Source organism: Columba livia, chromosome 7 (genome assembly GCF_036013475.1).
Source record: "Columba livia isolate bColLiv1 breed racing homer chromosome 7, bColLiv1.pat.W.v2, whole genome shotgun sequence".
NCBI classification, from domain to species: domain Eukaryota; kingdom Metazoa; phylum Chordata; class Aves; order Columbiformes; family Columbidae; genus Columba; species Columba livia.
In genome coordinates this window covers 39647271-39927708 of record NC_088608.1, presented here as the reverse complement: position 1 = coordinate 39927708, position 280438 = coordinate 39647271, and the positions used below count along the sequence as shown (strand labels likewise).

At 46.2% G+C, this 280438-nt stretch overlaps 6 protein-coding genes, 1 long non-coding RNA gene and 5 other non-coding genes across 13 annotated transcripts; 9 read left to right on the top strand and 3 right to left on the bottom strand.

Annotated features, from left to right (window-relative positions):
• The first annotated feature begins 12668 nt into the window (after positions 1-12668).
• Positions 12669-16419, top strand: FZD7 (frizzled class receptor 7). The gene has a single exon (XM_021299518.2). The coding sequence runs from the start codon at positions 13249-13251 to the stop codon at positions 14968-14970; it is 1722 nt and encodes a 573-aa protein (XP_021155193.2). The 5' UTR covers positions 12669-13248; the 3' UTR covers positions 14971-16419.
• Positions 16420-78236: 61817 nt separating this feature from the next.
• Positions 78237-87668, bottom strand: SUMO1 (small ubiquitin like modifier 1). The gene is made up of 5 exons (XM_065069493.1): positions 87516-87668; positions 82960-83034; positions 81681-81758; positions 79713-79784; positions 78237-79113 (listed from the first exon to the last, which is right to left on the bottom strand). Exons 1-5 carry the CDS (start codon positions 87525-87527, stop codon positions 79045-79047), a joined length of 306 nt encoding a protein of 101 aa, XP_064925565.1. The 5' UTR covers positions 87528-87668; the 3' UTR covers positions 78237-79044.
• A 3249-nt stretch (positions 87669-90917) lies between these two features.
• On the top strand, positions 90918-112548 carry NOP58 (NOP58 ribonucleoprotein). Its single transcript, XM_021299499.2, has 15 exons — positions 90918-91204; positions 93733-93809; positions 95497-95549; positions 97414-97538; positions 98314-98450; positions 100155-100219; positions 101517-101651; positions 102124-102269; positions 103711-103837; positions 104486-104649; positions 105386-105520; positions 106498-106559; positions 108794-108927; positions 112059-112180; positions 112396-112548. The coding sequence occupies exons 1-15, from the start codon at positions 91160-91162 to the stop codon at positions 112450-112452; spliced, it is 1584 nt and encodes a 527-aa protein (XP_021155174.2). The 5' UTR covers positions 90918-91159; the 3' UTR covers positions 112453-112548.
• On the top strand, positions 95809-95897 carry LOC135580025 (small nucleolar RNA SNORD70). The gene has a single exon (XR_010474039.1). It is a non-coding gene; the product is annotated as a small nucleolar RNA SNORD70 (small nucleolar RNA).
• LOC135580026 (small nucleolar RNA SNORD70) lies at positions 100796-100883 on the top strand. Its single transcript, XR_010474040.1, has one exon. It is a non-coding gene; the product is annotated as a small nucleolar RNA SNORD70 (small nucleolar RNA).
• Positions 102362-102445, top strand: LOC135580022 (small nucleolar RNA SNORD11B). Its single transcript, XR_010474036.1, has one exon. It is a non-coding gene; the product is annotated as a small nucleolar RNA SNORD11B (small nucleolar RNA).
• LOC135580021 (small nucleolar RNA SNORD11) lies at positions 103997-104082 on the top strand. The gene has a single exon (XR_010474035.1). It is a non-coding gene; the product is annotated as a small nucleolar RNA SNORD11 (small nucleolar RNA).
• A 13827-nt stretch (positions 112549-126375) lies between the features above and the next one.
• LOC110365264 (uncharacterized) lies at positions 126376-129011 on the bottom strand. Its single transcript, XR_002424652.2, has 2 exons — positions 128678-129011; positions 126376-128479 (listed from the first exon to the last, which is right to left on the bottom strand). It is a non-coding gene; the product is annotated as an uncharacterized LOC110365264 (long non-coding RNA).
• Positions 126637-215380, top strand: BMPR2 (bone morphogenetic protein receptor type 2). Of its 2 annotated transcripts, none has more exons than XM_065069491.1 (13): positions 126637-127061; positions 168364-168537; positions 169621-169800; positions 191998-192108; positions 192739-192830; positions 194684-194914; positions 197573-197687; positions 199208-199368; positions 201037-201184; positions 201921-202057; positions 205155-205327; positions 206306-207585; positions 209453-215380. In XM_065069491.1, exons 2-13 carry the CDS (start codon positions 168468-168470, stop codon positions 209701-209703), a joined length of 2949 nt encoding a protein of 982 aa, XP_064925563.1. In that variant the 5' UTR covers positions 126637-127061; positions 168364-168467; the 3' UTR covers positions 209704-215380. The 2 variants fall into 2 exon arrangements, with proteins under 2 accessions (XP_064925563.1, XP_064925562.1); XM_065069490.1 differs by lacking the exon at positions 126637-127061 and adding an exon at positions 130879-131335.
• An 8947-nt stretch (positions 215381-224327) lies between these two features.
• Positions 224328-253105, top strand: FAM117B (family with sequence similarity 117 member B). The gene is made up of 8 exons (XM_065069492.1): positions 224328-225103; positions 232481-232632; positions 238552-238644; positions 239153-239266; positions 243074-243217; positions 244209-244434; positions 245268-245388; positions 247288-253105. The coding sequence occupies exons 1-8, from the start codon at positions 224512-224514 to the stop codon at positions 247601-247603; spliced, it is 1758 nt and encodes a 585-aa protein (XP_064925564.1). The 5' UTR covers positions 224328-224511; the 3' UTR covers positions 247604-253105.
• Positions 253106-257929: 4824 nt separating this feature from the next.
• LOC135580019 (5.8S ribosomal RNA) lies at positions 257930-258082 on the bottom strand. Its single transcript, XR_010474033.1, has one exon. It is a non-coding gene; the product is annotated as a 5.8S ribosomal RNA (ribosomal RNA).
• Positions 258083-267622: 9540 nt separating this feature from the next.
• Positions 267623-272106, top strand: LOC135579936 (ubiquitin carboxyl-terminal hydrolase 36-like). The gene is made up of 11 exons (XM_065069990.1): positions 267623-267876; positions 267950-268167; positions 268451-268561; positions 268856-268958; positions 269290-269357; positions 269728-269798; positions 269982-270064; positions 270390-270501; positions 270790-270930; positions 271202-271302; positions 271605-272106. Exons 1-11 carry the CDS (start codon positions 267623-267625, stop codon positions 272104-272106), a joined length of 1764 nt encoding a protein of 587 aa, XP_064926062.1.
• Positions 272107-280438: the final 8332 nt, after the last annotated feature.

Below are 280438 nucleotides of genomic sequence, written 5' to 3'. Positions count from 1 at the left end.
GCTTATTTCCACACAGCATATCATCTGAAGGCACAAGGAGGTTAAAATTGACAACTCTTCCTGCTGTCTAATTCGGGATATATTTTAGGATGCATTTGTGCTTGAATGAGATATTAAAAAAAAAAAAATCATTAATTGAAGCTGTCTGGCTCTGTCATCCTGCCCTCCCACTCTCCACCCAATGAATCAGTAAATTGTAACAAGAGAATCTGGCTAAACAAGTTCCTAATTCAAACGCCATCTTACGGACAAAGAAGCCTTTGAAAAACAGCGCCCGTCATCTGGCTCCTCGGATGGAGCGGAAAGTTGTGTTTCGGTCGGTCCCCTCGGCATGTGGAGCTGGGGGAGCAGAGGGAAGGGGAGCCCAGGGCCAGCAATTTCCTGCCAATTAACACACAGTTAATGTTCCTCCCGAGAATGGGACTCCAGATAAAGCAGAAATTTTAGACGGGTTGATTCCAGGTTACCGACGGGGGTTCCTTTCCTAAGGCTGCAAAGTTCAGCACCACAAAACTAAAGGGATTAATGTACGTATAGCCGCTTCGGAACCAAGCGCTGCGCTACCCCTGGTAATAAACTCACCAAACAAATAATCCCAACTGCTGGTGATACGTAAAACTCACTTCAGATGTGTCCGCTAATTATAAAGCAACCTACTCTTGGCATGTGTGGCATTTTCAGGCTTTTCGGCTTTTCCATTTTAGCTGTCGGAGTACCTGAGAGCACAAGGGAAGAGGAATAAAAAGACATTTGTTCTATGTATGAATGCACGGGGCACTTTGTGAGAGGAGACCGGGCCCTTTTCCTTCACTCTCCTGCATCTTGTAGCTGCTTTGAGGAGGCTGGTGGGAAGAGGTTAAAGGTTGCCTGGAGCTGCCAGCGAGAGTGAAAAATGGTGGGTAGTGCCCCTGGTCTTGGCTTCAAGTTCCTTTATTTCCTTTTGTCATGGCAATACCTTCCCAGGGAAGGCCTGAATGTGGCAAATTAGTGTTCCGACTTCTCTTTCTAATTACCTCTTCAGGTGTAACAGTGAGCCGGCTGCTTGCGTGAGGGAAAGAGACTCCTCAGTAGTGTCCGCGTGTTGGCGTCTGATACACGGGGTTTTTTAGGCTTAGCAAGGCTTGCTATTAAACTAAAACAATAATGGGATTTTTCACCTTTTCCATAAAGATCTTCCCCTGACAACCTCAGCCCGATACAAAAAACTTCAGGAAGAAATCTCACCTCATACCAATATTTCTGAAGATGGCATAATTAGGAGAACACCTGATAAAATTGAATATATCAGCTGAGCTTGAAGAAGCAGGAGTTGTCCACTGCTAAAACGGAGAGGTAGAACTAAGTCCCCGAAGGCCAGGTTGGGGGACATCTGCCAGATCAGTGTGAACAACAACCGCAGCTTTTCTCTTCCACAAAGAGGGGAAAGGAGGGTGGGTTTGGAAGAAGGCTCAGGAGAAACATTTGATCCTTGTGCTTGTTCTGAACAGAAACCGTGGAAACTTGAAGGCGATTCCAGGAATGTCGTCATCTATCACGAGCTCCGGCTGCCTCCCAGGACCCGGCTCATCCTGGGAAAGAGCGGCTGCCACGGGGACTCCTTCCAGGTGACAAAAGCAGTGGCGTTCTGCAAAGAATTGCCACCGACAAAGAGTGGCAGAGACTCAAAAGACAAGACAAAGAGAAAACAGACCATTGTTGTGGACTTTACACGGAATCAGAGACAATGTGGCTGGAGCAGGAGACTGAGCCCGTCCTGACAGATGCTAATCAGGGCAGAGAGATGAGCTTAACCCACTAGTCAGGGCAGAGGGATGAGCTTAATTCAACTAACCCAGCCTGAGCAAGCTGCTAAATCAGGCAGGCACACGAACCAAGGAACGAGAGTCTGCTGTGGTGGAAAAGCCCCTTACTGACCATCACCAAAGTAGACTGGGCTCCTACTAACAGCACAAATACGCACAGAGGAATGTAGATTTACAAGACAAGGTCCTCACCAACCCACACACGAGTCTGGGGAGTGAGCTGAGAGAGCTCAAGTGACGGGCACAATGGGGCTGTCCTGGGTGCATGGCCCCCAGCACAAACCTGAGTGGTTGGGAACCTGCATCTGTCTACAAATGTTGACTCCTACAACATGAGGCCTCAAGCTTCTTTTTTTTGTGAATTAGGTGCTCATTAGAGATTAATTTCCAAGCTATAGACCCAACAAAGAGCGGATGTGATACAAAAGTTTTCACTTAAACAAATCCACGAGGTTCTGGTCGTATTATGAAAACAGCTAATGCATTCTTAGTGGCTTTTCGTGTTTAGCTAATCCCGAATAATGTCATTAAAATGACGGTTTCCCTGTGCGTTTTCTATTTGATTGATAGTTAACATCATAATCTTGCCACAGAATGAGAAGGAAAAGGTAAAATTCAAAGTGCTTCCAAAAGTGGGTTTCAAAGTGGCCCATGAAGAGCTCCCTGACGGGCGCTGGTGTTGCAGCATCACAGGTAACTCAGACACCCCATCAGTTCATTCAAGGCCATGCTCACACAACGTGGTTGTTTTTCCTCGCCTTAGACTTTAAAAAGCCACTTTACAATGTCAGGCTCTACGCAGAAAAGGTGAAACCCTCTGCATCAGAGACAGAACTGTTCTAGAAGGCAGAGAACATTTTTTTCCAACTACTGTTACACATATGGAATAGTAAAGACATCCTGGAAAATTCAGAAGCTCCAGGTATCAACAGCGTTTAGTACAAACTTCTGGCTCCCACCAGCTCCAATGCTGATATACATGGGCCCAGGGGTGCTCGGAGCTCCGGTCTGAAGATCCCACACCGTTGGGACGAAAGCTGCAAAAAGCCTCCTCTGGGGATCTGTTTGGGAGCGTAGGGGACGTTCAGCTGCCAGAGATGATCAGAAAGAAAAGGTTAGGAAGTTTCACTTTTGTTAGAAAACAAAATGCAGCAGAATCTGAGTTTTGGTGGCCATCAGGATGAAAAGGAAGATGCAACTAAGCCTTTCTAGCCTCCTTCTTGCTTCTGAAATAACTCAGAAAAACTATTTAGAGAGAGAAGAAACTGCAATACTTTTAATCATCACCAGCAGGTCTTTAACCTCACAGGAAACAGCAAAGGAAGGACAGATTGTAAAATATCCAGACAGACTAAAGGTCATTCTTCTCTCCCTCGGGATAAAACATTGCATCTTGCCTTAAGGACAAATATGCATCTACTATATACATGCCATCACACAGAACATCCACATCTCTTCACTGACACACCAAGTTTATATTTGGAAGCAGAGAGGCCTGGCCACGGTGAGAGAGAACCATGAGGGACACCGAAAAAGCCCAGGACATTCCCACTGTGACAGGACTGACCCAGGCCAGCATTATCCAGTGGCTGCATGGTGAAAATCACAGAATCCCAGAATGTCAGGGGTTGGGAGGGACCTGGAAAGCTCATCCAGTGCAATCCCCCCATGGAGCAGGAACACCCAGATGAGGTTACACAGGAAGGTGTCCAGGTGGGTTGGAATGTCTGCAGAGAAGGAGACTCCACAACCCCCCTGGGCAGCCTGGGCCAGGCTCTGCCACCCTCACCATCAAGAAGTTTCTTCTCCTATTTAAGTGGAACCTCCTGTGTTCCAGTTTGTACCCATAAACCAGGTGGGTTTGAATGTCTCAGAGCAGGAGACTCCACAGCCGCTCTGGGCAGCCTGGGCCAGGCTCCGGCACCTCCCAGCAAAGACGTTTCTCCTCGTGTTCAGATAGACCCTCCTGTGTTTCAGTTTCCTGCTGCCCCTCACCCTGGCGTTGGGCACCACTGAGCAGTCTGATCCATCCTCTGACACTCTTCTTGTAGGGGAATCAGGCAGGAGCCGCCACACTGCACTTACCCAGGGAGAAACAATGGAACTCAGGCTTCCCAAGCCTGCCTAAAAAACACTGGAAATCCTTAAGCCCTGCCTTAGCTTAACCACCTGACAGACGAATGTTTCAAAACGCGAATTGTCAGTATTGCCCTTGAACCATCCACCGAGGGCTTTTGGGGGGCACAGCTCATGTCTGGGCCCCACCATGGAGCAGGGTGACCCAAATCCCTTCAGACTGAGCCCAAGCTGCAGCAGTGCTGAGCTGCAGAGGGGCCAGAGGAATCTCCCACCGCTCCACACCCCATAAATCCTTTGCTAATTGCTTTACTGCTGCTATTTGTGAAGATAAAGGAAAAGGATTAATTAACTAAGAGAGAAAAGCACACATGTCCCTAGCTGAGCTTCATTAATTGATATGGGAGGGAGAAAAATCAATTAACAAATTCCTTTGCCTTCCTGATCAGCCTGGAAACAGAGCTGTGGCAGTTTTGGGGGGGATTGTGAGTGGTAAAAAAGGAGACCCCTCTCAACATGGCTGTGAGTGATTCTTTCACCCCACCGAACTGCGGGTCTGGGAGGGCTGTGCTTTGTAGGTATTTTGCAACTTGATGCCAACAGGCAGGAATATAACAATGTCAGACAGGTGATGTTTTTGGGCACCATCCCTCTTTAATTTAGGTGTTTTACTCTTAGCAGAGAGTCATTTGCTTGTGGCGAGAAAGTCTAACTCTGAAAATAATCATTACACGGTTCCCAGGCTGCGGAAGTCTGCACGTGATTTTCTGCAGTGAAAGCGAAGGGAACAGAATGGACGAGAACACCACATATTGCCTGTATTTGTACCATTCCTCTGTCTTCTTGAAGCTGTATACAATTCGGAGCTATACCCAGGCAGAGGAATGTACCCGAGGTCCCCGTTGTGCGGCACAGGAGCTGGAGGAAACGAGCGGTCCCGGGGGAGGCGGGCGGGAAGGAAGCGTTTGATGGATGAGGTTCGAGAGGTCTCAGTGTCGCTGTGTCATGCCCCGGTGAGGGCTTCTCCAGGCACAACGAGAGTGGTTTCCATCGCCTACACAAACAAGGGAGGATGTTCAGCATCTGGGTTGCGATGCTGAACCCCAAAAACTAAACAACCCCAAACTAAACAAACAACAACAACCAAACAACAACCATCAAAAACCCAACTCACAGCATTTCCATAGTTTCATCTGAAGCAAACAGAGTGAACCAGATGTAATGCAGTCGATTGTTTAGGCACTCTAAATCATTACTTTGCGTTAAGAAACACAGATGGGGGGACAGTTGTAATTATCAGCTGAGAATTACACAATTTGAATCCAGCGTCTTGGGCGGCGATTCTTAAGTTGCGCTGTCACTGTCTCCCAGGGACGAAACCAGTGAATAAAGGAGAAAAAGAGAGCACGAGCACCGAAATAGAGAGGAAAAGCTGCAGAAGAGGGACAGAGCAACCTAATAAATAAAACAGGAGCCTGAAGCGAAGAGCTGCTTTCTCAGAATATGAACATTTCCCTTCCCCTTTCATGTGCAATGCGGTGTGAGGTGCGGGGCAGCGGAGCTGGGGCACAGACATGGGTGGCAACACGGCTCCTTCCCCACCTCTTCCCTTAAAGAAAACAAGACAGAGATAGCGAAAAAAGAGCTTTGCGTTTCCTCTGCTTGGGCCTTCAATTGGGAAAAGGAAAGGAATGAATTGTTGGTGCTCAGTTTGCAAACCGCTTGTTCCAGCTCCAGCCCAGGGGGCTCAGCCGCTGGGGGGTTATCGACTTTTGGGGTTGTTTCTGTTCATAAACACTCTTGCATTAAAAATAGACCCGACTTTTCTTATAATTCTGTGCTCATGAATAGGAAGAGACTGACACACAGTGTCTTTTTTTTTTGAGTAACTTTCAGAAAAAATGTTTGAGATTATTTACATTTTGGGGTTTCCACATGAGCTCCAATCCCGATTGTCATTTCACAGAATCACAGCATCACAGAATCGACTGGGTTGGAAAAGACCTCAGAGGTCATCAAGTCCAACCGCTTCTTTTTATCATGTTTGAAAAAAAAAAAGAGGTGACTTCACGCACTACCAATAAATCAGATTTTCTCAGAAAAGTTTTCAACAAACAAACAAACCACTCTTTTCCAAAGTGATTTCGATGAAAATCAGCCGCAGCCCTGCTGGTGCGTACCCAGAGCACCCGAGAGCCGGTCTGACTTTAAAAACACAAAACACCAAACGGCTTTAAGATATGCTTCTGAAGCACGTCTAATTTTCAGATGTTTGCTGTTTCAGGCGCAGCTGCCTTAGAAATATTTGCAAAAGCGAGTTGTTCTCTGGAAAACGGTTCGGAAACGGGGCAGCAAGTGGGCAGCAATCCCTCAACTGCTCGGGTGATCCCGAGGGCCCGGGCTGGATCCGCACAGGATCTGGGGATCAATGCCTGGAGATTGTGCTGCAGGGAGCTGGGGCTGGAGGGCAGGGACCATTTCCTTCAAAATCCTGGGGGTTTGGTCTTTTTTAAAATCTTTTTCCTAGGAGTAACTTCTGCTCCAGGCGAAAACCTCAAACCTGTTCATGAGCAATGCTGAGCAGCGCAAGCTCTGAACACCTTAGAGTCCTACAATATTTATACTTTGAGAGATAGCTTGCACCTCTGTAATTTTAAAACACCGTTGCTTTTTAAAACGGCTACTGGATGCTCCCTTAGAATGTAGTACGGATCCCTGCCTCTTGAGAAATGCAGCATAAACGAGCAAGTTCATCATGAAAGCCGTGGCTTTACTGTACACGTTAGGATTTGGGAGCTCTGAGTACCCTCCCCTTTTGGATTACAAAAGGTTGTGATCGTGTCTTAAATCACAGACATTTCCTCAGCATTTGAAATAACTAAAAGAAGAAAAAAGCACAGGTTGAGTAAAAAAAATTAAATACAAATATACACACATTCAAAAAGAGAAGTGGCGTCTCCATTGCTCTGAAAGACAAGAAATGGCAACCAGGGCCCAGGCAAACGCGGGGGCTGCAACCACCACGCGGTATCAGACTGAATTCCGAGCAGAATTACAGGCGTTGCTTTGAATTTCCCAGCTTTGGTAGGTGCAAACCAGACATACGATGTTATTTCTTTTCAGCCCATATGAGAAAATGTTACATGCAGCTGAAACCTATTTCAGACAGCAGTGTTTCTTTAGCAGAATAGGATTTCTCTGATGCTTTGCTTTGCTCCATGTGCTTCTAATTATTGCTCAATTCAAACAGCTATTTCTGCATTGACTTGCAGGAATCTCAGAAGGCACCTTCTACGTCGGCAAGCAGCATAGCCCATAAATAATTTCCAAAAGTATTAAAGAGGGGAAGCTTCATAGCTTTTCATTCCAATCTGACTCTGTGGTATTTAAATAAACCTCTGTGGCTTTCCAGTACCATGGCAGGAACTCCCAGGTGGTGGGGCTGGGGGAAGAGAGGGAGGAGAGCACTAAACATACTAATGAACATGTAATTAAGAAAATGGGCCCTCATTCCCTTCAGAGGCTTCACCAGGAGGGAGCTTATTTGAAGTGCTGCTTTCTGCTTCCCCTCCCTCTGCGCGGAAGGAAACCAGTTTGGCATCTCGGAGCCCCAGTAGTCCCAGTTCCAGGAGAGCCCGGTCTGCTCCTTGTCCCAACAGCTCTGCCTCCCCAAAACGCCCATTTTTTGGGTCAGCACCGCTAGGGCCCCGCACACCAAACCTCCAGAACCAGCCGGGCGAGCGGGACCATGGGCACAAACAACCCTCTGCGAGGGTTTAATTGGAGCTGCGGAGGACAAGGGTTAATCTGCGCAAGCCCACGGGGAAGAGGGAAAAGAGAAGTAATTAAAATGTTTGTTTCTCTTGCCAATCCGATTTTGGAAGTGGAGTCGGTTAAGGAAATTTCACCCTAACCGTGGGATGGGAGCAGGGACTGGTAATTGAAGCATTCATGGGAGGAGGAGAGAGGATTTTGTAAACAGAGGCTTAGGAATTCCTTCGCCTCTTCAGACATCTGGCAGATTCTGCCTTGAATAACAGCTCTTCTGCCCTTGTTTTCTAAGCTTTGGAAACAGCGTATTTCTGGAGGCTGTGCTCATCTTTAGTGGGTCTTAACCAAGCAAAGATAAACCACTTGTTTGAACATCAGGCAGTGGCCTCCTGCCAATATGATTGTTCGATGGCAGAACCATGTCCCATGAGAGAGGGCAATAGTCCCATTATTCAAGGCATTTAAAATCAGACACATAATAGCAGGGGGCAAACAATACAATGGGTCTTTCCCATCTCTTATTTTGGGCTAAATCCGGTTCTCCTTCCTACATAAACAGTCTGAGGCTTTGATGAATATCCTGCTCTGTTTCCATTAAAGCAAGAGAAACCTCACCCGTTAACTCAGGGCAAGTGCAAACCTTCCATCTGCGCATTACAGAGGGTTTGAGATACAACCTCACGTGCCTGAGTCCATAGAAAGACAAAATTAAAACAAAAGACGTAGCACAACATAGGAGAGTGGTCAGCGCAACCAGTCACTATGTCCACACCAACCCTGGTGCGGGCAGCAAAACGTTATTCAGAGTTCACAGATATGATGGCACCATCTGCAATGAGATGGGAAATTCATGCACAAACTTGGGAAACGTGGGCATTTTTCATTAAACTGTTATGCACCTCAGTAAGCCTTATCTTGCAGAGCTGCAAGCACCAATGGTCGCGGAGAAGGGACAGAGGTGGCCGCAGTGACAGTTGCGCAAGTGGGACGGCTGGAGGAAGAGCCGCTTCGGGTTCCTTCGGGAAGGACATGGGGAGCAGAATTATTATTACAGGTTACTATTGCAACAACATTAGGGTAAAACGAGCCTGTCTCGTGATGGTCTAAACCCAGCTCACGTTCCCTATCAGCGGGTGAACAATCCAACATTGTGAATTCTGCTTCGCAACGACAGGAAGAGCTGACATCGAAGGATCAAAAAGCAGCATCGCTATGAACGCTCGGCCGCCACCAGCAAGGGTGTCAGGCAAGGGTTAAAATGCGACTGGTGTCCCCACCAGCTGCTGAGTGGGGCTGAGCAGATCGGCTTCAGGTTTGGTTTTCTCATTCAGGGAGATGAAAGCAATCAGCGGCCTGACTGCCCATCCTCGGGAATGTTTCCTAATGTTTTCTGCAACTGGGTGGTAAATGTGGAAGGCAGCGGAGCTTCCCCAGATCCTTTGGGACGCTACTGCATAAGCTAATAATTATCTTACAAATCCATGATGCAACCAGCTTTTACCTCTCTCGCTATGGGAAAGCGCATCCCCTCCAGCAGTGTCCCCTTCCTTTTGTCACCTGTGCCCTCTCCATATGCTCTTTTCAATCAGTTGCTTTTGTCTCCCATCTAATTTCCAATGAAGGCTGGGGGAGGGCAAGGCAGAAGACCAGGGACAGGCAGACCAGGTTTCTTTGGTGAGCTCAGACAAGATGCAATTTAGTGTAATCTATCAGGCTGATAGAAATTCAAGGAGATACAATAGCTCGAACTTACTTTATTTCCAATTATGCAAATCGTTATGTAAAATAGGTCAATGCATCTTTCCCCCCCCAGGGCTCCTGGCGTTTCCCCACTGCAGGGAGTGCAAATTGGGAGGTTGGGAGCTGCCAGCCTGCCTGATCACGTCAGATGGGATGTGCGCTGCGAAACGCAGAGCTTCTGTGTGTCCTGGCTGACTAAAGGGAACCGGGACCAGTGTGGCACTGAGGTGGCTGCACTGGGAGCAGCGCCAAGCAGGACAGCCAGGGAGCCCCAGCAAGCGGTGGGGTGGGGAGGGGGGTTGTTTTGCTTTCCCTCCTCCCATGGGAAGAGTTTTCTATCAGATGGGATGGGAAACAACGAAAACGATATTGGCCCTGTAAAGCAGGCTTTAAAACAGCAGGAAAGGCTGCGGTGGAGGGATGGCGCTCCTGACTCCACTTGGAAATGGAACTGGATTTATTTTGAAATGTGTGGAAAGACAGACAAGTGTTTGCTCCTAACGACCCCTCCCCGTGCACACCAGCCTGGGCAGGCAGCTCCAGAGCTGGTACCAACACTGGACGTTTCTTCTGGTACCTTGGCCTTGCCAGCACGTTGCTCGTGAAGGTTTATCACCAACAGACATGGCAGAACACTGGTGGGCAGGAGATTCGGAGAGGAAACCTTTGGAACTGCTCTGTGGTGTGGACAGATGGCTCCTCAGAGGCCGCAGCACTTTGTCCTGGTGGCTGATAGCGCAGTGCCTGCGCTCGCTCACTGATGAGAATCCCTCCTGTTGGCAGGAAACTTAAGTAATTTTGCACTCTAACACTCACAAATTTAGATCAAGGGGAAAACAGGAGGCCAGTACAAGTTTGCTTGCTGCCTTTTGAAACGTGGCTGATGCTGCTTACGGAGGTTCCCGATGCTTCGGGGCAACCTGTATTCCACAATCCTGGATTTTGCTGCTGCTTTTTCTGTTTGTTTAATAGCTGTCAGGATGTCCTAGGCTGGCTTAGCAGCCTGAGATTTTCTTAGGCCTCGATCTGCTGTTCTGAGACTGCCATTGCCTCTCTCAGTGATTGCGTCCCCACAAGCCTGAAGTTGGGTAACACCCAAGAGACTTTCTTCCTCCATCTCAGTAAATCCTGTTGCACATTCCTGCTGTCTGAGACGGCCCAGCAGCATCATTCCACACAGTGCACTCACTCCTTATCTCCCTAAGAAGTAATCTGGGACACAGCTCTCCTGCCTTCTTCCTTTCTACCTACCCTTCCACTTCTTTATTTCCTTCTCCTTTTACTTCACTCTGATTCCACGTTACGTTCAGCACAATCACCACACAGCTTTTCCAGCGCATCCCAACGCTCCCACTCAGATTGTTGTTCATGCCTTGGTCCACCAAATGGGACCGGTAGAAAACGGTAGCACGGCGGATGCCATCTGCCCTGGCTCATAAACAAATACCCAGTTAACATCTTGCCACTCATTCCTTAGCCCGAACAGCTTCCCTCACTGTCTCCCTATTGCTATTTTAATAGCTCCGAACTTGTCTCTTTACGCACAGAAATCATAACGAGCGAAGCACGGGGCAGAAAGTTTGCAGTTGCTTTGCTTGCTCTGCGCTGTCGGTGCCTGACAGTGACACGTCTCCTTTCATCCGACGTTTTCCACGGCAAATATCACAAAACGCTTTGCAGATGAAGTCAGGCGAAGTGAGGAATAGGGTGATTATCACAGATAGGTGACTCAGCGGCTCGTGGAGCGGTAGAGAAAGATGGGATGGGGTGAAAACAAAAAGGAAAGAATAAACTTTTTGAAGGTTAGTGACAGCCAAAGAACAAACAATAGAGTAGACAAGTTTATACCATGGGAGCTGATTTAGGCGAACGTGCTTAGTCACTAGGTGTAGAAAAGTACAGAATTCAGATAACAAGCCTTAACAAACGGAAAAACTGCAGTTCCTCTAAGGCCCTCACAAACTGCTGTGACTGACGAAAAGATGGTTCTTTCTCAGAAGCAACTGTTGCAGCCACGAGTCCTGCCTGTGCATATTTTGGAGGGCACAGTACTATTTTTGAAAACATATCCACTTTTAGAGAAGTAACTTTATTTTAGTAAGCCTGTTTATAACCATCAGCTTCTCCTCAACGTAACAAATGCCGAAGCTCTATGGTGTTGCTGGTATGAGGACGCATTGTTCAGGAGCAGGAGAGGAGATGGGAAACATTAGTCCAACAATTGCTGCTGGAGGTCCCAGCCAAACCCTCCTGAAAGGCCCTGCAGGACAGACAGATTGGTGGGGTGAAGTTCAGAACGGGAACAGGGGAGGGATGGGGCAAGCTGGATGATACTTGGCCTGCCTGTGATGTGAAGGAAGGTTGCTGCGGGGCTTTTACTGAGCACCAGCCGTTCCCGGCTGCGAGGACGCGCTGTCTGCGTGTTCCGGAGGCCAAATGGTTCCAGCACCCCGCGGTTCAGCGCTGCGCCTCAAAACAGGGCCGTGCCGCTCGCTCCTGTCCCAGCAAACACCCCTCATCTGGCTGCACATCCCACCTGGGCTTCCAGAGAGGAGCTGCTGCTTTTATTCTGCGAGTCCTTAAGGGGTTGCAGCAGTGCAGATGGGGATTTAGAATTTCTCCTTTTTGCTTAGGTAACACTGGGCGCTTTGGGAAAAAAAGCGGCCTTCCCCCAGCTACAGCTCAGATCTGCATGAATAAAGCGTTTATTCTGCCGGCCATGCTGCGATAACAAACCAGACCCCACGCTGGGGGAGGTGAGGGAGCAGTCACCAACACCCCCACAACGCAAAATCAGCTCGTTCTGCAGACGTACCCGGGCGCAGCTTTTCTTTTCCGCCTATTTTTCCAATCCTTTTTTAATAACTCTGGGCACAGGCAGCATGTTCAAAGCCCGCTCAGAAAGCAGCCAGTTAATTTTAGTTTGCTCGGGCCACCCTGAGCGAGCGGCCTGGGCCCCCCCTTCCTGGCTCTGCCCTGTAGCGCGGGGGGCGGGGACCCGGGGGGTTGCAGCCGGAGGGGTGGAGGCACCGGGGGGGTGGAGGCCCTGGGGGGGTGGGAGGCCCCGGGGCGGCTCCTCCCGCCCCCGCCCCGCCGGGGATGGGAAAAAGTTCGTCGCAACTTTCCCCCCCTCCGCACCAGCCCAGCGCGGGCTCCTCCCCGCCCGCCCCGCCCCCTGCGCTGCGCTGCGCGGGGATTGGCTGGCGGGCTTGGCGAGGCTCCGCCCCCGGCGCGGTTTGTGAATGGGGCCGACTGGGGGGCGGGGCTCCGCGCCGCGCCCGCGCGTATATGGGTGTTTTTTTTGGGCCGGGAGCGGAGCGGGAGGGACGGAACCGCACGGCGGACCCGGACGCACAGCCCGCAGCGGCGCCCGTCGGGAGCGGAGCCCAGCCGAGCCACGGGGACGATTGCGCCAGTAATTGGATTTTAAAAGTTACTTAAGCCCTGGAGTAAAAGACACGGCTCAGCCGGGCGCGGTAATAATCCGTTTAGCCGTAACCTAAATCGCCGGAGCCGCGCAGGCGGGCGGCGAGCAGCGCCTCCGCCCCGCCGCGGGACCCTGCGGGAGCCGGCTAGAGCCGCCGGGCTCCGCACGCCTCTCCTGCCTCACCTCTCCTGCCTCGCCGCCGCCGCCTTCTCCGGCAGAGGCAGCTCCGGAAACTTTCGCCGGGGGAGCCGCCGCCGCGCTGCGAGCGCCACCCGCCCAAGCCCGGGAAGAGTCGCGGCGGTCCGGCGGGGGCCGCGCTCCTTGCGGAGCCGCCGCCGCGCCCCCGCCCCGCGGAAGGGTCCCCGCCGATGCCCCTGGGGCGCCGCGCCGCCCGGCTCTGAAGGGCTCCCCGCGGCTGCCCGGGCCCCGGCCATGCGGGCCGGAGCAGAAGGCGGCGGAGCGGCCGCCGGCGGCTGCCCCTGGCTGGGCCTGGCCGCGCTGCTGGCCGCCCTGCTGGGCACCCCGGCTGGAGCCGCGGCGCAGCCGTACCACGGCGAGAAGGGCATCTCCGTGCCGGACCACGGCTTCTGCCAGCCCATCTCCATCCCGCTCTGCACAGATATCGCCTACAACCAGACCATCCTGCCCAACCTGCTGGGCCACACCAACCAGGAGGACGCGGGGCTGGAGGTGCACCAGTTCTACCCGCTGGTCAAGGTGCAGTGCTCGGCCGAGCTCAAGTTCTTCCTGTGCTCCATGTACGCGCCGGTGTGCACGGTGCTGGAGCAGGCCATCCCGCCCTGCCGCTCCCTCTGCGAGCGGGCCCGCCAGGGCTGCGAGGCCCTCATGAACAAGTTCGGCTTCCAGTGGCCAGAGCGGCTCCGCTGCGAGAACTTCCCCGTCCACGGCGCGGGTGAGATCTGCGTGGGGCAGAACACGTCGGACGCCCCTCCGGGGCCTGGCGGCGCGGCGGGCAGGGGGGCCACTGCCCACCCCACGGCCGGCTACCTTCCCGACTTCCTCACCCCGCCGCAGCCCCCCTCCGGCTTCTCCTTCTCCTGCCCCCGGCAGCTCAAAGTGCCCCCGTACTTGGGCTACCGGTTCCTGGGGGAGCGGGACTGCGGGGCCCCCTGCGAGCCAGCCCGGCCCAATGGGCTGATGTACTTCAAGGAGGCGGAGGTGCGATTTGCCCGGCTGTGGGTGGGTGTGTGGTCCGTGCTCTGCTGCGCTTCCACCCTCTTCACCGTGCTCACCTACCTGGTGGACATGCGCCGCTTCAGCTACCCGGAGCGGCCCATCATCTTCCTCTCGGGCTGCTACTTCATGGTGGCGGTGGCCTACGCGGCGGGGTTCTTGCTGGAGGAGCGGGTGGTGTGTCTGGAGCGCTTCTCTGAGGACGGCTACCGCACCGTGGCCCAAGGCACCAAGAAAGAAGGCTGCACCATCCTCTTCATGATCCTCTACTTCTTCGGCATGGCCAGCTCCATCTGGTGGGTCATCCTGTCCCTCACCTGGTTCCTGGCCGCGGGCATGAAGTGGGGCCACGAGGCCATCGAGGCCAACTCCCAGTATTTCCACCTGGCAGCCTGGGCCGTGCCTGCCGTCAAAACCATCACCATCTTGGCCATGGGGCAGGTGGACGGGGACGTGCTCAGTGGGGTGTGTTACGTGGGTATCTACAGCGTGGACTCACTGCGGGGCTTCGTGCTGGCGCCCTTGTTTGTGTACCTCTTCATCGGCACCTCCTTCTTGCTTGCTGGCTTTGTGTCCTTGTTTCGCATCCGCACCATCATGAAGCATGACGGCACCAAGACGGAGAAACTGGAGAAGCTGATGGTGCGCATCGGTGTCTTTAGTGTCCTCTACACAGTCCCTGCCACCATTGTCCTGGCGTGTTACTTCTACGAGCAGGCGTTCCGTGGCACCTGGGAGAAGACGTGGCTCCTGCAGACCTGCAAAACCTACGCTGTGCCCTGTCCCAGCCACTTTGCCCCTATGAGCCCGGACTTCACGGTCTTCATGATCAAGTACCTCATGACCATGATTGTTGGGATCACGACCGGCTTCTGGATCTGGTCTGGCAAAACCCTTCAGTCCTGGCGACGCTTCTACCACAGACTCAGTACGGGCAGCAAAGGCGAGACGGCGGTATGAGCCCCTGGCCCCTCCGCTGCAACATGCTGAGAACGGGGAGCACTGGCTCCCTGAGCAGGGAGGAAGGGAGGCTTTGCCAAACTTTCTCTTCCTCCCAGAGAGCCTGAAAAAGAAAAATATCCTTGCTTAAAGGATCAGACAGACTGTGTCCAGTGGTGCTTCTGCAAAAGAGGCCACTTGGTGGGATTGGAGAGCCCTTCACTCACAAGAAGTCCCCTCGCCCGTCTCTCCCGCTACCCCTGTGCAGGAACAAAACCCGGCCCAGCTAAGCCCATCCTGCCTGGCTGTGGCTGAGGGGGGGAAGGCAGCTCTGAGCAGCAGCCAGACGCTGTGCATGGCGGGGTGACCCCGGCTCGGCGGAGCGACCCGTGAGTACCGCAGAGCGGGTCCTGTCCCCTCGGCTCACGGGGTCCTTTGTACCTCAGCCCTGTACCTGTCTGCATTGGTTTTAGGGGGAGAATTTTGTTGCTGCTGCTGTAGGGAAGGAGGAGGGGGGTTGCTATTCCACACCCTGAAAAGAAATGACTTGTTGCTTTTCAGCAGAAGGCTTTTCCCCCTTGCCTTTGTTCTAGGAGACAAAGGGGGAAACAAAAGTGTTTTCTATGTAGAAAGGCATAAGCATGGGATCGGTTTTTATGGGCAAACTAACAAAAAGAAGTCGTTGAGGTTCACCCTTGGATGTGAGGAGCTCGCAGAAATAAACATTCCTTTTATGAGAAAAGGAGAAGGCAGGATGTTTCCCCACCATTCCGTACGGGTTGCTTTTCTAAGCTGAAGGAAACACAAGACTTGGAGGGCAAGAACCCAGAGCACCTGCCAAAACAAGAGCCATTAAAATATGTAAGGATACGATTTATTTTTCCCAATAAACGTGCTTTGTGCCCCGCTTTGCAGTGCGCTGGCTGCAGGTGAGGACAGGAGGAACGTTTGGCTCACCATGGCCCCTTTGTCCCTTCCCGGGGCAAGAGGGGCCAGGGTTTGGGGTTCAAACCAGCAGGAGCCCCCTCATTGCAGCTCAGCCAGAGCTGAGGAACATCCCACTGAGCACGTCTGGCAGGGACGGTCCGAAATTCCATCATCAAACGCATCGTTTTCTTTTTAAAATGTGACGGATTTTTCTGTTCTGAAATTTTTATGTTGACTTGTTCATATTTTATTTTTTTTTTTTGCATACTACTTTATATTCACTGAAGGCTTGTTTTTATAAGTGTGTGTGTGTGATTTCAGCCTCACAGGGCTTGAGGGTTTTGTCTTTTCATAATGTGCACGTGGAACAAAAAAAAAATAAAAACCCACAAACGTGTAAGACAAGTGCAGTATGTATATTTTGTAAATCTTGTTTTTGTAAGAAAATATGTATTTATGTTTTTACTTGATTGGTTTGAAGGTCTGTATGAGGCCCTGCTTCATCCCATGCACAGATCACTAAATAAATAATTTTTAATACAAGGGCTCCCGTGACGTTCTTTCAGCCATTGGGGAGGTTATAGAAAGGGGGGCAGGAGGTGGGAGAGGCTTTTGGGTGAATACGCTGGGAAAGCACTGAGCAGAGCCTGGCCTTTCTAAGCCCGCTCCAGCCCTTTGCCCTCACTTGGACCAAGAACGAGCTGATAAACCAGTTTCCTTATCTGGAACGCAGGGATAATGTCTGTTCCCATTCCACAGGGGCTGGGAATTAAACCCTTGCTCTGGCAAGGAAGCACTAGCTCCTCAATGTCTTCAGCCGCCTGTTTTCTCCCCCAGCACCTTTCCTGTCTCGGGTTTTGTTCAGGTGAATTTCACTTTAATCTTAATAACTAGCCTGCAGCCTACATTCTTTCTTATCACAGTCATCCGAAAGCTGATAGCTCCAATGGAATGCTCTAGTTTGTTGCATTATTTTACGCTGAAATGAATGTTTAGAGCTCAAGCTGTGTTGCTACAATCAGAATTTTGCACCTGTGAAATGGGGACAGTTTCCAGCTTGTCTCCTCAGCCTGTTCGCTGGGTTCATCACCCTTTTCCTCCTTAAACTATGGCTACACTGAAACCTAAGGGATAGACTCATATCTGAAAGGGAATATCTCTGTTTCCACCAGAAACCACTAATGCCGAATGCTTTTATTCCAGTATTTCCCATTAGGTACTTCTGGGTTTAAAGGCACTTAAAGCAAAATGATCCAAATCCTGGGATTTAAGTTGATTTTTAAAATGTGAGATTCTATGTGAAATTTGATGCTGGTGTAAAGTAGAAGCAATTGGTGCTCACTTTTAAGCAGCTGTGACTCGCATCAAGACCCAATTTGCTCCCAGTGGAAACAATTTGGAGAATTTCAAGTAGTGATAGTGTCCGACCTTCCGGAATAAAAATCTTTCATCCCCATTCTGATAACAAAGTCGTGTTTACTTTCAGAATTCTAAAAATTCTCTTTGTGAAGCTGTCTGGAAAAAATAACCCTTCACCAGCCTTTTCTAATTGCTGCAAAAACGTTATTTATTTCACTGATGTTTAAGCCCGCTCTCAGTTAATGTTTTTTTCATGTTTAAGACACGCTTCCTACCCTTCCCCTTTGGCTCTGTGTGGGGGTTTTGGTTCACAAGACCTTGGCAAGTAATAGTTGTTGCGCAATATCCTTGGAAGTTTATACCATATACTACATTTTTCACGAAAACTATATTAACACTGGTTCTTAGGTTTCAGAGACGTTTGTGTTACATTCTAGAAGAAAGTATTATTTCAGGCAAGTTAAACACCAGGCGTTAACAGTTCTGGAGCTCAGGAATAGCAGCAGCAAACCATGAATCCAGCTGAAAGAAATTTAGTCTGTTGCTTGGAGAGGAAAAGAAAGACGACCCTGAATCTTTCAGCGCTGTGACTGCTCCTTGAGATATAGACTATTGCCAAGCCTGCTCTATATAAACCAGGATAATTGTTTCATGCCAACACGAGCGTGTGGTTTTGGCAGCTGCAACACTGCACAGGATAATATAGGATTGGGAGAATAAATACAGCGCATGGCAGGTTCCCAAATGCCCCACTTAGAACCGACCACATTTTGACTAGAACGATGCCCGAGCTGTAAAATTAAAACACGCAGAGCAGAGCTGAGCGCAATGGGAACAGGGTTTGTGTCAATACCTCTGGTCGTAGCCTGATGTTCTCCAAGGAGGTCTCATTCTAGAGAATGCCGAGTGAAGACCACTGGAATAAGTTATCGGTATGTGCAAAACTGGGCACATGCTTTCACAGGAGGGTCTCCAGCCAGGGCTCAGATCCGAAGGGTGGAGGGTATGAAGATACAAGCGAGGTAATTAGAAATTAATCATCAGACAAAATGGATTTGGGTGCTTGGGCGGAGCAGCGAGCAGGATTTAGGCCCCTCTGTGCTCTCCCTTACCCTCCATCTCCCACTTTCTACACGCTGTGACCACGGCTGGTGCCGACAGGCCCATGACAACCCCGCTGTCCCTCTTGGAACATCCCCCCCAACACACAAACACACAACTCAGGAGTTGTTATGGAAGCCATACAGCGCGAGCGTAACAGCTACGAGTCACCGCGACAGGTAAATCTGCATCAAAATCCTGGCAAAGAGAGAAAAATCAAAAGGCCCTTGCCCAATGCAGCTGTCTGCTAATTAAACACTGGTGTTAATTGCAGTAGTGTGCCTGGCCCCCGTTGCCTGTGTTTGTTGCGGTGCCTGCGTGAGCTCTGGATCGCTCAGAACTTTCACGTTCTCACAGAAAATGAAACCGTCTATGAAAGGAATGAAAGGCTGTGATATGTATATATATCTATAGGGCTATTTTTAAAGAAAAGATTTTTTGTGTGAGCTAGTTCAAAGCCAGCTTTGATTATCTAAAGCAAAAGTCGGTCTTTAGAAAGAGTAAAAAAACTAAATGTAAAGATTTAATCCTTGATGAAAAGAGTGTTTCTTATTTGTAATGCTCTTGCCTCTCTTTTTTTTTTTTTCTAATTAATGGCGAAATGTGACAGTTCCAGGCAGCGTTTCCCGTGCGGAAAGCAGCATTCCAGCAGCAGGGATGTCATCGGACACCCTCACCCAGAGCAGCGGGGATGGACAGAGGGCTCCTCTCTGCTTCTTCGCACCTTCTGCTCTCTGAGGACGCTCAATCCACTGCTGGGTTTTGCAGAAACAGCCCTCACGGCAGGTAAAGAACCCGGGCAGAGCGCAGTTGGTGTGGAAGGAGCTGGTTCCACAGCCCAGATCCCACCATGACCTTCTGCTTTTACGGCTGGCTAAACCAAAGGCTGAACGCTGCAAGATTTAAAAGACCATACTTGATGGTTACTGTGAGCCAGAAAGTGGCTTTTCTGGGAAGAAATCCCTTATCTCCCGAGATGAATTAGTCACTGGATGGTTTTGCTTTGTTATGAAGGCGCAGAGCTTCTCTGCCCGCAGACAGGGATCTCCTTTCTGCCTTTGACATTGCTTAAGGTTTTTGCCGTTTAACTGAGTCACACTAACTAACAGCGTTAACACTTTAACTCCGTGCCTCTCACCTTCCCCTGTAAAGATATTGCAGCAATATCTGAATCAAATCTTAAACAGAACCTCTCAGCACAGGACTGAAAGTAAACATTTCTCAGAAAAACTAATCTCAGCAATTTCACTGAAATGACTCTTCTGTTTTGCTGTCGATTTTCATCAGAACTGGCTTTGTCAATAAAATGTCCTTTGGTCAGCATTTCACCACTCAGACTTGATACATGACTTGAACACAGAAGTTAAAGGTGTAGAAACAAGTTATATACACGGAAATAAGCCCGTGAAGGACTGTGTCATGATATCCATTATTTTCACAGCCTCCACCTCTCAGCCTCGTCTCCGGTCGCATCTTATTGAGCTGGTGAAGTTCTTTGTACCAATACCAGCCTATTTTGTTTGCCCTTAAATGTAATTCTGCACAGACAGTGACATTTTAGTGGGGAAACGAGCAGCAGCGTGTGCCAGCGGGCAGGGCACCGCACCAGGGGTCAGGACACTCTCACACTTTGCCCAAACTTGCCCGTGCTCTGCAAATTCTTCCAATCAATCATCCCCACCTCCATTTCTTTTTTTGGCCTTTCTCTAAATAGGATCATGCTCTCTGGGACAAAAAAATGTCTCTATTGTCCCCATGTATGCGTTGGTTCTGTTCCCACCTTGCTGGAGTCCTGATCTTGACGGGGGCCTCTCAAGATTCGGCACAATGCAAGAAGTTCCAATTAAAAATAATTGATCATTAAGAGGCAGAGGATGGTAAAGAGCGAGCTGGTGCTTCAGTCTCTGTGGGGAGATAGTCAAACACTAGTGGCAAACGAGAGACATGTGCGATGACACTGAGTCTTCCCAAAGCAATGAAAGTGGGAAGTGTCACTCATCACCTTTTGGGCTTTTGTGTACGATGTGTGAGGAATGTTCCCTTCTCTCAAGAGTCTCCGTGGGCTCTTCAGATGATGGGATTTGCTGTCACATGCCCTCTTCTGCCTGTCTCTTTTCGGTGGTTGTACAAAGTGTTGCCATGTGGGGTCCGTGTGACGGCACACGCTGCAGAGTCGCCCCAGCTGAGCGGAATCGGTGCTGGCCACTTGGATTGTTAGTTGGCTGACTGCTCCCTGAAAATGAAAACCAGACACTGAGGAAACTAGCTTGTTCAGAAAAGGAAAATATTTATCTGTTGAGTAAAAGAAACAAAACAAAACAAAACAAACTCAAGCAAAATAACTGGCCAGATATTTCATTAAATGATCACTAGCGAAGTGAGTAAACAATTGATTTGCAGAGCAAGGGGGATGCCCACTACAACTGCACACAGCTCCAAAACATGCAACAAACTAAGCAAAACAATTTTACAGTTCGCTTTCAACTGCTTTGATCGAAGAAGAAAACAAAGGAGATGATGCCTGAATGCTTCTTGAATGAAACAACTCCAAGTTTGACTCTGAAATGCGGCCAAAGGGAGCACTTGGGCATATGCATCCCCAGGGTGTTTCGAACGGGGGACCCCATTTCAAGCGGCGAGAGTTTCAAATTGGGATCCGTCTTTTTGAAACACCCCCGTGATTGCTGCCTGTAAACGGCTGCGATCAATGGGAGCGCTCACCATGCGATATTTCTCCCATAAATATTCAAAAGTAAGAAACATGCTGCCAAAGAAATTCCCGGTCCCAGAGATTCCCTCGGACACCGGTCACTCAAGAGTTAAGCTGTGAGCAAACACCACCAGGGCTGTTGGAGCCCCAATACGGCCGTGGTGCCTGTGCTATCTCAAACTATCTCGCAGGCAGAGCAAACATTTGGGAACATGACCGCAGCACAGAGCCGAACGCAGGGCTGCGCTCACAAGGGTTGTGCCATCCCGCTTTATTTATTTCTCACTCTCTGCTCCATCCCGCTTTATTTATTTCTCACTCTCTGCTCCCTAGGAAACTGAGAAGCAAGCGAGCATCCCCCTCTTTTTGTCCTACTTTGAATGCTGACTAGCTAGCACCCATTATTCTGTGACAATGTCCCATCTTACTGACATGTCTTGAATATGTACATTTTTATACCGCTTTAATAGTGCTATTTTAAACTTTAAAGCCCGTCACTTGTCCTCCTGAAAGCCAGATGGAAAACAATGCTGTTCTCCTATTTTTCTGGTCTTTCCATCCCAGCAGCAGTCCCTAGGGCAAACCTCTGTCCTGCTGTTGTAGGGATTTCTGCAGCTGGTTCTGTGGTCAGCCCTTCAGCTGGAGCTCTGGCTGAGCAATTAATGCAGTACCAAGTGAGAAATAAACGTAGAAATCAAAGACTACCAAGCTCCACGCTGTATTTATGGTGGTTCCCACTTCTGTACGGACACAGGTGTGTAAAATCATAGAATCGTTTTGGCTGGAAAAGACCTTTAAGATCGAGTGCAACTGTTAATGCTGCCAAGTCCACCCTAAACCACGTCCCTAAGAACACGATCCACAGCAGCTCCTACATGGGCAGAACCCAGCCCATGAGCCCTGCACGGGGCTCCTTTACCACTGCCCTTTTTCCTTTTTACATGATACAACCTTAAACATGAACAAAAACACCAGCAAACAAAAAGCAAACAAAACCCACAAACAAACAAAACCAAAACACTGCGCCATGCCGTAACACATCATAGCTTTCGGTGCAATAATCAAAACCATCCGTGCCTGTGAAAATCACAAGAAGCAGCTACAACTTTGCTCTTTGTCCCCAGCCTGGAGGAACTTCTAGTTTTGCCAAGCCCTGCCCTGCTTTGGTTGCTGGCACTTGTTGGTTAAGAGGTGGACCCCAAAACCACGTCCTAGTCCACGCTCAAGGCCGGGGCGTAACAATCCTCATGGTGACAACCACCGTGTTCGTCACCAGCAGCTCAAGAGTTAACCAGCGGGGCGGACCAAAGAGCGTATCTCTTATTTGTCTCACCCTGCAGTTAAAAAAACCATCCCCTTAGACTCAGGCTGAAACGTCCCATTTCTTGACCTCCCAGGTATTTGCCGCACTGCGTGTCTCTGGGGTTAAACGCTGGTTCTTCTGTAAACACTCGCACTCGGTCTGCGGAGAGCCAGGATCCCAGCAGCACTGACACGGGATAAATGGAAACTGTTAAAGAAATTAATAATAAAATAATCAGCCAGCGTACGCTGAGAGTAGCAGCGATTTCTGGCAAGAATTAATTAAACCAGATGAAACACTTCTGACATGATTTATGCTATCAGACCGTTTAATTAGTTCTGGCTTTTAGTCCATCGTAACAAGCTTCCACGAGGGTGAAAAAGAAATAATTGTTTATTCAAATGGCAATAATTTGGGTTTCTTTAATTGACTCCTAGTGCGAAAGCACTGGTTCCTGCTGTTTTCTGAAACGCTGGGTAGAAAAGCTCCAGCGCAATCTGGATTTCCAGAGGCCACCAGCCCCTTCGCTCCCCTGGATCACCCAGGGCTGCTGGGCTTTCCAAGGACTCCTACATGAAGCTCATAGATAATATTAGTGGGACTCAAATACATTTCCTTCCCAGCAGGCTGGATATTCCAGAAAGGAAATATTTTTTAAAAAAATCAGATATCCAAAGAGTGTCCAAAAGGAAAGGGGTTTAGATAAACCCAAATCTTTCTTAAATAACTGGTTGTTTTTCTATAACTAAATTTAATTCGCCAATCTTCACCCAAGGGCAAGGGAGGAAATAGATGTTGCTTCGCTATCAGGATACAGTGTAGAAATGTCACTGAGCCTACAAAGACACGTGGCAGCGGTTTTAGAAGTGGGGCTGGTACCTCCTGTTCCTGCTTATTGCTGGTTTGTTGGGTGCCAGTCAGTACAAAAGCCACAGAGTTCCTCCTGGGTAGAAAGTGGTACAGGACTAAGGCATGCGAAGAAGCCAAAAAAAGCATTTCTGCAGTGAGAAACTGCATGGAAGCATATTGTGGATTTATGCCTAACCCAATGGGGAATTCTGGGTCACTGCTGTAAAACCAGAATTCCTTGCATTACTTCATCTAATGAGGTCCACGGGAGAAGAAAAAGGCGCCAGTTTGTAAGATCTAAGGGGCTGAGGCCTTATCTGCACGCTTTCCTGCAAAGCTCCAGCTGCATCTGTATCATCAGTTTCATGGCAAACCCCGTGGTGTTTAACACAAAACAGCCAAAGGCTCTCGAACATCGCGGAACGGCAAGGCAGAGGTTGCCTGATGTAACCCGTTGAGGTTGCGATATGAGGTTGCGATATAGCCCATCACCAGGTGCTGCCCCACGGCCCGTTTGTGGCACGGGACCGACAGTGCTGTGCATGCAAAGGAGCTCTGCAATATTCCTTTTAATCTCAGCCCTTTGGCGTGGGGCTCCGGCCCCATCCACAACGAACGGTCACAACGCTGCATGAACAATGACAATTGTCCAGTCTACGCTGATGTTTTCTTTGCTGTTCAGTCGCAAATGCTTTGCACTAGTTAACTAGTTACTCCCAAAACGCCCCAGTGAGGTGAAGAAACATTATCCCTAACTTAGAGAGTAAGACGGAGTTACTTCTCCCTTATGAGGAAAGGCTGAGGGAGCTGGGGCTCTGGAGCTGGACAAGAGGAGACTGAGGGGTGACTCATTCATGGGGATCAATATGGAAAGGGGGAGTGTCAGGAGGATGGAGCCAGGCTCTTCTCGGTGACAACCAGTGACAGGACAAGGGGCAATGGGTGCAAACTGGAACACAGGAGGTTCCGCTTAAATATGAGAAGAAACTTGTTCCTGGTGAGGGTGGCAGAGCCTGGCCCAGGCTGCCCAGGGAGGTTGTGGAGTCTCCTTCTCTGCAGACATTCCAACCCACCTGGACACCTTCCTGTGTAACCTCATCTGGGTGTTCCTGCCCCATGGGGGGATTGCACTGGATGAGCTTTCCAGGTCCCTTCCAACCCCTCACATTCTGGGATTCTGTGTACTTTCTAAAGAAAAGTAGAACAGAGGCAGGAAAAGCGACAAGATCTCGAGTCTCATCCCCCTCAGCCCCTGTTGTTCCGCAGGCCCTGGCCCTTATCCCAGCACAGGCTCCTGCTGGAGGTTGGGCAGCAGCGCCAGACACAGCCCCATTCATGGCTGGGACATAAATCTGCTCCCTGACTCCAGCCCCATGCACTGTGTGACCTGCTCGGGGTTTCCTGCGGGCGAAGCTCGGCCCTGTGCAGAGGGCCAGTGTTTTCATCCTTTCTAAAAGTCTGCAGTGGTGTGTGTCTTGCACTTACCCCAAATTTGTTTTTTTTAGGAAGGAAAAAAGTCACTCTGTTTATCCATTAGACACTGTGATCACATAACTCTTACAAAAGGGGTAGTTACCCCAGGTGTCACTACTAAAACTCATCCTGACTTCTCTTTTGTCCAGGGGAGAACCCATTCTGTTGCAGTTACCATAAAGATGAAAGGTTATCATAGAACAGAACCATAGAATCATTTAGTTTGGAAGAGACCTTTGAGATCACTGAGTCCAACTGTTAACCTAACACTGTCAAGTCCACCTCTAAACCATGTCCCTAAGCACCACATCTACACGTCTTTTAAACACCTCCAGGGATGGTGACTCCACCACTGCCCTGGGCAGCCTGTTCCAATGCCTGACAACCCTTTCTATAAAGAACTTTCTCCTAATATCCAATCTAAACCTTCCCATAATTAGAGCTGAATGTGTACAGACTATGATTAGAAAGGGCAGAGTAAAGGTTACACTGGCTTCTTGAAAGCACTTTGATAACCCAAAACGCAGGAGACTAGATAATGACACTAACTCTACATTAAAAGTAATTTTACCCAGAGAACTGAGGAATAAAATTATCTCCACCTTTCAATCATCATCTATACAGCCAGAGTGTGCCCTGTACACTTGAATACCTTCTATCCACAAATGAATCGGGTGCGGGGAGGCTGGGGCAGCTGCTGGTGTCACTGTTCCATGCATTGCCAAGGGGGACACATTCGGCTCTTCCTCTGCACGGCCACGGGGAGCTTGTGAAAACGTTACGGGCCCCTTCAGATCTGCAGCTGATTCCCAAAACTCCTTAGTTCCCCAGTCCACGCTAAGCCGAGCGTTTTCCGAAATCGTATCTAAATCAAAGCAAACCCAATTTTCATTACAGCAGTGACATCTACCAGTGACCTCACTGAAGTCACATTTTTGTCGCCTGTTTTGAGGCTCATCAATCAGTCAAAAGGTCAAGAAAATGCGTAGCTCCTCACACACACACTTCCATGCTCTTCTACAGCAACAGCAGTCCCACACTCAGCCTCTAAAGCACATTGACCAAATGAGGCATTTCATGTCCAAAACAGGTTGTTTTTACAGTTCTAGCACCTGCCCCTTTTACATTGAATGAGCGTAAGTTTAAATTAATTTAATTAACAGTTTCAAATGATGGAGGAAAACAGACCTACCGTATTCAGAATACCAGTCTCTGCTGCTGTCATTTTTACCTTTAGCTTTTTAATTTATCGCTTTGAAATATAACTTATGTTTAAAACTATGCATAGGCTTTTCAGGGTGGCTTTTAGCCACGCAACTACTATGCACCTCTCATACATTAAGGACTTATCTTTGTAGGATAACCAAAGGGGGAATTGCTCCTTCTGTGCCGGAGCTGTGCCCGCGGTGTCTGGCTGCAGCAGGGTTGACATGGGGAGCAAAGGGCCACCCTGAGCAGAGCCCCTGCAGCTGGGCTGCATCTGCACATGAAATGACATTTCAGGACTGAAGCCACATTGCTGCAGAAGTTACGTGCCCCACAGCACAGAGATCAGCAGAGCAGGGCCCGTGTGCTCTGCCTGGTGAACAAGTGACCGCTGTGGCATGCGGATGACAACGCACACGCTGTCTCTCCTTGTGCACACCCCTACCTTTATCTCCGCTGTACCTGCGCCATTCCTGTGGAGTGCAATGGTCTCTGGTGGCTACAGAGCATCCTCTGAGGTGATCTCCACGGCCAGGAAAATAAGGGAAGGATTTCCATCAGCTGCCAAGTCAATGAGAGCGTCAGGAATTCCAAAGGACAACATTTCTAACAGTGGAAGCGTGACGCAGGGCATGCTAACGCCTGAGATTCCTGGTCACTCTGCATCCCAAATGCTGCCAGGCACCAGCAGGCATGATTACTAGAGGTTTTCTCCATTTTTATGTAAATTCTGAATCTCCAGAAATCTCAACATATGTAACCCTTGAGGAGGCTTAACGTGAATTCTTTGCCCCCATTGTTCTCCCGTTCACACGTTGGGAAACTCCTTCCTGCTTCCTCCTTGTCAGGGGAGACAGCTCCAACAATATGGATTTTATTGTGCACCCCCTGCATCCCACTTCTGCCCCTGTCAATAGCACAGAGGCCCAAACGCCATCTCAGCTGCGAAGAGGAAATGACTATTCACAAGACACAAAGGTTTATGGATTTGTGCCTAACAAAAGATGATTTCTAAGCAGGCTCTCGGTGTCCCGGTCTCTCTGCGCAGCGTGCGGGGAGCGGGAGCGCTCCCGGGGGCAGGTGGACCACGCAAGGTACCCTCTGCATCTCCTCACACGCACAGGCGCTGTTTTTCATACCAGCTGCATCTTAAACACTCGGTTAAGTTGGTGATTAGTGGTGGTGGTAGGGTGTCGCAGTGGGAGCTTTCTTAAGAAGAAAAGGCTTTGATTGAGCCAATGAAAGCTGTTGCCAGGGAACCAGATGCCATGAACACACCACTCCAGCAGCGCAAGAATACAAACCATGTGAGTGCTGGACTGAGCTTTAAATGCATTTGCTGGTTGAGGCCTGAACACGCCATTAACTCTTTCAGTACTCGGTGGAGTTCACAGAAGGGCCCGGGAAAATGGGACTGTCACAAATGCAGGGGAGCAGAACATCTCCCGCTACCTCTCTGGTACACCCTGTTGATCCAAAAGAGCAACAAAGTGGGGAGGGGAACTTTTGACCTTCAGTTTTTGACTGGCAAAGGAGGTTTGTTTGTTTTGTACAGTATGTAAGGAAACTTCTCTTCAAAGTATCGCTTCGTTTTACACTAATGTGAAAAGGAATCAGATAAATGCTCGGATAACCCCATAAAAGCAATAATTTTGTTTTTGTAGGGGGTGTTAGACATGAAGTTTGATGCGCGCAGTGTGTTCACCAGGCAGTTCCTCTGCAAGAGGAACAGAATAGCTCAGATTCCATTTTTCCCAGATCTGAGCTGGTTTCCAACACAAATGTTACCGATTTGAATTTTATCTGATCAGCTGCCAATTTGTTTCAAAGTTAACTTTCCACTCTGATTACTAAACAGCCTTGTACTCGACCGACGGAGCGTTTTTTTTCCTAATGTAAATTCCACAGCGCTCTGCAACCCTACCAGTAAAACGCAGCTAAAGCTCTAATTAAAAATCATGCCTGCCATATGTCAACTCATAAGAACTAAAATTAAACTAACAAGGGGCTGTAACTAAAACTTTCTTTTTGGAACACAAGAGCCTGCCTGCTCCGTTCTGAAGCCTGGGTAGTGCAACAACCAGTCTCTAACATTCTCATCCGTGGGCTTACAGCTCAAACCCAGCACAGGTTCCTGAGCGCAAACTGCCGTTCCCACTCCAACTGCTTTGATCCCATAGAGCCCATAACTGTGGGGAGCAAGTGCCATGTTGCTGTCAAGTATTATCCTCTCCCTTCCAGCCTTTTTTTATCCCATGGTACTGCCAGCTGACTCATGAGCTCCGAGCTGGTGTTCGGCGTTCTACTGCCTTTCGATGCCTTGTCCCACAGCACAGAAGGCCTGGGGGAAACGGACGCAGGGATACCATTATAATGCTTAAGTGGCCATAAAGTCCCAGTGTGAGTCCTAACAATCCGAACATAAGGGACAATAAACATTGGGCCCCTCAAATTTATTCTAGGGGTTGGCAAGAGCGGGTATAGCACAAAGCTGATTTAAAATCTGCACGTAACCCCCGTGCCAATCCTCCCAACTCGTTGATGGTGGAGAATTGGGCTCAGGTGTGTCCCCAACAGGCACGGCATCTCCCATACCCTTCATCCCCTTGCAGCCCCAGCTGACAGCTATTCCACGGCTGTTTTGCAGGGCTGGGAGAACACACATAGCAAAGTGCTATGAAAACCACTCCACACGCTCACACGGAGCCCTTCTGCCTCCCTGGATTCTGCAGGGATTCATTCGGGGCCCTGAGCCCCCGCGTAGCTGCTGTGTGAAGAGGAACTCCTGGGTTTGATGTGCACAACAGGCTCGCTGCGGCGCTTCCCACCGCAGAGCCCCCGGCCCAGGCTGTCTTTGTACTAAAGTTCTTGCATAACCCTCGTAAAACAGGGGAAAACAACCCTGCAGCTCCGCTTAGGTTAGCAGGGAATAAGTGAAGAACTGGAAGAGATTTCTGCAAGCAGAGCAGAGTTATCTAAACACAACTTTGGCAACATTTAAGGGCTAACGGCCCAGTTTTCTAACCAACTCCATACAAAATCTCTAACGATCAAAAGCAGTGCCTGCTCTTTGTATTTTCAGCCTGGAACATCCACACCCGCAGAGCTGGGTGCTGTCGGGGTGCAGGAAGCCGCTCTGGTGCGCTGGCTTGGCGGGACATGGGGCCGCGAGTGTCGCTTGCTGAACAGACGTGGCTCTGCGGCACGTCGGGGCCTCGGCACAGCTCCTGCAGATGCAATCCTGCAAGAGCAAACAGAACCGCAGCGCAGGAGGGTGTTGTCAGAGAGGCCGCTAATCCGCAGAGAGGTGCAGACGTGCTGCAGAGCGACATTTAACAAGGGGTGGTGCTGCTCCCCTCCCGCAACGTGCTGCTCTGCTCTCCAGCACAGATAATCACCCCAAAACATCTGTATTCCTGACACTCACGTACACACTCACACTGCTGTGCTAGAGGAACTTAACTGAATTTACAAACCAGAGCGTTCAAAATATATGAAGCGCAAGATGTAATTACCACATTACCAAAACATATTTCCCTCCTTCCCGTACACATCAAGACCTGACTCTCAGCCGACATACACTGAGGATCCAAACCTTGGAGCAAAGATCACACCTGCTCCAGCCGGACACGGGCAAGAGTGTCGGGCACTGCGGGTGGTGAGAGCCTGGCCCAGCTGCCAGAGGGGCTGGATGCCCCATCCTTGGAGATTCGCATCGTTTCCTCCATTGCTCTGAAGCCCACCTACACTCACATCAGCATCTGGTCCTGCTTTGAGTTAACTCATTTTTTCCCCAAGCAAACCTCTCACTGCAATCACTGTCTCAATGATCACAGAATCCCAGAACGTCAGGGGCTGGAAGGGCCCTGGAAAGCTCATCCAGTGCAATCCCCCCATGGAGCAGGAACACCCAGATGAGGTTACACAGGAAGGTGTCCAGGCGGGTTGGAATGTCTGCACAGAAGGAGACTCCACAACCTCCCTGGGCAGCCTGGGCCAGGCTCTGCCACCCTCACCAGGAACAAGTTTCTTCTCAAATTTAAGTGGAACCTCCTGTGTTCCAGTTTGCACCCATTGCCCCTTGTCCTATTACTGGTTGTCACCGAGAAGAGCCTGGCTCCATCCTCCTGACACTCCCCCTTTCCATATTGATCCCCATGAATGAGTCCCCCCTCAGTCTCCTCTTGTCCAGCTCCAGAGCCCCAGCTCCCTCAGCCTTTCCTCACATGGGAAATGCTCCACTCCCTTCAGCATCTTGGTGGCTGTAATACTCTGATACTTATAGAAAATGTACATTTTCCATAGCACTTTCATACTTGCAGATTTGGAGATTTATTTCAGTGATACATTATTCTGAATTTACACACATTTTTTTTTTTAATGGCATGTAAACCAGATCTGACATAGCACTCAAGATTGCTGAATTTTAAGTTGTAAAATACGTATCCTTCTAAGATATAAACTAACAGTACTCACCAATAAAACCGACAATCATAAAAAGTAATTGCAAATACAGCCCCTTCTAACAACCTGTCGAGGGTTTAGATTGCGGGCTGACAACAAAAACCCTGGCAGATGTATTGTTAACGTACTCTCCCCCCCACTTCCCCCTTTTACCCCTCCCTCTCCCCCTTCCCACTCAGGACAGGCGATCGGGAGGGACAGAAGGACAGAGAGAAGAGAGTTGGAAAAATTCAAAATGTTTTACTAATGCTACTAATAAGAATAGAGAAAATAATACAAAATATACAAAACCACCTTGAAAGTCTCAGCAACTGCAGAGCCGGCACCCGAAGTCCTGGACTGGACTCTGCAGCCAACCGGAGCTGGATTCAGTCTGTCACTAGGCCTCAGTTCGCAGGGACGACTCGCAAGGTCCTCTCCTAATGTCGGCCATAAGGAAAAAGGGAAAAAAGGGATGAGATCCTCGTGATCTCCCACTTTTATATGAAGTATTCACGTGAATGGAATGTTATACACAGTTGGTCAATTTCTTGGTCACTTGTTTTTCATTGCCCCTCTCACAAGATGTGCATCCATGCGTATCAATAACTTCACATTCCATTGCTGTGTTCACCAAAACATGTATCTGGTTCTCCAGGAAAATGCAGCTGATATGAAGCTTTAGCTGACAGGCAAATTCACTAAAAGAGAAACTTGTTTTTTAACAAAACCAGGACACAACCTTAACGAAACGTAATTAAGCATTGCTTAAAAACTGCATGGCATAGTGTTGGAGAAGAATCGCTAAAGAAATGCAAGGCAGAGAATCAACTACAAGCTTTAGAAGTAAACTGGGATTGATAGTCTCATCTAAATCTCTATTTTCTTAACTTAATTTATGTTAGATTCGTTACAAAGTCATGCAGAACAATTATGCTTGGAAGAAAGTTATCCTAAGCTGGGAAGAACTGAGAATGGCTCTGCCAGTACAGGCTCATTTCTATTGCTGCTCTGTTGTGAGAAGTGTCATTTTTGCCAACTGAAGAAAGCAGCTCCTCTGTTTGAAGACATATTTGTTTTGTACATTTTCTATTGCTGTTTGTATATTGTAAAGCACTTTGAGCACACGTGGAGTGAAAGACACTGTACCAAATAAAGTTGTAGTGTTGTAATACGCTGTAAGCCTTTGTAGGTGGCAGCAGGGGGCACTTCCAGAAGCCTGCACGGAAGCGCAGGTGACAGATTGAGCAGCGTCCCAGTGTGTCCCCATCCCTGCTCTGGGCAGCAGCTCTGTTCCTGTTGGAAACTCCCAAAGCGTTTGAGCGGATTTGTGAGAAAACTGAAGAAAGAGAAAGTGAAGTGCGAAAAGGGGCCAGGGCCGCACAGCTGAGCACCGAGGAAAGGAGATCCATGCAGAGGCGCTGCCAGCCCAGCGCTGGGGCTGAACAACAGCAACTCCATCCCAGAGTCAGGAGTGAGACCCTCACCCCCTGCCGCAGGTACCTGGGAAGGGTGAAGTGTGCTCGCACTAAGTTTCTGCAAGAAAACAGCTGAAGGACCAGAGGAAAAAGTTGTTCAGGTTACACAGACCTACACAAACCCATAGAAGATGAGGGATCTACAAAAAATCCCCACAACTGGCCTCTTCTAGCTCACAGAATGCCAGGGATTGGAAGGGACCTCAAAAGATCATCTAGTCCAATCCCCCTGCCGGAGCAGGAACACTTAGATGAGGCTACAATAAGCTCTAATAAGGCTGATTTTTTCCCATTCTCAGCTAATAATGAAGTTTGGAGGGTGCCATGAAGAAAATACAGTAAAGCAGCTTGGGAAGGATAAAGGTACTCCATCATCTTGGGATATTTACCCTTTAAATGTGAACCCGGCCCCCACAGTGCTGCTCTGCTTGCTTGTCTCTCCCTAGCTGATGTAAGGGCCCTGATTTCTGTTTGCACCATAGCAACAGAGAGCCCTGGCCACAGTGAGGAGGGGGACGGCGGTGGCTCACATGTCCCCAGATGCTGCACAGCAACCAGAACAGAGAGAACAAGTGCATGGGACAAACAGGAGGAAAAAAAATAAAGAAGATATTTCTCTGTAGTAGCTCCCAGGGGTTAAATATTTTCCGTTTCAGAACATTAACTACTGTTGAAATAATCCTTTTAATGACAACTTATTTTAGAGTATCTTGTTTACAATTAAAGTCAAAAAGTGATAACCAATGGCATAATATGAGATACACATGTACCTAAAACTGGAGAATCTTCCCCCCTTCACAAGATGACTGATTTCTCCAATGCCTTGCTGTTTGGAGAGCTGCCTCCTTTGAAGCCCACATGGAGCCAGACCTTGGCCTCAAAGTCTATCAGACTTGCGCTATCAGCATCAGCAGAGCCAGTTCACATGTGGATTTTGTGTCTGTGACCCCTGACAAGGAATAAACCTTTCCTACTGCAGTTCCAGTGGAAAACGTTTCCAACGCTAACTAGCTGGGGGGTTGTTTTGTTTCGTTTTTCCCCCATCTCATATGATCCTCAGCACACTGCCTCTCATATTTCTCAAGTCATGGTATAATATTCAAAGCAATTACATAATAGCATTTTGTATTCTGTATAGCTCATTGCTATTAAAACTAATAAGCTACGCCCATGTAAACGACACTACTCTTTTCTGCAGTGCAGCAACTCTACTTCAAATTAAAAAAGGTAAAAAGAACAATGAGGCTTTTTAAGAGGAGGAGGCTTATCTGGCGATCTGTGATGGTGTGAGATACTGCAGTCCTGACACTTGTCTGGGAAGACTTTGCTTAACTCATTCCTGGCTCTGCCACACCAGTGATGTAATTAACGCATTCATCCCAAACTTGTGGCAAGAGTTTTCTTTTTCAAGATCCTACGTCTTGATCTGTGCTATATATACACCCAGTGATAGGTTCACAGATGCCTATGACAGTAAATTCTCAAATTAAGCAAGCCCATGCTGTGCCACTTTCCTGATGACACAGAATATTAGTAAGCTGAGATGAATATCAGGTAGCAAGGATCCTCACCCAGCATGATTTTCATACTCTGACAAATGCCTAAATCCTGCTTGCTTTTGCATTGGAAGGCAAGTCAGAGCTGACCAAACAGTTTAAAAACCAACCACAACTTGTTTTTTCTTCCAGCTATTTCCTAGTAGTTGTTCATTTTGCTTTCCTATGACTGTCGCCACACCAAATGTCAGAGACACAAAGATGTGACATTGGCTACGTTGTGCCAGCAGTGCCTGCTGCAGATGACAAAGACTAAACCTTTTCTCTTCACCTGCACCAGTACAGCCCAGGTGGAGGCACTGACAGGGCTGATGGCATTATATATACCGTTTATAGGTTATACATACAGTTTATAGGTATTGTAGCAGGCCAGACGGGGAGCTGCGCCCCGTTTCACGTGACAAAAGGGTCACGTGCAAATACAACCTGACTGCCACCTTTGTGGCTTCTGGATCCTGGAATTAAGTGGCTTCACCATCACCAGCAAACCCTTGAGTAGCCTCAATGGAGCTGGGCAGCTGAGGATTTTGGCAATGCTGTCTCTAACTAAATCCTTTATTCTTTGGGGAAGAGACTACAGAGCTTCATAGCCCTTCACTCAGGGATTTCCAAACACCAAAGGTATCCCTTCGGAATCAGCCAACCTTGGAGACCAGATAAAGGGATGAATTTAACTAGACCTGTCATTTCTTATTCCTGCATTAAGGTAAAAGCAGCAGAACAGAGTCAAGGATTTGCTTCAGTGACCTCACAGGGTAAACATCTCCTTGGTTGTTAGAGCATCTCTGTACTTACTTTCTGGAGATAATAGTGCAGTAGGTTGGTCTTAAGATTCCAATGAGGCCTGGGCTGACACTCGCCTGGTCCGTGTTGCTCTGGGCGGGCAGGCAGAGGACACAGGTCCAGTCCTGCAGAACCTGCCGCCAGAGCCCGTGTCCAGCCTGACATCAACAGCTGCAGGTGTTCTGAAAGAAACTCTTCCTGCACACAGGAGGTGTTTCCTGAAAAACAGCATTGGATGGAGGAATCCAACTTTTCACTGGGAAATAAATCACAGCACAACTATTTCACCTCAAGCCTGTGGCACAGCATCTTAACAACCCGTGGTTCCTCTCCTCAGTCAGCTGTCTATCCACACTTATTCATTCTCTTTCACTCAGGAAGAGTGAAGACAGTCTCGAGCCTCTGGAAAATGGTCCACAGCACTCACAAACCATGTGTCTGCCCATACGTGAGTGTGAGACTGAGAATTTCTCCTCCTCGTTTATGTGCTAGCTGGAGTTAACCGATTTGTTGAAAGCCACACAAAGCTGGGGCATAAAATCACTGGGCTGGGATTCAGAAAATGTGGAGTTAACTAAATGGTCACCACCGCTGAAACACTGAGAAACCAGAGCCTCTGCCAAACAACCACATCACGTGTGACAGCAAACAGCAGGTCTGTGGTGAACCTGGCAAAGAGAATGAGAAGTCAGTCAGCAGCCAGCTCTGCAGCAGAAAGGTCTGGTTTGGTCTCACCCTACGGCAGCTCACTGCCAGGAGCCCTGCTGCCCCTGCCCCAGAAACAGCCAGCCCTAAAGGTTTTCCAGAATTCATCAAACTGCAGTTACTGTGCAAGGGACATTCCTGAAAAAGCAAATTCAAGACTTCTAGTCTGTCAGCTCTGAGATGAGGTACATCCTCCGTGGGACCTGTGATGAAACAGCTAGATGTGTTTTAATTGTTGAACAGGACTGAATGGAGTTTGGCACATCAGGGTCCCCTCCTGAGGACGGCGCCCTGCTCGGGTTCATCAGTAATTAAACAATCTGTTCAGAGCTAACTACATCAATACAACCATTTAATATTACGTTCTCTCTTTCACATACATCCCCAAGCCATCAACCGGCAGCAACGTTTAGTTATCATTAATCTGACCAGACTGGAAACAGCAATCAAATCAAACTGCCATACAATTACTTAAAGCTGTCTTTATTTTCTGGTTCATTTCCCGTTAGACTACAAGGTGTTTGTAAAACGATTAACACGCTAGGCAGTTAATTACAAAATACTAAAGAATAAAAGTTGAAAGTTCCAATTTTTTAGGAACTACATCTTGCAAAATCATTGGGAAGCTTTGACAGTTGCCTCATGGATGTTTTAGTTTCCTGATGCTGCCAGTTCATTATCCAGGCTCCAGAAACACCCAAAGACTTCATCCCAGTTGTGCCAAGCACTGTACAAACACATAACGAACTAATAATCCCTTCTTCTAAGACCTTATATATGAAATTGCAATCTTTGCTGAACATTGTGAGAAATTTAAAGGCGTGTGCCAAAGCTTAATGCTATTTATGGGTAAAACATGAGGAGGAGCCTCAAATATTTCAGCACTATCACAATCATGTAGCTTAGAGTGAACAGCAAGAGCGACGTTTAAATCGCAGGAAGCAATTTGGCCAGTGGTAATGATCTCAGATACCAAGTATTCCACACCGAATATTTTGTATCCCAGCAACCCCCAAATTGCTGTTAAAATCTTAATCCTTCAGCTTTACATACCAGATGAAAATTTGACCTTTTCTACAAGTGCATGCTAATAACACCAGCTGAACGGTTTGAAGGGTGCAACAAAATAGGGTTCTATTCATACTCAGAAATAAATGTTTTTCGTGGTACTAATTAAGGTCATTTTAAAAACCATGCATGTGCATGAATGACCATGCATACGCACACAAATACTTCTCAGCTCCAGCATTTCTGTGAGCCTCAAACTGGCTTTATCACATCTTACATAGTAACGATATCTGCAGAGATAAAGACTGAACCTTTCCAAAGAGAAAACCTTTAATCAGTATTCTAATCAGAGTCTGGACTAATGAGGAAAGTCTCAGTGCAATGGAGATAGCTCTTGCTTAACTGCATCTGACATTTTGGAATAGATTAAATTCTAATGGTCTACGGCAGAGCTTTCTCTTTAGAAACCTTGGGATGTCATTAATAAATATTGGCCATCATATAGGGACTCCACACCTCTGTAGTCGAGACAAAACATCTTATAGGAAATCACTGCCTACTGTGTCATGAACCACATCAGTGAAGCCAGGCGCAACATCCATCAAAGATTAAAAGAGCAGAAAACGAACACTGCTGTGACCAAACACTTGAAATCATGTGCTGACTGCCACAAACAATTAGAATTCAGCAGGGGCGTTCTCAGGCATTCACAAATCACGACTGCAGGAGACCTGAGGAAATGGGGCCGCGATTAACCCGTCCCGCTGGCCCCAGCCACCGCAACCCCCTGCTCTGGGGAAGAAGCTGCGAGCTTTCTTGTCAGGATAAAAACACTCCTTTTTCCTAAAATCTCACCTCTGATCAGGATAAGACGAGTGTGTTATACACAGAAACACGAAGTTACAGAGAGCAGGAAATCTGAGCTGAATTGTGCATTTTGAGCAAGGAGGAAGCTGTGTCAGGGTCCTTGTGCAGCAGCTCAAGGGCTGCAGGGTTGGGCTCTCCACGGCCGGCAGCTGCTCCTGTCCCCAGGGCCCAGTGACAATCCCAGGGCATCCCCGCAGGACACCCATGGGCTCCATTGGCCGGGGCCCACCTGTCCCTACATGTGACAGAAAGCAAATCGCTACAGGAAGACAGGCTGGACATGACATTTGCCGATCCCAGGTGGGTAAAGGAGAACAGAAAGCTCTTCCGAGCACCACAGCATGTCAAAAATTGTACAAACTGTAAAATAAAATTCCTAGGTTTGAAAAATATTAGTCTCACAAAACCAAACACCACAAGTCCAAGCTATTTGGAGTATTTATTATGGGCATCCACCGCCTGGGCCAGGGTCTCACCACCCTCACAGGCAACAATTTCTTCCTCGTGTCTGAAGAAAGGAGTTTAGAGCAGTCTTTGGAAGTTTTACCTTTTTAAATGTAAGTTTAGGCTTCCCAATACTCTCACACACAGGCTATTTGTTGGCAAAGGCCTGACGACAGCTGGAGCCAAGAGCACTCAGCACCTCTGAGTCAAACTTTGCATATCTTAAGAGGGGTCTTTGGGCTGGACAGGCTCAAAAGCAACAAACACCACTGATGTTGGTGCAAGTTTTCTCCTGCATCATATCAACTTGTTGTTTGCGATGGCTCTTGCTAGACAAAATGATTGAAACCTGAGAAGAAATACATAGAGAGATGTAGGAGAAGAATCAAATGCAGTAATTGGGCTGTAGTGCAGAGCAAAATGGACAGGCTTCAACACGCCTCCTACACTGGGAAACACTCCGGCAAGCACAGGGTGGCCTATTCTGAGAACTGCCAATAAATATATTCCATGAATCTACACAAACTAGAAGATGACTAACTGGCAGACGCAACTACAGTTTTCTAGAATTTGCAGTTTATGGAGGTAACTCCTGTTTAGAGATGTTATTCCTACAGTTCATTCCTTTCTCTTCTAGGAAAGCCCCTGGTTTTGCACTGATGTCCTTCCAGTTCTTCACACGCCTGCTCCCTGGGGTGTAGGTGACCCCGTCTGTCCAGGCTGGTCCTTCCTGAGCCACAGGAGCGACCTGAGACACTCACCCTAATCAGGGAACCAGTCTGACCCACCACAGAGCGCTTGAGATAAGGCACCGAGACCTCGTTCACTCAGTTCTTACACTGCACAGCACTGCGGCTTGTTCATCTTCGGCAGAGACCGCGACGAAGGCCAAAAACTGAGCAAGCAGCTAAAATCAGAAGAAATTTTTTGTAGATTTTTTTGGTTTTTTGGAAAGGTAACTGACCTTGATCATATTTGTCCAAGAGGTACCTCTTCAGCCTCTCTGAACCTGGGGTCCTGGCCTTATAGACAGGCTGCAGTGTGCAGGCCAGTGGCATTTAAAGCGAAATTAAAAGATCGTTAAAATGATCTTTCGTAAGATAATTTTTTTCAATACTTAAGAATAATGCATATGTTTCTGAAGTGATTACGTGGGAGAAGCGTTGGAAAAAATCTATTGCATTATATTTAAGGAGGTAGAAGAGGAACATTCACGCACACCTTTCTTCCTAGCCGAGAAGAAGGAAAAGAGAGGAAATGTTCTCCTCAGGCAGCAGGATCTGGAGTCTAAAGCAGCTTCCATCCAAATCAGTGACCACAGACCAGTGGAAGGGAGGTCAAGCAGACCTCAGATTACTCTTAATATCAATGTACAAAGTGATAGTGCTGCATAAATGAGGCTGGTAAGTTACCAATTTTACTGCGCGTGACAGAGGGAAGGGACACACATTTGGTATTTCCCAGTACAGGAGCTCTCACTTTCACGCTCTCCAGACCTACCAAATGAAGACACATTAAGACAGGTGAGTTCGTATTCTGAATAAACCCGTGTTCCCCTGATTTGGTGTCTACATTTTGTCTCTTAAGCTGTAGCAAAGAGCCACAATGCTTGGGTACATAACCCAGATACAAACTTCCAGCTGACTCAGACACAGTATTTTGTCTGGAAATGGCCTCCAAATGGAACTTCACTTCATATCATCTTTCCCAGTTCAGTGTCTAAACCAGGTTTTGTTCAGCCCTTCAACCTGTACACACGTGTGTAATTTCAACTCCGGTGACACAGCTGAGCATGGACACCGCTGCAACAGACACTGCTGCTGTTTCTGGGAGTGAGCAGAAGAGTTTTAACAAAGTGTTTCGAATGAGAAAAAATATATTTAAGAGCTGTATTAAGTATTGTCGTTTTTTCATACTGTTTAACAAAATCCTGGTCTTCAGCCTATTAGGATTTTTCTATTTTTCTTCCCTTCCTACTTGTAGCAACAAAATGAAACAAAGTGGAGGGGAATACAGTATGTTTGCTTTCAGTGTCTGAGGGACTGGAATGGACTGAGCTCTTCAAAGTTCCACTAGTTCCCCCAACAGTCTGTAAACACACACGCTTATTTATACATTATTGATACATTATCAACATGTTGTTTTCCTCCCTCACACAATCATTTCCTCACCAATTATTGCCAACATGTTTAACATTTCTGTTCCCCTGCCCTACGCCATATATCTCCTTCCTTGCAATCTATCCATTCCAGGGTGTCTCAGGAGCCCTGGACTGCCTCAAGAATATTCCAGAGATTATGGGAACACAATACAGGACCTTTCTGCATGTACCACGATGAACTAAGCCACCAAATCCACTTATGTGCCGCTGAAAAACCTTTAAACAGAACACATGGTCCAGCTCTATGTGATCATAAAGAGCACACAGGAGATGAACAGGCAGCTTATTTGCCATTTCTCAGAGACTGTGTTCCAAGCCAAGGATTTCTTACATGCTGCTGTTGAAGTAATGGAAAGGCCATATAAGCTAGAGAGGAAAATTCCTGCTACAATGTGCCTCTCCCTGCATCTGCCTCAGGCTTTTAAAACTCATTTCCATAGTAATTTCCTTCTCAACTTGACATTGCTTTGCTCCACATTCAATGAATACCTCCCCTGTTTGGGTGAAATTCCTGCTAGGATCCAGGATGTGAGTGCTTCATACAGTTTGCATTGAAATTACCTTCCTATGCCTTCTTCAGGATACGTAGTTTTACATTCCAGAGTACTGGTCAACACCTTAAAGAAAAACAAAACTGCTGAAGCAAAGCGCTGTTTCCTGGAATACAGCATGAATTCTCAATTAGATATAACTCAGCCTGTGCCCGCGCACATGGAGAGAGCAAACGAGGAGCTTCGCATGTGCCGCGCCACAGTCCAATCTCAACTGCTGCCCCTGAGCACAGAAGGTGTTTAGGGCCTAGAAACATCCAAAATCTTAAAAGAAAATACCATATCTGGGGCTGTGTGACTGTGCTGAGACGATGCAGAAAATGGAAGTTAAGTTTATGGTGCTTTTGTCTTCAAGCCTGTTTCTCAAAACTGTAGGATTTTGCTAAGTAGCGTTGTGATTCCTGGACTATTCACTAAGACTTGAACAACATGCCTGCTTACAAATAATATACTGAAAACAGTTATAGAGACTTCACAGAAGAAGAATGCCTTGCATCAGTGTACTCATTAAAGTGTCACCTTCTCGAGGACCTCAGTCCATTACACTGAAGTCAGTGCTGTCAACCCCTCTCTTGAGACGAAACACAATTCCTTGGCTAAATGGTACATAAAGTGCAAAGAAGAAGTGGAAACAAAACTAAACAACAACAACAAAAAACCCCAAACCAACCAACCAACACACGTTGTCTGCTTAAGCGCTCTAGCTAGAAAGAAAGAACGGAAAAAAAACTGGTTCCCTGTCTTTCCGTATGGTCTCTTCCCCTTTGTGCCTGCTGTATTCATTTGATTCCTGGAGGAGCTGACTCAGGTCACTAAACTAAACCAGCAGAAAAACACCTCAGCCAAAAAGCAAACACGTCAGTGGAACTCAGACTCAAAAAAATTCTTCTATGAAAGATCATTTTTGTCAGAAACTGGCTTTTGGACTAAGCACAACTTCTTGAAAGTGCCTGCTTTCTCATAGAATGGTCTCAGGGGTCTTAATTTAAGCATGACGCAGAAAAATGTGTGGAAATGAGACAAACCGGTGATCCACGTGTGCCAGGATCGTGTCTCTGACAGTGGATGGCACTGGGCACTTCACAGGAAGGGACCAAAAGCGAACAGATGAGGAAATGATGAGTGCCTAGTTAGTAGACTGCCTGTCCCCAAGGGAAAAGCCCTTTTTCAAAACCACTCTAGTTAGAGATTGGCTTCTGAGCTTAAGGTCCCAGAATTTAAATATGTAACAATTAAGTATACGTGCTTTTTTTGGAATGGAGTTTGTAACTCCGCAAGTAGGTAATGCTTTGAAAGTAAGGGGAAATGAAAAAGTGCATACTACTGCTCCTTCAGAGCTGCAAACAGCAGCAAAACGCTGGAAAGGCCGTGTCGGGATACGTGTGAATTCAGCCCTGGGGCTGATCCAGGCATCTGGGATAACGACACTGGAAACACAGCGAGTGGTGTGACCAGAAACACGGCGAGCAAAAAGCAGCTCCAGCCCCACCCCGCGCCACGGAGACGAGCAGGGCTGTGCTGGGACACCGGCACGCTGGAACCGCGCTGTGGCAAAGGTTATGTTCTTGTTAGAACACGATCGAGGCCCCAGCCACGCTGCATATTTTAATCATGCTGTAATTGCGGCAGGGGACAGCAGCAGGAGAACCAGGTCCTAAGACGCAGACACATCTGAGGTGGAGTCAGAGAGAGCAAGAGAATATCCAGGAGTAGAAAAGACAGCAGAACTCAAGTGCCTTACGGGGAGACTCGTGCCTGCCAGAAAGTCAGAATAAAATGAGGCTTGGATAGAAATTCTGCGATAGATTTGTCAGTGCAGCAGTTTGACAAGTTTACTTGCAGGTATAAATTCATTAAAATTTGCTCTGGTTAAAAAAATAAATAAAAATCAACCAAACAATATGCCTTGCAGTAGAAGAAAAAGAAGGATGCTCTGTAATAAGCACAGTCTGTATCAGAGGCTTTTTGACTGTCCTTATTACAATATTCTTCTGGAGAAAACCACGTTTCCATAGCTGACGATTCCCTTAAGGATACCGGATCAACCTTTTTATCTGCCCCATGGGCTGTTCCCAGCACACCGCGGTGCCACTCCTCCCCAGGAAGCTGTTTCTACAGAAAACAGGGCTGCAGAAGGGATTCCCAGCAAATAACACAGCTCTGCCTTAAAAGAAAAAGAACATGAAAAAAAAAAGACCAAAAACAAACAGAAAAAGGATACCAAGATAAGAATTTGTATGGTGCCTGCTCACAAGGCACCCCCCTTCAGAATCAGGGGGAATTCTTCAGATGTTGGCTCAGGCCAAGTGTGCTGACTTTTATGGTGCTGAGGGTTTGACAAGTATCTTTAGTCATTGTCATCTCTGTTAACCCAGTACTTATTCATTAACTGCTCTTCTTTATTTATGTATTTATCCTCACTCTAATAGCCAAAGGTTCCATTATTTATCAGGTTGAGATAAAAACCAGATCTCAGGGTTCAATAAGAATGATAAATAGAGCTAATACCTGACTACACTGCAGCCTTGAGAATTATCTCCAAGTTTCAAAATATACAACACATCACTCAAGAGGGAGTAACAGCATCTGATTTGCCTTCCTGCAGCTTTTCATGGAGTAGCCATACCACATAGCTACACAAAGAACTACATCCACGTAGCAACATGGGCGGGTTTTTTTACGTTACATGTGCGAAAGTGCATATATGGGATACAGGGTGACAGAGGATATGTCAGCAGGAGCTGAAGCAGAACTCTGACCCAGCAGCACCTGCTCACTGAGGAAGGTCCTAAGCAGGAGAACACTCCAATGTGAAGCTCTCTTCTCATGTACAACGTCCTTTCTGCTCTTTCCCTACAAGTCCATTATTGACCATGGACTGAGGCTGAATACCAGACCAAACATGCCTCTTGGTCAACCCAATACGGCCATTCTCATGGTGGGAAGAGATATTTATCTGGATTTTAAAAGAATATGAAAAGAAAAAAAGCTCTTCATTCTTCTTCATTCTACTGAGATTTCTTTGAACAAGACTACAAAGCAAGAAGTAAAGATGAGAGATAATTCAGAGCTCTTGACACCTTGAGTTCATACTTTACAACAGAAGATACCGGCAATGTGACAATCTCAGAAGAGTCACCTGGGGTTTACAGTACCCTAAGAAACATCTGAAATGCAGTGAAACCCCAAAAGAACTCCTGGTTGTGTGCTGGCTTGTCCAGCTGCAGACTCGGCTGCAGAGCAGCACTCCCAAAGGTGTTGCTCCAGAGGAGCAAGCGACACGCAGAGCACCTCAAACGGACTCTGTCTGTCCGTCCTGACCAGCGTCCGGGCAGAGGCAGCTCTGTGCTCTGCATCTGAAGGCATTTCAGAGCCGCTCTCTCAAACTGCTCACCTCCAAAGGTGTGTCAGAGCTCCTTCCTCAGCTGCCCATGTCAAAGCAGGGTAGAGTCTCTCCCCATATTGGACAAACTTAAAAAAAAAACCCTATCAGATAAACCACACTGAATTTCAGACTGCTTAGCTGAAGCTTGTTTGAAGGAGCCAGCTCTGTTTAGCAAGTAAAAACTGGGCTAGATATCTTGCAGCAACACCCTTTCTTGAAGCAATCAGCCACTTCCAGACCTTTCACCCGTTCCTGCCCAGCACGGGAAGGCGGCAGCACCTGGGAGAACCCAAAACCAAAAGCAGAATGAGTCAAAACAATGAGCTATCGTGCTATATAGCAGCATCCCATTGCAACGCTGGGTAGGAAGCAAAAACACAATGCCTTAAACTGAGGGGCAGAGGGTGGGAAAAGAAACCCAAAGGCAGTGCAAGAGCTGCAGCTGTGGGCAGAGCGGTGGCTCTATCTCACCCGCTGAGGTGCGGCTCCAGCGGCCAGCACGCCCCGACACGCCGCGCACATCCACATCTCTTATCAGATCCCAACGCAGCCGGCTTGCTGGGACCCGCAGTCTCCAGGGGCCATATCTCTCTATAAAAAGACAAGAGGGCCACGGGGCACATCCCAGAACGCTGCGGATGGCGTGCGGTCCTCCCACGGTTAGTCTGCAACGTCACACACTGCCAGGAGAAAAATCAGATTTGGAATCTTGGCTGCCAGGGCAGCAAAGACTGAAAGTGTTACCAAGATATATTTCTCAGCTTAGAAAATGCAGAGAAAGAAAACACCTGAGACAGGCAGGTCCTCCAGCAGGTACATCACACTGGGCCTTTTTTCCCCCCCACATACTAACAAAGCAACAGCCATGTCTCTCTTTGCAATCAGCACTGACATAGTACCAAAAACAAAGGGTGGGGAAATACCTTTGCTCCCTCAAAAACCAAAATAAGTTGTTAACAGCCATCTGGTCATCTCCTCATGGGAAGGGAAGGGAAGGGAAGGGAAGGGAAGGGAAGGGAAGGGAAGGGAAGGGAAGGGAAGGGAAGGGAAGGGAAGGGAAGGGAAGGGAAGGGAAGGGAAGGGAAGGGAAGGGAAGGGAAGGGAAGGGAAGGGAAGGGAAGGGAAGGGAAGGGAAGGGAAGGGAAGGGAAGGGAAGATAAAAAGGCAGTAAACCCAAGTAGATTAGAACTGATTGTATACCCTAGACATACATGTCTTTATAAATCCCGATATTCCCACGAGTACAGAAGAAGTACAACAACCCGGCCATGGGTTTTTCCCCTCATCCCAGTGCCCAAGGCTTGGAGCTCAGAACCCAAACGCATCAGACTGATGGATCAGGCTGCACCTTGCACAGCTGAGCCCGTAAACAGGCACATCTCACAGTCCACATGCAGGGCTTGGCAGCTCTGGGCAGGAAAGCGAATGACGCGCTGAGGAACAAACAACAGAAAAAATATCAGTGCTAGAATCAACCCCCAAAGATCTTCCAGAAGAAAATTACAGGCAGTAAAGTGACCACATTCAGCACGTCAGGCAGGTGTTTCGTTACGTGCCTATAAAATACAGGCTCTTGTCAATCGGCAGATTTGGATTCCAAGCCAGGCTCACCACTAAAAGCAACAGTCAGTATCCACCACCCCAGCAGCTGCTCACATGCCAGAGAGGGTAAAGAAATACACCTCCTCTCAGGAAGGTGAGAGAAGTGGCAGAAGGGCATGGAAAATCCAAGTAAAAGATCCTGTTTTGTAGATGACTTTTTATTTATATGCATATATTCAGGAGTTGCACTCCTGTGCATCATAGTTGAAAATCCCCTGGGCATGAGCTCTGGAACTGAGCAACCAAACCATGATGCGGACCTGCATTCTGGTGGTCCTGGCTGGAAAAGACAAAAACCTAGAGGTAAGAGAAAACAACCGCTACATTTGGTTCTCCTGAGCCTGGAGGAGACTGAGGGGTGACCTCACTCATGGTGATCAGTATGGAAAGGGGATGGAGCCAGGCTCTTCTCAGTGACAACCAGCGACAGGACAAGGGGCAATGGGTGCAAACTGCAACACAGGAGGTTCCACTCACATATGAGAAGAAACTTGTTCCTGGTGAGGGTGGCGGAGCCTGGCCCAGGCTGCCCAGGGAGGTTGTGGAGTCTCCTTCTGTGCAGACATTCCAACCCGCCTGGACACCTTCCTGTGTAACCTCATCTGGGTGTTCCTGCTCCATGGGGGGATTGCACTGGATGAGCTTTCCAGGTCCCTTCCAACCCTTGACACTCTGGGATCCTGTGATTTGAAAATACCTATCAAACCAGATTGACTTTTACACTACAGCTCATCCAGCCCTTTTCAGCCTCATCATTCTCTGAATTACCAGATGACAATGTGAAAAATTATTTTAAGTGCCTCTAAGAATGTGAGAATCTTCTCAAAAAAAAAACAACAACAAAAAATGCTAATACTGCTTGGTTTTTTGTTTTCCAGAGTATTATAACAGAACTTCACTAGGCGGCCTCATCCTAGTTCCTGATGATTGTAGCTTGTCTGTCATTATTGGAGCCTGTCCATAATTCAGATGTCCTGTTCTGTTCAGCTTCAATCCAGATTTGCAAACAATTCAAAGATTAATTTTGGGTTCATATAGGCAGCTCTCAAATTTTGGGCAGTATTGAAAAACTGCAGAACAGGACCCAGCCAACATTATTTACACCAAGTGAGAATCCCTCCTGCTCAGACATTTCTGCTCACATCTGCATGGCAAGCTTACCTGTCCCCAACAACACAGCCACAGAGGGGCTGGGGACAACGTGTGCTAACGAGTGTCACAGCTGCCTTGGAATTTGCTGGCTGGAACCATGTGCTCCTGTCCCTTGCACAGAGTTATAAAAGAAAAAAGCAGCTAGTTGCCAGCAAAAATAATGTTTGCTCAAACTGTGCATTTTTCAGACTTCATCTGGTACCTGAACATCACCCGTGACTTTCATTTTGCTTCTATCAGTCACAGTAGCAAAGGTCCCAAAGGTCATACTATGCCTCCAGTTACACATGTACAGGCCCACAGACTTCACCTTCCCCCCCAGATAATACAGGGAAAACTCAGTGGGGAAATGACACAGTGTAACAAGCTGTTCTCTGTTACCTTCTTGGGCAATGTGCAAAGCTGGCAGCCAGAGCGCTTATTTTAGCCAAGTTTCTTACAAGATCATTTACTAATTCTGCTATGACTCAAGCAAAATGCTACAGGCAGTGACAGCCCACGTTTCCACAACTCACACATGATGTCTGTACGTTCCGCTGTATTGTCTGGGAAACGATGCATGTGTAGGGTCAGCTTTGCTTGCAAAGAGTAACTGCACATCTCCAGCACTTGATACAAGCCACAAACCAGCAATGCGGTTGATCACAGGGCGCTTTTCGGCATGCAACAGGACTCCTTTAAAGCAAAGGAATTCAGAGTGAAAACCCAACGTATGAGAAAGCATCTCAGCCCACTCCTGTAGCAGAGATGAAGTCAAGCACGTGACAGGGAAACACACTGATAAACCCAACCAAGCCCACACCTTCTGAAGCTCCGCTTACCTCTGCACCCGCTCCTCTTTGAAATGCGCTTTTCTTCAGCAACTTTTGCCCAGCTGACGCTCACTTCTGAGTGCGATGGAGCTTGTTGAGCTGTTCTGGCCATCTCTGGCGAACGAGTTCTCTTCCCGATGCACGTGTTCCCGGTCCATTTGCACCGCACTGCTGGCCACATCTGTGTCTAGCACGCAGACATCCCTGAATGCCCCCGCACACCTCAGTCACACACACCTGCCCTTCAGAAGCTCTTGCTTCACGCAAGCAGCTTGTTCCCGCACACAAGGGTCCATTCTGTGCCGTCTGTCTCCTCTTTCACCTGTGCTTCAGAGGAGACTCCAAGCATAGCGGGTTCTCTCACTGTCCATGCATCACCCTTCCTGCCCTGTACCCTGTGCTGGGACGTTCCCCCAACCCAATTGACCCTCCTGTGTGTTTTTCGGCAGATCTCAGCCCCGTGGGACCGTGGTCGGCTCGTTGGTTCAGCACAGACAGCGAGTCCTCAGCGCGGGGCGTCCCATGTTCTGTTCTGCAGCCGGAATCACTCGGTTCCTGCAGGATTCAAAGACACCTGCGAAAGCAAAAATGTTTCCACTAGTGAAAAACTCCTTAAAAATGAAAGAGCCACATGTTAGAAGATAAGGAGAGCAGACACAGAACACTTTCTGCCTTCAGACACTACATCCCTTAACTTTTCGGGATGACACCCATCCCAGAGATCATGCCTTCAATAACATTCTTAGAGTTTAGTGATTTTATATAAGGCAGAAAGGAATCAAATTTCTATGTTGTGCTACATCGAAAACAGTGATGTTGACTATTAACTTTGATATCAATATTGCAAGTGAGGGGAAAAAATACAAAATCCTAATGCATTTGTCAAGGAGAACCAGACCAAGCTGGAGTCAGCAGTTTAACACAACTGGCATGCGGGTTAGTCAGCCTGAGCAAAGATGTTCTTCCGAGCTGGAATAAGAAAGCCTTTCCAATTTTACTCACAGTTAAGTATCCAGAAACAGACTCTACTGAAGAACAGCGGAGGGTTGCGGGGTTTTTTTTCCATTCTAGCAAAGAGATTCACACGGGATTTAGGAAGGTTTTTTGAAAAACAAGTAAGAGTCATCAGGTCACAGACACCACGTTGCCCTCTCACTGCAAAAATGTAAATGCTACTGCTCTAAAAGAATAACAAGAATTTCCTCACTGTACCACATATAAGACAAAGCCTTTGTATTTACTGTTATAGCACAATCAGCTGCAGGGTCCTTTAGTATTTCAGAGCAAAAGCACATGAAATTTTTAGTAGCCATCTCCGGAGCAAAATTTCAAGGTGACTAGAACAGTTCTTTAAACAGATAAAAACAGGCTTATAATTAGAACAGCCTTCTTCTGTGATCATTTTGCATTTCCTATTCATGTTAGCAGATTGCAGAAAAAGGTATAGATACTTGAAAAGCCACAAAACTATAATTGATGTTCTTTCAATTCTGCGTTATAAAGAAACAACCCACATCATCCTGTTCCTCCTTGGAAGTCCGAGTGGCTTTGGGGGGCGATTCATCAGTCAGGAGCTAAAACCACACACCAAGTTCACAAGTGATCCCTAAGTTACACAACAGCACTTGAAGGTGATCACCCAAGATGCAGCAAATGAGGCTGTGCAAGAATCTGAGAAGCCAGGAGGTCTTGGAGGAAAGGAGGAAGCTCTGGCCTGGCGAATGTCACATGAAAATGGGCCATCTGGGGTCTTGAGTCATTTCTGCAGGTCTATGCGATGTGCAGGATTTGGTTTGAACTCCAGCGTGCACTGTGCTTTGGGTTTGGGATTTTCGGTTGGTTGGTTTGGAGTTGGTTTGTTTTTTAAACAATAATGCTATTAAAACTCACTCTATAAGCAGAGATATGGAGAAAACTATATAGACCCTGATCAAGATGCTCTCAATTTCATTGCAGGAGACTCTGAATTACCTTTCGAAACTGGGGCCAATCTTCACAAATATTCACATGAAACCTCTTTGACTGAAGAAGTGAGCAATAAAGTACAAGCATGTCTTATAACATTCAGTGTGAAGTAATACACAAAGCATTTATAAGAAAACATAAGCACATCTTGCATTAAGTGGGTGGGTAATCAGCAGACCTGGAGAAGGGTTTGCAAGCCCACAGTTAATCTATTTTCCCTCCTCCCGGTAAGTCTAATAAGTGGAACAGCTTCTCCCTACAACTTTTCCCCTGCAGAAACTCAGACCTATTTTGTTTTTAGAACGCTCTGGTCATTCCCCCCACATCCAGCCCCTGGTGGTTTGCACAGATATCCAGATTAAGCCCTACCTTGTCACCTCCAGGAGAAAATGAAGATTTTCAGTGAACTTGCAATAATAAGCAGTCCTGAAAACACAGGATGCAACAACCACCCACTATCATCTGAGGAAGCAATTTTTCTTCTAATAAAACTTGTGGATCGGCATCTAGTCACATTAAACAGAGGGAGAAATGAAGTATAGTGGGCAGGAAAACAGAGGTTAAAACAGGAATGTTCACACCGGAAGGTGTGTGAGATCTTACACAAGGGTTAGAAGATGGAAACTAGTCTGATTTACCAGGGAGGATAAAAAAGCGGACAGAGCATCAATAGTCTCTATTTAGGCTACTTCCTTGCCTTGGGCTTGCTTTACACACTTGCAATTTAAAAAAATATATATAATGAACCTTTTGAAATCAAGCATTCGAAAGGCCTCGGTTTTGCTGCAAACCTTCTGATCCATCAGCTGTTCTCGTGTCCAGCAGAGCACAGAGTTCTCAGGCTGGGAGGGAATCTTTCTGCTCTCCCCATTGTGCTGTGCCCTTCCCCGAGGCCCCACTTGGCCTCTCCATTTACTAATTAAAGCCCATTTAGTAACAGTGGGAAGATTATTCCTGTGGGTCACTGTTCAGTTGAGATCCTCTGTAAAGTGTTACTGGCAAGAGCACAAGCTGGGCTATCAGGATTCACATTGTATACACATTTGGTGTATAAAAGAGACGCAAAAAAGAAAGCCTCATATCTGAGTTGGCAAAAAACACCTCAAACTCGGGAGCAAAAAGAGTTTTAAGCAAAGTAACTCACAAAAGTAGTTATTTCTGTCCCCACACAGTTCCACCCACTTCAATTATCATACTCTGAACTGCAGAACTTTCTAACAAAGCAAATCATGGAGTGACAGCAGAAGGGAGGGGGGCTTGTTTATTTCTGCATTTATTTTTTGTTGCAGCAGGTCCCTTTGGTCAGGTCACCGCGTTCCTTAAACCAGCCGGGATTCGGAGAGCTCCCTTTGCCAAACAGAGAATGCCACAGGTATTTGTTTGAAGTAAGAGACAGATTTACTTTGGCCACATTTCCACCTTTCTTTAATGTTTTTAGGAAAAAGCTACTTGAGTGCATGAGTATCAGTGACCAAAGCGAATTGCAGACGTGTATCTGCAGCAGGAGTTTGTGTACGCAGCCACCACCACACACATCAGTTCACTGGCCAAACCAGAATGAAGCTACAACCTGTATTTCTGTCTTTCTCACAAATATAATGATTCCCAAGGACACGTGAGATTTTGGTTAATTTTCACACATACGGAGAAATCGTTGCCCTTCTGCACCTAAAAGGTGGGATAGTTTCAGTGCCAGGTAAACCATTTGGCTTGAGCAGAGAGCAAGAGCAGGCAGTAAATGGAGCAGACATCCTGTAAATCAGCGACACAGGCTGGAATCCTCAGCGCTGCTCACTGCAAATGGATCTGCTGGTTTACAGGTCATTAGTTCGACTGCCTTTAACAAGTACAACCAAATAGGAATGTTATTAAACATTTATCTTCAGGGGCAGATTTACTGGGGGAGATAAGGAGCTTGTCAGCCGCTCCATTAGCGCTGCCTATTTCAGCTCGCATTCCTGTCATGAGCACCTTTCATTCATAAAAATATCTCAGGAACCCTAAGCATCCTGCAGATATACTGCTGCCAGGGCACCCTGGCACCCTCCAGCCCTTCCCAATACACATCACTGATAACCTCTTGTGCTTTCCTGCTCCAAAGTAGTCTCTCTCCTTTCCCTCTGGGCTCAGTTTGGGTTCTCAGCAACCTGGGCTCATGTGCCACACAAAATAAGGAATTAATGAGGCAGGAGAGCGCCCTTTTCCCCACCCTGCTCTCTTGTTTCAGCCTCTGCAGACACTAAGATTTGTCAATGCTTCAGTTTGCACTCCTCCATATTTGTGGTGTCCCCACAAGAAATCAAAACCATTTTAATTTAAAGGTCAAATTCCAGAAGAAAATGATCACCCGAGAACGGATGAGTTGGTGGGGGGGTGTTGCAGGCCCCAAGCAAGAAGCTTGTGGCCAGAGGCAGCGCAGTTGGCTACTTCTGCCTTACCCTTATTCTGGTGCTTCCCTCGTTGCCCTCAAAGATGACTTTATCCTGATTTTAAAAGCTGTATTAGTCCTTCCAGGTTAGAAGCTATGAAAGAAGGAAGAAGCTTACTATAGGATTCTGAAATTATTTGCATTATTGATAGCAAGGGACTGGAAAGCTGGGTAATAAATAGAAATTGAGCCTCTCTCAGTTAAGATTAAACCAGCAAATCTCGTTCTATTACAACTGATAGATGAATTACAACATAAATATCTACTTTTTTTACAAAACAATTGTGACAGCCAGGTCAAACTGAGTACCCCTGACTATGCATCTCATCTCTGAAGAGTCAGACTTAGCCCTGATTTTATGAAGAAGGCAGGGCCAAAGACCTGAAGGAGCCTTGTCTTCCAAGAGTGGGTCTCAGGCCTTTTCCTGTCCTTTAAATAGGTCAAGACTCAAGCGAGCTGGGTTGTTATTCCATCCCCAAAGTCTCAGACCCGTTTTTAAACAGTCACAGAAATACACAAATGGCCCCCCAGCCGGTATTGTGGTATGAGGGGTAGCTAGCTGAGAAAGAGAGCAAAACAAAACTCAAACCCCCACAATCAACTTGGAAATGCACAAAAAGGAATTCTTAGGAATATTTCACTGCTTAGAAGTGCATTTTTAAGGGAGGGTGTTGGCTCTGTTATCAACTGCCATGCCCTCACTAGCTCTTAAAAGTAGGATAAATGTTAGGAAGGGTTTTATGACTGGTTAGGGAAAGGCAGGAGATGGACTATTCAAAAGAAGGTATGGGAAGGAGTTAGCGCAGAGCCCGAACACCCCTGCAGCTGCATTCCAGGACGCAGGGGAAGCTGAGCTGAGCTCAAGGCTCACAAAAGCCAGGCAGCGATACCCCAGCTACCCCTTGCACTCCAAGAGCTTCCCACAGCCCAGTGCTGCTCCAGCCCTGGGCCCGGTTTACACAGTCAATCCCAACAAACTAGGCTTCCAAACCGTGCTGTGATTTACTATTAAGCTTCTTTCAAACCACCATGATAAACAGGGAGGATTAGTACACGTAAGCAACAGCAGGACAGGTACTTCTCTGCAGTCTGCAAGCCATCCCATCGCAATCTGGTCATAACCCCCACAATCTATAACCCAAACCAGCTCCCATGGTATTCACGCTAATTCTTTCCTAGTACCACAGTCGTACACAGTACTTTTAAAAATAAAAAGGAGAGACATTATCTTTTCAAGTTGGTTTATATCAACCCAAGATAACAACTTTGGAAATGAAATTTATAGAAATAACTGTGGTATAAAAAAAAATTCTTGGAAAAGTTTAATAAGGTAAAGCAGGATCAAAAAGCAGTATGATGGACAAATATCAAAAGGATAGGCTATACATAGGGTAAGATATGGCAGAAAGCCTGAAACTTTTGTCATTTCCTTGTCAGCACAACAGAGGCTTAGTGTACCAGCTGAACGCTTTCCTTCACCTGCAGCTCCATCTCCATGGTCACCCCGGGCCTTGAAACAGCACCCAAAATCCACTACTTCAGAGACCGACAGGACTTGGAGACCTTTCCTGCTGCTGTAAAAGCAGAGCTGTGATGCAAACAGTGGTATAGAAACACAACCAACCTCCGGTGTTTCCCAAGGCCGTGGGCTGTGTTGGTGGGTTCCGGTGGGACAGCACTCAGCTGCACCAGCTCTCAGGGGAACAGACATCACCATAACAGTGTCACAGTATGTTTGGGATTGGAAGGGACCTCAGAAGATCATCCAGTCCAATCCCTCTGCCAGAGCAGGAACACCCAGGTGAGGTCGCACAGCAACATGTCCAGGCGGGTTTGAATGTCTCCAGAGAAGGAGACTCCACAACCCCCGTGGGCAGCCTGTTCCAGGCTCTGTCACCCTCACTGAGAAGAAGTTTTTTCTCAAATTTAAGCGGAACCTCTTGTGTTCCAGCTTGATCCCATTACCCCTTGTCCTATCATTGTTTGCCACCGAGAAGAGCCTGGCTCCCTCCTCATGGCACTCACCCTTTATATATTTATAATCATTAATAAGGTCACCCCTCAGTCTCCTCTTCTCCAAACTAAAGAGACCCAGCTCCTTCAGCCTTTCTTCATAAGGGAGGTGCTCCACTCCCTTAATCATCTTCGTTGCCCTACGCTGGACCCTCTCCAGCAGTTCCCTGTCCTTCTGGAACTGAGGGGCCACAGCTGGACACAATACTCCAGATGTGGTCTCACCAGGGTGGAGTAGAGGGGAAGGAGAACCTCTCTCTATCTACTAACCACCCCCCTTCTAATACACCCCAGGACACCATTGGCCTTCCTGGCCACAAGGGCCCAGTGCTGACTCATGGTCATCCTGTTGTCCACCAGGACCCCCAGGTCCCTTTCCCCTACACTGCTCTCTAATATGTAATATCCCAACCTATACTGGAACCTGGGGTTGTTCCTGCCCAGATGCAGGACTCTACACTCGCCCTTGTTAAATTTCATCAGGTTATTCCCCACCCAACTCTCCAGCCTGTCCAGGTCTCTGGATGGCAGCACAGCCTTCTGGCGTGTCAGCCACTTCTCCCAGCTTGGTGTCATCAGCTAACTTGCTGATGACACGAAGCTGGGAGGAGTGGCTGACACAGTTCCCTCAACTCAGTTCCCTCATCCAAATCATTAATGAATATATTGAATAATACAGGCCCCAGCACTGGCCCCTGAGGCACTGCACTAGATACTGGACTCCAACTAGACTCCGCACCACTGACTACCACTCTCTGGCTTCTCTCCTTAAGCCAGTTTGCAACCCACCTCACTACTCTATTGTCCAGACCACACCTCCTCAACTTAGCTGTGAGGATGCTATGGGAGACTGTGTCAAAGGCTTTACTGAAGCCAAGGTAGACCACATCCACCACTCTGCCATCATCTATCCACCTTGTTACATTCTCATAAAAGGCTATGAGGTTGGTCAAGCATGACTTCCCCTTAGTAAAGCCATGCTGACTGCCCCTAATAACCCTCTTATCCTTGATATGCCTTGAGATGGCACCAAGGATTAGCTGTTCCATTACTTTCCCAGGGACAGAGTTGAGGCTGACCGGTCTATAATTACCCAGGTCCTCCCTCCTGCCCTTTTTGAAGACTGGAGTGACATTTGCTTTCCTCCAGTCCTCGGGCACCTCTCCCATTTCCCAAGACACGCATTTCTGTGCCGTTTAATTCAAAGCACTTTAAAAACATTAACAAAAAAACAAACTCTGAGCTATAAAAGCAGATTATAGATGGGACCACCTCACAAGTGCAACGCAGCCACCTCTGCCCTGCAAAATTGCAGTTAATGGTTCACAGCAACATTACACAACCAGGAAAAGAACTGGCTACCAAGCCACATTCAGGAGTTAACTTTTAATATTTGCAGTTATGAGAACTGTTTTTTAAAATACTTCAGATATTAAATATCATCCATTGTAGGCCATGGCTCTGAAATTCTTCTTGCACCTCCACAGAACACTCTGGTGTTTGGCAGCAGCTGTCCAGAAGAAAGGGGAGCCTCAGAAATTGAGAAATACAGAAACAATATGTTTGGTTTTCACATGTATCATTTATGTGTGTTGTCATTTACCTTTATGACACAATTTTCCAACTCAAGAAAAGGGGGGCTTTCGGATGTAAAAACCAAAACAGTGAAACCAACACACACCCCACAGCTGACTGAATTTTTCAGCAACTAGTGGGCTGGATGACACTTTTCCCAAAAGCAGAGCAACCAGCATAAAAAAGCTCTCATAAGAGATTATATTTAAGAAATCTTCCGTTCACTGCCCATGTCCTGAGCAGACGGTGGTGTTTGCAGCCAGGTAGAAATGGGTTCCTTCCCAGACAGCTGCTCTTTATCAGCTTTATCTGAATGCTCAGATAAAGATGTAGAATGATCACAGACAAACATATCAAAGTTGGGAAGATGCAATCCCCAGTACTTCATCTCCAAACTAAAGCTTTGCTAGCTCGAGGCTATGTTAGAAAGGCCAGATTATATGTTACCTTTTGTTTAACATTAACAGCCTCCCCTATGCTGAGAGGAACATAACTAAAGACCTTATGCAAGGGATCTTACAGTCGGAGGACACACCAAAACTTCCATAAACAGGAGTGTCCTCTCATAGATCTGACTGCAGAAGCAGTGTCTAAGCTGACAGTCAGAAACCTCCAAAGATACAGTCTGATGTGAACGCAGATGAGTGGGGATGCCGGCCAAGTATCTTCCTGCACCGTGTGTCTTCCCACAATCCCATCACACTATCACGCAGCTGCAGAGCTGCATCTGCCACCAAAACAATAATCTTTGGCACTTTCAACATGCAAAGAGCAACGCTAAACCCAGCTTACGCAGTCTAAACACATGGTTAATGTTCTCATGGGGAAACAGAGTCCAAAGAAATGCCCACTGAGCCACAGCCCGGGTGCTTCTGATCTCTGAGCAGCCTGGTACACAGGCCGGAGTTAACACCTCCGTGTTGGGAGCGATTTCTGCAGGCCTGTGGTTATCCTTTCACACCGTCTCCAAACTCAAGTAAGCATTGCGTCACACTGCCTTACCTTAAGTATTTTTCCACAGCTCTTTAAGGTATAAAACCAGGGCTTTGTTTTGATTAGATTATTCCCAAGCAGACTTCCATGGGAGTGGATCCTTTTTGTAAATACAGAAGACAGGGAGTCCCATGCACTGCGCTGTATTTTTCTGTGATAGGTTGAATCCACTGCCCTTTAAGTGGGAAATGCAAATACATTTATTTATTAAACATACTGACTGTGGTGCTCTGGATTGCACCTTCCTGACTTAATCAGTTCTATCTCCATCCTCTCTTCCAACAGAAAATCCCCACAAAGATGCAGAATTACACAGGCAAATGATTTAAAGAATGTTCTGAAACCACTAGGGAACGTCGGTTTGCAGACAAAGAAGGTTCCCAGTTGTTTCGCTTTTATCTTCGTCTTTCCCTGAACAAATTCAGCATTTACAATAGACACTATTCTCTTTTCTGTTGCTCAGTTCCATATGGACACGCAGATTCCTTCTCAAAAGTATGCAGCCACAATACAGTAGCATTGGGGGCAGAATTTGCTGGAAAAATGCCATCTGTATTTGTAGAGCTCTATAAACGAAGATATGGTCAATCTGATACGCTGTGGGGTCAACTCTTCCTTTCTTTAGTGTTCACTTTTCAGCAACTGAAATCACAAGGCACGAAGTCAATAGATATTTAAGCTATTTAAATAGCACCAAGGATAAAGGTCATGGGTCTGATGTGATTTATCTTCACAGAAACCCACCCAAATCTTGGAAACCGCTGCCTTGGAGATAGGAGATTCTGGGGGTTGTATAGATAAGAGGCTGGTATATTCAAACTAGAGATAGCTTTTCCCAGAGTGTATTTGAATAGCTTAGAGCAAGGCCTTAGGTTAAAAAAACATACAAACAAACAAAAAAAGCCATAAAAAACAAATGAACCCAGAAAAACCCACCCAGGAGATATACCCAGGAAAATGCCCATGCAGTTGTGGAGGGTTGGTGTTTTCCCAGCCCGTCCCAGCAAAAGAAACCAGCAGCCAGGTCTCCCATCACTGCTGCCTCGGAGCCCAGCGCTGTTTTCAGTCAAGCTCCTCACTTCTAAGGGAAAAATCATCCTTCTGTGCCCTGGTAGTTTGTCCCTGGCCTAAAAAGGAGGGAGACAGCTTACCCCTTTGCAAATCAAGTGAAGTTCAGTGAACCAGGGGAAAAAAAAGAAAGCAGCAAACCTGTTCACTTAGTCAAAGGTCAGTCAAACATGAGGACGGCTGCCAGGGAGCAAAGTGAAGGGAAAACCTGTGCTCAGGAAAGCAGTTTCCAAAGAAGCAGCAGGAAGAGGATACACCAGCACCACCACATGCAAACATGGCAGCCAATGACTCCAGAAATCATAAAACAAGTAGAGAAATCAGACAAACCTACAAGAAGGCCAGTATCTCCCTGTGCACATTACGACCGTGCATACGACTTTAAGAAGTTTTGACCAGTAGTCCTGTGAGTTCTGCTGCAAAAAGTCTCATTTTTGTCTCCAATTTACTGTGTGAAACAGAACTCCAGCTTGTGTAACAGATAGCAATAGCACAATTAAAAAATTCCACCTGAGGCCAACGCTGTTCAGCAGCCAGAGGAGAGGAAGAGCGCTAATTAAAACCATGCTGTCTAAAATCAGAAGTGGTTAGTGGCACATACCAGATAGAACGTAGTATCTGTCACAGGTGACTGACCTCAAAACAGAGGAGGGAGCAGGGGGGGTGAATGCACTTACAACAAAACACAAGATGAAGGAAAAAAGTGATTTAAGGGCTCCTAGAAGTGCTGGTATTCACGCTTGGGTGAAAAGAACAGCAGACATGGAGTTTAAGAAGATGCTAAGGGCATGTTCATGCAATCCTGGCACAGAAAAACCTGCTGATGTAATTGGGAGTTTTGCCTGTTTTCTTTGAGATCAGTGTCTCAGTAATTTATTAGGTTTTCTTAACCAGTCAGTCCAGATAGGAAGGATTTCAGGTTAATGAACTACAGGCTTAAACGTGCAAAGGAGCATTTTTGCACCACGCAGACCACCCCACACCGTGCGGGAGGGAGCTGGAGGCATCTTCTGAGAACAAGCATGGGGAACATCACTGCTCCATTTTGAAGTCTTCCCTGCACTCCCCAGATCTCTGTAGACTGCGGCAACTATCACTTCTGCTTCTACAGCAGTCAGAAAGCTCTTGAATCATTAACATGGGAATATCAGCATTGCTGTTACTCCCAGACATTTCTTTCTTCACTTTCCAATGTTTTCTCAGTGCTATCTGTCATTACCTTGTTTTCTCATTTTCCTTTTCATTAAGGACTATTATTCAAGGGAGGAAATGGAGCACAGTCTGAGAATTCATTCAGCATGAATGGACAGAGATGCATGGTCTAGTGGCTGTGATCAGCAGCCAGGCTTGCTGGGAAGGCCCAGCCTGACAGGCTCCCTCTTGGGTGTTGTGCAAGTCACTTCAGGTCAAATACTCTTCCCTTCCCACAGCCAAAAGTTCAGCAGGGGGTCGATTCCTTTGGACAGAAGAAAGGGTGACCCAACACCACTGATCCTCCAGCTTGTGTCGCAGCTACGCTGTCCTTGTGTGAGGGACAGACGCTTGGTTTAGGTTGGTCCTCACCACAGTTACAGCACCGGAGATGAGGAGCTCCAGTGTTTCATGATGTCAGTGAATCTGTGAAAGGTACAAGATTCACAATAAATTCCTATCTTTTACATAGCACAGCTTTACAAACACCACAGGCAGGGATGAGCTGTGGACGCTACATCGGCTGGTCAAGGCAAAACTTGACCTGGATGAGAGTCTTCTGACTGAAATAAAGAACGTATTCTTGAGGGTTTTTTTTTCTGATCTGCCCTAGCTGCAAACCTGCGTGTTTACAAACCACCCCAGCAATAACCAGAGCCGGCTGGTTCACCACAGCCCTCCCCTTAGACAACCCACTGTGGTTGATATCCAGCCACATTGCGTCTCAGGGCGCTGGAATGAAGGAGGAATCCCCAGCAATGGATGGTGTGTCTGGACCCCCAGAGCATCCCCACCTTCCCATCATGTTGCAAAATCTCTGCGCACACACAGCACAGAGCAGCAACGCTGCTTTCAGTCTGCTTTGGCTCTCCAGCTGGTTAGAATAATTCCCACTTGCTTAACAATAGAGTTGGGAAAAATACAATAATTCACTTTAGCATTAATGTGCTTGTGGTTTGGGGGTTTTTTGTTGTTTGTTTGGGGTTTTTTTTTTTACCACACAGAAAAGCAGAACCAGACAAAGTAGATCCTTCTCGGGAAATGAGCTAGTTAACATTCAGTTATGTGAAATTTAGTCTCATTCCTGTGGCACCATTTGTCGGGTGCATGGGCCTATAGCTAATTTATCCCTCATTTTTCCTCTAGGAAACATGAGCACTGCTGGTGAATTTAGAGAGCCACAAAGTCACGACTGTCCCTCTGGAAGCTTCAGATTAATGCAAGATAAAGTCAGACTTGGGTTCCCTGCTGCATTCCTGTGACATACCATGGATACCTGAACGAGAACAGCAAGGTAAATTTAATTCTGTGAAAGGTACAAGATTCACAATAAATTCCTATCTTTTATATGCAAGCTGGTACATTTTCAGAGCAATAAGGGTGAAGGAATTTTCTTAGTAGGGTCAATAGATCGTGTATGGATTAGAATGAATTAGCACAAAACTTTGGTTGCCTGTTCCACCCCCAACAGATACCAGCTTGAGCCATTGCTGCACTTTTCCAGGTTAAAAGAAAAAACAAACACCACTCCATCCTTCAAAGTTTCTCCAACAGTCAGGTTTCTTTATCCAAATTCTCATTACAAGGATCCTGAGCAAACTGAGGGTTGTCTGTGTATCTTACACCTTTGGTTCACATTTTCAAAACGTGGCAAACATCAGCACTGTCACAAAAAAAAAAACCCAAACAAAACCACGTGCCCTCCCAGCCTTATTCCTTCTGCAGCTTCTCACCGATGCCACACCACCTCTCCCATATATCCCAGCAGAAGCATTTGTTTGTATGGATCCGCGTTCAGAACTAACCAAGGAAAGAAACGGAAGGTTCGTAAACCTCAATCCAAGGCACTAAAAAGCCATACAAACCTTTTGGCCAGGCTCAAGTACATAGTATTTTAGTAAGCGTCAGCTGTAAAATACTAATGAAAATAACTCTCAAAGCAGAGTCACGTGAAACTCCCTGATCTGAAACGCTACATAACCAAAGCTGTATTGAGAAGTGAAACGCGGGGACTTTTGAAAACATACTATTTCCCTCTCTTCCAAAAAAGTAAGCAGAATCACCTGTGTCATCTTTGTGGACAAAGGCAGAATCCTACTCACCACTACCCTTAGTGCTGGTTGAGAGGAGGCAGTTCGGGTCCGAGTTCAGAGGGCACTGGCTGTTTGGCACTCATTCACCCCCCAGGCACTGAGCAGAATGTGATTTACTTTGCTTTCCAAGCTGAATGAACTGCCACAGAGAAAGGCACCATTACTGCGTGCTAAAAATATCCCAACACAGGGCGGGCACAGAGGAGTTGGTGCACTGTAAATTCATATTCCAACATATTGCACACTAACTTTCCTGTACAGACAAGCGCTTAGACTAATAGGCACCTGGGAGTCTTCAAGTCTGAGAGCCCAATAAATAAAAAGGCTATTTTATTTTTTTTATTGGTGCTCTGGAACCAAGCTCTGATGTCCCCACTCAGACAATGCTTCCATTGAAATCAAGCCTTGGTCTACTATTAAACACCTTTTCTTTTATGGCTGCGAGCTTTCCAGGTTAGAGGATAGGGATTTCATATCAATCCAAATCACAAGCCTCAGTCCAAGGGGGACTGTGCAGACATTTATTTTGATTTTATATAGATACGTAGATCCTGCTGGATTCAACAGACTTGCACTAACGCCTTGTGAAGTAACTCTCCGCATGTCTACCAATTCCCAACTCAGATAAACTCAAAAAAACAAGGATCAAAATTCAAATTTAATCTCATTAAAAAAAAAAATTCAAGATTTAGATTTGTTTGGGACAAAGTCGAGCACCGCTAAGCAGTTTGAAAATCATTACCACAGCTTTCAGCCCTACCTTCCCAAGCTTTAAAAGCATAACGGACCCTCAGAACACAAAATGGTGCGTGTTTGAAGGCTTGCATAGCTCTGTCCCCCCACTTATTCTGAGCTGCCCCCACCGCCGTGATGTCCCACACCAGCAGACCGGGTTCAAGCAGAGCCCACCAGGGGTGAAGCGAACACCCACCGTCAGGAACTGTTGGCAATCCCATGGAGCTGGTGGGCAGCCCTAGGCTAGCAACACTGCCTTGTGCACTCCGCCTGTGACACCCTGCCCAGACCCTGCCCCCAGAGCCCCTTTCCCCAGCCAGCACCCGAAGGAAACAATCACTACCAGACACGCTATTTTAACTTCCTTCCTGCTACGCTTTCTGCTTTTCCGGAACGATGGGTCAATGACAACCATTTTCCTCCTAGGCAGTTCACTCACAGTGGTGTTCAGGGAAAGTTTGACAGCCTTATCCTCTTTCTGAGCTACTTACAGATGTGGCTCCGTTTGGTTGGAATGAAGTGCGGACATCAGGGCTTAGTGTGTCACCTGCGTTTGTTATCTTGCGGTAGACAATTTAATCAATTATACTTTTTTGTCTAGGCACAAGAACAAGACAAAAAATGCTGATCAGCATTTCACAGGACTGTTTCTTCACCTCTAGCAGGCCATTTAACATCTGATAGACCATATAAAAAGGTCTTCCCAGGAGCTTGGAGTGTTTGGATTGTTCTTTTTATAGTACAGAAGGTCATTAATGAGCAAGCGAAAGCAGCGTGGAAATAGCTAGACAAGTCTTGTTGAGTTAATAAGAAACTGTCATTCTGCTTCAGTACTTTCTCATTAAGCCCAGCAATGTTCACATCTGAAGAGAGTGACGGTACAAATCTATTTTAATGCTCAATTTAATTCCCCAAGTCTTGAGTCGGAGCAAGCTTACCCCTCATTTCTTTTTCCTCCATTGCTTTTTCAGTTCAGCAATTCCCAAGGTAAAATATATATATATATTTTTTTTTTCACAGATGCAGCTCAAAAGCTGAAACGCAGATTTAAAAAAGAGCTAGATAGACCTTGATTTTTCTGAACAGAAAACCAGTCACACCAAATCAAACTTTGTCCTCCTGCTCTTATAAAATAGTCTACAAAGCTACTCGCCACTATTTTGCTTGTGTTCCTGGACTAGTCTTACAACAGCTTGGTTGTTGTGTGTAAGTCTCCCACATAAATTAATTTCCCATTGCTCAAATAGGAGCAAGGCACAGACACCACCTTTGACTGAGTCTTGAGTATCAGGAGTCTGCCATGCAACATTAACAATTAATCCAGAAAGCCACTTCTTGCTAAGAACTACATTTCAAGAAAAGCTTTATTAACTCTTTACCTACTCTCCTATACCCCAGCCAGTTTCTGGTGCTTCTGACTAAATTCTTAACCAAGTTCACCTGCTTTTGTTCTTGCCAGGTGTCTTCCCACAGAGGATCAGTTGCCTGATTTCAGAGCTGCTCTTGCCAGATCCAAGCACTTTCTCTTCAGCAGTTTTTACTGCTGTGCTGACTGTTCCAAACGACTGACTCAGTAGCAGCTCAGCCTCACAAGGAAATGCATCTCCAGTGCCTAAGCTTATGCAACATTGACCTTCGTGTCACACTGAGGTTCCCCTCAGCTTTGCCCCACAATTCATTTAAGATCTAGGGTAAAACCTGACATCCTTCCTGGCCAGCTGCTGACGCTTGGTCACTGCAGGGTCAGTCTCTACATCCCATCACCCCAGACCACGCACAAAAGGCCACGCTGGCACTGATGTGACATTCGGTAACTTAGGCCTAACTTCAGACACACGGAAGTCCAAGAGGGAAGGAAAAGATTAGAGCAAAGTTCGACAAAGGAAACGATGGAAAAGAGCCACATGTTCCCTTTTGTACTTTACATGTACAAAACCTTCACGTGTGTATAGGGCCAGAACTGCTAACACTGAACAATCTCTGTTCTCTCCCGCTGGTTTTAACACTAAAGAAAACAGTGCAGTGCATTAGTGAGGGAGTTTCATTCTCTTATCTGTTATTCTCCAGCATTTGTCAAGCTAAACCTCTTAACTCTCCTGGCTACCCATTGCTCCCACCAGGGAAGATCCTAAAGCACACCTTTTCACACAGCATGGGTTTCATCTCGGAGTTGATTGCTCTTTTCTGAACTCCACACATACAGAATTTCTTGTTAGTAGGCCCGTAACGACTGTACATCCCAGCTCTGAAAACTCCCTCTAGAGCTGTTTCCACAGAACTCATTTTTATGTTAGGTTTCCCCCCCGCTCCCAGCTTTTCTTCTCCTTACAACAACCTCCAAGAAGTCTCTAGACTCTTCAAGGCAAGTGCTACTTCCTGCGGCACAGCCGCTGTGGTAAGGAGCTGACGTTGCCCAAATCTCAAATCATTCAGGTCACGAAGGGGTGAAAAGCAGTTAAGGGGCTGAAAAAGAGGTGAGAAAGATAAGATGCATACCAAAACCACTGCAGGATTCCAGTAATGTAAATAAATTGTTTTCATTATCGGCCATACTGTTTTGTGGGATGCTTCAGAAACCCACTGATGTGAGATAACTTGAAGTTACTGTAATTCCAGGAGTGCTTCCCACCATCATTCACTGTGGCAGAGACACTGCAGACACTTTTCCCCTCCCAGCTCCACATTTGCCAGCTGAGCCCCACTAACTTTCGCACTGCTAGTACATACCAGTAAGGGATCGCTTTACGGTCAAAAATGACTTATTTAAACTGCATTTTTCTGATGAGGGAGAAGGGGCAGCAAGGCTACAGAAATAACATAGCCACTAAGAACAGTGAGAGAGAAACATCCCAAGCAGCAAGCACAAACCTTTGATGTTGTTTCTGATTCTGCCTACAGATGGTCAGTCCTGTGCCATAAGGTCGTTTAAATTTACTACGGTATGAAATAAGAAGAAATAAGCCTGCAAAAATATTAGTGAGAATTAACACAAGAGGATTAAACAGAAATGTAAAAAAAAACCCACAACTCAACATAGTCTCAGGAAGTTTTCATTTTTTGTGTTGTGGTTGCCATTGGAAAAAACAGATTCATGTTTAAAGACTTCTCTCCATTTTGATACTTTTATTGCATAGCCTACATCATACAGCTTCAGATTTTCTTAGTATATACTGCTGATTCTGGATACTTGAGGTAGATCCCCTGAAGTCAGTGTTTCCTGTTTAAAGAAGGAACTCGTCTTGGCAAAAGGCAGTTTCCTTGCTCTTCCATCTGCACTTCAACTTCTACTGACAACTGCAAGATGTGTCAGCAAAACTCTGATTTTCCAGGCTGCCATCACTGCCTCCTCCTTGCTGCCTCATCAGGGCTGGCCTTGTGTTGTACAGGGCTCTACATGCCAGTATCTCACACAACCTGATATCTGACTCCTTCCTCAATTACAATTAAGTCAATATAATCAGCCAGCATGGGAGAACTATGCAGGCGTTGCCTCCTTTCTGGAGACAGAAAGATATGGGAGTTTTTCTCCCCCAGGCAAGAAATGAAAAGTGCGAGATGTGATTTGTGATGAAATTTAGCGCCATGCAAAATTTGCCTGGTTTCAGATTTCATTACCCCCACAGTCGAAAGATTTGGCAAAGTAAGAGACACATAACATCAAGAATGGAGGAAGTTTCCAGCAAGCAACAAGGTGAGAAGCTGTAGCTTCTGTCAAGTCTTCTGTTGAGATTTGTTCAAGCTCTGAAGTCCTATGAGATTTTACTCACGGGGCAAGAAGCTGCCAAGCAACTACACACGACACACCCCAACAAAAGTCAAGAGACCCATCTCAGCTTTGCAAATGGTGCCGGGTAAAAGCCCAGCTGGGAACGACGTGTTCCTCCCTGGGCCTTGCGCTCAGCATCCCAGCGGTGCCCGCTCTCAAAGGGAGCTCGAACAGGCCACAGCTCCCCGCGCTAAGGACAGACCATTTCCAACAGCGCTGACAATGTTCTCAACAGCGACTAACGACGTTGGGAACAGCAGTTCATGCTGTTCCTTTGAATTTGATCCCCACCACATCTGACAGCAGATCGCAGACTCACAGCTATATATTGAGCAGGAATTCACATCTCCCTCAGCCCTTCGCTCGCCAACAGCACATGAGATTGTTGCCTTTCTATAAATGCTTCTGAGACAAGCTCTGCGCATGATCTATGTAATCATTAAAGGCTATCCATCACAGAAATGAAGAAAAGCAGAAGATTTAAGCATTTAACTCTTAGGTGATCCTTGTGCAACTTTGCCCAGGTGTTGGTAGGGTGGGGGCAGGCATTAGGAAGGAAAGATCCTTCTCCACAGGAGCTCTGTTATCTGCTTAAAAATTTAGGTGAGCTTTTCCAGCACCAGGCTTGAGCATTGTGCCCTGACAGCAAACTGCACCATCCAGATGGCTTTTCACCCATCCCTGAAGCAAGGGCTCTCTCTGCTGGTGCCTCCACATCCCACATCACAGTTTGGCTATGCAGAGGAAAATGCGCAACAACCCCTTTTCTTCTGGGAAAATCCTGCTCCTTCCTCTGCAGGCCTCAGGTTCGCTCTTTTAGTAGGTGTTTCCCCAAGCACTATCCTTAAATATATATCAGAAAGAGTCTTTAACTACTCGATAATTACTTCTACAGTTTAATCTCTTGCACTTCCAGCTGATGCCAGCATGAAAACTGTCTTTGGGGCCTTCTGGTGGAGATGAATTGTTCTTTACAGACCCCCTTGCCCCTTTGTTATTATTAATTTACCTAACAGTTGAAGCCCGATAATTGATGGCACCAAAACATTGTTCAAGCAACTTCAGTCTCAAAGGTCACCCGCAAACTCTTATTTCAGTTTAAAAACCAATCCCTTAACTATTGATGCATGACACAAGGTTTCAGGAGACCTTTTACCCATCTTGTCGTTGGAAGGCTCAATCCTGGTTCAAAGATTTGGTAGCACATCTGAACCTCAAGCCTTCAGTTCTCAAATACTACCAGGAAATGACCCCCAAGCCCTACTATTGTTACTTCCACCTCTAGAAAGTCATTAACCTTAAACCTAAGTTTGGAGAGTTATTTTGTTTGGGTTTTTGCTTGTGGTTCTGTTTGGTTTTGTCCCTCAATTCCCAACTAATTTGAGCATGCAACCACTTATTTAATCCTTATTAAGACATATTAAATTCATTCTTTTTACCACCTTATCCACTGAGAAAGAATACATTCCATAGGAGAATCTGAAATCCAGAACTCAAGCCAGAAGAGACTACAACATCAAGTTCCAAATTTCTTTTGGGGGTGAGGGAGTTAAACCCAATCACCGTTTTTCTTTTCCAACACCAAATTTAGGATTAAAACTGTTCTCTCATCCTACGGTTTGGCTACTTATTTACTGAGACCAACAGCACTGAACCACAGCTGCAGCACAGATGTTCAATGAGGAACAAATCTGAGCCTGGCCTAACCTCACCAAGGGCTAATTTTCACTTTTACAGATGCAAACAACCAGAAAACCTGAATGCGGTATTACACAAAAGGAAACCTGCTCTGACCATACAAACTTCACTAAAGAGATGTAAGTTTCTACAGAAACAGCAGGCTTTTAAATTTTAACTTTCCCTTCTGAAAACAAGAGTCAGCCTAGGTTTCCACTTCCTCTGCTTCTATTTCAGTCAGGCATCTCAATTACAGTATTGTCTATTGCGTCGTCTAACACAGTGAAGCATCAGAGTGGAATTTCTCAGCAAGCGTTCCCCAACAACAGATGCCTCCTAGACCCATATTCATAGCGGGAAAGGACAGCCATTGCCTCCTATTTATACAGAGACAGATCCCCTGCCAAAGTTCGCCAATTAAAACATTTCACTGTTACAGCGTCTCAAGTGCTTTTTAGGCCACTTGGATGAGACCTCTTAAAACTAGGACTGAGAAATAAAAGCCACAAGAAGTGTACCATTCAGGTGTAAGTCAATTTGTTCGAGTTGAACACATAACCACAGAGTCCAGTCTAGACAGACTCTAGGGGAAAAACTAACAAGTTCTACAGAAAATGCGTACCAGAAAAAAGCTGTATGGTGAAACCGGTGAAAACTTCAACAGATAGTTGAGTTCTGCTGCTCTTGTGCTACTTAGGTGATACAAGACAACTATAAATTAGCCTTAAACAGACAGTTAAGCCAGGTTTATGACTCATCTGCATAGTGATGTGATGCTAAGTACCAGGGATCCTGGAAACACGAGGAGAAAACTTATACTTAGACAGATTGTTCTCTACAACTCTATATAGGCCTGGAAAGGTCTCTCAGCACTAATTTACAGTAGGTGCCCAAGGAGAGGGTCCTCAGTGGATCTTATACCAAATTACCTCAAAGCAGAATCAGTTTTTAGATCAAAATGAAAACAAAAAACATCCAACTAGGACTAAGAAAGATTTTTTGCCTTCTTTCTCACCCTAGTAAGTAAAATAAGATGTTTTATACAGAACTTGTGTTAAGCTGTAATAGTTGCTACATTCCATGCTCAGATTGAACATTTGTCATCTTTTTTTTTTCAGTTCTCTGATATGGTGACAAGAAGAGCCATGTGCCATGATAGCACTAACTCCTTTATACAAAATCCTTACATTCAGGTCCCGCTTCTCAGAGTCAACTGCCTGCTCCAGACCAACATTCCCTAAAACAAGAACAAAGTAAAGCCTTTCATTGTTCTTTAAATTATGCTATTGATTTGTAAATACATTCCAAACAGGACTTCACAGAACATTCACACAGAACTTATTCATTAAAACGTGAAGTGTTGTTATTTGTAGCTTGATCTTCAGAAAAACTGAGCACTTACTGCTGCTGCTAAAGTCGTGGGAAGCTATGGATTCACATAATTCCTAAAATTAAAAGAAATCAGACTATTAGTTTCTAAAATACTTTAGGATCTTTGAATGATAAGTATTATAAAACCGAAACTGTAATTATTAAAATATTCACCATTATTAAATACGCAAGGCACCTGCAAATGAGTCTTTGGATCTTCATTGCAGCACAAGAGAGAATGGGACTCGCTCTCCTCGGTAATGAGAAGACAAGTGATCTCCAAGGAGAGCAGCAGCTACCTGGGCCACGGCAATTACATCAGCTGTTCATTATAGAGTGCTGACAACTCATTCTGAGGAATTTCAGGGCTTACACGTGCAAAATATGGTGAGAGGTTAAGGCAGGAGTGAAACCAAACCACAAGGTTTTTCTACACCTTCTCAAGCTTGCCTTTTTTTAAACTGGCATTGATTCTGAATTTTGATGGTTAATTTTACTGTTGCTCTCTCCCATCTCCCAGTTTTCTAAAGACAGGATATAGACCCTGAACCTAGATCAAGGATTTTGAGATCTTCCAGTCATCATGAAATGCAGGAGGAGACATCTGGAGTAAAATCAAGTAACTCTGAAAAGCAGTATGAAGAGAAGAAAAAATGTCCCAACAAACATAGAGCAGGATAAAAAAAGCAGTTGGCAGCAGCTTTGCTATGGCCAGTCCTATGGCAGCAAAACGTCCTACCCCTTCTCCTGGAATGTCTTTGACTGTATATTTATGTTAGAGTCTGGCTTCAATCACGGTTCAGACACCAAATGCAAGGCAGCAAGTGCTGTCTGGCTTGTGGTACCGATTCCGTCTGCTTCGTACTATCAGGGTAAAGTTAAGGTGGCAAAATAATGAAATACTAGCCAACTGCTAAGTGACATATATGTACATACAAGTACAGACAGTAGTGATTAACGGTAGAAGGCCACTCTTCCTTATAACCCCTCTGTAGGCCAGCAGCCCTGAAAACACACAGCTCGAGTTGCAGAGACAAGGTCTGGCTCAAAGTGTGTTCTGAGATCCCACCTTTTCCCTCACTGGTCCCACAGCTGCTCTCAGGAGGATAAAGTGGAACAGGAGGGTCCCAGGTCACAGCAAACAGCCACTCTGGTATGTAAAGGAACTGTAGGAACAGTTTATCAACAACAGATAACAGACAAACCCCAACAGTGCACATAGAGCAAACAGCAGTTCTTTACACAATCAATAGTTTAGCATTTGCCATAAATCCTAAAGTGCAATTTATAGAGGAAAATAGTTTCCTTTACCTTTCCTCAGCTATTCACCATTGGTGAGGACAAAGAGTTGTCTTCACGCTTCAGATAGGTCTTTGTGCAGAATTTTTAGACCGTCAGCACAGAACTACCTTTCATTTGGGGTGCTCGTACACCAGTGGGCTGCAGCAGTTGTGGTGAAGTCCCAGTATGCAAATCCTGAAGCGATACGAATATTCTCTTAGTGGCAGCTCTTGTGAGGTACCTTACAAATGTGAACAATTCCAGCTGTTTGCCATCAACTCATATCCCTTATCACCATATATCATAAGCACATACACTGTGACACTTTCCTCCTTGGATGGGGGAGCTACAGTCCTGGTGATGCACCTTTTTGACCGTAATAATGAAGGTTCAAAATAAGATTCTTGGTGTGTTGGATTAACTCAGGTGGAACAGGAAACAGAGTAGAGGCAGAAAGACCAAGAACAAAAGAGTCACCAAGTTGTAACAGAGAAAAATTCTCTTACCTAGAATGAGATTTAGATGGAAACAAAACACCTCCATCCTATTTATTATTTGTTCTGATGCTTTCCCCATCACAAAATACCACATAAATCCAAAAATAAACACATTAATAGAAAGAACAGATTCATCTCTAGCTCTGACTGAACAATCTCCACAGCATCTAAAAAGCACATCAGCAATGTGCTACTGCCACGGTGATTTGGCCATGTCAGATTCAGAAAGCTTCGTGCTTTTTTCCAGAAAAACCAAAGGAGACTCATGGCAACTCCTGCGTGACGGAGATGTAAAAACGAGGAGGGAAAAGGAAAAAAAAAAGACTTGGTGGGCATGTCCTTGCCTGGCAGTGCGAAGGGCCCCACGCACAAGATGGTGCCGGCCGGGTGTCCCCACTGGAGCCGCAGCCTCAGCCCTGCTGTCCCCGGCCAGGGCAGCACAAGAGGACAGGGGCAGCGCCAGGGACCCTCCTGGGCATGACATGGAGTCCTGTCCCTGGCCGGTCCCCCCGACCCGGGCACAGCCCCTCGCTGCCCCTCCACTCACTGCTGTGCGTTGTGTCCCCAGCACGGATGAGCTGAGCTCAGCTCATCCACGCTCATTTATCACAGAATCCCAGGATGTCAGGGGTTGGAAGGGACCTGGAAAGCTCATCCAGTGCAATCCCCCCATGGAGCAGGAACACCCAGATGAGGTTACACAGGAAGGTGTCCAGGCGGGTTGGAATGTCTGCACAGAAGGAGACTCCACAACCTCCCTGGGCAGCCTGGGCCAGGCTCTGCCACCCTCACCAGGAACAAGTTTCTTCTCAGATTTAAGTGGAACCTCCTGTGTTCCAGTTTGCACCCATTGCCCCTTGTCCTGTCACTGGTTGTCACCGAGAAGAGCCTGGCTCCATCCTCCTGACACTCACCCTTTCCATATTGATCCCCATGAATGAGTCACCCCTCAGTCTCCTCTTCTCCAGCTCCAGAGCCCCAGCTCCCTCAGCCTTTCCTCACACGGGAGATGCTCCACTCCCTTCAGCATCTTGGTGGCTCTTCATTAGCCACAGGCTTTGGGTTTTTATTTACCTGAGTATCATCCACACAGGCAGGAGATGAAGCTCTAACCCCGGAAGGGTTTCTGGCAGGTTAACTTGAGGAGAAGCAGGACAGGAGAGGCTCCAGGTGCCATGGCACAGCAGGGACCCCTCACCACAGCCTGGCCCAGAGCCCCAGCATCCCCAACCCCAGCACGCATGCCCTTGCAGGGACAGGGGAGCTGTCCCGCTTCTCCCAACCCAGCAGCCTCCTCCAGCAGGCACAAGGCTGTTCTGTCACCCATGGAGGTTCCTCGGGAAGCCTGTCAGACATGGAAACATTTTCCTCAGCCCTAGTTTAGTGATGGAGAAATACAGAGTTTTCACAGCCTGCCCATTTAACCAGAGTGACCCCCTGGCTGATAGATTAGCTACCAGACCTTAGGTTTTTTAGACTTCACCTGTTTCCTAAAGTGTCCATTCTTCTGGGACTAGATGAAAGCCCCGTGCCTGCTCCCTCACGTACTACAACTTCAACACATTTAGAAAAAATACAGAGGAAAATATGAATTTGGCAGAGGTTTGGAGAATACAGATGAAAATAGCAACACTTTGCGACACTAAATACACGGAAGTTAATGTAAGAGTAATGAGATATCACACAGGTGAGTACCTGTTGAAAGAAAAACACACGGAAATGTTTATCGTATAGAGAAAACAGGCACTGTGACAGGAAGAGTCCCATGTAAATCAAATCTAATTTGCTAAGTACATAACACATCGCTTTCAAGCGTTTTAAATCTCAGTTAATAACAGATAAATCATCACTCAAAGAATGTCAACTTTAAGTGCAGTATTAATTATATTCCTGTTCGGATTCCTCCTGGAAAATGGCAAGATGATAAATCCGCACAGCAAAAAGGGCAGAGAAGGCAGAACAGCAGCAGCTACAAGTGGAGAAGAGGAAGGAACAAGAACAGAAATGGAAAAAGAAAGAGCAGCAGAACAAGTGGAAAAAGCGAAGGCAGATCTGGAAAAGGAACACCAGGAGCACAGAGGAGCTGTGGTGAGCGAGGATAAAGTTCTCCTTTGAGAAGGGAACATTTCAGTGCAATCATGAGATGGAACAACAGTAGTCTTTGCTTTGGTTTTTGTCAGTATACATCCAAACCCATCAATACTACAGTGTGAATAACACACACGCACACATATATATAAATACATAAAACAGAGCATCTTCTAATAGAATAGAAGACTAATAAGACATAAGAGTGTGAAGGAGCCAGCAAACAGACCCAGTACCCCCAACCAAATTCCAAACTAGAGGATAACTTCGCAGTCCTTTTCATCTGAAACGTGCACATAAAGTCCTGTCTTTCGGCAGCATATTAGATTTTTTCAAAGTTTAGTATTGTGTGTATGTCTACTAATTTAACTTCTAAAAAATACTATCATCATCCATTTATCCTTGCTCTGAATTCTGAGTCTATCCTATAATAACAATTTTCCAAGTCATAAATGAAAAAATCAGTATTGACAGTGAATCAGTCATTAAACAAATTCAGATTTTCAACCAATTGTACCTGTCTATACAGTGAGTTAATGAAGATTATACTTGATAATCCACACTTCCCATACAGCACCAAAACTACTACTGAGCATTTTCCCTGACGAAAACCTCAGGGTGTTATAAAGACATCACATAGCAATGTAAGTTATTCCTTAATGATACAAGTATTTGATACTATAAAAAAATGCGGAAAGAGCACTTAGACTCTTTACATCTGCTAACGTAGCTTTAAGGAAACAAAACAACAAAACCCCAAACAAACCCACAACAACAAACCACAAACCAAACACAAACACGTAAGGCAAAGCCCTGGGAAAACCTATCACTTCTCTAATGTAATATAATGGTCATATTTCTGTTCACCTTTTGAAATGTTCTGCATGCACAGACCAACACATTCTCACACCCACCAAGCTTTGCTTCCATGCTGTAATTTGTCATTAAGAATGGTATTTACTGGGGGACCAGCGACCTCCCCGGGTGATTTTGGAGACCTGCAGCCGACCTAGAAATGACACCACTTGGGAGGGAATCCCACTGTCACTGGCACCTCTAAGAACCAGGTTTGTACAAGTAGCATCTTTTAATCAGCTGAAATGAAAGGACGAATCTGATTTATGGAGCACTTTTCGAGATTAGTGCCGTGCCATGCCCTGCTTAACTTTATTTCAAGAAAAGCAAATAGGCACTCAAGTCAGATTGCTTGATGGAGAACCCCAAGTTATTTTGGAAATTCTCTTAATCAGCACTCAGTGAAGCAGAAGACATTTAGTTTTATTGCCCTTAACTTCCTGTTCCCAAAATAAGAAGCGTATTCCTTCTCCTCATGAGCCCCCTTGACTTACTTTCACACTCTTTACTCTCCGCATGTATCCTTCTGCAAAATAGGCCGTCGTGACCAGTGTTCTGGTGACATCTAAAGCCCAGCCAGGGCTCTCCGTTGCGTCCTTGCTCATTGCATAGCCTGGGTTCTTGTTCTTTGTTCCTCTGCTCTCCTCCAGCCCTTGTCTCCATGTGTTTGTTTCATGAAAACCATGTACCTCTAAATCCCGCAGTCCTCATGTTCCACTCAAAATCAGACATGCAAAAATTATAGAGTTCAGGTTCTCACCTCCTTACAGACAGTACAAAGGAGACAGGTGGGGGTTTTTAAAAATACTAATTTGCAGAACCAACTAGACATATGTGAAGTATCACCAACCAACACCTGTTCTCTCTTTATTCTCATTTCTCTCCTCTTCACTTTGGCAATCTGCTTAGCTCCTTGGGCTAGAACCTGCTCTTCTTCTGGCAAGGATGTTCCACAAACTCAAGGTTGCTATAGCAATTAATAATAATTTATGTTTTAACAGAAACAGCAACTAGAAGAGTGGAGGCAACAGGAGGAGGGGGAGGCAGCAAAGAAGTCACAATTAGAGAAAGCAGCACAAGAAGGTATTTGGCAGCAGCGGGAGGATTTATCACAGAAAGCTTCTGCAGTTCCAGAAAAGGCAGCTGGAGGAGCAGGAAGGAGCAGGTCACCAGAAAGGCTGACGCTGGCATCAGCTGCAGGTAACTCATAGGGATGGACCGTTTCTGGTAGACATAGACTTGGCCTATGTGTACCCTGTGACACCATGTCCCAAAACTCGCAGTCCCTCAGCTGCTCCCCCTCTGATAAACAGACATGGGAACAACAGTCCCCTCTTACACAGTCCCTGCAGCCTGGAGAAACTCCACAGCCAAGCTGCGACACAACTGTGCAGGATGCTGGCGGTAACAGCAGCCATGCTTTTCACACATCTGTTCATTTCTTGATGTTCTCATTACACATCTTCTCTGAAAGCCCAAGTCCCAGTAGCTACACATTTGAGGAAACAAAACCAAACCACTCTACTTCTAACAAATAGTTGCAGAGGAAGGCTTGAAAACCTAAATGCCAAGCACATTAAAAAAAAAATCCAATTGCAATTTAGCACAAACACGTGTTTGAGACAATATTAAATGCTTGCAATGTCAGTATTATAAATGTATTTTCTTTCTATTTGTAATTGATTAAAAACCCCACATTTCCTAAACAGGAAGTATGTGAGCAACTAATAGTTGTTGGTGATCTGTTTCTAAGAGGCTGAAAAACACAGGCAGCAAGAAGGAGCCGTGTGGTTAGAGGAGGAACGCCAGCAGCTGATGCAGATGGCAGAACGCCTGGAATAGGAAGGAAGAAACCGGGAGAAGACGAGGCACAAGGCTGAGGAGCAACTGGAGGCAGAGGGAGACGCTAGACCAGCTCCAGAGGAAGCCAAACACAAGCACAGTTTTTAATCAGGTATATAGCTATTAATCACAAAGTGAAGTTATTTTTTCCTCTGTATTCATAATAACAAAACTTTACACCTAGAGCCAGCCTATAGAGAAACCCTTTGTAGTCAGGAGTTCTGTTGGTGTAGTTTACATTGCAGAGCAGCATTGATTCCTCAGGAGTTGAGCTGCCTTCAGTTCCAACTCCAAGCCACAATGCAGTTCTTCTGCTATTTAACCAGCCTTGCAATGTTTCCCCAAATTCCACCAGCAACTCACATCTTACCTGCACTCTTCAGCTGGTTTAGAGCATCTAATGTCCATTTGCACTACGGAATCCAAGGTTCCAACCTGATTCAGAAGCAGAACAGCATTTTTTGGGATGGGTGCTGCCGTCATTCACTAACCTATGTTCCCATACACCCTGCTGCTAGCAAGTGAAAGCACCCATGTTTCACCAGCCAGGAGAAATGAAGCCAGACAGACCCCTTGAGGTGCCAGAACACAGATTCTTTGGTCCATTTTGCATTAAGAGAGAAAACAACAGAACCATCATTTTACAAAAGGTACAAAGGCCTCAGTGCTGAGTTGAAGAGGAACCCCCCAAACTGGTAAATTGCAGTAAGTGTGCTACCATTTAAGATTTCAGACTCAACAATAGGATGAGAGAGACTAGATCAAGATAGGAACTTTCCTTCTTGGTAAATCATGTTTATCTTATTTTCTGCTTCTGTAATATTATCTAACGTAAGAAAGTGGAACACTTGTAGATTCAATTCGTGTTGCAGTTCCTGTGGAGAAAGTAATTTTTGCAGTCTCAGAATTGAAGCTGAACTTCAATTAATCAAATACACATTAAGTACTGGTTACCAAACCAAAACCAGTTTACACTTCTTGCAACTTGGACAATTCCTACCATTCTCTGTATGGTGCCTCAGAAGCTGATATTCTCATTTAAGAAAATTTACCTGAACAGCAATAATTCAAGAGTGCTTACAGAAGGTGTGCAGGTCAGCACAGATATTTTAGTGTTGTATTCTTAAAAGTAATTTCCAATCTAAAGTAGGAAAAGCTGATAACTAGTATAGAGCTGTAGTGCTTCTAAAAGTGTAGAGTCTGTCATCTGGGCAGGAACAACCCCAGGTTCCAGTATAAGTTGGGAACGACCTGTTGGAGAGCAGCGTAGGGGAAAGGGACCTGGGGGTCCTGGGGACAGCAGGGTGACCATGAGCCAGCACTGGGCCTTTGTGGCCAGGAAGGCCAATGGTACCTGGGGTGGGTTAGAAGGGGGTGGTCAGTAGGTCAGAGAGGTTCTCCTGCCCCTCTGCTCTGCCCTGGGGAGACCACACCTGGAATATTGTGTCCAGTTGTGGCCCCTCAGTTCCAGCAGGACAGGGAACTGCTGGAGAGAGTCCAGCGCAGCCACCAAGATGCTGAAGGGAGTGGAGCATCTCCCGTGTGAGGAAAGGCTGAGGGAGCTGGGGCTCTGGAGCTGGACAAGAGGAGACTGAGGGGTGACTCATTCCTGGGGATCAATGTGGAAAGGGGGAGTGTCAGGAGGATGGAGCCAGGCTCTTCTCGGTGACAACCAATGATAGGACAGTGGGTACAAACTGGAACACAGGAGGTTCCACCTAAATATGAGAAGAAACTTCATGGTGAGGGTGGCAGAGCCTGGCCCAGGCTGCCCAGGGGGGTTGTGGAGTCTCCTTCTGTGCAGACATTCCAACCCGCCTGGACACCTTCCTGTGTAACCTCATCTGGGTGTTCCTGCTCCATGGGGGGATTGCACTGGATGAGCTTTCCAGGCCCCTTCCAACCCCTGACATTCTGGGATGCTGTGATTTTGTGTAAAACAACACATGGTTAGTCAAAATTTGTTGCAAACTTCAAGTCTTAGCATTATCTGGCATTCTAACTGAAGTCAAATCCTACCAACATTTACACATTTAACTTCAGAAAATCTCATTTATTCGAACTGATGATCGTGTAGATGTATTTATGAGAATACACAAATCCTTTAAACATTGCAGCTTTAAGAAAATCTGTTGAGACATAGTTTTGTAAAGCGCCAATCGCTACAGCTTTTACATGCCACCATAGTGAATATTAAATATACTAATTAAACAGAAGTAAAGCAAACGTTAGCTTCCACCTCCCACTGCATAACTGACTCAGTGAAGATGGCTTCATTTTCCCATCGCCACTTTTCTTTTTAAACACTTAACAAAAGCAGCCATCAACAGCTCCACTCCATTCTAATATATGGATAAGCATGTAAACAGAGACAGAAAAAATTGCAGGAGGAAAAAAAAGATCATTTTCTCTGTTTTCCTTCAACATATGAAGGCCAATCCAGATTCCAGTCACATGCTTCAAAATTATAAAAGGTTTAGGAAGTCTATGCCAGATTAGTTTTCCTGTTCTTACTGTTCCACCAAGCTCTAACAGCACAGACATCGCTTTAGACCAGCAGCTCTGCCAAAGCTCCTCAAAGCTCAACACATCTGAGAAAGAGGTCAAATTGGTTTTGCCACCAGTACCATACCTGCTCTATAAAGAAACGGCTCTTAGGACAAGGTTACGCAACAGTGAGAAATCATCTCGAGTTTCATCCTATCAAAGCTGCATTCTGCAGGAAAACCCCCTCTGTAGCCTCAGAAGTAAAGGCAGCCTTTCAACTAGAAAACTGATATAAACGAGCACATAACAGGTTCGGAAAAGTGAACAGCGAGAAGCGAAAGCAAGTTGGTGCAGCACCTGGAGTACCAGCATCAACCCCAGGGGATCTGCATTCGCTTCTCGGCTCCGCTTTCAGCTTCCAGAACAACCTCAGCAAACCACCCCGGTGCCTCCAATCCTGGTTTGCAGAAAAGGGATAATGGGATTATTTGTCTACTAACAGGAGAATGATACCGTTTTAAATTAGAAGATGATCTGATTATAATCATAAGGCTGCTTATTTCTGGTATTGTGAAGCAGATGCATTTAGTCATCTAAAAAAGCAATCGGAGGGAAGGGCAGAGAAGCCACGTTGTTCTACATCACTGTGGTAATCCCGCTCCCCCCTAAGAACTGAATTACACAGAACATTTCAAGAAAACCCCATATTCTGCCATTTTTTAAACAAAACTTTTAATCTTTAAAAAACCGCTTAGTGCAACTATGCGTACAAAAGCATTGCTAAATCAGAAACAGGACACAAACCACGAGCGTGAAAGAAAATGTGTTCCTAGCTTTACAGCAAGTGCCATAAAAAGCTAATCATTCCAGATGTGCGATTTCTCCCAAGTACGCAGCACTAAAATGTGTCTTTAAATGCAGCTGGCATTCACAGTGAACTTGACTTAGCAAACCAAGCCAAATGAGCCCTATTTCCCTGCAAAGCTGAAGTGTGTTTACCTGCAGCAATCTCCTCTCCACACCACTCTGCCCATAACCCCCCTCAGCTTTCACCCCCAGAACAGGTTCTCACACTGGGAACCTGCAGCTCACTGGAACGTGCCCCAGACCCCCCTCGTGAGGCCCGATGAACTATCACGACATTGCCATGTCGTCCACCACAGAGATTATATAACAGTATCGTGATCACGTGAAACGTTGACATTATAAACCATCTTCGCACTCCCAGGTTAACTTTTGTGCGTGTAGTAAACCTGTGAGTATCTAACAAAAGAAACAGCTAACAGTTGCAAATAGTCACCTGCAAACCAAGCAGATCAAGTATTTTACCAGGGCAAGTAGGAAAAAAGTATTGTTTTTTTAATGAGGTATATTTACAGAGCACAATTGGTTTTTTCTGGCTTCAACATACAGTTAGTGGAAAAGCGCACCCCTATTATAACTTTATGGTTTTGCTCATTTCCAAATGTTTGAAAAGAAAATGCAAGTTGTTTATAAAATTGTTTTTCTGGTTTATTTTAAATGAAGCTGGTACAGACAATGTCCATTCAAAACCCACGTCCCAGGCCAAAAGGTACAAACAAGAGCATCAAAGTAACACGCCAGTTGTCTGCTGTGAACATTCTTGCATGGATACCTGCATGGACTAATTGCTATATGAAGTTAAAATGCTTCTGGGCTCTTCTGGCAAGATTTAAGAATAATTGGGGTTTTCAATTTTATGTCTTCAGCAAAGCCACCTCTGGAGCAAGGTACAGATGACAACAGTTCTAGCTCTTCCATTCCCAACTTGGTCACCTTCTTCATTGGGCCATCAGCGCAATTAAAGCAAAATAGCTTTGAGTTACGGGTACATAATTTCTCCACAGTTTAGTTCTCTGAAAAACTTCATCTCACGCGGGAAGTTATAGTCCAGGAGTGAAACAGTCATACATCACAACTTCAGGGCAGGCGTGGAAGTCGTTAAGAACACTCGCCCGGCCGGCAGATCTTACGGCCGTCGCGCCTGCGATGCACGCGCCTCGCGAACATACCAACGCGTGCGTGCACGGGTGTTTCTAACGGGGAGGGCGGGAGGGAAGAGGGGAGCAGGGCTGCAGCTGGGTCACAAAAGTTCAGCACAATGAAAACAGAAACGATAGTGTATAATGAGCACGAGAATTCAAAATAGCGGACGCTCGAAAATAAACTCCCAGAGATGGGGTGCCAGTTTCAATTCAGTGTTGAACACCACATTACAAAAGAACTATTATTTAAAAATAAAAAAGGATTAAGGGGGAAGAAAAACTGAAGGATCTAAACTGTTGAGTGACCCCCCGTCTGTTCCTGATAAACTTCAATCACGTCTTCCTCCTCCATCCCCAGCTGTGAGAACAGAGAAAAAACAGCATATAATGGTTATAAATCTGGTGTACTGAATTCGGAGCAGGTCTTCAAGTTATACAACAGTCCGTTTCTCCATCATAATTCACCAAAGAGAGGAAAAAATGCAGTCCAGTTTCACAGTACACAAGTTCATTTGATTTTTCAGAAGGTCATGATTCTAACAGTGGTTCTTCCTGTTTGGTCATAACAATTGGTGGAAGTCACCGGCCAGCAGGAATAACCTGGTTTCTGTTTATTTACACTTCCATCTAATAAATGTCAGCTAAATACATATTTTTTCCCAAGTCACACTGCACATCTAGCTTAACAACTGGGGTTTTTTCCCCCCGGTAAGCAGTGACTACACCACACCTGAAGGTTCAGTCAGGCTCTTCCTGAATTGCATACTGGCCTTAGTAAAGGTTTAGTTAGGCAAATACAGCCAGACTATAGCTGACCCAATATAGTCCAAAAAGCTGCTTGTATTTAAAGGAAGGCCTTCATTCTGGTTAATGGTCTAGCAGAACAGGGAAACTAACCAATCTGGTATTTAGTTTCACCAGTGAACTATGTAATGCTTTCTCTAGAAAGAAACTCACCTCCTTGGGGGTATGATTATCAGTAATTCTCTGACCCTCGAAGAGGAACCTGAGTGAATTCATTGGAACACCCTAAGAAGAGAAACAGATGTACAAGAAAAAAAAACAAACACCACACTTACTGAAACTTGTACGGATTTGCAAGAGCAACATTTTTAATAAAAACAACACATGAAAGTCCAAAAATAAAGTGTTAGTTCCTGTCACACAGGGAGCTCAGCTATTCTGTTGCAAGCAGATGGATGGCAAAGGAGCGACTCAAGGAGCAGGACAGTGCTGAAATGCGTGTTTATTCCAGAGTCTCACTGGAGTCCTGGCTCAACAACTTGGAAGTTCCCTTAGCTTTTTTTCTTGCCATTATAATATATAAATATAGTACTGACTACAATCTCCCTTCCAAGACAACACGACACATGAAGGTCCCACCTTTTTCTGAACTGCATCTCAGCCGTATTGAAGATCCTAAGGCAGCAGGAGGAACACAATGTTCACTTCATTAACTCCTCCCCTTGCTTTCCCAATCTCATATCGCCATAGGAGGGAATAGCAACCCTTACCGTTATTGGTTCTGCAAAAGCTCTTTGCTGGGGACAAGAGCAGAGTTGAGGGGGAAAAAATTCCCATTCCAACAGGGAGAAAGGGGCATCCCAGTGGTAAACGAACTTCCAGTATGTCTATTGTACAGCACGCCTGTGTTCCAGCAGAATATTGTACTTCACCTCCTCAGACGAAGCAAATGCCTCATCTTTTTCTTCTCCAAGTTATGAGCCAAACACAAATGAAATATGACCTGCTTAGCACATCAGTTGGATCTCAAATATTGCTTGCAAATAACTAGGTAGAAAAACTCAAAGGAGAGAAAGGCTCCTCACACCTTTCTGACCACCCCTCCAACCAACTTGGAAGAAACAATCATGGTCCCTTTACCAGGCAAAGGCGACTTGACACCAAAAACCACACTGACTGCTGGTGGAGATCAGAGGCTCTCCAGAAGTCAGCCCACGAGACAGATAGAGCTGTATTCATGCAAGCAATTATTTGTTCCTTAAAAAAACATAACTGCACACGCATGCATGGCCACCAGTCAATAAGAGTGCTGAATGAATCATTTCTGAGATCTTATTTTACAACGTCAACTTTTTCAAGTGAATCACAATTTTAATCATTTGCGTTTGGCTACAAACATATCTGGTGTTTGATATTTTCTTTCCTCTTAGTGCAGAAGGACAGCAAAATAGAACACACTCTACAAAAGAACACTTCAATTCTCAAGTTCAACTTATCTCAAGGTATTAAGAAAAAACTCAAAGTATTAGTTCTGATAATTATATCTCCTCAAGTGAACTCCAACACAGTTCCTCAAGAAAAGGCCACACAAGGCATCTGTCCCCAAAGCTGGGGATAAACTAGGCCAGGGCTTCTGGAAATAGCAGCACTGAATCCACAATATCTGCCACAGCATCTGGAAATGAAGACGGATTTTTGTTCTGGAGCAGTAGTTACTATTTATCTACACACACAATTAATGCTGCAGATTTCTTCTAACACTGGTATTATGCCCTAAAATTAGAGATGACCACATGAATGGCTGTAACAACACCCAAAGCTGCTCTCACCCTGAGCTGCAGCTTTCTACTGCCTTAAGGGAATATCGCTCAGAGACAGAAGATTTTACAGTAACTATAAATGCATGCCTGGGCATTTTATAAAATAAATTCCAGATCTTCTGAGTGGCCAGTACATATTTTCAAACACTAATTTAAACTTACTACAAAATTCACAACTGTCTTAAATAGAAATCCTTTCCCTTGTCAAAAGGAATGAGGAGATCCATTCTATTTGTACTGTCCGCTACCTGTCCTGCTGGTAACTACACAGAAGCTTGTCTGTATTTGAAAGAACAGCAGGAAAAGTAAAGCTACAGTGTTTGGCTTGTTTTTCTTTTTAAAGTGTCACTGTTTCACAAACCTGTCTTTGACAGTATGATTCTTTGAGTTTCTTGAGGTGTGTTGTCATTTTCACCTTGAAGTGAATTTCACTGCTGTCCTAAGAACAGAAAAGAAAAAAAGTTACTCTCTTTGTCCTAACTGCTTATTTTATCTAGGCTAATTTTACAACTTGCATTAAGAAAAACTTATATAAAACTAACACAGAATGCAGTTCAACTATCGCCGTGCATTATAACATGAACCTCCAGAATGATTTATCAGCCACTGAATTCATCGTGTGCTCTGTTTTAAAACAGATGGCATAGCCTCAGGCTCCCTGTGCAGCTTTGGGATCTAAAAGTACTAAAACCCATACACGGTTCAGTCTGTGCTTCCATCTTTACCAGGCTGATGTACTGACGCAAAACAAACACACATATGCAGGGAACTTCTGCTCTAAGATTCCTAGAGACAAGTTAAAGCTCACACTTCAAAAACCTCATTGAATTAGAGTTAATTATCTAGAATTTAGGATACAGGCAGACTTAGCAACACAACACTGACCCACGGAGAAATCTTAGGTCTCATTATTCTATGGTCCTTCCTACCAGTCGTAAGAGATGAGTAACTACAACTGTCAAAATGGCTACAGCTAGAACAGACTGTGAGAGGGTCAGCGCAGAACGTGGGTCACGTCTGGCTTTTGAATGTGTCACCATTGCCAGTTAAACCAGCCAGAGGGAAGTAGGCTGGGGTTAGTTCTGTTCTAAGTCATGAACAGCAGAGTGATCGCACTAATACTCCAACCAACAATAAGTCAAGTCATACGTGCTGGGGGCCCTTTGCACAGAAGAGCTTCTGTTCTAGAAGGTTCTCCACATTCACATTACAACACAACTTGAATTCAGACTTGGAATCCAGCATTCACACCTATCAATGTGCCAGCCAACAGGATCCTCTTCCTAACCCTGCCTAAGGAATCTGACCTCAAGGTTAGCGTACTACATGAACTCTGGAGACCTGAATGCATAGATTTGCCACATGTTTTGTTCATGTCTTTGGATAAATTAATCCCTCACTGCATCAGGTCGCCTAGTTGCAAGATGGGGATCACACTGACCAAATTCGGAGTCATAAATTATTCAAGCTTTAAAAAAAGAACAACCCACTAAACACATTACTGGCAATTGCTAAGTAGTTAATGGCAGGGGAGGATCCACATTGAAGAACTGGAAGTATCAACTTCCATTTGTTCATTTCTACAATACAAAAGCTCACACCTCCACCAAGTGTCAACAAGTAATGATGTAAACACTCACCTGCCCAATGACTTTGAGTTTAATGTATTCCCCTTCTTTCTTATCTCCTAAGTCCTCAGCTGAAGGCTTTGCTTCCTGAAAAAGAATAAATTAAAAACCTGATCAGTTCAACACTCTTCACTGAACAGTATGACAGCTGCCATCCTCCTTATTACATAAAATCAGGCTATCCAAGGTACTTTATTTCTTCCTTTCCCTGTGCGAAAAGGATATCAACATAGCATTGTTAGAGGCTGGCTGGCTGCATGTGAAAGATTTAATTAATGGCAGAAGAGAAACACTGAGGAACGTAAGAAACAAGGGAAGGATCGTTTGGAAATAGATGACAGATGCAAAAATGATAAGTATGATTTTATAGCACTAACTTCTAGTCAACAAACAGACTGCAAACAAGAAATAGCGAAAGCGTAGCAAGAGGTTTAGATATTTAACAGCAAAAAGCAGATCGCGAGCAGAGTAAACAGAACGCACTTGTGACACCCTGCCAGCCTGGAGAGAGGGAACCACGCAAACACTTCCCAGTCTATTGCACCAACAGTATTTACTCCTTTCAAAAGCACGGTCAGCCACCTTTTCTCTGCCAACAACCCATCAAGGAACAGCTTCCTTCTAGTGTATTTGTTTTAAGATCACAATTCGTAAAAGTTCTTAAAAGCCGCAGTTCTAAGAACTACGGCGTTTTGATACCTTTCCAGGAGAATTAATTGCGCAGACAAGTTTGATTCAACGACTTGAGCACTGAAGCTCATCAAAAAGGCTGGTGTGTTATGTTCTAAAAGATGAAGTTTTCACTTTAGCTGCAGATAGATAAGCCAAGTGAGAGACGAGCTGCCGTGATGGGGCTTGAGAAAGAAACCTTCCCAACTAGGAACAAGGATACCCTGCTGATCATCTTTCAAGTATTCCTTTCATATTTTATTCCTTAACGCCATAGATAAAATAAGCAAAATATGTTCAGAGGCCTATCACACACATTTTCCCAGCGCTAAAGGGACTTTTTTTGCTGAGTACACAGAAACATCCTTTGTAGGGTTGGTCTTGAGCTTTAGGATCAAGTGCCAAAACCACACACTAACCTTCTGGATTAAGTTCATCCAGATAGGTCTCTATCTTCAGATTAAAATGGCAGACAAGCCTGTTAAAAGTTTGGGGAAGGGGAAAGTCTGCCAACACCTTCCCTATCTGTAGGGGTCTGAGTCTGGAGCACAGAGAGAGGAAGCGTTCTTCCTATCAGCCTGACTCGCTGACTCGAGCCAGATACATTCCAGTGCTGTCAGGGCAAAAAAGTATGAGCCACAAACTCCATCTGGTTTTAATTCTACTTTTTTAAACCCCTACCTGGGCACAACCTGGACTGCTGGGACTGATCTGTCATCCTTCAAGCTCAAACCCAAGAACTGACCCCAAGCGTCCAGGGGAAACTAAACACCCTCAGGTCTCCGAGCAAGCAACTTCTGACACATGAAAGGAGCCTTCACTGCTGCCACAGCCACCGTGCTGCCCAAAGCTGCCCCTTTTTAACATCCCCCAGCTCTGACCACAGCCACCGTGCTGCCCAAAGCTGCCCCTTTTTAACATCCCCCAGCTCTGACCACAGCCACCGTGCTGCCCAAAGCTGCCCCTCTCTAACACCCCCGAGCTCTGACCTCACGGGACTATTTTCAGGAATAAAAAACCACCAATTTCCACTCCAGACTGAGAAGAGAAAGTAAAACCAAGCACCTGATAACTCGCACAAACAGCATTTTTATGGTCCGTCTATGGGATTACTGACCTTTAGGAATCAGACAGAGGTTCAGATCTCCGCAGATCTTAAGTCTAATTTCGAAACTATCTCCTGTGTTGCTATCGCTGATACAGAAACATCCTGTCCTCTCACATGAGGTTTTGGGTCAGTCACTGCCTTGGTTTACATTATATAAGAACCAAACAGAGCAAAGACATTTGTCATAGTTTATACAGTTCTGTGCGCTGTAACAGATCCACCTACTTATCCGTCCAAACCAAATCACCCCGCGTACAGTGTGACAAATCAGTATTGCTACTACACCAGCGCCTCTGACCAACAGGGTGGAAAGCAGTGACTCAGAAGGTTTGATTCCTGCCTTCTTTGCCTCTAGTACCCAAAACAAATAGGGGAAGCAGCCAGCAGTACAAAAAGCAGAGGGAACCAGAGTCACGAAACATCGTACCATAAAGATGCCTGCTTAAAGCCCCAGTAATCTCCCACCCACAGACTAGGAGCAAACAGAGCTGTGATTTCAGGAAAGGAGAAATAAGATCAAGGTTGACAATGCCAATAACCGAAGCTTAAAGTAAAAATGAAACCAGAATACAACAAGATCCAGCAAGTCCGAAACAGCTCCCTGCATTTTTTCAGTGAACTATACTGCCATTCAAGGCCAAATGGTAAAGCCAACACAAAAACCACTTAAGAACAAAGAAAGAGAGGAGATTGCTCTAAACTATAAGTATTCACTACCAAAATCCCGAATCTGCAAACAAGGCTCCAGACCTTCCTGCACACTGTGAGCAGGGCTGGTGTTCGGGGTACCGCAGGAAACTGCCACACGAGCAGGAGCACCTACCACCACACACCAGGTTCTAACTCCTCATCAGACACCTAAAGTTCAAAGGCATCATTCCACAGTTCTCAGCAGCACAAAATGAGCCTCCCATTCATATATCAACACCAAGTTCATGACCCTAAAGGACCTAAAGTTTCTCAGACCCAACGCACTGGTATTGTTATTGCAACTCATGAAACCACAAAACAAACACTGCAAGGCAGTATTGCCAAGCTTCCTCCTCCAGTTTTCTGGAGCGCTCAAACTTCAATGTCCAAGCCTAAAAAAAACCTCTCTATACTCAGCACACTTTAGATAATACCAAAATTACTAAAAGAATAGGACACACTTCCTAACACAGCAAATGAACTCTTACCTTTGTCACAGGGATGGGAAAATGCAAACTATTTATTTATTAGTAGTACACGAACAGATAAAAACGCCAAAATCTAGATTCAATAGAAGCAAAACCAGCCCAAGACCCTTGAAGTGAGGGGAAAAATTACTCTCTTTGTTTCCATCTCGATCTCACCAAGCAGCAATAGGTGTTTTGAAAACCACCCTTCTTGTAAGTATTTTTAGTTATCATAAAAGTTCATTTCCTATTGGAAATAAAGTAACTAAATCAAGTATGCTTCTTGTCTTAATTATAACTGGTAACAAATTATGTCCTCTCAACCCCAGGGCCAAAAACAAAGGACACTGTAAGCAATCCACAATTTGGGGTAATCCAATTATTCCTGTAGAACTGACCAACAAAGGAATGAGATTTGCAGGCCAGCATTACCATATGTTACATTGTTACTTAAGCATCTGTTTACCTCTTGCTATACAGTCCCCCCCAGAAATGACTGACACAATGTACAACAATGTTTAGAGTATCCATTACAAAAAAAACCCAACAGGGTCCTTATTCAAAGACCTTCAAGATATATATCTAAAAAAGGTTATCATAGGCACTGAATTTTATGTAGTTCAAGCAGCCCCACAGCACAAACACGTATATGTTTTAGAATTTGCCTAGAGAAGGAATTACCTAATGGGAGCTGCTGTGTTAAAACATGCCTCGGTTCACAAAGCTACCGAGCAGGTCACGTGAAGATCAGTCTACACAAATCTAGTCCAGAATTTGCCTGTTTTTTTTTTTAAGCAGCCACTTTCAGGTGTTTTAATAGAGGGGAAGCGCACGCCGAGGCCACTGGGCTTTGTTTGGAGGCCGGGATGGGCAGGACAGACCACAGCGTATCCAGCGAGGGTTTCTGTTCCCGGGCACTGCAGGGCAAGGCTGTTCCCCAACACGCACTGTACACTGAGCTTTGCCTTCTCTCGGGATACTTTTCCTGCCTGATCCTGAGGTCACAGCGCTGCAAGAAACAGCTGTACGTACTGACAACGATTTTTCCAAAGTTGAACTGCGACAAAGTTGGGGGCAATATAAAAACACCACCAAAGCAAAGCAGAGCACGAATGGAAACTGGAATGCTGTTCTAAGTCCCCACCTGCAGGTCACATCGCCTAAAGCAACAGCTGCAAGGCCAAGCGAGCCAGGAACTTGTGGCACAAGGAAACGTTCAAGTTGGGAAGTCGGAAACGAAAGGAAAACGGTGATGCACAAGGAGCGAAGGCGGGACGGGGGGTTTAATGCAGGTGAGCACGGCTCGGCTGGGAGAGCCCGGGCTTCCCTCCTCCCGAGCTCCGGGGAACGAGCATCCCCGGGCCCAGCGGGCCGCGGCGAGCGGAACCAAAGCACCGCTGCGCCGCACAGCCCGGGCCCCGGGGACCCGTGTTCCCAGCGCCGGGAGCAGGGATCGGCCGGGCCGCGGATCGCCGGCCGCCCGCCCGCACACACAACCCCGGGGGGAACATCCCCCGCGCCGCCGGGCCGGCCGCTCCCCTCGGGCCGCTCCGCGCCGGGCCCGAGCTGCCCGCGGAGGGTGCGCAGGCAGCTCCTCCCGCCGGGCCGGCCCCGCCGCGTCCCCCCGGCCGTACCTGGTCCGACATGGCTCGGCCCGTTGGTGCAGGCTGGGCTGGGCCGGGCGCCGCGTCCGCTCCTTTCTCTGCCCGCAGCGCAAACACAGGCCGCGGCGGGCGGGACTTCCGGTGCGCCTCGGCGCACTTCCGGCCCGCGACTCCGCCCCTCTCTGGCTAACGTCACCGTGCGGGAGCGGGACGGGCCGGGGTTAAACCGAAGGAGGGAGATTGAGGCTGGACATGGGGAGAAATTGCTGCCCCTGAGGGTGGTGAGAGCCTGGCCCAGGAACCCAGAGAGGTGGTGGATGAACCATCCCTGGAGACATCCCAGGCCAGGCTGGACGGGGCTCTGAGCAACCTGAGCTGGTGAAGATGTCCCTGCTCATGGCAGGGGGGGCACTGGGAAGGTCCTTCAACACAAACTATGATTCTATTGAGCAAATTTGCACTGAGGCTGTTGCATTCCGTCAAACTTCTAGTGATTCACAGAATGTGAGGGGTTGGAAGGGCCCTGGCAAGCTCATCCAGTGCAATCCCCCCATGGAGCAGGAACACCCAGATGAGGTTACACAGGAAGGTGTCCAGGCGGGTTGGAATGTCTGCACAGAAGGAGACTCCACAACCCCCCTGGGCAGCCTGGTCCAGTGTTCTGTTACCCTCACCAGGAACAAGTTTCTTTTCAAATTTAAGTGGAACCTCCTGTGTTCCAGTTTGTACCCATTGCCCCTTGTCCTGTCACTGGTTGTCACCGAGAAGAGCCTGGCTCCATCCTACTGACACTCCCCCTTTCCATATTGATCCCCATGAATGAGTCCCCCCTCAGTCTCCTCTTGTCCAGCTCCAGAGCCCCAGCTCCCTCAGCCTTTCCTCACACGGGAGATGCTCCACTCCCTTCAGCATCTTGGTGGCTGCGCTGGACTCTCTCCAGCAGTTCCCTGTCCTGCTGGAACTGAGGGGCCACAACTGGACACAATATTCCAGGTGTGGTCTCAGACTCCCCACAGTAGCACAAACAGATGTCCTGCTTTACATCAGCACGCAGGTTTGAATGAGCAGCAACATCCACAGCTTAAAGAGACGCTGTTCAGACTGCATGTGGCAGCAACATCCCTCTGCAAAAACGGCTGCTGGAATGAGCAGGTGCTTGGCTTTGAGGGGCCGGTGAGCAGAACAAACATCTACACCAGGCGATGTGCTCCCGCTAGTCAGGGAAGCTGCACGTTATCTAGACCCATAGGGACTAGTTTTAATCACAAGTGTTAAAACAATTCGGAAATAACAAGGAAAAAAAACAAAAACCACAACACTGAAGATAACCAGAACAGGCACTATACAGAGCTACAGAATTAAGATCTTTCTTAGGTAAGGCCTAGGAGGCAGTAAAACCAAATACATTCATACTATACCAAGCTGACAGCGAGAGCTCATCATAAGCTTAATGACACTTCATAAAGCACCAAAATAAGCCATCCAAGGGCTTCATGGCAACACAATACTCACAGAACAGAAAATGATAAATACCTACACTGTCCTACACATCACTGCTATTCATCAGTGAGTTTTAAGAGCAGCTTTATGGCAATGAGGGTAAAGTCCCGGACTCAGGCACAAAACCTGAACACAACTCTTCATTTTACCATTTTTCCTCCCCAAGCCTAAAATACAAGCAACACTCATGAGAGTCAAAACAGAGTTACCTGCCCCTATATATGGCAGCAAAGGTGTAACGCTGAAATGCACACACACTAAGTAACAGCACCGTTACCTATCATGACTCCATTCTCACTCACCTGGCTGCAGGGGTGTTAAACTGTTCAGGACACAAGTTACGTTTGGGCAGCATTTCCAAACCAAATCTCCCTTCAACCCATGAGAACTGTGGAAATACAGCAGCAAAACTCACACCTTTCTTCTTTGACAGCCCAAACTCAATGCACAGCAAGCTTAATAAAAACATAACCTTCCCACAAAGCCCAAAGTTGCTGCTGCAGACCCCATCAAGGCTGCTTTACCTGCTGTAATAACCTCTTTTAGTTCTCAGGTGGTTTATAACTTCCCCAGTTCCCCCATCTGCAACTAATCTCAATCACCCGAGGTCAATAAAGTTCACCCTTGCACCTTCAGCTTGCTGGTAATTTCTCTGAAACCATGTATGTGGTTTAGGGTTGAAGCTGTTAGTGGTTTTCTTACAACTATTGTCTCTTCCAGTCTGTGCAAAACCTCTTTGGTCTGGCGGAAGTTTCTTATAAAACTGGACTTTAAGAGCAATCTGTAATCTTGTAATGCCAGCGTGTTTGCTCAAGAGCGGTCAGTGCTGGCAAAAAGGCAGAAAGCAATGTTCAAAGTCAGACCAGTAAGTGGTATTTACTCTTAAATTAGCTTTTTGCAATATTACTGCTCTCCCTGAGCCAACAGCAGCAAAACGTGGACTTTGAAACTAGGGGGAACCCAGAAATTCTCTTGCTAGTCAAACACGATTTCTTTGGCAATATTACCCGTTGTGGCAGTTCAAAAAATGGGTTATATTATCTAAACCGCCAAAGTCTTTCCTTTGAATACCCATAGTTATTCAGAATGATGTAACCCCCCCCGGATTTCTGTGACTTTCCAGCCCGTTCCTCCGGGAGGAGCCGCAGAGGGAGCGCAGCGGCGCTGTCTCACACAGCCACGGGATATCCGATATTAACAACCCCGAGTGCCTTCCTGCGGCTGGAAAAACTCCGGTTAGAGCGCAGGGAGCCGTCCCTGCGAATCGAGTGGGAATTTATCAGGGCCAGGACCGGCGCCTTTCGCCCGTTATCCACCAGCGGCTCCGTCGGCTCCTCCGCAGGGCCCGGGGGTGGGATGGACAGATGCTCTTGCGCGGACACACGGACAGGGCTTTGGCCGCCTCTGCCTCCCCAGTAGCGATGCCCATGTGCTGGGGACACCCAGGCAGCCCCGACCCGCCGCAGGGTGAGGAGAAGCTGCCAAATTAATGCACGCCATAAGTTACAAAAGACATGCCCATCATTAACCAATTGACGTGATCAGTGCTTTCCGACCACCTGATAAACAAGGGGATGTTTTTCAAGTTTTAGATCCTTCTGCACGGCAAGAAACAGAAGGTGATGCGTTGTTTAGAAGCAGAGTGCTTAGCTTATATTTGACTAATAATAGATGTATTGTAAGTTAGAACCTAATCAATTATAGCTACATTAACTATTAGTGTAGCCGCGTGTTAAAAATTTCCAAAATTCGTAATTAACACGTAATAATTACGTGAATATAAGCAATGCAAGAGCATCCAGTCTGTGCAGCGCTAATGGAGGGCGATCCCCAGCGCTGATAAGATACAGAACGCTGCTTAACAGCGTCACTGACTCTGCTCCTCAGGCTGTTTCTTTGTTTCGAGGGCTCGCCCGGGAACAACCACCACCCGGGGGGACCCGGGTAGACTTTCCCGCCGGGAGGCTGGAACCGCCACCCACACGTCGGTCGGTTCGGGCGGGACCGGCCCCGGGGCGGCCCCCGGAGCAGCGCAGGCTCCGCCCCCCGCCACGTAGCTCCGGGAGCGCGGGGAAGGCGGCCCCGCCATTTCCCCTTCCGCCGCTTCCGGTTCCGCGCTGCGGGGTCGGTCCCGCCGCGCACGTGGGAGCTTCCCCGGTGCCGCCGCCGGCGCCATGTTGGTGCTGTTCGAGACCGCCGCGGGGTACGCCATCTTCAAGGTGAGGGGAGGGAGCGGGTGTCCCGGTACCGTGCGGCTGCCGCGGGGCTGCCGGGAAGGGCTGGGAGAGCTGGGGCTGTCCAGCCGGAGAGAAGCTGAGGGGGGTCTGATCAGTGGGATCAATATCTCAGGGTGGGTGTCAGAGGACGGACCAGACTGTTCAGTGGTGCCCAGCGCCAGGGTGAGGGGCAACGGGCACAGACTGAAACACAGGAGGGTCCGTCTGAACATGAGGAGAAACTTCTTCGCTGGGAGGTGCCGGAGCCTGGCCCAGGCTGCCCAGAGCGGCTGTGGAGGCTCCTGCTCTGGGACATTCAAACCCGCCTGGTTTATGGGTACAAACTGGAACACAAAAGGTTCCACTTAAATATGAGAAGAAACTTGTTCCTGGTGAGGGTGGCAGAGCCTGGCCCAGGCTGCCCAGGGAGGTTGTGGAATCTCCTTCTGTGCAGACATTCCAACCCGCCTGGACACCTTCCTGTGTAACCTCATCTGGGTGTTCCTGCTCCATGGGGGGATTGCACTGGATGAGCTTTCCAGGTCCCTTCCAACCCCTGACGTCCTGGGATGCTGCGGACACGACCCTGTGTGATCCGCTCTGGGGTTGGGGGATCTCCCTGCAACCCCAAACTCCGTCATTTTGTCACCTTGGGGGCTGGTGGAGCTTGATGATCTTAAACACCTTTTCCAAGCAGAATGTTTCTGTGTTCACTCTGGCTGCTCTCCTGCCCCTTCTGAGTTAGTTAGAAATCACCTTTCCAGTGGGATCAAACCTGCGCAGCGAGCCGCACCATCTCAGCCTTCCACACAGCCAGGAGGGGCTGAAAATAACCCCCATTTTAACTCCTGAAAGCGAGCTCAGCAGCACACGAAGGCAGAGGAGAAGCCAGGTCCCGGTGCACGAGTGCTGCAGGTCTGGAGGGCAGACAGGTCTGCGCGTCCTTACTGGGATGGACACGGGAGGGCACCCTGCGCCAAAATATTCTATGCAGAGTTTACCTTTTTCTTGTTTTTTTTTTGCTTTTTGGAAGCAGTCTTTAGATATTCTCACTGCTAGGTGCTTTTGGGGAGGTTATTTGTCTGGGGTTGGTTGGTTTGTTTGTTTTACTCGAGGTTTGTGACACAATTTGTGCTTCTGAATTTTCGGGAGGCTTTCACGGTCACCCGCTTGCCTTTTCAGCAGCGTACGCAGATTTCCATGGCCAGCATCGCTGTGCTCTGCCTTGTTCCTTGGTGATCAAGGACTATCGGCCTCTGCAAGCTGTGTCGCTCTCAGCTATTCCCCTGTAGGTGTTGCTCTCGTCAGAGGAGCAAACAGTCTAAAATAATAAGCAAAAATGAGGCATGGCCATGTTCTGAATCTTGGAAGGCTTTTTCTAGTGAGTCTTACCATCTTACAGGGCACAAAATATCCATAGGTATGTAATTTCTATATACTAGCAACCTTGATTTAGCAGCTTCTATGTCTTTGTTATTCTCAGTGCACCCGTGTCTGTTTACAGAGGCTGAAGATTCTTTGGGCTTCAGGATAGGAAAGATGAATTGAAGGAAAGAATCAGCAGGCTGAGGAAAGGAAGAGTTGCCCTCAGGTTTTTCTGTGCCTCCAAGTCCTGTAGGAAACGAGTTACTATGTTTATTTGCTCAGCTACTGATTGAGTTTTAAAAAGATGACCTCCTTGGACCTGGGTTTAAAAATCCGCAAGGGAACAAAATCTCATAAACCCAAGAGCAATTTCTGCACTGAATCAAGTTGCAATTGTGATGGATTTATGCTGTGGGGACATAACCACAAGATTTTTGAGTGAAGCGTAAAGAACACAGTGTTGTGAAGCTCTGGGCCGTGCTGTTCCCCTGAGCGCTTTTCTAGGAATCTGCAGTACACTCTGCGCTTTGGGAAATGCACGGAGGCTCTCGGGGTGTAACTGCTGACCTCCCGCTGCTCAAAAACTGAGGGGATCCCCTTTGTACAGAGCTGAGATTAAGCCCTGGCTGCCTCTTAAGTAAGTCTTGGCTCAGCTGATTAAGCTGTGGTGAAAAGTTGTCTCTGTGGAGATGTCTCTTTCTTCCTTGGGCTAGGTCAGATGGATGAAAACACCTTGTGGGAGATCAGTCCTTCCTGTTCGGTGTCCCAGACGGGTTTGTATGTTCCCAAAGCGGCGGCAGGTTTGGCTCTGGGTCACGGGGGCTGTGGGTGAGTCCTGTAGAGGAGGTGGAGCGAGCCCAGTTTTGACCAGCAAGGGGAGCGTCCTGCTTTGATGTGCAGGCTCAGAAGGACCCAGCCATCATTGAGCAACCTCTGTCATTCAGCAGAAAGTAAAACCGCTGTAAATAACGATTGTGTATTGGTAGGATGGCTAGCGCTTCTGAGACTGGAGATCACCCAGCTGCCGTCTGCTGACTCAATCAGTGTTAACTTCCAGTGGCTGGATGTGTAAATCTGCTTCAGGGCTTTTCTGCTGAATGCAGGGTTGAAGGTTGTTCAAAAGTGCTTTAGACATTGTTTTGTGTGTGTTTGTTTTCTCTCTCTAGGTTCTGAATGAGAAGAAGCTCCAAGAAGTCGACAGTTTATGGAAAGAATTTGAAACTCCTGAAAAAGCAAACAAAATGTAAGCAGTTTTATAAGGGGATAGCAGCCTGGCTTTGGGAAGGACATGAGTGCCTGTAGAGTTATGCACATCGGAGGTTCAGAAAGAAGTAGCGTTTTTTATTTTGCAGCATCGTAAAACCTAAGAGCTGTGAACAATGATAATGTGAAGTTAGATTCTCAGGGAAACCTAAATTGGAATATCAAAGTGAAAGAAATAACTGATTTTTCCTTGCAATGAAATTAAGCCACAGAAGTCACTACCATGTGCCACTGAAGCAAAAAATTAAATAATATTTTAAGGAGATCTGGCTGCTTTGACAAGAACATCCAAGATCGTAATGCTGGAACTGGCTGAAATAACAGGTTTTCTGTGCTCACAGGAAGTTCTTAAGAAAAAAAAACAAGTTTAATTCACGTGGAACTAAAAACACGTGCATGGCTGCGAATTGAGAGTTGGTGGTGTTGCCGACGCCGCCGGCGAGCGCTGGCACAGGGACCGCAGTGTGTGCTGGCCCGGCCAGCACCGTATCCTGGAGCCGGGGACAGCAGCGCTTTGCTGCCCAGTCTGCCCAGGGTGCTTTGTTTGGAAGATTTCTAACCAGCTTTGGTTATAATGGACTCCTCTGAACAAGCCGTGCCTTGTGATTTGGATTTATCGCACTCTGTAACAGTGTTTAGAGGAGAGGACAGAATATCCCGCATCTTCCTGCTTGTAGTGTTGTTAATCTTGTCTTGGAAACTTTGTCTGGGCCGCTTGCTAGACGGAATGTGGTTCTTAATGGATCTCCCCTCCGATCAAAGTAACTCCTCTCTCTCCTGCCTGTCTGGAAAGGCATCAGGATGAGCCTGGAGCTTCTGTTGGGCTGTACGAAGGCTTAACGCCAGCACCCAGCTTTATCTGTGACCTTGCTGCCTTCGCAGACACTTGACTCACAAAGCACGGTGGTTAATCAGAGCCGGATTAGCCAAATGCCCGGCCCTGACAAGGAATTTACTGGATTGAGAGAGCTCCTGAGCTGTAAGCCTAGATGTCAACACCCCAGCCTGCGTGAGGGGGAGAGGATCCCACAGGGGCCGTTAAGCACCGTCCGTACAGTTTGTGGCTCTGGTCAGCAGTTAGGGAGGGCACGGGAGGACGTTCTGTTGTTTCTTTTCAGCTCACAACTTGTATTCTAAACATCTAATTACAAGGGAGGACTTGAGGGTTCCTGAGCAATGAATCAGTCCAGTTTTAAAGGCTTTGAAGATGCATTTGGCTGCAAAGCCTGTTAAATGTGAACCGTGCGTTTCACAGAGGCGGGTTCCTTTTGAAGAGGAGTGGGAAGATGCTATCGGCACTTCATCAGGGCGCAGCGCTGAGATTCAGGTGGATGATGTCTGTCTTTAAGTATGAACTACAAAACAAAAAGGAGGCTTAGGTTTTCTGATTGTGATGGTCCTAGAAATACCAAATCAAAGTTCCTTCTTTTCCTCTTTTTTTTTAATAAAATTTGTGGGACCCAGCTGAATAGTTCGATCAGGCTCAGACTTGATCGGCAGGTTTAGTGCTCTTGCTTGTTTTTGAGGATCTGGATATTGATCTCTGCTCTCTCGCAGTCTTGGGGAGAAGAGGGGAACCGGAGTAGCAGAGGCAGAAAAAAAAGTGTAATGGTTCTAGCATCTGGTTTATGTCCCTTTGTTTACACACTTGTATTTTTCTTCTGTAGAGTAAAGCTGAAACACTTCGAAAAATTTCAGGACACAACAGAAGCACTTGCTGGTGAGTTGACACCATTCTTACAAAATCAGAAAATCCTTGTTGTACACTAGTTCACTCATTACTTCCCTCCATCCCTGCTCTGTTCCTTTGCTTAGTGTTTAAATCGCAAAGTTTTCAAAGTCAACAGGTCCTGTTGGTTGATGAGGTCGTCCATCCAGTCTATAGTGCAGTAGGGATGTAGTAAAGTCTCATTTTTTCCTACTGTACTTATTCCCAAGCAGCTCACCAGTGAGCAGCATCTAGGTTTGTCTGCCATCTGTAGCCTGTTGTCAATGATGGATTCTTGTTGAAGCTGAATATAACTGATTTGAGTCAACATTTCGTCACTACCACTGAGACAACAGGCACAGCAGAGTACACAGATTATTATAACTGCCCTTGTTTTATGGATGCATATTACACCTGTGTTTTTTCAGCCTAAAAAAAGTAAAGCCTGTAATCGTAGAAGAAATTCAGGAGTTTAAACAAAAAGCCTTATGTTCGATAGTTTTTTACTAATTCAACAGTTAACTGCTTGATGCTGTGGGCTAGTTTGAAGAGAAAGGATAAAAGTTGTACCTAATCATTCAGAACTGGTGTGCCTGTTGCTGTATGACAGCAGCAAGGGAACGTTCCCCATCACATCTATGACTAGAGAATGGATCTTTGTATTCTGATGGGGTAGGAATAGCTTCTAAAGGAAGGCAAGGAAACAAGAATGGAGACACTACCGTGATACAGGCGTTGGAAGTGAAACTACTGAGATTGAAGCTGCTGTATATTCCTCTCCCTGGCATATTTTTTGGATTTTGTTGCTTTTGCATAGATTTGGATTCAGATAATGTATCATATAGTGATTCAAAAACAAGAAACAAAGAAACAAAAGCCACCTCATAGAAAAAAAACAATTAAAAAAAACCTAGAAACAAACAAACAAAACCAAAACTTCTGCTACTTTGCTTCAGGTTGACTTACCTGTGAAATGGGAGAGGTTATTCAAGCTACCTACATCGTGTTGATTTTGAAGGGTAGGCTATGTGTGTGGTGTTTCCAGTGAGTGAGGAGCTATTGGCCGGCTTGGAAGGTGGAAACCTATCTCCATTGTGGAAAGATTGAGAGGAGGCTCAGCACAGCACTTAGATTTTTACCCTCAGCTTTCAGTAAGCTTCTGGAAATGAACAATCCCTGGCTTCTGCTGTATTTACCCTGATGAAGGTGTTGCATCAATTGCAGAAGTTCAGTAGAGCACAGAGAATTGTATGTGTCTGCTTAAAAATATATTGTGCGGGACTGTAAAGCTTTTACAGATCTATTAATACTTGAGAATGAAGAATGGCCTTTTAAAGTTCTTCAGGCTGGGTGCTGTATTAAAAGGGTTTGTGTCTAGCTGCCCAGTCAGTGTGTTTGGCTTCACTCCTTGTTGGGCTCTAGACAGCACATAATCATTGGCAGAGGATGTAAATAAGCCGTTACTCAATGTAGGATATCATGGTTGCTGACCAAGGGACCTGGAAAACAATTGGTTAATTAAATAGTGCACAAAATGTTCCTGCATAGCTTTGCCTTCAGAAATGTTAAAGGTGTATCTAAAACACATGGCATACTGTTCCTGGAGGTCCTTAAACAAAATTGGCAGAAATAGAACTGAAACCACATGGAGAAGGGAGAGGCAACTGGGAGGAAGGTTTTTCATTTAGGCCTCCAAAGGAGCAAGTATGTAATTTTCTTCTATTTTGATTTCAGCTGCTGCATGGCAAAGTAGCATTGCATTTCAGACTAGAGCTACTGTGGGCAGTTAAAATAAAAGTACCAAGTTAGGAGAACTATTTTTACAGGGTTTGGGAGGGGAAAGAAATGACATCTTTGGTCTTCTTGTTCTGTACAGCTTCCACAGCTCTTGTAGAAGGCAAGCTCAGCAAGAACTTGAAGAAGATTCTCAAGAAGATAGTGGCAAAAGATGCCCATGAACAGCTGGCTGTCGCAGATGCCAAACTTGGAGGTGTCATAAAGGTGATAGTGGATTCTGCTGTTCTTCCTTCTGCCTCAGGCTGCTGAAATCTTACGGTCATGTTCTAGAGATTTTGCAGTTACTAGCAATGGAATCTGTGGAAGGTATCTGATCCTTATGATCAAACGGGTACTGCTTTTGTACTGGGAAGACGGCATCTCGAGTACTCAAGTGGATGATACGATAAAAACGCTCTGAGGTGTTCAGGTTTGCTTGATTTCTCTCTGAAGTATTGGTTAGGAACCCAGCAGATTAAAAAATGAGTTTCCCTAATGATTGCATCCAAAAAGCAGATGGGATGTCTCTTAGGTGTCAAATACCAGGTTCCCATCTGATTGTTTTTTTTCTGACCACCTCCTCGTGCTGACTTAGACTTATGCAGACTGCAAAATGAGGAGGATTTAGCATTAAAGTGAATAATACCAAGGACTTTGAACTGATCATTCAGTTTTGTTCTCTGAAAAAAAACCCAAAGCCCCCAACCCTCTACCTCTGAAATTTTTCTCTGTGGCCAAACTGTTTCTAGTAAACTGCAAAATCTCGGATCTTCAGTTCTAGTGTCTGCATAGCAGATAGAGCATTAATTATAAATCTCTTCAGTCTGGAATTGTTACTGTGTGGGGAACTGGGGTTGTCCCTACCTTGAGAGTCAGAGATGACTGTACCTGTTGTGTGATCGCAGGGCTGCAGAGGGAAAACCTGGTCCAGCGAGACAGAAGGGCTTTGAGAAACGTTGTTGTTGTGCCTGACTGTGGGCCGCTGGTTTCTATCTTGCAGGACAAGCTGAATTTGAGCTGTATCCACAGCCCAATGGTTACGGAGCTCATGCGAGGGATTCGCTCACAGATCGAGGGCCTGATCACTGGCCTCCCTTCCCGAGAGATGGCAGCCATGTGTCTGGGGCTGGCGCACAGGTGAGTCCCTTTTACCCCGCTCCGTGTCCTTGGCTCTGCTGTGTTGCTGGCGGTGTCTCTGAATCACAGAATCCCAGAATGTCAGCGTTTGGAAGGGACCTGGAAAGCTCATCCAGTGCAATCCCCCCATGGAGCAGGAACACCCAGATGAGGTTACACAGGAAGGTGTCCAGGCGGGTTGGAACGTCTGCAGAGAAGGAGACTCCACAACCTCCCTGGGCAGCCTGGGCCAGGCTCTGCCACCCTCACCAGGAACAAGTTTCTTCTCATATTTAAGTGGAACCTCCTGTGTTCCAGTTTGCACCCATTACCCCTTGTCCTGTCACTGGTTGTCACAGAGAAGAGCCTGACTCCATCCTCCTGACACTCCCCCTTTCCATATTGATCCACGTGAATGAGTCCCCCCTCAGTCTCCTCTTGTCCAGCTCCAGAGCCCCAGCTCCCTCAGCCTTTCCTCACACGGGAGATGCTCCACTCCCTTCAGCATCTTGGTGGCTGCGCTGGACTCTCTCCAGCAGTTCCCTGTCCTGCTGGAACTGAGGGGCCACAACTGGACACAATATTCCAGGTGAGGTCTCCCCAGGGCAGAGCAGAGGGGCAGGAGAACCTCTCTGACCTACTGACCACCCCCTTCTAACCCACCCCAGGTACCATTGGCCTTCCTGGCCACAAGGGCCCAGTGCTGGCTCATGGTCATCCTGCTGTGCCCAGGACCCCCAGGTCCCTTTCCCCTACACTGCTCTCTAATAGGTCATTCCCCAACTTATACTGGAAACTGGGGTTCCACACTCTCCAAGTTAAGGCGCGCTTTTATCTGAAATCTTGTGTTTTAAAGGAAGGGCTTTCCAGTTTGTACCCACCTTTTATGGAAAGGCTTAATCTTCACCTGAATTTGAAGTTGAGAGCTTTCCTTTGCATGTTACATACTTCAGGATGTGGTTTAAAATGTCGCTGTAGCAGTCAAATGGGTCATTTAAAACTCCGTTGCCACAGAGGCACAAGGCGAACACCATATTTGCTGATTTATGCCAGAATAAATACCCGTATAATACATAATGTAAATGTTAAAGGCAGAGTTGTCTTCTCACCTTGCTGCCACTGCCCTTTAGCTTCAGTGGAGCAGTAGTCAAATGCAAAGTTGTTGCATCACCATGGGGTCAGGCATTCATCCATGAGTAACTTAATCCATATTCTGACGTGCGCTTGTCCTGTCCGTGAGCCATCAACAAGTTAGAGAACTGCTTTGCTCTAGCTAATTCCTTACAAATACGCCTGTGCGTTTGCTTAGAGAATTGGCATTAATATTGAAGAAGAACTTTGAAGATGCAAGTCCTCATTGATATCGAGTATCTTCTACTGCAGCATACTGAGAACTTTTAAACATACATTAAAGCCAGATGATAATGGCTTTCTCTGACAGTGAGAATCTGTTCCAGGAGGTTTCTCCTGTCACTTCACATTAGCGTTCCTGATACTTGCTGCTGGGTGGGTACAGTTTTGGGGATTGCCTCCGGCTACTGCGGAACCGGAGGCACAGTTGACAAATACTTTTTGTGGGGAACCGCGTGTAAAGAAAGAAGGAAACCGCCAGCCGGTTTCCTGGCACAGCCCTTGCGGTCTGTGTGCGTACGCGGGTCAGAGCTGCTGCGGAACTCGTCACTGTGGTGTCAGGATGCTGATGAAACTGCGTTTCTGTCTCCTCAGCCTTTCCCGATACAAGCTGAAGTTCAGCCCCGACAAAGTAGATACCATGATTATCCAGGCAATTTGTAAGTATATTCAGAGATTAAGTTATTAATGGGTTTGGTTTAGGATAGCTGACTTCTTTACATCATTTACAGGAAAGTATTGCTGTCAGCTTCCTCCCGGCGTGTTTTGACAAAGGGGCGCTGGTGTTCAACTAGGTGCAAGGTGTGCTTTCTTAGTAGGGTTTTGCACAAGCAGGTACATTTTTAGGGTGATACAGTAATCTGATGTCCACTTTTTCTTAGCATAGAGATCAGCTGTGTGAGTTCAGTCCTCTGGGGATTTTGCTCCCCAACAGGCTTCCTTTCTGAGTGGTGATGGGAGAAGGGGCCCCACACAGCAACGTTTTCTGACCTGTTGTTTGGTACCATCTTGCACAGAGGGCAATGTAGAAATAAGCTCTTACGTTAGGCACATAAAACCCGCCGCAGCATGTAACGCTGCATTCCACCTCCTTGCTTTCTTAATGGAAAACAAACCAAAATTGTAAACACAGCTAGGAAAGCTCGTTCCTCGTTTTTCCTTGAAGCCATCCACATCACAATCGGCGTGCTCACTGTGAAGCACTGGTGAGGAATCCTGTTTGGAACATTAATTCCCAGACTGTTGTCAATGATGGAACATAGTTAAGCTGAAATTCATGATTTAATTCAGTTCATTCGTCACTACCACTGAGACAACAGATGGGAATGTTGGTATTGCGTTAGAGGGAAATATTTTAGCCTTAGGGCTCTGCAGGAACATATGCTGTGGGTGTTATACTTTTATGTTTTAAATCCTGTTATTGGTCATATCTGGTAAGTGGTGAGCCTGTTGGTTTGTGTTTGCTACATTTATATTATAAAGGCAACTTAATACATTGTTTTAAGTCAAGTAGTTGAATAAAAGATCAGTTTCTCACCCTTAAAACATGTTTTACCTTAAAGTTTTGTACATGGCTAATTTTAACATCAATCTTGTGTGTAATGCTTTGACTGAGAGGAGTAATAACTGGAATATTAACAGGAATAAGAACTGGCTGCTGGTCCCTGTCCAGGGGAACGTGCTCTGCAGCTCTTCAAGGAGTCTGTGCAAGACAGTCCCAGGGATTAAACTTTCAGACCGCACTCATGGGAATACTAATATTCCTAAAATATTGTGCCTGGCATCATGTAGAAAAGTAGAGACTTCTAATGTACTGCAGCTTATGATTCACTCCAGTCTTACGGGATAAAATACTTCAGCTTATCTCCCTTGACGCTGCTTAAATTTGTCGTTTTGAGAGTTTTCCATTTTCAGATTACCTTTCTAGAGAAAAACGTCCACTCTTCTTTCTCTTAGCGCTTCTTGATGACTTGGACAAAGAACTGAATAACTATATCATGCGCTGCAGGGAATGGTATGGCTGGCACTTCCCCGAACTGGGCAAAATCATCACAGATAACCTAACGTATTGTAAATGTGTGCGGAAAGTTGGTGAGTAATAAGGAGGTAGAAGCTTTCTATTGATGATTCTTTTATTATTTTTTTTTAATAACGAAGTTTGCAGTGCAGAGAGAGACTTGCGGTTGTAAGGGAGCTTTTTTCCCCAGTCGCAGGAGAATTACATAGGTTTGGTTAGTGGTAAATAACAGCTTGCTTCCTGGAATTCTTCCTCTGTAATCACGCAACTGAAAGTTTCGCAGCAAGCAGCTGCTGAAAAGGTGAAGTACTCAGAGTTACATGTAGGGTGCTTCTTTCTAGTTTCAAATTCAACATTTCCAACCCTTCTCAGCTAATATAAACATAAACACAGAACACTGACATATGTTTTGGGAGTTTGGAATAGGATGACAGCAGACTTGACTTGCTGTTGTTATTTTGGCCTTTTATCTTCATCTGTTTCTGTGCTTTTTTTACTAGTTCATCTCCCCCCCAGCACAAACTCGCTTTCATCTGTCCCCCACAGGAGACAGGAGCAATTTTGCCTCCTCTGACGTTTCTGACATCCTACCGGAGGAGATCGAGGCGGATGTGAAGGCTGCCGCTGAGATTTCCATGGGGACAGAAGTGTCAGAAGAAGATATAAACAACATAATCCATCTCTGTGATCAGGTGTGTAGGTGTGGATGAACCGCAACAGGAACTCTGCTGGGGCTATCCGTGTCAGAGCCCCTTCTGCCGAGGAGAGGTCGCTAAAAGCCTTGTGATGGCAGTGATGATTCCTATATGGTTGCTCTCCTGATGTACAGACATGAGGGTGCACAGTCACTACCTCATCTGAGCCATCTCGGGCTGCTGGTGTCCACACAAAGAATGGGCGGGCTTTTGGTTGGAATTCTGGCATTGCTGAGCTTTTCAGTTCTTGAGATCACAGAATCCCAGGATGTCAGGGGTTGGAAGGGCCCTGGAAAGCTCATCCAGTGCAATCCCCCCATGGAGCAGGAACACCCAGATGAGGTTACACAGGAAGGTGTCCAGGCGGGTTGGAATGTCTGCAGAGAAGGAGACTCCACAACCTCCCTGGGCAGCCTGGGCCAGGCTTTGCCACCCTCACCCCCAACAAGTTTCTTCTCATCTTTAAGTGGAACCTCCTGTGTTCCAGTTTGCACCCATTGCCCCTTGTCCTGTCACTGGTTGTCACTGAGAAGAGCCTGGCTCCATCCTCCTGACACTCCCCCTTTCCATATTGATCCCCATGAATGAGTCCCCCCTCAGTCTCCTCTTGTCCAGCTCCAGAGCCCCAGCTCCCTCAGCCTTTCCTCACACGGGAGATGCTCCACTCCCTTCAGCATCTTGGTGGCTGCGCTGGACTCTCTCCAGCAGTTCCCTGTCCTGCTGGAACTGAGGGGCCACAACTGGACACAGTATTCCAGGTGTGGTCTCCCCAGGGCAGAGCAGAGGGGCAGGAGAACCTCTCGACCTAAGTAATGCTGCTGTGTAACTTCTTTTTAATCTGTGGCTTTGGAAGTGCCCTGTGTTAAAAGTGGAGTGCTAAGGCCCCAGAAGAGCGAGGAGCTCTATCCCGCTTCTGTGAACTCCCAGCTGGATCCTTTTGTGACTTTAGCGGGAGTGGCAGGGTTAGGAGGAACGAGTTCCTGTTCTTGGTCTGGACCGGGCTGCTTTTTTATGTGCATTCTCATTGTGTGTATTTCTATGGAGCGAGCAAAGAGCATTTATCCCATTTCAAGAGAATGGTGGCGAAGATTTATGTGGAAACTGAATGTTCCAGGGTTTTGTCCTAGAGAAAATGCCCTTACCGAGTATTTTTGTTCTGCTTCGCTGTCTTTGGCACGTTGTCAGCTCCTTTATCGGGAGCTTTGCTGAGAAAAGAAGTTGCGTAAGGGCATGAGCAATAGAGGTCCAATATACTTTGTGGCTGGAGCTCTGCTCTGGGCATATGCTCTATAGAAAGCTTTCCATACCTCTGGCCCGTGGCTGGCTGAGCATTTTGCATTTCGTTAGTCTCCTTCCTTGTAAGTCTCAGCGCTTCCTCAGCTGTACATATTTAGCTCTTTGTATTTGTTGGTTGGCTAATACTGATTCCCGTGCCCAGGTGATTGAAATCTCGGAGTATCGGACGCAGCTGTACGACTACCTGAAGAACAGAATGATGGCCATCGCTCCCAATCTCACCATCATGGTGGGCGAGCTGGTTGGAGCAAGGCTCATTGCTCACGCAGGTGGGTTCCACTCAGCGGTGTAAATCAAGCTTAGGTGACCTCCCGGGAGGTTTTCTCTGAGGAGCTGGTCGGTTAAAAGCATTACTCAAGGCCCTGGTGAACATCTGGTGATGAAGGGGCGCTCTCGAGGAACCTGGGAGTACCAGCGTGAGCTTGGTAGCCGTCTGTGATGACAGAGTTCTCAGTTGGCTTGAACTCCTTTTGGAATATGAGGGCAACTGAAGTCACTACCTCTTCTGAGACGCTTCCTGAGCCTCCTGCTGATATTCCAGCCGCTTCCGAGGTGAAATGCTGACAAACCGCCGTTAGGCTTGGCCAGTCAGACTGGCTCGAGGTAGCAGCCGTATTTCGGTTATCTGTTCTGCGGTGACACGTTCTTGCTGCCAGAGCTTGTCGGGAGTAGGCGTTACTCCTGTGGGACATGTTTTATTGAGTCAGCCTTCTTTCCCACTGCTGAAATGAAGCCGAGGCAGGGTGAGTTGAAGCGCGAAGGACTGAAATGGCTTACCCGTCCTTCGGGAAATGAAGGTGAAGCAGCTCCCTTAGATGGTTTGGACCTTCCTACTTGTGAACAGTGTAGGAATTTAGCCTCCCGCTTCTCCAGCTGCTCCTCTGACAAATTCCCCTTGCTGTGTTACCTTCTTCTAGGTTCCCTCTTGAATCTGGCAAAACATCCAGCGTCAACAGTTCAGTTGCTGGGTGCTGAGAAGGCGCTTTTCAGAGCGCTGAAGACTAAACGGGACACACCAAAGTTTGGCCTTATCTACCATGCTTCGCTGGTGGGACAGTCCAATCCCAAAAACAAAGGAAAGGTGAGTTGCAGAATTGTTTACTAGCTTGGCTTTTTCCCAGAGCATTTGTATCTGTTCATGGGATGGTGTGAGCTTCACAGTGAGGCTCTTTGTGTGCTTTACCTTACTGCATTGCTTCATGGTTACATGCAAAACGTTAGTGTCCCACAGATCTTTGGATGTCATTCGTTCCCGTTTGAAAAAGTGAACGGGATTGTCCATTCCACACATCTGAGTACTAACAGATTCGTTCCCGCTGAGTCTTGATGTAGCCCTGGCTTTCTCAAGGCGCGTGTTACTGCTTTCGTCTCTCTGGTAGTAAGCTAAGTTGTTCCAGGCTTTAGTCTCGCTTGGAAAATCAGACTCTTGTTGTGCTAAAACTGGTCACTTGTGTGGCTTGCTCTTAAAGAGCTTTGGCTTTTAGAATGCAGGTGGACAAATATGTGTTTGATATGTGGAAAAAGCTATTCAGCTGGAAATGACACCTCAAACTAACCTGACCTAATGGTTTGGCTGGAGTGGGATATGTATAACTGACTTGCTGTCTCAGATGTTTCCCTCTGTTTATCAAGAAAATAAGGTGTTAGGTTAACAGGATTTCACTGCCAAAAGAATTATGTACTAATTGGTTTTGGGATGGAACGATACTAGTAAATAGTTACTTCGTTCTTTTGTTTGTGGGTGTGGTTTCCAGATCAGAGCGAATTATTGCCTTATATAAAGTCTTAGCATTTAATACTGTTTTTGGCTTTTCCAGATTTCTCGAATGCTGGCAGCTAAGACTGCTTTGACTATTCGCTATGATGCCCTTGGGGAGGACACCAACGCCGAAATGGGAGCTGAGAACAGACTCAAAGTGGAGACGAGACTGAGGCTTTTGGAAGAGAGAGGGGTAAGTCGAGCAGAGGGCTGCGCAGAGCTGACGTTTTTGTTCATGGTGCCGTTTTCTGGTGTGCTGCTTTGAGTCTCTTCCCTTCCCTGTGTCCTGGTGTCCCCTGCCCCTGTTGTCCACCATGGCTCTCAAAAATCTGAACACTGGTGATGCTCATTCTTCAGGAGCTTTCTCTGTAGCTAAAGCAAGACGTTGTTCTGTAAATTCCTGCACGGCCCTCCCATCGCTTAATGCATATCCTGCTTCTCCTCGCCTGCTGGTCCATCTGTTGCTGTCAGCACAGCGTGCTGGGAGAACGTGGGCTTTGCTTTCCTCTTTTTGGTGGCATGCCCGCTGCGTGTGATCTGGTAGATTAAAACTAGGCTCAGCCTAGCAAGCTAGAAGATGTCATACTAATGCTGTAATACGGCATCACTAAAACAAACAAGAAACATCCAGAAAAACCCGCCTGCTTCGCCTTGAGCATTTCAAGGGGGGCAATGCTTCCTATCAAAACAAAAAGCCAGGAGCTGTATTAATCCTAAACCAAAAACTGATCACCTGACAAGCACAAATTTAATTCAAATCTCATTTGGGGCCTGTGTTGTGGTTTTCAGGTGGGCTTTATGGCAGGCATAGGGTGATACCTGCCCTGACATGCAGAAAAAAAGCGTGCACGTAATGGAGCTGGTCTCGGGTGGGGGTTTAGAGGAATGATCTGCCGTGTCGCGTGGCCGTGGGGTGTTTGATCCAGTACTAGATGCCCTTTGATTGAATGGGGCTCTCGAAGAGCAATATTAGAAAGGCGCTTTCTCACCTGTTACCTCCCCCTCGCTGTTCTCCTCGTAGGCGTAAGTCTCGGACAGGTACACAAGAGTCTGACCAACAATATATGTTTGTATTTCCATTTTTAATTCCTTTCAAGAGCTGTGGAGCTCATGTTGTGGTTTGTTTTCATTATGAGTAATCTGTTTTTCACTTCTAAATTTTTCTTGTAGATAAGAAGAATAAGTGGCACTGGAAAAGCCTTGGCCAAGGCAGACAAGTATCAAAACAAGAGGTGAATAGAGTTTCCTTTCAGCTTGGCTCGGTAGAAATAACTCTCCTTGGTTTTATTTCCGAGAAGCTTTTTGGTTGTGGACTCACTTAAGATCCAGAAAACGTTTTCTGTGCTTTTTTAAGTGACAGTTCCAGTTGCTAATGGGAATTTCAGTTTTCCCACCTTCTCCAGTTGTGGGAAAGCCAATGAACTGGAGAGAGTCCTGATTTTCTACTAGTGAATTACTGACATATCAGATAACAAGTGTATTTAGATGCTATCAGCATCAGCCCAAAAACCTGAATAGTTTGGGGACTAAGTATGTAGTAGCTTTATTTAATCTGAAGAAATTAAATTTGAGAAAGATCATAGTTTGACTGAATTTCTTTGACATGGAAGCCGTCCTAGAGCCCTACTTATTTGTCTTATTCTTAGAAAAGAAAATAACACTTGTTTGGAGCAAAGCTTCATCTCTTTGTTAGGTCTTGTAGGTAATAAGTAATATATACCTTAAGCAAGATAGATATAGGGTGTCTGCTCTGGACACTGTTAGAGCAGTTTCTGGTGCCCAGAGCGACACTGTTAAATTGCAGCTGGGACAGCTGAACATCTAAGGATGGGAGCAGGTTATTATCAGTCTGAGACGTGACATCTGGGTTTTTCACTTAATTTGATTGCAGGCTGCTTGCTTCGCTTGGCCTGTTTATTTTGCTCAACCTTTGGCATAGGGAGGGTTAGTTAAGTGAGGAAAAAACAGCGCCCTTGCACCCGTCTGCAGTCCCCAAACATCTTTCTCAAGCCTAGCTGTAACTTTCCATATGTTAGGCATTCAAAGGGATTGCTGGAGCTGCTTTTGAAAAGCCGATGTCAGTAAATAAATGAGGGCGTGTAAGGAGGCAGCAGAGACAACATACGTGCTGGTTTTTGACCTCTTCAAACGAGGAGTCATGAATTCCTGCCAGGACATGTTCCTGCTGTTAGACGTGCTCTGCAAACGTGTCTCGGCTTGGGGGAGAGACCAAAGATCTTGGGCTCAGGCTGGTGGCCTGAAAGGGAAGCTGACTCAGTCCCCATCAAACTGTCCTTGTAGTACAAAAATCGCTGTAGTGCTGCTTGGTGCTGGAAGGGTTTTCAGGAGACTGGCAAGAATCTTTGTCTTTGTGGAACTGTGGATCCTGGATGAACTGGCTGCATCCAAGTCATGTTTCAGAAGTTAATTGAGGTAGTTTTTAGAGATGAGGTTCAAATGAAGCGTTTCAGTATGCTTTCCAAAAAATACGCGAGAGAGCACGCTGCCTACCTTGACCATGTTTACTTGCTGATTACTTATTTATTTATTGATTTAGCAGTAGTATTTTAACAACAACAAGGCAGCCACTAGGCTCTGTCCTGAGTTTAACTGAAACAGAGTCCTCTCTTTGCAAAAGGCCGTGTAATCATTTTTGGTAAAGCTACGTGCGGTGCTCATACCCATAAGAATAATTTCCGACGCTCGGAGGATGAGTTGATGGCACTATCTGGCAGCATTGCCGCGTGGTTCCCAGTCTAGTCGCTAGTCTCAGTTGCTGTTGTAACCTGTGCAAGGTAGTTACTTCATATTCCTATTTTAGGGACGTTTAGGTGCTGAGTATATGCCTGGGAGGGAATAGTTGAGACTTAATGTTTTAAACCCCCTTTTCACCTTCAGTAGGAGTTCTGTTCTGAGTCAGAAATCAAATGATGTAGATGATGTAGTAGATGATTCAACTGCCCCTGAAAAGGTGCAACTAAAGAGCTGGAGGAGCAGTGCAGAAAAAGCAAAAGTGAAACTACCTCTAATTCCGTGTGTGTATAGGTATGAAAATACATCTCTCTAACCCTTGGGGTATGTTTATATGGACTTCCCAAATCATGGGAAGCTCTGCGTGTGACCGTACAGCTGCGCTAGAAAGGCTTTGAGCAGCAGAGATCCATCTAATGAGTCATCTAAGTCCTCTTGGACAGATAGAAACCAGAACCAAACTCCTACTTAACCGCCGTGTTCAGTTCAGATGGGGCAGTTGTGGTTTGTGGGGTATGTCCTGCAGTCCCCATCGCTGATGAACCGCTGCAGAAAGGGCCTCGCTACCTGCAGATGCTGTTTTTGAGTTGGGCAAGACTGGTTTGCGAATATTCTCGGGAGATTGTGTTGGAAAGTTTACATTCAACCGCAGGATCCTACCTGGGGCCTAGCTGCTCTTTTTGTTATTCAAACCGACTTGTTTCCTTCACTACAGCGAAGTAAAAATATTTGATCCGTCTGGTGACTCTACGCTTCCCGCCGTTTCAAAGAAACGCAAAATACAGGAGGTGGAAGAACAAGACGCAGAGGTTGCTGTGAAAGCAAAGAAGTTCAAAGCGGAGATGAAAGGTCAGTCGCTGTGTCTGTGCCTCGCGCAGGGGGGTTTCACATTTACAGCCACCACCCTCCCTGGGTTTTCTCCTTGGGTGCCACACAAAACCCAACCAAACAGCAAAACCCACAAGCACCCTTTATGGACTGATACCATACTGCAGTCAATTGACTTTAGATTTCTGCTTGTAGACACATTTAAAATCAAAACTCGTATTCTTCTTGCGGAATTTCTCGCTCGGCAGGCTGGTGTTTAGTGGGCCTCGGTATCTGGAAGACAAAAAAGCTCTTCTATGTAAAACCAGATCTTGTCTAATTTTACTGGTTTATTCTGCATAGAAAAGTTTTCTGGCATGTTTCAACATACAAACATCGAATGCCAAAATTGAGGTGAAATGGCACTTGGAAATTTCAGTCTGAGTTTACATTGTACATGAACAATTGTTACTCTCAGAAGAGAGAAAAATTAACTGGGGCTGCAGTTGCTCTTTACTTCTCTGATAAGTTACTGTATGAAGACAGATTTCTGGGCTGCAACTGCTTTAGAGGCTTGAACTTTGCCCGTTTGCTTTTTCGAGACCGTGGGTGTTGTCACAAACCTTTGAACCCCCTTCCCTTCCTGTATCCTCAGCGTCGTTCCCCTGGCATTATCAATCTCCAAGGCCTGAGCTGCTTGCAGGTGAAATACTACATTCAGTTCCAGCCTGGTCTCTTGCAGCGTGAGGAGAAGGTTTCTGTTTGTAAATTTGTACTTTTATACACAAAACATGCTTGTGTTTGCTTGCTTTGCTTTATCGAGCACTGACACTTCCTGGGTCAGGTGCAGCTTAGCAGGTATCCGTGAGCTGCCAAGAATTATTTCAGCATTAGACGATGTTCAGAATATTTAGAGAGTCATTTTGGTTGGAAAAGACCCTCAAGATTGAGTCCAACTCTGGCACTAAGCCACGTTTTAAAACTTCCCGAAACGTTAGGTTAAGGATTCAGATGTGCTGCTTATCTTCCTGAAAAGATGAGGCATCCTTCAGATACATGGTTCATCGCTCCTGCCTTTTCCCTTCATTCATATCTGCAGCGTCGTTGTATTTGGGACACTTGGGCATTAGAAATTACTGTGAGCGTTGCTGCAGACTCTGAAGCCCGAGGAGGGACGGGAGATGGGACTATATACAGTCATTAAATGTCCCCAGACAGATGAGCTTTGCTGGAGAGCAGCGGCTGGAACCTTCAGGAAGGTGCTGGTGCCGGTGCCCGCGAGCGCCGTGCGTCATCGCAGTGTGAACCGCGACAGGCGCCACCGCCGCTGTGCCAGCCCTGATGGCGCGTAGGGTAATGACAAGTTATTTCTGCAAGGTTACCACCCAGCTCACCAGTCCAGCCCAGTGAAACGCGTCACGTAGCAAAACGCGCCTCCTGTGTGCCTTTGATGGAGTTCATGCTCACTTTTCAGCTGCTTCGTGTTTCCCTGTGCCATACACGGGGAGGCGAGGATACTTATTTTTCACACATTTTGAGTGCCTTATGCTTGCACACTGACTGCGAATAACGTGTGTGGCAGGATCCACTTAGCAGTCCCTTTATGTGGAATCCTTTGCTGTTTTGCTTCTGGCATTTTTTAATGTCAGAAAACTGCCCGTGTTAGCTGGCTGTATTTTCCTATAGACACAGGTAGAAATGTATTACCCTGAAGCCAATTTTGTTGTCTGAAGCTTGTGTCAGAGGCGCAGATTGAAGTGTATTTTTGACTCGTGTAACCTGCTGCTGCCTTGAGGAACTCATCTTGTGATAAAGCACAGTCGAGATGGTGTGTTTCAGGCTTTTCATAATTGCAGTGGGTTTTTTCTCTTCTTTTGCTAAGTGACTGCTTCAGCCTGGTAATGATTTCCGCTTGGTTTCTTTACCCAGAGACTCCTGGTGCGTATTCTAGAAAACGGGGGGTAAATGGTAGGGTTAGATAGGCCAGCTCGTGCTGAATAGCTCTGAAAAATAAATGTAAGAGGGCATTAATAAATCTTAGGTTAGCATTCCTCTCAGCTTTATATAGATCACTCAGTTCCTGCCTTCCAGGACAGGAGAGAATTTCTGCCTTTGCATTAAATCCTGTATCCAAACTAGCGTGGTCAGCAGGACAAGGGCAGTGATCCTTCCCCTGTACTCTGCATTGGTGAGGCCACACTGCAGTATTGTGTTCAATTCTGGGCCCCTCAGCTCAGGAAAGAGATTGAAGTGCTGGAGCGGGTCCAGAGAAGAGCAACAAGACTGGGGAAGGGACCTGAACATAAGACCTATGGGGAGAGGCTGAGGGAGCTGGGCTTGTTTAGTCTAGAGAAGAGGAGGCTTAGAGCTGAGCTCAGCACTCTCTAGAACTACCTGAAGGGCAGTTCTAGCCAGGTGGGGATTGGTCTCTTCTCCCAGGCAGTCAGCAACAGGACAAGGGGCCATGGGCTTCAACTCTGCCAGGGGAAATTTAGGCTGAGATTAGAAAGCAATTCTTTGCAGAGAGAGTGGTCAGGCATTGGAATGGCTGCCCAGGGAGGTGCTGGACTCACCGGCCCTGGAGGTTTTTAAACTGAGATTGGACATGGCACTTAGTGCCCTGATCTAGTCAATGGACTGGAGTTGGACCAAGGGTTGGACTGGATGATCTCTGAGGTCTTTTCCAACCCAGTTGATTCTGTGATTCTGTAAATGCTTTACGTTGACTCAGCATTAAGAGATTTTGTGTTTGCCAGTCAAAACGGTTACGAAAACCACGGGTTTGAGAGTCCTTCTGTTGCTCTGGTGCTGCTGGTGAAGACACTTAGCCCACTGGGGACAGGCTTTTTTCAAAAAGAGCACTTGTAAATGAATTTGGCGGCCAAGTGAACACACGTGAGCGTGTTTTACACTGTGGAGGATGCTGTTACCCCAGGAGATGTGGGGAGGGCTGTCCGAACGTTGTCTCATGTATTGATTACAGCGGGGAGTCGTCACGCAGCCAAGGGCAAGGGAACAGAAAGCGGGTGCAGCGGGATGTAAAGGAGCAGCGCAATATTTAGCATTCTTGCTATAGCTGTCGTGTCCTCTCACATCTCAGAGAGCTTTTCCTTTTGTCTTTCACTTTCTTAACTGGCAACCTGCGTTTTCTTTTTCTTCCTTTTGTGGTGCAGAAGAGGCGACTGTAGAAAATGATGAACCTGTCAAAAAGAAGAAGAAGAAAAAGGATAAGGGGAAGCAAGCGGGAGAAGAGGAGGCGGGGGGTGAGGAGCCCCCCAGCAGCCCCCCAGTGGAGGTGAGGGGAGCGGCACAGCGCGCTGGCCCATTCTGGGGGTGGATTCTCTCCTAAACACATGGAGCGAGGGGAGGGAAGTGTCCTTACCCGGATAACCCGGGGCGTGCAGGGACACTATTTCATTATATCCATCACCGAGAAGGTTTGCCTCACAAAATAAGGTCAGCGACGTGTTGCTTTGTGGTTTGTTCACGGCAGCATTTGTTTGTTTGCAGAACACAGAGAAAAAGAAGAAGAAAAAGAAGAAAGTGAAAGAAGAGGACGCGGACTGATGGGGAGCAGGGAGGAACGCTGCCCTTCATAACTTGTGTAGCCTCTTTCATATGCAGTCTCCGTTGATAAGGAATAAAAACATTTTTATGAAAGGAGATTTTCCTCCCACGTCTTTCTCACTTGGTTTGCTGGTTTTTTTAGCCGCTAGCAGGACTATTTCTAAGATGTATCGTTTTAAATGAATGATCAGCAAAAAAGAGTTTCTAGATGTGTAGATGTTCTGTTGCAGTTTAAAGAATTCAAAGGCTGTAGTAGTTTTAAGTTCTCCATAAAATGGATATAAATATCTCCGCATATTATCGAGGATGCATTGAACAGCCAAGGTGTCTTATTGAGTTTGCACTCCTGAGAAAACCTCTATAATCGTCTTTCACACGTTTGGGTTTCGCTGCCTTGGCTGACGAGGTTCAGACGGGAGTTTTGAAGTAACACAAGTTACATTCTAAATCGCTTCTGTGGTGGTTGTGGCAACTTGATTATAAAAAGCTGACAGCAAAATGACTTCTTCAGCTCGCTGATAAGGAAGCTGAAAAGGCAAATGTTTTTTATGAGAAATCAGTTATTTGCCAAATCTGCTGCTCTCTGTAGATGCACCGAAGTAGCATCATACGATCGAGACACTAAAGGAAACCATTTTATTTCACTATGCTTATCACCCAATAAGAGAAAGGTGTGGGGTTTCTTTTCTAGGTGTAGCGCTAGACTATTGCCTAAACAAAATAAAAGAAAGCTTGGTAACTGCAGCCAGTGTAGCTGGTGCTTTTCTGCGGGACGCAGCGTATTGACCAGCTCTCGGTGTTTAACTGCCTGTGGCTTGCCTACCCGTTGCTGCAAGTGGGAACACCAAATCCATAACACAATGGGTAGCGTCTTTATTAATGCAGTTCTACCAGTATCAAGAACATGAATTTTCCTGCTCAAAGTGTGTCGTGAAGCAGCATCGGGACTGTGCTACCGTATTGTAACACTGGGGCCTCGCCAGCTCATCCGCTCCTTGCTGGACCAGCGAGATGAATTTAAGGTGAAACATTTGAGCAGAGGTATTAAAACTCTATTCATATTGAGATGGAAGACTTGGCTATTAGTGCCTTTAGTTCTTTATCGCAAATGTGTTTGCAAGCAGAAACCCCTCCAGACGTGGGAGTTTAGTTTCCTCTGAACTATTAGCCCGGTCGCTCCCTCAAAGGTATCAGATAAATAATGTATGCGCTGCTCTATAACTTACCCTGACCAGAAAATGTGTATGAACATCAGTTGCTTAGTAAATCTCATTATTTGGATTGAAATGGAGGGAAGTTATGTCTGCATGGCCACATTTTCCTCCCTTGTGCGTATTCCTTTGATAACAGAGGACGGATTCGCCCCTTTTCTCACATTTTGGTGGGTGCCCGGGGCGCTGGTACGGGGCAGGTTTCCCATTGCGGTGCAGGGAGCGCTGATTTCCACGTCAACTTGAACCACAGCTGCTACTTCATTTTGCTTTCAAAATGCTGCAGGTTTGTTCTTGTTGCTGCTGAATGAAACTCCTTCGAAGAAAAAAGTAACCGAGAGCTCAATGTGTGTGACCCAGAAATGCCGGGTGGCAACAAAGGAGAGGATTTTAAGCTTTTTGGTTGTGGAGAGACCACGTGCTTATCTGCCAGCAGGTAAGGAAACGAGTACTCTGGCTTCTGGTTTGAACTGTTGAAGCTCCTCATCTTTAAAACAATGAGCTACGTACCCCAAAAGGCTGCTGCCGAAACACGGGCGGGCGCGTTCAACCGGGGTGCTAAATGGGGTTGGTGAAAATAAACGGATACAGCGGGCAGGAAAGGCGGGTTCGCTCGCACGTGGTTTCCCACAAAGGTCTGGTTGTTGTTGTACAATCTGAATAAAATAAAACCTCCAGGTATAGTTGGGAAATACCACAGACAGGTGGTTCTTCTCACCCAGCAACTGGGACAGACCCTTAACTGGGACTTGAGCCTTTTTATCTTTTCCAGAAGTTGTTGAAATCCCGAGGCTTGCGCGTTGTCGTGTAAGAAACAATTGTGCAACGGGGCATTTACGTAGAGAACTGGTGGTCACGAATATTTGTGAGGGGCTTGATCCATCCAAAAATGGACCTTTTGCCTATTGATAAGGCAAAAGCCCAGAACTAACATTGGATTAAGGACAGATGTTTTTGCTGCTTGAGCACAGGAAGAACAGCCCAGCTGGCAGCGGCATCAGCAGCCGAGGGGCTGGGTGGCGGTGCAGTCACAGCCCCTACCTAGTGGAGGTTGTCCCTTTGGGGGAACCAGCTTAAATACACCCTCTGGGTCTTGCCAAGACTGAGCCCAAGGATTCGAGGTGCAGGTCCTGGGCGTCTCCTACCTGCTGCTTTCCTTGTTCACACAGTCCTCAAAGGAAACCTGCGCCGGCTTTCGGCTGCAGAATCCAAGTGCCATGGTCAGGACAACGAATGTTTATTTCAGGCTAAGGCTCTAGTCTTTTGGAACGCAGATGTTTGTGGGTTTTGGTTGTTTTTTCTTCGCTACTTGGCAGCGCTCCCTGTGCATTAGGATTTGTGTGCATGGGGCTGTGGCCCACTGGTGCTCATGGCAGGGATGTGTCTCCTTCCAGACGTCTCCTGCTGCCCGTGGACGTCTTGCTCACCCCAGCCACCTACAGCTTGTCCCTGACACCCACAGGCATCATCCCCGTGTCCCTGCCTGTGCGGCAGCTCCGGAGCCGCTTCTGCATGCGGAAAAACTCATGGGTCGCCTTCCTGCCGTCTGTGCCACATCCTGCCGCCCGTGCGCCCCTGCAGCGACACTCCGCTTTCTCCGGGAAAAAAATACTGCAAAAAGACAGACAGCTCAGCAGTGTCACAGAGTCACAGAATCCCAGAGTGTCAGGGGTTGGAAGGGACCTGGAAAGCACATCCAGTGCAATCCCCCCCATGGAGCAGGAACACCCAGATGAGGTTACACAGGAAGGTGTCCAGGCGGGTTGGAATGTCTGCAGAGAAGGAGACTCCACAACCCCCCTGGGCAGCCTGGGCCAGGCTCTGCCACCCTCACCAGGAACAAGTTTCTTCTCAAATTTAAGTGGAATCTCCTGTGTTCCAGTTTGCACCCATTGCCCCTTGTCCTATCACTGGTTGTCACTGAGAAGAGCCTGGCTCCATCCTCCTGACACTCCCCCTTTCCATATTGATCCCCATGAATGAGTCCCCCCTCAGTCTCCTCTTGTCCAGCTCCAGAGCCCCAGCTCCCTCAGCCTTTCCTCACACGGGAGATGCTCCACTCCCTTCAGCATCTCTGTTGCCCTACACTGTCCTCCTGCCTGCCCCAGGGAGAAGCACAGCAGCACATTGTCTCTTGGAGCAGCTTAAAATTTTGCATAGAAATCTTGTTTGCGTAGTCACCAGGCTCAGCTGCTGCATCTCTCCAGCCTGACAGGATGCGCAGTGCTCTGTGTCCATCAGCCTGGTCCCGCAGAGCCGGGGGTGCACCGAGCCAGCATCTACCTCCCCTGGCACGCACAGGGTCCTGCTTAATGCTCTGTCCACACCTGTGCTTAATTTGCCTCTTTAGAAGCCCAGGAGCTGTGGCGAGCGGCCGTCCTCCTCCTGGCTCTGAGCCGCTGCTTTCTTTTCACCTCCGTTGCGCTCCGCCTTATTTCTAAAGCAAAAGATTATTCCTGTCCTAGCGGTGAGCACCTCTGTGTTCAGCGACTGTGTTTTCAGTAGTCTTAATCCATAATAGGAACATTTTCTGATGTTCAGTTTTTCATGCTAAGGGGATCAGCAGTTTTGTCTCTACAGGCCTCAAGCAAAACACAAAGAGGGGCTGATGGTGACGTGTGAAACTCGTATCCCGCAGAGAAAGGATGGGGTAGGATTGAAGTGCTGGGACAGGTGGTGGGGAAGCCAAGAAGGGCCCCAAATCCAAGGGAAATGAAGTAGAAAACCCCCCCATCGTTTGGATCAGAGCCCATTGGGTTTGCCACCTTTCACCTCTAATCTTCCATATTCCAACTCTTAAAATCTGAGATAATGCCTCCCAAATCCCACAAGCGTGCGGGGCTCTCATGACCACGTTATTTATGAAGCCCCGTTGAGAGCTGTAAATAGGATGTGATGTAGAAGGGTTGCGAAGAAGAGGAAGGAAACCTGTTTGACAGCACAATGACTGCAGGCGAGGCCGAGTCCACCACCAAATCGCTCCTGATAAAGCTGCAGCCACGGTAAACTCTTTCTTCTCCAAGAAGGAATTAAATACAGCCATGCCAAAGCACAAAACGCTTCCTTCTGCACAGTGGCAAAAAATACAAGATTTGCTTTAGTAGTAGGTGTAGGAGCACATTTAGAAATGGTCTTTTTAAAGCTGGCGTGGCACTGGGTGAGTGGGGGAAAGCACCCAAACCTGAGCTCAGGTTATTGCTGCTCTCAGCACCGAAAAATGGAAGCTACAGTGGGTGGGCTGTTATTTATACAGCTGTGAATGTAACGCTACAACACTGGAGATGACCATGCAAAGAGTGATATCCATGCAAAGAGTGATATCAATGCAAATAGTGATATCCACACAAATAGTGATATCCACACAAATAGTGATATCCATCCATTTTAACCCCAGGGGGTATGGCACCTTTAGGCTGAGGTAGTTAAATAAAATACCCAAAGATGTGAAAACCATCCCCAGCATGTCCTGGACATGTGAATCTGTCACAGTGTAAAAATAGAAATCCACGTTCCAGGATCTGTACTGTATGTAGCATCTTTTAAAATGCCATCAACAAACAAAGCCTCTGTCTAGACGTGTATTTCCTAACGCTGAACGCCAGGACTTATTGCTCCTGTACCTTTCTGGAGACTTTCTGGCTAGGGAATGTTCCCTTTCCAGAGGAAATCCTTTCAACTTTCAGCAGTTCAAGACTCTGATTGGGTGAAATAATAGCTTGGCACTTCCCCAAGCAATATGATTTTTATCTCTTTTTGTTGTCTGCAAAAGTCTGGCTTGTTCCAGCCCCATGAGTCACGAGGGACCTGGACGCGGGGCCACCCTGGTACCCAGGGTTCGGTGTGTGTTGCTGGGCACCTGCGTTCTCCTCGAGCCTTTCAAAGGTTTGGGGTTTTATTGTTGGCCGCTGCTCTGGTTTCTCCAGGTGACTCATCTCACAATAATTAGGGATTCGTGCTTTGTCTTTGCCAAACGCTGGCTATTCATCCGCTTCAACCAGCGTGTTTTGATGTTGTCAGTGGAGGCTTAGATTTTGATGGTTTATTTAGCCCAGAAATAAGCCTGATAGAATAAACACTGGAGCTTTGAACCTCTCAGGATTTTGTTTCTGTACACTGGATTAAACAAACTGAGGTATTTAGCGCATCTCTCTTCCTTGTCCTGGAAAAGATGTACCTTTCTGTTGACTTTTAAAGGCGCCCACACGTGGGCTCAGACTGGGCTGATGGGCTTGAGATGCTCTGGAGGGAGGGGTGGGGACATGTGGTGACAGGACAAGGGGTGATGGCTTCAAACTGATAGATGGGAGGTTTAGATGAGATATAAGGAAGCAATTGTTGGCCCTGAGGGTGGTGAGAGCCTGGCCCCGGTACCCAGAGAGGTGGTGGATGAACCATCCCTGGAGACATCCCAGGCCAGGCTGGACGGGGCTCTGAGCAACCTGAGCTGGTGAAGATGTCCCTGCTCATGGCAGGGGGATGGAACCAGATGGTCTTTAGGGTCCCTTCCATCCCAAACCATTCTGCGATTCTATTATCTGTTTTATCAGATTCTTCGCCTTTTGTTTCCAAAGTCCCACTGATGCACACGGTTTTACCAACAAAAGGGCTAAGAAGACCGCTTTTGTAAAAAGCTCAGTGCACGTTTTTAGGGTTTATTTCTCTCTATTTTATCATAAAGCTTAAAAATATATGCTCATAAAGGCTGAAACACTGGTTTAACCACGTGAGCCTATGGGCTGTCAGAAATATCAGCTAGCATGAAGTCTGCAATGAATCATCTTAGCTCGCAACTCCGGTACCAACAATCAAACTACGAGCGTTTGCTGAGGTCAGAACTGAAAAAAAAAAAGGACTCTGAGTGCATTTTTAACCTACAAAGAAAATCTGAATGTAGAATAATAGAATCTGTGCTTATGTTTCTCTGATTTCTCAACCGACTTTGCTCAATATGCAACTCAAACATCTGGGTGTCCTTTGGCTGTCAGCTGCTGATCGCCATCCCCTCGCGGAACCTCGACCCTTAGAAATTGCTGCAATGAGCTGTTTTGCTTGCCCGTCGTTGTGTTTTATGCCTGAAAAATATGCCAGTTTTGGTGCGTTTTGTGTTTTTAACACGTGTTTCTCATTTGTGGTTCCCTGCTGACCCCGCGGGAGCCCACGCTGGCCACCCCTGCTGTGCGCTGGGGTTTGGGCCAACTCCACCCATGTCCTTGGGCTTGGATTGGTTCTGCAAAGCAAAAAAGGAGTGTCCTCGCTCTGAAAATGGGCACGGGGGTGTGGGATTTGACACGGCTCCATCGTTATGTCATCCAGACGCGCTTTGGAAATGCCCTTCAGCTCAGCCGCGTGAACCACCGCGAGATGATGCCTGCAGGAAAGAGAAGTGTGCTCGGTGACGTCTTCTCCCAACAACGGGGTGGACAAAGACGTCTAGGTGCTCTCTAAGGGATTTTTGGCTGTGTGGTTTGCATGGAGGAGACAGTTTTGCTTGTCTTTCAAAGAAAGTGATATTGTGCAAAGGATTTTTCCCCTGAACATACTGATGAAAGCCAATAAAATCCAATATTCCCCCTGGGAGTAACTCCCTTACCATAAGAGAGATGGGGACCAGGCAAGCCCCACCTGTGCCACTGTCCCTACAAAGGGACCCAAGGGGAAGGTCCCAGAGCCCCTTGTCTGCTGTCCCTGCGTGGAGGGAACACGGGGACCCTGTGGCTCTGCACCCCCCTGTGCAGACCCAGTGTCTCGGTCCTTCCCACTGACGTGGGGACGAGTCACGTCAGGGCCTGGATGTCGCAACGCCCGTGGGGTAATCTCGCCGGGTCTTGGGTAACTCGGAGGCTTCCTGGACAAGATGGGCAAGAGTTTAACGCCTGATGTGAAAAGCAGAAGCATCTATAGAGGTGAGTATTAAAGTCCTTTGGGATGAATTCACGTGCCATAAAGAAACAAGAGCAGAAATGGTGCACAGGTGATGTTCTCCTTTGATCAGTCACTGCAGACCACTTTCAACCGTGAATTCCTTGGTAACAGTTAATATTCATTACGCAACTTCATTTTGACATGATATCTCTAGGGACACATAGTCCTTACATAGAAAAAACCCTAAAGGAAAGTTGAACTGCTCCTGGTCCTATTCAATGTACTTTAATCTTTCCAGGTTTCCATGATCTCTTTGCACTGGCGGGGACACCGCAGGGACCTCGGGTGCTGGTGGGATTCGTGACAAACGTCACACGGAATGAGCCGCTGGCGCTGGGGATGATCCCAGTGCCCCTGGCCGCGCTACATGAGAAGCAGGTGAGTGGTGAGGAGCCGGTCAGGCCCATCCCTGTCATTCAAGCTGTAATTCTTGTTTGGAGGTGGCTCGGTTTGGCCTCTTGATTCAATCGCCAGAAACACAGCTGAAACAGTCACACTCCGCAGGCTACCAAAAATATCGCACATCCACCCTGGATTGTTGTGTTTGCGTCACATCTTGTGTTCCATTTCTGTGAAAGCACATCAAACAGGGTTTTGGGGGGATCAGCATCCCTCATTTCTTGGCACCTGCAGTCACCCCGCTGCAGTCACCCCATGGGGAAAAATAAGCCTGTTGCCTAAATATTCACCCTATATTTGAGTACATTGGATTGCTTTTCGAAGAGCTACTAGAGCAGCTCGTCTTCCATAGGAAGGGCATGCCTCCTGCTCGAAATATCCATCATTTCCTTGTGTTATTTTCAATATCTTTTTAGAAATTGCAGATTGGCAGTGTACTACGTGTTACTTACGGGATGAAGCTTCCATTGCTGGAGAGTGGATCCTCTTACTAGTCTTGCGTGCCTGCCGTTGAGACACCGGTTGATTTTAACCCAGATTAGTTATTTAGAAAAGACATTTTTCTTGCTGTTCAGCCCAGACGTACCAAAAGAATGTTGCAGCTCTGAAAAAAAAACAAAAGAAAGGGCAAAAGAAAGGGGTTTTTAGGTAGCGATGCTGTTCCTGGAGCACTCGGGCGAGCAGCACGTGGTGGGCAGTGCTGATTACTCATTTATTACTACGTTTGTTACTGCATTTCCCCATGGCAATACCCAAGCTGCTGTGTGTTCCGCTTTTCAGGAGTAGCTTTGATACGTCTCAGTGGAAGGAACTGCGATACGGATCGTATCTCACTCATTTCAGGGTCCTTTCAGTAACACGTGCTTCCCTTCATACCCAACAACCAAATGGTCCCGCTTGTCTGAATAGCGGCCACATACGGGAGCAAAATGCTGAGAAGTGTCCCCCAATTGACGGTGACACACATGGGACAGACGGAGGGTGCGTTTGGTGTGAAGAGGAGGCTCCTGCCTGCTGGGTATTGCCAGCCAGCTTAGCAAGAAAATCTTTGCTTTGTTTTGTTTGGGGCTTTTTTAATTATTATTGTTATTTTTTTTAAGATGTAGCAATTTGTGGCCAGATCACAGGGTCTCAAGGGAGGATTCTGGCTGGAAAAGCAACTTCAGAATTTGGCCTGACACAACTTTAAGATAAAAGCTTTTATGTAATCACTAATTCACAGTCGCAGTTGCCTTGGCTTCTCTCATTATCATCCCCCAGTTATTTTTTTCGTGCTGGGAGTTGGATTTTCCTGGCACTGCATCCGTTTTCAGCAACGTATGCACCACAACTGCTGACAAGTAGGAGTTGGATCCCATGTTCCTTGACCCTGGCCGGAGCTTGTTTGTTCTGGCAGCGCTATAAAGCCTCCGCGCCGCCCCCGTCCCCGCGGTGCTCCGGCAGCCCCAGAAGTGCCTGATGTTATCTGCCGCTTCTCGCGCTCCCCCGGACCCTTCCCGCGCCTGTTCCTCGACAGAGCCAGGCTGGGGTTGGCCGCGGCTTTGCTGCCTCTCTGCGTTTGGGGTTTGGTGGGGTTTCTCATTGTATTTGTTTGGTTGGTTTTTAATTTTCAGTCCTCTTTGCTTTGCTGGAACACACTCCCTTCTCCCCTGACCTCTGCTCCAGCTGGGGGCTGTCACAGGTCACCCCTGGGATCATAGACTAGAATCATAGAACCATTTAGCTTGGAAGGGACCCCCAAGACCACCAAGTCGAACCGTTCCCCCACCCTTGGCACTGCCCCATGTCCCTGAGAACCTCATGTCCGTCTGTCCAACCCTCCAGGGATGGTGACTCCAGCACTGCCCTGGGCAGCCTGTTCCAATGCCCCACAGCCCTTTGGGGAAGAAATTGTTCCCCACATCCAACCTCGATGTTCCCTGGCGCAACTTGAGGCCATTTCCTCCCATCCCAAAGCACCGAGAGCGGGGCCAGAGCTCTGTGTCTGTCTCTGCCCACTCTCCCCTCCCCGGGATGGGTTTTGGCCGAGCACGGTGCAGCTGCCCCGCGCCCAGCGGCCTCAGGAGATGCTGCTGTTCCCCCCGCAGCGTTTCACGGGGATGCGGCTGCTCCCCCGCAGTTCTTCCCAACGTGTCTGACCCCTCCTGGGGGACGTTTTACCATGTGCTGTTGGGTACAAGCAGGTGTCCTCACTTGGAGGTTTCTCCAAATTCACTCTCAGTTCAGTGTGTGCACAGCGTACTTGACAGATTCACAGTGTGTTCATTCCTCCCCCACCGCTTGTCTGGGTTTGTTTATTTTTGCGATTCCTGTTATATTCGGCTTCCTTTGTTATTTTTGGTTTTGTTTTCAAGGCCTCTTTCCTTTCTTTACTTTTACTCAGCTTAAAGGAATCTCTTTTCTTTTTTTTGAGCCTTTTTGGTATTTGTGGGGAAAGCTCCTATTCCTGTGAGCGGTCCACGGCTCTGTCGTGCTCGCAGGAGCTTGTGTGTGCATGTTCCCTCCCCATCCCCATTCAGGTGTCAACGTCCCTTCATGTCCCTGCCCTTCCCAGCACATGTGGAAGCTTCACCCCGACGTTTCCATTCCCTCCCAGCCAACACGCTGCAGAATCCTTCGGCCACCCCGCTTTCCGCAGTCACACACCAGCCGCCACCAGGACAGCAGATACCCGGGGCTGTAGAGTTACTGGGAATGTCTCCCACCGGCACTGGTGGGCACTGGTAGTCCCCACAGCGTGGGGAGAGCAGGAGCGTTCCAGCCCGGCCACGTTTGATGCAAAACCATTTTTCAGCTGCTGTCCTTCCCCGCCGGTGCCCCGCTGGTTTCCATGGCACTCGCGGTTGTGTAGGGGTGGCAATCTCAGCATCCTGGCAGCCGTCCAGGCCGCCTCTCTCTGAAACCCTGCGCGGTTTCAAACGGATATATATTTCTCCTATTTTCCCTTCATCCCACAGAGCTGCTGTGTGCTTTTAAAGCAGTTACTCTATTCCATCCTTTGCTTATCTCGCAGGCACAGCGTAAGGTTGCGCCTGTTCTCACTGGCAAGTTGCTTTGAGATCGTCTGATGAAAGATGTGCTGTAAAGGCAAAGAATGCTCGTCACCACGTGGCCGCTCCCATTTCCAGGGGACAGGACGGAGCGTCCAACTGAAACAATAACAGGGAGTCCCAACGACAACCAGCTGCTTTGTGGAGCTGAACTAGAGCGGGATGGCATCCTCATCCGCATCGTATTATAGAATCATCAAATAGTTTGGGTGGGAAGGGACCTTCAAAACTCATCTAGTTTAACCCCCCTGCCATGAGCAGGGACATCTTCACCAGCTCAGGTTGCTCAGAGCCCCGTCCAGCCTGGCCTGGGATGTCTCCAGGGATGGTTCATCCACCACCTCTCTGGGTACCGGGGCCAGGCTCTCACCACCCTCAGGGGCAACAATTCCTTCCTCATCCTGCTGTGTAAGGGCTCCTTTCCTGTCTCCGTCCCTCCTCCGAGGGTCGGTGGCCACCGACGGTAGGTGTATGCTCCCAGCTCTGCATCTGCAACGGCAGTGCAGAAAAACAGCAGAAAATCTTGCTTGTTGTGTACAGAGGCCTAATTCCTGTCAATCCTCTGTTCTGTTTTGTTTAAAAAACAAAAACAAAACAAACCAGGGCTTTGCTCTGAGCAACAGTTGGAGTGAGCAGAGCACACATCTGGTCTCAGCTTCACGCAGGCTTTCATAACAGGCTCTAGCCATAATAGTCTTGTTTTTTTGGAAGCGAGTCACTGCTGCTCTAGGGGCTGAATGAACTCTGATCGGGCTTGGACCTCTGCACGTCAGGGCAAAGAAACACCTCGTGTCTGAGCTGCGGGAGGCCAGAGGAGCCGGAGAGAGGGGATGCCATGTTTGGGTACACACCGAGCAGCCTCTGTTCCGTTTAATTTGGGAAGGGTGATTAAACGGTGACCTTCTCAGCTAAAGACGGCGGGTCTGTGATCTGTGGCTTTGGCTGTTTTGGGCTCCGTTTCGTTAGAGGGTAAGATCCATCCGGCAATGCAGGCTCAAACCAGGCTGAAGGCCCCCATTGTTGAGCTGGGTTTAATGGCCCTGAGTTGAAGGAAGATGCTCTTTGGTGTGCTAAAGGGAAAGGGGCAGCGTACTGCAACACGTATTAACTATTGGTATCTGTAGAAACCACAGGAGGAGATAATACAGTAGCAGCAGCTGCCCCTGGAATTATTTGTGCACATGTTTGGCTCCAAAGCTTTCTGCCCAGCTGGCTGGAGGTCACTGCGAGCGCTGATAATTATTTGCCAAAGGCCAAGAAGAAGACAGGACAAGGTCAGAAGCTCTTCTGGTAGCAAGGCAGAGTGTGTTTAGCAAACACCGTTATCTCCCGAATTGGGGTGAGAGATTCCATCAACAAAATGCGCAGGGGAGGTCTGACCGCTGGTGAAAGGGAAGGAGGAATCTGCTTTACAGCTTTGGCCAAGCTGAGAGGAACGTGGGACTTGCTGTTTCCTTCTGAGCTGAGGTTTATCTGCCGGTCTGCCCCAGGGACCTGCTCCAGGGAGCTTCAGAGCCTTCCCCAGTGCAGCCATGTCAGTGCGGCGGCCACACGAGGCTCCTGTCCCCTCCAAATGTTGATGCTGCTCCCCTGTCCCATCACAGTGTCTGTATTTGCTGGGGCTGGTCAAAAGGAGCAGGGCAGCTGTGGGATGGAGAGGAGAAGTGAAGCCCAGCTCTGGCTCTGCCGTACCTGCAGGTGCCTGCATGTGGTTATCTAAATTTGGGGACATTTGTTGGCCAAAAAGGCCACCAGCATCCTGGCTTGTGTCAAGAATAGTGTGGCCAGCAGGCCTCGCGCAGTGACCGTCCCTGTGCTGGGCTCTGGGGAGGCCAAACTGCGAATCCTGGGGGCAGTTTTGGGCCCCTCACGACACGAAAGAGCTTGAGGTGCTGGAGCGAGTTGAGAGAAGGGAATGGAGCTGGTGAGCGGCTGGAGCACAAGGAAGGGAGAGAAAAAGGAAAAGCAATGGGCAAAACATCACAACTACTTTGTGGCAAATGAGTGGAACAAAAAAGAAAAGGTGGGGGAAATTCCTTCAAATGTGTGAAATGTAAAACACCTCATGTGACCTTTCTTCTGTGAGATTGGCCTTCTTGCTTTTGAAAACTCTTCACTATGGAAACAAAGGGCAATTTTTCCTTTAGAAGCCTCTGCCCGCTTGATCCTCCATCTTCATTTACGTCCGTGACTTTCAATCTGAAGCGGCAGGCAGAGGTTTCGCAGGGTCCGAGGGCCACCTGAGGATTTGCTGATGGATGTTTTGGGGAGCAGCAAGTTGGGTTTATGTTTCCAAATCGAGCCGCGAGAGCCGAGCTGGCTCTTCGGAGATACCGGCTCGTGTCTTGATCTGAAGGAACATTCTTCACGCATCAAAATATGTCTCGAAGTCGTCGGGCGACAGGTGTCATGTTGCAGGCAGAAGCATAAGGGATAGAAATCTCCTGTTGGCAGGACAACGATGCTGAGCGGCACCGGCAAACTGCGCGAGTCCAGCCAGGCTGTAATTTTGTTCTCAAAAGGGTATTTTTATTAGCTTTTTGCTACCAGTATTGACCTGATTGGGGAAGTATTTTAAGGCCTAATTGTCTGACCAAGTCCGAATCATCGTCAGATTTAATGAATAATGGTGTTTTGCACTGATAAACACCCTGCAGCAAATTTCCCATTTTACAGTGTGATGAGCAAGCCAAGAGATTTGGGCAGGCTGGAAAGGGCCTTTACCATACCATTTCAGACATAATTCTGAGTGGAAGGCGCTTCTCAGAGCCTGCGTGGAAGTTTCTCTGACCTCCAGCCCCAAAATAGAGGGAAGATTTCCATAGACTGAGCAGCGTTCTCTGTATAACAGGACGGCAACTGCTCCAGACGCTGTCGGTAGTTAATTATCACAGGGAAGTACGGTGTAATACAAAAGTGTCTGTTATCCTTTTAGATATGAAATATTCCCGCTGTGTGTATCACTCAGTGTGCACCTTCCTCCTCCTCCTCCCTCAGGTGCTGAAGGCTTTACCTGTCCCACGTTCCCACTCATGTTTGATCCCCAGAGGAAACCACCTGCTACACCAACCCCAGGGAATACGCGACCAGCCCAAAAGAAGTTTAATATCAAAATCAATCCTTCCAGGGACTGCCGCCAAAAGCAGTGCGATTAATTTTTGCATTAAATTCATGAAAATTCTCCCATCAAAAGGTAAACAAAGCTGCCAGAAAACTTCCCTTCCGATATAAGATGATGATGTTGAAGACTGTCATGGCTTCGTTGCAGAGTGTGGTTCACCTTGTAGTGGATGACACAGCAACACGGTAGAGTTAGAAAAATCCAGGTCTGAAAACACTTACTAGTTCATACTCGCAAATGTTTATTTATCTTGTTGTTTTTTCAAAGGCTCAACATTTGGTGCTCTTCTCTGTGCTTCAGAGACAAAGAAAAATGAAGTCATAACAGCCTTCAGACGGACTTCTATGCGTCTAAAGGCCAAAAGTAATGTCTGGCACAGATTATTTAACTGGACTAAAGGGGAAACAAGTTCCCGCTGAGGCAGGGAGTTGAATTTTCCGTTTCCTTGAGGCTGCTGGTAGCGGTGTCAGCGTGCGAGCCTGCTCTGGGGTGTGAGGTCTACCAGTCCCGCACCGCAGCAGGCAGCCCGGCCGGCGTGCACGGTGCTCGTCCTGCTAGAAAGAACAGGAAAGAATTGACTTTCCCCCACTAAGGACTGTTCCAGGGCTCCAGTCTCAACTTGGTGTCTCTCCCTGCCTCTTTGGTGGAATCTGTTTTCTCTGAGGTGATGCCAAAGCCCCCGGAGGATTCACCTTTTTCCCCTGGAACTGTGGTGTCCCTGCCACCCTCCTGACCTCCAGCTCCAAGGGGTGTGGTGACGCCTCCGTGCGACACCCGGGGTTGGGACACGGGCAGGAAAAATCGATATAGAATGAGTAACCGAGCGCTTCCGAGGGTGACGACGTCTGCGTGCGGTGACTTGTTTGGCTGCATCGGCTGCAGCTTCAGCTGCTGACTCAGCAGGCGGTGAGTAGACGGTTATTGTGCTTTCAGTCCGTTCTGGCTGCAATTCAGGATGTTAATAATAATAATAATCTAGAGAGCGATATAAGGCTGGGAACCCAGCTCTCAGAAAGCCCTTCTCTCTCCATATACTGCTACAGGAGGCGAGAGTGGGGAGATGATCTTCTGACAATCCCCGGATTTAGCAATGAGACCCGTATCAAATCCCTTATTTCTGAAGCCATTACTGAGGATCCAGAATGGGGGTGTTTACTTGTGGGAAAGCCTCTGAACATCTTGATTGTTGTTTAACATATGTTTATGCATCAGAGACAATGTTATGGGGATGCTTTGGTTTGAAATTGAGAACTAAATAACCCCTGACAGCTAAACATTGGTCTGTGGTGCCATCCTCTTTCCCCAAAACTTATGACAGCACTGAGAGAACACTCCGGCCAAGCTGATGTGCAGCCAAATGTAATTTATGGCTTGTTTCAGACGAGTTTGTTGACTTCATGAAAGGCCCTGTCAAAAAGAACAGTCCCCTGAGTCCCACGGATGATAACAGTTATGTTGTGTCAGCGCCGAAAAACTCTTGGATAACACTGAGCCTATCCTGGGAAATCTTTTTAAAGCGCCTGAAAACTGCGCTTTCTAAAAAGAAACAGGGCTCAGGCTATTGTTTGGTAGATCGTTTTGGTTTTCTTCATGCTTTGTTCATTTTATTTTCCACTGCTTGGTTTCCGTACTCCAGGTAATCAAAAATAAATGTGTGTGGTTTAAAGGAGATGCTGCTAACAAGGACACGTTTAATTTCACTTATATACAGCATTGAATTTGCAAGCGATAGCAACACGTTTGTGTCTGGGAGAGCAGCAAACGCTCTTGCAAAAGAGCATCTACTTCTTCAGGTCTGTTCTCCTCATTCTAGTTTGTAACAGTCTTGTCTCTTTTAAGTTCAATATCGTTGTTTCACTGGGTGATGTTCGTCCTGGTGGAAACATAGGGCTTCTTGTGTCTCCCCTACCCTAACATGAACCAGCACCACAGATTTACTGTGCAGCTGCGCGAGCTTGCCTTCTCCTGATTATTTTTCCGCTGGCCTTACTTGATATTGCTGAATATCCGGCTAATGGAAGCCTAACTCACAGATAAAACAATATCACAGGAAGAATTATAAATATGTTCTTGTCCAAGCACATGACAACGAGTTAAAATCCAAAATCGGTCAGGGGAGGAGGAGAAAGTCTTGTAAACTGCGGGGATGGCAAGTCCGGGAGATTAGTCCAAGGACCCGATCCACAGCCCCGGGGCCTTCGCAAGGGTGTTTTCTTGAGCAGGGTTTGGCTTTTTGTGAAACCGAGAGGAAAAAATGGCATTAAAAACGCCATGTCTTGTTGCTTCCTCCTAGGAAAACACAGACCAAAAATCCAATCCATTTTCTGGAGAGAGAAAAAATAAAAAAGTCAGTATTTTAAGGCCGAACGTCTCTTTCGTGCAATTTATTGTGGAGAAGAACTCCCGGTATTAATTAACGAGCCAAAACTAGAACCATTAAAACTAGCGAGGCTTCTGTTATTCACTTCAGGCTGAGCAGGTTTTGATACACGTCATAAACAATTACAGCAATTTTCTCTTACCATCTAAACAGTGAAAGTGCCGTGCAACCCACGCAGCCAGGTTCTTGTTTTCTGTGAACAAAGCAGATCTCGCTTCTTTCACCGGTAGGTACAGCTGGGCAAAAATTACCTTGCATAGTTCGGTGCCTTTGCTGAACCAGAAAAGAACGCTGGATTTTGGGCCCACAAAATATATTCAGCGCTGGGGTTGTTTTTGTCTCTCTTGGAGGTAAAACTGTCCTGTTTGTTGTTGGGTTTGCCTTTTTTCCTTTCCTCCTTCTAAAGGTTATTTCTTGGCAGTTCGCATTCCACAAGTAACAGGAAGGATACTGTGGTTGAACATGTGGTTGCAGTTCTGGAAAGTGGCGATACAAATTACAATCTGGGATTCTATATTGTATCGTCTCTCCCCAATACCCATGTTAGATCTGCGTAGACCGAAAGTAACAAGAATTGTAACAAACTTTCATATAACTATCAGCCACATAAACTCAGCTTGACCCCAGGAATGTCAAATGACGGCTGAAGCGTGACTACAATAAAAACCCTATTAGAATTTATTCAATAATTCTCTTGGTGATGCAAGAATTGGATTACATCTATTTCACCTGTTATGGCTTGTGAAGAGGAACGGGGTTACGCCAAAGCTTTTTATTATCACTAAAATCATCACTGATTTGCATCTACACCATTTTGCACAGTAGCATTTAATATTTTGAGGTGTGGAATCGGAATTTTGAGCTTGTATTCCTCGTACCCTGTTCCTGTAACTGGTGTAGGAATTCAGGCAGGGGCAGCATGTCCTGTCGCCGACTCTTTGGAGAAGCCTGGATGCGAAGGCGCCTTCTGCGCGGGTGATGTTTTTAAGAAGGTTTTTTAATACGCTACACCCAGCAGAACTTGTTTGTAAGAGCCTCGCTGGGCTGGAATATCAGACGTGACATCCACAGTCCTCCCATCAGCTGCTGGCCGCGGTTATCTCGGTGCGATACAGCAAAGGTTGAAGCACACAAACACCACAGGGTTGACTTCGCTTTGAAATCATAAAATCTCTTTAAGAGGCGGGTAATGGTTTTTGTTTGGCTTGAGCCGCGGGAGCTGGGCGGACGGGCCGGGGAGCTCCTGCGGCGCAGGGTGTTCCCTGAGGGCTGGAGGAGGGTGATGGTGAGGAGGATGATGAGGATGAAGGGTGGCTCTGGCGGGCCTGGCGCGGCTCGGCGGGGACAGGACAACAGGCCCTGCTGCGCCAGCCGAGGCACCAGCTTGGGGGTTTTGAGAGCAGGCCGCTCTCCCCGGGGTGCCCGTGGCCGGGGAGCTCTGGCAGCGCCACCGCCCGGGCCCGGCTCACACCGCCGCCCCTTGCCCGCGGCTCTCCCGCTGCTCACGGTGCCCTCGGCGCCCCCGAGGCCCGGCCGAACCGGACCAGGCCCCGCCGAACCGGGCCCGTCCCCGTCACCTCCCCCAACATGGCGGCCGCCCCCGCGCGGGACGGCCCCTCTCTACCTGCCCGGAGGCCACCTCTATGGTCAGGGGCGCGGCGGGCAGGGGGCGGGGAGCTGCCCGTCCCACCAGTGGCGGCGGGCGGGGGCGTGGCCTATGTGGGGGGCGTGCCCGGGGCGTGGCGCGGCGGGCCGGGCGCTCCGGCAGTTGCAGCGACTCCCCTTTGTGTCTGGGCCGGGCGGCCGTTGGTGCGGGCGGGCGGGCGGGCGGGCGGGAGGGAGGAGGAGGGGGGGCTCCGGGGCTCGGCTGCCGCCGCAGCCGCTCGGCGGGCACGGGAAGGAGGCGGAGCGGCGCGGAGCGGAGCTGCCCCTCGCCGGCGAGCCCGGCGCTGGCAGCGCGGAGGGACTGAGCCGATCGCCGAGCGGAGCCCCGAGGGAGGAGGCCGGGCCGGGGTGCCTGGCGCTGTGCGCTTGCAGGGAGGCGGAGGAGGGGAAGGGCCTCCGCCGCGCTCTCGCCCTCCGAGGGGAGCCAGCTGCCCTCGCAGCTGGAGCCGCCGAGGAGGGGCCTCGCCCGCCGCCCCCACTCCGCCGGGCCGGGGTGCGCGGTGGAGCCCGCCCGGCCGGCGGCCGCGGATGGGCCGGCATGCAGCCGCAGCCCTCGCCGTGAGAGGAGCGCGGGTCGCGCCGCGCCGCCCAGGGACTGAGGCGATCGGCGCCGCCCGCCCCGCAGCGTGAGGCGGCCAGAGGCCAGCGCCCGTGCCCGGGATGGGACGCGGCTCCGCCGGGAGCCCCTAGAGCCCGCTCCGACTGACACCGCCGCCGGCCTCTGGAGATGGTCCCTGCCCACCCGCGCTGTTCCCTCGCCGCGGCGGAGCTGCGTGCGGAATAAGTGCGGTTCCCCGGCGGGAGATGCCTCGGGGCCGGGAGGCAGCAGCCGGCGCTTCCCCGGTGCCCGCCGAGCGCCGCCGGCTGCCCAGACATGCGGGCGGGCGGCTGTAGCGCAGGAAGAGCGAAGGCGGCTCCTCTCCGCTGCCATTTGCCCTTCCCGACGGGACTGTGAGCCGAGAGAGCCGCGGAAGGCTGTGCGGAACAAGGAGGAGATTCCTCGCTGTTTGGTTTTTTATTATTTTTTTTGTATTTAATTCTTTTTTCCTCGTCGTGCGCGGACCCTCGGCCTCCCCAGGTATGCCCGCCCCACTGCAGCACCTGGCGCTGCTGCTCCTGCTCGGCACTGCGGCTGGTGAGTAGCCACGGGCACCCACTGGCCATCTTGGCTGGGGGACACGGGGGTGGGTCCGCCGGGCACCGCGTCTCCTGCGAGGTGCCGCGTTCAGCCCGGCCAAGTTCTGAAACCCCGGGTCTCGGAGAACACGATCCGCTTTATTGTGTAAATGAAGCCTTAAGAAGAGCTGTGCTTTGCCTAAATCTGCATCTTTTGTCTAATAACTCGTTTCAATTTCGGAAAAATTATATATATATTTATATATATATGTTTATAAGCTTTTAGTTTTGCATGCCTCGCCCTTTGTAAGGTGATGCAGGAATTTTTAATATATATTTTAATCGTCAGCGGAGCTGTGCCTGTTTTGCTGTGGGATCTTTGGGCACAGCCATTTTTAATTTTATCAGCATCGGTGCTTTTAGGGGCCTGAAGCGTGTGCAGCAGTTTTATAACAGACTTCCTGTAATGTATATTTCTTTTCCTTGGAGGAGAGATCTGAAGAAGAAATTTAGCTATTCCTGTTGTCACTTGTGATTCTAGAACAGGGACACAAAACACTGCTGGAAGATCTTGAAGTGTACTGTTGTATTTTTTTTAAACAAGAAGTTGGAAGTATAAATGCTAAGAGCATCCTTATTCATATTTCTGGGCCTTTAAACCTGTTGTTAATTTTGCTGGGAAGCTCAGTGTCAGATGTGTAAGATATTTGGCCATGGTGTTGGAGGAGGGATGTGTGTTGGCCTGGCATCCTTTGGTTTTGTGTCGTGTTGGAGCCTTCTGAGTGTTACCGGCTTTGTTAGGCACTAATACCAGTTCTTTTTGCCATATGCATTTCCCAGCCGTTCTGGGAGACTCGTAGGACTTTGCAAATTGGATTCCGATTAGTAAAAAGACACCAGCACCTGGTTTTTTTAGTGTTATTTTGGAATCTGATGTGTCTAATACATAAATGAATCCTTGTAACACAAACAACGTGTCTTGCTGAGATGACCCAACCAAGCTGGTGGCAGTTTCTGTGAGGTTTTAAAACGGGATTATTTGTTGAAGAGACTTGGTGTCATTATTAGGAAAATCCTGTAAGGATACACATTTAGGCAGTTTCTTCGTCACTCTCACTGGATAGTCCCTGATTTCCTTATTACTGCTTTTGAAGAGGTAACTTTCAAGAAGATATTTAAATGAAAAGATTGATGTTGCTTATATCAGCTTGACCTTTGACTGCCGTTATTTTAGGTTGATGTCTGCAGCATCTCTCTGGGGTAGTTTCTGAGGAATGTTTTGGGTTTTTTCTTCTTTCTTTGGTTTTTTCCTGGAACAAGGGACTTCTGAAGGTCAAAAGTCTTGTATTAAAGCATATATGAATTGAGAATTCCCAGCATCCCAACTCTTCTTTCAAATATAATTTTTGAAAAGCCCCAATCCTGACCCAGTTTGCAGGGGTTTGCCAGTTCACCCCAATCCTGACCCGGCATTTCAGTTCTGGTTTTGCCTTGTTAAAAGGAAGGGTACTAACCATGCCAGCTCGTCGGGCTGTGTTGTGAATAGGAACCTATTTTCCCGTTGTGATTTATTTCTGAATTGTGAAATTTTAACAATCCACAGTTTTTAAAAAAACCTCGGTCGTAATCCTCTGTGAAAGTAATTACACGGGTGATTTGGGCTTTAGTTGAATTAACGAATGGTTGATTTTGGGTTTACAGTGCATTTCAGAAATAAAATGTCTATACATGGGGAAGCTACACTAATGCGTAATTCTGCCCTTTTATGTTCATGAAGGAGCCAACACTCTTTTCTTCTCTTCCCCTCCCCCAAAGTATGAACTGTGCACTCCCATCAGTGAAAATGCTGCACTTGGAGCTTTGAAACCCCCCGTTAAGTCTCCCTCCTGCCTAGTGGATGGATACTATAGCTCAGCAGTATCTAAAAGTGAGGGTTTATTAATGCAAACTCATGATATCAGAGGCAAAGTGTTTTCATGACAGGCCTATAACTTTCTGTCTGGAGGAGGAGATCCGGAGCTCCTTGGGGAGGGCTCCACAAAGACCGTGGGAATCAAGGGAAGATGTAAAGATTCCTAAAGAAGACGACAAAGAAAATAATCTGTAGATGACAGATTCGCTCATAATCTGGAATATGGATGAAGAAAGAAGGTGGTTATTCCTTCAGTGTTGTAACTGAAGATATAATGAAGAACTACGTCTACATTCAGAATTGTTTGCTGATTATTAGGGTGAAGACGCTACTGGCTTACTTTATAATATGCAGATCTTAACAGGTAGCTGGTAACTCTGTATTTAAACTGTCCTTGTAAAGAGAAATACTACAGTAAGGACATTTAACTAATGCTGGTCTTAGGTAAAAATTTGAGGGGTTTAAAAAGTTACATTGGGAAAAAAAAATTGGTTTGTGCCACTTTGTTCCTTATTTCTCAAAAGACTTGAAATACTCCTTTCTAAATCTTTTGTTGATGCGAGACATATTGCAAGGCCCTTATGTTTTAGGTGGTTTGGATGTGTGGGTTGTGGGGGCTGTGCCTGCATTGGAGGCTGGTGATCCCCAATATTGTGCAGAATTCTGTTTGGGTGTTCATGCCAACCTGATATTAAAGATATAATCTTTCCTCATTTCACTCGCCTGCAGCCTGTGATAGGCAACACTAAACCACTTTTCCTCCTTTATACGTATCCAAGGTAGACAGCGTTCTAATGGTGAAATTATTTGCACGAAGTATAAAGTGAAATTAAAGCAAAGGGGATATCCTTTTATCTTTGGGAAGCTTTCTGTGAGTTCAACAGGGCCGCAAAATTTCCAGTGTGAATGGAATTGGATAGAGATTGAAGTATTTTTTTTTAATGATTGTTTTAATTATTAATTAAAATGACTGAACTGAAGCATCTTTATCCACCTCTGTCTTGCCAGTTAAAGCTACTTCAGTGTCTCACCATAATTTGTTTGAAATATGAATTGTGTGACATGAGCAAAAGCCTCCTTTGACTATTCAACTCAGTTCTTCTAATTCAGTGTTTCGAGTTAATAACTGACTCTATCTTGCATATTAAATGGGGTTCTTTAAACCCATCTGCACCTCAATTTCCACTTCTTTACTGGAGCTATACCCATCGTTTAGGGCTCATTCAGCATTTCAGCATTCAAACTGATTTTCTGTGGTGTGGGTTCTTTTTTTTCTTTCTCTGAAATGTAAGTTCACAGAAGTGTAAGGCTGGAAATGACTTCTCTTCTGTTTCCTTCGTGGTCTGGTTGCATAAGGACAGATAACAATGTTTGTCTAACGTCTCTGGAATCTCCAGCCAAGAGGGATTTCACAGCCTGTCTAGGTAGTCTGTCCTGTTACAGCGCTTAATTATCATGTTTTTCATAATGCAACAGTAGCATTTTTCCCCCTTCTAATGCAAGATTATTTAAGATATGCCTTAATTAATATGTGGAAATCCAATCTGAAGTGTGTGCGGAATACGCACGCAGGCGCTCGCCAGGGAACGTCGGTCTTGGCCGGTTCCTACGCTGGAGCCCCACGTCTCAACCTCAGCCGCAGGAGTTGGTGACGAGAAGCTCTAGTTGACAATCAGAGTTTAAAAATGAGATTTTTGCAATTAACCCCCCCCTCGCCCCCGTTTTTGAAAATGTAGGGTTGTGCGAAAACGTTGATTTCTGATGGTGCTGTCCTGACTCGAGGGGTCTGTCCCAATAACAGGGCTGAGGTCAGTCCAGCTGCGGGGGATTTCTGTTCTGAACCACAGACCTGTTCATTCAGATGAGGCCTTTGCCCCCCTCCTTTTCCCTTAGTTTCGTACGGTTGGAAACCACAAGGCTTTTGGGTGAGGATGCATTTTATCCCAAGTCATTGGGCTGGGTCTGTTTTGTCGTTTGCCTTCTTGGGTTTGCATCGAATGGCGTTTTTTGGTTTGAACTCTCAAGGTGTCTGCCTTCTGCATCTCTCAGTACTCGGTATTTTCTCTTTCTGTCTCTATTATCTTCTGAATCCGCTGGCCAGCTGTGAGAGGTGCTAAAAGTCTCAAGATTCGCTACTATTTTCATGAAGATTAGGAACAGAACAGGAGAGAATTGCCAGGCAGAACTGCGGATGTCCCACGCGTTAAACCCTCTTACCGTCTTTTTACCGACGGTGCCGTAAGCGGCGCTTTCCCTGTGGCACTTCTGTGTGTTTTTGTTACGTGGTATGCTTGCTAGAACCTGCAGAATGCATGAAAATAGCTGAATTATTTGTGTGAGCGTCACCTCTGGGCTGGAGCAGGTGGTGGTGACAAGGTGATGGTGACAAGGTGGCGGTGACCAGGCGGTGGTGACAAGGCGGTGGCCTGGGGACCCTCCTGCTGCCTGACCCTACATTGGTGCTCATTGTTCTACTAGAGGTGCTTCTTCTATTTTGAGTTGTAAGCATCGTTTGGTTGGTTTTTTTGTTGTCTGAAAGTGTAATTGTAGGTCATGTATGTGAATTTGCTCGACTGCTCCTGCTTTGGCTTTATCAGATGTGCTCAGTTTGGCTCGGTTTCTGTTAAAAAGTGTTTTATTGCTGCAACCAAAGCAGCACGGGTGCAGGTACTTGGAACAGAACTCCCAGACCATCCCTATGAGAGAACCTCAATTAGGGTTTCCAAGAAGTCGAGCTTTTGCTATTCTGAAATTTGCTAGACTTGGAGCAGGAAAACAATGGTTTGTGTTACTGTTCGAGCTATTTTCTGTGGTAGTGATTGCATTAAACAAAAAGGGCTACTGCTGAAAACTGTTTGCTTTTGGTAGGATGGTGCAGAGAAAGGCCAGCAAAGTGGATTTACTTCGGGTGCTTTGTGTCCCTGTACCTTCCAAGCTGCAAAAATCCTGGTGTGGACATACCATACACACTGTAGATATGCACTATAAGCTGGGAGCTTTGCCAGTCCTTTTAATTGTTTAAAAGCTAAACTCTAGAAATAATTTCTTCTGTATTTATTTGCAGGTAAGGGACCTTCTTAGTGGGAGATTAGCTTTCTTTCCTAATGATTACCAGTTCTTAAATATAAATTTGCATTATGCTTAGCTCTCCAGGATATGAACTATATGTAGAGTCCATATACCAAGCTGAAGAAAATGAAGATTGTAGCGGGAAAATTGTAGCACGTATCTTTTTAGTTCCGCCGTGGCACCAAAAAGCAGACAGCCCCAAAACAATCTTTCCATATTGAAATAATTGCAGTTGCGATCAGAGGAGGGTAAGAGGAGCCCTGCAGTGGTCTGGATGCCACCGGGGTGTCGGTTTCTCATGTTTCGAGTTCTTCATCCCGTATTTCTGGCCGTCCTGGCCCCAGGGCAGCTGCCGGCACTGAAATAGGCACCGAAATAGGCAGCGCCGCTAAAACCTACTGGTTCGATCTTAGCAAATGAGCCGTTCGCTTGGTTTTCTCAATTTCCAAAAAGTCCGTATAAACACCTTACTTTGTGACTCGTCAACTTTATGCTTATTAATTACATTCGGACTCTACCAGGACCTGTTAAATAATTTCTCTTTTAGTTATACCAAGATGAATCTGGCCTAATTAAACTTTAGTTACATTTAGTATGTAGTAGTTAATGCAGTGGCAGCAGAATACAATTATTTGGCCACATTGTTGAACATTTTTCAGCTAAGAATTTAAAATCTAGTCATTTTTTCCCCCTGAATTTTGCAGTACAAACTTAGAAATATCCTAAATGGCAAATAGAGATACTTTCTTTTATTGTTTCCTGTCTCAGAAATAGCATCATTAATGAAGCTGTCAGCAAATGTCACTTCCCTTATTTTAAGAAGTAGGTGGAAAAGTCAAAAAGCTCCACAGTTAATGAAGACTAATGAAAAATTTGGGGACCAGATGGGAATAACGCAATCCGTTTTATGATTTTACCTCCTTGCGTTTGGTTGGGATTAATCTTCCATAAAATTGTCGTTGAATATTTGTGAAAATCAGTGTGGTGTCTTAGGTGATGCTTAATTGAAGTGATTGAATGGTTATGGTACCTGTGTTTTAATGTTGCATTACTAATAAGAAGAGATATATCTCCTCTCTGGTGGCAGGTTTTTGGATATATAGCCGTGCATGTGGTATCTTTACTACCAACTTCAAATCTTAAAATGTAGTTAAATCCATAGTTGTCAGACACCAGGATTTGACATCCATTTAACCACGCTGTGACATATCACTCCCAGTCTTCCTACAATATGTTCATGCATATAATGCAAAATAAAAACTAAACAGAAGCCGTCAACAGGCTTTTAGTTGATCAAGATAATTCTAAATATTGGACTCTTACGGTATCAGATATCTTGTCTTCTGTGTCTGATTACTGAGGGGAAAATGAAGAATTATGTGGATGTTATGTATTTAAATGGAAATGTTAAAAGTCTCCCTTCCCTTTCTGTGCCGAAGTGATGCCAGTTATGAGCCTCTCAGTGTTGCTTTTTTCACATATTCTTCTGTTCACACCATAAGCCTAAAACCAGAATCACTTTGGGACAGCGAGGTCTGGTACAGTCACATTCTATTTTCAAATGCTTATTATACAAGATTCTGGTATAATCCCCCCAGCCTTTTGAGTGTCCCAGTGTTGTGACGACTTGATTCATTGATACAAATGTACAGGTAGTTCTTTGAATTCAACGTGAATTTTGGAGCTGACTTTTGGGAACATGGAGCGGGAAACCTGCTGCAGCATCCCTGCTTCTCTGGACAAAACCAGCATGCCAGCTGCATGTTCACCAGTGTTCTCACACAACAAGGGATTTATGGCATGATTCTTTCCCTGGATTTGCCCACCCTTGGTTTTATTAATCTTTTGAGGATGGTTAAAATAAGCATATAATGCATTTACCTTTACGTTACTGACATGCACTTTCAACATGTAAATGCCGCTAAATAGTTTTAAATAACCTAGGCGTGCTACATGCAAACAGATATTACTTTTAGCTGAAATATATCCTAACAAAGGCGGATGACGTATGCGCTGGGATCTGATGGTAAATTCCTTTGTGGCAATTACACAAAGCACCTGGTTTCAGCGCTCGTTGATAAGAGCGGGGCTTGCTTCACCCCGCCAGGCGTGGGAACCGCGTTCCGGCAGGTTTCTGTCCGTCTAGACAGGCGGGGAGCATCGTCCGTCCGTCCCGCGGCAGACGGGGAGGTGAGCTGGCCCGGGAGGAACGTGCTGCGCTGGGCACGGGGGACATGGGGGCCATGGGGAACTGCTGGAGCCATCACAGCAACACCCTCCGGAGTCCAGCGGCCGCACCTGAAGATGCGGCTGCACCACGGAACACACGGAGCGGTGGTTTGCGAGAGAAAGGGTTTAACCAAGCGCTGTGCTGCTAACAGCCTTCTCTTCAATCAAATAGAGTGGTCTAGTTGAGGTGGGAGGAAGTTTCAAGTAGGCTTTTATAGCAAAAAGCGTTAGGAAACGCTATTAGAGACTCATCTCCCGTCTTTAATTGAAGAGTAGTAGAGTGAGCTTTGATTTTTTTCAAGGAAAGTTGCCAACAAAAGGTCTTTTTTAAAAAAAAAAAAAGGGAGGGGGAAGTTTCTCCTTCTAAGGCATATCAAAATGCAAAGGTAAAAGTGTGATGTAGCACATGCTGAGCCCGGTTTAACTAGTTCTGCCGGATTTGTGAGCTTGATTTCTATGTAGACACTACAGAATTGGCTGGGAAGGAGCGGTGGAGCTTCTGAGGAGAGTGGTGAAAACCATTTCCAAGTGTTCTTGTGATGTGACAACAAGCAGCGAGCAGCAGATGCCTCCGATAGCGTAGGAGGCACATGCAATGAGATAGATGCACCTTGACAGCTCGAGGATAAATGTCAAGAACTCACGAACAAGGAGATGTAAAGGAAAAAGGAAACAAAATCGTTTGCCAGCTGCTTTGCTTTGGTTGCCTCTGTGTGTCCTCCTAACCTGCCCTAAGCGTATGACGGCTCTTGGGCAGAACTTGTGAGCATGCACGCGCAAAGTTGCTACAGAATATTTACTGTACAGCAAATTCCCACTGTAATTTGGTGTTTTATCTTATTGGTTTTGTGGACATTGTTCCTTCTTGGTTGTCAGTTGGGTAGGAGGTGCCAATCCCTCTGCAGTTCAAGATCCAAATGGAGCGCTTAAAGATGGGAAGCTGCAAATGTTGTGTTTAGCAGAGGGTGAGCATAACTCTATAATCTTGGCTTCACTAGCAAAACCAGACTTACCTAAAAGCGGAGCATTAAAGACAAATCAGTCATATAAACCAAAACACAGTCATCATTATAGCTGTCTGTCTGACCTAATTCAAGTGCTTTGTGCAAAACTGCGACGATTTTCAAAAAGTATTTTTCTCTGCAGGATCTGCCTCGTTTGGTGGTAAAAGGGGGAATTTCAGGTTCTTGCAGAGAACAGCCTTTGGCAGCTCAGCTCCTCTTGCTCCTCTCGTCCCCTCGGATGCTGTATCCCCCATTCAGAGGTGGTTCCTCATGTGTGCTTCTTTCTTGGTGTTCGCTCTTCTTCATTTTCATTGCTCCCCTTATTTCAGTTACTGTAAAAAGATGGTTTTATGTAAACTTGAACATTGCTGGTTTATGCATTTCTTTGCTTTAACGAAAAGAAACGAGTTGTATCACGTTACTAAAAAGAGATCTTTGATAAGTGCTCAGATGACCGGGATGCGCAAAGGAAGTGCAAAAGACTGAAGTTTATTTTCCTCAAAGGAATGCGGAGCTTCCCCGACTCTTCTGGTCTGATTTCTGAAAGTGGGGCCCTCCTCTCTCCTTCCTCCTCTCTCCTTCCTCCTCTCTCCTTCCTCCTCTCTCCTTCCTCCTCTCTCCTTCCTCCTCTCTCCTTCCTCCTCTCTCCTTCCTCCTCTCTCCTTCCTCCTCTCTCCTTCCTCCTCTCTCCTTCCTCCTCTCTCCTTCCTCCTCTCTCCTTCCTCCTCTCTCCTTCCTCCTCTCTCCTTCCTCCTCTCTCCTTCCTCCTCTCTCCTTCCTCCTCTCTCCTTCCTCCTCTCTCCTTCCTCCTCTCTCCTTCCTCCTCTCTCCTTCCTCCTCTCTCCTTCCTCCTCTCTCCTTCCTCCTCTCTCCTTCCTCCTCTCTCCTTCCTCCTCTCTCCTTCCTCCTCTCTCCTTCCTCCTCTCTCCTTCCTCCTCTCTCCTTCCTCCTCTCTCCTTCCTCCTCTCTCCTTCCTCCTCTCTCCTTCCTCCTCTCTCCTTCCTCCTCTCTCCTTCCTCCTCTCTCCTTCCTCCTCTCTCCTTCCTCCTCTCTCCTTCCTCCTCTCTCCTTCCTCCTCTCTCCTTCCTCCTCTCTCCTTCCTCCTCTCTCCTTCCTCCTCTCTCCTTCCTCCTCTCTCCTTCCTCCTCTCTCCTTCCTCCTCTCTCCTTCCTCCTCTCTCCTTCCTCCTCTCTCCTTCCTCCTCTCTCCTTCCTCCTCTCTCCTTCCTCCTCTCTCCTTCCTCCTCTCTCCTTCCTCCTCTCTCCTTCCTCCTCTCTCCTTCCTCCTCTCTCCTTCCTCCTCTCTCCTTCCTCCTCTCTCCTTGTCTCAAAGAACTCAGTCTCTGACAAACATGACTGACAGATGAGAGATCCTCTGGGAAGATGTAATTAGTTGTGGGGCAGATGCAGCGGGTGCGATGAGAGGCGGTACAGCACAGCCATCGCCTACCTAAGCCTGGCTCAGCACAGCCATCACCTACCTAAGCTGAGCACAGCCTGGGAGAGGTGGCTCGTCTGCTAAACTGCTTTCAAACATGCATGAGCTTGAGTGAGTAATTAAGGAAGTGATTTTGGATACATATTTAAATAACGCTTTCGGAAGACTCCCGTGAAGCTTTGGTTGGGCTTTGGGGAGGAGGGCTGTTAGGGTGAAACTGTGTGAAGGGCTGTTCTAGTCCTTGGAGAGTGCACAGATTTCCAAACTAATTCTCCTAGGGTTTGAGGGCTTTTGAAAGGCAAGCTGGTGAAATATTTTTGACCCTATGTAGAAGAAAACGGAAATTATTCTCAGTGTTGTGAACTACTGTATGGGGGGAATGGAGGGTGTGACAGTTCGGAAAGAAAATCCTCGTGCTGTCTTGGAGATGCGTATCTAGTCCTTAGTGTGACAGCAGATACCTTTCCTTGGAGTTCCGCTCGAATGATTTGGAATTCTCATCTTTGTGTTTAGAGTTGTATTGTGCAAGACTGATGAGGTCAGGCTCTGGAAGTCAGCTCAGAACTGCCTTTGCTTGCTCTGCCCTTCCTATCCTTCCGGTTTTTATTCACAAAATGTATACAAATGTGAATACAAAGACTGTCCTCACCTCAGATGTCTCCATTTGAGGAAGAAGATCGAGTTCCTCTGTCCTGTCCCATACCTGGCATACGGCATGATTCCTCCGGTTCTGGTAAGGAGTGCAGAGACTTGTTTTAGCATACGGTAATAAACGTCTCACAGCTTCAAAATAAACTGAATTAAACTAGAGTCAGATCTAACTAGGTCTTTAGCCATAATACTCCTAGAGACACACACTTAAATTCCTCTTTAATGATCCACCAAATATTTGCTTTTCGTTATCAGGAGCTGACAAATCCCACAGTGCCGTCTGTCTCTGCAGATTCCTGTGCTGGAGCGAAATTGTCCTAAGTGCACATGATCACAGAATCACAGAATGTCAGGGGTTGGAGGTGATCTGGAAAGCTCATCCAGTGCAATCCCCCCATGGAGCAGGAACACCCAGATGAGGTTACACAGGAAGGTGTCCAGGCGGGTTGGAATGTCTGCACAGAAGGAGACTCCACAACCCCCCTGGGCAGCCTGGGCCAGGCTCTGCCACCCTCACCCCAAAGAAGTTTCTTCTCATATTTAAGCGGAACCTTCTGTGTTCCAGTTTGTACCCATTGCCCCTTGTCCTGTCATTGGTTGTCACCGAGAAGAGCCTGGCTCCATCCTCCTGGCACTCCCCCTTTCCATATTGATCCCCAGGAATGAGTCACCCCTCAGTCTCCTCTTGTCCAGCTCCAGAGCCCCAGCTCCCTCAGCCTTTCCTCACACGGGAGATGCTCCACTCCCTTCAGCATCTTGGTGGCTGCGCTGGACTCTCTCCAGCAGTTCCCTGTCCTGCTGGAACTGAGGGGCCACAACTGGACACAATATTCCAGGTGTGGTCTCACCAGGGCAGAGCAGAGGGGCAGGAGAACCTCTCTGACCTACTGACCACCCCCCTTCTAACCCACCCCAGGTACCATTGGCCTTCCTGGCCACAAGGGCCCAGTGCTGGCTCATGGTCACCCTGCTGTCCCCAGGACCCCCAGGTCCCTTTCCCCTACACTGCTCTCCAATAGGTCATTCCCCAACTTATATGGAACCTGGGGTTGTTCCTGCCCAGATGACAGACTCTACACTTGCCCTTGTTCTATTTCATTAAGTTTTTCCCTGCCCAACTTGGTGATCCCTCCAAGCAGCAGATCAGTCAAAATTGGGGTGTGTGTGACCTGTGTCTCTTTGGCACTCGAGCAGCAGGAGCTCAGCCCAGCTCCCCCCCGGCTCAGGATGCTATTCCGGGCAGAACAGAAATAGATGCAGTGGAAGGTAAAGCTGACGCTGCCCTCTGGGACAGGGGCTGGCGTGGAAGAGTTCGGCTCTTGCTTTGAACTGGGACAGTGTTGGAGACAGCGTGTTGTTGCAAGCTGCAAGCCCGGATATTTTACAAAAGCAGCTGAGGGAAAGGGAAATAGTAGTTATGGCTGCTACATAAGACTAGGAAAGGCAACAGGAACCTCCCTCTAGTACAGCCACTAAGCAAAATAGTTAAAAATAGCTGCTTTTCCCCTCAAAGCAATTGTCTAAGTTGTCATAAATGTTTCTTGGGAGCTGGAGGTGAGTGTCATTCCCTGGGCTTTCTGCTCCGAGACACCAGTTGTGTTTTGAGTACTTGTGCTGTGGGCACTGCTGATTAATGCAGTATGGATCTTTAAAAGAAAAAGAATAAAATGACAAAAGCATCGAGGCCTAACGGTGGTTACAGTGAGGAAAAGCATCAGAGAATTGACAAATGCTGTGGCAGAAGGACGCGGAGGTGAGAAGCATGTCCCAGTGGCTTGGTGTGGTGCTGACAGGAGGAACAGAGCTCTGCCACTGCACCTCTTGGCTCTCTGGCCTCGCCATCCCAAAAACACACTTGTTCCGAGACATCTTGTAGCAGAAAGCGGGTTGTGAAAGCATTGTACTTGTTAGAGCTACACTTACGGAGAACAGTTGTAAAAAGCCATGATCTTCTTGCAAAACGTAGAACCATCTACCAATTTTTAAATGACCTGTTGTCATTTTTTTTAGAAATGCATTTATTGATTTCTTACCGCTGTTAACTGCTCTGTTTCAATTCTATACAAATAGTTCAAATGAATAAAAAGTTTTCATTTGAGAGATAATTTTGGGGTGTCTTACCTTGCGTTTTGCCTTATTGCTGGTTGAATTCTGCGTAGTTAAACTGAATTTTTTATGATCATTCTTGACCTCTCAGTGTTCTTCAACTTGTTAGCCAAAGCAGGCCACAGATTCTAAATACCTGTTGTTTTTTATTGTCCGCTCATCCTCTTTGTCTGTTTAACTGAGCTGCTCCTGTGAAGTTTGATAAACAGCTAAGATGGCTGAAGAAATGACTAAATAGATTTTTTTGGCAGCGTGTACAAGTGCTCAAGTATGTGAATATACTTTAATGATGCAGCAAAAATGCGGTGCCTATTTGGTAGGCACATGGTGGGTGTTCCTTATTTTAGTTGAAAGTGAATTTCTGATCTCAAGCTGTATCTATTTCTAGATCGGCAAATCCAAGCGTCTGCATTTCTCAGGAGCAGCAGTGAGCCAGAACATTCCCTGTGGAACTTGGGTTTTCTTTTGATGGGGAACATCCTTGTTTGGTTGTTTTTTTATTGCAAGTGACACCAAACTCTAAGGACATGAACACATTGCTGAAATTTCACTGCTCCGTTTCCTTTTTCCCCTTTTCTGTCAGATATTCTCCAAGTGCCTGTTCCACTGAGAACCTATTCTGAAGCTGTTAATCTTTCACGTCTCCTACCCGAGAATCTGTAAAGCAGGTTATATGGATTTCCTCAGACGTTGCCAGTTTCTCAGCGCAGTTTGGCGAATTTTAAGCTATGTATACTATGATGAAACTTGAAGGTAGTCGTGGCCATTTCTTTCTGGTATCACCTGATTTCCATTCCCTTTCTATTTGTAACAGCCATTATTTGTGATAATTATTTTGATAGAGAGCTGTGTATGTTTTCCTAAGGTTTATTGTGTGTGTGAGAGAGAGCAGGATGATTATGGTCATAAAGTTAGTGACTTTGGAATTAGGAGACGTCATTTTAAGTCCTCTTTGGGCAGCCGGAACTTTTAGCATCCAAGTCCCAAATAGGAGGATGTAGTGTTATTAAAGTCCTAAGTTAAAATACACTAGTTGCCAAACCTTACACTATTGTCATATTGAAACCATGGGCACCAAACTGTAGTTTATTTAATGTGGGCGGGATTTCTGCATTAACAGAAAAGTACAGTAGAATTAAAAGTATCAAAATCTGTTGTGGCACATAGATGAAAATAGCAGAATGTATGCTCTAGCGTTGGTCTGTAGATAAGAGAGCTGCAACAGAGAAGGTTATTTCAATAATGTATTGCTTGGAAGCACAAGAAATGCTAGTGAGGGGCGAGAATGCTGGTGATGTAAATGGAGGTAAACTGGTTTGTATCTCATCAGCATCTTTGGATTAGTTAGAGTCGCATTTAATGATAATGTCCTTAAATTTTCGTGACTCAACTCCACTGATTGAAAAGTCAGTCTCACAGGCTGTCCTGCATCCAGATGCCCTGGTGAGAGCTGACTGCAATGAGGATATGGAAGCAATTAATTAAAAAAACCAACCTGGCCTGCGTTCCGCCTCCTCGCTGCTTGTCACATACCGGCCTTCTTAGTCTTCTACTTGCTTCTTATTCTGCGCAAAAGCAGCGTGTGCGACAAGCCGACGTCCCAGAGTGTGTCCAGCGCTGCTGCGCTGTGCAAAACCGAGCTCCCGAACCAGCCGCCTCTTCTGAAGTTGCTCAGACGCCTGTAATTTTCAGGCTTTGTCAAGAAAATGAGCCACCCTGCCTCTGTTCCCTTTCCGCTTCCCAAAGGACAACGAGAGCCCAAGGCCCGCCCGCCACGGCCTAAATTCAGCCCCTGCCGCTTTTAGAAATCGTCAACAAACTACTTGCAAAAGATGCTTTTAATATGAACTTCGCAAGCTGGGGTTTTTTTCTTGTCTTACTCTGGGATGTGTTGGCATCATTTGAACAGAATCTGTTTTCCACCGCTGAGCAAAACAGGAGAGAAACACTCGCTGGATGAAATCTGTGACCGCACCGATAGTTTGGCAAATGTTTTCAGTAACCGAAAATAGAGTTCTTCTAAGATGTATCAGATCCTTAATTACAGGCAGCGTTCCAGGCTTGGTTATAATAAATGTAATTATTCCCTTCCCTCACAATTTAAATTAAAAGTAAGTAAACATAAGTAATGTCAACCCAGCTGTCCCTCAATGCTGTTCTTAATTGGCTAACACTGAAAAGATGGTTAAAAATGTAATTAGTTCAGAAGAGGTCCTAAAACTTGAATTTCAGGTTATGTGTATGAACACACTGAGCTGAAATAATGTTAAGATAAACTAGAACATGAATGCTTGTGGTGGTGGTTAGTTTAACAAAACTAAATAGCATTAAAAAGCCAATGGCAAGTCAGACCTAGCGTGTCAGTATTTATAACCTATTCGACCTGAATTGCTATCGTCTTCAACTGTTCTGCAATTTTGATGAAAACTTTTCCTTCTGCTTGAATTAGGTTTGTAACATTATTGATAAATTAAAAAAAAGTAAGAATACTCTTAAGAGCCTGCATGAGGCAGTTCAGTGTCCCCGGGGCCACTGATAAGGCTCTGGCTGTTGGGGACGTTCTGACACTCACGTTAAATTCCCTGATGCTGCAGTTCCAGTCGCTGCTTATGATGAAATCATGTAACCAGTAAATTATTTACAGAGGCGGCGCTGGGTTGGCAGCGGTGCCTTCATTGTGGCGCGCGAGCTTCTAAAGCAGCGGAACAATAGAAAGCAGGATGTAAAGGCAGGAAAGGTTTAGCGGCAGCCCAGAAGGCCAGGTTGGATCTTTGGAGTCCTGGCCAGGTTCGTCTTCAGGATCCGATCCTGCAGCCCTGGGAACTTGTTTTCTGGTTTCGTCCGAGGTGACTCACGTGTGGTTGTCACAGCATCTTCTAATAATCGCTCTGATGGTTTTGCTTATCAGGAACTGGGAAGAGATTCACGGCTCCTCCGCTCAAGCGTTACCAACTGGGGACGCCAGGTCACCGCAGGTGGGCTCGGGAACTTCAGTGTCAATGTCTTCAATTTACTACTTAGTGTTATCCTGGCCAGCTTGAGGTTGTGTCAGTAACATCTTTGAAAACAGTCCGTGGTGTGCAATTGAAGTCAATGTCAAGATCAAATATGTAAGAGTATTTATTACTATAACATACTTGCCTGTTTTTACGGGGTTTACAGTGGTTATGGGTATGAAACATTCCCAAAAGTTTTGTGAAGCTGAGAGAAATCAGTTTTGAAGGTAGATTTATTTTTCCCCCCTCCTCCCCTCCCTCAAAGGGAGAACCGTGTAGAGAAGCTCTTCTGGACCTCTCTCAATATTCTTCATAAACACTAATAGATATCTTGCCTTGTTTTTCTAATCCTTAGCTATTTCCTGTGATTTCTTTATGATTTCATTCAAAGCAAACCATTACCCCACAGGAAGCAGTTGGTTTCAGAACTAAAATATACCACTAAAAGAAATAATATTAACTTTTTCCTAACTCGCCGTGGCTCATGTATTAGATAAGACTGGATAGTCAATTTGTGGACAATTTGGTGTAACTTACCTTTTCAGGAATGAATTCCCGCTCTTTGTCATTCTTAAGAGCTGCAGCTGAGCAGTGTTCATTGAATATGTACAAAACTAGTGCATCAGAGCTGGAAAATACTTTAAACCTTTCTTCTGAATATGAGTTGAGTGATTGCAGCAACATAGAATATTACCGTGTTGTAACTGAACATTTCAAATGTGAAACTTACAGTAGGATTTTGTAGAAGAATTCAGTATGTGCAGAATGGCTTAGCAAGGTGTAAGCAGTTAAATGCTTAGTCATGCAAGATTTGGGTGATTAACTAGTTAAGTTAATAAGAAACAAATTTTGAAGACTTGCAGAAAAAAGCACATCCGTTGCTGTGTATTTCTCCTGCAACAGCTGAATTTCTTCCATCTACAGTTATATTCATCTGCCTTCTAAGGTGAAATATTTACCTGCTTCTTTTGTCGTATTTTAGTAACCGTCTACATTAAGTAGGTTGAATAGATGTATCTTCCGTTATTGTCAACGTTCATTCTCATGCAACTAATTCAAGGACACTTTGCTGTGTGATGCGTGTCCAACAATCCAGGTCTGCTTTTGCTCTGGGTTTGTGATGTAGGTGGTTTGTTTTGTTCCACACCCCGCCACCCCCCCCATTTTTGTTTTCAAACACATAATTATGGTGAATTTCTGTACTTTTTGCTTGGCTTCTCCAGGTTTCTAGAGGCTCGTCAGAGATGAGTGTGAAACGGTTTTCAGGAAGGAAATTGCATTGCTAGTAAATAATCCAATTAAATTTTAATGCAGAGAGTGTATGGATGTCTGATTTCTCTGGGACAGCTTCTATCACTCATACTTACTGAAATAATGAATGTTTTCTCTGTAGTTTATTTAAAGGGATCTTCAGAGAACCTCTTTGCATATTCTATCAGAACATATGCAGATCGACTACCCACAAGTCCATTCGCTAAGCTATCAAAAATGTATTAAAACACTTCAAAAGAATTGAGCCAAGTGACGATTTTGTGCCCTGAAGTGGCATTAGGAGCATGGCAGATTCTTCCTATTCCTCGTTTCCGTCAGAGGAAATTTGGAATTCCTTTTGTCTGTTGGCGGGTGTACTTGGCGATGGGTTGCTGTGAATGAGAAGAATGAAGTGCTGTGGGGTTTGCCCTGCAAAGGCTGAGGAGAGGAAAAGGCCAAGTGGTGCTAATCTTGCTCCCGTTGCCACCGGCGGGGTTGAAACCAAGAATTATTCCTGGAATACAGAAAAACAGGGCGTTCCACAGCAGCCGATGAAAACCCCAAAATCTTTGACCACAAGTGGTCCACGGAGCAAGAGTCAGCAGTTCACAACGGATGCATGAAAAACCATGTTAAACAATTAAAACTGGCATTGCCTCAATTAAAAAAGCTTGGCTTGAAGGTTGATGTTTTGGGAACTTCATGTCTGAGGAGAGAGAAATTTCTTTCTTTCATCCTCTGGTCCCGTTGGTAGTTTCCGTGATTTATAGGAGAAGGAGGCTCATTAAGGGCTTGGTCTTATTGTGCTTTTTAGCCAGCTTTGGACAGACCTTTATTGCAAGGAAAAAGGGACTGAATCGGTTTGAGCCGCTTGCATGTCACACACTTATCAGCTTTTGAATTTCTGCAGTTATTTAAAAAAAAAAACCCTCTGTTTCTATCACTGGATAAATAGCAAGTGGTGGGAATGCATAAGTGGGGTGTTTTTTGTTGTTTTTTTGTTTTGTTTTATTTTAAAGGACCCATTTCTACTTGAGAAGCATTGCTTTGTGGTGCTTCCCAGCCCTTCCCTTTTGTTTCACGCCGGCCTCCCTAGAATGCTTAAATATGCTAATCCCTGGCAGCAGGAGGGTACAGGCTTTTTAAACTTTGGGGTTTTGTGAGCCTTTGGTTACTTAAGATAATAAGAAAATGTAAATAATAAAGATATGTAAATGACGTGCATAATTACTTGCTAAGAAGTGCGCCGAAGACACAGATTGCCTTTGAATGAAGCAGGAGAGATGGTCAGAGGTGGTAGGAGACATTTAAACAGCAAACTTGCACAGCTCGACAAATGTTATTGGCGCTACGGCTGAATAGTGTTTGATGCCCTTTCAAGTGATGGAAAAGAAACTGGTCTAAAAAACTGCTTGTTTACATCAGTCAGGACAGTTTATACTTAACCTGTTCATAATTTGAAGCTTTCCTACTGAAGAGCTGGTTGTGACTGCTTTTTTCCCCGTCTCCTGTTTCATCCGCTGTGCCTTTTCTGGATTATTCGGTCAAGTGATGGCTGCCGTATGGACACAAGCTGTTTCTCTGTGGTTTTACATCACTTTTGGATTAGCTGTAAGCCAGAAGAACCTGCAAGTCACATCAAAAAGTGGCAATTTTAACAAAGTTATTTGCATTTATGAAGAAAATACTGTATTGATACAAACTTAGTTGTTACTTGACAGCTCTGTGTATTTACAGGTGTTAGTGTGATAGAAAAAAGTGAATTAAACCAGACTACTGACTTTATCACTCTGTTACTGATCTGCTGCAATCTGGCTAAATGTCAGGTTCAAAATCATCATTCCTTGGGATGCATGCAGTGGAAAATGAACAAATCCTTAATGTTAAACACCAAGTTAAGGGTATGCTTCTGTTCTGCTAAATACTGGTCTTGAATGTTAAACCAAACTAAGACATTTTTCTTCTGTTATAAATGATTTGCATCAAGTCAGATTTTTCTTGGTGCTTAATTGCTCTTGTACAAAGTAATGCTTTATAATGGACTTTTATGCAGTTGGATTTTTTTTTCAATGGTAAAGAGATGTTTTTCATAATGAACTATAGACATTTTTAACAGGCTCTAATTGTCTATTCCACCCCTAGAGAAAGATGTGAATCTTTTCAAGATTCAAGGAGGTTGTTGCCAGCAAAACCTTGCAGCGGTGTTTTTAATGCCATTACCTTCCTGGGAAGTATATCGATTAATGATGTTAAAGGCTATTGAAAGTTGCTAAATTGAGGAGGTGTGGTCTGGACAATAGAGTAGTGAGGTGGGTTGCAAACTGGCTTAAGGAGAGAAGCCAGAGAGTGGTAGTCAGTGGTGCGGAGTCTGGTTGGAGGCCAGTATCTAGTGGAGTGCCTCAGGGGTCAGTGCTGGGGCCTGTATTATTCAATATATTCATTAACGATTTAGACGAGGGAGCTGAGTGTACTATCATCAGGTTTGCTGATGACACCAAGCTGGGAGGAGTGGCTGACACGCCAGAGGCTGTGCTGCCATCCAGAGACCTGGACAGGGTGGAGAGTTGGGCGGGGAATAACCTGATGAAATTTAACAATGGCAAGTGTAGAGTCTGTCATCTGGGCAGGAACAAACCCAGGTTCCAGTATAAGTTGGGGAATGACCTATTAGAGAGCAGTGTAGGGGAAAGGGACCTGGGGGTCCTGGGGACAGCAGGATGACCATGAGCCAGCACTGGGCCCTTGTGGCCAGGAAGGCCAATGGTACCCGGGGTGGATTAGAAGGGGGTGGTTAGTAGGTCAGAGAGGTTCTCCTGCCCCTCTACTCTGCCCTGGTGAGACCCCATCTGGAGTATTTTGTCCAGTTCTGGGCCCCTCAGTTCAAGAAGGACAGGGAGCTGCTGGAGAGGGTCCAGCGTAGGGCAACGAAGATGCTGAAGGGAGTGGAGCATCTCCCTTATGAAGAAAGGCTGAGGGAGCTGGGTCTCTTCAGTTTGGAGAAGAGGAGGCTAAGGGGGGACCTTATTAATGTCCGTAAGTATATAAAAGGTGAGTGCCATGAGGATGGAGCCAGGCTCTTCTCGGTGGCAAACAACGATAGGACAAGGGGTAATGGGATCAAGCTGGAACACAGGAGGTTCCACTTAAATTTGAGAAGAAACTTCTTTTCAGTGAGGGTGACGGAGCCTGGCCCAGGCTGCCCAGGGAGGTTGTGGAGTCTCCTTCTGTGCAGACATTCCAACCCGCCTGGACATGTTCCTGTGCGACCTCACCTGGGCGTTCCTGCTCCAGCAGGGGGATTGGACTGGATGATCTTTTGAGGTCCCTTCCAATCCCAAACATACTGTGATACTGTGAAATGCATTTAAAATGACTAAATTCTTGACATGCATATTTATGTTTTAGTTGGGCATTCCTGGTTTTCTATGGAATCTGTGATTTGATGCTCTTGGCTTGTTTTTAAAGACGGTTGATATGCATGTGCAGTATAGGGGAGGGTGGTGAAAAGGAGAAATACTCAATAAGTATCTGTAGAAAAAAAATATGTAGAGTTTTTATTTTACATATAGTGCCCTGATCTCTGACTTGGAGAGTCCTAAGCTGCTGATGCTTGGAAGCCAGAAAATTGCACTGGAAAACATTCTGTGTTTGTGTGTCACATCTGAAGCTGGGTTGGATTTGCATCAAGTCAGATTTTTCTTGGTGCTTAATTGCTTTGCTTTGTACAAATACAAAATACAGAAATACGGCAAAAGCGGTGCGATTATGGAGCCGGGTTCAGCTGCGCTGTTACAAAGGCGGATTTAAATGAAATCCAGACTAAAATTTTAGTCTGGCTTGGTGAGAAAATGATAAAGGGAATAACAGGTTTTTCATGATAGCAGCTCGCTAAATTACGGGTTACTGGATATTGTTAAGAAGAGAAAACATTTCTGTCTCCTCCATACTGTTAATTATGCAGAATCAGTGTCTCTACTCAAAGATCCATACATATAAATCCTTATTTTTGCATTTCACAGACGTTAATTTGTATATATTTAATGGTCTCAAATGAACAAAGTGAGATGATGATGTTAGTGCAAACCTTTTCTTCAGCGCCATACGGCGGGTTGCTAATTCAATTTAAAATTAGTGACGTCGTAATACACAAAATCATTGTTTAGGTATAAATGTGACTTTACACGTCAGCAGCGTTACGCACAAATTGAAATATAGTTTGTGATTAACGGAGGAGTGGATTGGGCCAGCTAAGGTAACGTGGCTGCTTTTTGGGAGGATGGACTGATATTGGTGTCCCTTCCCCTCCCTCCTCGTTCTCTTGTCCGCGCTCCTTTGTTTGCTGTTCCGATCTCCTACACCCTGTTGGTGCTGTCACTACTGTATTTAATTAACTGCTTTGCTTTGCAAAGTTACCCCAGCGCAGGGTTTCACCCAACACCAAGGCCACGCGCCCTCCTTGGGCCGTGAGGGGACGGTCCCTGTTGTCCGTAGCACTTTGTGCTCATCAAATGTCACCCGCATCTTTTGTCGCGTGCAGCATCTTGCTGTATTTCTGTAATAACGACGTGAAACGCAGGAATCTGGAGCAGAAACGTCTTCCTGTAGCTTTGGGAAAGCTCGTTCCATGGGCAAGGACCGCTGGGCGGAGAGCGCACGAGCTAGGCCTGGCCTAGGGTTGACTTGGTGTGTTCATTAGCTGTTACAGGCAGAGCGTAGCCATCTCTTTTAATTTAAGCTTTGAAGAGTAAGTGCCTTTGCTAAATACTGTGTACTTGCTGTGTGTATATAATCAATGTGTGTAAAGACGGGCTGAGAACGGCCTTCAGGACTAGATGTTAAAGAGAAGGATCAGCAGCGAGGGCAGGAAACATCAGCGGAGATGCCGCTGTTATTATATAGTTAGTTGTACTACTGTAATATATTTTTAAAAATAGCTTGTAGTTAGAAAAGGAAGTAATTAAAATATGGATATGAAGCATGAAAATGATTACAATTAAAAAAAATGTGGAAGTATGAGTGGACCTTACATTGAGCAAATTCTGTCGTGTAGCGTCCACTAATTATTGTGGTGTTTCTTTAGTTGAGGACTTCAATACTTGTTTAAAGGCAGAACCTCCTGTCTTGGAGAACTTAGTTCCTGTCGTGGTGATTTTTCCCAATCCGTGATGCTTAGAAAAGAAATCAGAACTTGACTACTTTTGTTTCAAATATTAAATAATAGGTAGCTGGATTTCTACCAGTTTAAATTAGAGTTTCTTTTGCATCAAATGTCAGCTGACTTGAATAGTGCTATATGCAAACATCATTATTTGTGTTAGCGTTTGCTTGTGTATTCTAAATCAGCAAGAACTAACGTAATGGTTGGACTTTGTGATCTTGAGGGTCTCTTCCAACCTAAATTATTCTGTGATTCTATGTGTTAAAGATGGAAACATCACCCCCTTAAAAAAATAAGGTCTTGTTTTCACATTTCCCATTCTTTGCCAGCTGTAAATTATTTCCTAAAAATATATAGCTCAATCTATTCTTTTTCTTAAGGTGTTTCCTCTATCAGTTATGGAGAAAGCCTCAGGTAATTTGGAACTTTTCTGCAGTATTCAGTAACCAAGGCAACCGTGTTTTTTCAAGAGATCACAAAAGGCCACTTTCTGAACTAAAGTTCTGCTGGGCAAACTAATTTTCAACTTGGATGCTGCTTTTTTTTCCTTCTATATTTAACCTAGAATTTTGAACTGGATAAGATTTAAGGCTTTCCAAAAGCCACATTAGCTCTGAGCAGCACCGATATAAAAAGCTTTTCATTTGAAAGGTGCCTGCTGAAGGTTTCGAGCTGAGTTGTTCCAAACTGTGCCCTGCGATGTCTGTGCAAAGACAACCCAGCATAGTTTGGCGTAGCTGAGCTGTTATATGTGAATTGGTTTTAGCAGGGAATTGGATGAGTGTGTTACTTGGATGGGTCCGAATTGGTCTCTTCTGTCTTGTCTTTTTTACCAAAAAGTGCCCAAAAAGATGGTGGGGGGAAGCTGCAAAGGAGTCACAACAGCTGTGAGAGGTGCTGTTTGCTGGCTTGTTTTGCAGATTTGCAAAACCAACTCTTTTCCAGACTCTTCTTTTGAAATTACTCTCTCCTTGTGGGTTTAATGGTTTATTTAGGAAAACGATGGCGTTCTCAGCACAGCTGGGGAGCCTCTTCTACCTGCAGAAATAAATGGCGGCTTTTGTTGATGGTTCTACCGGGTTTATGGCAAAATTTCTACAGTGCTGTTTTCTGTTTTGAGAACAGAACCTGATAATGAGCCAGAATATTCATAAAGCCAACACATGGCCCCTCAGACTGCAATTTCATCAAAACCTCTTTGTGGAGGTGCAGTTTGCTGGTTCAGACCTGTAGTTCTCTTTTTGGGTAGCAGGGAGGATGACTTGAAGGTATTTGTTGCTGTTGTCGAGATGCTGGGCTTGCTGAAGCTCCTGCAAGTGATTGGAATACTTGAGCTGATGGCAATTTCATGTGGAACGTCAGTTTAATTTGGGGGGGCGTGAGTCTCAAAGTGGGGAGCAGGTACAGCTGATGGCTGTTGCTCTCTGTAGGTTTCTTTGTCAATATTTTAAACAACGTAGTCAAAAGATCAAAATTGCAAATATTGCACTGAATATTGACTGTGTTAATACTACAGATGCTCAACGGTTCAACAGCATGTAGGAAAAGTATGGCCAGCCACTGCGGCTCATTGTTTAGTAATGCTAGAATGGGTGACATAGAAAATAAAATGAAAGATCATCACAGAGCTTTTGTTGCTACTTAAATATCTTTCACATTGCTCTAAAACTATCTGTTCAAAAGGTGGTAGCTTTCCTTGACAGAATCTAAATCACACTGCAGGGCCTTAGAGCCATTTTTTTTGGCTGGGGGCTCTACAGCTGTAGGTCCCGCATGCATTCTTTGTATCTAAAAGTAGTGGAGATAGTTAGAATGAAGTAGTTTCTTTAGAGTTTTGCCTTCTTCACAACATATCCACAAGTGAGAAGTGATTTCCTTGAACTTGTTCAGATCAGAAAAGAAATAAAAATTCGAGTTTCTGGATAATTATGATGTGAATCATCTCTAGCTGAGGTTGGGCAGACGAGTACATGTGGCGTTTTTCTGCGCCTTGAGAGCACGCCAGATATGTGTAATCAAATTTGCATGTCTGGATTTGCATTTGGTAACTAAAGCTCCACGTATATAATTTACAAAATAATTTTTGTTTAGCTATTTGATGTAAGAATTTGGACAACAATTTAAGAAATGTTTCCCATTGCTATTAATACTAATTAATTATTTGACCTGTACGTTTCCCTCCGTTATTGATTCTTCTGTTCCGAAAGAGAACTGCTGTCCCCGTTTTTCTGCTCTCTCATCTCGGAAATGGTTTTTCGTGCACTCATAGGAACCAAAGGGCTGAATGCACAGGTCACCCCGATGCTACCAGTGCAGAACTGCGTTGCTGTGTGGAAACGAGGGTTCGCAGGGTCCTGTCCATGCTGTGCCCACTCACCGTGCCTTGCACCGGCCTCTGGATGGGTCATTTGAGCCAGGGAGGTGCAAGAAACACCCCAAGTTCACCTTGGAACTGGGGGGCGGCTCATGCAAACTCAAAAAAGAATTAGACAAGAGCCAGATGGGTGTCATCTTAATTGTTTTTGAATAGGGGCCGAGCCAAAGAATCCATCAGGAGTTTTTGTTGGCTTTTGCGATGGGAATGCAATGAAGAGCTGATGCATTTTGGTGGAGTGTTCATTTTTACTTGGATATTATAATGGCAGTTATAGTTCGTAGCGGCACCCGAAACCATCTTTTGGTTGTTCTTGCTTCCATAATGCTGAATTTCACACAGTGGAACCAATTAACGAAATTCACAGCGGTCTCTCATTCATCCCTGGATGGCTGTACAACAAATACAAGTCGGTGGTGCCTTTACCCCCAGCCTTCCGCCTTCTCCTAGAGGTAAACCAGCTCTAGGTCAGTTGGCGATCTCCATAGTAGCGTGGGGGGGGGGGTTTGTTGTTTTTTCTTTTTTTAATTACTGTTTTCTGAGATTTTTATCCCAGGACGCACAGCCCTTCATATCAACTGCAGAGCTGATAGGCAGCAGGTCTAGTGAATGCATCCAAAATACTTGGGATGCAGTGAGGTGAGTCAAAGAGCTGCATTACCACAGGAGTCTCCTTTGCCAAAATACGGGGCAAAACTGCAGCTAACTTGAATGAGGACAACCATTGGGTGGTAAAGAGACTTGAATAAGTGCCTTGTGTAATTCTTTTCTTGTTCTGGTGACATTTCACACAGGCGTTTGGGTGCAGATGTCATGATATCGATTGTTTTATTTGTTTTCACAACTGTGAAAATAGGTTAATTTATCTATCTGAGTCTGTGTAGTCTTTGCAAGAGCCAGTTCTGCAGCAGATGTCCCTGCTAGTCTATGGAGGCTTTGGAGGAAAGAGGCACCTTGTAAAAGGCAAGATAGACATGGCATTTTGTTCCATCTGGAATCCGAGCGTATTGCATCAAGGAACCTTCAAGAAGTGCAGTTGCTATAGTGATGCTTGCAGTGATGTTTTTCAGTACTTATTTTCTTTGAACACATAGAAAGCTTAAGAAAATAAAAATTGACAGCCTCAGACTCATTTAGCTTTAAATGGTGGCTTGTGTGGAATCTTTTAAATGAATTGATGCATATCAAGCAAACGGTATAAAATGTTCTGTTCATCCCACTGCCAAGAATAAGTTTTGGTTTATAATGGACAAAATTCTTGATCCTTTTCCGATGCTGCTTGTGCCAGCACAGGATAGGTGTTGGTTCATGCTCAGCAGAAGGTGCTGGGGAGTGTTTGCCCGGATCCCACGGGATTTGACTGCTTGTCGCAAACAGACGCCGATGGCTGATCCCAGAGCACAGCTCAGCAAGACAGCGCATATTGCAGCCTCTGCCCAGTGTGCTTTCGTTGAACACTGAAGAACACTGTCCGTGAGGTCTTAACTTGCCCTGAACAGTGGCTTGGAGAAGTGCTCTGTAGGAGTAGGCAACACGACAGTAACTAGGACAGTTTTGATCTTTCTTAATGTTTTTGGGGGTCCTGGGGACAGCAGGGTGACCATGAGCCAGCACTGGGCCCTTGTGGCCAGGAAGGCCAATGGTACCTGGGGTGGGTTAGAAGGGGGTGGTCAGTAGGTCAGAGAGGTTCTCCTGCCCCTCTGCTCTGCCCTGGGGAGACCACACCTGCAATATTGTGTCCAGTTGTGGCCCCTCAGTTCCAGCAGGACAGGGAACTGCTGGAGAGAGTCCAGCGCAGCCACCAAGATGCTGAAGGGAGTGGAGCATCTCCCGTGTGAGGAAAGGCTGAGGGAGCTGGGGCTCTGGAGCTGGACAAGAGGAGACTGAGGGGTGACCTCATTAATGTTTACAGATAAATAAAGGGTGAGTGTCAGGAGGATGGAGCCAGGCTCTTCTCGGTGACAACCAGTGACAGGACAAGGGGCAATGGGCGCAAACTGGAACACAGGAGGTTCAACTTAAATCTGAGAAGAAACTTGTTCCTGGTGAGGGTGCCAGAGCCTGGCCCAGGCTGCCCAGGGGGGTTGTGGAGTCTCCTTCTGTGCAGACATTCCAACCCGCCTGGACACCTTCCTGTGTAACCTCATCTGGGTGTTCCTGCTCCATGCGGGGATTGCACTGGATGAGCTTTCCAGGTCCCTTCCAACCCCTGACATCCTGGGATGCTGTGATCCTTGGATGAAAGCATGGGTTGGTTCCTGTCCCGGTTTACGTATAGACAGAATAAAGACGCAGAATAACGACTCAGGGTAAAAAAGGCCAGAGCGTGGATGTGGGTCAGAGGCTGGAGGCGGCCGCAGGAAGCTGTGCGGTATGTTAGCTGAACACCCATGTGCGCAGGGGGGTTGTGGATCCTTCTTTAATGGTTCTAAAAAGGAGAACTTGTGTCTTCACCGTGGACATACATTGCGGTAGAAATAAAGACGAAGGACCTTCCTGCCTTGGTACAGAGAAGAGACTCGGGTATCTGCCAACATTTTCCCTAGGGAAGGATTACTGACGCTGAGCACGAGCTGCTTTTCTCTCCTCTGCGAAATCCAGCTGGTTCTGTTGTTGGAAGCTTCTTTCCTTTAACTTCTCTCACTGCTTTCTGGTTCCTGAGGGATACAGTAACTGGGTAACCTTAAAACCCACATCAGTCAAAGTATTTCCTGTTTTCTTATCCTCATTATCCTGGTGACATGCAACCACGATTTAGAACAAAAACACGGTGAATGGGAAATGCACCTTTTAAAAATAAAGAAGCCCAGGAAGGTGTGAATGAACTTGTGTGTAGACCCTCTTCACAATCTTCACTTGGGTGGGTGGGTGGGAAGGAGGATTTCAAGAGCTTTTATGTAGGGGTGAAAAGAGCTTGCAAACCTGAGAGGTTTACCTTTCAGTGTTCTGAGACAGAGGCAGCAAGCAGGATTTGGAGAATAACCACATTGTAAACGAAGAAGCCGAGGATAAAACTGTGGTAAGCTGCTTTTCTTTAACTGCTCTGCCTCATTCAGAGCACTGGAAAACTGGGAATGGCAGTTGTTTCATCTCCTGCAGAGAACGCTCAAATACCTTTAAATCCCCAGAAGGTGAAGGAAAGAAGACAAACTAGAGAAGCAGCGAGCAGGGGAGGAATAATCCATCTAATCTAACAGCTTTCTGGAAAGCCATGCTTTGAATAACCAGTGCATGTTTATGCCTCTGTATTTCCCCTGGGCAGCCCGTCTGCTCGTGACGGGCTGTGAAATTCTGACTCATCCAAGATGCAGAGGCTGTATCAATGGCTTCACCACAGTGTCATCGAAAGGAGTGGTTTTACCAGACGGATGAATCACTACTGTCATTTCCTTCACCTCGGAATTTTCTTTATAGTTAATAAATCTCAGCTTTCCTTTCTAGTTGTATCAAGCAGGAGCGATGCAAGCATTGTCCCATGACCAGTAGTGCAGCTTAGAAAGACGGTGAAAGAACACGAAGCCAAAGTGTTGGTGAGATGTGAGTAGAAAACCAAAGACGCTTTCTGATTTTGGTGAGCAGCGCTGTAAATGCTTCAGTATCTTGTTGAACGCCGGGTTTTGCTGCTTTTCTGTCTGGTTGGGGCTCAGTCTCTAGCCAGAATAATAATAATAACAATAATAATAATAAACTCTCGTAGCCTGAAGGAGGAAAGTGGGCATAACTGACTATTTGAACACTAATAAAAAAGGCACTTCTTTTATTGAGAGATATTGGGAGTTTGTATTTGGCAAATTTTTCCTACGTGTGAACTGAAAAGCTACTTGGAAATATTTTGAAGATAAACCTGTAGCTTCCAAATGATTTTTTTCCACAATTTGATTTTGGCATCTGATAAGACATGAATTTTGGCATCGGCTTGGTTTTTAGTAAGATTTGGGGAGAAGACTGAAAAGTCCAACCTTGGCTGTGCAGCATCCTTACCTTTGAATGCTAGTGTTCTGCAATCCATTTCGTCACCTTTTACTGTGAATGGAGTTTATCACTTCAGATATTCTAAAGCAGCGTACTGTTTATATTCCATAAGTTCAGTTTTTTTATGCGATAAATAAAATAATGAGTTAATGTGACGTTTTCCTGCTCTGCCGGAGGTTCCTGCAGGCGCTTCCCAAGCAAGCGGGCTGTCTGTACTCTATGATAATCAGCTGGAAAGGCGCATAGGCAGCTGGTTTGCTAATCCTTTGATTGCAGTATTAGTTTGTCTCAGAGATTCTGAAAACCTGTCTGATCCTGTAAATGTGTTTGGTGAATATTGTAGAATAAATTATATCTTGTCTAAAGACGCTCAAGCACATATTCAGGTTGTGAGTTGCGTGTTTTCACTGTGCTGGTGGGATTTTCCCTTTTTTGATAGCTGTGTTTTGTTGAAAGGAGAAATAAGGCATGTCTGTTCTAAAACGGTTTAGCAAAAAACTTGGACTTAAATTCATTTAACATTGGAAGGATTTGCTTTTTAATCACCAGAAATTGTTCTTATCTGGCTTATCACCATGTCAAGTAATTCAGGTTTGGATCAGGATCTCTTCTTTAGACAGAGGTTGCAAATAGGATTTCCATGATACAAATCTATTAAAAAGGATGGGAAACCTACTTTGTATGTATGGCTTATTTAAAATAGCTGGTAATCTGTACAGCACTGTGTTCTTGATAAAGAAACATAACTTTACTAACGCATGTGCAAACATGAGTGTTTTTCCATGTTATAATTTAGTTTTCATAAATTAGAGCCAGTTGGCTAGAAAATGAGTACACAAATTAATAAAGCTGATCTGAATTCCATTAAAGCTGCTGTTTAAACGTTTACTGAAAGTTATATTGCTTTCTAATGAAGAGCTTGTCTTGACTAGACACTGATTTTTCTGACTGTACAAGCTTCTCGAATGTCGGTTTATATCAATTCCTTAAGCTGATGAACTTGTTATTGGTACAACAAAGATTTAAATTAATGCATAAAGAAAATGTATTGATTGATTTTAATCATTTCAGTGCTTTGCCCATAAACTTCTAACAAGTTACGCACAGTAACACCAAGAAATCCGTGAACAGTGACCTCTGTTCAGTGGGCTGATAACCTTGAAGTCTAACAGCAGCAAAAGTCAATATTTTCTGGGTTTGCCCAGTTCAACAAACACCCATAAACACGTGGAGTTCGCAATTCATTCCATACGTCAAAGGAACACGGAGGAGGGTGTTTGAAGTGGGTCTGAGTTCCCACAATCTCTTGCTAGTCCTTGATGATGTTCTGTCCTCTGCACGAACTGCATTTCACCTTGCATTGGCTAAATTAAGATAGTGCATATTCCTAAGTGCAAAATACGATCAAGATTTTGGAACTTGTAGCTTCAGGTCCCAGAGCGTTTGCTACTTTTCCAATGGTCCGGCACTTTGCCAGTGGTGTAAGCTTCCTAAAAACGTTTATGGGAAGGATTTTAGTAGTATGCTGTAAAAGACGGGCTGTATGGGGACTGTCTGTCTCCAAACTGAAGCTGCTGAAGAGTTTTCAAGAAGGTAGATGCAGTAGGAATGGTATCTCTGCTTGCTGGAAAAGTGAGTATGTTACGTGGGGTTGGTTCCCTTGGAGTTTGGAGGAGAAACGCCGCATGGTGAGCTCGCTTTGCCGCTGCTTTTGCTGCGCAGCTTCCTGTGTTATTCCTGCAGATACTTCACTCTGACAGCCCAAATAAACAGAAGCCAGACACTCAGACCCAGAAAAAATCCCTGAGCTCCAGCCTGGGGCAAAGAGGAATTCAGGTCTGTGAATAGTCCCCGGCCACTGGAAAGGATTATGTGTGACCAAGAGTGTTGCGACATAATTGCTAAACAGTAATATGAACGTTGTGATTTTTCTCTGGATAGAGATGTAGGCGTTTAGGAAGTGAATATTGTTTTTAAAAAATTTGTTTAAAACCCGTAATATTCAGGCTTTCAGAAGGTTAAATGTAAACGGCATTGAGCTGGCTGTAAGTCTAAGTCTGATGGCAAAGATGAGTATTTTAAAGCTAGCAAAGTCAATGCTAAAATGCCATGACACTGTATGATTTTTACAGCGTTAAAAAAAATCCCCAAACCCGCCGTAATCTCTTGCTGCAAAGCCTTTAACTGTTTCTTGAGTGAAAAGTTGTGTGATAAATTGTCATCACTGTGTAATCACTGAACTGAGATAATGTTAACATACCAGAGCGGGTTTTGTACTGCTAGCAGGTGACATATTGAGAAATTTCATATTGGACAGATTGATAACCTTCTTCCCCTACCTCTTTGTTGTATACATTTCATTTTAATTCTGTCTTGTTAAAAATCAGTAGTAATTTAACATAGGGGAAAAAGATGGAAGAAACCTGTGAACTAGACAGACTTAGACAATAATAACAAATGTCTTACCTGCAAAATGCTGAATCATTTAGGGAGGCAGAGGTGGTTCAAATTTGCTTGAAATTCTTCAATTTTGTCCCAGCGGATTTTATGTCAGGACACAGGTGTTGCCCGGCTTTCTCGCCACTTTATCTTGTGCTCTTAGTAGTTGGATGAAACTTTCCTTCTGTGGTAACGCCGGATTCGGATGAGGTTTGCACAGCATGGTGGTCTGGTTATCCTCAGAAACATTTATAAAGCTGTGCAAATAAGGCAGTGACACAGTTTATGTGCAGTAAGCTCAGATATTTTTGCGTAAAATCTGCCAGTGTTTGGGGACTACATGATTTGTTGGCTGGTAGCAATAAATCTGTGCTGTAGCTCTCGCTGCAGCTGGGTTCTTCTGAGGTGACACTTTGAGAGTAAATTAGGGGAAAGGAGAGCAAGGCCTTCACCGAAGAATTCGAGTTGGCTGTTGTTTACTTTTTTGCCCACCCCATACGTTTCTATTTACATGAATTCTAATTCGTGAAATTCCTGGTATGGTGGATTCATCTGGGTGGAGGCGTTGGGTGGGAGAGCTGATCTGCTGGGCCTGGGAAGCTCCAGAGAGGGATCTGGACCGGCTGGATCGATGGGCTGAGGCCAATTGACTGAGGTTCAACAAGGCCAAGTGCCAGGTCCTGCACTTGGGTCACAACAACCCCATGAATGCTCCAGGCTGGGGAAGAGTGTCTGGGAAAGGACCTGGGGGTGTTGGTGACAGTGGCTGAACATGAGCCAGTGTGTGCTCAGGTGGCCAAAAAGGCCACCAGCATCCTGGCTGGTATCAGTGTTGCCAGCTGGCCCAGGGCAGTGACCGTCCCTGTGCTGGACACTGGGGAGGAAAAACCTCGAGTCCTGGGGGCAGTTCTGGTCCCCTCAGCTCAGGGCTCAAAATGGCGGCACCAGGGGTGGCGAGAACACCTCAGTGCACAAAATGGCGGCACCAGCGTCACCAAAATCACCTCAGGGCTCAAGATGGTGGCCCCAGGGGTGGCGGGATCACCTCACACACGAAATGGCGGCGCCAAGGGCACTAAAATCAACTGAGGGCTCAAGGAAGACCCTGAGGTGCTGGAGCGAGTTGAGAGAAGGGAATGGAGCTGGTGAGGGGCTGGAGCACAAGTGTGTTGGGAGCGACTGAGGGACCTGGGGGTTCAGCTGGAGAACAGGAGCTGAGGGGAGACCTTCTGATCTCTGAACTGCCTGAAAGGAGCTTGGAGCCAGGGAGGGTCGGGCTCTGCTCCCCAGGAACAAGCGCCAGGAGCAGAGGAAACGGCCTCAAGTTGCGCCAGGGGAGGTTGAGGTTGGATGTGGGGAACAATTTCTTCCCCAAAGGGCTGTGGGACATTGGAACAGGCTGCCCAGGGCAGCGGTGGCTCTGTGCCATTGCCGGCATTTGCAACTGCCATGTTACATAGCAAAAGCAGACAAAACCAAAATAATTTCCATGAGTGAAGGCTAAGGATCATGCAGTACTGAGAACCAATTATTCCAGATTTTTAATGTTGAGTATAAATGGCAAGGGTTTTATCGTCAAAATTGATTTTGTCATATAGCTTGAGGTATAAAATACAGGAGGAGCTTTAATGATTGTGATGTTTATTTCCTCTCATTTTTTTAGTATGAAGGATGGTCTGTGTGTAGAAGAATTATTTCCTTCAAGAGACCTCTGCTTGTGAAATATTTTTATATTAATGTATACACATTTAGAAATAGTTGTAGTTAAAGCCTCTGAGGAGAAAAAGATGAAAAAAGCAGCAGTAGAGTGCTTGCTAAGTGGTGTTTCTTTGAGATTCTCTGTTCATCACGTCAGAATTCAGCTATCGGTAGTTGAAAGGATACGCGCAAAGGAGCCTCTTGATGTACGTTACTTTAATTACCTCCCTTTAATAGTTTGCTTTACAGAGACACGTGCTGTCTCGTACCCCTGCCTCCAGGCCCACGATGATTCCCCGTATTGTGTAAATAAAAGAACTCCACAGAGACCTGACAGGGCCCAAAGAAAACACGGGTTAGTGTCTATGGCCGCTCTGATGAAAATCTCATTAATTCAAAGGACAAGTTGCAGAAAAAAAATAACAAACCTTAGTCCTTTCAAAAAAATCTGTTGTGGCCTAATGAGGTTACCAGCTGAATATATGCCGGACCGTATTTAAAGAAATCCCATTACAGGCAAACAAATGCTCAGGCTCTTTTTGTCTTGATTGCTGCAATAGAAAATGTATTGCCCGGCATTAATCACAGAGCGGCAAATATTCGCGTGCTTATTTATTTAATTTTAGTCAGAACACGGGGTAATTCTTTGTGGCGTTTTGAGGAACGTCCGAGTCCCTTTTCCTCCCTTTGCGCTGGATGCGAATTCCACGCACTGCATTGAATAGACACAGGGCAGGAAGCGTCGGGTGAGCACCGATGGGACCGGCTTCCTATGCTATTAATGAATTATGACTCATGTTCTAAGGATTTGCAGTTGGATTCCTGTAACTTTGGGTATTTCTGTTGTAATTGTTTTCAGTAATAATGTTTTCCTAGAACACAAAGTGATCGTGGAAGAATTAGTATACGAAAAGCAATATGTTCATGTGTTTAAACTCATCCCAGTATGGATGAATTGCTTTTTAATAGCATATGTGATTTCTGACACAGACAGTATGTACACTTGCCATTTTCTTTTGATCTTTGCTGTTTCAGAAATATCCATTTTGGGGGATGAAGGCAAACATTCAAATAATAAACATCTCAGGGTGGTTTTGTAGCGAACCACCACAAACATCCAGAATTCATGTATTTGTGTGAATCACTTCGATGTTCCTGAGCAGCTGGAAATAGCAGTATGGTTACAGGGAGAAAATATTGAAAACTTCAGGATAATATTTTCCTGTAACAACCTGGGTTTTTGTGGTGTGTGGTTTGTTGTTTTTAAATTTTTTTAACTATAGAACTGATGAACAGTAAGTCTGTAGTCATATAAAAACCTGAGCTGTACGCCAAAAGGAAATTCCTGAAGCCCTGGGGCTTTGTGTTGAGGCTGCTTAGCGGCCTTGGGAAACTAAGGGCAATTCCCAGTTCCTTTATGATTTCAGGAGAGCGATTGAACGTGGTCTCTTTCCCCATCCTCCCTTTGGAATACGACAACGCGGTTTCTGGGTCGGCCTGAGGCCGAGCCTGGAGACGCACACGTGGTGATCAGACACGCCGAGCACGGCAGCCAAGCAGGACAGACCAGAACATTCAGCATTTCTTGGATTATTTCTTGAACCGCCCGTACTCAGTTGTAACGCTGCATATGTTTTAAACAGATTTTTGAATATGGACGGCAAGGTGTATTTTTATATAAATATAATTGTAAAACAGGCTTCCCTTTCAGTAGGGAAGTGAAGAGCTTGCCCTACTCTTGTTTTTTCCCTTAGTAGAACTTCTGAGAATGGTGCCTTCCCGTCTTGTCTGTGTTGGAAATCTCTCCTGGATGACTGAACGGGAGTTTGAGTTCGTTTTATTATTGAATTATTTCGACATAGTTTCTCTGGTACACGAGTTCAAGAGGAATGGGCAATAGGTATTTCATGATAAATCATTTACAGTTCGTTGTTCAGGTTTTCCTTTTGTTCAATGTCAGCCTATCTGTGGCTACTACAGTTGTCTGTGGTGGCAAATTTTTCAGTAGTAAACATGTAAACATCCAATTGCAATTTGCTTTTTCAAAATCTCTCTTCTCTTGAAAAGTAAGATTTCTCTTAAACAGATGAAGTTCAGAACAGGTGCCCCAGCACCTCTGTGTGTTTTTGTGATAATATCTTCATTTGGGAGGAGTGGCTGACACGACAGAGGCTGTGCTGCCATCCAGAGACCTGGACAGGCTGGAGAGAAAAATTGAATGCAATATAACAATGGCAAGTGTAGAGTCTGTCATCTGGGCAGGAACAACCCCAGGTTCCAGTATAAGTTGGGGAATGACCTATTAGAGAGCAGCGTAGGGGAAAGGGACCTGGGGGTCCTGGGGACAGCAGGGTGACCATGAGCCAGCACTGGGCCCTTGTGGCCAGGAAGGCCAATGGTACCTGGGGTGGATTAGAAGGGGGGTGGTCAGTAGGTCAGAGAGGTTCTCCTGCCCCTCTGCTCTGCCCTGGTGAGACCACACCTGGAATATTGTGTCCAGCTGTGGCCCCTCAGTTCCAGCAGGACAGGGAACTGCTGGAGAGAGTCCAGCGCAGCCACCAAGATGCTGAAGGGAGTGGAGCATCTCCCGTGTGAGGAAAGGCTGAGGGAGCTGGGGCTCTGGAGCTGGACAAGAGGAGACTGAGGGGGGACTCATTCATGGGGATCAATATGGAAAGGGGGAGTGTCAGGAGGATGGAGCCAGGCTCTTCTCAGTGACAACCAATGATAGGACAAGTGGTAATGGGTTCAAACTGGAACACAGGAGGTTCCACTTAAATATGAGAAGAAACTTGTTCCTGGTGAGGGTGGCAGAGCCTGGCCCAGGCTGCCCAGGGAGGTTGTGGAGTCTCCTTCTGTGCAGACATTCCAACCCGCCTGGACACCTTCCTGTATAACCTCATCTGGGTGTTCCTGCTCCATGGGGGGATTGCACTGGATGAGCTTTCCAGGGCCCTTCCAACCCCTGACATTCTTTTGTCATATTTAAGGCATATTAGTCTAGGCTGGAGGTTGCTTTCAAGGCCTGACTTAGAAGAGTTCCGATACTCATAGTTTTTAGAGCTGACTGGTTTCCACTGTCTGGAAGAAGGAAGCTTTACTGCCAGATTCTCAGAGCAGGAACGTGCCCAAATCATGCAACGAAACAGAAGCAGCTCATCCATTCTATTCTTCAAGGCAGTTTCTGGACACCTGAAGCCCTCCCCGATTTTCTCCGGCATTTCTGCTCCACCCGTGAACCCACTGAGGAGCTGCTGGCAGCGGGGATTGGATCCTCCCACGCTCGCCCCTTCCTCCTCTCTGCAGGAATTCTTACAGGGAAATATGGCTTTTAAAATCAGAAGAGCTTTTGGTAGCAACCATTATTTTCTGTAGAGTATGGTCGGACAGCACCTAGCACAACCGTTAACAAATTCTAATTTATTTTTTCGCAATAAAGGCCAGTTATGAAAGGGCTTATCTTGCAGCATTCCATAAACAACCAGCATCTCAGATAACCTTAGTCCCGCTCAGCTACCGTACAAAACCGATTTAAAACCTTTGCAGCGTCGCTGCTGTTTTGGATGGGGCAGGGTTCTGAATTTCGGCTCCTCAATGAACAGTAACAGCTTCCGAGGTGACACAGGTAGCTGATCTCCTGCTTTGTCTTTCTTTTTTATGATCACATAAATCAATCCTCAGCGAGATATTTTATCCACATACAGGATCTTTAATAATTTACACCTACGTATGCTATATGTTTATTTTAAGCTCAAAATCTGTTTTCCCCAAAGAGTGATCTACTCCACCTCATGTCTTTTCTCTACCGATGCTTTTACGGGAGTTAAGGAGCTGGATGCAATCTGGTTGTTGAGAGACAGAGCGCAAATTATTACTGTGATTAGACATTTGTGGAGCTGAACTACCAAATAGTACTTAAGTGCCTTGAAATTACACACCGAGCTTTCCATGTGTTTTATGAAATCGCTCAAGGGACGAATGAAAATATTCTAAATATCCTATTCACTACAAATGCAGGATTTATTTATCCCGAACTCGGTGCCTTTCTAAAGAGTTTATTGTTTGTGTTTACTCATCCTAAAGAAAAGATGAAGAGGGATATCAAGCATGGTCAAGTCCTCCCGTTGAAGTGATATAAACAAAAAAGCAGTAATCAAATGGGTAAAACATAGTTTATGAAGTTGGTTGATTAAATGTTCTTGCCGGTCGGGCGGATGGGTTTTACTCTGCCGTTTGCATTTCTGTTGCTGGTCATTGCTGAAGTTGTGTGAAAGAGGCCAGACTGATCCATTGCTGAGCGAAAACGTCAGTGTGGATAGAAGAGCGAGGCTGATAGAGAGTAGGAAACACCCTCTGAATTCAGTAGGCAGCCTGAAAAGATCACCTTGGTTTAGGATCTGGAAACAACTAATGCGTGTGGGTGCTGGAGAAACCAGCTCACGGTTGAGCGGCTTGCACCTGAGGACAAGTGATGCAGGTGATGCCAACTATTCAAGGAAATTTCTGTTCCGCACCTGTGAACTGCAAACATCTGCACATGAATTTTCAAGCATCTGCTGAGGTTTTTGTCCTTTTTATGAAAGCAACTTTGGGATAGACATGGGTTTTGTTCCTGGCTGTTAGAGTACAATTTAAAGAGCGGATATGTATAATTCAGGATGGTTTTGAATGTATGACCTTAGTCATATTTTTATTAAAATTCATCTTTTATGCCTAAAATCACTGACAAAAACCATTTTCTTTGTCTAAAGCCTCACAGAGCGAGGAGCGTCTGTGTGCATTTAAAGACCCGTATCAGCAGGACCATGGGATCAGCGAGAGCCGCATCTCCCAGGAGAACGGCACAATTTTGTGCATGAAAGGCAGTACCTGCTATGGACTGTGGGAGAAAACGCGAGAAGGAGACATACATCTTGTAAAACAAGGTACGGAATGTTTCAGCCGTAGTTTTTGCTGCTCTTTTCGCTGTTCTGTGACCTGGCCAGCGGGTCGGAAGATGCAAAGCTGGACGTTTTGTTTGTGTGTTGTATGAATGCGTAATTTTACACCTCCCGTTTAGCAATTTTAAATAATAACAGAAGGTTGGTTTGAAGTCAATGACTTCTGAAAGAGGTCAATGCAGAGTTAAAGGAAGAAACACTCAAATTGCTGGTTACGTGGGGTGACCAGAGGAAGCCGGCTTTCTTGAGTATATTGCTGTTGTATATTGATGTAATGCTGAGCTTAAAAGTGTCTCATTAAGTAAAAATGTGTATTCATATTGGTGGGATGTTTGTTTACAAAGGAAATTGCAGTTATAGCACAAAACTGTCACTTATTGCTGTCAATTTGCTGCTGTTCTGCGGGGAGGGTGATGGGAGAGAGGGGTGAAGGGTCTTGCAGCTGCTGGGGATGTGTTTGGATTATTGTTCTCGGGGACTCTGCTCTTGGTTACTTGGAAATAAGCTAACGTAGTATCATGCTGAATGAAACTGGTATTTACGAGCATCCTATGCGGTTTACTAAATCACAGAATCTCAGGATGGTTTGTGTTGAAGGGACCTTTGAAGGTCCCCCAGTGCCCCCCCTGCCATGAGCAGGGACATCTTCACCAGCTCAGGTTGCTCAGAGCCCCATCCAGCCTGGCCTGGGATGTCTCCAGGGATGGTTCATCTACCACCTCTCTGGACAACCTGGGTAAAGGGCAATGGCACATTTCTTCTTAGAAGGCTCAGGTATTTGGGTTTTGTTATATTGAGGTTGACAGCCGGCCACCTCTGATGTTGGTCTTTATTGCTGCTCATATTTCTTCTCTTCAGCTGTGGTAAATTCCAAGAGAAATTCTGGAGTTTTTGGTTTAAAACATGGTAGTGAAATCAGACAAGCAAATTGTGATAACTGTTTTCACCCCACTGTGAAACATTTAGCTGGGTACTGTGTGGGTTTCTATAGATGTCTTTAATTGTCCATGCAATAGAATTAGTGTTATGCCTCCTTTAAAAATGATTCTTCGATTTGCCTTTTTCCAGGTTGCTGGTCTCATATAGGAGACCCACAAGAGTGTCACTTTGAGGAGTGTATAGTTACGACCACCCCTTCCCTGATCCAGAATGGAACATATCGCTTCTGCTGCTGTAGCACGGACTTGTGTAATGTCAACTTCACTGAAAATTTTCCGCCTCCTGACCCTACAGATACAACACCTTACAGTAAGTGAGATGTTTGCATTTCTGTCACTTCATGGTCTGAATAATTCAGAGAAAGATCCTTGGTACTACACTATGCAAACCCGGTGACCTTTTTATTTATACGTGACCAAAAGCAAACAGAACAGAGCTTTTCCATATGAGGTTTATCACATTTATATATTCCACGGTGCTCTGCGGAGAATGAGTTCGCTGCTTGCACAGGCATGTGCTGAATGCAGATCGCATTTTCCAAAATGATCCCTAATCTTGGGTGCTTTGCTATTTGGATGCCCAACTTCAGAAGCCTGTGGGGATGTTCAGGATTCAGACTTGTGTTAAGAACCGGCCTGTAAGTTGATCAGCATTCTGGAACCTCTGGAAGGCCCGGACTGGCTTTCCAGCCGTGGTTCCCAGGTGCCTTTGGGCGGTAGAACCGGTCTCGTATCAGGCTGTTGAGATTCTCCTCAGCACTTTGCAGAGCTTTGAAATCCACCTTCTTTCTTTTGCATACCTCTGATAGAGATTAACTGGCATAATGTTCAAAGATTTCTAGTTTCACCTAGGTAGTTTTCTTCCTGATTAGATTATCTGTTATTTGTTATAAAACCAACATAGCGTATGGGTGCAAATCAAGGGATCAGCCTCCTTCGCCTCGTAGTACAGGAGCAAGACCGTGAGTGGCAGACACAGTGATGCGCTGTCTTCCAAGAATTCAGAACCTGTAAAGCAGCTGAGTGGCCTAATCTAAACATTTGGATAAATAAGAATTGTGAAACATTGATTGAATAGAGGCAGGTACAACTGTTTCTGTATGTCTGGAGTTCTTTATCAACAAAAAGTGTTTTCTGAAATGAAGATGCCTTTAAGCGGATAGAATTTACAGCAAAAAGAATAAATTGTGTTTAGAAAGGATATGGTCTGTATCACTGTGCCTTTTAGTTTATTTAATCAAACATGTCACAGTCACGTGGGGAATCCCCACAGAAGGTTATCTCAGTACAACCCGCCACCTGCCAGAGCGCTATTTCATCCGTATTTTTGTGAAGGCATTAAAAGTGTTGTACATTGAATGGTTCCTGAGTGACCAAGTGAGGGACGTGGGCTGCTGGAACTGTATGGATGATCCTATAGATTGCACAGCAGGTGTGACCAGGAAGGGTTGGACCAGCTGGTCCTCGTGGTCCCTCCCACCCTGGTGTTCTGTGGTTGGGTGATAGCGTGTGGTTAATTACAGGAAGCCTGATGAATTCAGCCAGCAGTTAACTACCTGTTTCTAAATGATTTTCTTCTGATTTCCAGTAGAATCACAGAGAATAAACATTTCCTGAAATAACAAGTGGAAATTCAGCTGTAGTTTAAAAACTAGCAGAACCTGAAGGTGCTAGTGACGAGTCTCGTCAATTTGAGACTTCATTAGTACAAAATTATCAGTGTTCTCTTAAAAATGTTTCCTTGCAGCTATATGAATGATCTGTGGAAAGTGCACAATACTGTTAGGCTCTTGAACTAAATAATGGAAAAATAACAGAGGAATACAAAAATTATACAATCTGGTGCGTTTAACAACAATTAACAGTGGTGTATTGAAAGATGGAGCCAGACTATAAAGGATTCAGGAAAACTAAATGGAAGTTAATTAGGATCTTAATGCATGTTAGATGTAACAAATCATTGTTGTCATAAAATGTAGCAGTTCTTAAATACTTCACTTAATTTTTATGTTATTGTTGTCTTTTAGGATGTCAAAACATGTTTATCTCACAAACCTTTTTGTTGTTGTTGTTCGTATTGGTTAGGCAATGAATATAAGAAATCCATCTAATCTTGTAACAAAACTTTTATAAAAATGAAAAATAAGATTAAGGACAAACAGGTTCATTAAAAAAACAAAGATACTTCTTCATGCTTTGCTAAATGACTCATGGGTGAATTAATGATTCTTCAATCTCGTATTTTCACAGAAAATTGACCAAAAAATAAATATCTTCAGCCAGTACATGTATCTACCCCTTAACCTGACCTAAAAAGGGCCAACTATGGCTTCCTGGGATTTGAGATGTATTTACTATATCTGCTTTGTGAAATATTTGTTTTGAGACTTGTTAAATAGCTGCCTCTCATGTCTACAAAATGCTTCTGAAATTGTGAGGCTGTTTTGAAGGCAAATTCATTAGTTCTGCGAATAACAGATAATCTAATCAGGAAGAAAACTACCTAGGTGAAACTATAAATATTCGAACGTTATGCCAGTTAATCTCTATCAGAGGTATGCAAAAGAAAGAAGGTGGATTTCAAATTCATTAGTTCTGCCCATTTAAATAGAATTTAAGCAGCTAAAGAGGTAAACAATCTCCTTCATTGGTCACAGGTATATTGCTGTCATGAAACATTAAAATGACATCAAGATGAAAGCAGCAATGCTTTTTCTTTTCCTCCTCAAGGCTGCATTCCTGACACTGCAAATAAATTCATCTTACAGCAACTGAGTGGTTGTCGAGGGTTTAGATTGTGGGGTGACAATAGAACCGTGGTAGATGTATTGTTAACCTCCTCTGCCCTCTCTTCCTCCTTCCCACTCAGGACAGGCGATCGGGAGGGACAGAAGGACAGAGAGAAGAGAGTCAGAAATACTAAAAATGTTTTACTAATGCTACTAATAAGAATAGAGAAAATAATACAAAATATACAAAACCAATCTTGAAAGTCCCAGCAACTGCAGAGCTGGCACCCGAAGTCCTGGACTGGACTATGCAGCCAACCGGAGCTGGATTCAGTCTGTCACTAGGCCTCAGTTCGCAGGGACGACTCGCAAGGTCCTCTCCTAATGTCGGCCGTAAGGAAAAGGGAAAAGGAAGGGAAAAGGGAATGAGATCCTCATGATCTCCCACTTTTACATGAAGTATCATGTGAATGGGATGTTATACTCAGTTGGTCAGTTCCTTGGTCACCAGTTTCTTGTTGCCCCTCTTACGATATGTCCATCCATGCTTATCAATAACTTCACATTCCATTGCTGTGTTTACCAAAACATGCATCTGGTTCTCCAGGAAAATGCAGCTGATGTGAAGCTTTAGCAGACAGGCAAATTCACTAAAAGAGAAACTTGTCTTTAACAAAACCAGGACAGTGGTAAGAATATATTTTTGTATGATATCCCTGGCAGCAACAATTGAGCATTACTGCTACATATAATTTTTGAGGTGACGTTGGGTTTTCTCCTCATGACAGCAAGTAGTAGCTGCACTTTTTAAAGGATTTAGAAACTTACATTAAGCAAGAGCCCTGAGATGTGGGCGCAGAGGGAAGCTGGGATTTCTGCATTCGAAAACAGTGACTGATGATGGATTTACCTTTCCAGGCTGATGCCATTCTGGCCTTTCGTTGCCAGCCTTCTTGCTACATATATAAATACATATGTAAAAGTCAATTGGAATGCTGTGGAAACTTTGAGGAATTATTAACACATATGGCTGTGTCAGGTTAATTAAGGTAGTAATAGACAGTTTTAATTTAACTATTTAACCCCCTCCAGAGATGGTGACTCCAGCGCTGCCCTGGGCAGCCTGTTCCAATGCCCAACAGCCCTTTGGGGAAGAAATTGATCCCCACATCCAACCTCAACCTCCCCTGGCACAACCTGAGGCCGTTTCTTGGCCTGATCCGGTGCATACTGAAGCTGAATTAGATCATTTTAGGCTCATTTTAGGAAGTTGGAACCCTGCTCGCTCTCAGTTGTTATCTTGAATTGCCTTTTTTTTTTGGAGAGCAGCATCCAATATTAATTTGTAATTGAAATGCATGTATTTCATTTGGGGTCCGCATGTGGTACCTGATGAGCAGAGTTTGTGTTTGAGCTGGTCTTTAATTTCTGCTCTGCCTAAGCTAGGAAAATGCCCTGTAAATAAGCATTTTCCCCTTATTTGCATGGTATTTTACAGGTGATTCGGATGTGTAACAAAGGGGGAATCGCAAACCTCGCGAGATGGCAGATCTTGTATTGGGAAGAATGGAGGCGAGACTGATCTGCACGAGGATTAAAACTTGTACCCTTGAAATGACAGGGAGTCGAGCAGGCACGTCTTCCCTTCAGTGCCCAGATAATGCCTTTAAAACAGGCTTAATGACCTTTACTGTGTCGTAAAGCAGGGGAAGAAATATTGAGACAGTAATTCCGGGCCTTAATATCTCTTAAAATAGGTTTACTTTGGGCAGCAAAGAATTTGGTGCCTCCCAGGGAGTCATTTGAGGGCACTGTGGGAAATGAAGGTGCTGAACTACTGGGGGTGATAGAGATGAACGTGCATGGACGTGTCTGAATATGTTTGTGTCAAAAGAGAGCAGGTAATGGAGGGGAAAATCAAATTATGGCTTTTTCTTGGGAGTAGTAATTTAAGATACAGACATTACGATGAAATATTTTGGATTTTTGGCCAGCTGTTGACAAACGTGCATTTCCTTGAACCTTCAGTTGCCTTTCTGTGTGACATTTAATGCACATTTAAAATAAATTTTGGTTGTGTTTGGTGTTTTTTTTGCTGCTTGCTTGGTTACAGGAGATAAATTAACTGCGAAGGGCATTGTGACATGGTGCATGTTGCTACAATCACTTAGGGACAATGTTTTGGAAACGTCTGCTTATTAAGACTATTTATCATGTTGTTGCAACTAAGGGAAAGGTGATAGTTATTGTGCATTAATGTAGAGGAGAAGAAGTAGAAGCGAAAGTCATTGCAGAGAGCCAGCAAATTATTAAAGCAATTAGTGCAGAAGGTTATTTAGAAATTCAAGTGAAAGCCCAAGTTCCTGGGGAAGGTTTTGCAAGTCACCCAAGATAACTGGTAATTCTTGTTGAGTAACTTGAGTGATTCCCATTAGAAATGGATATATCAAAAGCAGAATCTCTCAAAGATTGTTGGTAGCAGCACTTAATGTTTTAACTTCTAAGGCATCGTAGTCTCCTGAGATTAAACTTGCATCCTTATTGAGTTTAAAAGGAAAGCTTTGATGTGCAGTTGGAATCTGAATAGGAAATGTTAGCTGTGAAGACAAGGCCTATTTAGACAGAAAACTGTACACGTAATTTTTTTCTCTTACAGAAGCATATAATCAGGTAGATGAAACTGATTTACTTGCCCTGAGATGGAAATGTTTTGGAAATGTTTTCGTTATTTTTCAGTGTTCAGTTACGTTCAGTTAAAATTTCAGTTACACAGCAAGCCTACAAAATGCTGAACACTGTGTTAAATAACTTAAGAACAAACGTGTTTATTTGCAAAAGGAGAAACATTTCAAACACTAAAACCAAGCAAACAACAAAAACCATACACACACCAAAAAAGCCCTTGATTTTATGTTGGTAAGAGTCCATTGCCCGTTGTCCAGCCTCACACAACTCCAGAGCTGGGCTGGTTCATTGGCTACAAAACAATTCGCAAAGTTCTTTTAAAAATCTGTTTAAAAGCTTTTTGGATGCAAGGTGGGATCTTGATATCATGAGAGTGTGTTTGTGAAGTGCTAGTGCTAAAAACATTTTACTTGAGACTCCTTAGAAATCTCAGTCCTTCAAGCAGATGTGAACGTGACTTTTAGCTTATTTGTCGGACAGAATGGTCTGATTGGCATTTGAAGTGTCCTGCGTATTTCTAGTGCTACCCAGCAAGTATTTTATTTGAATTGAAGGTCTAGAACGAAGAAAGGAAACTTCCATTTTCTAAAATATAATACGGGATTTTTGCTGCCTTCAGTAATAGTGAAAACATGCATTTAAAGCCAAGGAGTACCTCTAAGTTCTTGAGGTGCTCGTTTGCTTCTCTGCTGAAAATCAGTTGCTTGTCATTAGTATGTTTTGTGCACTTCTGAGGGTTTAAAGATCTGCAGATATCTTTGGCTAAAACAAATACAGTAAATGGATTTTTTCAATTTACTGGGAAAGCTGAGTAATGTCTGAGTTAGATATTGTTGTGCATACAAATTCAATGTTGTAATTAAGAGATATCTGCAGATATCCTATTGAACAACCCAGATAATTAGGGAAATAGTTGGGAGCTCTCTGGAAGGCAGGTTGATGTATCTGTGCTTTTTGGGGACGTTGCAGGTCGACGGACTTCTAATGTAGCACTAGTAATAAGAGGCTTCTAATAACTATTCCACCCAGCCCAAACATTTGGAGACTGGGTGCTATAAATCTGAACACTTCAGCCTGAGTTAAGGGTAAAGCACACGGAAGCATTTCTCCTTTGAAGACTTGGGAATGTGGTTAGGGAACCCTCCTCAACCAATTATACCGGCTCAATTAGCCTAGTCGCTGCACCTTGCAGGCGTTACCTGGCAAAATTAAAGCCCTGGTTATGATTTGGGAATGTTCTAGCTGTCCCCAGTTATTTTGGAGCTTGGACCGGAGTTCAGACAGATGTTGGCTTTCAGAGTCGGTCATTAATCGCTGTTCCTTTCTGAGCCTTTTCCGCTGTATATTTGTTTTCTTTATCTGGAAACTATAATGAAAATCCTATGCATTACTTACCATTGATTCCTGGCTCCTTTCTTTATGATATAGCATCTTCAAAGAGGCAGCTCTCTGGAGGTGAAACACTAACGGTATTTCAGTCTGGCACAGTCTTAGGTAAAGCTTTTCTTTTCAAACAACATGAGAAGTTGCTTGTAAGAACATTTGAATTACTTTTAGACAAAGCTAGAATTACATCGGGGGGTGCCAGGCTGAGGGAGCAGAAGCCTCTCTGTGCTTATCTTTGTGGATAGGTACTAAATGATTGTCCTTTGTGTGATTTGATTTCCTCTGATTGCTCTCACAACTGTGCTGTCAGAGCACCTTCTGCTGGGAGTATAAAAGAGGTGAGGAGACCTATTTGATAAACTGTAGTTTGTCACATTCCCTCCAGCATACCAGGCAAAATCTCTGCGTGCGGCTGCGTACTGGGGATCAGGTTTTAAGTCTGTTTTCCTTACAAAGAAAGCTTATGCCATTTATTATTAATAAAGTGAGTGGCAAATACAGGTAAGAACCTCAGATATTTGCGTGGTGAACCTGCGACTCACTGTGTAATTCCAAATGTGCAGTATCGTAGCTGGGGACCCAGCTCCCCATGCGCGTTGTCCCGGCTGTAATGTCTCCGTTATTTCTGCAGAACTGAGCTGTCGGGGCTGTTTTGGGGGTCACGGGGTCTGAGGTGACTTTTTGGCTTTCTGGCCACCAGAAACCACATGCTTCAAAGCACCAGGGGGCCCAGTGTGGACAGGGCTGCACAACGGCCACGTGCTCCAGGTTGTACCAGCGCAGGGCTTTCCAAGCGGTTGCTTTCAGAAACCAAATAACTCCTGTTGTTGCTGTCCAAACAGGAGGTGACGGCAGCATATTCACTAAAATCCTGTGAAGATTCCGACGAATGTCATTGTGCTATTGAGAGGCCTTCAAGCAAACAGAGATTCATGCTGGTACCAAAGGGCTATTTACGTTTGTGCTGCTAATATCACCAAGAAAGCTTAATAGGGCAGATTAGGGTGAGGGGAACTCCTGAAAATGTGATAAGGAGACTTATATTAAATGTAAAGAGTTCCTGTGCTGCCATCCAGAGACCTGGACAGGCTGGAGAGTTGGGCATGGAAAAATTGAATGAAATATAACAAGGGCAAGTGTAGAGTCTGTCATCTGGGCAGGAACAACCCCAGGTTCCAGTGTAAGTTGGGGAATGACCTATTGGAGAGCAGTGTAGGGGAAAGGGACCTGGGGGTCCTGGGGACAGCAGGATGACCATGAGCCAGCACTTGTGGCCAGGAAGGCCAATGGTACCTGGGGTGGGTTAGAAGGGGGTGGTCAGTAGGTCAGAGAGGTTCTCCTGCCCCTCTGCTCTGCCCTGGGGAGACCACACCTGGAATATTGTGTCCAGTTCTAGGCCCCTCAGTTCCAGCAGGACAGGGAACTGCTGGAGAGAGTCCAGCGCAGCCACCAAGATGCTGAAGGGAGTGGAGCATCTCCCGTGTGAGGAAAGGCTGAGGGAGCTGGGGCTCTGGAGCTGGACAAGAGGAGACTGAGTGGGGACTCATTCATGGGGATCAATATGGAAAGGGGGAGTGTCAGGAGGATGGAGCCAGGCTCTTTTCGGTGACAACCAGTGATAGGACAAGGGGCAATGGGTGCAAACTGGAACACAGGAGGTTCCACTTAAATTTGAGAAGAAACTTGTTCCTGGTGAGGGTGGCAGAGCCTGGCCCAGGCTGCCCAGGGGGGTTGTGGAGTCTCCTTCTGTGCAGACATTCCAACCCGCCTGGACACCTTCCTGTGTAACCTCATCTGGGTGTTCCTGCTCCATGGGGGGATTGCACTGGATGAGCTTTCCAGGGCCCTTCCAAACCCTGACATTCTGGGATGCTGTGATAGCTATGTCTATATAACCATACTGAGCTTTCTTTGCATCTTTTCCCGTAGGCTGAAGTTTTTGTGGTGTTCCTCTTGCCCATCACATTACAGTTTTGTTCTTTTTCCGTGATAGTTTTGGGGATGTTCTTTCCTTCTGTACTGAAATAGCTGTTGATGTACACTGTTCATTATTGTTGTTTTCACAGTGCTGTGTTGCTATGGTCACTAATACCGAGCACTGGAGTTGGGAGGCTGTGTTGTGTGCATTTTTGTGCGAGACAGGCTTTCCATTGTCGCAATTCTCATCACGACTGAATTTATGATAGGAAATCTGACTTTTAATTGCAGCCGTTACAAATCTGCAGAATGTTTGTTTTGGTGTTTTTTTTTTTTCTTTTATCTTCTATGCTTTCAATATCAGGATAAGTACCTGTCTGACTGCTTTTCCCAAGAAATCTGATACCAAGTTGCATTGAGACTGAACAGGAGTTTTGGGATCCAGGTCTTTTAAATTCCTTTGAAGGTTCCGGTGAGGTAGATTCAGTGCTTCAGCATTCATGCATTTATTTTAAAGCCTGAGCCCGCATAATATTGCGTATATGTTTCCTGGCATTAGGCCAGTTATTTCCTCGAAGTGTGTGAGGTATCTGCAGATGGCATTTCAGCTTGGGCCTGGGTTTTCGCTTCCTTTAGACTGGTGGCATTAACTCATTTAAAAGCTGCTTGCAAGCCTGTAAATATTTTCTTAGACTAGCAAAAAATCCCTTGTCCCAGAGATTCGGATTGACCTCAAAACTATACGTACTTTGAGCAAGGGTAAGGCATCCTCTGTATATCACTTCTCACTTTAGGCAGTGTAAAGTGATTTCTTTGCTGTGCCAAATGCAGATATTTCCAGGTATCTTTGAGGGAGGGTTCAGTGTCCTGCCCATGGATGTGCTCACAAGCAGATGGCTGGATGTGGATCTGGAGGAACACGTGGCCGATGGGCAGCTGGACCATCCCTGTGGAGCTACTGGTATCATGGTTGCTTGGTCATAGTTGTGTTTCTCCCATTAATGCATTAACTCGCCGAAAAAGTGGTGGCGTGGGATGCAGAAATAGAACTTTGAACCCCGACAAATTCGGATAAATGTTACAAAACACGAGTTTTTATATGTATGTCCTTTTGACATGGAAGGTTTTACTGTTTAAAGACCAAACAAGACACCAAAACCAAACACAAAGCAACCCCCAGCACCCAAGGGCACAGAAAAGACCTACGTTCACACCAACGTGACCTCCTAAAACTGAACTGCTGCAAATACAAATTGGTTATATTCACCTGCTCTGTTCCCCTCCATTTCTATTCTTTGAGGACATAATTGCGGTGAATAAGGCAAAAAGGACGATGCCAATTGAACCGCGGTAAATGCCACTTAGCAAAACATTCTTCCTTTGAATGCGGGTCCAGGCAGGGAAACCTCAGTGAAAACGCATCACGAAGCCACGTCAGGGTGGATGAACATACAGAAAATATCTGAGCTGGCGTTTGGACAAGTTGTTACTGGCCTTGAAGAGAAACGGGAGCTTTTCTCTGCCCTCCCTGCCCCTGTCAGCAGGTTGGTCAGGCACTGTTTCTATATAGATCAGTTAAATGGGATTTAAAAATTGTTCATTATTATTATTGTTATTGTTATTATTATTAAGAGAAAATATCAAGCTCTACTGTAGAAAGTTTTCATAATAGTCTTGAGGTGTTAGCTATCAGTTAAGAAGACAATAATAATTCTCCCTTCTCCCAGGCAGTCAGCAATAGGACAAGGGGGCATGGGCTTAAACTCTACCAGGGGAAATTTAGGCTGGATATTAGAAAGAAATTCTTTACAGAGAGAGTGATCAGGCATTGGAATGGCCTGCCCAGGGAGGTGCTGGACTCGCCGTCCCTAGAGGTTTTTAAACTGAGATTGGACATGGCACTTAGTGCCATGATCTGGTAAACGGACTAGAGTTGGACCAAGGGTTGGACTCGATGATCTCTGAGGTCTTTTCCAACCCAGTCGATTCTGTGATTCTGTGTAATTACATTTTGCTAATGGGGAGATAAACTGTGAATCCTTAATTTCACTGACTATTCCAGAATAAACCAAATGAAGTAAGGTACTAAAGACAGCGGTCTGAACAGCTTCTGTGGAGCACACTAATGAAACAGTGACCAGGTAGGTGCTGTTACCTGCAGTGTTTTGCTTCTGGAGAAGCAAATATGCACTTGCAAATGCTTTTCCATGTTGGAATATCTGCCTGCAGCTGTAATTTATCTATATCTCTGTTGTTTGGCAGAAATGTGCTCAAGTCTTTGGCAACTTGCTCCATTATTGCTGTGAACTGGGCTCCTGACGGACCTTTCCTGGATTTGAAATCTCACAGCAAAGGGATGTTTAGGAAGAGAAACAGGAAATGCGTCCTGTAAGCATTATAGGCATCATAGAAGACGTGGGGCTCCTTTTTGAAAGGATAGGTTGGGAAACAGAACTCTTGTCTAAAACAACATCAGGACGGTACCCACTCGGAGGCAGATTCCCTGTGAACTGTTAGAAGGGATAAGCTGTGGCTGTAACCTTGTTGTTACAGCAGGAACACCTGGCAGGAACGAGTCAGCCTCAAGTTTAATTTTATTTTGTGGTTTCACAAAAAACCCCACATTTCTGTTTGTTTAATGGGACTCGAGGTTTTTGCCATTCATTTAACAGGATTTCATTGCGCACTCAGGATTTAAGTAAATCAGATTGACAGAAGCCGTCTTTGTATTCATTTTTCAAGAGGCTGCTTTTCCTATTCTAATTTCCACAGTGTTTGTGTAAATAAGTGTCTTGTGAAGATATCGATCTGAGTCTTACAGTTTAAGGGATGGGTCGGGCCGGGAATGGAGAGGGACGGATGGATGGATGGAGGGAGTGATGGATGGACGGATGGATGGACGTTTCAGCTGGTGCTCATGCTACCAGGAACCGACATCCATTTCCTCTGAAATCAAGTACTTAGATCGATAGAGGGATTTTGCATTAGTGCAAACTAAGGGTTGCTGCTTATCGTTATTGTCTTTTTCATCTTCATGTTATTTTAAAGTAATCAGAATAACTTTGAAGTTAAGGAAGGTGCTTGTTGTATAACCGGCTAACATAAAGCATAAAGAGTCACCCACCTACCATCAGGCTGCGCTAGATCTGAGCCAGAAACAGAACCCCAGTTTTTCTTGGCTTTATATTTCCAGTTCTGGAAAAAAGAACAACCAAAAAAAGGCATTTGCACATCTCTACCATAGCCCCTCGTGTGCCCTCCCAGCAGATGCAGCTGTCTGTTTGAAGAAGGTGATGCCTTGGAAACAGAAGCTGCACGTCAGTGGAGATTACTGATCTTGCCGAGGTCCTTTCTCTTTTCTTCTTCTTAATTTCCTTCTGCTCACCTGGAATAGTGTGTTCTGCTTCGGTCCCTGCTGTACCACGGTCACCAAGATGATCCAAGGACCGGGAGGGAAGGCTGAGAGAACCGGGGTTGTGCAGCCTCAGGAGCAGAGGACACCTCAGCACCGTGGTCCAGCGTTTCAAACGTGGCTACAAAGAGGATGGAGGTTCCTTTTTAACAAGGAGAATACAGGAGAGTATGAAGGAGGACAAATGGGAAAATGGGCTGTGTACTTTCACGTTAGGCTTTGCCCTTCTGCACCACGGTAGGGAGAGGTGGAGCAGCCACGGATATATTTTGAATTTTGTTTTAGCCAGACAAACACGATCTTGAATGTTTCTAAAACGTCAGGCAGGTTTAACTCACAGCTCCGCAGAACATGCCTTCGGATTTAAAATTACAAACCCTTTTACGTACAAGAATGTGCACTATGCTGAGTTGTACTGAAAGCATAGGAAAACGTTCTTGAAATGAAGAAAGTAGGAAGAGCGAAGTTTTAGTACAGACAATATTTGCTACACTTGAGGATGATTACAGTTGAGGATTATGGTATTAAGATGACTTGGGACGTTAGATCTGAAGTGCTCAGACATAAACCAGAAATGCAATGAAAAGTTTTGCCAGAAATCCTCCTCACCCTGTTTGTAGGTACTGATTTTGGGCTTTTACTTGAACAGTGGCCTAAAATTGTGCTATAATTCAGATTTTGTTGCATGTTTGGGAAAATGACCTCGGGATGAGCGCCCTGTACAGTCCTGTCCGTGAAATCAGTTCACTTTGGCCTGTCCGTGAAACCAGTTCACTTTTCATCACCTTTTGCTAAGGTGGACAGGAAAAAACCATTCCCAAATGCAGGCACATGGGATCAGAGCTGCCCTTGCTGAAGGGGTGGGGGGGGGGTTGGCTTGTTTGCTCACCCATGTAAAAACAGGCATTTTAGTGTTTTGCTGTCATTTTTTGGGCTCTATTTTTAGCGTCTGGGAACATTACAAACATGAAATATTTAGCTACTGAGCCCATTGGATTTAAAATAACTTAAAATAGCTTCAAGAGTCTTTCCTCATTTTTTTTCATTGCAGCACATGCATTTTTTTATGCAATGTTTAAAAACAGTGCCCTTATGTTAAAGCCAATGTTACCCTTTGGTTTGATAAGGAAGAAGTCCCGTTGCTCCAAGATCAATAGAAGGGGATAATGTAGAAGTTTTTTTCAGCCTTTTTATAAAAAACCCCCATTTTTCTGACTATTTCAATAAAGATGTCCCCAGTATGTGGTTAAGTGCCCAAATTAGCTTTCCATTAAGCTTGAAGACAAGTTTGAAGTGTACTCAACTGCAGTTTGCCTATAGAAGTGAGGTATTTCTTTTATTGCTGTGGTAACCAAGTGAATCCCAGAATGTCATATTGATCCCCATGAACGAGTCACCCCTCAGTCTCCTCTTGTCCAGCTCCAGAGCCCCAGCTCCCTCAGCCTTTCCTCACACGGGAGATGCTCCACTCCCTTCAGCATCTTGGTGGCTGCGCTGGACTCTCTCCAGCAGTTCCCTGTCCTGCTGGAACTGAGGGGCCACAACTGGACACAATATTCCAGGTGTGGTCTCCCCAGGGCAGAGCAGAGGGGCAGGAGAACCTCTCTGACTTACTGACCACCCCCTTCTAACCCACCCCAGGTACCGTTGGCCTTCCTGGCCACAAGGGCCCAGGCTGGCTCATGGTCATCCTGCTGTCCACCAGGAGCCCCACATCCCTTTTCCCTACACTGCTCTCTAACAGGTCATTCCTCAGCCTATACTGGAACCTGGGGTTGTTCCTGCCCAGATTCAAGACTCTACACTTTCCCTTGTTATATTTCATTTAATTTTTCTCCCCCCTACTCTCCAGCCTGTCCAGGTCTCTGGATGGCAGCACAGCCTCTGGCGTGTCAGCCACTCCTCCCAGCTTGGTGTCATCAGCAAACTTGCTGACAGTCACTCTATTCCCTTGTCCAAGTCATTGATGAATATATTAAATAATACAGGCCCCAGCACTGACCCCTGAGGCACTGCACTAGATACAGGCCTCAACTGGACTCTGCCCCATTGACCACGACTCTCTGGCTTCTTCCCTTCAGCCAGTTCACAGTCCACCTCACTACCCGGTCATCCAGACCGCACTCCCTCAGTTTAGCTGTGAGGATGCTGTGGAGACTGTGTCAAATGCCTTACTCAAGTCAAGGTAGACCACATCCACCGCTCTGCCATCATCCATCCATCTTGTTATGTCCTCGTAAAAGTCAGTGAGGTTGGTCAAGCACGACTTCCCCTGGGTGAAGCCATGTTGACTGCCCCTAATAACCCTCTTATCCCTGAGATGCCTTGAGATAACACCAAGGATAAGTTGTTCCATCAGTTTCCCAGGGATGGAGGTGAGGCTGACTGGTCTATAGTTACCTGGGTCCTCCTTCTTGCCCTTTATCTATATATATGAAACTTTAGAAAGATTTTTTTTTTAATTGCTATTTGTTTTACATGCGTCATGATACGATTATAAGACTCTCTTCAGTAGCATTAGGAATCACACTGAAGATGCTGGAACTCAGAAGAAAAGGCAGAAAGAGAAGTTGCGTTGGGTTTTTATCAGCTCAGGAATTAGTGACAAGCTGCTAATTCACTTCTCTGCCAAAGAAATTACCAGACATGCTTAATTTTGAAGTTTCATCTGGCAGTGCAGCCTTCAGTTTTCAAAACAAACAAGAAAAGGCGAATCTAATACACACAGCCTGGCTCCGGGTTCCTCTGGAGCACCTTGTGGAAAAGAAATTTCACAGCCAAATTTTAGCTCTTCCGATGTGGAAAAAACCCACCAAACAAACATAAAAAGACATGTCATACAGGACACACCACGACAAGAAGTGTGTAAGATTCTATATAAAAAGTTAAAATCAGCCAAATATAATGGTGCTAAGCGCAAAGTGGAAACACGCCAGTGACTATTTAGATGTTTTCTTCAAATAATGAAATGAATGGAACTAGGTGCAAATCTTCTGCTTCATCTAAGCCGGTAGACTAGAAAACAGGGATTTGCTCAGCTTCCAGTTACAAAAGAAAACTGCCTTGGCGGGATTATTTTGTTAAAGAATATTGCACCATCTCCTACAAAAAATACAGTTCCCATTGTGCTTTCGTCTGTGTGACGTCATTGTGCATTCAGGCACCTCCAAAAATTGTATGTGAAACAGCGCTCCTTAACTTTGCTTTAAGTTTTGAAGGTGGTCACGTTGACGGGTATCAGACATCTACATCTTATACCATCTCCTTACAAAATTTGGACATGTATTTTAATTTTATTGATAATCTGTCAAGCAAAATATTAATAAATAGTTAATATTACTATTAATAAATAACAAACAGAAGGATGCAGCCTCACTTCAAGCTGACAAGCTCATAAATCAGAATTAGAATGACGGTTGTTTTAAGACATGCACCCCTTAAATTTTAGGTGAACAGCAAAACATTTTTAGGAAATACTATATTTTTCCTTTCGTTGTGCTCAGCTGTGCATGAGTTTAATAGAAAACTGGCCATAGCTCCTGCTGGACTTCATTAGACAGGTCTGTAGAATATAACTTAATTCTGACCTTGTTGTTCCAGCTTAACTAAAAATGTGGGTTTAAATGTGTTTAGTTCAATCGCTGTAGAAGGCTGTGTGATTGGGATTCTTGTTTGCATATATGAAAGTTTGACTTAGGTCCATGGTTTCTAAAAGGCTACTAACATATTTCTTGGCTACACGTTCTCTGCTTACTGTTTGTTCTTTGTTTTCCTTTGGCTTTTTCTTCCCTGCTCTGAATGAATTTAAGATTAACTTGAAACAGTCGGAGTTGTGTTTGCATCCATCTGGCCACTTGCTGCAGCGTGATGAAGGCCGAGCCCCCTTTGCTGTGGAGTGCTGGATCAGGAATGAATGGTGTTGCTTGGAAAGAAATGTCCATGACTGTCCAGAAAAGAGGAGAAAAGAGACCCGAGGAGGTGTTTTGGTTTGGTTGGCACGCACTGCTAGGATGCAGTCGGGGCTGATTCCTAGGCTCCGTTTGATGTAAGCTTTGTGTAGAAACTCGCTGAGCCATCTACGGCCCCCTGGAAAAGATGGCTCGTTGTATGCTTTGTCAATGGGCCGAGGTCTTATCGCTGTCGTACACTGGGTCACTGTGTAAAGAAAGGCCACTTCAAAAGAAAGTAGACTTAATTAAGCTGGGGAAGTGCCTTTTCCGAAGGGCAGTGCCCGTTTGCGGGCATGTGCAGCTGGATGCCCTGTTGTCCCACCAGCCTCCCATCCAGGGCTTTTTGGGGACACTTAGGAGAGGAGGCTCTCAGGGGCATGGGGTAGTGCCAGGGTTGGGTTAATGGTTGGACTCTGGTCCCTTCCAACCCAAACGATTCCGTGATTCCACCCTGTGCTGCGCTGCTGACTGAACCATCAGCTTTCCTTCATCCGTAGCATCCTTAAGATTCTTTAATGGAAAAGCAACTCGTGCAACAGATTGGCAATGAACATATTGAATCTATCACATCAAAGAAATAGTTGTAGGACGGCGTGAAGACTCTGCTGCTTTGTCAAGCAATCTGTACGGGCAGATCCTCAAGTCCCCGTGTAATTTTACTGACTTTGATCAGTCGTACAGCTGTAGTGGCTTTGAAGGATCAGATGGAACTGTTGTGTTGTGACGCTTAGAGTATGCTGTTTTTCTTATTTGTTGGAGGCTGATGTTGCTACTTACTTGGTGATATGGCAGTTTAAATGAATATTAACATTTTGGTATCTATCGGCTGTGAGACCACGTGGCTTCTGGTATAATGATACCAGAGATTCTGTGGGAACATAGGTAATTACTTTTAAAACTGGTTTTCATTATGTAGAATAATTGTAAGTTTCTCTAAAATGTTTTTATACAATGCTTAAACACACACATCTATTTTCTAGGTATTTACTACTGTGTGACAGATACACAGCTGTGAGTCATTTGCATGAAGAGCAGGCAGATTTCTATAAATAGAACGAGAAGCTTTAATAGCAATAGAGAGAGCTGGTGGAAATTTGTGTGTAAATGTCCTTTGTTATACGATCACCACCATGTAAATATACAACATTAAAACAACATTTCAAAGCCCAAGGTTTCATCTTCAAACGTTTAAAGATTAGAAGGAAACAACATCATTGCCCACACAGTTTTAAGGCCATCTCCTGGTGTGTGCTTGTGTTGTGATAAAGCCTTTAATTACACAATGACATTTTTCCCCGTGGGTTTCCTAGTTTTACAACGTGGCAAACTGAAATGGAGCAGAACCAGAACGTCATCTCCCCAGCCAGAAAACCTGAGTCTCCCGAAATACAAAGCCTGAGGTTAATGGCACGGAATATTGTCATTGATGGGTCTGGATGTCGCTCAGGGTCCGTCCCATCATGTCACTCCTCCCAGCTGCCTCACACCCGTGGACAGAGAGGTCAGAAAGACCTTGGCTCTCGGACAACAGCTCAGATAAGAGTGAACTCGCACATTCTCTTTGTTCCGACTTGGAAACACTGGAAGGTTACTTGGAGAAAAACATCAACTCTGTCCTGGGGTGTTATCTTGTTCTCAAAGTCAATCCAAACACCAGTATTAGCTATGAAAAAGAAGGGTTTCCAACTGCGTGAAGAAAATTAGCTCGCTTTTAGTCCAACCAGCACAAGCCCCTTGGAGATGGGGTAGAGAGGAGCTTTCAGGACAGTTTCCAGCTGCGACAGGAGGATACTGTCTTTCCTTCTCATTTCCCATTCTGTTCACTTTGTGCCTTCTCATTTTAGTATCAGGGCAAGGCCTGCCTAAGGGTGAAGGAGGAAATGTGAAAACTCTGCATGGGTTCCTCACAGTTTGTCGGCCAGGCTGGAATATTTCACAGCACAGACCTTGGTTCTTGACCCAGCGCAATGGCGCTGGGAGCGGTGGGTTCGGTGATGCTTTGTCTGGAGCGGCCACAGGGGGAGGATGAATTGGGGTGGAGGGGATGTGGGGTCACAGAATCCCAGAATGTGAGGGGTTGGAAGGGACCTGGAAAGCTCATCCAGTGCAATCCCCCCATGGAGCAGGAACACCCAGATGAGGTTACACAGGAAGGTGTCCAGGCGGGTTGGAATGTCTGCACAGAAGGAGACTCCACAACCCCCCTGGGCAGCCTGGGCCAGGCTCTGCCACCCTCACCAGGAACAAGTTTCTTCTCAAATTTAAGTTGAACCTCCTGTGTTCCAGTTTGCACCCATTGCGCCTTGTCCTGTCACTGGTTGTCACCGAGAAGAGCCTGGCTCCATCCTCCTGACACTCACCCTTTATATATCTGTAAACATTAATGAGGTCACCCCTCAGTCTCCTCTTGTCCAGCTCCAGAGCCCCAGCTCCCCCAGCCTTTCCTCACACGGGAGATGCTCCACTCCCTTCAGCATCTTGGTGGCTGCGCTGGACTCTCTCCAGCAGTTCCCTGTCCTGCTGGAACTGAGGGGCCACAACTGGACACAATATTCCAGGTGTGGTCTCCCCAGGGCAGAGTAGAGGGGCAGGAGAACCTCTCTGACCTACTGACCACCCCCTTCTAATCCACCCCAGGTACCATTGGCCTTCCTGGCCACAAGGGCCCAGTGCTGGCTCATGCTCATCCTGCTGTCCCCAGGACCCCCAGCTCCCTTTCCCCTTCAAGTTGCACAGTGTTTGCTGGTGGGTGAGGAAGGTGCAGCCGTGGTACATCCTCCATGTGGCGCCGGGAAGAGCTCTTTGTGTTTACAGACTCCTTCACCATTGCTGTGCTTACCTGGTTTTCTCTCTGAGTTCTCAAAATGTTCTCTGGTAGTGGGATAAGTGCTAATTTTTAAATACGGAAACAGGAAGCATACGAAAGAGGCTTTAATTTTTGAAAGCTAAATTACAGAGGAATAATAGAAGCAGCTTTTTGAAGCATAGGCACAAATTGGAATACTTTTGCATTAATTAATATTACAAGCTTATGTCTATAGTGGAAGATTTAATTTGAAGGAAAAATATTATCCCTCCTGTTGCCATTAGCACTGTCAGCATTCTTCCTTCTGTGTCACTCCTGGGGAAGATCAGGACAGCAGCCGTAGCCAGCCTCCGTGTGTGGCAATGTGGAAGCTTAACTAATAAATTCACCAAAGATGCTGCCCGAGTGTTTGGAAACTCTGAGGGCAGCGATGAGAGGAGAGGGAGACGTGGCTGCTGCGCAGGAGGCGCCGCGGGTGGATCCCGGCCAGGCCGGCCGGCCCATGACTCACTCCTGCCCACTCGCAGGAGCGTTCTCTGCTCTGAAATCCGTTCTCAATTAGTCCTGTGTACCTCTGACAACATTCTCTCCGTACACAGGAGCTGTTGTACTTGCGTTTTTGGAAGCCAACAACAAGCCCTTTATTGGTGGCGAGGTCGGGACGCTTCTGGGAAGGGTGGCTTGGTGGTTACCAGCTGCTCCCCAGCCTGGAGGAGCTCGGCTGTTTTCATCAGTCCTGCTTTGTTTCTTTTGCTTAAAAAAGACTGTTACACTATTTACTGTGATATTTCTTCGTGATGGCATTGGTGGACATCGGAAAAATGTCGACTAGTGTCAGGGTTACCGGCAGAAATGTTTCGAGATAGAAGTGTGTACGTGTGGTGCTCTCCCTTTGCCGCCGAGGGGGGTGAGAAGTTGGCTCTTCACATGTTTTGGGCCTTACAACAGTTGGTTTTAATTTTTTGTTTTGTGTTTTGGGTTTAGCTCATGGGGCTTAGGTGGAAGTTGGAAGTAAAACCCCCACATACAAATAGCGATGGAACAAGCACCTATGGTACATTCTGCTTTCGGTGCCAGAAGCCTGAAGAAGCTTTGCCGATATCTCCTGCGAACATGTGTGGGCAGAATTTGGCTTTGCAGTCAACTCCTTCATCACTGGATTTTCTGGAGTCCGCAGCTAATTCTGCTCAGCATATGCTATTGGGTTTTTTTATGCTATACATTGGGTTGGGAATAATCTTAAGCTACTAGTGTTGCTGGTTCTGAAATATGAAGCTAGCGTCAGACAGTTAGGTTTGTATTTGTCCCTGAAGAAACACCCCAATGTTGGTAACGATGCAGAAAACTCAGATTATGGACCAGCAGTTATGCTTGTTTAAAGGCAGTTCCTGCTATGGTAAGACAGAAAAAATACTGAAGCCATAGGGCAGGTGTTTTGTCGTCGTAAATAAACTTGCAAAGCAGAGTCCGGTGATGCGGGGATGGGGCTGGGAACAGTTTCAGACCAGCAAGCTCTTTCTGCACAAAATTCTGTGTGTGTGCTCTGTGATGCAGCTGGAGCTGGGAAGAAAACATGAACAGAAATTTGTATACCTCTGTGTTTGGTTCTTATTTAAACATTCTCATTTAATTCTTTATTATTATTATTTATTTATTATTATTCATCATTTCATCCTTAAGCAGTGACTTGCTCAAAGGTCAGTAATTACTTTTATTGACCCACATGGATGTGCCCTGTGGTGAGTTAAAGTGCATCTCCAAATAATTCCAAGGCTTGTGGATGTATATATAAAATATGTATTATTTTACTTAAAAATAGCTAAGAGGAAATGCAAACCTCTGCAAATGCCTTGAGAGGTCCTAACTGGTTTTGGCTTTTCTAGCAATTCTTATCTAGGCATTTAAAGGCAAGTCAAGAGCTGCTGTAAAATGCTGAAGATAAAACATATCCGAAGAAAGAGAGGGATTGAAAGATGAATTGGCTAATAAGAGTTTTCTTAAGCTTTGCAAGGTTTTAAAACTGGGTCGATAGGTGCCATGTCCTTTTTGATCTATTTAAGGAAGTTTGATAGTCTGATGACATCAAAAGCTATTAGTCATACAAAGAAGAAATAACACTGTTTGTGAGCTTTTGGGAGCCATCTGTTCTTTTAGTCATCGTGTTTGTTTTGTGCTTTTTCTACAGATTTACAAATAAAAGATAGTAAGCTTGTCCTTGGTGGGCGATGACTGGCTGTCAGTGTAAATAAATTCGGCCAATACAAAGCAAATTCCAGTTTCCCTGTCAGCAATTATTCAGCTTCTTCCGCTTGTGTAGTGTTTCATATGGCTTTGTGTGGTGTGACCGTTTCCTTTGTGATCGGTGTGGTTTTAGGTATATAAGCGTGTATTGGAATTCCTCATTTAGATGATTGTAACGCGTATCTTTTCACCTCCTCGCAATGCAAGTCACAACTCTTGCTCTGTGGCAATAGCTTATTTTCTTAGCGAAACTAATTTACCAAAACCAGCAGTGATGATATTTCTTTTGACGGAACAAATGTGAATTTGATGGTGTCGTGATTAGCACAAGCTCCCTCTTATTAAAAGGGTTTATAAGATACAAGCATGTTGGTTTTGGTGGGTGATTTTTCCCATACTTCTATCGCAGCTGAAATTCTCTCTGGTGTTTTGTTTCACCAGCTTTTTATTATTTCCTCATACCATTATGGTTATGTAAAAATAGAAGCTGTCCTCTTTTAAATTTGCTTTTTCCCCTTACCCGGTTCTCTTGTGTCTGTTCACACCAGGAAATACAATAAGCGAATCACGTTTCATTTATTTTAAATGCACTTCAAGCAAAGTGAACTCATCAGTTTTTTCAGCTAATGTGGACTGGGATAAATTGTATTTCAGTCTCACCTAAAATTTTACCCAGAGTTTAAGCCATTTTATATTTTGCGGTTTTCGAATAGTTAGGTCTCGTTACAGTCTTTTAAGGAGTACTTTTAGCAATATATAAGACAAGTTTAAACATAGTTCCCAATCTTGGTTTTGAAGCCAAAGTAAACGAGGTCTTGTAGCGCCACATTCCAGTGATTCCGACATCAGAGGGATATCTGCAGTAGTAGATTTTTATATTAAAGTGGCTGAATTTTTATACGGCTGCAAGAAGCAAGACCAGGATCTGACGTGGAGAAGCGTTAACCTGACCAAGCAAGACACCAACAAATTGGTTCTTGAAAACCTTTTCCCCCTCACGGCAAAAAAAAGGCAAAATACTTCCATTTTTGACAAAAATCAAATGCTACCTGGAAAAAGATCAAACCGCAAAGTGTGCTGAAATACCTGCACGGATTGACTTGTATCTAATGTATGTTGTAGGTACCCGAATACAAAATGTTCGCTGTTCACCACATTGGCGGCATTATTAGCAAACTTGGAGATTTTCATTCTGAGGAAAAGAATTAATAATGCTTGTAAAGGTTACAAACCCCATTCACACCAGGAAAGCGGAATAAGGCGCAGATTGCAGCATAGTGTTTTAACTTCGTTGCTGTGATAACAATCCCTGTTTTATTGTGCCGATTCTTTCAAATTTACAATTAAAGCCTTCATTTTTTTTTTTTTTTTTTTTTTCCAGATTCTTCTCATTCTTTCCATCGAGATGAGACGATAGTTATTGCCCTCGCATCTGTGTCTGTCCTGGCTGTTTTGATTGCCGCTCTGTTCTTTGGATACAGGATGCTCGCAGGTAGGGTTTGGCGAGCCTGTTTTCTCTTTTTAATTGTTCTTTTGACTATTTCTCTAAGCGCTGTGTTGCGTTCTCTTCGGTCCCTGCTCTGTGTCCGTACACAGCGCTCCCTTTCACAACAGCCCAGAGACACCGATGGTTTCTCCCCGCTGGCATTTTGGGGACCACTTCAGCAAACCCTCTGCTCAGCACAGCTTAAGTGAGGTTGTGAAGATGCTTTGTAGCTTTTACCAATGACATTCAATTATCAAAATAGTTGTGCAGCCGGTAGCCTTAAGTTTGTAGCTATCAGCACCTTCACCGACTCCAAGAAGATTATGCAGGACTCTTTTTTATTGATGTCCTTCCATACAATATGTGTCATGGAAGCACCCCCAAAAATCGATTTAGGCTGGCAATAAGCTCCAGACAGACTTTATTCAAACCAGATTTTTTTTAGCAGAAAAACAACTAAAACCAGGGTCATTCAGCACTCTGTCAACATCATAAAACACAGATTTGGGTACCGGTTGGGAGGTCAATGATGACACAGCCACAATACGTATTTCTGCCAAGTCCCAGGTAATTTGTATTGTTTTCACTTGTAGCATGGTGGAAAAAAAACCCCAACCTGTCTGATTCCTTCCACAGGAGACCGTAAACAAGGTTTACACAGCATGAACATGATGGAGGCAGCAGCATCGGAGCCCTCGTTGGATCTGGACAATCTAAAGTTGTTGGAGGTAAATGTTCAACTCAGTTTCTTCATCTTCCATTTGGTGTAACACTCGTGGTCACAGCGCTGAAAGAAATGTATTGGTGCTCCCGTAACCTTTTCTTCTAAATCACAGTTTGAAGAAGAAACAAACAAAAGAAGATTTAAAATGTTACCACAGTTACATTTTGCCTGGTTTTGTTAGTAATGTTGTTGGTATGAGCTAGAACATGTTCTACTCTGAGAAGAAAATACTAAACATGGGAGGTAATGAGGAAATTGTAATTCGCTGTATTTCAGCGTTGCATCCAAAATCCATCTTTTTGCTTGACACTACTCATGTTAAGTACAATATCCTACCGTAACAGTTTGAAATGCTTCAGTATCGCTATTGAATATAGAATCTACTGCAGACAGGGCAGTATGTTGCCGTAGCACTGCGTTCGGTACAGTCGTCCCTCACAGTGGGATTTCTCCATCTCCATGGCAACTGGAGGCCAACCAGAAGTTTCTGCTCAGCTTGGCATCAGATGGATCATCAGAAAGCTGCAAAATGTTTCAATTGGTATGCTGGATAGAACCTGTGGAATTCGTAAAAGCTTTTAGCTAGAAATAAATCAGTAGAAAGAGCTAGAGAGATTCAGAGTGTGGTGCTTTTCTTCTTTTTGCTCGTGGCAGTCGCACCTGGTCACGCAGGCTGCAGACATGGGGTCCCTGCTGCCAGCTGAAGTGTTATCGTCATTTAGAAGCATTAGGGACCTGTAAGAAAGATGGGGACATACTTTGGAGCAGGGCCTGTTGCAATAGGGCAAGGGGTGATGGTTTAAACTAAAGGAGGGAGATTCAGGCTGGACATGAGGAAGGAATTGTTGGCCCTGAGGGTGGTGAGAGCCTGGCCCAGGTACCCAGAGAGGTGGTGGATGAACCATCCCTGGAGACATCCCAGGCCAGGCTGGACGGGGCTCTGAGCAACCTGAGCTGGTGAAGATGTCCCTGCTCATGGCAGGGGGGGCACTGGGGGAGCTGGGAAGGTCCTTCAACCCAAACCATTCTGTGATTCTGTGATTACTTTGGTAATCCCTTCAGCTTTCCATTCCTCCTCAAAAAGATCCTATTCCACAAAATCCTTCCAGTTTCCTGTCTAAGTCTTCCTGAAAATTCTTTGAATTTTAAAGAGCTACTTAAATTCTTATGTAGTTAGAATTTTTTTTGAGCTTTAGAAACTCGGCCCCTTCCTGAAGGTGTTTTGGTTTAGAGCAGAGATGGCATCTTTCTTCAGTTGCCATGGAGATGGGAAAAGCTGTTCTGCAAAGACTGGCTAACATAGTGGGGGCTAAAATAAAGACCCACAGGTAGTCAGGAACTACTTATTCCTTTCTGTTAAAACCTGTTTGCCTCTTTTGGGATCCATTTTGCACTGCAAATGCATATAGTGTCATTACTAACCTAAAAAGGTAGAGCTTATGAAGCTATCCTAAACCTAAAACATTTAGCTTAATGCCTGTGATCTCTGGCATAAATGCCATAAAATATTTAGCAAGCAAAAGTTTAATAAGAGAATTAGCAGCACAGAACACATGGATTTTATTGATTCTGTATATAAAACTGCTGAATAGATGATTTCTGATTTATTTACTGGGTATTCAGACTACAGATCAATTTAGAAAGATCTAAGTTGCCCTGTGCTGAGGTTTCCAGCTCCAAAATAGCTTTTCTGACAGCATTCTAATTCTAGATTTCAATACAAAGTATTCGCTACATTCACTGCTTTTGATAGTGTAAGTCAGTGTAAAAGTTGGCGTACAGTCTTTGTAGAGTGAAAACTCGGATTTCCTCTTCATTTATTATTGCGTGCACTAATTATTAACACTCTTTTTTCAGTTGATTGGCCGGGGACGCTACGGAGCCGTCTATAAGGGCTCCCTAGATGAACGTCCCGTTGCTGTGAAAGTCTTTTCTTTTGCCAACCGTCAGAACTTTGTCAACGAGCGGAACATTTACAGGATTCCACTGATGGAACACGACAACATTGCCCGCTTCATTGTGGGGGACGAGAGATTCACTGCAGACGGCCGTATGGAATATTTATTGGTGATGGAATATTACCCCAATGTAAGTGCTTCGAGGAAATCAATTAGATTGGTTTAGATTCCTAAGAACAGGCACGTAAAACGGAGGTACTTTAGTGTTTGCCGGGGTTTTTCATCGCTGCTTCTTGCACAGTAATGTAAAAATAATCCATATAAATTACAATTTTAATGAACCTTAGTGTGGTTTACTGTAATACCCTCTAAGATTTCCCTGCTAACGCTAACAAATGTAGTCTTACAAATTCTTGGCCATAGTATTTGCTCTTGGTTATGGTGCAGGTTATTTTTAGGCAACTGTGCAGTGTTCAAGGGCAGAATTTGAAGAGTCGTTTTTACTTAAAAATAATTTAAAAATTCTGAGTATTAAAACATTATGTCTCTGTTTTGGTAGTTGTTTTGGTAGTTACGACCTCACTCAGTAGCTGTAAATGTAAAGATGACGGCTGAAGCCTGGTTTGTTATGGGGACAGTAGGACAAAAGTAACAGAACAGTAATAAACAGCAGTAACAATGGCCTGTCTTAGGGTGCTTCAGGCTCTGGCTGTACGCTTGTGTTGAAAGTCAAATGTGGCCATGTATATACATAGATATGCAAATTTAAGGCAACATTATATATAAAGAGTATCTTAAGGGAAACCTTTAAGTGAGAACATGTTGATTGCGTCAGTTTGCAAGCGATGACACCTGAGGAGAGGTCGCAGAGCCGAGGAACGAGCGTTATGGCACAGATGAGGCTTCTGCCATCAAGACGATATTAAGAACAGCAAGACTGGTCTAAAATCAATCTGCTGGTGGCTGGGAAGGTGCCCAGCAGGTGGAATTAATGCCCAGCATGGTCTGTGCTGGGAGGGAATCGCGCCCTTCAGACTGGGACCATCTCAGCTCAACGAGGAGTGACCCACACCGCGTGTGCACTGAAATACTCCCCGTCCAAAACATTGTTCTCCCTGGAAATCCTCTCCTCCTTGGAAACGGGAACACGCAAACCAGAACATTTTCACACAGAAGGTGGTTCTTGGTGAAAGCAAGACAGAGAAGTTTGACCCAAACTGTGGTGTCATCCAAACGTGCCTTCAGAGCAAAGGAAGTAGGCAAACAAGTAAGGAAAGGTTTATTTATCAATCATCGTGCTGTTCAGATGGTGCTCAGGTGGACAAGCACTGAGTAAGTTGCAAGGGATAACGTAGCGGGAAATACGGAATAGTCACAGAGCTGTTCCCCTCGGTGGTCAGACATTTAGAACAATAGAAAAACGGTTGAGAGCCACGCGTAGAATCTTATGATTGTTAAAACAAAAACATCGCTTTTATCAAAAGTTATAAGCAGAACAGATGTCCCCAATTTAACGTGTAACTCATGACTGTGACACAAATAATTAAATACACATCTCTCTAAATCTGGACTAAAACTTTTCATTTCTATTGAACTTCACTGTGAGCACGAACCCCTGTCCCTTGTGTAGCTCAGAATCCAGCGTTTATATTATTTCAAAAGCTTTTAATAAGAAGAAAAATAAGTAAGATTCTTTAATTTCTAGGCAGATTCTCAGCTCTTTTTTATTTTGTTCTTTTAATTACCAAAATCTAATTGAAGTCCATATTAATCAATGGCGGGAAAAAAGGGCTTGTGCAAACCTGCATGAGTGACTTCTGGTCTGTGTGTTCGCGGAGGAGGTTATTGATTTAAGGGTTCCTTGTTCTGCCCGATGCTTCGATCACTTCAAATGCTGGTTTTTGTGTTTGTGCAGCTGAACCAGACATGGGTCACACCGCCCTACAGGCTCCGATGGCGCACACCACGTTGTCTTGAACCAAATGCTACATCACCCATTTTACAATAAAGCATTTTCAGGGGCCACTCTGACAAGAAATTATCCATCTTTAAGATTATAGATCTAAAGGGGCAAACTCAGGGTAGTTCGTATTCATAATTGTATTGGAATATGCGTGCAGAGACAACTGGACAACTTGTTCTTCACACGCGGAGGTGCAGTTTGTGCAAACGGCCTTGACGGTCCTTGGGGACGATGTGACAGCAGCGGCTCAGAGGTGCCAGAGTTCGCAGTCTGGCTTGTGCTCACATAGCTCTGTTGGTTTCTAGAACACCTCGTAGTTGACACCTTTCTTCTGCTTTTCTTAGAGATTCCCCAGCAAATTACTAAAAAATCCCTTATTTTTCACTCTTTCAAGCAAAGGGGGACATGAGGTTGTTTTTCCTTGTTTCTTCGGTGCCTGTGGACTCGCTCCTATTCTGAATTACCTGTGTTGTTTTTTGTTTCGATGCATGAATGGATTGCAGCAGGTGAGGGCTGTGGAGGGTTCTGCCGTAGGTGCCGTGGTTCAGTGACCCCGGCTGGTCTCTGCGGTTCTTTCTTCCTCTGTTGTTCAACAGGACTTTTGCAGAAGAGTAAATCAAGTGGATGCTTTGTTTTATAGTGAACATCATTATTCCTAAAAGGCAATCCTTGTTATTCTGCGATAAATCTTCTGTTCCACTTCTCCAGATAAACCAAATGACAGCACTAGAAATCAATGAAATTTTGGTCCAATTTTGTGGTTTAAGACATCTGGGTAAACACAGAAGCAGTTAGCGGGATCACATAGATAAAACTAACTCTCCTAAAGATTTGGAATTACTCAACTGGACAGTGCTTTTAACCCAGGTTTGTTTGTTTGTTTAGGGTTCTTTGTGCAAATATTTGAGTCTCCACACAAGCGACTGGGTGAGCTCTTGTCGACTGGCGCACTCCATAACGAGGGGCCTGGCGTACCTGCACACGGAGCTGCCCCGCGGAGGTAAGGCCGGGAAGGGCTGCCAAGACATTCTCTTATCTCTAGCAGGTGCCGGATTCCTGCCTTTTTGGGTTTTTTTTTGTCTGCGAGACTACGTACGGTAGGAAATGAAGATGAGGAGTCCGCGGTGCCGCCGTACCATGGCAACCCGTGGCTGCAGGCCCACGGCACGGCGTGTCTGCCTCGAACAGATGGAGCGCTGTGTTTGTTTTTGCAGTTCAGACACAAATCACCCAAGCGATTTTTCCTTTGTGTGTGAACTGTGTATGCAAAGAGACATGATTAAATCTTCTAAGTCCACTGTAGTTTTATTTATCATATATCTCTCTTTTTTTCTTTTGTCTAAGGCTGAGTCTTCGCTGTGTAGAAATGATACTGCTGGACTCTTAGTGTTCTGTTAGAGCACTGGATGTGACAACAGAGTGATTCATATCTTTATATTTCTGTTTACGTGCGTGACAACAGAGTGATTCATATCTTTATATTTCTGTTTACGTGCTTAAGCCAGCATTTCAGCAGCTGAAGTAGCGTGATTATAAAGCAGATATCCTGATCTGTGATGTATCAGGCTGCAGAAAATGGCCTGGCACTGAAGCGTTAGCTTTTTGGTGGTAAATAAAAGGGTGGTATCATTAGTTCTCTGTTAAGGTGCTACTGTTTGGATTAAAATTCCAAGCTGTGTATCTCAAACGTTAAGCATCAAGTCTAGCAAAGAATGTCAGCCGAAGATGCTGTTAAAAGTGTAAGACTGAAAATATCTAAATCAGTGTTCTTATGTGCCATTGAAACTGCAGCTCTCATCTTAATGTCGTCATTTCGGAATGTGCAGACAGGTGTGTCCGTCAGCAGCCAGCAAATGTGTAAACCTGACATCATAAGGAGGAGACAGCCATCAGCTGGGCTGCGAATGCTGGGGAGGGACTCGTGGACTAGAATAAATTCCACAGTAAAACCGGTTCTGTAGTGCTGGCTGCTTTACTAACAAAATCCATTGCGTGTCAGCTAGGAGCGACTGAGATTATTCTTTGGAAAAGATCAGATCCCTTGCAAGATGAACATGTTCAGACTCTCTGGAACAACATTGTCCACATACCTTCTGAATAGGTGCCGATTTCAATCATAATGTAAATATTGGTGCCGCATTTGACACAGGAGTGTGGATGTGAGAGCGTTTAGAGTGGCTGTGGGGGCTGTGGCAGCAGCTCTGTGCTTCAGTACACAGTGTCTCCCCTGCCAAAATCACACAGAAATATCCCTTGGAAAGGAGCTTATTGGCAAACACTAAAACTGTATGTAGAAGTAGACCCATATATTGTGTAGATACTGTGCAACTCTGAATGCCAGTCAGTTTTCTATAGATAGCATAACGTGGAGCTCATTACAAAGAAGCAGAAATTTTGGTTTTCTAAAAGATAAGTTGATTTTCTGTTTGTAATAGCTGAGCAGACATAATGAGGTTCTCTCACTTTGCCAAACAGTAGAACTGCTCAAATAGTAACAGGCACTTGCGTGTGTCCAAACAGACCATTACAAACCTGCAATATCGCACCGTGACCTGAACAGCCGCAACGTACTGGTGAAGAACGATGGAACGTGTGTCATTAGCGATTTTGGGCTCTCCATGAAGTTAACTGGAAACAGACTGGTGCGCCCGGGTGAGGAGGACAACGCAGCCATCAGCGAGGTGAGCACACACCGGGATCCACCAGCGTGTAGAGCGAGACAAACTAGGGTAGGAGTAACACTGCAAGATAGTTGGGTTTAGTGTTACAAGGTGAACGTTGAGTTGGAACAATTCCTGTAAGGGAGGAATCGCTGCAACGTGAGCAAGAAGTGGCTGAAACCTTGATGGGAAGAAACCGTCTTTGTTCTCAGAACGCTCAAAACCAGATGTAGCATTTTGAAATCATTAGGCTGGCAGCCCTGGAGGCTGGAGTGTTGTCAGTTAGGAAGGGATGCGAGGTGCGTTTGGTTGCAGTGATGCGGTACAGGTCCCTTTAGCCTTGCGCTGCGAGGATGAACTGAAGAGCAAACATTCTTTAGCAGGTTTGGTGTTATTTTTCCAAAACAGTGACATACTGCATCCTACAACCCTTTCTCTGTGTGTCACCTGCAGTTTTCTGATTTAAGTGGAAACATCTGGAAGAGTAAGTGCATGTAGAAAGACATGGACCAACCGAGAAAGAACAGGGATGGAATCACAGGGGATGCTCGGAAACATTCCCTTGTGGGAAAAGAGGAAAGAATAAGGGTTGCTCGGGGAAGCAAAGACAAATCTGTAAACAGCTGCTACAAAGAGAAAGGAATAAACAGTTTGCATTCAGTGTGGTTGGGACAAGAGGCAATGGGGTTGCGTTGTAGGAGGGAAAATTTAGGTTAGTGACGACACCTTTCTAATCTGTAGCAGGCAGCCAAGGTCTGGAACGGGCTGCTGAGGAAGGCGATGTAGAATTTGCATCACTCGATGAATTTAAGGAACAGATTGGGAAAACATCTGCTAGGAGTGGGTTAGAATGGATTCTGGGCGGAAAGAAGAAACTGGTTTCTTGAGCTTTCTCTTTTACGATGCTTTGATTCAGAGAACGGGTTTTGTTGTTGTTTTCTTCTAGCATAAGCATAAATACACTGACACCTGAATATGCTGAAATACAGTGAGACTGTTTTAAACAGAGCGGAAGTCCCTACTGGTTCAGTATATTTGTCTGTTGCCTTTGTGCTTTTACAGAAAAGCTTTATATTTCTTTCCAAGAATGTGCTTTGCAGTGCTAATCCCCTTCCCTTAGAAAGTGCTACACCCATAACACCTGGTGCACTGGTCCTCTGTGGATCTCTCCTTCCTGACCAAAGAATCAGAGAAACCGCTGTTTGAAACGCAGGGATACGGAACAGCCCTGTGCCAAAATACTGCCCTACAAGTCCTGCTGGGCGATTGCTGTAATTGAATGTATTTCCAAGTGGAAATGAATAGATGTTGTCTAAGGCTCTTGCCGACAGTCCAGGAATAAAGAGAACAAGTTCCTCCTCGCTCGGCAGCATCCTCCTCCATGAGGATACGGACCGTGGTGTTCGACAGAGACATTTCAGGAAAGGGAAAAGTTTCTGCTGTATAGTATTGCGTGTAAAGGAAAAAATCATTTTGTTTTGGAACATACAAAAAAATGCGAGAGTAGGGGAAGGATTTTATTATGACTAGGCTCCCGATAAGAGTCTAGAACTGATTAGAAGAGAACCGCGTTTTCTTAAACAGTAGAAAACATCAAAAATGAGGTATTAAGGGAAAAAAAAAAACCCACAAGAAATGTAATTTGGAAGTCGCTCCCGGATTTGAAGCTTTGCTTTTGTGTTTTTCCAGGTGGGCACAATCCGCTACATGGCCCCAGAAGTGCTGGAAGGAGCAGTGAACTTGAGGGACTGCGAATCTGCTTTGAAACAAGTCGATATGTACGCACTAGGCCTTATCTACTGGGAGATATTTATGAGATGTACTGACCTCTTCCCAGGTAACTAAAAACTAGAAAAACCAGTAGGAGTAGTAGAAAGTGTTATCAGCTACTCCCCAGGCTTGGCTTTTTACGGTGAAGAACGGTGTTCTCAATGGTTTTGCCATTAAGTCGGTGCCATCTAGTGTTCACGGTGCTGGTTGCCAGGACAGGGTATTTCTGAGTTCATGGTTCTTGCTGAAAGGTTTTAAATTACCTGGTTAAGCCCCATGGCAAGTGCAATTTGAGCGTTATCGTTGTTATTGTCCAGAGTTTGCAAACATGGAGAGTTGGGCTGATGGCAAAGGCGTTACTTTCAGTTCTTAGAACTGAGAAAAGTGCCTGAAGTGTCTTTCAGACTTTCCTCCTGAAAGAAGGGATGGGAAGGTGCTGTGATTTAATGCAGCCTTTAGTCAGTTGTACTTTTATTTGTGCCGCTGACACTGAAAATTCAGGGAAATCCTCCGTACCTGTAACATAAACCAAAAGGAAGTAAACTCGCAAAATTAAACGTGCGAGATTGTGTCGCAGCCACCATCCTCTTCTGAAGATACAGCATCGGGAGTGGATCGGACGCTGTCCTCTAAGCTCAACAGCACTTAGTTCATTTGCAGCTCATTCAGCTTAAGTTACACTTTGGGGACAAGTGGATAACATATCGATAGACAGCAACTTGAATACAACCTTTCATCACCTGGAAGCCCTCGATCCGCCTTTTGATCTGTGATATATTTTCCTTTCTTCCTTTTGCTAACAGGGGAATCCGTGCCAGAGTACCAGATGGCTTTCCAGACAGAAGTCGGAAACCATCCCACTTTTGAAGATATGCAAGTCTTGGTGTCTAGAGAGAAGCAAAGACCAAAATTCCCGGAAGCCTGGAAGGAGAACAGTCTGGTGAGACAGAATATTTTCAAAGAAACAATCATTTAATCAGATACTGCTGATTAAAAGCAATTGCTTCTTAAGAGCAATTTTTGAATGTGTTTTTTTCTTTTAGAATTTTTGTTCGTATTTAAGGATTGAGAGCTGCTTCTGTCTGGACTTCTTAAATATTGACTTAAGGTTTTTAAAAACACATTGACATGAAAGCTAGATTTCTTTTAAGGAAAAGTATAATACCATGATTATTATCAGATGCTGAAGTGTGATACACAGAAGGTAACGTGTTGTATTAATTGTTGGACAGTATCCATAGTATTATCCATGAAGTGGCCTTATGTTTTCTGGGTGAGAAACTTGTTCTCTGGATGAGAAACATAAAGGCATTTTCTACCTTTTATAAACTAATAACACCCTAAAATAGTTGGCAAAAGCATAAATATACTCTTCCAAACCCAAAATCTATAAACACTGTAATAAACTTTTACTGAAGTTGTATAGTCTTCGGAATTTGCAGAGGCTGCAGCTTCTAGCAATCATTTCAGCATAACTACAGTAGAAATCTTATATGGCTTCGTTTGTTCTGCAATTTTGATTTTCGGGACTATGAGCCTCGTAATGTTGTTTGTTGTAGTGAATTAGTGTAGCTGTGGCTTGGAGTCTCGCTTGCTGCTGCAGGCCAACAAGCGACGGCAAGTCGGTCAGGAGGTTGTTTCTTTCATCTGCAGCAAAGCTGAGGTAACGCCGGTCCCCTCGGCTCCGTGGAGTGTTTTGTCTTTTATTACAGCAAAACGAGATGCAAACAGTTCCTGGGTCCCACCTGGGAACTTGTTTTCAGCTACAGGAGCTTGATAGTATGAAAATAACATATTTGACTCTCATTCAAAAAGATCCTTCTAGTTATTCCCGTCCTGGCATTCTGCCACTGGGTCTGCAGAGGCTTTGCTGGTGGGGATCCCGGCAGCCCGAGACCTCGGCCATGCCCGCCAACACGTGTGAACACAGAGCGGAGCGTCGTCTCCGGGATTAACTCTGTCGTAAAACGTGTTGGAACCAAGTTGCGAGCTTCACGGAGAGGTTCTTTATTAGACGGTTTTGGCCGGCCCGTCGGCGGAGGGAGGAAAAAAAGATCCACACCCAAACTACACAGGAAATGTGTTTTAACTGTAGCCATGCTGGCAAATGCAGTGTTGGAAGAACCGGGCTTAACAGCTCTTTTTGGAGACACTTGTGACTAAAACACTTCAAGAAGGCTGGTTTTGCAGACTACTGTTTTAACAAGCTGATAGACTCCAGCTTTATTAGCAATGATCCCCATATCAGACTGCCTAACATGTTCTTTGTGTTGGCACTTCTTTTTGCAAAAATGCGAAAGAATAATGATGATGATGATAAGTCCAGCTCTAAGAATGGATCTACACCATTTCTTTAAGAGAGAAGAAGAATAAATAAATGATCTGTATTTCTCTCCTGGGTTTCAAACAATCTGGTCCCCCCGATGCAGTCCAGGAAAACACCTGAGCAGGTACCCGAGAAAACTCAGCCCAGAGAACCCCCTGGTGCCAGCTCTGACCCCTCCTGTCTAATGCATGGGAGAAAAGACTTTGGGCTGTGATTTAAAGCTGTGCTGACACCTTGGGTTATGACACTTCCATGCAAATCCATCTATTAGAGAAATGTATTTACCCTTTTCATTTGAGAAATACAAATAAAAAGCCATGTTTTATTTTTTAGGTCACATAATTAAGGCACTCGAAAGGTGTGGAATCCTAAATTTGTGATTACCTACGCAGCAGTTCTACTTCTGGAATGTGTGCGCTGTGATACAGACCTTCATAGCAGTTTATTTTTCACTGTATAAGTCAACAATCTGAGCAGATGATGTGAATAAACTAACTGAAGGCTGTAAACTGAGTTGGGAGGTTAGCAGCGTTCTTGTCTCCTTATCCAAAGCCAAAGCAGGGCCCAAGCTCGACTTCAACAGTCAGGACTGAAGGATATTAATGGAGTAATAGAATAATGCAGGTTTTCTGTCCCTTCTATCTTTTTCTAATGAGTGCTAGAACTTGTAAATAGTGCATTTTCGTACAGATCTCTTTGAACCTGAAATTAATAGAAAACACATTACTGTGGTAAACGTGAAGCTTTAGAACTTCAGTTTTGTGAACTATCTACACAGCCATCAATCACTGCGCTCTTTTCATGATCCTTAAAACATCAAAAGGAAAGGATCTGCTGGAGGACAGACAACACTAAATTAAACACCGAGTAAATTTACTGCTGCTGAAACCTGTAGGGGAGAGTCTTGCAAATGGCCAGACAGAGCAGGGCGTCTGCTGCCTTAGAGAGAGATCGAAATTGTGACTGGCTCAAGTCCAGACTATTCTGTGATTTTATGTGGGATGTTCCATGTGTCCACAGATTGGCAGCAGGGGCCGCTCCGTGTCTGCCTGTGCTCGGCACTCGGTGCCGCGCAAGCCGAAGCGTTGGGTGCTCACCACCTCCGCTGTCTCTTGTCCCAGCCGCTGACCATACGGCAGCACATTTTGGGGCTCCTGAGCTCTGGCTGCACCATTCCGCCCACAGTGCCATCCCCGAGGGCAGCAATAATCTCGTCCCGCCGCGCGGGTGGATTCCCCGGTCATTGGGATATCACAGCAGCAAGCAGAGGAAGAAAAGCGCAATGGCATGAGCAAGGCCGTGGTGTTTGCGCAGGGAAGCGAGGCAGGGACCAGGAGCTGTACTATGAGGATAACGCCGACAGCATTGCCACAGCATCCTCGGTCCTTAGTACCCCGTTTCCATAATGCAGGGCAGAGCTGAGCATGAACTCATCAGAGCGGGCTGGCTGGAGGCTGCACCCGCACCAGGAATGTACCTTTTCCTCAATAATTGTCCTCCTGGTTGGTGGGTGTGTGGTAGGATGAGTCCTGCATATTGCTGGATTTAGGGTAAACAAGCTTGAATGAAAACGTGTCTCTTTCATTTCTCTTTCTCACCAACTTGTGTCTGTTTTCAGGCATACAGAATGCTGTCATAAGCCAGTAAATTAGAAGCACAATATAAAGGCAAAATAATTTAGGATCAAGGGGTTTTGTTTGTCTCCTGGCAGGCTGTGAGGTCTCTCAAAGAAACAATCGAAGACTGTTGGGATCAAGATGCTGAAGCTCGACTAACAGCACAGTGTGCTGAGGAGAGGATGGCAGAACTCATGATGATTTGGGAGAGAAATAAATCCGTTAGTCCAACGGTCAACCCTATGTCAACTGCCATGCAGAACGAGCGGTAAGACGAGCAAAGGTTTGGTGTCGGCCACGTGACGTGGGTGTGCGTTACCTGAGCTCCTCGCCTCGGGGTGTCAAATGGTGCGATCCCCGTGGCTCGCGTTCCTCAGATCTCCCGTGTGTCCCTGGAATTCAGGCAGCTTTTATGTAAACAACTGTACTGCTCACAGAGTGGCCTTTTCATCTGAGCGTAGGCAAACTGGCCAGATAGGCTCGCGAAGATCCAAAGCGCATCGTCTTTAAGGACTCTTGCTAAACGATGCATGGAATTTCTTTTTTAAAACGTTCTTCTAAAAACTGTCGTTTTGCAGGCACCGCGAGTTCAGGAAATCATTGATTCTCAATCCTGTAGCTTTTCAGTTAAAGAACCGCAGGGCCATCATTTAAATCGTGGTTATTCTGACCCCGGTGAGAGAAATGATGCGCGTTCTCTGCTTATGTATAATCCAGAGGGAGTGAGAATTTGCAGAACTGACCTTAGTGCTTAATAGTACACACTAGAGATCTGGCTTTGAGAGAAGAGCAATGTTGCTCTATGTGGCAGTAATAAAAAAAATTAAGTTCAAATCGTAGACTACCTAAATTGTTTAAATAATAGATTTTTTCATGGCTTAGGACCTTGTGACTTTTATGTTGGGTTCTTGCCGCCCTCCTTCAGCATCATTTCTCTGCCACCAGAGCAGTTCCTGAGCAGGGAACTGGACCGACAGCATATTGGACAAATAGGAGAAAATTCCTGTTATCTGATTTAGTTGTATAGATAAAACCCATGACAAAACTGCTGTCCTAGCAAAAACAATTTTCTACTGCTCAGGACTTTTCAAGGGAGTTACTGAAATATCTCAGTTGGTACTGTATCTGTCCTTAGTTTATGCATGAGAAGAAAGGAAAAGACGTTCAGCTCTCTTAAATGAGAGGCATCATAATATTAGGCGATTTTTACATCTATGGTCTTAATATCACTTATTTTTCCTTAAAGGAATCTGTCGCATCATAAGCGTGTATCCAAGATAAGGCCATATCCGGATTACTCTTCCTCTTCCTACATTGAGGATTCAATCCACCACACTGACAGCATCGTGAAGAACATTTCTTCTGAACATTCGGTGTCCACTACACCATTGACTTCGGGGGAAAAGAACAGGAACTCCATTAACTATGAGCGGCAGCAAGCACAAGCTCGCATCCCTAGTCCTGAGACAAGCGTCACCAGTTTGTCCACCAACACCACCACCACCAACACAACCGGCCTCACTCCCAGCACTGGCATGACCACCATCTCCGAAATGCCTTATTCGGATGAAACAAACTTACATCCTACAAACGTCCTGCAGCCGGGTGGGCCCACCCCTGTTTGTCTGCAGCTCACAGAGGAGGACTTAGAGACAAATAAATTGGATCCAAAAGAAGTGGATAAGAACCTGAAGGAAAGCTCTGATGAGAATCTGATGGAACATTCACTGAAGCAGTTCAGCGGGCCAGATCCGCTCAGCAGCACGAGTTCCAGCTTGCTTTATCCGCTGATAAAACTTGCAGTAGAGGTGACAGGACAGCAGGACTTCACGCAAGCTGGCAACGGTCAGGCGTGTTTGATTCCTGATGTCCCATCTGCTCAGGTCTATCCTCTGCCCAAGCAACAGAACCTTCCGAAAAGGCCTACCAGCCTCCCCCTGAACACCAAAAATTCAACAAAGGAGCCACGGTTAAAATTTGGTGGCAAGCACAAATCCAACTTGAAGCAAGTGGAAACAGGCGTCGCCAAGATGAACACTATCAATGCTGCAGAGCCTCACGTCGTGACGGTCACCGTGAACGGAGTGGCGGGAAGAGGCCATGGCGTGAACCCCCACGCGGGCACGACGCAGTACGCCAATGGCACGGTGCCGTCGGGCCAGACGGCCAGCCTGGTGGTGCAGAGGGCCCAGGAGATGCTTCAGAACCAGTTCAGCGGAGAGGACAGTCGACTGAATATTAACTCAAGCCCTGATGAGCACGAGCCCCTGCTGAGGCGGGAGCAGCAGGTTGGCCATGACGAAGGCGTTCTGGACCGCCTGGTCGACAGGAGGGAGCGCCCGCTGGAGAGCGGCCGGACAAACGCCAACAACAACAACAGCAACCCCTGTCCCGTGCAGGACACGGCCACGGGCAGCGTCCCGAGCGTGGCCAGAAACCCCGGGCAGAGCCAGCCCAGAAGGGCGCAGAGGCCCAACTCGCTGGATCTCTCAGCCACAAACGCTTTGGACAGCAGTAGCGTGCAGTGTAAGTGTCTGCAGGACGGGAACAGTTTAACCTGACACTTTTTTACTTGTTAACCACGTATATGTGCTTGTATAGAAAATATTTCTGTCTCTCCTGTCCCTCCTCAAAGCATACTTACTAAATCCCATATAAATTTAATTTCTATCAGCACAATTTCAATCTTCTCGATAAACCCCTGTCTCCATCAACTAGGTCATTATCTTCCTTCCACATATGTGCAATAAATCTGCCCATTTATAACCTGTCTGCTCTGGCTCTAGGAAGTGATTTCTAGCCATGATTATTCCTTGCCAGGCACCTACCCAGGCAGCTGCAAAGCAAATTGAAAAAGCTTCCTATTTCTTCATGGCTACATTATAGCTTCTTTTCCTTTTCCTCATTCTCTGAAGAGCAGCTGCTTCTAAGAGGCATTGATTAAAATAATTTATTATAATAACTCCTTATACGCTTCATTACTTTTAAAGCAACTGATTTGTATGATCCCAGCCCAGACGGGTGGCTGGGCATTCCCTGCTTTATTCCCTGCGTTATTCCCTGCGTTATTCCATGCTTTATTCCTTGCTTTATTCCCTGCTTCTCCCCTGCACTATTGACAGCAGAGACAAATGTGTTTTATTTCTTTGTCTCTGAAAGGTGCTTGCAAACCTCTGACTATGTTGAGACAGACACTGTGATACTAGTGAAATAATCTGGGGTGCCAGGTACGTTTGGAAAGAAAAGGCTTAGAAACAAACCAGAACAGATCTTCCAAGAAATGTAGTTGAATATTCAGCCTTCCTTTTAAGTAGGAAACCTTAATTTCTAAAATTGTCTTAACATGTTGACTTGAGTTGAAATATTATTGGGCTAAGGAAAAAAGATTATTGCAGTAACTTTCTTTAATTGAAGCTTAAGTTAGAAGAAAGGGTTTGAAGGTCATGAAAAGTGAAAGGTTTTTTCACAATTGGATTTCTACCGCTGAAATTTTACCACGATTAAGGTTGGTTTTGACAGTTTTGCAACCCAGTGTACCAGATCCTGACTTAGGATCTTAACAGTGAATGGGCTGTTTTGTCTCCAGGTGAAAGGCTTAGCCAGGTGAGGTAGGATGAGGGGACCTGTGATTTAATTATGCTATTAAAAGTTTAGCCTTTGCCATCCTGTAGTAGCGATGTGTTTTTGTACCTCCCATTACAGGTAACATAAGATACTATGGTTGCAAAAGCCCCTCAAATGCTGATTCTGCTGTTTGATGCCAATGTGCATTCAAGGTACTACAAATTACTTTGCTGAAGTGTCACAGGATCACAGAATGCCAGGGGTTGGAAGGGACCTGGAAAGCTCCTCCAGTGCAATCCCCCCATGGAGCAGGAACACCCAGATGAGGTTACACAGGAAGGTGTCCAGGCGGGTTGGAATGTCTGCACAGAAGGAGACTCCACAACCCCCCTGGGCAGCCTGGGCCAGGCTCTGCCACCCTCACCAGGAACAAGTTTCTTCTCAGATTTAAGCAGAACCTCCTGTAATCCAGTTTGCACCCACTGCCCCTTGTCCTATCACTGGTTGTCACCAGAAGAGCCTGGCTCCATCCTCCTGACACTCCCCCTTTCCATATTGATCCCCAGGAATGAGTCACCCCTCAGTCTCCTCTTGTCCAGCTCCAGAGCCCCAGCTCCCTCAGCCTAATTTCTGACAGAGAACAGAATCTGACCCCTTGTTTTATTGGCAGGTGCTGTAGCCGTTACACCTGCGGTGCCTCTGCTGCAGTCGCTTTTGTCTGATAAGATTTTGTTCTTTTGTTCTGTTTTGCATGATAACAACCCTGGACCCGCCACTCCACCTTTACCTTCCTCCTAATACTATTTCGTGCTCTTTGTTTCGCCTTCAGTAGGTGACTCCTCGCAGGACGGCAAATCGGGCTCGGGAGAGAAGATCAAGAAACGCGTGAAAACCCCGTATTCGCTGAAGCGCTGGCGTCCCTCCACGTGGGTCATCTCCACCGAGCCGCTGCCCTGCGAGGTCAACAACAACGGCAGCGAGCGGGCGCTACCCCCCAAGTCCAGCACAGCCGTGTACCTCGCCGAGGGCGGCGCCGCCACCACCATGGTGTCCAAGGACGCGGGAGTCAACTGCCTGTGAAACACTTTAAAACGCCCAGAAATGACCTTTTTTTCGGTTGTTTTGGTTTGTTTTGTTTTGGTTTTTTTTGCGTTCTTTGAGACAAACACGCAGAAGACATTTGAAAAAACTGCTTTCTCCTCCTGTCAGCAACCCCTACCAAGGACTCGCTTTAAATAGATTTCAGCTATGCAGAAAATTTTTAGCTTATGCTTCCATATTTTTTTATTTCGTTTTGGTTTTTCGAACGTTTTTTGCACTTTTATTTAGTATCGCTAAAGTTAAGTCTGTCTGTTTTGACCACAGAATATATATATGTGTATCAAAAATGTGGTCTCAAAATATTTTTTTAAAAAAAGTAACAAAAAAAAAGTATCGCTGATAATCAGTTTGGACCAGTTTCTTAAGGTCACTAAGATCCTAAGCAGACTCTAAGACAGGTTTGACTGCAGTGGTGTCTCGTAACCATGTTTTGATTTCTGTGCACAAGCTAGTCTGTGTATTTCTATGTTACAAAGTGTATTCTCTTTTGAGCCCCTGTTTTTCTTGTGTCATGTTGAAATGTGCAATAGTCTCTAGTTCACAGTATGCTTTATTGAAAAGCGTGTTTCTGAAACTGCCACACGTTCCCCTTTCGTTTTGGTTCGTTTTGCCCCGACAGCTGAGCCGTCGGCCGCTCGCGACCGGACTTTGCAGGCGTAGCCAGCCCAAAGTGGCTGCTTCCATCACATTGTGCTCTGAGGCGACAACGCGTGAATTTTCCCCGGCTTGAAAGGGCTTTTAAAAAGGAGCGACGACAAAAAAATCCAAGCTCAGTACCTTTCCTTTGATCCTCCCAAAGCAAAATATGTTTCCTTCATAGTAGTAGATGCCAGCCCGTGAAGTTCTGAATAACAAAATGTTGAACAAATGTAAGGAAACAGTGTCAGCCATCTTCTTCATTTTATTTTGTGTGCGGTTTCACCCCCTGTATTTATGTAAAACCTTATTTAGATCACTGATGTACACTGAAAACCACATTTTATTCAGAAATCTTGATCACTGTCATACTGAAAAGCTCTAGTGAAGACAGGTTGCCAACATACTTTGTTTACACAGAGGAAAAATTATGAATCCTATGTGGCACAATCCAGTTTTGTAACGAGTCCCAAATCTTTCCTGATTTACCTCATTACAGACAATCTGGGGTGAAATCAACTTGAGTACTTCTGCAGGTAGGTGCATCCTAAGGGACTGTTGTTGCTGAGCTGAAACTCGTCCTCCCCTTGGAGTGTTTAGAGACCCTCAATCGTCTTGTTGAAATGTATTGCATGCTTTTAAAATTAATGGCTACGAGTGTTGGCGCGGGAGGGCTGGGGTTTTTTTCCCTCTGCTTCGAGCCTTCTTTCAGTTTGTATGCACATTGATTTTAGGTGTCGGTAAGCATGAATGTGCTATCTATTGAGAAGAATTGGTTTTGACCATCTCAAGTAAACTTTACCCTTTTCAGAACGATCCGTCTGCGGAAAGAAAATGAATTTCCTTATTGGTCAGCACCTCCTTCCACCCGAGAAATATTCTTTTCTGATTGAAAACACTTCAGTAAAAACTATTTAGATGAAGACTACCTATGTCAGTGTTTGATAGCGGGAATGGTTTCTCAGCTGATGCGAGACGTGGCGATGTTGAAAGGCAGAAGGTCTGTTCCGCGGGCTCTGCGCTCGCCAGCCCGTTTGTTTCCTTGCTGTTTGATCATTACCAAACTGTTCTTCTGTATGTGACGATCCAGCTAGCAGAACACATCTGGTTCTTGCTGTTTCCCAGACTCCCTTGTTTATGCTCAGCTGCACTTGTTTTCTCGTGTAATGCTTCTTAGCGTTTCTTAGATTCTCCTAGATATCTCCAAGAGATAACTCTACAAACCCAGACTTGGCTTAAGTGTAGGTGTAGAAGTAAGAGCCATGAGAGCACCGGTTCAAGTCGTAATTCTGTTACGTGCCCATATAAATACATTTATATACATCTCCTCTCTTCAAAAATACAGCCTTTCTCTGGTTTGGCTTTTCATTCACTCTGGGGGTTCCGTGTGCCCTCTTGTCCCCCAGATGTTGTCCCAGATGTCCGTCCCATCCCGGGAGCACTGGGTTCTGAGGGTCGCTGTTCCGCACACGCTCGACATTTTCACTCCTGTCCCGTGACGTTTTGCTTTGCCTCACACGTCTCGTCCTTTGGCATTTAGAACGTGGGCTGGAAAGTGGATTTAGGACACTCTTGTCTAACTTGAAACTCTCTGGGGCGAGAACAGGGACTTGCGTTCTGCTCCGCTCTGCCAAGCCTGGCTTTGCAGGCCAAGCCTTTGTAAGAAACCCAACTTTTTACGCTCAGTGCAATCAAACTCATTTTAACACCAGGTGAACATGTTCTTCTGCAGTTTTCCTTAAATGTTCTTAAAGCAAACAATACTTCCTTTGCCTTTATTTCCGTCGCTCGCTGGAAGGCCTTTGGGATGAGTTATCAGTAGTAGAAAGCATTGGCTTTGTAATCTACCATGGGTAAATATAGCTTGAGCTATGACAGAAAGATGTACTTGATCACAAAGGATCGTGTAGATTAAATAGAGAAAAACTGTTTCTTTTTAAGGGTCAGTCAAAACAAACTCTTAAGTAGGTACTAAAATATTGTCATTCTGCACAGCTGGATGAGATCAGATTAGCAGTTTGGTTTTAATACTGAATTTAGTAATGCCCTTGTGTTTGTTTTTTTGCTGACAGCCCATAATCCAATCTCCACAAAATACTTGCTCTGTCAATTAAATGATATTGAATGATATTTCATACCATGAGGAATCATCCGTAACCAAACAAAATACATGTAAGAGAGAGAATTCTGCAGATTGGACACGTGGATAGTTGATAAATGTCCTATAAACAGGGGAGACAAATGTGTTTTATTTCTTTGTGTTATTTTTCTTTTAAGAAAAAAGGATAATGATGAAAGTTGATAATTTTCTATCAATTTCTCATTTATATTGCAGATGAGGTAAATATAGCAAAATGAAAATAGAATGATAGTGTAAATACCTATGAATTGTGCCACTGCCAAATAGGCAAGAGTAGAACATTTGCGATAGTAATTTATAACGTGTAATTCAAGTGAGATGTTAGAGCAAACATTTGTGATGTTTGTATATATGAGCCAAAAGCCAAAATCTTCCTGGTTTTACAAAGTGCCGTGCTAGCAGAAGCCAGAATTGTTGCTTAGGTGGGTGCATCGTCTCCTTTCCTGTTTCCTATGGCACAACGTGGGGTGCAGAATGCGAGTTCTGATGGCCCGAGCAGACCGGCGGATCGATTTCCTTCTAAAACTGGGATTTACAAGTCAGATTATCTGCAACACTTGCCCTGAGTTTGCTTATAGCTTCCTGCGAGAAACAATGAGTATTAACAATGCCTTTATTGAAACTCCACGGCGCACTTAAATTGCACAGCTAAAGGGGAAGGAATTCCTGATTTAAAAGAAAACCAACTGATGTTGACATCGCTACAAGAACATTTCTCTTTGTGTTTTGCATCCTTAGTTTGAGTGTCCAGTGCATTTTGCTCTAATGCTGTTCCTTCTTTAAATGTTACAAACAATAGTCCACTAATGTCACTTCGCTAAGTCAACGTTCAGATGATACATTTTTGGCGTGTATTCAAAAGATCGCAGCCATTCTGTCATTGAAATGTTATTATGGGAGGTTCCAGCCTAATTAGGGAGAATTTTTAAATCCACATATTTAGTCAATACAGGAAAAATTAATTATGCTGTAATTTTTGCTTGTATAACAATGCTGGGAGTTCCCATTGCTGAAGCAGGCTGGGTTTAAGTCATAATTGCTGGGCATAGTAGTATATACATGACCTGATGTCTTAATTGGCAAATTTGGAGCAGCTTATCAAAGCAAATTGCAATAGGGTTGATTAGTCTATGAAAGCTGCATTACAAACCAGCCGGCTTCATGTTGTGCAGAAATTTGGATTATTTAGATTGTCCCGTCTGGTCTCCCACTATCCATTTTAACAGGTAAATATGTTAACCTCCTTTTAAAATGCGTTTAGATGCATAGGCACGTGGTGTGTCAGTTCCAGGGTTGAATCCTGCGCGTTGCGGCCCCAGACGGTAGCGCTGGGGCAGGTGTGATGTGCTTTGTCACCTTGTCATTAGCTCGTGGCGGCGATGGGGATCAGAGGTGACACGCAGGGTGGGATCTCTCACCACAGACTTAGAGCTGGGAATGCCCGTCACGAACATGATTGAAACCTGCGTAATTTAAGGTATTTCTCTTCAAGATCAAAAGATAACCCGAAATACTCCATCCGTGATAATTTTTATGGTAGTAGCCATAGTTCGGGGTGTGTTTGCCGTTTAAACGTAGCATTTCAGTCCATGAAATCCAATTACATTTTAGGCTTCTACGTCGCCATATAAACCTGCAGCTGTGGGAATACATGCTTTTTTGATCCCAGCCTCCCACAGAGGTTCAGTTTTGATGACAAATAGTAACAAATCCGATCTCTTGGTTGGTGTTTCCTCCGTCCCGACCGGAGCTGGTGGCAGAAATGCCCCTGGTGCAGGGGACAGAACCAGCCCGGGAGCCGCGTTTGGCACGAGCCTGCGGGCGAGAATTCAGGAGCACACACACCACATCTTGCCCACTATTTTACAGCAGAAATAATTGGCCTTTATAACTTCCTCGCGTCAAGGCAGCTTTTGTAGCCCCGTTCACTCGGTTTTTGAGACAGCAAAGATGTGCGAGGTCTCTTTGTAGAGCACTTGGTTCACTTTTGCGCTTCAGAGCTGTGTGGTGAAGCATCGCACTTCAGTCCCGGTTATTCAGAAGGAAAGAGAAGAATGTTTTCCGTAGTTTGTACAAAGTCCCAAGAACAAACAGGCAAGTCCAAGTTCCAGCTGGCTTTGCTTGGTCACTTCTGGATTTCCTGATTCGTGGCTCTTCTCTCTCTTCCACGCTGTTGCGATGTATTTAAAGAGGTTTGTATGTCATGTTTCCTGTCTGCTTTTTGTCTCTAGAGGAGAGTGTGCTCTAGCCACATTTCTATAAGCTGGAATCACATTTGACAATTCCTGTTCTTTTCCCCGTAACGCAGAGTAAGAGGAAAATGAACATGGCAAAGACTGATTTCTAGGGGCGATGTGAAACTGCCGTTTTCCTTACGAAAGACTGTAAAGAGAGCATCACTTTCCCAGCGAGCCCTTCTGGGGAGGAGGCGAGAAACCCTAGAATATGGAATCTCATCAGAACCCTTTCCTTAACGGGTATTTTTGGTTTTTCTCTCAAACGACTGAGGAAATATCATGTATGAATTTATAAATAATTGCTTTCAGTTATTTCTTTTGTATAAGCTGCCCAATACTCTTGCTATGCTGTATAAGTTGTGTTTCACGGAACAGTGTGAGTATGAAATAAAAAGCTAATTTTTGTTTTTTAATCATCTGTGGATGCCACTATGAAAGCTGACGTCATTAAAGCCACTACAGAGTTTTCTATGAATACTTGTAAGAATTGCTTTGTTATATATAAACCTAAATAAAGAGATTGTATTGATACAGAGACATTGGTTAAGAACATTTAAAAGGCTATTCTTTAGGTCTAAAAGAAAAGGCTTGCTGTAAAATGGTGCATTATTCCATTTATTAAAGATCGTATTAATGACAAAAAGCATGGTCCTTTGTGGGTTTTTCATGGGATTATTGGCCACGAGTAACAAGACGTGCGCCCAGGAATGAGCGGAGGAGCCCGTTGGGTCGCTGGCAGCTGAGCGGCCGGACCAGGAGCTGGTCTTGTCTCCTTCGTTGTGCTGCCTGGTGATCTACAAACTCCCCACTTCGTGTTGAAGGAGCTGCCTGGGATTTCGTACTTTGTGATGAAGGGCTCTTCCTCCAGTTTCCATTTTCCAGCCGAACTTCAAGCTGAGCCGTTAACTTGGATGAACACCATACAAATGGTGGATACACTCCGCCCATGCACAGGTGAGGCCGTTCATTAGATCTCATCTTCCTCGTGTCCTATGTGTAAGTGTGAAAGGAGTTATTGCTCTGTGGCCTGAGTGCCGCTGAGGCTTTAGGACATGGGTGCTTGTTCGTGTGGAGAACAGAGGGAAATCAATGCAAAATGGTGCTGAGAACTGAATATCACCCCCACTAAGTCACCTTCCCTTCCTGACCAGAAGGAAAATATTGAATCTTCCCTTCCAACAAGAAACAAGCCCCATCTCTTCACAGGATCCCAGAACGTCAGGGGTTGGAAGGGCCCTGGAAAGCTCATCCAGTGCAATCCCCCCATGGAGCAGGAACACCCAGATGAGGTTACACAGGAAGGTGTCCAGGCGGGCTGGAATGTCTGCAGAGAAGGAGACTCCACAACCTCCCTGGGCAGCCTGGGCCAGGCTCTGCCACCCTCACCAGGAACAAGTTTCTTCTCATATTTAAGTGGAACCTCCCGTGTTCCAGTTTGCACCCATTGCCCCTTGTCCTATCACTGGTTGTCACCCAGAAGAGCCTGGCTCCATCCTCCTGACACTCACCCTTTCCATATTGATCCCCATGACTGAGTCACCCCTCAGCCTCCTCTTGTCCAGCTCCAGAGCCCCAGCTCCCTCAGCCTTTCCTCACACGGGAGATGCTCCACTCCCTTCAGCATCTTGGTGGCTGCGCTGGACTCTCTCCAGCAGTTCCCTGTCCTGCTGGAACTGAGGGGCCACAACTGGACACAATATTCCAGGTGTGGTCTCCCCAGGGCAGAGCAGAGGGGCAGGAGAACCTCTCTGACCTACTGACCACCCCCTTCTAATCCACCCCAGGTACCATTGGCCTTCCTGGCCACAAAGGCCCAGTGCTGGCTCATGCTCATCCTGCTGTCCACCTCTCCTCCCCTTTCTAGCCACGCAAACACTCACTGGGCTCGGTGGGAGCTGTTCTGCCTGTGCTCGTGGAGGGAACTCGGTTCTCTTTCTGGAGTCCTGCTGCCCCTCGCTGCCAGCTCCCTTGGGCAATGGTCACCACAGCTTTGAGGCAAAGTCTTACACAAAGGCAACTAAACTCAATGATTCGGTGTCACCAGAGTGGTAAACTCCTCTCTTTGGTTCCACTCCCAGCATTCCTGGGTTTCCCTTGAGAAGGGGTTCCACATCAGCACCAACTCCGTAGCAGAAGCATCTCAGACCCTGCAGTGCCGCAACACACATCTTGTACCTTCAAGCACCAAGTGCTATACTGGTTCTGGTACTTTCCACTATACGCAGATTGGTGGGACTCATCCTGCACCTCATTGCTTGTATCTGTCCTACTTACCCAATTCTTGTTAATTTATTTTTCTCTATCCACAGTGATGATTTTCATAAGCAGATAAGAAAGTGGTGCAAGCCTTACACCTCTGTGGCCAAAGAACTACCTCCGAAACGCAAAGAAAGAAGGCAGGCAGAATGAGAAGCTTCATTTCTTGCTGTCATAAGGAAGAAGGAGCAAACTGAGGCAAGCAGCACTGCCGTAACAAAGCATTGCTGGTGAATTTTACTGCTATATTGCTTTTATTGGGTGCATGAGCTGCCCAGGCTTAAGAAATAGTCCTGGTGTAGGTTTTCTGTGTGACCTCCTCCGCTCACCTCGGCCAGCTCTCTCCTGCAGAAACAACAACCGCTTGTATTTGGCTTTTGCTTTGCTAATGGGAAATGAAAGTAAAACAACAATAATTACATTTCCCTTTGTTCCGGAGCAGCGATGCAGCTGCAGAACGTACTTTGGGGAAAGCAGCCACGTCGGTTTTCCATTTGTTTCCATTCAGGGATTCTCTTTTTTTTTTCCCTCATTTACTTCTTGCTAATTCTGATGCTATGGAAATTCTCCACGTGCAGGAGATTATAGACATCTGCTCGCTGCCATGACCCAGAGCACATTCTGTTGGATAAGAAGGATAATTTTCCACAGGCAGGAAAACTCGACTATACCAACATGTTTGTGTCTGTATAAAATTAAGCTTTTCATGTTAGCCTGAAAGGTTGTGATTCTCCATGGAAATGAATGGATTCCTAGAATGAAAATGGCACACTTTGGTCTTCTGCTCTTATATCAGGGGAATCTTCTGCTTTCAGCTCTCAGTGGAGGAATCCCCAGTGGTGACCTGAGCCACTTGGGGATCACTCGTGCCTCTTTTACAAAGACAGTAATGCTGCCTGAGGGCTCTGGAGCAGCCCTGTCAGGAGAGGAACACAGCTAAGGAAAGCAGGTCTGCATTTACCGTGCAGCGCCTGACCAAACGGCATTTCTAGATGGGGCTCACCCAGGCACATGTTAAGGACGGAAATATTGAGAAAGGCTGGAAACACACTATCCACGTGCATTTAAATTCCTGATGGGAAGGATGGGAGCTTCCCAAGACCCTCCATCAAGGTCCAAGCACCTTTTGAGAAGGAGGACATACAGGCAGCACAGAGCAGGCGCGGTTTGGGCAGGCGATGGGCAAAAGCCAGCGGGCAGCATCTCAAGTGCATTTGAGGAAGGGGAAGGAGCATGGAGGGAAGGTAGAGACATTTGTTTCAGGCATCAGCAACACAGTCAGAATCAGCATTTGTCCTTGGCCCTATTTCTTCATTGCTCCTGGAAAGCGCTCGGAGGAAAGGATAGCGCAGGGCATTGTGATACAGAGGTTGTACGGCCCATTTTACTAGTGTGCAATGGGCCTGCAAACAGCCCCTTGGAACGGCTTTTTTGCTCTCCCCTCTCACTTCATGCAGCCTTTTCTTGCGAGGAGTTCATGCCACGGGCTATCAGATTTCCTGAGCAGAATGACCAGAAATATGGTTTTCATAAGGTACTTTTATGTGCGTGGAACGGTGTGCATAATGAGCCAGCTAAGCTTGTGCTCTGTTCCGTCTACTGACGGCGAGTCCGAACTTTTTGCAGTCATTGGCAGCAATATTGAAATTAGACCTATTTTCTCAACCTCTTGCTCTCCCTCTGCCTTTCCTCTCACTGGAAAAGCAATAATTGAACCCTGCAGAGATGTTGTAACGAGTAACTTGTTGCACGCCCAGGTCTCTGGGTTAGTTACAGATCGGATCTGACCCAAGTCACTGTTGGAAGCTGTAGGTCAGACTCAAGCCCGTGAGGGTGCACACCTCGGTTTCACTGCGGCCAAGACACATACAAGTGGCCGCAGAATCTGCAAAGAATTTATTGGGAACCTGCATTTCTGTTGCTATGCCAAGAATTTTCTTGCAGGACCGTTAAAAATGGTGAAGCAGGCCTCAGAAACAGCTGGCTTAAAATCACTCTTAAGCAGGCTAATTTTATTTATTGTTTGCTTCTGGTAAGCCAGAATGCAAGTAAATCGTGTGTGTGAGCTTTGCCCTGTGACTGTGAGGGATAGAAATGTGCTTTTAAGGCACAGTTTAACTACAAGGCTAGTATTTGGAGAGAGAAGATGATTTGGTCACCACTTGCCAGTGCGTGAACAAGCCCTGCCAACGTGCTTTGCACCATCTCTTTAGCTTTTCTAAATGTTGCAAAACCAAACAGAAGCAAAACCAGATTGTAGACCTGAATCAGGAGTGAACACTCATCTCTGTTCTCTTAAGCGAAGAGCATTTATAGTTATATGCCTATTCATCACATAGACAAGATGTTTATCATCCTACAACATGGCCATAAAAACCTAAGTTCTTGAAATATTGTCGTTTATCAAATTAACTCACAATGTCAACAGTTGAAATAGATGTTTTACAGTATATAGTTTTTTTGTACTCGCAAGGACAGAAATTGTGCTGGTGGCACGTAAGAGCAATCCATGTTTAATATTTGCAAATCAAGAGTTTCCTTCTACGGTTTGTACTTCCTTCTGCCCTAAATACAGAGACATGTTACATCTCTGCGCACAGGTACAGACAAATCTCTGTGTTGTATTTGTGAGCTTTGTAAATCTGCGCTAAAGATACCAAGTTTTTGGGAGATAATTTTAAAGAAGAATGACCTGTTTCCTAAAAGGAAGAAAAGTTTTATTGTTGGAGGGGAGGAGTTATCTGCAAATTATCACTCGGCATCTTCGACGCCCGCGGGAGATGAAGCTGTGTCTTGTTCAGATGAACTGGGCCGCTCGTCTCTCACCGTTACGGGAACCCAGAAACGTGGTGGGCAACGTGCCTTTCCTGCTGCTCCCTCTCCTCCCGCAACACAACCCGAGGCGTTGGTGACCAGCTTGGCTCCAGTTGTCCCTCTCCTGAGCGCTCACCATGGCGTTATCTCCTTGGTGTTGCTGCTGCCGTTTGACACGAGCTGAGAAAATTATTCATATGCCGGGAAGAACATGTTGCACGCAGGTGAATTTAGCGCTACAGGGATCACCCTCATACTTTCCCAGGCAATTACGTGGGCCATGAGTGCGTGGTGGAAACATCTCTCCAGCCTGCAGTGAGCAGGGCTGGTTTGTCCAAACTGTGTTATCTTAATGCCAGTGAGGCGCTGGAGCCTTGGGATGTTATTTATATGACAACTTTTCTTAAAGACTGTACTTCATAACATGCGGTGGGAGCGCATTTTGCTTTAAGTTGTCTTTTGCTCATCATATGCACTTTGATTCATGTCCAAGGTCCCATCTGTTGTTTTTTATTGTTTTAATCTAATACCTTATTTCAATCTGCTTGCCTCCTCAAATCCCCCCAGATATTCTGTGATATTAACTAGGATCTTACAGGTTTTGTGTGAAGCAGATTCTATTATATTCATCCTATTTTTTTTTTTAATGTCTTTTTTCTCCCGTTGATGTTGAACACCCACATAAATAGGCAAAACAAACTCTGCAGGGGAGAGATAAGAAATGCAGTGAAACATCCTGGGGCATAATATAATGTTTAGATCAGACTCCCAGAATCTTTAGTCTTTCAACCTTCAATATCGCTTGCAACAACTGTAAGTAAAAAAACAATTTCAGGCTGTAGATTGCTCCTCTAGGTGTGCTGCTTTGCATTAGTTTAATTTTGGAGTAAGACAAAAACATATTTGAAGCTACTTGGAGCACAGCTATTTTCTAGAAGGTTTGCTGATATTGCTTTTAACAGTACATTTTTAATATGTATTGCTATGAGCAGTGAGGGGTTCTACTCCTAACCTTCCGGTGCTCTGTACAACAAAACTCCCTAAGTATTAGTTGTTTTGATAGCCGCCCAGTGGGATCTGGGCCTATGAACTGGGGCCGGTGTTATTCAATGTATTAATCAATGATTTGAACAAGGGAATAGAGTGACTGTCAGCAAGTTTGCTGATGACACCAAGCTGGGAGGAGTGGCTGACACGCCAGAGGCTGTGCTGCCATCCAGAGACCTGGACAGGCTCGAGAGTTGGGTGGGGAATAACCTGATGAAATTTAACAAGGGCAAGTGTAGAGTCTGTCATCTGGGCAGGAACAACCCCAGGTTCCAGTATAAGTTGGGGAATGACCTATTAGAGAGCAGCGTAGGGGAAAGGGACCTGGGGGTCCTGGTGGACAACAGGATGACCATGAGCCAGCACTGGGCCCTTGTGGCCAGGAAGGCCAATGGTACCTGGGGTGGGTTAGAAGGGGGTGGTCAGTAGGTCAGAGAGGTTCTCCTGCCCCTCTGCTCTGCCCTGGGGAGACCACACCTGGAATATTGTGTCCAGTTGTGGCCCCTCAGTTCCAGCAGGACAGGGAACTGCTGGAGAGAGTCCAGCGCAGCCACCAAGATGCTGAAGGGAGTGGAGCATCTCCCGTGTGAGGAAAGGCTGAGGGAGCTGGGGCTCTGGAGCTGGACAAGAGGAGACTGAGGGGGGACTCATTCATGGGGATCAATATGGAAAGGGGGAGTGTCAGGAGGATGGAGCCAGGCTCTTCTTGGTGACAACCAGTGACAGGACAAGGGGCAATGGGTGCAAACTGGAACACAAGAGATTCCACTTGAATTTGAGAAGAAACTTCTTCTCAGTAAGGGTAAGAGAACACTGGACCAGGCTGCCCAGGGGGGTTGTGGAGTCTCCTTCTCTGCAGACATTCCAACCCGCCTGGACACCTTCCTGTGTAACCTCATCTGGGTGTTCCTGCTCCATGGGGGGTTGCACTGGATGAGCTTTCCAGGTCCCTTCCGACCCCTGACATTCTGGGATTCTGTGATTCTGTGAACTTAGTTAAACCTCTTTGACCCTTGTTTCTCTGCTTTTCATTCGGGGTTCCGATTCTGGCCGCTTCCCTGACTTGTTTACATCCCTGTTTCCAGCAGGTTGCAGATTTGCTCACGCAGCTCTGTGTGCTTGAGCCATCTGCCTTGGTGGACACTCTTGATATGCTTCCGAGGTTTGCACTGATTCGTTTGTTCCTGCAGCACCGTATTTTAAGAAAGAACTAGCACCTTGCATGTAAGGGGATGTCTGCAATACCCAGATTTAATCTCCCGACAATGTAGTTGCTTCCATTATTTCCATAATGCGTAGGAGTACGATCCTGTTGTAACACATTTGTTACAGTTTAAACAAATTAATGCATGAAGTACGAGGTGCTTGGTTAGGTCTGAGGACATGACTTTACACGTTCAACTTTCATGTCTAACGCACGTAAAGCAAAACAACTGTTGATGAGCAGTACACCTGAATGCTTTGCTTTATATTCTCACAACAACCGTGCGGAGCACGTTTTTGCAGCGTGACAACAGCGTGGGAAGTACCATAATTGTCACAGATATCTTCCGCATTCAAAGTCGTGACTTGGCTCCGCAACATGCGCCACGCAAATAAATATGGATCAATACCTTTCATTTTTGGCCTCTTCAAAACAAGAATTAGGATTTGTTCAGAATATTTTATGCCTTAAAAAGATCTTCATGGCACAGCGCTTCCAAACAACCCCAGTATTTCTGAGAGGATAAACTGTCCAAGGGGTGAAAGCCTGCTGAGCAGCTGCACTGGCAGTGGTGCTGTCGCCGCAGGAAGGACTGCACAGATTGCATCTTCTCGGCTTGATCAAAATTGCAGCTAAGAGCTGAAAAACATGCTGCACAGGTTAACCTGCTTTAGGAGAACCATGCGCTGCCCTGGGCTGCCCACCAAGCAGCAGACGGGTTCCATTTATTTCTCCAGACGTGCCAGGGTGACGCTGTTCCAGAAGCGCTCGTGATGGCTACAAGAAAAGGGCTGGCAAGTGGCCCTATGTGTGTAATTTCCAAGCTGACTGGAGTGAATTGGACACTAGGAAAGGGAGACGGCGGGACCGATGGTGATCTGTGAGGCTTCTGGTGCTGCCCCTTGACACAGCTGCTTGCAGGGGCAGCCCAGGACAACCCGCAAACTGGGCACAGGCTCTTGTAGCCAATTCTGGTTGACCCATCCGGGTATCCTGCAGGCTGTATTACTAGCAACTACAGTACCTGTAAGCAAGCATAATGTCCTTCAAAAGAAAATCAATTAATCCAGAATGCAAGAGCTAACCTCATGGCAGCCTCACAACCAGAAACGCATCCATCTTGCTCTGTTCTGCCAGTCCAGCTTCTCATAAAAAGCTCTTGACTCTGGCAAGAGCTTTAACGTTCTGGGCTTTAGGTAGAATGGCATCCAGGCATCCTTTAAGAAGGGCCTATGCACATAGTCTCGCTTTTCAGGTTTGTTAAACCCGTCAGCCACAAGGATGGGGCTCTTCAAAGGTGCTTTTTAAGCAAAGTAGGCTTCAATAAGAAACAGCAAAGGAGACAGAAAAATCCGAACCCAAGCACAGCCAAGCTGAAGAGAGAACGGGATGCAATTTGTCGTCACACCACTTGTATCACAGCAATAGTATTGAGTTGCGACGTGCAACTTGCACAGCGGTATTGAGGATTTATTGATTCCTTCACGTCCTGAAGGTGCTAACGTGTGTTTACTTTGCACCTAAATGATCCAAACACGCGAACAAAGGCCTATTTCATGCATGTATTCACTTCTCTAAGGCAAAAATCAGGCTAAGAGGATGCTGGCAGTTGACAAGTGTTTTTAAAAGATTGCAGTGAAGATGCAACTAATCCAACGGAGCTCAGTAAACACAGCAATTTAGGGGGAAGGGGGTCAAGTCTGCCTGGATATGACCCGCCTATCTGGTGCCATCACGGGTAATGCTAAGCTGGTGGCAAAGCGATTGGATAAACCGCCGCTGAGCCCTCGTCCTCTCCTACGGAGCATTTACGGCTAAAACCAACGGAGCAGCCCTATTTCTAGCGCACCCCGTGTCCCCGGGACAGGCTCGCAGACAAGGGCGAGCGGCACCGCCAGCCCCGCCGGCTGACAGGTGACAGACACCTGGAGCGGTGCCGCCGGCCCCGCGCCCGCTCTGCGCCGCTCGGGGGCGGGACCGCGGGCCTGCGATTGCTGCCCCGGCCAGGGGCTCCCGGGGCTGGAGCTGCAGCCCGGGCCGCGATCGCTCGCCGGTGTCACGGCCACGCTAACCCCCCCACCCCGCCCCGTCCGGGGGTGCGTGTTCCTTTAAGCGCTGGCCCCGCCGCCCTCCCCGCGCAGGCTCGGCCACTCAGGAGCGCGCTGCGCAGCCAATGGGAGCGCCGTAGCTGCGCGAGCCGAGCGGCGGCGCGGCCAATGGGAGGGCGCGGGGGGCGGGCAGGGCGGCCGGGGCACTATTGTTGATGAGGCGCGCGGCGGAGGCAGCGCCGGGCGCCCCGGGCTGGGAACGGCGGCGCGGAGGGGACGGCCCCGCGGCTGCCGCTGCTGCCGCCTGAGGCGTCGGAGCCCCGCGGGGACCTGCTCGCGCCTGGCGCGCTGCTCTGCCTTCCCCGCCACCGACGGTTTTCCTCGAGCCCCGGCTCCCCGCGGACAATGTCCCACCAGCGCGTGAGGCGCAGCGGCTCCCCGACCCCGGCCACCTCCCTGGGGGTCGGCGGCGCGGCGGCGGCGGGCGGCGGAGCGGGAGCGGGCAGCCGCCTCCAGCCCATGCGGGCCACGGTGCCCTTCCAGCTCAAGCAGCAGCAGCAACATGGCAGCCCCACGAGGAGCGGCGGCGGGGGCGCCCCGGGCGCGGGTCTCCCACGCGCGGCGCCCGCCTCGCGCAGCATCAGCCCCACGCGCGCGGCGCCCACCGGCAGCGGGCGCGGCGGCCCCGCCATGGCCACGCAGACGCCGGGGGGAGGGGGGAGCGGCGCCGCCGCCTCAGCGGCCCCCGCCGCCGCCTCGCGGGGCAGCCCCACGCGTGCTGGCGGGGCGCGGGGGAGCCCCCCGCGGCCCCACCACCTACCGCCGCCTCCTCCCCCGCCGCCACCGAGCAGCGGGCCCTCACCTTGCTCCTCTCCGGTGCCCCCGCTGCCGGAGGGCAGCGCTGCAGCGGCGGGCAGGGTCCGACAGCGGCGGCGCTCACCGGAGCAAGGCAGGAGCTCCCCGGAGAGGAAGAGCCCCGGCTCCCCGGGCTGCAGAGGTGAGCGCTCCCGCCGGCTGAGGGGCTGGCGGGGGGTGCGCGGTCCTTGGGGGGGGGCGGTGGTCCCGAGTTGCAGGCAGCGCTTTTTGGGGTGGGAGGCCCGGGGTCGGCCGTGTCCCCGCTCCCCCGCCGTGCTCCCGGGCTGTGCCCGGGCTTGTCCCGCCGTTCTGCCCCTTCTCGATCCGGTGGCAGCGCTTGCGGAGCGTGTACGTGGTGAAGGGCTTGTTGCTTTTGTTGCTGCTCTGTTGCTTCCTGGCTTTGGGAGACAGGGCAGGCAAACTTGCCATGTGGGCAATTGTAACCGCTCTGTAGCGCTTCTGTAAGTACCGCCAGAGGTTTCCACGTGCTTGTAGCAGATACACTGAAGATACTTTGATACAAACTTAGGCTTCACAACACTAAATTCACCCTTCCCATCCTCTGCCGTTTCTCTCCATCCCGTGACAGATGGGATGTATTTTTGATCCGAAGCCGTGTCGATGAGGTGGTGGTTAGAAAACCAGCTAGCACTGCAGGCATTGCATGTAGATGTAGGAAAAAAGTATGCAGTGTCTCTCTTAGTAGTTACTTTCAACATAAATCCTGCAGAAGGATGTTTGAACTTGAGAGTGATGACACGCGCTACAGCAAAGATAGAAAATAGCATGGGAATGGCATACATTTTGTAGCAAACGGCTTCTTAATGTCTTTGAATAGTGAAAACATAGTGGGAATGCTGAAATTTAAGCAATATGTGGCACCTGGTTGAGGATAATGTATGTGGATTATTATTATGAGGATAATGGAGGCTTATGTACGTGGGTCCTTTTTTTCTTGGGATAGAAGTTTACTCAAAAATACGTGAATGAGGCTTTGTGTTAATGTCCTCAAATCTGGAAAAATCGGTGGCTTTTGAGCTAACCAAAGCTTACAGCTACTCTTTTTCATGAAATTGCATGTGATAATCTGGACAGTAAAGTTGACTAATATGCAGAAGTGTATATGCAGAAATCTAGGACCAACGCTATTCTCTTTAGCGCTTCTCCTGATGTTGCTCCCCCTTTCTAAAATAATGATTATAATCAGACTACCGTGTGGGGTTGGTTTAGAATCATAGAATCATTTCAGTTGGAAGAAACCCTCAGGATCATCGAGTCCAACTATTACCTAACTCCAGCACTAACCCATGTCCCTAAGAACCGTGTTTAAATGCCTTTTAAACCCTTCCAGGGATGGTGACTCCACCACTTCCCTGGGCAGCCTGTTCCAATGCCCCACAGCCCTTTGGGGAAGAAACTGTTCCCCACATCCAACCTCAACCTCCCCTGGCACAACTTGAGGCCGTTTCCTCTGCTCCTGGCGCTTGTTCCTGGGGAGCAGAGCCCGACCCCCCCCTGGCTCCAAGCTCCTTTCAGGCAGTTCAGAGATCAGAAGGTCTCCCCTCAGCTCCTGTTCTCCAGCTGAACCCCCAGGTCCCTCAACCTCTCCTCATCAGACTTGTGCTTTATTCCTATCCTGGCTCTTAAGGAATGATGCTGCCAAATGAGACAGTCATTATTCAGCTGAGATTCTTGTTAATCAGTAATCTGAGTTTATACACATGACAAAATCCTGTCGTCTTCCTGTGAACTTTATAGAAACTCTTGCCCAAGGTGCAATCTCCTGGCCTGGAGAATGAGGAACAGGATGGCTGGCCTTGAGATCCAGGTTCAAAAGCTGTTTGTAAAGACATGTGTCAGACCACTTCTTTAGAAGCCTGTTGAAACCGTGCTAACTTCTTTACTGGATCTAATAATTTGCATATATAAAGAAACAAGTCATTTGACCGCTCCACTGTGTTAAAGATAAATCCACCAGCTTTTTAGAAGACATGTGAAAACAGGAGAGTAGTGTCCATTTAATTACTTCTTGTATTTAAATTTCTGAATGGTGCTTGTATTGGCCCCAAAGGCAAATTAAACCTGTTTAATATGGCTTAACATTTTTATTGTCTAGTCCAGTGCTTGGTAGAGACTGAGTTAATTTCAATTTTTAATTCATCTAGATGAGAAAGCGTAGTGGTAGCTGAGAACATTGAAGCAGGACTTTGATAATGAGACTACGGTTGTGAAGCCACGCGGGCCACTTTGGGGTATCAGTCAGAATCTACTGCAGAATCACTTTGGTTTCACTGTTTCTTGCTTTCAGTCGATGTTGGCTTTTGTTCATTGTTTCAGCTGTGTTATTTTAGATTAAAATGGACCTTGAGGTTAGACAGATGATAGCTTCTTCTGAACTTTGGGTCTGTAAGTTGTATGCTTTAGACTCAACTTCATGGTTTTTGGATTTTCTTTTCTGGGAAGCACTTGAGTAGTTTTGAACATAGTTTTTTCATCAACCTGCTTCACACTTGAAAACACCAACTTGTGAATTTACTAATGTGACTTAGTAGCTAATTTTGTGTGGTGTGTTGGTTTTTTTTTTCCCCCCTTTCTTGTTTTCTGAACTGCATTGCAACTGAATGTTGGAAATACTTAACTGAATTGCCTGTTGATGATGGGGTAGTTACAAACTGAAGATTCCATGGCACAGTTGCTGAATTGCTGTGCTTTTCTTGCCCTTTGCCTCCTGAATATGACCAAGAGCCTAGACCTTCCTGCTGCTCAGTTTTCATCTACTACTTTCCCTCCCTGCAGTGTCCAGCGCTTACTTCGACTGACTTAGCTCCTACTTGCACGTTAACGTGCTCTGTCCTGTCCATCGCTGTCGAGACCTCATTTCTACACTCTGAGGTCTGTCTTGCAATCTCCAGTTTGACTTCAGTTTTCACATATGTGTCTGCAAACCACCCCTTGTAGAGGAAGTTGTTTTGACCCACTAGCAGACTGTTGCGAAATGAGGTGGAGAACTGTGTATGCTTTCCCTTTGTTATTTTTAATCTGGGTTTGTCTACTGAGTGAAGATCAAATGTGATCTTACATAAAACACTTCTTTTCAGAACAATTCAACTCTTCAATTCAAAAAATGTTATAATGCACTAGGCTGTGTAAACAAGAAGTTGAAGACCAGATCTATAGCAGTTTTTACTGACCCTTTCAGGTGCCTTGGAGTTGTGAGAGATTTCTCTAATAGATGCTGAACTTCCTGGTATATTCCAGTTGATCGTATTGGGCGTTTAAACTCAGTCTAAAAATTAAGGAGAAAAATTTTTTGGTTTTGTCTGGAACTGTGTTGGCTGTTGATTTTTAAACATATATATGGAAGCATAATATTAAAGCCTACTTGTGTGAAATGCTGAAAATTGTTATAGCAATATATTGGAAAGTCTTAAAGGGTTCAGATGTGAACCCTTCCCTGGGGTAGGGAGAAGGAATGGAACTCCATTGCGCTTTAAATTTCACTGTAGAATTTATTCATTTTAAGGATTTGGTGAGTGACACAATAATTGCTGCAGACCTGTCCACAATTACCAAGGTTTTGTAGTTGTTATAGAAGATCTTACTGTAGGGTAAGAGAGTACAGAAGGCTTTGTGTACCATTACATGCCTGCTTTGCTTACCTAAGCAGTTTAACAAATGGTCGGTGTGAAGAAAGTGTATTTGTTTTCGCAGCATCATACTTCAGTTTTCTTGTGGCCAACACTTCAGGGGAGTTTATTTGAATTAAAAATGTTTTTGTTCGCTAGAATTAAGTAACTTGAGCCTCTTGGGCTTCCTGAGGTTTGGTTTTGTAAAATAACATTAGTTCAGTCATGCTCTCCTACTGAGGGGTGATTTTGAATTACTAGAAGCAAAAGTGCGAGTAGTTCTTTTACATTTATGTGAAGAGAGTAGCCAAGGTTGTCTTCCAAAGGGAATATACACAGTTGTGCTGTGTGTCTGTTCTGAATGCTGTCTGAGCCTGTTGATTACTTTCAACGAAACATAAAAAATAGGTGAAACCGCAGAGTTTTGCATGACTTTTTGGGAAAAGGAAGCTGTGCATGGGGCAGATCCCAGGAATGTCGTTTCTGAGGAAAAGGCTGACCACACCAGAACAAAAAGGTTGGCTGTATGCCTAGGTACAAGAGAAGCTAGTTGGGTCCCACTTTTTTGGGTATCCCACCTGTATAAAAAGCTTCAATTAGAACTGTGTCAGGGGATTTTCTGAGGTTAATGGTGTGTGGTTCTTTGTGCTGCTTGCCAGCTAGATTTGTTTTGTTTTCTTGTGATGTCTGTTCAAAGATGTTTATTTGGACTTTTTGTTTTCCTTTCTCAAAACGGTAATTTCAAAGATGTAGAAAGATATAAACGGGACTGTCAGATCAATCTTCAAGTTATACTTTAGCAGTAATCCATGTTTTGCAGTTCAAATAACAGTCCTGAGCTTTTTCTAAAAAACTGAAAGAGTGTTTTGTCTCTTAGGACCTTCTAATGTGTAAGACCTTCCTTGTTTTTTGCTTCCCTTTATATGTAGCAATTTTCTCCCATGAGGCATTCAGAGGTACGAGTTCTCACACTGTAATTTCCTTTTTCAGTTATTATTGTAGTACTCGCATGTTAAGACCCCCAAGCCAGTGCTCCCTTTCTTAACTTTCAGTTAGTTGTTGGTAAGCGTCTATAGTTGGTTTTGCTCTTCAGTCACATTGTTAGACTGTGTCAGCTTAAGCTGCCTTTGGAGGTGCCCAACTTCACAAGTGCAATAGGTGTGTGTGCTCCCAGTTTACCTGTAGCAGCTTCGGCCCATCAGCTTTGCTGCAATGCCTTGTGGAGGCATGGGGACTTGCTTGTTTTCCCACATTATGGGAAATTTGATTCGTATTGTCTATGTTCTGTTTATGTTTTGTTCTATTATTTTGCTTTGTTTGAAGCCAGATTGCAGAAAGACTGTGTTTCTAAATAAAGTCGTGGCGGATGGACCGGAGGGTTGATATTTATCACAAATATTGGTTTAAAGAGATAATCAGGCCAATTAGAACAGATCTAATGTTGAAGAAGCGTCCATTTGATGAAACAGCTCCATTGTTTTTCATCAGCCGCAGCTGTTGTAACTATTATCTCTGTGGAGGCAGATCTCTTGTTATGTAGGTCACACCAAGGAAAAATAGCAGCTGAACACTTGCTTTCAAGTATAGTAGAGGAAAGTGCAATGAAAACATCACATACGCTTCCACTGAAATGTTTTGGAACAGCACTAGCAGACTCTGGCAATTTGTATTAAGACATGTTGCGAAGATGGAAGAGTGAGTAAAAACATATCCGAATGTCCTTGCCCCATCTCAACAGGAGGAGTTTGAAAACGTAATTCCTTGAAGGAATTTTTAAATCAGAGGAAAAGAAAGCACTTACAGGCTTTGTGCCTTGAAATGTGCAGCTTCCCTTGAACTTAAACAGGCTCTTCAGTTTTCATTCTGTCTGTTTGCCCAGGAAAGTGTTCTTTCCACTTCTTAAAATTATTTTCGTAGGGGAGGGGAGAGGGTAATAGTTTCTGCTGCTTCAGGTTTGTTGTTTTATTTTTCCCCCATCCTTTCTGTTTCCACTTAGTAAAAAGAGAGAAGCTTCCTGAAGAGGAAGAAGAATAATTGAGAAGAAAAATAAATATGGAGAGTATGGCAACTATTTCTGAGACAAGTAACATGTTTGATATAACTTTGGAAGCAAGCGTAAATTTGAAGGAATGGGGCGTTACATTAGCATGCTACATTTTCCTGTGGTACAGACAATATGAATAGTCTTGAATTCTTCTAATGAAAGCAGACCCTTCAGTGTGCTCCAGGGGGGGTGGTAGTAGTAGTCAGAGAATTTATTTGATATGGGGATCTTAAGTGCATGGTAACCCAAAAATGGCGCTCTGCTGCTGCTTCCTGCCAGCAGATTGCTGTGAGCTCCGGAGGAAGGTTTTTGTCGTCGTTGGTACCAGCAGAAATCATAAACCAGCCCAGAAATCTCATCTGGTTTATGTGAATGTGCCTCATTATAGTGTTACTAATTGCTTCCTTATAGTTGAATTGAAATATTATCCACACACTAATGTGTACATTTCTAGTGCAAAATCTCCGTGAAGATATTTAGTATAGAATATCATGAGACTTATATTTGAAAGACTGGTGTTCTACGAGACTAAAATGTCATCTACACCACTGAAATCTATACCTGAATGGGTTTTATTAATATTTATGTATCTTTAGTAGATTGAAAAGGCTTAGAGATTGAATTCTGGACTTCTGTTGGCAGCGTTTTAACTTTCTGACTAGCAGACAAACTCTAATCAGTCACAACTTCTTTTGCCCATAAGTGATTTTATATAGAGCATGAGTCGCTATGTTATTTATACTCTTAGTGCAGAAGTCATCCTAAGGCACAGTCAGGAAGGACAGATGACTGAGTTTTTCCTGTGCCCTTGTAAAGTTTCCATCTGATGTCTGTATCTTTTTTGCTGTGTTCTCACCATTTGTTGTAGGCCTTTATATGTAAGATTATTACATGATTCTTTCAGATATAATTCTGTGGGGAGCAGATGAATTGATAGTAAGCTTAGGTCATTGTGATCTCTGGATTTGCATTTTACATCTAGAATAGCTAGTAACAAATAATGCGTGAATGTGTATGTGTATCTTAACCCCGGGTCTTTCCTGCCTGTCAGTCTTGTTGCTTTAACAAACCTCATTTACTATTTTGAGAAGCCTTGCTTTCCAGTGTTTACACTTATTAGCTTGCAGCACAATCTTTTACTGCCACTTTAAGATATCATTGACAGATGCAAATTTTTGTTTCTAATGGTATTTTTCCTTCTCTTGTTACTTCCTGTGATTGTTAGAATCAACCTTTTTTCCATAAGGGTTCCTGTTAGTATCTAAATTATTCTGAAAAGTGATACCAATGTAAACACTAAAAATGAGGTGTTGCAGAAGGTGTAGTGTCAGGCAAATGAATGTAGTTACCAAGTAGCATGTAAAGGGAGGAGACGTCTTGATTATCTTGTAAAATGTACATCGTTACCTTATCAAAGTTGACTTCTGGTCTAATGGTTAGATGTAACTCTTTATGTTTCTGCCATATATTGTGTACTGGGTGCTTTATAAACCATGTCAGTTTATAGTGTCCCTTGAATTAAAGTAGGTGAAGGGTAAAGGGCTAGTGGGGTGAACTTAGCTATTTAAATTTCTTCCAAGCCTTTGTCATTTAGGAATCCAATGACTGTTGCACCTTGGAGGGAATAAATAACATTGTGTGAGTACCAATGCAATGTTTGTGACGTAAGGATGTTTTTAAGGAAACCATAAAACCACATTTCATTACATATTAGAACTGAATAGAGCCTGGAAAGCAAGCTTAATTCCTATGCTAAAAGTAGTTCAAATTTGATATGATTTCTTGTAGGCAATTCAAATAATTAAGCTCGCTGCCTTGCTTTCTTTCTAATCAAGTGTTCTTGTTGTAGCTGACAAATCGAGGCCACCTTCATCAAGCCCTTCCAGTATTATTCGCCGGACGTCCTCCTTGGATACGCTCGCCGCTCCATACCTTGCCGGACAGTGGCCTCGTGATAGTCACGGCCAAGCTGCTCCATGTATGAGAGACAAAGCCACACAGGTAGGACACATTTTTGACTTTGCAGTACGTAAGTGTGAAGATTGGATTTAAATGTAAGGAGCTTTTCACTTGAAAACATCCACTTTAGCTTTGTTGCTTGCACATTCCTGTTCACTTTCAAATTGCAGGAATCCTACCTTTGCTATTGCATGTGTGAAATATTTGCATTCTACTCTAAGAGGTGGCTGTGAACTATAATGTCTGCTAAGAGTTTCACTTTCTTCTTGCCCCAGAAAAACACTGATGTGTCGCACATCTGTTTTCCCATTGTTCTTAGTGTGCAGTACCCTAGATTGCACTGGTGTTAAGTCCTGTTTAGTTTAAACGTATATGGGATAACTTAGTGACTGCTTATTTAGTTTTAGGATAGCCAGACATATAAAAAAGCTGCTGTAGTGCCTGTGTAAAAGTTATTGTAGCCTTTTCTATGATAGACTGTTCATCCTCTGATTTTTAAAAGGCCTTTAATGTTCACCTGGGATGTATGCACCGAGTATAGAATTATCTACATAGGGGAGCTGCCTTGTTGAGCTGTGAATGACGCTCCAATTTAGCTCAACTGGAAGGTATTAAAAAAGTACATGATTTGCCAATAAACTTCAACAACTTGACAAAATTTCACAAGCTTTTAGCAGTTCAGTCCTGTGGCACCTGTAAAGACAGAATGACCAGCCGTTTGAAGCTGGTGTTACAAGAGTTTCACTGTTATCATGACAATTGTTTTATCATTCTCCTGAAAGGGAGCTGTTGTTACATGGTATCCTACTGTATGCGGAGGTGATTCAAGGTGGATTTTTCCATCAAATATCCCAGTGTTTCATTTCTCCTTCTGTGGATGCAGCCTGGCAGTGGATTTCTCTAACTTGTAGAGTAAAAGAAAGATCCAAACATATCAGATTTTAAATCCCTATTCAAAGAGCATAGTTTTGACAACAGGTCTCCGCCAGTTCCAAAGAACATAAGCAAAATGCAGCTGGAAGTTAAACTTGGACTTGAGCCTTCCTTAGGTTTGGTAACAATAACAAAAATGTGGCCATGTAGGTTTCAGTGTGCTGTCTACTCACATGTGTGGGATGTTGAGCAGATGATGTCTGCAGCATTGGTCGTTACTGTACGGCCTTCTCGAGATCAACAACATTTTGCAGGAAGGACAACAATTCAAAGAGCAGATAAGTAAAAATAATAATGTGTTTTGTAGGGGAATACGCCTGTGTGGAACGAACCGAAGAACAAGTTTTCTGTGCAGGAAAACGAGTAGAAAAAATGGTTAGAAGATGTTGTGAAAAAGGAAAGCAAATCATAGTAAGAGGAAGAGGATGATGGAAGGTGTATGATACGCAAGGAATCGCTGCTCGTGCTTTGCTATTAAAAGGCATCAAATGAGGGCAGAACTAAATCATTGTGGGGGCCTTAGCTATTTATTTTCATATTTGATTTCCTAGGATACTACTTTTAAAAAACCAATTCTGTTTCTGTACTATTGCCACATTTGCTATACTCACTTGATCTCTCTCAGCTTAGTTTCAGTTGAATCAGAGTAATTTATTTTCCAGCTAGATTAGATATTATCCTTTTTGGCTTACATTTTTCATTTGTCTTTTTCTTCTAAGTCTGACTCATCTATCTGCTATGGTAGTGGGGCTTTCATGTATAAGGAGAAATATATTTGCAAAGATGAATGGGAAGACTGTAAAGGGCATTGGATATTTCTGCAGAATGAGTATATTTAGTGCTGATTGATGTTAGTATACTGCTGAGGGAAACAGAATGATCTGTTTGAACTTCCTAATTTAAAATTTATCAAACCAGTAGAAAATTTTGTGATACAGACATACATCTGTACCTTCAAAGCTTGTGTTGATGTGACGCTGATGAGATGTTGTTGCTTTTACTGTTTCTGGTGTGCTCAAGAGCAACCATTTGAGCTAGGGACAAGTTAAAAATTTGATTTACAATAGTCAGTTTCCCAAGATAGTGTAGGCTCTTTGTTTGTATTGTTTAGTGTTCCAAGTGGTGTTTGGATGAAGTTTCACTTACAATATATTCTGGCTCCAGTTTGTAATTTCAGATTTCACAAAGTCTGACATGGATATGTTCAGATTTCAAGAGTCTGGGGAACAGGAATCAAATCTATTAAGATAGAAAAGATTTTCAAGTTGAGTAAGTGGGGTATTTTGATTGTTGGTTTATGGTGTAGAGTAGGGGTGTCAAACTCATTTTCACTGGGGGCCACCAGCCTTGCGGTTGCGTTCAAAGGACTGAATGCCGTGTTAAATGGCACAGAATGGCATAGAATCATTTCAGTTGGAAGAGACCCTCAGGATCATTGAGTCCAGCCATAACCTAACCTAACTCTAGCACTAACCCATGCCCCTAAGAACCTTGTCTAAATGCCTTTTGAACCCCTCCAGGGATGGTGACTCCACCACTGCCCTGAGCAGCCTGTTCCAATGCCCGACAACCTTTTCCAGGAAGAATTTTTTTCCTTGTATCCAATCTAAACCTCCCCTGGTGCAACTTGAGGTTGTTCCCTCTTGTCCTATCACTTGCTGCTTGGGAGAAGAGATCAACATCCTCCATGTTCCAACCTTCTTTCATGTGTTTGTAGACAGTGAGAAGGTCTCCCCTCAGCCTCCTGTTCTCCAGGCTAAACAGCCCCAGTTCCCTCAACCGCTCCTCATAAGACTTGTGCTCCAGGACCTCCACCAGCTTCGTCACCTCCTCTATACTCTTTCCAGCACCTCAATGTCCTTCTTATGATGAGGGGCCCAAAACTGAACACAGGATTCAAGGCAGGGCCTCACCAGTGCCATGTACAGTGGCATGATCACTTCTCTAGTCCTCCTGGCCACACTATTTCTGATACAAACCAGGATGCTGGTGGCCTTTTTGGCCACCTGGGCACATGCTGGCTCATGTTCAGCTGCTGTCACCAACACCCCCAGGTCCTTTTCCAGCTGCTCTTCCCCAAGCCTGTAGTGCTGCCTGGGGTTGTTGTGAGCCAAGTGCAGGACCTGGCACTTGGCCTTGTTGAGCCTCAGACAACTGGCCTCAGCCCAAGGATCCAGCTGGGCCAGATCCCTCTGTATGGCTTTCACACTCTCCAGCAGATCAACACTCCCACCCAATTTGGTGTCATCTGCAAACTTACTAAGGGTGCACTCGATCCCCTCATCCAGATCATTGATAAAGAGATTAAACAGAACTGGCTTCAGGGAATACCACTCGTGACCAGCCAACTGGATTTGGCTCTGTTCACCACAACTCTTTGGGCTTGGCCCTTCAGCCAGTTCTTTATGAATTGCAGGCACACCATCCAAGGCCAGGAGCTGCAGCTTCTCCAAGAGATGTGTGGGATACGGTGTCAAAGGCTTTGTTGAAGTCTAAGGACACAACATCTGCAGCCTTTCCCTCCTCTGCTAGGTGGGTCATCTTATCCTAGAAGGAGATCAGGTTGGTCAAACAGGACCTGCCTTTCAAAAAACCACGTTGATTGGGCCTGATCGTATGGTTCTCTTGTATGTGCCGTTTGAAGGCAACCGTGAGGCAGATGAAAATGAGTTCGACACCCCTGGCGTAGAGAGTTGGGTCGTTCAGGATACAGCCTGGGAAGAGCCAGCGGTTGGTGACACACGCGGCTCGCCGGCCGTTCCAGAGATGCCCACAGGTCACGGGTGGGAGCTGCCGGAGATCCTGGGTCACAGAGGCTGTCTGGGCATCAGACTCCTGCCTCAGCTGATGGTTTAGATGAAACCTGTCTATAAAACCAGACTGAATTACGTACATGCAGAATGTTTAGATGATGAATAAGTGTACTGTTGGAGGTCCTAGGGTCTGACTAGGATTCATATGTGCAGATGCTGTTTTAAGTGCTGCTAAAACAGGTGTTTGTGATCTTGTGTCTTTTTCCATTTGAATCAAACCTGTTTGGCTTTGCCTGTGGCTGTTTGAAGTATAGCTATGTCAAAATATGAGTTAAAATGAGACAATTACTTTGTATTGTTTTAATTCTTAAAGAATTCATTTCAGCTGCAAAGTCTTTGCCTTTAAGGCTTTTTTTTTCCTGAAGTGTTCTACTCTCTGTGATAAATTTAGCCTTAAACTCATTTCTCATTGTCATCCGCGTAAGGATGTTGTGAATAGTAACAACTAACAAGCAAATAGGAGTACTTTAAGAACCTAGAGAAATAAAAATCCATCTTTTTTTAATTGGTTATTGGGTCTGTGTTTCTTGAAAATAGGTATTATAAATAAAATACGCGGAATAAGTAGGAGACTTGTGAAAATAGTGTTACATGTCTGTCTCGTAAAGGTTTCCTATAATTTAATGTCATATACCTACTCTTGCTCTAAAATTATTTCTAACTATTTGTTTTGGGGGTGACCAAAGCAACCATTATTCCTTTGAAATGAATCAGGTATTAATTCATGGAATAAGTCTTGAATATAAATTAAACGTGAAGACTGATTAGAGTGTTAATTAGATTCGTATAGGCAAGTGTAACGATGATGCTGAGTTGGGAAGTTAGAATTAGTGGCAGAACTTACTGTTCCAGGAGCTGGGGGATAGGATGAAGCTCCAGACTGACATTTGAGCATTGACTAGACAAGGACTGATGCTTGAGAACGGGGGTTATCAACTATTCTATTTTATGATGAAGTGAGTGCATGCCTGGAAAAAATAAATAGATTCTACTGGATTCTAATTTTGCTATGAAACAGGAAATTCAAAGCACCCTCACTAACTGTATTCAATTTTTTCCTGGTTAGTTTTTGATAGTGGAGGTTTCATTTATATTAAACTTAGATCTGTGACTGAAGCCAATGGGAGTTGCAGCCTGGAAGTTTGGAGTTGCACCTCCATTTTCCCTGCTAAATGGGGATTAATGCCATGTTATTGAAGGCCTTGTGAGGTTCTGTCTAATGAGTACAGGTGTGGCTCGCAAGCCGGCAGTCTCCAATGTGAGAACAGCTGTTGCACACTGTAGGTGTGAAGTCTTTGAAGCAATAAAAGTTGCTGTATGTTGGAGAAAGTGAGATATCAGTGACTCCTAAGGATGAGTTAGCTGGATAGCTGCTGTGTGCCAAGAACTGCACTGTGGCAACAGTGAATTTAAAGGAGTTTGCTGCCTCTTTCAGTGTGTGAGCTGCTCCTAGAAGTCCCTCCCCTTGCTCCATTAGGTATGTTTGTTGTGACCACGCGGAGCTCCCTGGTAGATGTCATTATCCCTCTTCTCAGAGCCTTTACAGTTCACTGCTTTTGAAGGCCGTTCTAGACCAGGTTAGATGGCAATACAAACTGTCCATAACGCATGCAGTCATAAAGATACTTGGAATTTCTCAGAACTTTTTCACCACAGTGTGTTTGCAGGTTTAGTATTATCTGTGTTACTTTCTGCTCAGCCTAAGACAGCTATAAACCTGAAGTCTTTGAGCTCAGTAGCTTTAGTGGTGCTTACATGCCTTGCCTCCTTTTTCCTTATTCTTCTGAGCAAGAACACGATGTTGAAGCTATACTGGTAGACGTTTCGCAATCTTTACACCAAGCTACCCTTGCTGCTGTGTCAGAAATAACAAGGGGAGCATCTGAGCAGGAAATAGAAAATGCCATCTCCCCCAAATTCAGCACTGTCACACTGATTGTTCAGAGCTCTATAGCAGCTTGTGGTACATCAGGCTGTTAATACTGCCTTATGCTCCATAACTTGGAAGGGAAACCAGCACATTCCTATATTAGGGTAGGTCCACTTTTTCATACTTTTCTTGTCAGAAAGGCTTCTAGTCAGTGACTGCTTTTCACTCATAGTTTAGAATCTGGTGAATCATAATGCTGTTCTCTCTTCTAATTTGTCTCAAAATATTCTGCCAGAAAATAGGAATTAGCTTTTTAAGATTAATCCTGTAATCTTCTTGCTGCAGACAGAAAGTGCCTGGGCTGAAGAATATTTAGAAAAGAAGAGAAGCTCACACAAACGTTCATCCTCATGGGGCAGCAATGAACAACTCAAGGAGGTCAGAAACACTATTATTTGAGATACTTTTTTACTGGTATGCACGGCTTCTGGGAGTTTTCAGGAAGACATGACAGTTGTACTGCTTTGTTTTATTATACAGGTTGTGGACTTGGTAAAAAAAATAAGAAATAGCTCTTCATTTGGTATGATTTTCATATAAAAATGTAGGACTATTAAAATTCTTAATCTGAATGTGTGGGAAAGAAAGCATCGAATGCAGGTGATGTTCTTAATCAAAGGAGGAAATATAGCAGGGAGTAAATTGCTTTCAAAATTCATGTATTTTAAGTTCTTTCATTAAACCTTCCAAGGTGTCTTTTGGCCTTCAGCTGAAATGGTAGCTGACATGTTAGGTTTGCAAGAACTTGAGTCTAATTTAGTGCTGCCGATAATTATGAGTGTTGTGGTAGCAAAGAATTTCAACAAAGTGGTGGAATAAACTGGTGAAACTGTGCGTGTACCTGAATATATCTGGTGAAATATAATGTGAATTTTTCCTTTATTAGATTGCGAAATTGCGTCAACAATTGCAGAGAAGCAAACACAGCAGTAGGCATCATCGTGATAAAGAAAGACAGTCTCCATTTCATGGTAACCATGCAGCAATTAACCACAGTCAGGTAAGGCTGGGTGCTTTTTGGACATATTGGGTAGCTAATAGTTCTTTTAACTCCTTTCAAGATTGTGATTTGTCTTAAAGGGAACTTAAAGTACCACATACTACTAAATATGTTGTAGCTATAGGTGAATTGTATGAAACACATCAATTTCCTTTGACTTACTCGAGTGTATGGGGTCCTGGATCTTTTGGTAGCTGCCCAGGTTGGCTTTGAACTCTTGCTTTCAAAAAATTGTCTTGCCAAGAACATGTGTCTTATCCTATGATGAACTGATTTAGAAAGCTTACCTGACAAAGGGCTATTGAGTGGGATTTTTATGTACTCTACTAATGTGTTTATAGTCTTGATGGCTTCAGTCAGCCTTTGTAATAGTTTGTTTTGTTCTTCATGTCATTTATCAATGCCTGAGACTTGAAGTAGCAATCGCTTCAAAAATTGCGATGGTTAGGCTGCCTCACGTTCTGTGTGCAGTTTTAGTTTTATCTCAAGAGTGTTAATGAGGTCAGGTTCACAGAGAAGTAGTATTTTTAGCTCAATTGGTAGCAGGTGGAAAAAATTACAGGCTTTGAGAAGCACAGATTTTTTTTTTTTTTTTCAAGTCTGTTCTGCTTGAGTAACTTTAAGAAAACCAATAGGAAAGTTTGGTCATTTTTTCAGAAAAAAACTGTTTTTTTCCTACTAATATCTCATGAATGTATATTTAGGATATACACACAATTTTTAAAACAGTTGCAAAAAGAACAAATCCCTCACAACTGCCTTGCAAGTCAATGTAGTTGAAAGAAACTGGAACTGTCAGTGTTGTGAATTGAGAAAGTACTTCAGCTGTAAAGCTTCTCTGGAAATCTGCACTTTCAGAGGTGGAAGTTGGGTGCCTGAGTGAATCTGTTCTACTGCAAGACAGGAAACAAGAAAGCAGAACAGTGTTTTGAATTTCTCCTGCACTATTCTTCTTAACTCCTACTTTGTATACACATCAGCAGCATCTTTTGTCTCAGACCCTGACTTATCTCTGCTGTGGTTCATTTAATCAGGAGTCATGAATTTTCAGGAGATAAGTGGCTCTTGAATTCAGGCTGTTATTAGTTTGAATTCAGTGCTACTACAAGTGTTGTATCTAGGATTTTATTTAGAATTCCATTTTTCTGACATAACCATTTAGGAATTCTTCAGATTCTTTTAATCTTGAAACAGAAACAGTTTCTTCCTCCTCTTCTATATCGCAGAAGAACAGTTTGAATTTGAAGCTTTACATTCTGCATTTTGATCTGCTTTACGAAAGTATGGGTGCAGTCAGAACAGTCTGAAATGATGAAAGAAGAAAGACAAATGAATGACCCAATCCCTTTCTAGGGGTTTTTGAGAAAGTTTATGAAGATTGATGAGACACATTTAGGGAAAAAAAAACAAAAGGCAGGTCAAAATCCTCAATGCAGGTATTTTACCCGCATTTGTAGAACTTGTTTGAAGATTCGTTCTGTGCTTTTGGCCAACTGAGGTGTTTAAACCAAAATAAAAAAGGGTTCTGAGGAATTGTTGGTGTAGGCCCTTCAGAATTCCATGCAGGTCTGGCTTGGTATTTACAAACCTGTAGGTTTCTGAATGCAATGCTATTGTCACTTAAACTTGGGCAATCTTAGTGGGTTTCAATTTTGAAAGGAAACTCTGAAAAATGCCCCTGACCCCTTATATATATGAATTTTTTTGCATCATAATTACTTTATTAATGAATTTTTTCGTCTAGTATGGAGGCCTCTTGCATTCTGCCGCATTCTAGAGTATGAGAATAAAGTATTGCACAACATAATTAGGTTTGGGGCTTGTGAAACAGACTATAAAATATAAACTGAGGCAAAGCAGCTTTTCCAGCATTGTATTACAAAGCAAACCATTGTTTTTCTTGGTAAATAATGTGCCAGCTATGTTGGACTGCTTGCAAAGGGCAGAAGTTACAGAAGGCTTCAAAAGGAGTAAGTGAAGGGTTTAGATTAATGGCATTTAGAGGTGGCTTCTAAGAGTGAAAATCTATAACTGTAGGCATCAAGGCAACATTCCAAGGCTTTCTCATTCCTTTCTAGGGAACTGCTAAACTAGAATTCTGGCAGCAGCTCAGCTCCTTCAGGATTTGTGGGAATGACTGTGTGGAAACACTTGCCGTTAGTGACTAGAATATTTAGTTGTTAGTTTGGTTTTTTTTGTTTTTAATATTCCCAACTTGACGGGAACTTGCAGTTGCGAACTCTAGAGGGTCATACAAAGATTTTGGAGCTCAAGGAGTTGAATTCCTGACAAGGCAGAGAAAATGTTTTAGGAAATTGCCTCAGTAGTCCCTTCACAGAGACCACGTAAACTCTGCTTAACGTGTTGGAAACGGCTTACTCTTCTAGTTAAAACTAAGAGACGTGATTCCAGTGGTTTTTTTTCCTCCATTCTTCACTAGTAATAAACACCGAAGCTTTGCCACAGTTGAGTTACACCAAAAATGTCAAGGTTCTTACCACCAAAGTCTCCAACTGATAGTTTAGTTGTGCTTCTTTCCTCCATGATTTTTGTTTGAGAAAGAAATCTCTATGGAATAAGCTTGTTAGCCATTCCTGTTCCTCTATTCAGGATCAGGAATAGTTGGTGAAGAACTTGGTCAAGTCCTTGCTGCTGAATACTCAGTATTCTCAGTATTAATGTAATGGAGAAACCAGAGTTGAGGCCAGAGCTGAAGCCAGGCAGAAGAATAAATGGATTAGGTCTTTCAGAATAATCTTTTTACCTCAGTGTGCTTGGCCAATGTTACGCTGCTGCTTCACACTATGAACCAGAAGCCCCTTTCTTTTGCTTTCCTGGCAAGCATGTGTCCTTAATCTCTTACCAATCGATTGATCCAAAGCAACCACTAATATTGAGACCAACTGCATAATCACCAAGAGTTAGGGCAGAATCTTCTAACCTTCTGGAGGCGTGATTATTTTTTAACGGGGGAGGATGCTAACGGGGAAGATGGGGAACCTTGAGAAGTCAAGGTGCACCAAGAGGCACTTTGGAAAACTTCAGTAACATCTCTTCTGCAAATGGTGTTTTCGTGCATACCTTGAAATGCTGGGCTTTTAAAATGTTAATCTTCGTTTTGAAGCAACGATGTATTAACATTTGGGTTTGAGATTTTATTCTTTCTGTGGAAGCCTTCCTAAATTGTTTTGTCAGTCTTTCCTGGCTTAATATAGTTACTAAGTTGGTCTTCATATCTGGCATACTGCAATCTTGCATTTTTGGAATAATTTTCCTTCTGCGTGTGTCATGTTACTGTAGGTGACAGCAGACTTCCATTAAAATACAGTGTTAATGAAATTACAAGTGAAGGAAGTGAAATCGTGGTACAGCTCACTTCAGAAAGAATGTTGAATGTACAGGGTGTTTCGAAAAGATGGACCCAATTTGTTATTATACTGCTTTGAAACTGGGTCCATCTTTGTGAAACACCCTGTATTTTAAAGGCTTCAAAGTTACACACATTGAAGTGTTGTCTGTTAAATTTTCACTTGTAAAACAATATTGAGCTGGAGACAGACCATATCAAGGGAGGTTTTGAGACTAGATTGTTGAAAGCTTTTTGTGCTAGAAATGAGATTTGAAACAAAATTCAGGGTGTCTGTCTTCATTTAAGGCATCCATTTTAACAACACAAATGCTATAGTTTCATGTCAATCCTTGATATCACGGTGTAGATGTGTTCTGTTTAAACGTTCACTTTTGAGTTGAAATAATTGTGTTTTTTAAGTAAGTTACATTGCTTTCTCCTTGTCTCTGGTTCTTCAGGCCTCTATCCCAAAGAGTGCTCTTGTTCCTGTGATACCTATTACCAAATCAACGGGATCACGATTCCGAAACAGTGTAGAAGGACTGAATCAGGAGATTGAGATAATAATTAAGGAGACTGGAGACAAAGAGGAGCAGCTTGTTGTATGTATCTGCCACAATGATTGCTTTCTGTAATTATGTTGGGTTTGCTTTGAGGTTTTTAAGTCATAAGCTTTATTTTGCATTTTGACTTAAATTTGCCTGGAGTTAGTTTGGCTTTCTTTAGTAAAGATAGTTGTAAAGTCTCTTGGAAAGCAAAAAGAAGAGAAGAAGAAAAGCTTGAATCTGAACTTTTTCCTCTGTAATTAGTGTGATGTAATTAGTTTTCCAATAAAATAAGAAATCTCAGTAAAACAGGGGAAAAGACAGAAGGTCTGTTTTGAGAGATTTTGTGGCAACTTTATCTTTGCCCATGCTGAGCTGTCCCCATCCCAGTTGAAGCGTAACTTGCCCATTTTTAACTTTCATTTTATTGTTAGGTATATTTAGAGGTAACTTCAGTAATAAAGTATCATAAAAACAGGCCATGAAGATGATTTAGGGCCTGGAACGTCTGTTATATGAGGAGAGGCTGAGAGACTTGGGACTATTGAGCCTTGAGAATAGCAAGCTCAGGGGGATCTTATCAATGTGTATAAGTATCTGATGTGCAGAATGAAGAGGCGGGAGCTGGACTCTTAGTGCCCCGTGACACGGCAAGAACAAATGGGCATAAATTAAAAAATGAGCTGACCACAAGAAAAACACTTTTAAAGTCTATTTTTTAATTGTGTTTTGAGTAAGTTGCCCAGAGAGGCTGTGGAATTGCTGTCTGTGGGGATGGTGAAACCTTAACACAGTCCTGGACAGTCTTGGACCAGCTGAGCTCAGGAGGGTCCCTTCCAGCCTGGGCGATCCTGTGAAATCTTGAAAACTGTTGTCCCTAGTTTCCAAACCTGTCTTCTTATATTATTCTGTTGGAGTCTTGCGTAATGGATAAAATTTTCCACTTCAACCAGTTTTGTGAAACCCCAAAAACCCCTCAGCATTACTGCATTTAAAGAAGTTGCTAACTAGACAAGAGCAGCCATCTGATCCCTTTCATTTTTACCAGCCTCAAGATATTCCAGATGGGCACCGAGCGCCACCTCCGCTGGCGCAGCGGAGCAGCAGCACTCGCAGCATTGATACCCAAACGCCTGGCGGAGCAGACAGGAGCAGTAACAACAGCAGCCGCTCCCAGTCGGTATCTCCAGCCTCATTTCTTACCATCTCCAACGAAGGCAGTGAAGAAAGTCCATGTTCTACAGACGATCTTCTTGCCGATTCCAGAGATAAAGGTACTGTGGAACTCCAAAAGCTTAACAGTGCTGAACTTTAACGCGTTGCTATGTGCGTGAACACGTAGTAAAATAGGGGCTTTGTTTCCCATTTCCATGGAGAAATGGTAGAACATTTCTTTTCTTTGCAAGTGATCCTTTTGTTTCTGAATTGTTCCAAATACTGTGTGCACATGTATGTAGTGCTTTGTAATTGGAGCTGCATAGATGTGACTGAAGAATGTGCTTCCCAGACAAGTTTTTGGTTTTAAATAATAGATTCTTCAAGTACTCTAAGCAAGCTGAAGAATCATGAGTGTACAGTGACAGGTGGAACAGAAAAATAGGCTAGTCCTGTTGCTTGTCAGGTGTTTTGTTATTATTTTAGACAAAATGGGCAACCTTCCAGCATTTCATACATATACCTGTAAAAAGTTTAACTGTGTTTTTTTTAATTATTCTTTTTTTTACCAGAAATCTTCTGAGATACACTGGGAGAATTTCATAATTCCACACAAACCTGTTCTGTTTTTTAAGGAATATAGTTTCTGCCCATTTCTTTCGTGGTGGCACAGGACTGTAGATTCAGGTCTGCAGTTACAAACAGAATGTGGTCAGGAATGAACAGAGATTGCAGAGGAGGCTGAAAATGATATGAGGAGAAATAGAAAGAAGGAAAGGGGTTGAGATAAGACAGCTTCTTTACAAATGAAGACGTGGAGGCGAATGAAAATGTTTCTTAATTTTGTAACGTTGGTAAAGATGTGGGTTTCAATTTGGGGGACATGTAAAGATAGCTGTTGGGTTTTGAATAGTGTGACACACTGATGTAACGAGATACTCTCTTCCTGCAGAGAATGGGAATAATTCTCCCTTGCCAAAATATGCTACCTCACCAAAACCCAACAACAGCTACATGTTCAAACGCGAACCTCCAGAGGGCTGTGAAAAGGTGAAAGTCTTTGAGGAAAGCTTGTAAGTTGATCTTTACTACAGAAGAAACATTCAACATTCAGAGTTACTCATTGGTGTATTGATTTTTTGTCTCAGATCAGAATTATTAGGCCAGTCCCTAAAATTATGCTAACACCTTGATCTCTGTTATTTTGTGTGACTATATGCTGGTATATGTGTATGCCTTTTATTGCTGGAATTTTGTGTTAAAATCAAAATATTGAGAGACTTTTTTAGAAAACAAACAAAAACCCAAACAGCATAACTTGAGAGGACTGTTTCTTACCTGCCAGATAGTGGGGGAGGAACTCAAATAGAATCAGATGCAGACAGAGGTAATGAGAAACTGTAGTGCAGGTGTATCAGCTCATACATGTCACAGCTTTACAAGGACAGCCTAATCTAGACTCTGAAGGCCATACTCTTTCAGCTGTAATACTCTTTCTATGTAATTTTGAAACCATTAGTGACAGTGTAGGGAATTTGACCCTGACTATTTGATGCTTGGATTATTCTGAAAAAGCCAGCTTTTGCTGTTTGGAAATAGTTTGGGAGTTTTACGTTTTATTATTTTTTTTGCAGTGTGTTCCTATCCTTATGTCACTTGGATGCAAGAATCTTAATCTATAATTAAAAATTCCATTTCACCACACAAGGAGTATAATTTTGTTTTAATTCTTTTATGCCTATGTTATCTCAATAATGCCATCTATTATAAGTACTAACTAAAAAGCTTAGAGCTGCCTTTTTGTATTTCCCATCTCTGATCTCTGCAGGTGGATTTTGAGAGGTCTCTGTGGCCACTCCATAGCAATATGGGAAGGGTGACAGTAACTTACAATACCTGTCTCTGGTTTAGAGTGTATATGTTACGTTGCCAACAGATTAGAGAGCCTCCACTTGCTCCAAGAACATACTCTATTGTAATTTGACTTGCATTTGCATTTCTTTTTGGATGTCTTTGCTGCATAGCTATAGGACTGTCCTGCTGTAGAGTGAAACAGGCTTCTACAGAAGTTTTTACCTCACTATGGTGGTTCTTAGACCCTGCGGTCGCATGCAGAAATCTTTCTCACATCTGGTACTTGCCACATGTACATGGGATACTTGAGTGTGACTATGTAAAACTCAGCCTTTGTTTAACATTATTTCTATCCGAAGTTTAGAATCAGAGAATAGCAGGTTGGAAAGGAGCACAAGGATCATCTGGTCAAACCTTTCTTGGCAAAAGCCTAGTCTAGACAAGCTGGTCCAGCACCCTGTGCAGCTGAGTCTAAGTGTCTGATATTGGGGAATCCATCACTTCCCTGGAGAGGTTATTCCAATGGCTGATCCTTCCCATAGTGAAAAATTTCCTTCTGTCCAATCAGCATCTCCCCAGGAGTGACTTGTTACAGGATTTTCATTTGTTAAAAAACACAACTGTGGCTGGATTTTCTGAACACTTGGAGAATCAGCTAATATGGAAATGTACCTTATGTCTTGAGCAGAATTCCTTTTCAGTGGAGAATGTCCCCTACCAGAGTATATTGAAAGACTGGCCTAGTAGCAAGAAGATAAAGTGCCTATGTCTGTCTTACAAACACATGGAAGAGAGGGGGAGGTTATAGGCTAGAGGACAAGGCTGGCAACAAGACACAAATGAATACAAATTTCTGATGGCTGTTTTCCAGCAGGGAAGAGAGGCTGTGGAAGAGATTTCCATAGTTTTGTCTTAAAGTAGAGTTAGATGTACTCAGTAGATTTGCTTTGCAGGGTTAGAGACAGTCACGGGAGGCATTCCTGTGCTATCCGCATTACTGACTAGCTGAAACACTTCACGTTTAAACCTCAGCTCGTCTCTGGCAATGTGTTCAGCAATACGTAGCTGCCATTGACAGAACTGGATATAATTTTTAAATTATCGTATTTTATTTTTAGGCCAAAGCCATTGCATGAGATTCCAGCCTTCTACTGCCCCGACAAGAACAAGGTCAATTTCATTCCGAAAAGTGGCTCTGCTTTCTGTCTCGTCAGCATCCTCAAGCCACTTCTTCCCACGCAGGATCTCACACTTAAGGGCACTACACACAGCCTGACTGTCTCCTCCAGCATGACGCCCAGTTTGTTCCAGCCCATTTCTGTGGCCTCGTTGTCTACAAACGCAGATCAAGACAGGATCTCCCGTGGGACAAGCACAGCACCACAGACCTCTCTGCTCCAGCAACCGGGTCCCATTGAGGAAGCTGAAGGATAGATTCAGATTGTCTTGACATTTTGCTGGGCAACTACACGGAAAAAGTTGGAACCAGTCGACTGGACCTTTGTGATCACACTATTTGCATTGTTTTGATAATTTCTGGCGCTGTCATAATTGAACTATTTGTATAATTGACTGTTTGGTAGCACATTGAGAAGTTCAGGAGGATGCAGCAGCTGACGCTGTGTTGCACTTTCTGCTTATGAAGACTCCAGTTCTGTTTCTCTCCTTTTTTTAAACACTGGTGAAAACAATCATCATCCTTTGCCATTTAAAGGACCAGTTGTTGTAATGCTGTATGTCCTTTGACTTTTTTTCTCCATTAAAACAAAACTCTCCAGACCAGCCAGCTGATCCCATTTGCCATTGTAATCTGCAGAGGGAGGGGCAAGCAGATGGTTTTGCAAGATGTCTTTTGTATGAAAACATGTATTTTGTAACAAAAATTTACCTTTTCTGGTGCGTAGCAGATCATGTTTAGAAGACATTTTCGGGATGATGCTCCACCCTAAACTTTGGGTTTTTTTTTTAATGTATGGGAGGTTCTTTTTTTCCTTGGCTATTTTATAGCTGATGGGACCAAAGGATTGCTGAAGTATTTCAGCAGTCTCAAATTACGTGACCTTGCTGATCAGCCTCAGCCCTAAACAGAATAAGACAAGTTAGTACGTTTGAAGCTATTAAAACAGAAAACTATCCAAAAAGCAGTGTTAGTATATAGTGTACATTTTTTTTAATATCAGAAGTTTATGCTTCAGTTAAGTCACATTCTTAAAACTCCTTCCTTCAGAGAATTCCCACCAGTGCTGGTTTATTGGCTGGTAAATTGCATTTTAAAGCACTTGCCCCAGCATCGTTTTGTGTGTCTATAGGACTTTTGTGCAGGGGTGGGGGGGGGAAATGTGTTATCCTCTTACTCAGTATTCTCTTTTTCCAGAAAATACACAACTTGCCTCTTAACAGGCTTGCTTGGCTACTTATGGAGTTAATCAACCCAAATCATTAATCGCTCTTGGTACAAATTTTCTCTGATGTGACTCATCACTGTATTATAGACCCTGGCCACATCATACTGAAATATCTGTGCATGATTTCCTCCCTTTTGGCATAGCGGTGTTCTGTGTGTGTCTGTTGAAGGTGATGGTTTCTCAGGCATGGTATCTGTTACACAGAGGTTTACAGCAGCAGACGCATTCTCCCTTTTTGACTAGCGACTTAGGCTGGCATGTAAAACAGAGGATTTTTGGATGCTTGGTCTGTCCTGATATGCAGTAGTTTATGGTTCTTGGAAATAATAATAAATTATGAAAATGGAAGGTGAAGACAATTGCAAAGGGAAACTGTTCAGGCACTTCAGCGAGGTTTCTTGTGTGTTCCCAGAAAGTGTTGTTTGGGTTTGGGCAAATAAAATAGAGATATGCGGAAAACTGCAGCAACGAGAATACCAGTGTTATATCAACTTTTAAAACAAGTTGACCTTGTACCTCTTCCACAGAGTTAGAATCAGTAATTTCAAGGGAAGTGCCACCGTGGACGGTCTCTGGGTCTGAATATTGGTTTGTTACACACGAGCAGTTCTCACTTGCATATACATAACGTCCCTGGATCAGCTGCCTACTCAGGTCCCCTCAGAACCGCATTGATTTGAAGATGATGCTGCAAAAAGAACAGTTTTCTTCAGTGCTTAATATGCTAAATTTGGTTGCGAACATTTCGCTTGGGAGGAAACAAAAAGCCTCTTGCATACCTGCGTGAATAATAGTCATGGTTTTGATGTACATTTACTGTTCCTTTAAATCCTACATAAATAAGCTATAATAGCAATGTACTTTACTCGGCAACTAAGTGTAAATCACAATAGCATGCGCAATCCTGTGTTCATGGTATGAACCCCTTTTTAAAACATGATGCAAAAATTCAGCAGATGAAAAATATACCAGAAAGTATTAAAATATTACACCTGTTAAATTAGCAAACAAGCAGAGTTGGGCTGACTGTCTTTCTTCCCATCAAAACAGATAAGATTGTGCAGATGGGAATCAAGAACTTGTTTTAAAGGAGCAGCTCTGATTTACACCGAAGACGTTGTTGAGGCACAGAGTTAATAATAAGTGACTTTGTGCATCAAATCTGTGTCATTTGGCCAGTTGATAAGTCTTTTCTAGATTTTTGTGGATATTAATTGGTTTCTTATGAAACGGTTACAGTGCACTTTGAAGTCTTAAAATGTACTGCTCTGGATAGGTTTGTTTAAAGCTGGTATGACTGGGTTCACGGAGGATCGGCTCGCTCAGGTGAAGGAACTGCTTAAGTCTGTTTTCTGTTTCCGTAACAGCAGCACGTAAGGAGCTTCTCCATCAATGCCAAACTGCCTGGTGCTTTATCAGGAGATCTTAACGCAATGGTTAAGAACCAAAGGGCTAAAGTTAACAAACAGCCTTTATTACAGCCTTGAGACTTAACTGACTTCACCCAGACTTCGTTCTGATGTTAGTTTTTCATCCCAGAGTGACCCCCAACAGCTGTGGCTTCCTTACCCCAGGACTTTCTTTTGCACCTGTTGTTGTACTACTTGAGCATCTCTTTGGTAGTTGATATTGTATGTTGTTGGACTGTACAAACTAGTGAGCTGCTCTGATGAAAACCAAATGTTAATGTGTGCGATTTTTGCTTTTTTTATAAAAACAGACTGCATTGAGGACAACATTCTGCCTTTTTTGTATGCAGGGCAAGTCTACTATTGCTGCGGCAGCTCTACTTTACTATGAAAAGACTTACAATTTAGAAAATATGACAGCTCTTGTTCTGAGACCAGTTTTTACATGTGTGCATATGAAAATTAGCCTTAAACTTTTTATGTGCTGTCTTGTGCCATAGCAGAGCTGTTACATTAAATATTTAAACCAATTTCAAAACAGCTTTGAGAGCATATAGAGCTTTTTAAAAACTTTTGCGTCTAGAGCGGGATATTCAGTTTTTTGGGGGCGAACCATGCATTACTAAAGCACAGTTACTGAAAGAGTTCGCGTTCTTTTGGCATACTGTAAATCCTAACTATGCATTAAACCAAGTCAGTTCCTTGATTCCCTACTTTGTAGATTAACAAAAACTAAAGGTCTATTTTATGCACAACTCGACACACTTGATACTCTTGTTTTCTTGGTATTTTACACCTCCAGCCACACGGAAAGGCTGTTGGCAGCGTGCAGTAACACTGACAGTTGATTTTGGGATGTACTAAATGGTGTTCCTCCAATTGTAAATTGTACGTCATTGACAAGGAAGGACGTCGTCGTTGTGACAAAGGTCTGTGGTGGCAGCTATGACTGTTGGATTCCTGTTTTCAAAAGCTCAAGGCACAAGAGGACTTGTTTGTTGAAGTCTGACCTGCTTCAGCTGTTCTTTCCTTGCTTGGTGCCGTAATCCTGTAACAACAAATTTAGGTGCTTGGAAAAGTAACAGATAATGCTTCAGTACATACGTCTCTGAGAGAAATTCCTGGTTGCGCGTACATATCCCAAGTGAGGAAAAGAGGGAGTGCAAATTAAATGATGCATACTGTGGAAGTAAATGATAGCTGCGTTTGGTTTACATAAAGTAATAGCAGCTCTTAAAAAAATACGTTTAGTCTCAGGGCTATTTTTTGGATTGTTCTAAAATACAATTTACTGGAATTCAGAATCTGAGACTGTTGGCAAACACCGAAGCTGAGCCTTTTGGGAAGAAGAAAAACAGAGTCATATCCACTAACCTTTATTTGTTTTGCCTCAGGCCTAACGTCTTGTTGCTTATTGAACTTTATTCAGTGGCACAGCAATAATTCCTTGCTCGAGTCTTATCTGTTCTCTCCCTGCCACCTCTGAAATGCTGATGTTTTCACAGTGGCTCCATGCCAGCGATGTCCGTGTTTCCTCGCTGAGCACCTGCCAGCTTCTCTGTGCAATGGGCAGGGTGAAGAACACACGGGGAGACACCAAGGCCAGTGCTGCAGGGTGGCGTCTTGGTTTCCCTTTGACTCCTCGTGCGCACACGCGTACAGCCCACGCAGGCCCGCGGCTTTTATCTGAATGGTTTGAGGCAGACCTGTTCTCATCCCAAACTGATGTGCACTCAGACGTATCTCCAAGGCAAAGCTCGTGTGTCGTTGTCATTTGTTCTCACGAGACGGATAGAACCTGCAAAAAACACCCTTGACATTAAAGCATCCAAACACTTGCGGATGTCAGGGCTGTGCTTTCTCCGTATAATTCCATAGTTTCAGTGGGTGCCCTCCATCGAATGTCATCGACTAAAGATGTCATCATGGCTTTGACACAAAAGAGGCTGGTGCGTATTAAAACAGAAATGTTTGAGGTTAGGAAAGGTAACAGAAGGTACAGCTTTGCTAACCGAGGGTCGTGAGAAGCACTGGAACCACTGGTGGTGTTGTGATCAAAGAGCTCTGACAGAGCTGGTTTTCCAAGCCATTTCTAAACAAAATGACCACTTCTTGCAAGATGTGCCTGTATATTTTCTCGATGTGAGTTTGTGAGTGCTCAGCAATGCCGAAAATCAGTCCTGCTGATAGAAGAATGACCTGGATGCACTGTTACTTTGTGTGCCAAGTCAAGCGAGGAGAGAACATGAACCATTCACCAGTGGTGTGGCATTCCAGCCTTGCACCCCGGGGGAACTGCCACGGTCTCCGAATGCTCCAGGTGTCAACGGGGTCCTGGTGCTGCCTGCTTGATTTCATTGTACATCATCAGTAGAGACTTCAGGTATGGTCCTGGTTTAATAGTTCTTCACTGGGATTTGTGCTTGACTGTAGAGACTTCCATGGCGTTGATGGGTCTGTCCGAATTACAGAAGAGCACTTAGCCTGGTAACTCTGCAAGTTAACACTTCTTACACAAGTTGCTTTTGAAACAGCTCTCTTTGGAAAATCTAGTAAGTGAACAACAAAACGTTTCTGGACGCCTCATCCACCTGAATTGTCAGTGTACTAATAGTTTAAGAACAATGTTGTTTGGCTTTCTTCTAAATGGTTTCATGTGTCGAAATGTGCAATTTTTGAGGGTAGCAGTCCAGGGGTGTCCACAACTGCCTTTGGGTTTGCCTTTGTATGAAACGCGCTGGTACATTTTCCTCTGTGACACTGTGATACCTGGTGGAGCTGTTCTTGTGTATGTTGTCCCCATAGGTTACTTGTTGCATGTAAGGCGATTTTCGTAAGGCAGAAGAATTCCAGGGATGTTCTGCGAAAAGGGCCTGTTCTGAGGTGATGTACACTGGTGTGAAACTGGAGCAGCTCAGCTAATGTCAATGGAACTCTTCACGTACACCAGTCTCTCTGCTATGTGTAGTTATGCCAGTACTATTTTGCACAATGTTGTTTTCAATCTTCAGTTCTGACTTGTGAACTGTTTCTACTGAAAACAGTGACAATTTTACCAACCGCAATACTGGAATGTTTTCGGGATTTTTTTTTTTTCCTAAAATAAAAAGTCATCACTTGGAGCTATGGGCTAATCTTGCATTTATTTTTAACAGCGAGGGGTTGTGTGTGCTCTGACAGCCTGAAGATTTGCCTGAGGAGTGACCCTGAGGGTAGCAGGTGTTTACTTCAAATACACACTTCTAACAATTTCAGAGGAAATTCATTAGAGTGGAAATCCCTGATTAATCCCTACCCTTATTCCTCCAGAGCATCCTCAGAATAGCCCTGAGAACTGGCCTTTCCCTGCCAGTAGGTCTGGTCAGTTCCAAACACTTCACGGTTCCATTACCAGGGGAAGATGCTGCAGGTCTTGGATTTTGGGAGCAGAAGGATTCAGCACGTGTTCTGGGAATGAAGGTGTGGGATCAGGACTGAGAAAACAGCCCTGGATTGGGGCTGGTGGGTTCATACTGCTGGGCAGTGGAACACAACTGCCGAAGCCAACTGTCGAGGGTTTAGATTGTGGGGTGACAATAAAACCCTGGCAGATGTATTGTTAACCTCCTCTCCCCCCTCCCTCTCCCCCTTCCCGCTCAGGACAGGTGATCGGGAGGGACAGAAGGACAGAGAGAAGAGAGTCAGAAATACTAAAAATGTTTTACTAATGCTACTAATAAGAATAGAGAAAATAATACAAACTATATAAAACCAATCTTGAAAGTCCCAGCAACTGCAAAGCCAGCACCCGAAGTCCTGGACTGGACTCTGCAGCCAACCGGAGCTGGATTCAGCCTGTCACTAGGCCTCAGTTCGCAGGGACGACTCGCAAGGTCCTCTCCTAATGTCGGCCATAAGGAAAAGGGACAAGATCCTCATGATCTCCCACTTTCACATGAAGTATCACATGAATGGAATGTTATACTCAGTTGGTCAGTTTCTTGGTCACCTGTTTCTCATTGCCCCTCTCACGTGATGTCCATCCATGCTTGTCAATAACTTCACATTCCATTGCTGTGTTTACCAAAACATGTATCTGGTTCTCCAGGAAAATGCAGCTGATATGAAGCTTTAGCTGACAGGCAAATTCACTGAAAGAGAAACTTGTTTTTAACAAAACCAGGACACCAACCTGGGAAAGGTCCTTGTGCTCTTTGTTCCAAGTCTTCAACAGGTGCAGGGGGACTGGTGCAGACCTTTCCCACTGTGCGCAATTTGACTGTGAGCCAACTGCTTTATCCCATAAATACGACAGCCTGGTGAGCTCTCTGTGGAGTGACAGGCCATGTGAAGATGGTTTTTACTACTCACACGTCACTGGGTGAGCCCAATTTTGATTTCATATCATCTAGCTTAAGGAAATGCATACTGAATAATGACCTAGAATTATAAGGTGCTGTGACTTTTTTCAGATATTCTCTACTTCATGTTACTGAGAAAGCTGTGTGCTGTAAAGTTCTGCTCACATTTACCCAAATGGCTACAGATTACATGGAATATCTGTGAGAGCAGGTGTGGTTTGCACTTTGCTGGGAAGAATGGAATTGATCGGGGAGAAAATAATGACTCCAAGGCCAACACGAAGACATTGTGGACACAGGGCCTGTTCTGCACTTTGCTGGGAAGAAGAGGATTCATTCAGACAAAACAGCACCTTCTATATATTATAAACAGTATCTACAGTTAAACAGAACAAATACCTGTCTGAGACCCATGGAAAAAATCCAGCGAGAAGCAAGAAGAGCCCAGACTCAGCTATTGCTATTGGGCTGAATCACAGTGTGAATGGTCTGTAAAGATGCAGAACCCCAGGGCTTTCTGTGCTTGGCTGGGACCCCTGGGCAGGCACCGGCTCGAGCCAGCCCTGCTGCTGTGCTGCTGCATTAAATTAATCACTTCTACGCACTCCCATGCCTGTTTGCTTCATGAGCCCTGCGATGCAGATTGTGGACGGATCTGACCCCAGCCCTGGAGGGAAGGGGAGTGGGGTCCGGCGTGGCGTTTCCTCCTGCGCTAAGTAATGGGGTGAACCTGACCCCGAACATTGTTCAGTTGCTTTTCTGCAAGCGATTAAACATAGTTCTGTGGGAGGCAGAGCCCTCGGTCGCTCAGCGGCAACACTATCTCTCAAAAGGAAAGAAAGGTGGTAAAGCGCTTTCAAAAGCTGCCTCTTCCCCCTTGTCCTTTTCCCACCCCGATTTGGGGCTGATTCCCCCAAATGGAAACTTTCTGCTGCTGGGCTGCGCACACAGAATGGGAGCCACCGCCATGGCACAAACATACCCCAAACACCCTGAATCTGGGTCTGCAGCGATGGGTGCGGAGAATAAATAAATTAATAAAAATAACAAATTTGGGGGGAGGAAAAAAACCCCCACCCAAGCACCTCCCGCCGGGTGCGGCTGCCGCCGCCTGCTGGCAGAACTGCAGTACTGCACCAGGGAGATGTCACCGTGTTAAAACGTGCTCGGTGCTGCCGCCAGGTGACGAAATCCCGGTACTGCAGCTCAAAACGGCGCCGTGCTCTGCGCTGCCCTCTGGTGACCACAGTGCGGTACTGCAGGTAGCAACCGGCGCATGCGCAGTGCCGCTCTGTGAGCACGCTGGGTGCTGCCAGGGAGGGGATGTGCAAATAGGAAGGGCATCCATTTATACTTATATACAGTTTTATATATTTTTATGTATGTTTTTCTGTATGGTGTGTCTTTATATATATATTTGTATATACACATGTATATATGTTTATGTATACTTTTAATCTATATTATATATACCTTTAGATATATATATGCGCATTTATATATGCAAATAAAGCATCTGAGGGCTCGAACGGGCCGCCGGGAAAGAAGAAATAGATGTAGAAACAGAAAAAGAAAACAAATATAGAAATGGAAACATAAGTTAAACAGATCGCCTCGGGGTTCGGGCGGGGCGGCGAGTGGGCAGAGAGAGCGCGAATAAGGATGCAGAGCGGGCCAATCAGATCGCGCAATAAAGCTTGGGGGTGGAGTGCCGGGGAAACGGGGAGGGGCGATGATAGGCGGAGAGAATGGAAATTGAGGTGCGTAGCCAGCCAATCAAATTGCCAAGAGGGAACAGGAGGGGCGGGCCGCATGGGCTGGAGGTTTTCACTCCGGTCCGCCCCCTCGGGGGCTCGTGGGGGCGGGGAGCAGGGAGGAGCAGCCAATAGGACAGCGAGGTGTGGTGGGAAGCAGCCAATCAGAGCACGCTGGTTCTCTTCAGTGTCAATAGTTGCGTCCCTGGCAGCGTGTCCGTGGTGTCTCGGGGGTCCCGGGGATTAACGTGGGGGGCGAGGGACGGAAGGCAGCGGAGCGCTCCCTGCGGCCGGCTCAGGGCAGCCCCTGGGGAGGTCCCTGGAGCCGGCAGAGGGGCAGGAGGCGACAGCCGGCTGGGGGCAGCTCCCCATGAGCTCCCCTTGAGCCTCCTCCTCCGGCACCGCTCGCCTTGTGCATCTGGCCCCAGCTCTGGCAGCTCCTACGAACCCATCCTGTGTTCCTGGGCCGCTCCCAAGCCCCGTCATGAAGGTGGCAAGCTGGCCCCGGGTGCGTCTCTGGTGGCCCCTGCGGAAGGAGCAGGCTCAGCCAGGTGTGAGCTACGGTGCTAACAGTCGCTGCTGCTTCTCTCCCTTTCCCAGAGGCCGCACTGAGGACGTGGCCATTCGCTCCCACCCTGGGGATGCTGTTGGCTGCACCCGCCTTGGGCTGGCGAGGCTCGTCTCCGCTGGCCTCGCTCTCCTCGCAGCATGGCGGGAAAAGGGACAGGGAAGCACGGACTGTCCGTGGACAGGGGCTGCTGTGGATGAAGCTGGAGAGAGGCAAAGACAAAGAAATCTGGGACCGTTGGTCTGACATCTGCTTCCTGTGGCGTGCAAGAGAGAGAGCCCCTCTCTCTGGGTGGGGAACGCTCCCTCTGTGTAGTCTGCAGCGGGCCAGGCTACAACGTGCATGGCAGAGTCCGTGCGTGTAACCTGGAGCAGGACGGCTGCGTGGTGAGCGAGCCAGCGAGGATCCGTGTCCCCAAAGCCTCATCTTGTAGGAGCTCTGACACCCCAATGTGTTCTCTGAGGTGGAGGACAGCCGAGCACCTGGAGTTTAAGAAAAAGGAGGGAGGAGAGGAGGAGACAGGAGCATCTGAGCTGTTAGAAGCCTCCTGGCAGCAGCGAGAGCAAGAGCTGCCATGAGTCCCTGGCCCTCGGGGCCTCGTCCCCGTTGCGTGTTGTGGTGCCTCCCTGCCCCTCCATCTCCTTTTTCCCCATGCTTTCTCTGACCCGTTCTTTTCCCTGCTGTCCTTTTCCTATCTGTGTCTGTACATGCTGCTCTGTCTTCCCGCCCTGCTGTCTCTTTTTCCTTCCTCCTTTCATTCGTCTTCTCTCTCTATGCCTTTGTCATGCTGTGCCAGTGGCTTTTATCATTCTGTATGGCAGGGTTCCCATCCTCGTTCCTGTTCTGAGCCTTCGTGCTGCTCCCCCCCGGCCCTTTTCTTTTTTCTTTTTGTCCTCCATCTCTCTGCAGGGCTCCTAATGCCTCTGTCTATTCCTCCGACCCCCCGTGCTTCTTGCAGTCTGTCTCTCTCTGTCATTTTTTCCCTCATTTCTTGCTCTCTTGCCTCTCATTGATAAGAGGAACAAAGATCTTTTAGAATCTTTAGGATGTCCTTGGCTTGCAAGCTGGGAAAGTGGAATGTTCCACTAGATGGAGAAAGAGCTACATGACTTTTGCTGAGTAGCAGCACAAAATGACAATGTGCATGCTCAAGAAATCAGGTCAAGAAGCCAACACTGGGGGTGGGCACCAGCTGTGAAGACCAAAGAGGATAACTAGACACCCCTGACGAAGACTCTGGAATATCAGAAGGCAAGGGGGGCTGCGGCCCGGATGGTGATTGAGTGATGCTCAGTCAGGCATAGCCCTGGGAGGAACCCGGAGCCGCAAGCGTGTTTGAAGTGTCGATGATCAATGTGTCCTGCAATTCACATCAATTCTCGCAGCTAGCCGTGTTCTTCATCAACGCATGAGCCGTGTGATCCACCGCTAAGAGCTGTCTGGCTTTTGGTGCCGCCCCGCATGCGCGGGGGTGCCAGGACCATTCGCTAAGTGGCCCCTCTCTCTGAGGACAGCCCACACCGCAGTGCGATGGCGTAAGGCCTCACCTCAGCTGCCTGTACCAGCACACACGGGCAGGGTGGGGAAAAAAGAAAAGAGCAGAAGACCCTGAATGGCAAGGGCAGGAAGCCCTCTCCACCAGGGAAATGCACTTCAGAGGTGGCCCAGGTGCCTGGGCTTGGTCCAGCCTCTGCGCAGAAGCAATGGCGTGACCGGCCGCGCCACCTGCCAGACCTCAACTTGGCGATGGACATTGCTGAAGGGAGCAGCAGCAGCGGGGCTGCCAGCAGGGCCGCACGTGCGCCTCTGTACCAGCTGCGCCACGCGATGGCTACCGGCTCCACGTGCCTCCGCTGATGGCACCTCTGCAGCTCAACTGCCCACATGTCGCAGGTGGCCACCACTGGGTACCCGAGCCAGCCACTAACCGCCCGCAGCTCGCTGGATGGCGCCCACCACTGTGCCAGAGCAGCCCACTCTGCTGGAACCCCTGCCACCACTTCTCACCTGTGCACCGATCTGGCTATAAGGACACCATGTCTGAGGCCTTACAGAATTCCCGGTACACATCATGTCTGTCTTTCCCGTGCCCATTTTGGCTCAGCAATCCCTTTATTGTCCTTCGACTGCCTGGAAAATGGCTACAAGAGGACGCATCCCATCCCCTTCCCAGGGACAGAAATAGGCTGACCACCCTGTGATTCTCCCAATTCTCCTTCCTGCCCTTCTTGAAGATGGGTTTGACATCTGCCTTTTCCGAGGACCCCAGAACCTCTTTGATTTGCTCTGACACTTTACAGAGCACAATCCAGAATCACAGGCAAGAGTGACAGAGCAGACAGGAGCACTTGCAACGAGCCTGTCCAAGGCAGCTGAGATGAATTTCACTGGGTTAGTAGGGTTTGTTCCTGGAGTCACACACAGCAATGTCCCTGTTTCCCAGGACCCCAGCCCAAAGCATTTTAATAAGGAATCAGGAGGTCAAGGAGGCCTAGCTGAAACTATTTGAATACAGACTACTTCAGCATCAATAAAGTGTCCATCATCAGAAAAAGCTTGGAATCTCTCGTGATCATATGTGTCTTGTTTTTCTCTTAGTTTATAATATTTCAAATAATAATAATAATAATAATAATCAAGTAATATTATTCTTAGTGCCCTGCATATGTTTTCTGACCTAAAGTCCTCACGTACATATCATGCTTTCAGTGTAGGTGATCACACTAAAGTAACAAAGAGAATGTTATTTGTCTCTGGTCCCATCTTTTACATCACCTCTGAAGCTGGAGGTGAAGCCCCAGCATACATGAGGTGTGAAGGAGCCAAGACCCCAGCTGCCACATGGCAGAGCAGGCTCATTTAAATTTCCTCTGGTAACACACATCTCACACATTCCTGCTTCACCAGCCCTCAGGGACAAGAACCTAGTCTGTTCATTCCCTACATGGTCTATTCAGTGATGGACCACAGCATGGCCTGTGAACACCCTCAGAAGCCTGGAGGTTTGCTGCTTTTACTTCTCTAGAGGCTTGTTCAGTCTTTAAGGATCTGCTGTTCAGGAACTTGGCACCAGAGGGCTCATTAAACTGAAAAAACACTCCAAGGAGCCAAGTAGGGGCATAATTCTCCCTTAGTCTTCAAATCTTACTTGGTTAATTAGAGAGATTTCAGGAGAGTAGTCAAAATGAATAGATGTAAAGCAAAGAGGCCAAGTGAATCAAGAACTTGATTTTGAATAGCCAGTTCTGCATTAATCCCAATCTATCTGGGTTACAGGAATGTCCTCAAGCTGAGCCTGCACCATCTCGACTCATGTGCATGGACTGGCACATCCACCCCAGCAGGGAGCATGCCCCATCTCCTAGGCTGAGCCATGCAGTCAAGATGCAAACCTCTGCAGTGCCCACTGGTTACAGACCTCCAGGCAGAGTGTGACTCGTTCTGCATGAACCTCCAAGCCTGTACCAGCTCGTTTTGTTTCCGCTACGCACCCCTGCAACTATCAAGACAAAGGGAGCTTTGGCTTTGGCATCATCCCGACGTTCTGGGGCGAGGTTTCTAAATTCCTCTTTCGCAGCATCACCCTTGTTGGCCCACCTGGCAGTTCTGCTAAGGAGTTGCCTCAAGATCCTCCACACTGTTGTCACCCTGTTGTTTTGCCTGGCCAGTGAGTCCCAGGGCACTTATAGGCCCCCACAGGCGCCTGTTCATTAACCTGGAGACTTCTTTGAGTTGCTAACAGAAGACTTTTTCCGCCTACTCTCCCTGATTAAGTAGTTTATAACTGCCGGGACAGTGTCACCCTTACTGCCTTCTCCTCTCATCCACACTCACACAAGCTAACTCAACCTGTTGCCCATCTCATGGAGAAGCTCCATAAATTTGAGCTGCTCCTTCACACATCCCCCTGTCCTCATCCTCCCTGCCACTCCCTCCAGCAGAGCCTGTATCCTTCCACTGTAGCACCACAGCTCAGCAAGCTGTCCCGTCACAGCTCATTTAATCCAAAACATCACAGTGCTGTGACAAGACATGGGGCTCCTCCTGGAAGTGCACAGTGGGCTGCAGCAACTCAGCTGTGGCACCAGGGGGGAGTGCATACTCCTTGCAAGGAAACCTGAGCAGTGATCTCGACCCGAAGACCTTTGTGCAGCAGTTAGCGCTGCGCTGGCCTGGGCTGCGCGTACAGCCTTCACAACTGTGCTGAGCTGGGCTGCATGGCTCCCTTGGCCACAGGACAAGCTCAGCAACTTGTTGTCACACAAGACCCTGCAGGCAGCTCCCACTTTGTACTGGCCATTACTCCTCCTGTGTGGCCTTACCTGTATGTAACAGCGCAGTAAGAATTTCTCACGAAAGCATCATTTCTGTTTGACTGTAGAGATGATAGATAGAGTTATTTCCTTGTAAGAAAATCCTGCAATAGCCAGAATGACCAAAACAGGAGACTGTCTTCTGTGGATGAGGTCTGCATAGTTTGCTTCACTCAGATCAAAAGCCTGTTCAATGTTACACCTCCTGGGGTTCCCACCAACTAAAAGGACATAAGATTGGGAACTGCTGGAGAGGGTCCAGCGTAGGGCAACCAAGATGATTAAGGGAGTGGAGCACCTCCCTTATGAAGAAAGGCTGAGGGAGCTGGGGCTCTTTAGTTTGGAGAAGAGGAGACTAAGGGGGGACCTCATTAATGTTTATAAATATATAAAGGGTGAGTGCCATGAGGATGGAGCCAGGCTCTTCTCGGTGACAAACAATGATAGGACAAGGGGTAATGGGATCAAGCTGGGACACAAGAGGTTCCGCTTAAATTTGGGAAAAAACTTCTTCTCAGTGAGGGTGACAGAGCCTGGAACAGGCTGCCCAGGGAGGTTGTGGAGTCTCCTTCTCTGCAGACATTCAAAACCCACCTGGACATGTTCCTGTGTGACCTCACCTAGGCGTTCCTGCTCCAGCAGGGGGATTGGACTGGATGATCTTCTGAGGTCCCTTCCAATCCCAAACATACTGTGATACTGTGATACTGTGATACTGTGATTGCTTCTGTGATACTCCCCTTATAGGTCTGGTGTGGTCCATGCCAGCCCTGGTGTCTCATGTAGCTCTGTGACGCTCAATTTGAACATGAAATTGAGTATCTGCCATGAATTCAGTGAGGCAATGTGGAGATGGACATGGGACAATTGCCAATGTAGTCACTGGAGAGCTGGTAAATTGAGCTGATCGACAAGAAGAGAGACGGAGCTGTCCCTGTGGTACAGGACTGCAATTGTTCCTCTGAATACCTCTATAAATTGCTGTGAACAAAGTGAGTAGGAAAAGGTTCTTTTGGCCTTTGTTTGGACATCAGCTGTCATTTCCCTTGGACAAAGGAATTTCACACTAGGCTCGTGTATCATCCCCAAGCTGTTGCTCTGCCTTTATGAATGTCTCCATTAGGACTCGCAGTTACCTGCATGTACCTTGCACCACCACTGGCAACTCAAATGTCACCAGGTATTTGCCTCAGACTGTCTCACTCCTGCCTTACATCTCCATTAATTATCATTGGAGTTGAGAAAAAAGGCTGACACACTGGTGTCTATTTTGTGCGTCTGTTTTGTGCACACCTGAACAGACACAAGAGGAATCCCACATCCTGTGGGTTTGTGGCAGGTACAGGATGGAGCTGAGTCTTCTCCAAAAGATACAAATGGCAACCCAACGTGAGATGCCTCCATTGACTCAGCTGAATCCCTTCCCTCAGCAGTGGTAAAGGAATGTCACTGTCTGAGTGTCTTGTCTAATATAAGACCAAAAAAAGTGATGTTTATATGTAACATTGCCTGTGAGAGGGGGAATTACACTTCTAAATATGTGTCTCTCTCCAGCTGAGAGAAGGAACATCAGTGATGATAACTTCAGCCTGTTTCAAAGGAGGCTCCCCTGGAGCCCCATGGACACCTGGAGGGAGCCCAGAGGGGACAGAGAAAGTGCCCCCTTGTGCTGCTCCTGCGCTGCTGAGCTGGGCTGGGCTCCTGGCACAGAGGGAGCTCATGGCAGCGGCAGCGCTGCAGAGAGACAGCTCTGCCCAGGAGCAGCTCCTCTGCACACGCAGCAGGGATGAGGGCTCTGCCTGCAGCACCGAGGGCAGAGGAGCCAGAGACAGAGAGGGTAGAGGCAGGTGGGAGTGGGAGGATAGGCAAGAGACCACTTGGAGAGTCATTTTCACAGCCCCTAGCATGGTAAGTCTCTGTGTGCAGGGCAATGCAGCTGCACTTCCTGGAAAGGTCTCCTAAAGCTGGCACATCCCACAGCCTATGGGATCTGCCAGGAGGACTCTTGAAGGTTCTCCAGTGTAAAGGGATGTGCTTTGGAGCACGGCTCCTCTGCCACACCTTCAGAGGGACAGGGCATGTTGATGTCCTTCACCCAGGGATGGCTGCAGAGTATGTAGCCGGGTAAGCACCCAGGGCTGCCCAGGGCCGTCCTTCGAACAGGGTCCCCGTACCTCATGGTCTGTGTGCCGGGACAGGGACTCTGCCGCCTGCCAGGGTCAGCGCTCAGCCTGCCCGGGGAGATCCCCACGGTGCTGTGGGGAGAAGCTGTGGGTGGAAGAAGCAGTTCCTGGCAGGAGAGGTTCCCTCTGTTGTCAAGAGGATACTGTGTGGGTCAGAGCTGCTCAGAGCTCCAGATCATTCCAGGACACCCCCAATGGGACTTTTCAAGGGAAAAGTAAAGTCAGGGATTACTGTGAATCTAAGGAGCTTTCCTGAGTCCAAGTTTTCAATTGGCTTCTCTTTTGGAATTTGAGAGGAGAAATGGAAAAGGATCTCTCATGCTTAAACAAGCCACTGAGACCTCCGAGCGGTAACACTGAGTGGTCAGTAGGTCTTCCAGGAACCTCCTAAAGTACCTTCAGCCACTCCTCTGCCTATGGGCAGCACCAGCACCACCTTTCCTAGACCCATCAGGATTGTTCTGACCTGTCCTTCTCCACCCGCAAACAGGAAGATGTGCCCAGGCAGTGCCCTGCAAACAGGCAGGTCTCTGTAGGGTCAGGGTGAGTGCACAGAGGGTGGGATGGAGTCGGGGAGCACTGAGAGGGAAAAGACATGGGACAGGGAACCCCCTGCTGGGAGGAAAACCTCAAGGCAGCAGGAACATGATCTGTAAAGGAGAAGAAACTAAAACCAGAAAAGCTGTGACACTGTCTGAGTGCCCGGCTGCCTCTGCCCTGACCTCTCTCACACCCACCCTCACCGCATTTTCCTTCTTGCTCCACTGCTCTGTGTTCTGTTGCTGTGATCCTGTTCTTGCTGTCAGGCTCCCTGGGGATGGGAGTTTCAGCTGCAGTCACAGCCTGATCTTGTGGGTCCTTTCCTGCAGGTGTGTCCATGGGAACACGTGTCCCAGCTTTGCTCCAACCTGTGGGGTGTGGGCAATGCAGTCTGTGGGGCTGGAGAATGAGCTGAGTGTCCCCATATCATATGCGATCATTAGGACGCTGGCTCTCACCCTGAGGTGTCCTTGCAAGCTTTGAGCTTCCCTCCAGAATGCAAACCTGTTCAATAGCACCTTTGTGTTATCTGAAAACCCCATGGGGAAGTGCAGAGATGCTACAACAGAGAAAATGCTGTTGAGTTTGTGAAATGAGTCGTGTGTGTCCTGGGCTGAACGTGGGGTGCTGACACCTTAGCAAAGCGTGAGACATGTAGTGGTTTGAAGTGGATCCCTCTGCTCTCAGCAGTGCCCGGTGGCTTTTCAGGGTAACATGGGAGTGTGATCAGCCTCCATCTCAGAAAGGTGCCAGCCCAGGGCAGCTGGAGCAAGACAGGGGGACAGACCAGCTCCCATCACTCTGCACTGACCCACAGGCATCCTCTGGTCTTGCAGGACTCGCTCTGTTCTCCCACCAGCATTCCTGGGTTTGCACTTGTCTCCATGTCCTCGTGCCATGTCCAGCTCCAGCCCTGGGGCTGTGGGTGGGGCTGAGACCCGTCTGTGCCCCCAGCAGCTGCTGAGCCCTTCAGAGGGGCTGGGGCTGTGGGCTGAGTGCCCAGAGCTCTGCAGCCCCTGCGCCGGGCACGGCCGTGGGCCAGCCCAGCCTGGGCTGCTCTGCTGGGCTGGGCTGGAGAGAAAGCCGGGGCTGTGGGGAGAGCTGGGCAGGGGCTGGGCTGAGCTGGAAAGTGCTGGCAGAGGACACCCCGGTGCTGGCTGAGCTGTGTGACCATGCAGGGGGAGGACTCACTCAGCGGGGTGAGCTGCAGAGCCAGGACACGCAGGGGCAGGAGAGAGGAGGCCGCTCTGTGCCCTCGGTGCAGGGACAGGCTGGGAAGGTGCCCAGGACATTGGTCTCTCCCGTCGCCATTTCCAGCACTGCGCCACAGTTGCTGGGTCAGGTTTGCTCTCTGTCCACCTCCTTCCTCAGGCGCTGGTGCTCCCTGGCGCTGCTGCCATTCCGGGACTGTTTTCCCCTCTACCCACACACAGGAACTGTCCCTGCAGCTCCAAAAAGGCCTTTGAGAAAGGATCTCAGGGAAAAAAATAGTCTCTGAAAGTCCTTTATTTCATGTAAAGACCCAGAGAGCAGGGCTCCTCGTTTACCCAGCAACTAGGTATGAAAAGAAAAACAGACAGTGAATCAATAAAGGATGAAGACATTAACACAATTTTAAAATCCCAGCATCACAACAAAATAAAGAGGACAGGTTGAGCCTGCAGTGAGTTACATTAAGACTGCCATGCAGCAGATAAGGGGCAGTTATTGCTTCAGAAAAACATCCAGTCATCAGTTTCCACATGGCGTCTTTGAGATAGGGGGAAATATGGAATTGGTGAAGCTGTGGGGGATAACTGTGTTGTGTTGCTTCAGAAAATATTTGACATGCATATAATAATAATAATAATAATAGCAACAACAGCAACAACAGCAACAACAACAATAAAAATGAAACAAGCAGGCAAACAAATAAACCCAACCACAACAAAACAAAACAAGTGAAGGTGAATAACCATGAAAGAAAGAGGAAGACTGCCCCGTCCATGGAGCTCTGCAGAAGGAGCGTGGAGCCGTACATCGTATGAGGTGATATAGTTGGCATCAGCACGTAGAGAAGACTTTTGTAGGGAAGACTTTGAAGGGAGCGGCCTGACTCCATGCAGCTGAAAACCTGAGAGCTGGCAGTGTGCTGAAGGGATGGGGAGAAGTGTCCTGGGCTGAACAGAAACCTGTGGATGACACAAGGTTGGAGAGATGTGCTTTGCAGAGACTGGCAGGAGTCCTTCCCAGGGATGAGCGGGACGAGCTTTGGACACACGGAAAAATAAAGCGGCTCTCAAGCATGGTTTGGAATTAGTGCCACTGTCACTAATAGCAGAAAGAGGACCATGCCGTAAGGGAACTCCTTGTTCTTCAGGAGAAAAACTGAAGCTTTTTCACGTCCTTACTTGTCAAAGCAGGTGTAATTCTTCAGTAGTTAGCCTCTGGCGTGAGGTTCTTAAAGCGGCAGTTTTGCTCTCAGGGCTATTCTCTTGTTTAAGTTATATTTAAATGATATTTAAAGATTACACCTCTTAGACAGAATTGCCTTTTTATGATGCCTGATCAATATATTTTCTCCCTGGTTTTGGTAGGAGGCTGAGGGGTAGAATATGGTGGTAGTTTCTCTTTTAGCCAAAGGAGGCCAAGGTACAGATACCAGGTTTCTGAAAAGGCACAAAGGAAGGCAAAATGAGAACATGGTGCTGTGACTGGTACCCGCTGCTCCTGAGCCCTGGAGGGCCCTGACAGAATCTCTGAAGGCCGAACTGTGCAGCAGGGATCCCGGCAGCTCTGATCTCCTACCCTGCATTCCAGCACGGAAAATGAAAGTCACCTCGTTTTGATTCTCTTCACAGCCTAAAGCACCACAGGGTAATGACACTGGCCAGGAAACATCAAGGTGAATCAAGGTGGGACTGGAGACCTCCTAAGCACAGGACAATGTCACCCTGACTAGTCCCATGGGCCTCTGCTGCAGAGACCCTCAGCTACACCTGTTTCCGAGAGTCCCCGGGTGTCCTGCTGCAGGGCAGCACCACCCGCCTGCTCAGTTTTTCCTAATGCTCCGTTCAAAGCTCCCTGGAGGGTGTTGGTGGCTGCTGCCTCTGTCCCACCAGCCGCCACTGCAGAAGGGTTTGCCTCCCCCATCATCTCCCCAAGCAGGAGTCGCTGCTTTTCCAGTGCCCTGTGTCCCCTTCAGCAGACTGAAGAGGCCCAATTGACTGAGCTGCTCCACAAAGCTCATGTGCCCCAGACCCCACCATGACAGATGTTCCTCTGGACCTTCACCCGTGTCGTAGTTTAACCCGAGCTGGCAACACAACCGCGGCAGCTGATCACTCACCCCCTACCCCTTCCCTCCCAATAGGGGAAAGAATCGAAAGTGAAGGGAGAAATTTGGACTGAGAGAAACACAGTTTAATAAAATGACAAAATGCTAAGAGACTTCTAGTAAATATACATAAACCCATCATAACTCCCACGCCCTTCTCCTCAGGACTGCTCAGCCGGTCACATCCCAGCCTGTCCCGGGACACCAGGTTTGCTCCGCCCCCAGCGCACACCTTGCGCCTTGGCCTTGTAAGACTTGCAGAGGCTTTTGTTGGCCAAATCCACCACGGTGTCCAGGTTCCCCTGCACTGAAACCACAGTGTGTGACCATTTAATGATCCTGGGGCGTGGCCGGAGCGCGATGACGTCACAAACAAGCCCCGCCCCCGTCAGGCTCCGCCCCTGGCGTTGCCGGGACGCGCAGGCGCAGCTCAGTCCTGTTCTGGACGCGGAGCGGAGCGGACGGCGAAGGCGAAGGGAGGAGTCAGTGGGCCGAGCCGAGCGCGAGCGACCGCAGCGAAGGGCGGGACTTGAGGAGGAGGCGCGGGAAGCGTGTGTGGTGGTGGAGAGGGAGAGGCCGAGAGACCGGCGCGACCTCGAGGCGGTGGCACGTGCGGCGACACGCCATGGCGGGCACGGCGAAGCCGAGGGAGCTGCTGAAAGCGCGGCGGGACGCGGGCAAGGCCGGGGCGCTGGGCCGGCTGCTGAGCACCTCGGCCACGAAGGTGCTGCTGCACAAGATCGAGTTCCAGCCCGCCAGCCACGGCTTCTCCGGCCAGCCGGAGCTGCTGCGGGCCAAGTACCTGCTGCTCAACCCCCGCACCGAGCCCGCCGAGCACCCCCGCGGCGCTGAGGAGGGACAGCCGGGCAAGCAGGGTGGGTGCAGAGGGCCGGGGGGCTCTCCCTGCGCTGCGCAGCCCGCGGCTCACCCGCCTCTCTCTCCCCGCAGGCAGCGACCGGACCCCGGGGCGCCTCGGGGACGGCGTCCCTGCGCCCCAGAAGGGGCTGTTCCCTGCAGGGCGCCTCGCCATGCAGTGGCAGCGTGTCCAGCGCATCGGCGCCGGGCTGCTCAACCTGGGAAACACCTGTTTCCTCAACGCCACCCTGCAGTGCCTCACGTACACGCCACCGCTCGCCAACTACCTGCTGTCCAGGGAGCACAGCCGCACCTGTGAGTGGGGAGGGGAGCGCCCGCCTGTCCCGGGGCTGCGCTCAGCACCCTGCGCACGGCTCTGCCGGGGCTGTGCGGCTGCCGGGATGTGCCTTCTCTGCTCCCTCCTGCCCGTTTCTCCGTGGAGAGGACATTCCTGCATACGGGAGCATCCACTTTTCCTGGCCGTAGCAGTGTTCCCGAGCTCTGCATCCTGCGTCTGAGAGGCTCTGTCTGTGCTGGACACAGCCAGGACTAAGATGGGTTTGTCCTCAACGTTCTGTCTTCTCCTCTCCCACTCCAGGTCACCAAAGCGGCTTCTGCATGACATGCGTCATGCAGAACCACGTCACGCAGGCGTTCGCGAACAGCGGCAGCGTGATAAAGCCAGTGTCCTTTGTCCGGGACCTCAAGAGTAAGGATGGCTGCCCTCGCGTCCCCTCCTGTAGCCGTGCAGGAGGGCAGAGACTATTGCAGGAGCAGAACCTTTGAGATCAGGGCAGGTCTTGGCAGAGGTTCTTCCGAGACGACTCACTGAGCCTGCCAGGGCCTTCACGGGCCTTGTGGGGCTTCCCCCACGGCCCACATGAGTCTGACGTCTGGTTTGGGCCGAGGGAGCTCAAACCCCGCAGTCGCTGTCCCGAGGGAGGGCGGGAGGACCTGCCTCTGTTGCAGCGCGTGCTGCGGCTGATCCCTCCCTCTCCTGCAGAGATCGCCCCGCACATCCGCTTGGGCAGGCAAGAGGACGCACACGAGTTCCTCCGTTTCACCATCGATGCCATGCAGAAGGCCTGCCTGCCCGACTGCACCGAGTATGTGGGGCCTCTGGTGGTGACAACTGCCCTTGTCTGCTGGTCCCCTGTGCCCGTGGGAGGGGACTGTGGGGTGAACGTGTCCCCCGGGCTGGGCTCATGGAGGGAGGTGCTGACTCCAGGGTCTGGGGTGGATGGCCCAGCTCTCTGCCCCTCTGTGACACAGCCCTGGGCTGCTGTCTGCCTTCTCCTGACACCTCCACCCCAGCACAGCTGCGGTTCTGTCCCCAAATCCTGTGACTGGGCTGGGTTTGGATCCTGAGGACACAGCGCTGGCCCGTGGGGGTGGCTCTTGGGGCGGGCGCTGTGTGATCCCAGCTGCCGTCTCTAGGTTGGATCGCCAGACCCAAGCCACCACCCTGATCCACCAGATCTTTGGCGGTTCCCTGCGGTCCCGTGGTGAGTGCTGGCTGCCAGGGCCTGGGCCTGTGACTCTCAGGGCTGCTGTTTCCCCGAGAGCCTTGCAGTAACTTGGGAAAGTCACTAAGCATGTGCAAATTATGCAGAGCTGCAGCTGGTCAGTCTTTTGGTATCTGTGGGTCACGAAGCTGCTGACTGTGGTTCCCCAGCTCATTGCCACCAGCAAAGGAACCCACATTGCCAGCTGTCCCGCAACACTTGTTGTCCCAGCACGTACAGGCTGCGAATGCTGGTGCTGCCGTCCCAGAGCCCAAACGCGGAAAAGGGCAACACGGCAGCCGCCTGCGCTGTGCTGGGGGTGGTGGTGCCGTGTTGTGCCAGGGGGTGCTCACTGCTCGTTCTCTTGCAGTGAAGTGCTCGATGTGCAAAGCAGTCTCGGACACCTTTGACCCCTGTCTGGACCTGCCGGTGGAGATCACGGTACCGGGGCAGGGTCAGGTGGGGAGGAGCTCTGCTCTGCAGGGGATGTTCCTGCAGCTGCACCGCTGCTGCTCGAGGCTGTTTAACCTGCCAGTGTCAGGCACGGTGCAGGCAAGAGGGAATCAGCTTCTGTTGTTGCGCTGCCTCCTCTGCCTGGCCCTGACCTCTCCTCTGTCCTGGCAGCAAGCCGCAAACGTAGAGCAGGCACTGGAGCTGTTTGTGAAGCCAGACCTGCTGGGCGGAGAGAACGCCTACCTGTGTGACAAGTGAGTGTGCGGGGCTGGGGCGGGAAGGGGCCGCGGGTGTGCTGGTGGGAAGCAGGAGGGCAGCTGCAGTACAGGAGGGCTTCTCTACCTGCTCCACCGCTAAACCGTGAGGTGCGTGGCTGTGAAGCCTGCGGTGAAGCCTGTCACTCCTCATCTCCCCCGTCTTGAGACGGGGACCTGAGCCAGCAGACCTGGCCGTGAGCAGGTGCCCTGGAGCAGAACCCGCTCTCACCAGGGTCATTTCCGTGGGGTTTGTGGCTTGGCCAGGGCTGGCAAGCACCTGGGTGGTGGAACAGCATGAACAGCTCAATCTTTCCCTGTGCAGATGCAAGAAGAAAGTGTCGGCAACCAAACGCTTCACCATCCACCGAGCGCCCAGGGTTCTCACGCTTGCTCTGAAGCGTTTTGCCGACTTCACCGGAGGCAAGATCACAAAGGTGAGTGCTCAGCAATCCAGAGCGGGGCTGTGTCCTGTCCCGAGGCCCTGCTGACCCACGCAGGGTGGGAGGTGGTTCTGTGCACTGGCGAGCTCTACCGCAGTCCTGCAGCCCTTCCCCAGCTGTGCTGTGCTGTGGTGGGAGTTTGGCTCGTCCCGGCATCTTCCTCACCGTGGGCTCTGCCGGGGGAGAGTGGGTTCCCCCTCCCTCGCGAGACGGGACTCGTAGGACAGCTGAGCTGCTCTTGCCATCTGCTGCGCAGGCTCCTGTGACATCCTCTCTCTGCAGGATGTGGGCTACCCTGAGCTCCTGAACATCCGCCCGTACATGTCCCAGACCAGCGGGGATCCGGTCATGTACGGGCTCTACGCGGTGCTGGTGCACTCGGGGTACAGCAGCCACGCAGGACACTACTACTGCTACGTGAAGGTGAGCCCAGGGCGCTCTCTTGGCACCTCTCTGTGCTGGGGGTCGGCAGGAGGGTGCTCAGCAGAGGTGCGTGGTGTGGAGCACTGGGGGGTACGGGCTGTGCTCCATCACAGGAAGTGTGGAGTTCTGCTCTTGCAGAGACCCCTTACCTGCCCGGGGCCACCTGGGGGTTTTGGGGAGCGGAGCTCTGCCGACGGGCGCTGTTCCTGCTGCTCCTCAGGCCAGGAGCGTCCCTGGACACAGCCCAACCCCGTTCTCTCTCCCTCCGCAGGCCAGCGACGGGCAGTGGTACCAAATGAATGACAACGTGGTCCGCCCCAGTAACATCAAGGTGGTCCTTAACCAGCAGGCGTATGTGCTGTTCTACCTCAGGTGAGCGTGCCCTGTGTCCCCGGCCCCTCTGTCCCTGCTCAGCGTGTGGGACAGGGCTGGGGGCACATGCCTGGGTGTGGGAAGGAGCTTGGCCCAAGTAGCCCCAGTGCCCACGTGTATGTGCTGGCTCGGGGGAGGGTGACAGAGAGAGCTCCAGCCCCTTGTTGTGGTTTTCCTGCAGATCAAGAGCTCCTCACCTCCTCGGAGCTTCTGGCTCCTGGTTCTCGTGCGCAGCTATGATGAGTGTGTTGCAGTCACTCAGACACTGGCAGTTAACACGTGCCCTTCTCTGCCTTCCCCAGGATCCCCAGCCCCGGGAAGAGCTCAGAGGGTCCCGTTTCCAAAGCTGCCTCCAGCCTGCCTGGCCGTGTCAAGCTGCCTTCTGGGTCACCATCACCCAAGCTGGCCCTGAAAGCCAAACGCGCGGCTGCAGCATTTCCCGGTGATGCAGCCCAGAGGCCCAAGAAGCCGCGCTCCTCGCAGCCGCCACCCGCGCCCAGAGCGGCTCCAGGACTTTGTGGCCCCAGTCACACCAGTGGGGCCAAAGCGCAGGTTCCCCGGAAGCGCTGCTGGGAGCCCGGGCCCCTGCCCGCCTCCCCCAGGCTGCCGGAGCCCATCCCTGGCCAGGAGCCGTGGGGCAGCGGGGAGAACACCGGGACACCGGCAAGGGACCCTCGCAGCAGGGCTTCTCCGAGCCTGGTGCTGGCAAAGCTGAAAGCCTTCTTGTTGGCCAGGGCTGCTCCGCAGCCCAGCAGCACCATGTCACCACCACCGGCCAAGAAGCTGGCGCTTTCCGACACATAGGTGAGTCTGAGCTTCTGCCCAGAGACTTCAGTAGGTGCCTCGTGCCTCTGGAGCCGGGGCTTGTGTTGGGGAGTGCAGGAATGATGCTGGTACCTTGCTAAGCAGGAGGCGGGCGGGGAGAGCCCCTGAACCCCAGGGCTCTGCCCTCCCTCTGGGTCGGGGTGCGGGGCCAGGCCCCCGCTCTTGTTCCCATCCCTGCAGAGGCTGGAGAATTGGCTGCTGCCTCCTTGCTCAGGACGGCGGGGTGGCTGCGCCAGTCCCTGGAGCGGGGCGGCCTTGCCAGCCTTGTCAGGGCAGCGTGTCCCCGGGGACGATGGGAGCTGGTGACACCACAGCTGGAGGCTGCAGAGTCGCCTCCTCCCCAGGCAGTGGCTGCACCGGCTCTCTGGGCGCCGCTGTGCAGCCGGGGCTGGGGACGGCGCTGGGGGTTCTGTTCTTAAAGTTTCCTTCCTTTTTTCCTTTCTGCTTCTAAGGGAAAACACTTCTGATTCTTCTATTCCCCCACTTCCCTCTCGCTGTCTGTGTCTTTTCCCCTCCCCTTTCTCTGGGCTCCCCTTTTTGTTTTCTCCTCTTAGCTCACAGCAACCTCTTTTATTTAGACACCAAGTTGTTCTTTATGTCGAATAACTGCAGGGCGGCCCCCCAGGGAAGGAGAGCAGAGGGGACCACCGTGCACGTCCTCACCTGCTGCTGCCGGTTCCTGTGCCCGCCCCAGCCCCGCGCTGGGTCCCTGTGGGGCCGGGGCGCTGCCACCGGGACACCGGGCAAGAAACTGGAGCGTTCCCTCGGGAACCGGCTGGGCTGGCGGGACAGCGGGAGCGGCCAGAGGAGCCACAGGGAGGATCTGAGGCTGGAACAGCTCTGCTGGGAGGAACGGCTGAGAGAGAGTCCTCAGCACTCGGACAACTCCTGGGAGAGCTTTCCGTCAGATACTTCTTGGTGAAGATTTCAGACATGATTTCATAAAAGAGGGGTTTTTCTTTCCGAGTTGTTTTCTATCATTTTTCGGTTTATACAAGAAGTGATAGCAGCATTCTACAATGGGTATTGATCCGGGGGGTCTCCTGGAGACATCTGGACAGGCAGGAGAACAGTCCTGTGAGGCTGGACATTATATGGATTACTTTGCCCCTCACCCCTCCCCAATCCCACCTGTTCCCTCACTGGCCACCTGGGACTTGGCCTCACCAAGCTGGATCACAAGTGTGATGGGAGCGGCTGAGGGACCTGGGGGGTTCAGCTGGAGAACAGGAGCTGAGGGGAGACCTTCTGATATCTGAACTGCCTGAAAGGAGCTTGGAGCCAGGGGGGGTCGGGCTCTGCTCCCCAGGAACAAGCGCCAGGAGCAGAGGAAATGGCCTCAAGTTGCGCCAGGGGAGGTTGAGGTTGAATCTGGGGAACAATTTCTTCCCCAAAGGGCTGTGGGGCATTGGAACAGGCTGCCCAGGGCAGTGCTGGAGTCACCATCCCTGGAGGGTTGGACAGACCTGAGATGAGGGTCTCAGGACACGGGTCAGTGCCGGGGGTGGGGGACTCCATGATCTTAGAGGTGTTTTTCAACCAAATCTTTGCATTGTAATAGTGCCTAAAGGTCACAGCCAGGGTTTCTATTGTCTTGTCCTGGTATTTTTGCAAATGGGTAGAAGTCTGTCTCAAAGCATGTAATGAAAACAAAACAAAAGAGCATGGGTAGAGCGAACCATGTGAAGGAGGGAGGGCCAAGTATGAAGGTAAATCTCAGCAAGAGCAAGTATTTACACATCACTAGTGATACGCATAACTTGCAGGCTGTAAATCATTGAAACTTTTTTTGTTAGTAATGGAAACATTTCCTGTGTCCCACAGGATCCTTGTGTCACTGTTGCAAACTGCAGATGCATTTTTGGCATCAAAACAAAGGTGCATCTCAAAGCTGGGTGGGTCAGTTTGAAATTGTTACCGGGTGTATATTGGTAGCATATGAAAGAAAAAGCCTCACAGTGATTTTTTTCCATTGGGAGCTTCTGGCAGGTGTTGATCTGCAAGAAGCAGCCTTGGCAGAGGTGAGAAGATTCTAAAAGATGGAAATAAGGAGAGTCAGAGAGAGAGAAGATTCTGAGGGATCTTAAGAGTGAACATGAAATAACCAAACGCAAAAACAAGTCTTAATGCTTCATTTTGACTGAGCTGGAGGGTAGAAGTCTGGGCTTTGGAAAGCTCAGAGTTTGCACAGGGTGGAAGGCAAGAGTCATAACAGCAAAAAGGGAGAAGGGCTGGAGCTGACTTCTGCTGGGAAAAGCATTTTTGCCTCCCGTAGAAAAGCAGGTGGCTTCCAGAAACATGTTCAGTACCCATTTTCTCAATCTGGAGGTGTCCTGGTGGAGGAAGCCTTAGCACCGCACTGACACACGCAGGGCAGGCAAGGCAGAAGAAGATGCGCTGTCTGGGTTACCGGCTCAGGCCACTGAACAGCAGCACCGACTGTGATAGAGAAAGCAGCGACCGAGGGGAACTGGAAGGGGCCTTGGCTGCAGGTAACCGTGCCCTGGGCTGAGAGTGGCTGGCGCTGCGTCTAATGAACGTGACTGAGCATCCTCCTTGTCTGTGTGCTGATCTTATTCAATTGTGGTGTTTCACAAGGGAGAGAGAAAGAGAAAGGACATGAAAAGTAAATGTCGTGCTATCGGCATTTCAAAACTGCCTTTCTGTTGTTTTCAAACAGGCTCGGAATTTCTCCTTTCGGAATCTGTGTCTTTGGAGATGTTGGAAGAGACAAAGGAGAAGGACACCCAAGAGGAAGACACGCGAGGAAGATGTGGAGTCTCTGCACAGCCTTCAGGAGAGTCTGAGGAACCAACCAAGGAAGACGAGGAGACTCCACAGAGCATTCAAGAGGCAAGTCACTGGTGTACGGACCGTTCTGTGTGACTAGGGGACATTTTAGAGACGGAGGAGGTAAAAACAAACAGCTTATAAAGAACCCAAACCCCAGCCTCCCCAAACCAGGATTTTGTTGCAGTGTCCTCAAAAGAAATCCTTTCTAATTTAGCTATTGCTGTGCTTAAGGCTGTGGTAGTTAAAAGCCCTGAAATTTTAATTGTTCATGCGGTGTGTTCAAGCGGGTATTGGACTGGATGATCTTCTGAGGTCCCTTCCAATCCCAAACATACTGTGTAATACTGTGTGTGATGAACAAGCATTATGCGGTTGCAGGGGGACCAGTATATGTATTTCTAAAGTTAATTGTTACCTCATTGTCTACTGTTCTCTTGTTCTTTGCTCCTCCCTGCAAATCCAAACAGCGCTGAAAAGAAAGCTGTGGAGGAGAAGTCTGGTTTAATGGTGCCCACTTGGCGCTGTAGCAGGGCTGTGAGAGGGTCTTAAAATCCTTGTAGGATTTGGTGAAATCAGGTAGAATGAAGGTAGCATGAAAGAAAAACAAGAGACCCATAGGTAAGCTGAATTCTTGCAACACTGGAATTATTTCCCTTTTAACCCAATGAAGAGAAGAAAAAAGAAGATAACATATTTTAGTCAGATTATTAAAGCCTGTATCTGCCTCAGCATATTCTAGATCACTTCAGTATTACACAGAAAACCTAAATGCACAGCCCAGCAGATCAGATCAGTTCACCTGTGGCAACACAGCCCAGTCTTGGTTTTGTAGCTCAAAGCGATGTTCTTGCTTTCATGTGCTCCCTCCTGTTCACAGCTGCAAGTTCCAACAGTCTCTGCACCAGCAGAGCTCCTGAGAGAACTGGTACTAACCCTTGTGGATCAAAATGTTCCTGCAGCGGATGTTAGTGCTGGGTTCAGGAGATCTGGCCACTATGGTTCAGTTCTTACCTCTTTCATTGGTGTGCACAGTAACTTGTGCACTCAGCTCCTCTCTGCTTTCGTTTGAAGTCCAAAAAAACCCCAGGTAAGTCAAGGCAGCTAAAAAGAGCCCTGGAGGGCTCTGCTCCCTGAATACAATATTCCAGGTGTGGTCTCCCCAGGGCAGAGTAGAGGGGCAGGAGAACCTCTCTGACCTACTGACCACCCCCTTCTACTACACCCCAGGTACCATTGACCACGACTCTCTGGCTTCTTCCCTTCAGCCAGTTCGCAGTCCACCTCACTACCCGATCATCCAGACCGCACTCCCTCAGTTTATCTGTGAGGATGCTGTGGGAGACTGTGTCAAATGTTTTCTGGAAATCAAGGACAATGCTCAACTCATTGTAGTTTCTCTATTACATAAAGAGCAATTCCACCACCATGGTTGGCTGGCCTGTCTTTCCTGAAAAGGACACAACCATCCATGACCACATTCCAGTCATCTGAGCTGGCCCACCGTGCCTCTGTAATTGCCACCAGGTGACAGTCTCCTGCCTGAACACACGTTTCTAACTCCTCCTGCTTATTCCCCACGCTGCGCGCATTGGTGTACAGGCATTTCAGAGAGCGAGCTGAGCACACCGATTTCACCCCAGGTCTATGGGAGGCCTCCCAGCCTTCATCAACTCTAGAGTGCTGCCCCACTGATGCAAGCCCAGCTACAACCCCATCCCCCTTCAAGTCTAGTTTAAAGCTCTCCAAATGAGCCCTGCTAATTCCTGTCCCAGCATCCTTTTGCCCCTGTGAGATAAACCTTTCCCATGTATCACTGTTTGGACTGGTGTCTTGTAAAACCATCTGTTACAAAGGAATCCAAAGCCCTGCCTGTAGCACCAGTCTTGTAGAAAATCATTTATGGACTGAATTTTTCTATTCCATCCCACATCATCAACCGAAAATGGAAGGAGGGAAGAGAAAATCACTGAAGTCCCAGACTCTTTCACCATCTGTCCCCATGCCTTGAAACCTTTCTTCATTCCCCTCAGACTACGGGATGCAGCTTCCTCCCCACCTGTCTGGAAGATGGGCAGTGGGTAGTAGTCTGTTGAGTGCACCAGGTTGGGAGTGCCTTGGTGATATCCTTGATCTGGGCTCCAGGTAGACTACAAACTTCCCTTTGATGAGGGTCAACTCTGCATGTTGGGCGCTCTGTCCCTCTCAGAAGGGAATTACCTACTACAATTACCCTTCTTTCTTTCTTATCAGAGTCAGTCTTGAGGCGTGGGGTCAACTGCCTCTTTCTATGTGACCTTGTAGGTGGGCCTTGCACCACATCCTCACCTACCTCTTCTTCAAGTTCCAGGGCCTCAAACTTATTACGGAGGGGCACCTGAGGAAGCAAAGCAGGTAAGGAGTGGGGGTTGCCCGTGACGCTGAACTGGAACTCGCTTCCAACCCTGCCACGATTGAGAGACGGGACGCAGTTTGATGCAAACAAAATGTCCACTATTAGTGTACTTCACATACATTTATACTTTTCCTCAGCAAGGTGCTTCGAGCTGATTAGTGTTTCTGTTACCGTGTTACAGGCTGATTGGTCTACACTGTACACTAGACATTTACAGATTGGCTAATTCAAAGACATTTTCTTAAACAGTCACTACCTTAACTCAAGCAATCTTCCCTGTGCAAGAACAACAGTTCCTCTTTTACAAGACAACCTTACTAACTTGTGAACCTTGTCTAAACATAGAGTCAGCGCTCTCTATTCCTTCTAAGTAAGGTTCTTGCCTTTATCCTTCCCATGGCCTGTGACCAGCAAGTTCCAGCACATCTCCTTTTACCAACTGATAAGTGCTGGGAGTTTTGCTGAGGCCAGCAAATCCTGTCCCACATCTCCACCTTCCTTTTGCACAAGAAGAACTCTTTTTATAGAACGCGAAATCAGTTTTTGTAGTCATTGCAACAAACAAGGCAAAAAGAGTAACAGGAGAAAAAAAACTGCCCAAACATATAGAACCATCTTCACAAGACTCCTTAACCATCCTGACAATCCCCATCCTTCAAAAAGTTTATCTAACCAATCCCAACTATCATTTCGTTGAAGCTTAGAGACCCCAGCTTTAAGCTGTTGAATACTAGCATGAATTGATTCCGAGTGGTCAGAGAGATTCATACAACACATGCCTTCAAAATCCTCACAACAGTGGCCTTGCGCTAAAAGCAAAAAATCTATAGCAGCTCCATTTTGCAATGTAGCATGGCAAACACTATCTACATCTAATAAAAGACCAGACAATGCATTGCTAGTAGCGTTTGTTTGTTTAGCAAGCCAGCAGCCAAGCTTATCTAATGTTGCTAATGCTTTTCCAGTGGCAGCTCCAAGTGTCAAAAGAGAGGTGACAACGCATTGGCTAAAAGACCAAACCTTCACGTTATCATCGCAATCGAGGGTATATGCATGGATGCTATGCTTTGTTCTGCGAGAAAGACCATGTTGTAAAATCATGGATGTATTAGGAGTCAGGACAGAAAGGCGTCTAAGGCTACACGGACCTTCTTTTATATGAGAAGGGATAATGGGCCATGCTCTATCCCCGCAAATAAGAAATATCCCTGACAGTAATAGAACTGGGGCATTGCTAGATCTAGACAAGTTTGTTGCTGTGTAATTACACCAACTAGTAGCATTTTTAAAATAGGGATGGACAGGAGGGACATCCCATGCCTTAGACTGATTTGCTCCTGTATAGTTAAGCCTGACACAGAAATCCATCTTTATTGATCCAAGCAACTCAATTTCTTGTGGGTCTAAAGTGACCTGCAGGAGAAAAGGGGTCCAGGCATCCCAGCTATCTGTTAAATTGGGGGCCAAGGTTGGAAAGGCTTTTCCCACCTTATTAGGTATGGGTCATTTATCCAATGAAAATCCTACAAGGCATATAGAAAAGGGATTATTAGGAGAGGCAGTAGCGAGACACAAGGTGTCTTGTCCAGTGAGATTTGCTAGCGTTACCCATACATTAACCTGGGGTAGTACAGATAAGAGTGGGTGGCTTCGCGCAACCTCTAGCATAATCATAAAAAGAAATATTATTCTAAAAGCAACTTTCGGCCCCTCTTTAGTTTCCACACAAATTGTTTTCTGCATCTTTCTTTCATCCAGTCCCAATCTTCTTTAAGAACAGCCCATATAGCGGGCACCAGATTTGTTTTACTACACTCTAGATCACAAACTAGCACCTTCTCTGCCCTTTTAGACACTAAATAGGCCCAATCTATACAGTCATGTAACTAACGACTACTCCCTAACATTTTGTGCCCTGTGACAAGCAAAACTTTAGCTACGTCAACTTCCTTTTCTAAGCAACCGTCACACCAGTGTCCTCAGGAGATTCACCAGTTTGTTGCTCAAAAGGCTGGTCTGAAGGGTGATCGGAGTTCTCTCCAGATGATTGTGGTAGGGATTCATGGAAGGGTCGTACACTCTTTGCCAGAATCCATCGAGGGCCTTTCTCTGTGGAGACACAAAGCATAGCCTCTTCCCCATGTGATAAGGGGATACGGTCCCATTACTTCACCTGTTTCTGGATCACAAACCAATACTGGGGCCTTGACTTGCACCTCAAGTAAAGCATTCATGTTAAAATGTCAGACTATTGGAGGGTTGCTATCTAACAAAGAACAATTTAAAAAGTTAAAAACATACAAAGCTTTCTGTAGACGTTCCTCAGGGGTGGCAGTCCCTACTCCCCCTTTCTGTTGTTGTAATAAGCGTTTCAAAGATTGATGAAAGCGTTCAATCAGGGATTGACCTGTGGGGGAATGAGGGATGCCAGTAATGTGGGTCACACCCCAGGAGTCAAAAAAGGTTTTTATAGAGGCTGAGATATACACAGGGCCATTATCTGTTTTTATTTGAGAGGGTATACCCAAGGTGGCAAAAGCACGCATCAAATGTTTTTGAACATCACATGTCTTCTCCCCTGTGTGACAAGAAGTGAACAAAGCACCTGAAAAGGTGTCAATAGAGGAATGGACATATTTCAATTTACCAAACTCCGGATAATGCGTAACGTCCATTTGCCATAACTGTAAGCTCTGCAGTCCTCTGGGATTAACTCCTCCTGCTATTGATGGAAAAGAGTGTTTCTGACAGTCGGGGCATACAGCGATAATATTAGCCGCTTGTTGGGAAGTAAGGCCAAACTGTTGTTTGAGACCTCCAGCATTCTGGTGGAAAAAGGAATGGCTAAGTTTAGCCTGTGCTACGCGATCCGGTAATACTTGCACTGGTATTGTCAGCATATCAGCTCGTTGGTTCCCTTCTGCAATAAAGCCAGGTAGAGGAGTGTGTGATCTGACATGCATAACAAAGTAAGGATGAGGGCGCGAGTCTAAGAGAAAAATAAGCTCCTGCAATAAAACAAATAAGTCAGAATGCAGAATGCATCATGTAATACAGATGCCTCGGCTCGTCCAACAATCTCTGCAACATGAGCTGAATCAGTGATAATGTTAAGTGGTGCAGACC

What these genes read in the sequence shown, in the direction of transcription:
- FZD7 (XM_021299518.2), top strand. Translation starts at nt 13,249, where the DNA reads ATGCGGGCCGGAGCAGAAGGCGGCGGAGCGGCCGCCGGCGGCTGCCCC.
- SUMO1 (XM_065069493.1), bottom strand. An exon ending in AATCATACTGTCAAAGACAG is followed by an intron (nt 79,785 to 81,680) that starts GTTTGTGAAACA and finishes TTCTCTTCTTAG; the next exon opens with GGTGTTCCAATGAATTCACT. An exon ending in ATAATCATACCCCCAAGGAG is followed by an intron (nt 79,114 to 79,712) that starts GTGAGTTTCTTT and finishes CTGTTCTCACAG; the next exon opens with CTGGGGATGGAGGAGGAAGA.
- NOP58 (XM_021299499.2), top strand. Translation starts at nt 91,160, where the DNA reads ATGTTGGTGCTGTTCGAGACCGCCGCGGGGTACGCCATCTTCAAG. An exon ending in CACAACAGAAGCACTTGCTG is followed by an intron (nt 95,550 to 97,413) that starts GTGAGTTGACAC and finishes TGTTCTGTACAG; the next exon opens with CTTCCACAGCTCTTGTAGAA. An exon ending in TGTCTGGGGCTGGCGCACAG is followed by an intron (nt 98,451 to 100,154) that starts GTGAGTCCCTTT and finishes CTGTCTCCTCAG; the next exon opens with CCTTTCCCGATACAAGCTGA.
- BMPR2 (XM_065069490.1), top strand. Translation starts at nt 131,281, where the DNA reads ATGCCCGCCCCACTGCAGCACCTGGCGCTGCTGCTCCTGCTCGGCACT. An exon ending in ACAATCTAAAGTTGTTGGAG is followed by an intron (nt 192,831 to 194,683) that starts GTAAATGTTCAA and finishes CTCTTTTTTCAG; the next exon opens with TTGATTGGCCGGGGACGCTA. An exon ending in CACGGAGCTGCCCCGCGGAG is followed by an intron (nt 197,688 to 199,207) that starts GTAAGGCCGGGA and finishes GTGTCCAAACAG; the next exon opens with ACCATTACAAACCTGCAATA.
- FAM117B (XM_065069492.1), top strand. Translation starts at nt 224,512, where the DNA reads ATGTCCCACCAGCGCGTGAGGCGCAGCGGCTCCCCGACCCCGGCCACC. An exon ending in TGAGAGACAAAGCCACACAG is followed by an intron (nt 232,633 to 238,551) that starts GTAGGACACATT and finishes TTCTTGCTGCAG; the next exon opens with ACAGAAAGTGCCTGGGCTGA. An exon ending in TGCCGATTCCAGAGATAAAG is followed by an intron (nt 244,435 to 245,267) that starts GTACTGTGGAAC and finishes CTCTTCCTGCAG; the next exon opens with AGAATGGGAATAATTCTCCC.
- LOC135579936 (XM_065069990.1), top strand. Translation starts at nt 267,623, where the DNA reads ATGGCGGGCACGGCGAAGCCGAGGGAGCTGCTGAAAGCGCGGCGGGAC. An exon ending in ACCTGCCGGTGGAGATCACG is followed by an intron (nt 269,799 to 269,981) that starts GTACCGGGGCAG and finishes CTGTCCTGGCAG; the next exon opens with CAAGCCGCAAACGTAGAGCA. An exon ending in ACTACTACTGCTACGTGAAG is followed by an intron (nt 270,931 to 271,201) that starts GTGAGCCCAGGG and finishes CTCCCTCCGCAG; the next exon opens with GCCAGCGACGGGCAGTGGTA.